We start from the raw sequence: 211,291 nt of genomic DNA, 5'->3' as shown, positions 1-211,291 counted from the left end.
TGAAGAAGATTGTCATCATTGGATAACGATGGACAATCAAGAAGATTCAAGAGGATAAATACTCCACACGAACATAACAATGTAACCAATTTGTTTTAAGAATAACCTCTTTGCTAAGCAACTGTAGTGCTTTCAGAAAATCTTCTGACACAATGTATTAGAATTTGATCAAATATCACATTGTAAATCCATCTAATCATTGCTCTACTGTTGGACGAGAGAGGGCTTTAGTTTGGTTTGGTTGTTTTGTTTTACACCATATCAATTCTTTTTAGGTTATTTAATGCTGAATCCAGTTATTTTGGAAATAGTATTCATGTTGTAGAAGGTTTTTATTCTTCAAGCTCTTTGTATCTTCAATTGCTAATTTTTAGTGTTTGGTTTGGTTGTTTTATAGTGGATTTTATCATTTTTGTTCCCTGTCCTCCAGAACATGAATGAATTTTGCAATGGGAGAGGGAAAAGGGTTACAGTATTAATGTTTGGTACATTTTAAGTTGGGAAACCATTCAGGAAGTGGGAAAGAGAAAGGGGAAATGGGAATAGGTGGGTTGTTTTTGTTTTTGGTTTTGCAGAACATAATTTAGTTTTACAAAAGGAAGTAGAAAAACAAAGCATCAATGTTAAGATCATTTCATCTCAGGGAGCCAATATCTTCTGATAGCCTGATCTGGTAGCACCAGAGCGCGAGAGAGGATTAGGTGAGGGCTTATCATTCATTGCCATATAACATGATGTTCTTGAAACATGCTATACAACTAATCCCAGATGCAGAGGGACAGGATATGATATCAGTGCAAACATCTCACAAAGTTTAACCCAAGCTGCCTTCATCCTTGCGGTTATACTGAGTCTACTTCTACATCCACCACCTGCATTCACATATCAATGAATAAATGTAATAGATATGACAGGATTTGAATTGTTACTAAAATTCACTAAGCTCTTAAGAATTCAATTGACTGGATATTTTGTCATTAAACATAATAGAAATAAATTACTAATAAGTTAATATTATATCAGTAAATTTATAACAAAAAGTTATAAATTTTTGTAATAAATGTTTTTAGAAATATAAAATTGAATGTTTTGCCATTAAGATTAAGAAAAATATTTTAAACTCCTATATTTAAGCATTTTGTTTTCTTTTCATAAAGTTATTTTTCATCTTTCTCTTCTTTTAAAAATATTTTATGTTTTTGGAATTGTATCTTATGAGATTTAATGTCCACTAAAATTCTAATATAATTACCCATTTTTGCTTTCACAGTTGAATTTTCATAAATATTTCATATGCCAAGAGTTGAATAAATCTAGCATCCTCCAGCTGGAGAATACAGAACAAAAACATAACCAAACATTTTTTTTAGGAAAGAAAGATAGAAAAATAAATTTATAAAAAGTTTGGCAATAATTCTAGTCTTTTTAATGATAAATAAAATTCAAATAACTGCAAATAAATATATTAAACATTTTTTTTATACTTAAAAAAAAATTTATTTTGGTGTTCAAAATTAATTCATAAACAAAACAATTTAAAAACAAATTCGGTATTTATTTAGACTTGCACTTATAATGAAAATTTTAAAGAAAATGCAGAAAAGTCTTTATAATGTATGTGCCAGTTATAGAATGAAGATGACACATTCTGAAAGTCATCTAAGTTGATCAAGTTTTATTTTTTTATTTAAGAAAATCAAATACTATGAGCTGAATGAGAGAAATGTTTGGCGCTATGTTTTAAATTTTGCTAAAATTCAAAAGCTACAATTCGAGATTTTGTTTGTATTTAAAATAATGAAAACTTTAATTGCTAAAAATCATAAAATTTGATTTTCTTAAATAAAAACTACTTGATCAATTTTTGTGATTTTTTTAAGAAAATCAAATTTTATGACTCACTGCAACAGAAACCAGTTACCATATTTGATTGAATTCGTTAAGTTATCTCTCCATTAACAACAGAATCAAGAGCTCATGACTGCTAAAAATACTTAATCACTAAAAATTGTAAAATTTGATTTTCTCAAAAAAACCTACTGGATCAATTTTGTGATTTTTGGAATATGACATCTTCATGCCATGACAAATAGGTACATAATAAAGGGTTTTCTTCATTTTTGTTTTCTTAAAGTGCAAGTCTAAATAAGCACCAAAAGTTTTAATATATTTATGGCAGTTTATGTTTACATTGTATTAAATATACTTACTACAAATTTGGTCAAAATGGCAAATGTTTAAACAAGCATAAATATATTAGTGTAGATGAATTTTCAAACAAGTTTGAACAAGTCTTGATAGTTGGAGTATGATATATGAAAAACTAACATAAAATATTTTATTCATAGTTTTTACCATTGACATATTTGAAGTAATCGATTAAAAAAATTTTTTGTTACATATTACTATGGTATTAATTAATATAACCAAAACAAAATCTTTAAATATAAATGGATTATTTTTATGTGGAAAAGCCTTTAGAAACAAAATTAATATTTTTTCATTTACCATTTTCTGGGGTTTTTAATATATATATAAAACAATATAAGTTTACATTCACAGGGTAAAAATCTAGTGAATTCTTACTGTGTTTATATAAAAGTACTTAAAAATAGAATTGATTATTAAATATACAAAAAATTTTATTTGTACAAATTTTATTTATTTATAGATTTGCAACCATATTTTTGGCCAGAGCCACAAGTCGCTAGACTTTTGAGTTGAAGCTTTATCTACAGATGTGGGAAACCATTTAGCTATTTTTAATTGACCAAAACATGCCTGAAAATGTGATGCTAATATTTGAATTAATAAAAATTTTATATCTAATATATAATACACGCACACGTAGAGAGGATGTGTAAGGTATTTGAACACATGCATTATTATTTTACTGTATCAAGAATATTACTTGACTTTCACCTCATAGCTTCCCAGACATCAATCATTTGAACTGTTATATATGAAACGCAGTTGAGAAAAAGGTTAACCAGCACTCTCATGACATTAAATAATCTCTAAAAATATTCAAATTTAAAATAATGTCCAATATGAACAGAGACTACCTGATCCTAGCACCTAGGTGATCCGTTTCTTACATAAAAAAACCATCATCAAAGCTGAAGGACATTTTAACAGATAAAATTCCAAAACCGCATTCTCTGTGTATCTGTTCCCCTGAACAGCTTCTTAGAAGTGGTGATAATTTCTACCATATCTAGTTTTTGGGTTTTTTTTTTAATGGAAATCGCTCCAGACAAGGTCTGAAGCCACTTAATGTAAGGAACTAACAAGAACTAAAGATGATTATCACAAAGACAGAAGATGCCTATTGAGCTTAAAAGTAGGGAGGAAACAGTTAGCAGAAAGAAAGGTCCTACTGGAATAAGAAACTGTATTACAATGAGGTATAAAAACAGCAAATTGATGGAGACCACTAGACCAACAAGTCAAACGAGCTGGAACAAAATAAGCAGGGAATAGATTGGACAATTCTGAAGAACACATGCCATGATAGTATTTATAGAAAAAAATCAAGACTAGCAACATCACATCTGTTGCAGAGAAGATAGCATGGGGCCAATCAAATTACAGATATGTTTCTGTACCTTATTAAGAAACCTCAAACGTAACAACGATTCATCAGCCCAAATATGACAATACTCCATACATGGTTTGATAGTAAATTTGTACAGATAGAGAATAGCCTCAAGTGCTTAAAACAATAGAGATAACCTACTTTACGAGAAGCAGAAAGAGCAATGGATCTAATATATGTAACCCAAGAAAGATTTTATGAGATAGAGAGACCAAGTTTTCAGAGTTGAGCCATCCCTGAGAATCCCTGGAAGAAAAGAGTCATGCTTACGATTGAAAGTCACAAGCCGAATCTTGACAGGATTAAATGAAACAAGCCATTTTGTAGCTCAATCTACAACTGAACCCAAGTCAATTTCTAGATTAACTGCATATTTCAACGGATCCAAGAGAGATGGGCTAGAAGCAACATCAGAATAGAAAGTTATATCATCAGAAATGTTAATTTTCTGAACAACATTATCTGGAAGATCATTGATATAGAGAAGAAACACAGTTGGACCTAGAGTAGAAGTAGTAATGAACACCAGCATTGATAGGTGAAGAGAATAGAGATGCTACACAGAGTTACTCGCAATCTTCAATCAGAAAGAAAAGACCTGACGATGTCAAGAATATCACCACCAATGCCATAACCCTAATGTTTATGTAGAAGACCAGAATGCCACATTCTGTTGAACGCCTTTGAAATGTTGAGTGCAATGATCCTACCTTCTCCTGAATTCTCCATAAAATGACAGATCTGCTCAGTTACAACAGTTAACAGATCAGCAGTTTAACAAAAACTAGAAAAGTCATATTGAATGAACATCAGTAAAGACATCAATTTGCTTGCTATTGACCAACCTTTCAAAAACTCTGCTAATAACAGAGACGAGAAAACAGGATGATACTTAGTTGGATCAGACCGATCACCAGCATTTTTTAAAAATGGGGACAATAGAAGACTGTTTCCAACAAGAAAGGCAACATGATTTTGAGATTGAATAACTTGGAGGATAGAAGAAAGTTCAGGAGCACAACGTTTGAAAATGACAACAGGAATTGAAGGAGGACCGGAAACCTTAAACTGGTTAAGATCAGAAAGAACCCTAGCAACCATCTTTGGAGTGATGATTATAGAATCAAGAGACTTCTAAGTTTTCAAAGGAAAATCAGGAAGAACAGCACCAGAATCATCAACAGAAAAATTATTAGCAAAAAGACGAGCAAAGAGAAGATGAAATAACTTTAAGACCATTAAATAGACGAAGAATAGCAGACTTGCCACTATTAATAACACTATTATAGATTCTCTAAAAGTCACGAGAGCCAATGTTTTGAGATGAGATAAGAGTCACAAATCCTTTGAAAGTAGCTAGACCTCAGAAATTGTTCTCTTGCAAGCATTGCTACCTTTTCTGTAGGAATGTCTAGAATCCTCAGAAATTATCTTGGACAAACATTCTGACAGTATATAGATGCAATATCTTCTAATTGTTTTTTTTTTTTTTTTACTTAACTTGATGTACTTTGCTATTTTTTGCCAATAAAATTGATTGATACTTTATCATAAAACACAAAACGTTTTTCAGTAAAAAGATGCATCTGTTCCTAAGAGACAATCTTTGTGTATGTATAAATATTATCTTAAATATAAATTTTAAAAGTAACTTTGAAGCAATTGCAAAAGATCTTGGTATGTTATTTTGATTAGTTAAAAAGCTAATATATATATATATATATATGATAGAGAGATACAAAACAATTTTTCCACCAAATTATTAAAAAGAAAAAAAAAAGGGGGGGGGTCATAGATTTTTCTATGTTGATGCTTGATTATATTTTCTCAAAAAATGGTAAAAGCTCAGAATCAAAGATTTGATGCAAATTTTCACCTCATTTTCTCAACAATCTAGAATTGTCCAAATTGAGTTCTTTCTTTTTTCTTTTATAAGCATAAAATCAACCTACAGTAATGCATATGCATTTTATATATCAACATTTAAATAAATAGTAAACAAAAAGAAATATTTATAGTTGCAACAAATGGTAATCACATAAACTTGTCTGTAAATAGAATATATTCACAGTTCTGAAATGATAAAAATAAAATCAATGAGAAATTAAAGAAAAAGAAAAAAAAACTTGCCAAGCAAATCAAAAGCAAAGATCATCAAAAAAGACAGAAAATAGTAAAAATTTTATAATTTTTAAAGATGTTAAAAGAAAATTCTTTTTATGATGTTAAGATTTAAAAAGATAGCAATGGATCATAAGCAAGAAAAAAAAATGAAATGACAAATCATTACTAAAATCTTTGGTGCTTATTTAGAATTAAACCTATTTTCAAAACAAAAAGACAAACGTTTAAAAAAAAAAACTAAAAAAAAAATTGATGTATGTACCCATCATTTGAACAAAGATGTCATATTCCAAAAATCATAAATTGATCAACTAGCTTTCTTTTGTTTGTTTTTTAACTAAGAAAATCAAATTTTATGATGAAGCGAGACGTTACCAGTTTTATAAATAAAGGGGAAACTCAATTCGAACTATAGAAATCAAAATCAGCCTTGTAATGGCTACAATTTCCTATTAAAATTGCTAAAAATCATTAAAAATGTTTTTCTATATCAAACAAAAAAAGCTACTTGAACAATTTGCAGTTTTTTAATATGACATCTACATTAGTTTTGTTAAAATAGGTTTAATTCTAAATAGTAATCAAATCTTATGCCAAAACATAAAATGTTCATTTAAATTATGTACATAATTTGAATTAACAATTTTATGTAATCCTGTTTTTTTAACTGAAATAGTTTGAATTTACAACTTATTTGCATATGAAAGTAAGAGATCAACTAGAATAAAATCAACTCAAGAAAATAATTTATATTTTTCTTATTATTGAATACAAAATCTACTTACAAAATGATTGTATTTAGGCAGCAAGCAAACATTGGAGTCTGTTTAATCATTCTTTTTTTTTTTAAATTTACAAAATGATATACATCATAATCATTTTGTAAGTAGATTTTGTATTCAGGAGTTTAAATATAACCTCTTCTCTGCCACCTTTTTTTTTAAAGGGTGGGGGGCTTATTTTCAACTGAATTTTTGCCTATTAGTACCCAAGGTTTTCTGATTTTTTTTATTTTTATAACAAGAAGGCTAACCATATTTCAGCAACATCTGTATTTTTCAGACATATCATTACTAATATTACACCTATATATTAGCAACATTGATGCCTCAGTTTTCAGTATACTGTGAAAATCTAGAGTGGAAACTTACAATCAGTTTCAACCAATCAAATATTTTTGCTAAGTAGTCCTTATAGTGACAAAGTGGTTTGTTCCATTTTCATCAAACCACACTTGACCAATTGTTTAACTTTGTGGAAAGGAAGCAAATAAAATAACCACAGATCATTATCTATAAATCAGCAACATCCCCCAATAACCAGCGATTTATTATTTGTCTGTTAGCAACATCCCCCAATAAACAATGATTACTTGTTTGTTAGCAACATCTCCAATAACCAGTGATTGTTATTTGTCAGTTAGCGACATTTCCCAATAACCAGTGATCGATTGTCTGTTAGCAACATCCTAATAACCAGTGATCGATTATTTGTCTGTTTGCAACTTTCCATAATAACCAGTGATCAATCATTTTCCTATTTGTTAACAACTATTAATCAAATTATTTCCTGTTTGTTTTAACTTCCTATAATAATTACTAATCAGATTTCGATTATAGTCCAGATTTTTTGCTCAAGTTTGAATCTAATTCATTCCACAGAAACACTTTAATCAAATCCACACTTGACTTTTTTTGCCTAACCTTCTAGAAATAAGATAAATAAAATAAATGAATGCTATAATAATTCTATAAAATAAAAAAATAAAAATTTTAAACGTGATTTGGCTCAAATGTATTGCTTTTACAAAAATGTGTTTGCTAATAAAATAAAGAGAAAAAAGAAAATTGGATACTAATGGAAAAAAAAATTAAAAAAAATAATGTGTACCTAATAGTGGTGTAATGTAATGCCCAAGGTGTAAGAGATAAACTGTTCTCAGGAGTGCTAGAACAAGTCACACTCATTTCTAGCTGAGAAATGCAGAGAATACATAAATACATAAGCGTTTCTGAAATTATGTTTGGGATGAATTCCCTCATTTTTTTCTGAATAAAACAAATTGGATGAAGACAAGTTCATTCATTCATCTTTGCCGAGTAAGAGGCTAAAAGACCTAAAAACATTTTTAAAAGCTTAAAAACTATCTACTAACCAAAGTTCTGAACCAGCTTCATCCTAAGGAGGAAGTTTCACAGAAATATTAAATTCACAAGTGGTCCTCAGTCACTTGTATATTCCCGTCAGAGGAAATGACCATGTTATGTTTGCAGCTTTTGGAGGAAGATGTTGATGTCCTGCTACATTCAGCACCTGGTATCCCCAAATGAGCACCCATTTGATACTAATCAAGCTCATTATTGCTAAAATTCAAAGTTCTAGCGATAACCGGTGTCAACATGATTATACTGGATAAAATTATTTGTAATAAAATGCCAGCTTATTCAATTTTAGCTAAGAATAAATATTTCTCATTACAAATCCTTAGTTAATTGTTTGCTGTTTAGTTCTCTCGCACTGCAACAACTTAGACACCAGGATCAGAAAGTGAGATTGAGAAGTCAGCATCCCAGAGGAGAGGCACTCTGACCTGCAAAAAGTGCCTGGGTAGCCCCGTCGGTATTCCATGGTAAGGGTGCTTCAGGCAATTAGCAATAAACTCATTGCTTTTCAAAGAGAAAAGACAAAGCCTGGGAGGGTGGACCTCGTAGAACTGCACAGAACTAAACTTCCACCACAAAATCAACAGGGACCGGATCATTACAGGACAGCCTACCTTTTGCAAATTTCACACAAAGCTAATTTATGTGTCTGGCAGTGTTCTTAGATTAGATATGTTTTGTATAGAAATTCATCTAAGTATCAAAAATCGAAAAATCCGATCTTAAAAATAGCTTTTCTCTTTTATAGATAAGAGAACAATTTTTACAGAGGAATATTTTACGTTACACCAGCCAAGGGAGATAATAATCTCTTTATTTTGGGAGCCCAGGTTAAAAATTCCCAAAACAAAACAACTTACAAAAGAATTATCAATCTTTAACTAGTAAAATTGGCCACGTAAATTCCACAATTAATCAAATTTTATTATCTTTGATCAAATATTTCCTATTCTAATGTCTACAGACACACGCCTTTCAGGAGTACACCCCCTTTCTCTTCTTTTTAGTAGCATCATTTTAATCCCCTATTATACACACTCAGCAAATCAAAGGTTCTTCATGCAAAATTTTTACCTTGTAACTTGGGAGCCTGTAAGTATCTGTTTTTAGTATTATCAGTAGTAGTATTAATATTTCAATTAGTAGTAGTATTAATATATCAAGAACGTTAAAAGATGATCCATGCCAAATTCGGTGCAATTCCCTCAAATAGTTTTGAAGCCTCTGAGTGACCAACAGACACACAGCCAGACTAAAAATTGTACACTTGTAATATTGATTAATTATTTGACAGAGATATTTTAGTTAATTTTAAAAGAATGTGTCCTCCAATAAATACCTGTGTGATTGTGAGGTAAAAAAAATATATGTAAAAACAGCACTCGAATTCACTTTAGGAAAAACTTATAAAAAAAAAATAAATAAATAAAATAAATCTACTATTATATAAAAGTCACAAGTGAGAGAGTTCCTTCCCCATAGGTTCTGAAACGACTTAACCTACCTTTTGCAAATTTCACACAAAGCTAATTTATATGTCTGGCAGTGTTCTTAGATTAGATATGTTTTGTATAGAAATTCATCTAAGTATCAAAAATCGAAAAATCCGATCTTAAAAATAGCTTTTCTCTTTTATAGATACGAGAACAATTTTTACAGGGAAATATTTTACGTTACACCAGCCAAGGGAGATAATAAAATCTTAGCAAAAAAAAAACAAAAAACAAAACAGATTTAAGATAATCTAGAAACATAGCTTAGTGGTAGCGCATTCAACTACAGATTGAATGATCCCCTATTTAAGCCCGGGTGTACCTCACCATTTTATTTTAATTTTTTCTTATTAATGATTTCAATTTATGACAAAAGAAGAGGTACCATTTAAAAATCGCCAGAAATCATTTCTTCGTTTGCACATTTTAAAACTAAACATTAATCAGAAGTGACTTTTTCAGGGCATTTGATGAACAAGATTATCATTATTATTTTTTGTGGAAATTAGTTCACCGAGCAAATTATTCCTCACAATATATAATAATCAATAGAGGCTTGATTCTATAATAATTCATATGCAATCTGCATAAATTAAAATACCACATTTAAGTGTATTGCATGACCGGGCAACGCCAGGCTGCCAGCTATTAAATAAATAATAGAGTTGATTTTATTCTGGTAGAACTGAGAATTATACACAAAATATCAGATACTTACAAAATATACAGCATTGAAATCAAAAAGCATTATGCACACATCATTTTAGACAAAAATAATATTTACAAAAAAAGTTTCTATCAAATTTGTTTTATATTAGAATATATAAGGAAATAATTTTACTGAAACCGGTAAACATGTAATATTAGTTTACTAGTGGGGCCTGTGGAAATTCCACAGCGGTATCTTTCAAATTTCAATATTGCTGCTGGGTATTCTATGGACTTCAGCATGAATAAGAGATCCCATGATATTATTGTACCTATTTACTATGCCTCCCCACGAGACAGAGTTAGACACCAGGGTCGTTTTTTAACGTGGAGAAAAGGTACAAAAATAAAAATTGTCTCAGTCGTGAAGGATTTCTCCTCCAGCGAAAGAGAACAAGAAATAGAAGTGCAGCATCTGAAGAACAGATACTACACTTTGATCTTGTCCCGAAGGCCAAAAGTTATGTAGCCCTGTATTATGTATTATTGTAGCCCTTTTGTTAAAACTGTAAAAGTATTTATCTAAGTAATCTGGGTAATGTAGTGTCATGATATAATTATGGTTTATCTCTAATATCCTTATAGGAGTCTGTGACATATTTCCATTGTATGGAAGACCGGCGTGAACAGAAACCCTACTATATCACGATACCATTTTTAAACAGAACATATACTACACTTGGATCCTAGCCAGAAGACCAAGAAGGTATATTTTAGTTTCACATACAACCCAAAAGCAACATCATTATTTTTATTTTTTATTTTTTTTTTTACGTTGCATTTTCAGTGATCAGGAGATCTTATTTATTAAAATGATGGATAGAAGGTGAGAATATACTACGAACATTAAATTATCGAATCTATATAATGATAATGTTTGTAGTATGCTATCACCTATCCACCTTTTTAATAAATAGGATCTCTCAATGAAATTATTTATAATCTGGAAAACGTCACACACATACAAAGGTTCTACGGTATTAATATATAGATTATACTTTTTTTTCAAGTTGAACAAGAAATACAATAAATGAAGTTTGCTTCATATATAAGTAAATAAAATATATATAATGAACATATACATACGAGGGCAGTTTGTTTAAAAACCTAAAATATTTTTCAGTAATCAAAACTATTTTTTTAAAGTTCATGTAGGCAAATACACATTTTTCTTAGTACTTTCACGCAATGTGTTCAAATAAACTTGTATTCCCTCAACGTAAATATCCTTGACTAACCCAAGTAGCAGCAAAATCTCATACCTTTCACTTTCTACTTTAATAGCTACTTTCCTTGGATTGCTTGCCTTTAGAAGTCCTTTTCTGCTCCTCATTTCCCCCGACCGTACCAAGGAAATTTAAATGTAATGTGTTATATTCCTAAATACTTAGGAAATAAAGACAAACGTGAGTTACACCGAGTGGTATGTGTAATGGGGTTTATTTATAATACAGAAACGTAAGGCTGCTCGCCTAAGGTAAATAGAAGTACATAGTAACAAGTATGGGGAAGAAAGTCTGATAATCAACACGTAAGACTATCCGTCTTACTGCGACTGCTTGTCTGCCGCTGTCTGCCAAACAGTCCAATATATATATACAGTTTGTAACCGGTGTATAGCCAGTTATGTTCCTTCACAACACCTCCCCCTGAAGCTGAAATCTTCCTGATTTTAGCTTAAATACCTCTTCCTTTTAGGGTCAGGGCTTAATCTCCTGGTAACTTTTCTCTTTCTTGCGCTTTTCCTTCTGGTCAGCGTTACCCGGGGTAAAGGTTTCTGTCCAGCCCGTATGGTCGGTTCAGGCGAAATATTCATTGTTTGCGGTACACACGCTGGTTTTGGTATATCAAAAATATCGCACAATGTTTCCATTGGTGTCTCTTCCACATTTGGAGACAGTCTGGGACGTATTTGATTTCTGTGTCTTTTGCAGACAAAACTTAATCCTTGGATGGTATAGACCATGCTCCCAATCCTTTTTTTGATAATACCTTCAACCCACTGATTTCGTCCATTTTGAAAATTTTTGAAATATACATTTTCACCTGGGGAGAAGCACTTGGTATTAAGGTTTTCTTTTTTGAAAACTTTCTTTTTCTCTGGTAGCAGCCTATCGAAGACAGATCTTATCTTTCTTGCAAACATTAGCTCAGCCGGGGAAGAATTGACATTATTATTAGGCTTTGGTGTCACCCTGTAAATTACTAAAAATGTTTGAATACATTGTTCGTCTGTGTCCGTAGTAAGATTTTTCTTAAGTGCCCTTTTAAACGTATCTACAAATTTTTCGGCCAACCCATTCGATCGTGGATGGTACACAGGTGTTGTCATATGTAGAATATTTAGTGAGTCACAGAATTCTTTGAATTCATGAGCAGTAAATGCTGTTCCATTATCGCTCACTAAGGTTTTTGGCACTCCAAAACGGCTAAAAATTTCATTAAGCGCACTCACAGTGTTTTTTGCTGTTGGATGTCTAAACTTAAATATTTCTGGCCATTTTGAAAAAGAATCTACAATAATCAAGTAAAAATAACCATTTATAGGTCCCGCATAATCAATATGCAGACGTGACTAGGGTAGGTCCGTCTTTGGCCATGGCGTCGTTTTTACTGGAGGATCTCGAGCTGCTAATTGACATCCTCTGCATGTCTTGACACATTTTTCAACTTCCTTGTCCATACCAGGCCAGTACACATATCCTCTCATAAGGGATTTCATTCTCGAAATGCCCGGATGACCTGTATGAAATTCCTTCAGAATTTTCCTCTGTAACGTTAGTGGAATTACGATCCTCTCACCATACATGAGCACATCTTCACAGATGGAAAAAGGCGTTGTTTGATCTACCTTTTTATTTTTTTTTATCCATCCCAATTGATTTTTCATTTTCTTAATGAAAATGTCATTTACTGCCTCTTTTTTTATTTTTTCGAAAGTTACCGGAAGTTCACGTATCATATTACACATTGAACTTGTACATTCACTTTCGTCTTTAAGCGCAGCAATTACCGTTTCTTCGAAACTTTCGCTTCTTTTAGGGATCAACCGTGATAATGCATCTGCGTGTCCTAACTTTTTTGAGGATACATGTTCCATCTTAAACTGATAGTTTAAGAGGGTTACAGCCCATCGCTGTAATCGATTCGCAGTATGTGTGGGAATGCCTTTCTTTGATCCAAATATGGTAAGTAGGGGTTTATGGTCGGTTTGCAAAATAAAAGATCGTCCATGGAGAAATCGATTGTACTTTGTAATTCCAAATATTATCGACAGCGCCTCTTTTTCAATTTGGCTGTAATTTTTCTCCGCTGCAACCAACGTTCTTGAAGCATGGGCGATAGCTTTTGTCCTACCATCCTCATACTTGTGAAGTAATACAGCGCCAACACCGTAATCACTGGCGTCCGTTGCTAGTATTAGTTCCTTTTCTGGATTGAAATGTGCCAATGCTAAGTCTGACAGTAGACATCTTTTGATATTTTGGAAAGCAGATTCACATTCCTTATTCCAGTTCCATTTAACACCCTTTTTCAGTAACTCGTTAAGAGGAGCTCTTAAATTATGTATGTTAGGGATGTAAATTGCATAGTATTGAACTAATCCCAAAAACGATTTTAATTTTGTCACTGAATCTGGAGCAGGCATCTTTTCAATTGCTTCAGTCCTTTGTGGATCCGGTCTTCGACCCTCTTTGTCGATTATTTGACCTAGATATTTAATTTTTTTTTCATAAAAAAATCGCATTTTTCTGGGCTCAATTTAAAACCAAATTCCTGTATTCTTTTGAATACTTCTTTTACATGCTTCTTATGATCTTGCAAATTTTCACTTTTAATTAGGATATCGTCAAGGTAGGCCATTGAAAATTCCAACCCTGCCAGCATCGTGTCCATAATTTGCTGGAAAATAGCAGGAGCAACCTTTAATCCAAAAGGAAGCCTCTTTAGCTTAAAAATGCCCTTATAAGTATTTATGCCTAAGTATTTGGAGCATTCATCGCTGATCTTAATTTGCAAGTAAGCATCTGAGAGGTCTATCTTAGAAAAAATTTTTCCTCCGTTAAGCTTAGAGAACAGATCTTCTGCGGACGGAAGGGGATAATTATGGTCCAATAGACAGTCATTTAAACCCGTTGAAAAATCTCCACAGACCCTTATTCTGTTATTTTTTTTCTTTACATACACGGTTGGACTTGCCCAATCTGTGTGGTTAACTTTTTCAATGACTTCCAGTTGTTGAAGTCTATCCAACTCTTTTTCGATTGCGTCCATCGCTGAAAAAGGCACATTCCTTTTAGGTTTGAATACTGGAGTGGCATTTTTCTTTAATTCAAATTTTGCCTCTGTCTTAATACAGAGTCCTAGTCCTTCGGCAAAAACATTGGGAAATTCAGTTTTCAAATCCTTCAGGAAGTCTTCCCTTTGGTTTGCTTTTTCTGCAGTTAAAACGTTACAAAACGAATTTATGGGTTTCTCCCATAAATTAAACAGGACAATCCAATCTACCCCAAACAGGCATGTATTCTTTCCTGGTACGACGTACACTTTGGATTTATGAGTCTGGTTAGCGAATGTCACTTTGCATTTTAATTCTCCCTTGAACTCTAATCTTTTGCCGCACACACTTCTCGCCGTCTTTCTGGTTTTCGTTAATTCAGGTCGACCTATCCTTTTCCATATATCTTCATTTATAATACTAATATCTGCACCGCTATCCAGAAGCAATGTAACCAGATGTCCATTTATCCGAACATCAACATATTTCCGTCTTTCGCAGCTTTTTTCTTTATTCATGCGAAGCGTATTTACATTATCGGTCCCTTGTCTTTTCTTCTGGGCACAGTATGTTCCCTTGTGACCTCTGAGACCACATTCATAACATATTTTGTTCCTAAACCAGCAGGTCTTATTGTTGTGTCTTAAACTACCACAACATTTACACTTTAGCTTTGGGTCTTTGTATCCTTTAAGGATCCTGTGTTCTTGGAACCTGGACTTTCTTGTGGTCCCTTGCCTTTTTACTTGCTGCACCTTAAAAATATTTTTCTCTTCAATGCGAGTGTTGTCTTTCTTTATGTTAATCAGACGTTGACACTCTTCAGTGACTTTTTGCAATGTTATGTTAGGATCCGCCTCCATAATTGTTAGGATCCGTGAACGTATATCTTTGTCCCTTGGTGCTGTGAGACCTTGTACAAAGATTAAACATTTAAATTGGTCTGCGGAAATTTCATTCAATTTAAATGATTCGCATAAACAGTTCACAGTGCAAGCATATTCTAGATAGTCTTCAGCTTCTGCCTTCTGAATGTTCAAACATTTGTATCTAGAGTGAAATAGGCTATCCCTTTTATCAAATATTTTCGACAAGGTACTAATTGTTTCCTCGAACGAAACCTCCTCCGGTTTTTTTGGTAGAATTAGATTTGCATACTTGGTGTTTTCATCAGTACCCAGTTTTTGTAGTAGCAGGGTAACTTTTTCCTCATCGGTCCAGTCTAAACATCTTTTCGTAAAAATTGTTTCGTATCTTCTGTAGTATGCAGGGAAAGTAACACCAGTATCCGGGGAGTAACGAAATTCCGTTAGTGAATTTGAAATACCCTCGGCAGAAAAATTAGTCTTCTTCCCGGTCGACGTTAGAATTAGCTTTTCTAAATTCTTTTGCTGTGTCGACATTTGTCGTTGTAGTATGTTTGTTTGTTCTTGTTGTGCCTCTAAAGTTTTTTGTGTTCTTTCTTGTTGTTGTTGCAGCTGTTGCTGTAGCTGTTGTTGTTGAATTTGTTGTTGTTGTTGTTGTTGCGCTAAAAATTGTTGAGTCATTTTTGTCTGTTCCTGGATGCTAAGGGCTAGAGCCTTAGTTAACTCTGCTAATTGTTCCATGTTAGCTTCTAGTACAAAAATGTCTTTTCGAATTCTACACAATAATTCCAAAGAAAAATCGTAAATTTACGTATATCGTAAATTAGTAGCAATATGCAGACACAACACGTTTCAACAAAGTTCATCCATAGTAATTCAACAGGCTTTGTAAAATAATTCTTTTTTTTTTTTTTTTTCAACAACGTAAGTTCATACACAAAATATTTCTTACTTCCCACGACAAATAGTTCCAATTATTTATATAAAGGCAATAACAAACAATTAATTTTCCAAAAAAAAAAAAAATATATGGCTGCCGTTCCCACGTGGCATAAAATGGTACAATAGTCGTTGTATTTATATTTTTTCTTTCGAAACTCGTAATCCTTTAGTGTAGTTTCGAATTCAACTTGCGACCATTTTTTTTTTTTTTTACTTGTCAAAATAAATATAAATTCCACTTTACCTTGAACATGTTTCTATAATTTCTTGTGAGTTCTTTACGAAGAAAAATCCGTACTTTTCGCTACTTTAGGTAGGAAAAATTTTTAAATTCATTGACGCACGTGGTCAAAAATCCTTGTGTAGTTTTTTTTTTTTCGTAAAACAAAAAATCCTTGCATTGTACACAGTCCTTGGTACGGTAATTTATCTCTGTTAAGAGAAAGAACATCCTTTCGTCGCCATTGTTATATTCCTAAATACTTAGGAAATAAAGACAAACGTGAGTTACACCGAGTGGTATGTGTAATGGGGTTTATTTATAATACAGAAACATAAGGCTGCTCGCCTAAGGTAAATAGAAGTACATAGTAACAAGTATGGGGAAGAAAGTCTGATAATCAACACGTAAGACTATCCGTCTTACTGCGACTGCTTGTCTGCCGCTGTCTGCCAAACAGTCCAATATATATATACAGTTTGTAACCGGTGTATAGCCAGTTATGTTCCTTCACAACATAATGTGAACAAACATTTTGCTACACAACTAAACACTTAGAATTCCTCTATAAATCTAACTTCTAATCACAGTAACCCCTTACATCTCAATTAATGCCACTAGACTTGCATCTTTTTGTAGTGAGAAAGTTTTAACAGGATACTGCTCGTATTCTGATTTGTGGATCTTCAGGTCATGGTATCCAAGTAAAATATGTTTTAGTTATCCAAACGATCAAATGTTGAATGTCTTCCAGCGACACCACCTGGAACAAAAACACCTAGTAAAAATCTCTCTTAATCAAATGACCTGAATGCTAGTAACATTGAGTTTTTGCTCTCAAACAGGCAAAGCATCCATGTTTTATGAAGATACAAATAAATCATTAGGTCGGCTGTTCAAATCATCCTCATTGCGTTTCACTTTTTTGTACAAAGCTTTTATATACAGCACAGCAGGTTCTTTGTCATTTATTTTAAAGAGGAGGGGAGGGGTGGCTTTACTTATTGCATCATCTCACCCAATCAATAACAAATACATTCTTGAACCTCACCGCAAAAAATTGAATATTATAAAATGTAAAAAACATAATAAAGTTAATATGGTCTTATATCATTCAATTCCAGGTAACTTCAGGTCTTCCTGCTGATTATTTATAAAAACAATAAAAGCAGCAACACTGAATAATTTAAGAAAATGTAAATCGGATTATAGATAATGAATGACAAGACAATTTAAAATGGAGATTCATTTGTTTGTTTTATGGCGTAACAACCCTTTTCAGGTTATTTAATGACTAATCCGGTTATTTTGATGAAAGTTTTTATGCTCTTCAAATTCTTGATATTTTCAAATATTTATTTATGGTGTTTAGTTTGGTTGTTTTGTAGAGAAATATTGTTTTGGGGTTTGGTTTTGCAGAATCTGATTGAGTTTTACAAAGGAAAAGGAAAAAAAAACAACTTTAATGTTTGGTGCATTTTAGGTCAGGAAACAGCCTGATCTGGTAGCACCAGTTTAAAATAGAGACAATTTAATCGAATAAAGTAGAACTCATATAAAAACAGGTTATCATGGTTGAGTGCTTTATAGCAGAATTGAAATCAATGACAGATGAATAGCAAATTAGACTAAAATAAGATGACTTCATAAATCTTCTCACGTAACAATAGGCATTCACTGACTAAAGCTGTACAATAGGATAAAAGCTATAAAACATGAAAAATTAGTCTATAGCTTACATCAATAAACATCAGACTGTGTATGGATAACTGGTCTCTTGAAGAAGACCACTAGATGGCAACAGCTGCAATGATGCAATGCCGTGAAGCACAATATGGAGACTATGGACATCAACACAGAGTCCTGGCAGGCAATCAATTCAAATGGAAAAGAACCCTAACCAAAACATCTCAAGTCAGGAGAGTGGATAGGTGGGCCCACAGAAAGCAAAGCATCAGCTAAAGTAGATCAGAAACAGAACACACATGTAACCTCTGCAGCAGAGACTGTCACATTAGCCTGTACAGTAATAGACGTTGATGCTCCAGCTCAAAAGGTAACTAGGATGTTACTCATAGTCAAGCGATTGATAGAGGCCTACTAAATTAATAAACATCTATGTATGTACTTCAAAATTGCCAATTACATATATCACATTGAAACATTGATGTGCATTGGATCATAAAAATTAAACATAGTTGAGCCGGGTCAGTAGTTAGATGATCACTTGAGATTACTAACTTAACTTTGAAAGCAAAAGTAAAGCAACTGTCTCTAATATTGTTGGGGAAAGGTACAATTTTTGCCATCTTCCAGGCAAAATTGTAGAGCAGACTAAACTTTTGCCTCAATAGTAGGACAACTAGAAACTTGTAAATAATACCATAGTCTCTGCTAATCCCAGCATTGCTTCATCCATCTTTGATTGCTTCTGGGCTTAAGCAATAGAAATGTGGTTAGAGATTGCTAAACGCTTTCACCTTTTCAGAGAAAGGAGGAAACTAATTTTAAATCAGGTAAATTGCATAAAGTTAATTTTCAAGGTATCGAATTTTTTGTTATTTAATTCATAAATCTTTGCCGAGTAGACTTCACCAAATATCAAATGCAATAAAAGGACAACTGCTTTTTAAGTTTAGTCATTTTAGCATGAATAATCAACCAATGAATAGACAAATCACAACCAACTGAATATCTATAGGTACAAAGAAAATGCCATTCAGAATTATCAAAACTCTTTGCTACCTTCCAATATAATTGTTAGAACGACAGAACTACAATCAAGGGGAGCTAATCCCTTTTTTGTTTCAGACTGAGTTATCTCCTTTTATCTGTTATGTGAGTTCTCATGGAGACGTGAGAACACAAGACAGACGCTGGTAAGAATGGACGACTTAGAATTTGGATAAATGAAGATGGAAATATATACTCGTGATAGATGTGACATACAGACTAAAGTTATAACGGATTAAAGACTGATATATATAATATAAAGCTGAACGTCTGTGTGTGTGTGTGTGTGTGTGTGTGTGTGTGTGTGTCTGGTCACGAATAGGCTCCTATATGGTTGACTATTATAGAAAACTGATCACATATGATAGAAGATGTATTGAGACACAGGAATGGGCATGTTTGATCTGGCATAATGATGACTCATTAAAATTGTGGGGTCTGCGTACGCGCCTGGTCCACAAAGTATGGAAATAAAAAATTAAAAAAAAACGTTTACAAGTGTTTTGATATAGATGTACATAATAATACTTTGATAAGTATGTTTTAACTTAAATAGGGATGGTATAATAAAATTGTGGGGTCTGCGTTCGCGCTTAGCCTCCATAGAATGGAAATAGGCACAAACTTTAATAAAGACTTTTCATATCTATCTGCGTAAGTATACTTTGATAATTATGTTTCAGTTTGAAGAAATATGGTATAATAAAATTATGGGGTGTTTGTTCGCGCCTGACCTCCATAGAATGGAAATAAGTCACAAAGTTTAACAAGGTTTTTTTAATATAGATCTACAGAATATTGTGATAAGTGGTTCAGTGTGAACAGATATGGTATAATAAATTATGGGGTTTATCTATTTTATTTTTACTTTCATCATAGTTTGCTTTGGTTTTGATACCCCCAAATTCGAAGCTATCTCATTGCAACCCTTCCTTTTCATAACCTATCATACTTTCATACATCAGAGTCCATTTTCTGTAGGCTGTTTTTGAACCCAGTCAATGATGGGTACTTTTGCTAGTATATATATATATATAGTTTTTATCATTCTATGTGTTACCTCTGTAAATAAAATGTCTATGTCAAGTTAGCTTGGAGTATCTTCATTTCTTTCAGACTTCCTATCATTTATATGCTACACACATATTTGGCTTTGGGCATAATATTCTGCAAGGCATTAATAGTTATATGCCAACACCCCACCCCCATTCATGACAATATTTACATCAAGATACACTTATATTTTGTAATAATTAAGTAGTTCTCTTCAGTAACATTTAATTATACCCAGAGTTATTTTTTCTTTTTATTATCATAATAAATACATAAATTTTTCTTTGTTCATAAGATTTATATAAATTTACGAGTTTCAGTAAAAATTTCCTTTTAAATTTGGATTTGTTTAATTGTTACATTGCAAACAATATTTTTTATAAAATTTCTTATATCTAAATATTTAAACAAAAAATAAAATGGATAGATTCCCAGGATGATACCTACCCGGTTGCTTCAAGACACCATTTGTAAAGGAGGAGACGTTATTTGAACCTGCACCTTCTGTGAAATACCTGACATGTCCCTAAAGAAAGAAAAAAAATTTTTTTTAAACATGAGCAGAGTTTTAATCAATTCTTCTTTTATTTTTAAACTTATTAAAAAAATATAAATTTATGTAATGTTTAGAAAAGAAAAGAATCCAGATCAAAAATGTTATCAGTTGTAATGTTCTGAGACCCCCCCCCTTTTTAAATTGCTCAAAGACGTTAGATATCAACAAACTGCTTAGATTAGCAACTTGTTCTAACATTTTTAACATTTTAAAAGATTTAGAATGAATAATTAAATCAATAATAATTAATAGCGCCTGTTCTACAAGTATTTTAATGGTGGATGCTCCGATGAACTACAAGCCCTTGTACCCCCTCGACGTAAATACCCCCGGCAAGCAACAACGTCTCACCCCCACACAGTAGAGATCCCTAGATGTAAGAAAACCTTTTACTTTAATAGTTTCTTTCCCAGAACTGCTAGACTTTGGAATTCTCTTCCAAGTTTCTGTTTCCCCAACTGTACTGACATGAAAACGTTCAAGTATAATGTGAACAGACATCTTGCTGCTCAACCCCCTACATAGTATCCCTGCAACTTATGTTCCTGATAGTAGTCCCTACATCAAAGTGTCACTGTGCCTTGTTTGGGATGAAAATCTAATAAAAAAATTTTAAAAACTAGTAAACTAGACTTTTTAGCCTGTTGACTTAGAATGACTGCTTTATACCAAATTGATGGTTGAATATGGTTAAATTTGTACTCATTTTTGTATTAAATACTAATCCATAACTGTTCATTGAACAGATACCATAATACTTAGTTATCATAAAAATGGTCCATCAGAATTTCAGCCAGATTGACCCAGTAGTTTCCGAGAAAAAATGGATTGGACAGACAGACTGACAAAGAGTGCTTTATTATATAATATCAAATAACTACTTAAAAAAAATCAATTAACAAATATGGAACATGTCATTATGACCAAATCATTAAATTACAAATCATATTTGGCAAATGCAAAATAAAATTGTATTACATAATAATCAATATTTGAAATCATATTGAAAAACATTTTTATAGCAATAATAAATGAGCTGAAATTTAAAGAAAAAAAAGGTATTTTACAGTTTTTGTTTTACCAACTGCATTTTTAAAACAAACTAACATTTGTTAATTCCACTAGAAAAAATATGCAACTAAAGGTAACATATTTTTACTATTATATCACCACCTAAACCTCCCCCCTCCTCCAAATGTAACATAGCGCGTAACATAATCACGTGAGGGACGTCACAGCTGTAACAAGAGAATGAGAAAATAAATATTGTTGTACAACAATACAAAAAAAAAAAAACGAGTTGAAGTTATTTTCGATTCTTGGTCTCCTTTGTGACCGACGCTACAGCATGTTGGTTCCTGGACAACGTTACCCAAACAAATGAAGATAATTCCTAGAAGGATGGTATCCTGGTGAACGAACATATATAACAGCCCTCACCCTCAGGAGAAAATAATACTCAAGAGGATGGTCTTATGACAACAAAACAGATACTACCTTATCCACCTACCCCAAATTGAGCATGAAAAGATAAGTCTGAAATAATAAATAAACTGAATTTATCATTAAAAGCATAGTAAAATTAGAAGTAATAGTATGGTGTTGACTTTAGATAGATACCAAAGTTCATCAGTAATAGAAAGCCAAAAATTGTCAGAACAGGATTTTTTTGCTATGTCATTACTCATAGTTGATGGCTTTCAAGGAGACGATCTAGTGCATCTAGAGTCATGTCAGGGTTGCTGTTTGAGCCAACATGATGCAAAACACAAAATTGGCAATGAGGACAATGCATTACTGGAGACCTTCCTTGAGGTATCCGAAGAATGCATTTCATGATTTAGTTCAATTTCAGATAAAAATATACAGAATGTCTAGAGTTTTCCATTTTATGGAATGATACTGATCGACTGTTTGCGGGTGTGCATAGACATTTAACTTAATTATACAAACTTTTCATTAGATGGAAGTTCTTGAAGAGGCTCATTTGTTTCAAATATCTTGGCTCCATCATCACTGCAACATTGAAGAAGAGGAAGCCATCAACAATCACATCAGCAATGTCCATCTCACTATTTGCCGTCTTCAATCTTGGCTTTGGTCCAGATCTCAAATTAAGCTTAGTACCTGCATACATAAAGCTCTAATCTGTACCATTATACTGTACGGCTGTGAAACCTGGCCAATGACAGCAAGTGACCTACCAAAGCTTGAGGTGTTCAATCACTGCTGTTTGCATCGCATCCTTCACGCTCATATGCAGCAATTGTTCGTTCTCATTGCAAACTCAAGACGTTTTCATTGCTTCAGTCACATTCTTCGTCGTCACCCAGAAGATTTCATCCACAAAGTCATTGAACCAGCCCTTCCTCAGGGTTCGAAAAAGATGATGCAAAGGTCAGCTGAAGACCTCGTTTAGGATAATGAAACATGATATCAAGCCGATTCTGGACTTTCACTTAAATGAGATTCACTGTTTGAACCACGATTGGTTAACTTTTGTATCTACTATGGTGGCGGACTGTCATACCTGGTCAGCATTTGTTCGAAATGCTGCAAATTCTCTGGATGGAACTGACCCACCCAACTTCAGGGTAAATACCGAAAAAAGTACAAGTATACAAACTTTTATGATTACCTGTTTCGAATTTGGATACAAATAATTTTTTTTAAAGACTTCTTCAAAGAAGGAAATAAAAGAGTGAAAAACCAAATATGAAGGTAATTTAATCTCTAATGCTTTGTTTTAATTTTTTGCATTAAAACAATCAAAACTTTTAGAAATTGAAATCACATCGTGTTCAAAATTCAACCTGTTGAAAACCAACATGAAGCTGAAGGATATTTGGGCCATTTTTTAATCTTCATAAAGAACGCAAAAGAATTATTTTTCTAGTTAAACTAATATTACAAAGAACTGAAATATGGAAAAATAGCTGTATTGACCAGATATTGCCTGGGAGTCTTCCTTTTCAGTTTTGTTTTGCACCCCCTCTTCCAAATTATTTTTTATTTTATTAATAAGACGAATTAGACAAAATTGTGACACAACTATAACAATTTTTGTGAAATCTCTATTTTAATCTCAATTTATAAAAGGATTCGATTTAACTTCCAAACTTTCAATTTTTTAAAATATACTAATTTGCTAAGAATTTTCGGTTATACTGAAGATTTCAACTTTAAAATAGTTGCCATTAAAAACATAAGTACTTGTGCAGTTTAAGGACAGTGCTGAAATAATAATGCTATTATTTAGGAAACCCATTCTTAACATGGAGGGGGGGTCTTTTTAACTATTCTGTACTTTGTCGCGGCTTGGCCGCTAACAAACAACAACAACAACAACGACGGCATTACAAACGACCAGCAATTAATAGACTCTACCAAAAATCAGCAGTAGCAAGTAAACAACAACAACAACAACGACGGCATTACAAACGACCAGCAATTAATAGACTCTACCAAAATCAGCAGTAGCAAGTAAACAACAACAACAACAACGACGGCATTACAAACGACCAGCAATTAATAGACTCTACCAAAATCAGCAGTAGCAAGTAAACAACAACAACAACAACGACAGCATTACAAACGAACAGCAATTAATAGACTCTACCAAAATCATCAGCAGCAGCAATGTCGGCGGCTGTCACGTGATTTCAGGGCCCCGTTGTAGAAAAGAAATTTAAAAAAAACATCTTTTCTACAACAATAACAAAAACAACAAACTTTAATTTCCTGGAAAAAACTTTGAAATACAAACAACGAAATCCTTCAGCATCGACTGCTCGTAAAGAACACATCCGGGAATTAATATTAACTGTTGTTTATAAATAGAAACAATTTCCTGCCCGTCCCCGGTATCTAGCAGCCCTCTGAATATTTTCGGCGATATTTTCGCCGCTCGTTGGCTTGGTTCTCATGCAAAGCTCCGCACTTGCTCACGGTTCCCTAACCGTTCGACGCTCGCGCAATCACTGTGACTCCAGTCTCACCACTGTAGCAGTCCAGTCCACTACCACTACAGTGGCTCCGGTCTCCACGCCGTAGAAGTCCACTACCACTACAGTGGCTCCGGTCTCCACGCCGTAGAAGTCCACATCATCACCACGACTCTGGCCTCCATGTCGTCTGTACCTTTCATACACTGACTTCTTCCTTCAGTGTCAGTCCGATCCGAGCGTCCGTCCGTACTTGATGAACACTGAACCCTCAGTGTTGCCAATTCGCCGTCCGTACCTCTCATACACTGACTTCTTCCTTCAGTGTCAGTCCGATCCGAGCGTCCGTCCGTGCTTGATGAACACTGAACCCTCAGTGTTGTTAATTCGTTCGTCTGTACCTTTCATACACTGACTTCTTCCTTCAGTGTCAGTCCGATCCGAGCGTCCGTCCGTACTTGATGAACACTGAACCCTCAGTGTTGCCAATTCGCCGTCCGTACCTCTCATACACTGACTTCTTCCTTCAGTGTCAGTCCGATCCGAGCGTCCGTCCGTACTTGATGAACACTGAACCCTCAGTGTTGCTAATTCGTTCGTCTGTACCTCTCATACACTGACTTCTTCCTTCAGTGTCAGTCCGATCCGAGCGTCCGTCCGTACTTGATGAACACTGAACCCTCAGTGTTTGCTAATTCGTTCGTCTGTACCTCTCATACACTGACTTCTTCCTTCAGTGTCAGTCCGATCCGAGCGCCCGTCCGTACCTAGTGGATGCTGAAAACTCAGTGTTGCCAATTGTCCGTCCGTTCCTCTCATAGCCTGAGGCTAACGTATCAGTAACATCTCAGTCGGACCCAAGTCAAACAATCACCCGCATCAGTTACCACGCCGATTCCTCCGACGTCATACCAGCTTACGGCGAACCGACAAGCATCCCCCTTACCGAATACACCGGCGACGGATCCCGGACCAGCATCGCCCAGTGAACAAATTTGCATTTGCCACCCTTTCGTTTGTTTAAATAAAAGGCGAATCTTCGTCTTTAAACTAAACCACCAGAGTTTGTCATTTCTTCTTTGTCCTGTTGTTTCATTCCTTGTCCTTGTGTCTGATATATATTTAGTTGCACGGTCAGTTGGCTAACCACCTTCAGGCCTCCCCGCAACAAGTGGTGACCCCGACGTGATACTACAGACACAGGCTTGGAAAAATAGACAGGCAGAGAAGATGGCAGAAAGCACAGAGCCGGAGATTAACTTTTCTGCCCCGCTGGTCCAGTTACCGCCTTACAATCCAGTGAACCCCAGGAGTTGGTTCATCCAGCTCGAAGCAATTTTTGCAGCCCGGAGGGTCGTTCGCCAGGACTCGAAATACGCCTCAGTGGTGCAGGCACTACCTCCATCTATGGTAGAAGAAGTAGAGGACATCCTCCTCAACACTCCAGAGCAACTCCCATATACCTGCCTTAAGGAAGCAATCCTCAAGCGAACCGGCCGTTCAGACGAGGATCTCATCAGAGACCTATTTTCGAATGTGACTCTCGGGGACAGAACCCCATCCCAGCTCCTGCGACTGATGAAGAGCCGACTCGGCAACAACAGCATGGCAGAGCCCATTCTCCGCGGTCTTTGGTTGGATCGGCTTCCGCAAAACATTACCCAGGTCCTGGCACTAGTACCCGTAGAGACGCCCCTGGAAATAGTGGCAGACTCGGCCGACAAAGTATACTCACAGGCACACCAACGGATACATCATGTCGAGAGTAACCCCGGGCACCGCTCACGACGATTGGAAGACGAACTTACTCGACTGCGAGCAGAGCTGAGAGAGCTCAAACTCTCCCTACGCCAGAGACAACGTAGCCCAATACCCCACACCCGGAACCGAAGCCGTACCCGCTCCCCAAGCCGAGGACAAAGGAACCTCCCAGGCACATGTTGGTACCACCAATCCTTCGGTGACCGGGCCCAAAAATGCCAACCTCCTTGCAATTACAATAAGGCCCAGGGAAACGAATAAACCGACAGACAGCGACGACTACTCCTGTCGGGACACATCCACACAGTCGTCTTTTCTATGTGTGGGACCGTAATAACAGTCTCAAATTCTTAGTGGACACCGGCGCCGCTATCAGTGTTATACCACCCACCAACAGACCCACCCTGAAACCCACCTCCTTTCAACTTCGAGCGGCAAATGGATCAACCATACAAACCTTCGGCAACAAGGAACTAACCCTCAACCTCAGGCGGGATTTCAAATGGTCATTTACATTGGCCGATGTGAAAACACCATTACTCGGTGCCGATTTCCTGGCCTATTACAACCTGTCCGTCCACATGAGGACAAGGACCCTGTCTGACGGCGTGACCTCGATAAAAATCATAGGAACCCCTTCAAGCCTCAACACGACGGGAATCAGCGTGGCAACACAACACGATCCACGGTACGCAACCATCCTGCACCAGTACAAGGACCTAACTCAGCCCATTAAATCTACCGATGCAGGGGAACACCAGACGCAACACCACATTAAGACGACCGGACAACCAGCATTTTCCCGACCCAGAAGACTACCTCCACACAAACTAGCTTACGCCAAGAAAGCATTTGAAGAGATGTTGGCGGACAACACCATCCGCCCATCGGACAGCCCATATGCTTCACCACTGCACCTGGTACCCAAACCGAACGGCGAGTTCCGTATATGCGTGGACTATCGGAAACTAAATTCATCCACGGTCCCCGACCGGTACCCCGTTCCTCACATCCATGACTTCGCCGCCGGCCTACAGGGAGCCAGAATTTTTTCGAAAATAGACCTGACTAAGGCCTACTATCAGGTCCCAGTGGCCTCAGAGGACATCCCAAAGACAGCAGTGACAACTCCCTTTGGACTCTTTGAGTTTACCAAAATGCCTTTCGGATTACGCAACGCAGCCCAAACATTTCAGAGACTCATAGACGAAGTCTTGCGTGGACTACCTTACGTCTATGCTTACATTGACGACATCCTGGTGGCTAGCAGAGATGCTGACCTACACGAGAAACATCTGGATGAAGTGTTCCGCCGCCTAGCACATTACGACCTCCGGATCAACCCAGACAAATGCGAATTCGGAGCACAACACATTGACTTTTTAGGCCATCACACCGACGCTCGTGGAATCACCCCTCTGCCAGAGAAAGTAGAAGCTATCCAGAATTTTCCGGTACCCACATCAATCAAGCAGCTGCGACGTTTCCTGGGAATGATAAATTTTTACCGAAGATTCATCCCAGGATGCTCAAGTCTCCTCACCCCTCTGACGAATATCATACAGAGAAAAAACAAACCCATCTCTCTGGAAGGCGACCAGCTGAAGTCCTTCCACACAGCAAAAGCATCACTGGCTAACTTCACGAAATTAGCACACCTTGACCAGGACGTCCGAACGCGGATATTCCTCACGACAGACGCTTCAGACACTGGAGTCGGGGCCGTGGTAGAACAAGAAATCGATAATCAGCGAAGTCCAATCGCATTCTTCTCAGCTAAATTATCGTCGGCACAGTCGAGGTACAGCACCTTCTCAAAAGAACTCCTGGCAATATACCTTGCCATCAAGCACTTCCGGCACCTATTGGAAGGAAGACATTTCACGGTTCTTACAGATCACAAACCGTTAACAACCTCCCTGTCAAACAACTCTGACAAGTATTCGACACGCGAAATCAGGCATTTGGACTACATTTCGCAGTTCACGTCCAACATCCAATACGTGAAAGGAAGAGACAATGCTGTTGCCGACGCCCTGTCCCGCTCTGACGTCAACTCTATTGAAGACGGCCCACTCAGCCAAGAGATGATAGCGACAGCTCAGGAATCCGACACAACCCTCCCTGAGGCCTTAGAAAACACATCTCTGCAACTAAAGGAATTTCCGGCACCGTGACCTTGTACTGCGACACAAAGTTGAGCAATCCCAGGCCCTACGTACCACCGGCACTAAGGAAACAAATCTTCAACCACTTTCATGGATTATCACACCCCAGCAAACGGGCAACCGTTAAACTTATCGCTGACCGTTTCGTCTGGCCTAACATGAACTTCGATGTCCGGAACTGGGTAGCGACTTGCCTTGAGTGTCAGAAATGCAAAGTCCAACGACACACGAAATCTCCACCAGGCACATTCAACAACCCTGACGCACGATTTAGCCATATTCATGTCGACATCGTCGGACCCCTCCCGATGTGCCAGGACTTTCAATACCTCCTCACCATAGTCGACCGATTCTCCAGGTGGCCAGTAGCAGTACCCATCAGTGACACCTCTGCTAACACTGTAGCAAAGACAGTACTGCGAGAATGGATAGCCATCTTCGGCGTACCCGGTATCATTACCACAGACCGAGGTGCGCAGTTCCAATCCTCACTTTTCCAAGGATTTACGCAGATGCTCGGCGTTAAACATATAAAAACCACCGCCTATCACCCATGCGCCAACGGTCTCGTCGAACGATTTCATCGAACACTCAAAGTTTCTCTATCTACGAAACACCCCACTAACAACTGGGTGGATGAACTCCCCCTAATACTCCTATCTATCCGGAACTCTCTCAAAGAGGATTTGGAATGTTCACCAGCGGAAATAGTATTTGGCACACCACTCTCCTTGCCCGGTCAATTTTTCGATGATACGAAGCTTGACCTCACTGCTACAAACTCTTTCACCCAAGAACTACGCCATAAAATGGCCCAGTTAAAGTACTCACAGCCAAGGCAACCCACACCAAACACCCACGTTCCACAACAGCTCCGGGATTGCGAATTTATTTTCATCCGTAATGACGCGGTCAAGAAGCCCCTGACACCGACATACCAGGGTCCCTTTAGAGTCCAGAAACGCTCGGACAAGCACCTCACCATCGAGCGAGGAAATCGAACAGACACCGTCTCGATCGATAGAGTAAAACCTGCTCGACTAGAGAAATCCATACACGAGCCTGAACGCAGCTCAATCCATAGAGATCCCCCATCTGCACCAGAAAGCATCCGGGTACAACCTGCTCCACCAGAGCCAGCAGCGGATCATGAAGCACACACCATCCCACCAAGAAAAACCCGTGTAGGAAGGAAAGTCACCTTCCCAGAAAAATACAAATCGTACATTTACTTTAATTGATAACGATCAATTATCCAGGGAGGGGGCCTTGTCGCGGCTTGGCCGCTAACAAACAACAACAACAACAACGACGGCATTACAAACGACCAGCAATTAATAGACTCTACCAAAAATCAGCAGTAGCAAGTAAACAACAACAACAACAACGACGGCATTACAAACGACCAGCAATTAATAGACTCTACCAAAATCAGCAGTAGCAAGTAAACAACAACAACAACAACGACGGCATTACAAACGACCAGCAATTAATAGACTCTGCCAAAATCAGCAGTAGCAAGTAAACAACAACAACAACAACGACAGCATTACAAACGAACAGCAATTAATAGACTCTACCAAAATCATCAGCAGCAGCAATGTCGGCGGCTGTCACGTGATTTCAGGGCCCCGTTGTAGAAAAGAAATTTAAAAAAAACATCTTTTCTACAACAATAACAAAAACAACAAACTTTAATTTCCTGGAAAAAACTTTGAAATACAAACAACGAAATCCTTCAGCATCGACTGCTCGTAAAGAACACATCCGGGAATTAATATTAACTGTTGTTTATAAATAGAAACAATTTCCTGCCCGTCCCCGGTATCTAGCAGCCCTCTGAATATTTTCGGCGATATTTTCGCCGCTCGTTGGCTTGGTTCTCATGCAAAGCTCGTACTAATTTTGACGTTTTCTATTCTTTTTCAGATTGTTCAGTGTCTGGAACCGACTTAAGCAGCCGGCAGGACTAGAGGTTACCCACGTACCCTTTTGTGGTGAAGGCCCTCTAGCTTCCAAATCGGCGGGTCGGGGAAGGGCACTGGGCCAACAAAGTAGATGGAGCAGGCCTCTGCTCCTGCCACCTTGGGGGACGCCCCAGGTGTAGGTGCCGTGAAGGGTTTGGGGGGTGCCGTCCCGAAAGGCACCCCCTTGTCGAGGTCGAGAAGGGTCTCGGGGGTCGCCACCCCCAGTTCGGAAGGGTCGAGTGCCGGTGCGGTTCCGGGGGTCGCCACCCCCAACTCAGAAGGGTCGTTTTCGGGTGCGTCGCGGTCGCTTTCCACCCCAATAGCGTCTGGCAGGGTTGCAGACGCCGTGCAGGGCACCCCCAGTGCAGGTGCGCCCGGTTGGGTGTCGGGCACGGGGATGACCTCCCAGGAGGACATCCCTAGATCAGTAAATTCAGGATGGCCGTGGATCATGCCTGATACGGAAACAGCAACGTCCAGGGAGGAGGAGATCGAGGCCTGGAAAAGATTTGTTGAAACCCGAGGTGCATCGTGGAAAGGAAAGAGAAGGAGGCGTCCCGCAAGGCGTTGGGGCAAGGAAACGCCAATGGTTTCGCAGTCGGCTAGGAGTAGCCCCAGAAAGTCGTCAGAAGATAGCCTGAGGAGAACGAGGTCCATGGACGTGTTTGTAGTGGATGGGTGCTCCCCGGGTGTGGGGGGATCGAAGATGGTGGAGTCGGAAAAGAAAGAGGAGTGGCCAGCTCTCTCATTTACGGATTCCCCGATACCAGCAGCACAGAAAACCCCAGCACAGAGGACCCCAGCAGCAGCGGTAACAGTGGAGGCAACAGCCAGTGAGACCAAAGAGAGTTGGGGGCCGAAGCAATCAGCACCAGCGAAGTCCCCAGAGTACTATAGAAGGCTTTTTGAGGACAAATATAAGAACCTGACAAAAGGGAACCAGATAGAGGTGGTTCCAGAGACACTGATGAAGATAAGGGAGAGATCAGTGTCCCTGCTGACTCTGAATGCCACCGGAAAGGGCCTTCTGGGAGTACCGAAAGACCGCATGATGGAGCTGCTGGGGGAACTGAGGATCCCCGCTCAGTACGCCGTTAGACGCTTTAACGCCATGTGGGAGGTCCTCTTGCCAACAAAGGACGATGCAGAGAAGCTGGCAAGAGGGGATCTCACATGGAAAAACATCAAGGTACGGCCAGAGTACCTTTCAAAGAGGAGGACGCTGGTCACAATTACAGGGGTGCCGTGCTTTCTGGAGGAGGAGCAGCTGGGGGCAATCATGTCCCAATATGGAGAAGTCGAAGGCATCGAGGCGGTAAAGGGCCCCCGGAATATAATGTCGGGAGACTATAAGATCAAAATGAGGCTGTCCCGCAAGGAATTCCACGGGATCCCGGCCCAATTCACCTGCGAAGGCTGGTCACTCGCCGTCATTGTGGAGGGCAGAAGACCCCAGTGTTGGCAATGCCAAAAAACAGGCCACGTAGCGAGGTTCTGTCCTCAAAGACAAGCCGGAATAGCCGAAACGGGCAAATCGGCGGAGAAAAACCCCCCAACAGAGTCAAGGAAGGAGGAAGCAGCCCCAGCAAAAGAAAAGTGGAGCACAGTGGCGGCCAAAAAGGGGGCAAAGAAACAAGAGCCGGCTCCACAAACTACAAGAACAGTGGCAACAGCTACAAAAAGAAAGGCGAGAGGAAGCTCCTCGGGCTCAGACAGCGAAGGGGCCGAGGACAAACAGAGGGAGAAGAGAGAGAAGAAAGACGACAAGCAAGACCAGATTACTGAGCTTCAGCCGCAAAGCCCCCAGGAAGAAGATCAGCAAACCCCTCCCCTATTCACCACTCCTAACGAGGAAACGGAGCAAATGGAAGCTCCAGTAGAAGTTGTCCAAGAAGCCCAAGAGGAAGAAGCAAAGGAGAAAAGGCTGGAACAAAAGTCGGCAGCCCCGAGGGAGGGGAAAACCAGGAAGCACCCTTTCCTTCCCGGGGAACAATTATGCAACGCCGACTTAAGTAACGCGGTCTCGGATTTAAATGGGAGACAGAGGCGATACTTAACGGAACTGGAAAGTCTCCGGAAAGTGGACGGAAAAGAGGTGACAGACCCTAGGAACTTCCAGGATGCTCCGTCTATTATCACTTTCGTCCGGGTGAATAGGGGAGGAAGAGCGAAGGCGCTATGGCGCATGATAGAAGCAGCCAAGTCGGCCTTCGGGGGCCTCAAAATCGTGGACGGGGAGCACCCATCACTTGGAAAAATAACAACACAATGTGAAGGGAGGGTCCCGCTTTATGTTCACCCCTCCCTTTATAGGGCTCTGAAAATGACGTTCCCCTTGGACGTGGGGGGCCTGGCTCGAGACGGACGGCTTACGTCCGACCTGCTCACGGGCAGTCTTGGTCAGGCCTTCGACGTCCTCACTCCCGAGGACTTTAGACCCTTAGTTGAGGAATACTTCTAGTTAGGGAATCATGGCCTTGAACCTGGCTAGCTTAAATGCGAGGGGCATGAGGTCTCGAAGCAAGGCTGCTCGCGTGCTGAGGGACCTCATGGCCCTTGAGGTAGACATAGCTGCAATACAGGAGACCCACTTTGTTGGGGCTGGGGACTGCGATGTGCTGGTGAACGATTTTGATGTTTACTCAGCATATGGCAGTTTCCATAGCCGGGGGGTTTCTGTGTTAGTAAGTCGCACCCTATCTGCGACGGTTACACTTGTTCATGCGGACGCTCATGGGAGGCTGGTCGTGGTTGATGTTGCCGTTAGCAGCAGCGCATTCCGGATCATGGCAGTTTATGCGCCCAACATCCAAAGTGAGAGGGTTTCCTTTTTTCGGCGGGTGGAGGGGTTTCTCTCTTCGGGTCCGGAGCGAGTAGTTTTAATGGGGGACTGGAATGCCATCCTGGACCCCAAGTTAGATAAGGTCGGGGGGCCTAGTGGGACGGGTAGGTGTGAAAGCAGCCTGTCTGACCTGATGGCCTCGTGCGATCTGGTCGACAGGTTCCGTCTGGATCACCCCGGGAGGGAGATGTGGACGTGGCATACTAGTGCGGCCGCCAGTCCAAGTACATACTTGGACAGGATGTTAATTAGAAGGGGCGACGTAGATTTTCTATCTTGTCCCACGTTCCACTGGTTAGGTCATTCGGACCACAAACTTGTGTTGGCCCGTTTGAAGTTAGGTAATAGGCCTAGGTTGGCTGGCTACTGGAAGATGAACGCCTCCTTGTTGGAGTCGGTCGATTTCCGGGAGCAGCTGACGACACTAATTCAGAGGGAGTTAGTGGGGGCGGTTACCGGGAGTAGGTGGTGGGTTAATCTTAAGGTCACCATTAGGCATTTTTGTGTCCAATATAGCCAAAGCCTCGCTTTAACTAGGGCTCGGACCAAAAAGCACCTAGAGGATAGATTGACCCGGGCGGTGGCAGGGGGGGATTCCCTAGATCTAGCACTAATTAAGGGGGACCTCAGTCGCTTGGCTAGCGAGCGATATGAAGGTCAAGTAGTTAGGGCTAGGTTAAATAGAGTCTCCAACGAAGCCGTGAACGTTGACGCTGTTGAGCGTGGGGCCGCTTTAAGACGCGGCTCGGATGGGTACATTCGGGAGGTGAAAAACCTGGAAGGACGTTCTCTCGTGTCGACGCGGGAGATCTGCAATGGGTTTCGGCAACATTTGGAGGAGCGCTTCACCAAACTACCCAGACTCCGCGGCCAGGAGTTTGGCAGCTATTTAGCTGGCTCGCCCCGCCTTAATGCGGCCCGAGCGGCTAGTTGCGAGGGGGTGGTTACGGAGCGTGAGGTCATTACTGCGTTGAAGCAGGTTGGCCACAACAAATCTCCGGGGCTCGATGGTTTGCCCTACGAATTGTACTTGAGGCTGTCGCCCATGTTTGTGCCCCTTTTGACGGGCGTGTTTAACCACTGGTTTGCCCAGGACTCGATCCCGAGGCAGGTAACCAAAGGAGTGGTCACGCTTCTGAAGAAGGGAAACCAACATGGAGGGGGGAACTTAGAAGACTATAGGCCCATAACTCTGCTTAACGCAGATTTTAAGATTTTGGCCCGTATTCTTGCCAACCGACTGCAGGTTGTTATCGACGAGTTGGTCGAACCGGATCAGAATTACGCTGTGAAGGGTCGAACAATTCAAAACAATCTGCACTTGGTGCGCACGATAATAGAGGGTTTAGAAGACGACACAGAAGCCGCGCTGATCAATTTAGATCAGTCCAAGGCGTTCGATAGGGTGGACCATGGGTTCCTGAGGGCTGTTGTGGAGGCCGCCGGCTTTGGTCCGGACTTCCGCAAGTGGATCTCCGCCCTGTATCGTGACCCCGCGGTGGTGGTGCAAGTCAATGGTAGGTTGTCGGAGTCCTTTGGGGTCTCCCGGTCGGTGCGGCAGGGCTGTCCGCTGTCGCCTCTGCTCTATGTCCTGGCGTTGGAGCCCTTCCTTCGCAAATTAAGGGACGAGGCGGCGAGACCAGTCCTACGCGGCATTGCTCTACCTGGCCGCCGATTTGCCAGGGTGTCCGCGTACGCCGATGACGTCACCGTTTTCGCAGCCAGTCGTAACGACATCGAAGCGGTGATAGAGGCGATCGCTGAGTACGAAGTTGTCACAGGGGCCGTGATCAATCGCAGCAAGTCCGTCGGCCTGCGGTTGAGCGCCTGGACCGGGGTAAACTCGCTTCCAGGTGCGTTCGGCTGGACTGATGGCCCGGTTAAGATCCTCGGTGTGTGGTTCGGGCCGGATCTCCAGCTGGACAAGAATTGGTCGGAGGTACAGACTAAGGTCGAATCGTCTGTCGTGACTTGGATTCGGAGGAGATTGTCCTTGAAGGGTCGTGCGGAGGCATGCGCCACTTACGTGTTTCCGTTGATCCTTTACCGTTTATCTGTTCTTCCCCTGCCTGCGGACCGCTGTAAGGCTTTAGAGCGACTCCTTTTCAAACTGCTCTGGAAGGGAGGAAAGCCGTATGTCCGTAGACAGGTCTGTACGCAGAAGCTTAGCGAGGGAGGCTTGGGGATGCCTGATCTGCGCAGCCATCAACACGCAGAAAGACTGGCGTTCCTGAGTCGGACACTGATAGAGGAGGCACCCTGGGTTCCGGCCGTGCAGCGCGCTTTCCCACGGCTATTAACCAACCCCGCCGCCGAAGGTCGCCGTCGACCAGCGGGGGAAGGGCGCTTCCTGACCGAATGCCGAGCCGCCCTTAGGGCATTGCCGGGGTCCAATGACCTTGCACGGCCTAGGTGGAGGCTATATGAGGAGTTAGTGGAGGGTACCGCGAACGACCCGCTGGTGGAGCGGCTACATCTGTCGAGGGGGGAGGTTCTCTCGCTTTGGAGTTGGGCGCCCGCCAGTAGCTACATTAATAATTCAGAATTTTCGGTAACGTGGAGGCTAGTCCGGGATGCGTTGCCTCTCTTCGACCGACTTGCCAGGGATTTCCGGGATCCCGATTATTATTTTCCCCCGTGCCCACGCTGCAACGATGAGAACGAGGACGAAACGCGTGAACACGCGTTCTTTCTTTGCAGCGGGGTGCGGAGTCTCTGGAGGTATGTCGAAGGGGTAACGGCTCGCATCGACCCCGAGCGGTCGGTGCCACTTGATTTGGCGTACGTGGTTGACAATGTGGACCCGCCGTTTATCAGGGAGAAACGGGTGGTGTTTCTGGCGATACTGGCTGTAGCTAGGTTAGTGACGTGGGTTACACGTCTGAGCATTGTCTATGAGGGGCAATCTGCTTCCGATCAGGATCTGGTCCTTTATTTTAAGCATCAACTTAAAATAAAAATCAGATGTGATTGGAAAAGATTGCCCCGCATCGACTTTGATAGGAGATGGGTGCACAACACTAGTTTGTGCATCCGACGAGGAGCCAGGTTCGAGTTCGTGTTTCCACCCTAGTGGTATTGTTCCTAAGGTGCTGAGGTTTGGTTTTCTCGGAACCCAGCCCCTTATGTAAAGTAATATAAGGTCAACCTTATACGATGGGTAGGAGTAGGCTAGGTAGGTGTTTAACCACCAAGAGTGGATAGCTTATGCTTTATTAGGGCCTAGACTAGGGTAGTATGCATGTTATCCTGTTCCCGTAGTCTTTTTATTTTTTTCGTTAGATTGGCACTAAGAGAGCTTCCAAAGATGCCCAGTCCACTTGTTTATTTTGTCCCCGGCCTATTTTTGCCCATTACGCACTTTTATCTTGGAAGACGCCATCCACCCCGGTTTACCCCAACCCCAAGTTATTTTTCACACATACCCTTAGGTCCTCCACTCCCCTCTAGGGAACGACCTGCTTGCTTTCACCTCTTCCCCCCGGGGGAGAGGAGCGGAAGACAGTGGGCGTTTCACACGACAGACCAGCTATTAGGTAGGGAGGGTCCCTTACTAACCTGCCCCCATAGGCATTTTGTTTATTTGCTTTCTTTTTTCTTTCTTTTTGGGTGTTTTCTAGTTTGCCCCCCTCCCCATCATTTCACCCCCATTTTTATATATATAATAAAAAAAAAAAAAAAAAAAATACTTTATTTTGTATATAAACAAGTTTTGTTTTGTTCCTGTACATAATTGTTTTAAAATTTTTTCAGCGTGAATGTCGCCCGCCATCCGTGTAAGCTGGGGAGCTGTTATTTTAAGTAGGTCCTGGTAAGAATGTAAGGCGGTTATGCAAATAGTGCGTGAGAGAAACTCTAGTATAGGTTTTTACTTAATAAAGTACTTGCTATCAAACGCAAGTCTAGCCTAGGACTAGCAAAGACCCCTATTTTTTCCCACTTCCCCCCCCCCCCTACTGGCCCTGGTGCCTAAGTTGTTACGGACCCCAAATAAGGCCTTGGCAGTAGATAATGCCAAGGTCGGGGCCGTAACGACTAAATAATGGCTTGGTTCTCATGCAAAGCTCCGCACTTGCTCACGGTTCCCTAACCGTTCGACGCTCGCGCAATCACTGTGACTCCAGTCTCACCACTGTAGCAGTCCAGTCCACTACCACTACAGTGGCTCCGGTCTCCACGCCGTAGAAGTCCACTACCACTACAGTGGCTCCGGTCTCCACGCCGTAGAAGTCCACATCATCACCACGACTCTGGCCTCCATGTCGTCTGTACCTTTCATACACTGACTTCTTCCTTCAGTGTCAGTCCGATCCGAGCGTCCGTCCGTACTTGATGAACACTGAACCCTCAGTGTTGCCAATTCGCCGTCCGTACCTCTCATACACTGACTTCTTCCTTCAGTGTCAGTCCGATCCGAGCGTCCGTCCGTGCTTGATGAACACTGAACCCTCAGTGTTGTTAATTCGTTCGTCTGTACCTTTCATACACTGACTTCTTCCTTCAGTGTCAGTCCGATCCGAGCGTCCGTCCGTACTTGATGAACACTGAACCCTCAGTGTTGCCAATTCGCCGTCCGTACCTCTCATACACTGACTTCTTCCTTCAGTGTCAGTCCGATCCGAGCGTCCGTCCGTACTTGATGAACACTGAACCCTCAGTGTTGCTAATTCGTTCGTCTGTACCTCTCATACACTGACTTCTTCCTTCAGTGTCAGTCCGATCCGAGCGTCCGTCCGTACTTGATGAACACTGAACCCTCAGTGTTTGCTAATTCGTTCGTCTGTACCTCTCATACACTGACTTCTTCCTTCAGTGTCAGTCCGATCCGAGCGCCCGTCCGTACCTAGTGGATGCTGAAAACTCAGTGTTGCCAATTGTCCGTCCGTTCCTCTCATAGCCTGAGGCTAACGTATCAGTAACATCTCAGTCGGACCCAAGTCAAACAATCACCCGCATCAGTTACCACGCCGATTCCTCCGACGTCATACCAGCTTACGGCGAACCGACAAGCATCCCCCTTACCGAATACACCGGCGACGGATCCCGGACCAGCATCGCCCAGTGAACAAATTTGCATTTGCCACCCTTTCGTTTGTTTAAATAAAAGGCGAATCTTCGTCTTTAAACTAAACCACCAGAGTTTGTCATTTCTTCTTTGTCCTGTTGTTTCATTCCTTGTCCTTGTGTCTGATATATATTTAGTTGCACGGTCAGTTGGCTAACCACCTTCAGGCCTCCCCGCAACAACTTTAACAATGTTATAAAAAGATACCGTAAAAATTGAATTGAACTTGAAAATACTATCTCAAAAAAATAGCATTGCGATAAACTATAGAAGTACCCAAATTATAGTTCTAGAACAATTTGGTTCAATTAAGCTTGAAATTCACAACCAAGTCCTGGAAAAAATTGGAGGCGATGACAAAGACCATACTGGCTTGGCTAAGTCAAAGTGACGATAACAAATGCGTATATAATGTTATAAATCAGTAAACACATGAAAATTATATAGCCATTTTCTTGCGTTTGGTAACAATTATTTGTTGTCTATTTTTTATTTTTTACTACTTTTTTCTTGTTAACTATATTGCACAATAGCCGATTCATTTTTATTTCAATAAATAAATAATACTGTAAGTAAGGTATATGCGAGAAAGCTTAAACAACTTTGATAATTTTTCTTTTTTAAGCAAAAAGAAAAAAAGAGGGAAAGGGGATATATATTGCATTATAACGTAACGGTTTTATGATTTCTCCTCCAAAAGCATTGAATGTGACTTTATTACGTACGCAACCGAGGTAGAACAAATTCTCGAGGTTAATAGTCAGACTATAACGAATAATAAATCTCAAATACGTCATGTTGGTATGCGCGTTACTTTAGCATACCCTTCTTGTCAGTTTAGACATGGTCTTTCTTTTTTTTTTTTCTTTTTTTTTTTTTAAATTAGAACTTATACGTAAAATAAAATAACGAATCTGCAAAAGTTATGCAGGTCAAACAAACCAAAAGAAAATATTTTTAAAGGTTATCTTGAACTTTTCAGCTTTAAGATGGCTGCCATTGAAACATCATCTGAACCAAATTAGTTATATAATGAAAAGTTGGTTCAATTAATTAATAATAATAAAGATAATTTCCTCTGTTAAAAACTGGTTTCTAAATAAATTGATAACGTTATTTGAACGCGGTCCGTATTCTGAATATGTACCGAATTTCTGAACATTAGTTAGTAGTAATCATGCCTAACAACGGATTTCATAAAGTCAGAATACATTGTGATTTCATAATATGCATCCGCATCCCCCCCCCACTCTCTTTCTTGCTTTCACCTACTTATTTACAGCATTCCATTTCTCTAACCAAGTGTGACAATGACAAGCAATATAACATCAGGGTTATATATATAAGTCAGAGAGAGAAATGAGCGTATGAATATGAGATCTATTGACGAGAGAGAATCTTTGACGTTAAAAACGTAAACATCACCGTTTTATCATTGTTACCTTGCTACTGCTACTGCTGTGACAACAGTTTCTGTGCATTTTAATATAATCAAAATATCATAACCTCAAATGTAAACGCTACATTTAATGTACAATTTAGTATTTTTTTTCTCCGTCTTTTTTTTTATCTTAATTTTTATACATCATGGGCAAATTTGAAAATCATTTGGGTATGTTTTACGATCCACAGAGATTCGAAAAGGTGGTAAAAAATTTTTTTTAATCAAACATATAACAAATAAATGGGTACTAGTGCATGAGCTGGCCTGGGCGTGGCTTATCACTCGCTCGGATTTCTCCGTAAAATGACGTCACATGCTGCCATCTGACGGAGAAAATGGACGAAGGGTGGGGTGCGTACAGAGCATTTTCTTTAATTACTATAAAATTAATATAGTGGTAAAATTATTTAAAAAAAAAAAGAAAACAGAAGCCAAATTTGAAGCCAAATTAAAAAAAAAGAAGGCCAAACCATTTCAAAAAAGGTCAAATTCACGAAATTAGCCATTAAAAGAATAATAAATGGTAACAATAACATTATGAATAAAAGTTACTTTCCAACTTATCTGCATCATTCGTTGGTATTTTTAAGTAGTTTTAAGTGCTTTTTATTTCATATCGAATGTTAGAGCGGTTTCCGCTAACTTTGCCAAATTTTAAAATGCCGTAAAACATACCCTGTTTTTTTTTTTTTTTTTTTTTTTATTAATAATTACTACTTTTTTAAATAGAAAAATGAATGATGCAGGTAAGTTGCAAAGTAATTTTTATTGTCAAATAATAACAGAAAAACTTACCGTAATTATTTTTCACATGCATGGGAGTCAAATAGAAGAAAACTTGTAATGTTTCCAAGGAAAAAAGCTAAACAAAAAAAAAAAAAAATGGACGACTCTGACAGCAGCAGAAGCGCCAAATACAAGTTTCCAGTGCTTGAAAAATGAATTGACGAATAACACCGACCACTCTAATTTGTTTTTTTTTTTTTTAAAGGTAATTGAGGTCGCTGACAACGAATCTGATAGTCAAACGCCCAGGCCAGCTCATGCACTAGTACCAATAAATGTTACCAAAAGCAAGATAGGTTACTTTTTACCTAGTTGCATAAGTTTTTAGTGTTTTTACTTAATGTAAAATGTTTATTCAGCTCGAAAGATGAGTAATGTCGACCGGTGGTACATGAACACAAGAAAAAAAATGTCCGCAATGTATTTTGTTACGCGGCCGTTTTATTTTGTGCTCGTATCGGACGACATTACTTGTTTTTCGAGCCGAATAAACATTTTACATCAAGTAAAAAACACTAAAAACCTATTCAACTAGATAGAGTACTAACCTAACATTTATTTGTTATATATTTGATTTTTTGTACCACTTTTTCGAATCTGTGGATTCGAAAAACATGGAATCAAATCATTCTTTATTAATTTCCAACTAGGGTTGAAGCGGTTCACAAAATGGTTGTCAAATTTTAACTAGTGTTGCCTGGTTTTCAAAGCGGTAACAGAGCAAATTAATTTGCCGTATTTGTTGTCTGATTTTATATATTATTTTGCAAATATTATTTAAATAATAAAATTGAAAAAGTAAACAGCATACGGATCGTGGTACTTTTAGATATGATTTTCAAATTAAATTAAATTTTTACGATATCTTTTGTCTATTAAATCGTTAGCTAAAAGTACAGAGTATATTTAAAAGCCCCCCCCCCTCACCTGTGTTAAAAATGGCTTTGTAAATAATAGCGTTATTATTTCAGCAAAGTTCGTATTCTGCATCAATATTTATTTATCAAAAGTACGTTTGAAGTCAGAAACATAAAATCTGGTATGATAGTTTATTAATTACAGAAACTTTGAACTTAAAGCCTTTTTTTTGGGGGGGGGTATTTATTTACATAATGATTAAGTTTTGCCGGTTTTTAAGCTACAGGTCAGTGAAGTCAGTTATTACGAAAAATTGTTTTTAAAATTAATTACTAACTACCAAACAATCAGCTCTACCTTGAAATATAATTTAAATGTAACATTTAACAAATTACCTATTGCTTTTATTTTTGCATAGGATAGAATTAAGATTTTTCATAAAACATGAAACCCTGTTCAGTAAACTTTCATTTTAGATTAGGTGAAGGTCACTATTACATTTATAATGGCAAAGTAGGTGAGAAAAAAGTTTGTCAAAAATTATGAGGGTCGAAGCTTACATAAAATATAGTAAGTAATTTAATGTTTATAATTAAACTAAAGACAACAGTATGAAAAAAATCGGAAATAAAGTTATCATCGGCAATATTTACCCGAAAAGCGACACTGCTCAGGACTTTCATTCTCCTCGCCACCAAGGCAGTCACCTTCCATGAAGAAGCCATGACTACTCTTGTGTTTTCGTTTTTTGCCCGGACGAAAGTGAAGCTAGCAGCAGACTAACTCTTGGCGGGGGGCGGGGGAGATGTTATTATCTGCTGCAAGGTTTCTATTTTTCGAAATAAAACAAAATAATAGTTGCTCCCTTCGTTCACGATAGACGTTATCGTGACGTCAGCAAACCGGAAGTGATATTCAAAACGAGGCTGGCCGTTGAACCGAATAAGTGAACCCCTTACAATCTAACTTCCTCTTTTACCACACGAAGATGGCTGACCAGGTTTGATTTTTACGTTGCTCTACTAAATGTTGTCAATTTTTGCCCTGATCAGCTAACATTTAGCTGTATTTTTTTTCAGTTTTTCTTGCTTTGAACTGTTTAAAGAAAATCTTAGCTGCAACAGATTTCTACATTTTGTAGTCTTCTATATGATTTTTAAGTAGTAAAAATTAGCTTATACATGCCGTTCATTGACCACATGGGTCTCTCCACGGCTCCATTTCTTATGTACGTTTTCCGCGTACCAAGTTGTTTCATTGTAGTTTTAAACTCACGATTTAAGATCTAAATAAAAGAAAATATCCATGAACATTTATTATTTGTTTCTGCATGTATATACATTTGCTATTTTGATACTTGCAGTTTGTGAACCGTGCTGAAATAAGCTTATTTAGAAAGCCATTCTTAACATGATGCCGGGACTTGGTTAATTCTGTACTTACTTTCATACCTGTAAATTTAATAAACAGAAAATGCTATAAAAATTTAACTTAATTATATCACGGTTCGTAAAGGATACATTTATTTTTACTAAATTTTAAATTTCTATCTATCGCCATTCATTGTATCTGACTGGCGCTTTTTTTTTTCTTGTCTTATCAATTGTAAATTAAATCTTATGTCTTACAATTTTACTTTAAAACTACAAATAATGTATATGCATTTTGTAATTTTTGGAACGCTCAAAACGTACACAACTGATTCTTTGTTTTTATTAAATATTGGTAATAATGGTCGTATAATGTTTATTTTTGTTTGTTAGACAAGTTTTTAAATGAATATTTATGCGGAATATGAATCTTGCTTAAATGTTATTTAGAAAGCTCTTAAGATGAAGAGGAGATGGTGGTTGGTAACTTCTGTCCTTTCAATGAACCAGAGTGCTTGCATCTGTGTTACCGCGCTATTTCTTAAATAGTATTTTCGAGTTAAATTAAATTTTTACGATATTTTTATTTTAAATTAATTAAATGAAAGTACAGAAGTTGGTGCTGATGCACTTACTTACCGCGCTATTTTTTTTAATCGTATTTCCAAGTTTAATTTTTATGTTTAATTCAATTGTAAGGTTAAAGTACAGAATAGGTACAAAACACCCTCCCCATGTTAAGAATGGCTTTTTGAATAACTTTATTTCAGTACGGATCAATAAGTGCACTAGTACCCAAAAGTTAAACACCCTCCCCTCTCATGTTAAGAATGGCTCTCTAAATAACTTTTTCAGCGCGGTAACAGATGCATAACTAAGTACCAACAAAAGATGCCATCAAAATTGAATTTAACTTAAATCCTATCTAAAAACTAGCACAGTCCGTATTCTGCATAAGTAAGCTTAGATATTCAATCGTTAAAGTTGCTTTCATCAAATTTGTCAACACGTGAGATTTTGCAATCTGAAACGAGTGATTTCGAATGAAAAATGATAGTTACACATGGTTATTTAAACGCCACAATCATAGTAACTATTTCACACTTCTACCATAATTTTTTTTAATCAGAATTGCTCAAAAATATTTTGTGATGACCATGTACAGTTCCTTAGGCCATTTAATGTAAAAAAATGAATTCCAGCTTCTCACCACGCTTCAGTTTCGGTGATAGTCGACAGATCGATAATTTATTTTTAGACAAAAACAGTACTTATGTCGAAAATAGTAATGTATCCAAAAATTATGAAAATTCATCAAGTAGAAAATTGAGTCGACCTAATTTTCTCTTCTTGGTAAATGAGTTCGAAGGAGGTCTTGAATGGTTCAATGCATTTTTACCTCCTTCGAAATCGAGTCTTCTGATTAAAAACGTCTTAATTACAACGCAATATTAAATTGATTTTAACGTTCTTAATGTTATCGCCTATACTAGATTTTAAAAATCTCTTATGCTTCGAATTCATTTACCAATTTCCTATTTGACGTGGACGCCATTTCCCCTAAAACATGCTTGAATTGTTTTAGAATAGGTTACTTCTACAAACTTTGGACTGGATTTTTTTAACCCTAACTCTAAAACAGTCTGATTTAAATTCGGTAGAAGTGTCGAGCCATTACTTCAAATTTATGAAGGGAATTTAAGACTAAACTGGGTGTTCCTCCAGAATGCCCCCTATATTAAAAATATAAGGTATCTGGTGATACCTGCTGAACACGGTAAGTTTGTGAAAATGAGTTAAAAATATATATATATATATATATATACAAAATACTGTTAGAAACTCGCTCAATATATGTTACTGTGACATAGGCTGACATACATTCTGTGGGTTTTGAGCAGTTTTTTGTTTGTTTTTTTTTTTTTTTTGTTTTTTTTTTTAACTCATTTTCCCAAATTTACTTATCTTGCCTTTGATAAAATATTTGACAACTGTTTTTGAATCTGTGTATTGTAATACAGACTCTATATATTGTATTCCTGGGGCGTTGGATTTCATGACGGCAAGCATATTTATTTAATAGCCGCTCCCTAACAAAGGCTAACTCATGCGCGGATAACATGTTTAATTTGTTTATGCACTTTGTTACTGTGCTCAAATAATGTTATTTAGAAAACCATTCTTAACATGGGGAGGGTGTTTTCTAACTGTTCTGTAACAATTTAATATAAAGTTGATGCTTATGCACTAGATGTATCAAAATTTTTGACACCCCTAACACGAAACTGAATAAAATATAAAAACTCGTAATTTCTCTTTTAAAAGTGGGTTGTTTTCTTTATGGATTATACTTTTAAAATAAACTATTAAAGTTGTATAAAAAGTAATAAAATATTTTTTAAAAAACAGTAATGAAATTAAATTTTACAAGCTCAGTATTTTTCAATTTTTAAACTTTAAAAATCTATCAATTTTTCTATTGATTCTATTTTTACGATATTTTCAGGGTCGGTGTAAAATTTTATGCTCTTTCCAATAAACCGAATATAAATATTTTAGACAAACTTTTTATTTTAATTCCCTCCCCCCTCCCATTTTGAAATGTCTACTCACCAAAGTTTTATATATCACAAATTGGAGATAAAAGATCAATAAATAATATATTCAAATTTAAAACAAAAAAAGTAGTGTTTTTTAGAAATTTACCTGTAATGTTCGAAGTTTGCCCCCCCCCCCTTTTTTATGCCTCTGGATGTAAAACACACCACAATTTTTATTTAAAAATAAATTTCTAATTTTTGGCATAGTTATGTTCCCTTTTCCATCTCAATTCTATTTTAGAAATTATAATTTGATTTTTTTTTTTTTCCAGACTGAAAGGTCATTCCAAAAGCAACCTACTGTTTTCTTGAACAGGAAGGAACCTTTGAAGGCTGTCAAAAAACAAAAGAAATCCTTGAGATATGTAAGAAATGTTGGTCTTGGTTTTAAGACTCCTAAAGAAGTAAGTAAAACATAATTTTGTAAACTTGCATTTTACAATCATGTGGTTGAGAAAAGAATTTGCCTTTTTAATCTAAACGTTAACCCTACCAGACTTGAGCTACTGAACCTAAGTTACCCCTGTGCCTGGCTTCCTGTGCAAAATTGAAAAAAATTTGAACGCGTTAGTAATTTTTTGCTTTTCATCTTACTGCCAGTATTCAGCCTTCATGTGCCAGTCCGCCCAAGTGGAGCCCTCCTTGATGCACAGTTACTTTCTGCAGTAGGTGCACCACTGCACCAGAACCTTGTCTTAACCTTCTTTAAGTTGTTTTTATAAGATACTCCAGGGTGCTGTCTGTATCTCAGTGTTTCTCCATGCGCACAGCACAAATGGGGTGCCAGGGGGAATTTCAGGGGAGTGGTTGCCTGGCTTCAGGCGTTGAGCACAGGGTTCTTGTCCTCTGCAAACTGCTATAGAAGGGTAGTTTCCTACCAGTTTCAGTGTTTGAATGTATCTTGTAACGTGCAGAGGTTTTTCTGGCAGTTTTTTGTGTAGAAAGGTACATCACCATAGTTGTAGCAAGCCCACATGAAGAATTTGAAGAGGTGTCTGGGCCAGCGGTAGTGAAGGCGGGTCATCTAGTCGTTCTTGTAGTGGAATGCTCACTTCAGTGAAAGTACCATCCTTTTTCTTCCTGTTGACAGTTCCTGTATTTACACAATCATGGTAGTTGGAGATGAAGGTGATGGGCTTGTTGTCATGCCATACATACATGTGATGCTGTCCTGACACAGGTAGCAACTTTCATCTTGAGGGAGTTTCTTGACTGCCTTGAGAGACTTTGGAAAGAATTTTCTGTTTTGCAGGAGAGTTCCAACAACCCTAGTTTGTAGGTGGTTCATAGTATATTTAGCCAGAGTCACTGAGTTGTAGAAGCCGGTCAATGACCAGAATATGAGCTGCCCTCTATCCCAGCCGACATCTAGAGACAAATAAGTATTCCCGACTGCACCCAATTCTTGAACTCGCATTGATGCTACCCCAGTGTAGACTTCTGCATCGAATATATCCTGTCTCTGCTTCACAAAGAAGAAATGATTTAATCCCCCATTTTGTGGACTTGTCTTGTGTGTACTGTTTTATTGCCGGGCGATTTATTTATTTATTTATTTTTCTCTCTCTCCTTTATCCAGGCTCAGGTGTTGTCTGAACTCGTAGTAGCATAGAAACTAGGAGTAGATGCTCCAGAATAGGCCTGACCTTGTAGATTCTGTCTCTTATCAATGCCAGCATCCTCCTTATCAACCACATGCAGGAAAGTCCAGATGGCCAAGAATCTGTCTCGTGTCGTAACGTTGCAGAACCCCAGAGTATATCCAATGAAGTCCCTTCCATCATTTGACCAGTAATTCTGATAGTTGGATTTCACAGATATATTCCATGTAGATTCTCAGCTACAGAAACATCCTTGGAATTCTTGCAGTAGTAGTTGGGCCTTTCTGCATACATTTGAATGGTACATAAATTAGTCTTCTCTGTCAAATTCTGCCTGAGGTCATCCTCGGTAAACAATGAAAGAAAATTGTTGCACTTGCTTTCTTCAGTGATATGATCTGGAATGTTCACTAGCCCTTTTCCATCCTTATCGAATCCATATCTGGAGCTACAAAATTGCAACTCCATCCCTCATCAAGCGCATCAGAATCTCCCCTATCACCTGGTTGGATAACTCGAAGCAAAGAAAGCCATGTGCAGAACGTTAGGCTTGCGCTAAATCAAGGCTAAACAGCAATTGGGTAGCTATTTTTAGCTCCCTGACAACACAAAAATGTGGTTGGAAAAATGCCGGTTTAGTGGTAACTCGGTATATAGAATTTTTGGAAATCATCAGTATATCGATAACTCAGTCTGGTAGGGTTAAAACTGAAATTTATCTTCCTTTCCATTATTTTGTATTTCAAAATTAGTAAGATTTGAAAGTTGGGTTATTCATTTAATTTCCAACCTTCAGATGTTTTATGGAACTCTAAGAATCTGTAGAAAATTTCAAACAAATGTCTTATTTAATCTACGGCAGTAGGCTACTTTTACTTGGTCTGCCATGGTATAAATTATTTAAAAAAAAAAAAATTCTTTAACTTCAACATGTTTAATCAAGTAAATTTCCAGATTGAGTTGCCTTTTTAAAATACAATTTCACAACCACTAGAATTTGCTAAAGTTTATTAAAGCTTGTTTTTAAATATTTTATTTACATTCATTTTTATTTTATTATTTTCAGGCCATTGAAGGCACTTACATTGACAAAAAATGTCCATTTACTGGTAATGTGAGCATCCGTGGACGTCTATTGACCGGTACGGTTCTCAAGTTAAAAATGACCAGAACCATTGTTGTGAGGCGAGATTATCTTCATTACGTAAAAAAGTATAACAGATTTGAAAAAAGGCATAAAAATATGTCCGTGCACATGAGTCCTTGCTTCAGGTAAAACTTTATTGTATTAAACTCGCATCTCTTGTTTAAAAAAATTTTCTTCTCTCTCTCATTCATTCATTCAAATTCTGTTTTACTTGGTAAAATCCTTGACCCTGCTAAAAATATCACATATATATCTCTGGCCTTGATGGAGGGGAGACTAAAACTTTCTGCTCATTTACGTTCAAATGGTTTTGCTTTATTATACGAAAAGGGCAAACACTCAAGACAACGGCACAGTGTTTTTTTTTTTTTTTTTTTTTTTTTTTTTTTTTTTTTTTTTTTTTTTTTTTTTCTCTCTTCTCCCCTCCAAAAAAAGAAAGAAACGGTGTTCGTTTGCAAATCTGATATTATGATCTCGAAAGTATAGGAAAACTTCTTGCGCAATTTAACTGACAGCGGAACCCCAATCTAAGAGGCCTTTTGCGGACATGCACAAACGCTTGCAGCCATTTTTCCTTATATATATATTAGCGGGGTTGCCCGGGTGTGTTGAGAAGAAAAGAAAAGGTGTTGGCAGGTAGGCTCGAACCCATAACAAACATGACATGAAGGTGGAAAAAAAGTGAAAGAAAATGACATCTTACCACTACACTAAGAAAACATAATAAGTGAGCAGCGTTCAAATTTAATGATGTTATTCAAAAGTTGACTTGCTAAGTGAATGAGTTCACACAGGTGCAGAAATGAACATTGGCTGAAAGCCAGTTCATCTTTTCTGACGATTTGTTTCCCACGATGTTGAGAAACCAAGTTTAAATGAATAGCAATTGTCTGATATGAAGGGTTTTCCCCTACATTGATCAAAAGTAATTGCTTTCAAGACGTCTCGACACGAAAGGCCGCTGACGCCTTTGCATCGGTGACTTTCACTTTATTTATACGAAACAGTCGAACAAACATACGGCGGAACAAAATTAGCGTGAATTTTGTAAAAGTCACTCAAGTAAAAGATATAGACGATCTCCATTCGCAAATCATAGATATTACAATCTAGTCTAGGGGGTATATAAAAAAAAAGTTCTAAATATAAGTGGTGGCCATTGTTGTATGTGCAAGCGCGTGCATATTTTTACTTGAAAGAATACTTATTCACGGAAAATTTACATGCAATGTTTGTTTTCAGCACACCCGAAAACCTATAAAAACAGGTTTACAGTAGCTTTTAATAATTAATAAATTTATGTTATTTATATACTTTGTGTTGGTCTACTGTATAAACATCACCCCTAAAAAAAAGGTGGCTATAAATTGGGCATTCATTTTATGTTAAATTAATATATAAAAGTGATCCCCCACTCTTTAAAACTAATTTCTTTATATCTTGGAAACTACTCGTTTCCTGAAACGTTATTTTCATTTTCAGCACCCTTGAAAACCTATAATAGTAATAATTTTAAGATTTTTTGAGGATGGAAAGATACATCTTTATCGAAACATTTTATGGCTGTTTAAAAAAAAAAAAAAAAAAGTGCCAAGTGTATGCTCTGGATGATCCCTTTAAGAGAAAATTAACCCACTACACAATTCGGGTCATTACCTTTCCAACGGGCCTTCATTTGTTAAATTCAAATCATTAGTCGCATTTCGAACTTATAGAATTGCTTTGGGGGGGGGGGGTCTATATAGAGAGAGAGAGAGAGAAACGCTCATATCTTTGGTTCTCTGGGATGAAAATTTGTAGGCTTTTTTGAAGCGTATAATACTATTCTCTGGTTCAAATTTTATGACAATTGGTAAAAAGAACCTTTTTATTTTATTTCAGATCATTTGAAACCATAGCAAGTCTCCCTTCCATCAGGGTCAGAGGTTTGGGAGAAATATATATATATTACAATAGAAAAATGCAAGCATAAAAAGTAATGTGTTTAAGCTTAAACATGGAAAAAAAAAAAAGGACAAGATATTCTAGTAAAAAATATAAATTTATAACTTAAAATATTGCAACATTAAGAATTGATTGTTATAAATTGAATTTTTAAAAAAAAAATTTTAAATTCTTAATGCTGCAATATTTTAAGTTATAAATTTATATTTTTTTACTAGAATATCTTGTCCTTTTCTTTTCCAGTTTTAACTAGTCCTTTGCTTTTCCATGTTTAGGCTTAACCATATTACTTTTCATGTTCGCATTTTTCTATTGTAATCCATGATTTTTCCAGGCTTCTAGTAAATTCACTTGTTTGTTTGATTTCAGTCTTATTTTTTTGTCCCCATAAACATGACATGTAATTATGCTGAAAAACTTATATAAAGCAAATCAGCTAAACCAAGCTCTGCAACGTACGCCACTGCTGCTTTCAATACAACCACCACCATTATCTCCCTTTCATGCTTCACTTGTTACTTCTCTTTTTGCGAGAGGGCTGAATAGGTAGCAACAGTAGTAACTGAAGCAACATGGTTGCTATGGAAACCAGTCATAAAAACATTGCTCACCTCCTTAACGTTTTTTTTTACAATTTTGAACACCAGTAAATTCATAACTTTTGTTTTACTGAACGAAAAAATTTTCACAATGGAGCTGAAGTGATCTATAAACTGTAATAATTGTTAGAAATTTGGCTGAAAAAATGAGTGAGCAGTGAAGCTTTAAAACAATTCTAAATGACTAAAACTTACACTTAACCATATATTCAAGCACTCCGGTGTTTGAATGAATATATATATTACCAAAATACCTGTTCCAGAACAGTTGTGCTGTGATGCTTAGCCTTTACGACATTGCTGAAAGTACATATTTTATGTTAACCAAACATTTGCTAAAACTCATGTCTAGAATCCTTATCCTAATTTTTATCAAAATCTTTCATAATTTTTATTCTAGAAAATATATTTAAGCTGAATGGGATAGGTTTAAGAAATTTGAAATTTTTCTTAATTGGTATTGATTAAAAATCAATCAGTAAATCTGTTACATTTTAATTTTTACCTAATTGTTAAAATTTCACTTTGTTGGTGAGTTTTTATTAACTTCTCTTCTAAAGAGAAGTGATTAGCTTGTTATGGTGGAAAATTTTTTTGGATGAGATTTTTCTTGTATTTTATATTTTTTTGTGTGCATTTTTGTAAAATTATAGATAATACTAATTTTCTATATTTTTGTCTTATTGCAGAGATGTTCAGACTGGTGATGTCGTAACCATGGGAGAATGCCGACCTTTGAGTAAAACGGTCAGATTTAACGTCCTGAAAGTCTCTAAGGGTTCATCAGGAAAGAAATCATTCTCAAAATTCTAGGACATTTGTTATTGTCTAAATAAAATGTAATTCAATCTTCAGTAAATCTGTTTATTTTTGTTTTTCTATTTTATTTTGATTTAAATGCTTAATTATAAAAATCACATCAATTGCAAGAAAGGTGCAAATCAATTTTGCATACAAACCCATTTGGGTCTTTAATGCTTAGTTGACCGTTCAACAAAGTGTAGTATCTGTCCACTGCAGAACCATGACAGACATTTTAACTGGATTTAATTACATTTTTTTTTTTTTTTTTTTTAAATATGACAACTGAAAAATTAGTAATAAACCAGTATCAGGAAGTTTCAGCAAGTATCCTACTGGCTTGACAGTTGCTCCACTCTTTCCATAACGATCAGCATTTGGCTTCTTATACACCTGACTATAGTGATTAGAAAGAAATCAACTATTTTTGGCTTTTGTATGTTTTGAATAAAAATCACTCAAATTTACAATTGAAAACAATTTATAACTAAAACTTATGTATAACGCAAGTCAGCTAAACCAAGCTCAACAACCCTCTCACCGGGGTTGGGCAGAAGAAAACAAAGCTATATTTTTATTTAAGAAACTTTCAAAATAAAAAAAATCTTATCGATAATAAAACTGAGAAATTAAATTTTAAAAAACTTTCCATACAATTAGTAATTCATTTGTTTCTATTTTACGTAATGAAAACTTCATTTTTTTTTTTTTAATTCTAATTTTAATGTTTTAATCACTTGCAAATATTTTAAGATTTGTTAGCGCTACCATTTATATAGGAAGAAAGCGTATAACTAATTGTATTATATAAAAATTTACTGTAGAATATAAAGGTGTTCACAAAATGCCAGGTGACAATAGGGCTATAGATAGTCATGAAACAAGTTGAAAATTAGTCCCCCCCCCCCCCCCCCCCCGATTTATTGGAGTGGTGTCCATTAGTCCGGACTATTGCCAAATAACTGTCCATTGGTTTTTCCTGAAATTTTGCCACAAATTGTATTTCAATAAATAGACATGCACAGTAAACAGACAAAAAAAAAATGGTACATTTTGATCCATCCATTAGGGTTTTTTTTTTTTTTTTTAAACTTGGCCAAAATGTGGAGCCCATTGTTAATATAAATTCAGTATGGGTGACCCTGGCAAAATTCTGGTTTGCGTCCCCAGGGACTTTTAGTGCTAAAAACGGCTCTTTTTTTCATATTTCTCAACAAAAACTTGATAGGTCTGATTATATAGTGTTTTTTCACGGTGGTCAATGTGTGTTAAGGCCTGAAACTGCACCATTATCCATTTATAGTGGGATTCGGCGTCCTTAGGGGCTCAAGAGATTTTTTTTAAAATGACACTTTGATCCATCCATTAGAATTTCTTGAAACTTGGACAAAATGTTGAGGCCATTGTTTTTAATATAAATTCATTATGGGTGACCCTGGCAAAATTCTGGTTCGCATCCCTCTGAGACTTTTAGGGCTAAAAAAAAAAACATGCTTTTTCGGAGCTCTTTTTTTTCATATTACTCCAAAACTTAATATGTATGTCTATATAGTAGTTTTCCATGGTGCTGAATTCAAATATACATGTCTTAAGGTGTGAAACTGTCGTTTGTCCATTTTCACTAGGATTCTGCGTTCCCAGGAGCTCAAAAGGGGTCACAAATGACCTGAAACTTGGCGAAAATGTGAAGGAAACGTTAGCCCTTCACACTTCTTACATTCATCATTTCTTCACTATATTTTTGTGGTGTCATCTCACATGCATCACAAGAGGGGGACCACACACGCGCTGCGACAACAACATATTCTTTTCCTTGTTTTGATTCTCCGGTATATATCCATTGATATCTTATGTTTTTATGTAGAGTGATGTGGTTCTCGGTTAATTGTGTCTGTTATATACTCGAGTCAAAACAATGACAAGAATATGCTGTTGTCATAGCCCTAGTGATGTAAACACTGAAAAATGTTGTATAATTCAGAATGGGGCATATATACATGTCTATATTTGCTTATTGGAAAGGTGTTTTGATCAGTACCATTGGAGAGCCATGAATTTAGATGTTTTGCTTCTAAATTTCCAAAACCGTTACACGATAATTCCTGATGATTCCTCAGTTCTATTTTAAAATTAAAATTATGGTCTGTTTGTTTCACTGTTGAATCTGTTTATATTTGGGAATTTTTTTCTTTATAAATAGCTTGGGAATTGCTAGTTGAATGATTAGAGTATTGAAGGGGGGGGGGGGAATGAATAAAATTTATATGGATGGATTTTAGATAAATTTGACCAGAAATAAATTAATTTCTGGGAATTGTCAGACATTTGCCAGCATGTAAAAAATGGACCAATATCCATTAATTTTTTAAAGAGTTACATTCAAATTTTTATTCTTTTGATCTGCAGTTATTTCTCCAATCTTAGTTAGAATTATGAAGTATTTTTCTTTGGAAGTTTGAAGTCTTACATTCTTGCAACGATGAATTTCCTTCAATATTTACACACTTGCAGTCCACCTAGTCATAAAATATACTTAAATATTATAATTTATGTAAATTTTTTATTATAAAACTAACAGTCCTGATTTTACCCAATATATAATAGTGATTTCAAAAGTTTAAAAAAAAAAAAAGAATTGGTGCCATTAACTAAGATTGAAACCAAAACATGTAGCTCTCTAATTGTTACACAATCTGAGCGAAGTTCATATGCATATCAAAATTTAAAAAAATTAACCGTTAAATCCATCTCTATTATATAAAAGAAACTTGGCCCTTATGTCAACAGAAACTCAAATTGAGGGGAGATAACCACCGTAAACATTGCAAAAATTAAGCATATTTTTCAAGGTATAATTTGGGACGCTGAAATAATCTGGAACAATGAAAGAATGTTAAATGATTACACAAATACTATAGCCGAGTCTCTTTAAACGTTATTTTTTTCTTTATTGTACATTTGTATATTAAGATTTTATGCATAATTTTTATTTATTTTTAGATACGAGATTTGACAATACAGGTACTTATGTAGAGAAAGGACCGTGCAAGTGTTATTATTAAATTCAATTTTTACAGAATCTTTTTATTAAATTGCTTGGTGAAACTACAAAAGTTTAAAAATAAAAACACCCCCTCCCTATGTTAAAAATGGATTTCAAAATAACATTATTTAAACAGTCCTTTCTTTGCAAGACTACCATGTTTTATGTAAGTAAACATCACAATTTCTCTCATTCATTTTTTTGGTTTGTTTTTCTGAATAATTCTTTCTTGATTTAATAGTAACGTGGTCAAAGATTCTGTGTTTTGCATGTCCAGATAGTCAAGTGAACTATGTTTGACTTAAAACTTTAAATCAGAATTTGACAGTTTAAATATTTCAAAATCTCCTTCAAATGACAAAGTAAACACATATTATTATAGTTTTTTTTTTTTTTGTGTGTGTGTGTAAAAGGGAAAAGCATGTGATGATTTTTTATTTTTATTTTTGTTAATTAATAAATTTAATTTTTTGGTTGATGATTAATTAACATCGTTCCATTGTAAGCGGTTGTTTACTTTTGTTTTGTGTACGTTAATTAATAAGCGTCTCAAATTATACCTTGCAAAAAATGCTTATTTTTGCTAGTTATCTCACCTAGATTTGAGTTTCTATTGACATAAGCACCAGAAACTTCGTGAGTTCATTCTCTATGCGCTCGGAAATGGCTTCTTTTTATTTATTTATTTTTTTTATAAATTTCAACACGAAGGTACTTGATGTGTCTGGGAGTGTTCTTTTACGTAGGTTTTGTATTGGAATGCGTCTGGTAAGCACCGATAAACAATAATCCAAGAAGGAAATCCAATTTTGACTCTAAAGTTAACTTTTGGACAACCTAACATCACAAGTGCATTTCAGACCACACAAGCAGAAAGACTCCGCCTATAAAATCAACTATAGAGTTTTTTATAAGAACGGGTTAAGTTATTTCTCTCTGATAGATTTATAAGAGTAGTGGTTGATGGGCAGAAATTAAAAGCTCAGATTATTAATGCTGGAGTCCATCCTGGGTCCAACTCTTTCTGATCAACGTCAATGATCTCTCAAATCACATCCTAAGATCATTCATAGATGTTTATGCTGACAACACTACCATCTATGGCAACAAAGTTCTCTCTGATTCTCTCTCTCCTCTGATTTTGAGCATGTGGTGCAATGGGGAAAGAGGTGGCTGGTTAATTTTAATGCATTTAAAACCAAGCTTTACATCATCAACGCTCTGATCCTCGTCTGGCATCAATTGAAATGAATGGCACTCATCTTGATGAGGCTCCATGTTTTGACAAGTTATTGAGTCGGACCTTTACTCCTGATCTGAAATGGAACATGTACATCAAAGTTGCTGGGTAAATGGTGGAATGATTCTACTGCTCCCGTAGATATTTCATTACCAATGCAATTCTCTACCTTTTATAAGAGCCAAGTATGCCCTAGGATAGAGGCTATTGCCACATCTTAGCAAGAGCTGCTAGAAGCAGCTTATCCTGCCTTGACAGAGTTCAAAATAAACTTCATAGCATAGTGGGGGGGGTGCTCTTTTCTCTTCTCTGTAACCTCTTTCTCACAGAAGAGACGTTGTCAGCCTGTCTCTGTTCTATTGTTATTTCCATGGCAAGTGCTCATCTGAGCTCAATTGTGTTCCCCCCACCCCCGCCAAACTTTCATGAAAATTTTATCTCGTCTAGCTGAAATCACTATCAATAATTTCCTCCCACTCTTTATCTGTACTTAAACCTAAACGTAGATTCCATGAACAAAGCTTCTTTCTTAGAACTGCATGCTTGTGGAACTCTCTTCTGTTTCCCTGCTACAATATGGTCATCTTCAAGTCCAACATATTCTTGATGAGTCGTTCCATTAAGTAATCCAATTTACCAAATTTACACTAACGATTACTATGATATTGTCCCATATACTACCGTACACTCATTAACCTTAATCCTTGAGTGGCCTCCGAGCCTTGATAAGTGGTGACTCCTTTGCAAAAAAAATTTCCTTATTTAGAAATTTGACATTATTACTTGTTGGCTTTTTTGACCATAAGTGACTGGTGATGATATATTTTTCATGTTTTCTTATTTTTTCGGTGGTTGTTTTCATTCCCATAATTTCACCTTCAGCTTGATCAAAATAATGTTACTCCATGATATATAGTTATTTGAAAATGCCTGGTATTGGATTTTGGATTAAAAAATTGAATCGATCACTTTTTTCTTACAGATGAAAATTTTCTTTTTAATTAAACACTTTAAAAAAAAAAAAAAAAAAAAAATTTGTATCGCGAAGAAATATATACACTGCTGATCAAAAATTTAAGATTTTGATACTATAAAGTGGGACTTAGGTGGACTTGAGTCACTATGTGCTGAGAGGGGGGGGGCAATAGACAAAGGAACAGGAAACAATAGATAGGAAGTAACAATGCATCTCTAGGTATTTTTCAAGCTTTTTAGAGTTGACAGGACAATAGAAACCAAATAGATCAAACAGGGAAGGGCAGCTTCCAGTAGCCATGGGGAAGGGCGACCTCAGATACCAACGTAGAGGAGACGGTTAGTTGACAACTAGATGCCCATCGCGGCTGATGGAAGTTGGACAGTTTTAGAGTTGACTGTAAAATAGAGATGAACGTAACATCAATAGAACAGGGAGAAGACACACACACACACACACACACAAGTCCAGCAGTCAATTATAGGTGAACATTGGCATTTGTGTTTTTCCTTTTTGTGTTCCACAAATTATTATATTTCTACTTTTGTGAAACCGTGTGTGTTCCTGTCGCCAGTGAGAAAGTGATGATCCGGCCATAAGAGGAATAGTCGAACGAAAAATCCACAATACACGACGTTGGGAGTCAGCGATCTGACGGGGCCGCGCACGTCTGGTTACAAGATCACTTAAAAATCTTTAAAAAAAAATCTTTTTTTTTTTTTTTTTTTTTTTTTTTTAAAGAATAGATTTTAAACTCTTCCAACTTAAGGTTACCAATACTACAATCTAAAAGGTTATGGAAACAAAAGCAACATTCCAAATATTTATTTTTAAAATTTACATTTTTATTAAATTAGGTTTTTTACGCACGATCAAAGTTATAAGACCAGTGACAAAAATTCTATTAAATTGTACAAAATGTGTATGAAAACATTCAACAATCAAACTTAATGAGTTCTACCTCCACTGCTTTTGATGACTTCAAAAATTCTTTGGAGCATGCTAGAAATAAGGGTTTCCATCAAGGTGTAGTGGATTCTGCTCCAGTTTCTGAAAATGGCTTCACGAAGTTCATTTTTTGTTGAATATTGTTTGCCATTTCGATAAACCTCTCTTGTCATCCATCTTGAAACATTTTCAATTGGGTTCAAATCCGGTGAGCATGCAGGATGTCCTAAGAGATGGACTCCATTTTCTTGTAGAAAGCTCAAGGTCCGTCTTGCAGTGTGGATTGCAGCATTATCCTGTTGGAATAACCATCCATCCCCACACAAATGATGACCCTCCATCATCAAAGATGCTTTTTGTAGCATGCTAACATAACCAGCTGGTGTCTGACGACCCTGGAGCTCCATCCATCCCTCTGTAAGAAAAGGCACCCCCATACCATTACAGAGCCTCCACCATTATGATGTGTGGAAAAAATTTCAAGGAGCATGTTTTTGTCATGCCAATATCGCTGGAAGCCATCAGGACCATCTAATTTGAATTTTTTCTCATCAGAAAACAGGACTTTCTTCCACTTCTCAAAGTCCCAGATTATGTATTCACAACCAAATCTTAAGCGGTCCACTTTGTGACGTGGAAGCAATCAAGGGATTTGTTTATGCTTTTTATATACCATGCCTTTTTGGTGTAATTTAACTAGAAGAAAGTCCTCTGTCATTCATAACAACCCGTCTGATTCTTCTACTCAATGCAGGAGAAATTGGGGGGGTCCTACCAAAGGATTTTGCTTTTCCATAATTCTCAGTGTTCTTTAGAAAGTTGCAAATAAGTTTTACTACGATTTATCTTAGCTGCTATCGCTCGCTGTGACAAACCTTGCTTATGTTAAATGGAACACATACATCAAATCTGTTGCCAAGGCTGCTGGAAAAATGGTGGGATCTTTCTATCGATCTGGTAGATATCTCACTGCTGATGCAATTCTCTATCTATATAAGAGCCTGGTACATCCAAGGATGGAATACTGTTGCCACATCTGGGCAGGAGCTGCTAGAAAGGACTTGTCCTGCCTTGATAGAGTTCAAAATAGACTTCGTAGCCTCGTAGGAGATGTCCTTTTCTCTTCCCTGCAACCTCTATCTCACAGAAGAGATGTTGCGAGTTTGTATCTGATGATTTTCATGGAAAGTGTTCGAGCTTCAATCTATGGTCCCTCCTCACCAAACTTTCACAAGAAACACTCGTCTAGCTGAAAACACTTTCAATAATTCCCCCCATTCTTTATCTGTGCCCAAACCTAAACGTAGATTCCATGAACAAAGCTTCTTTCTTAGAACTGCACGCCTGTGGAATTGTCTTCCGTTTTCCTGCTTTCCGGCTGACTACAATATGGTTGTGTTCAAGTCTAACGTAAATAAGTTCTTGATGAGCCGTTCCATATAAGTTATCAAATGTACCGAATTTTCATTACTAATGATTACTATATTGTTCAATTTCTACTGTACACTCTTTAACCCTTACCCTTGAGTGGCCTCTTGGCCTTGATAATGTGGTGATACCTGTGTAAAAAAAAAAAAAAAAAAATGGAATCCTAGAATTCGAGAGCACTCAATTTCGGTTAGTTTTCTTGCTTTAGGTATGGTAACACCTTTACACAGTGATTGCTAATCTCCAACTGAACTAAAAACATTAGAATTACCATAAATCTAACAATTTATACACTTGGTCTTATAATTTTGATCATGTGTAAAAAGCCTAATTTAATAAAAATGCAAATTTTTCAATAAAATTTTTGGAATGTACCTTTTTGTTTCCATAACCTTTTAGATTGTAGTATTGATGACCTTAAGTCAGAAGAGTTTAAAATCTATCCTTAAAAAAAAGTTTCTTTTTAAAGATTTTTAAGTGGTCTTAAATTTTTGATCAGCAGTGTATTACACTTGGGAAATAGAAGTTTCTTTATATTGCTATTGTAAAACAGGTGCATAAATTTATGTTTAATAATAAAAATGTGACCACTTTTTTACACCCTGCATTTATAATTTTATCTGTATTAATGGGTCGCCACTTATCAAGGCCCATAAGCCACTTGAGGATAAAAGTTAATGAGTTTGTCCGGAGGACAGTGAAACAATGAAGATTTGTAACAATGGTTGAAATAGATAAGAAGTTAGATTATTTAAGAGAGTGGCTCAACAAGAATTTAACATTGGACTTGAAGATGAACATGTTATAGTCAGCTGGAAAGCAGCCCAGCTGTACTGTTCTACAAATCAATTGATTTTACACTCAAACTGATACTGCACTATTGGCATTTGTTTGTTTGGTCCATGTTTCGTTGATAGGATATCTCATGTCTTGAATCCCATGTTCAAACTTGTCACAGCTATTTGTTCAACTTGGATAACTTCAGAAGTTGACTGATCTCATGCAGCAATCTCAATTCACTGAAATTATTGTTGAATCTCAGTTGCATTATTCCTTTGATATCAGAATTGCTGTCTGGCTGAGGTTCTGTTTGTCATCCACATCAATACCGCTGCAGCCAAATTGCAGAAGACTATGCCCTTCCACATTTTTCCTGTTGATGAAGGTCAGCTACCTTATCAATCTGCACTGAATGATCTCGTCAAACGAATTCTTGATTCTGTCATGTTTGCATCAATTCTCAGGCCAATCAGCTTAGACCAAGGCGATGATCAATGCAGGATACAGTGGCTCTAGGAGACGTTTTTTTATTTAGGTTACAATCTGGAATACAATGTTTTTCTGTCCCACCTTACAGTGTTATTTATAATATAAATCTCACCTGTCTGTTTAAATGTATGTTTGTATGTCTGCCTAAAACTTTCGACAGAGGCGACGGTATCATTTTGAAACTCAACTCTTTGGACAACAAATATCAAAAAATCGGCTAAAAACATTCATTCTTTCACCCTCAACTGGGCACTTTTCTACAGGGAGGGGTCGCTTTTTTCGCCGATATATTCGAAAGTTATCCGCTCTTTTCAATTGACTAGCCTTAATTTAAAACTTCGCCACTTCCGGTTTGGCGATGGACGCAACAGCAAAGATGTCACGTTTTTTTTCACATTCTTTTCCTCCTTCACAGTACGGGTTCGGCCTGCCTGTCTACTATCACTTTTTTTTTTTTTGCTCAATACACACCTCCAAACACCAGGGCAATGTCAGGCACCCAGGCTAGTATACTGTACTGTATTTTGTTACTAATTTTTAATGCCGTATCCTGGGTTTTTACTTTACTTTGCTTTTTTGAACCAGAAAGCCACTTGGATGACATTTGTTTCGTATCCTAGTAGGGGATGCTTTTTTCTCTTCCCTGCAACTTCTTTCTCACAGAAGAGACGTTGCAAGCCTGTCTCTGTTTTATCGTTATTTTCATGGCAAGTGCTCATCTGAGCTCCAATCTATGGTCCCCCGTCACCAAACATTCCTGAGAAACACTCGTTTGGCTGTAAACAATATCAATAATTTCCCCCACTCTTTATCTGTACCTAAACCTAAATGTAGATTCCATGAACAAAGCTTCTTTCGAAGAACTGCACACCTGTGGAACTCTTTTACTGTTTACTTGCTTTCTAGTTGACTACAATATGGCTGTCTTCAAGTCTAATGTAAACAAGTTCTTGATGAGCCATTCCCCTTAAGTAATTCAATTTACCAAATTTACACTTCTAATGATTATTCTAATATTGTCCTTTTGAACACTGTAGACTCTTTAACCCTTATCCTCGAGTCACCTCTGGGCCTTAAAAAGTGGTGATTCCTTTGTAAAAAAAAAACCTTTCACACTGTCAAGAACTAGAATTTGTTGTTAACCGCAGCTCAATTTACTGCAACAAGGACATCATGACAAGTTGAGTTTCTTAACTGATCATTTGGTTTTTCAGCCAATCATAGTCGAGATTTTAGGTCTCCTTGATTCTGATGGTGCCAAATTCATATGAAACATTAGATGGATGATAAGGACTTGCAGGAACAATCTCCAAGAGATTATTTTGATGTTCCAAAGCAACTCCATGTCAATTATGTCATCTTGCAATGTCTAAACGGACATGAAGACAAAGTAGAACTAATATGCTGTAGCATTTTTAATAAATCTGTGCAATCATGTGCTCCCTCTTCACAACAATTGCAAACCCTAATGCTGTGTGCCATATTTTTATTCTTCTTCATTTCCATCTCTCACACTGGCAACTGCCAAGAAGGCAAGCATGGATTCACAAGAATAAAAAATAAACATGAGAGAAACAAAAGAAAATGTAGACTGCAACACATTTTGCAGATATGTTTGGCTTTGGGTGTGTGCATGACACCATTGTGGGAAACGACCCTCTAAATGTCAACATCTACATCTTAGTTGTCTGCCAAGGCGTCTTTGTTGTCAACTCCTTATCTGCTCTGAGTCAGGATTTGCTTTAAACTGTCCCAAACTCAAGACAGTCCATAAACTGTCTCCACTCTTAAAACTGTCTGTAAACTAACTCTAAATATTTTGACCTCTATGTCCGGTCCTTTGTTCTAGTCACTGTCATACTCTGATTAATCATCCTATTTCAGATGTCGTTGTGCACATTGTCTTTCTCCTAACTTTAATTTCTATACCTTGATTGTGTTAATTAACTATTTTAAGCCCCCCCTCACTTTCTGATACGTTTGGGGAGGTATCTTTTCACAATTCTGTTATACATCAAATGAATTTTTTTAAAGCAAATTTTGTTTGTGTAAACAAAAATAACGTTGATATCTGTTAAACACAGTTTCAACTTAGTGAAAAAAGAAGTAACTTTAACTAACTTAGAATGTCTTCCTTATAAGGCTTTTTTGGACACACAATCACTGTCAACTGTCAAGGTCCACAATCCAAATGTAAGTGGGAGGAGAGGGAGGGGTAAAGCAAATAAAGTTGAAAGAATTATTTGATCATAATAAAATTTTGCTACAAGGTACTTTGTTATAATTTTCTCCATAGGTTTACTCTGACTTTGATTTGATCTAATGTTGATTCAGGTCAATTGCTGGGTTTCATTCTTATGGATGCTACCTCTTCCCACACACTTTATTAACTCCATTGTAAAATACCTATGTGAAATCATTAAGGTTTTAGGGTCTTGGAACATCAGACTTTCATATAGGCAACCAAGCTGATATTAATCATATACTAGCTTTTGATTTAGGCACTATTTTTTATATATATATATTTAAAATTATTTTATATCTCTATCCTAGAGTAAATTTTATCCTGTGAACACAGTTGTTCGCTATTTCTCTCCTACAGTTTAATAGATGTTGAGGTTCTTTAAAGCTATCTATTAAACTGTAGGAGCGAAACAGCGAACAACTGTGTTCACAGGATAAAATTTACTCTAGGTTAGAGATACAAAATAATTTTAAAACTAACAGTAACAATAGAAAATAAACAAATAAAATAAATAAATAAACATGCATATACATAAACTATCACACACACACACACATATATATATATTATATATATATATATAAATAAACTAACATATAAAAAAAAACTTAACCTAGATTTAAAACAGGACAAGACACTAGATATCTACGCTTAATAACAAACACAAAGGAACGGGTCAACCAGAGGTCAAATGGGCCTTTGTTCTGTAAGTGTCTGCTCATTGGCTGATTAGGAATGGTGCGGTGGATACTAGAAAGCTGATTGGCTAACAAAAAACTCAATAGAATGTGCGTATATAAAAACGTGAGACAACCACAAAATTCTTGCATAAGCCTGAAGAATCCAAGAGTGGATGAAATGCGGAATATTCAGTGTAGCTTAATCGCCATATATAGTTTATAACTTACTAACTAGTTCTACCTATGTATTGAGCACTGTTGAAATAAATACTTAAAGTTTACACACAAATTTATACTTTCGTATATTAATTTATGTGAGTAAATGGAGTAGTTCTATATATTTATACATATATATTGTTACATATAGGTAAAACAAGCTATAATATTAAAATTAAAATTTAATATTAAAAGTCATAGGAAAATGTTTCATCATTTTGATTTTTAGAATGACAGTGTCAGGGGCCCCATCTCCCGAACGGACACCCAGAAGGAATCATTTCATCAGGTATATTTTTATATTTACACTTTGGTCGTTTTGCGTTGTCTCTCACATGCTTATTCGGTTTATCTTTCTATACACGAGTTCTAAACAGGAGAAAACCCCTCCCCTGTGTTCTGCTGTTAATTTGGAACCCAGGGACCTTACGAGCCACATCCCAGATTTATTATTTTCTTTTTAACTATCATTGCCACGCATATGCTATTGTCGTCCCCAACAAAAGCCGAATGTGACAAGACGTAATCGCTGTGTTAGAATGTGTTTTAGAGAAAAAACATTTTAAATTTCATTTTTTGCTGACGAAGATATATCTTGCTTTGTTTATTGTTTTAATCATCACTGGGGGGCGAGAGAAATTAGAGAAAGAGAGGGTGTAGGGAGAAAATACATTTCACTAGTGAACTCGAGAGGAGAAATTTGCCAATGCGAACTAAACGTCGAGTGGAAGATCGAATGTGTTAATAAAAAATGGCTGTGGATCGAGCAGCGAAGGGGATGAGGGTGACAAAATACCCCAGAGTTGTGGATGTGTTTTTGAACACGATGAAGCCAGGTTAACCAAAACACCCAGGACGAAAAACTAAAATAAAATCTGCCAAAGAAATCGCACATAAATAAAGAACTGTAAGTCCTCTCTCTCTCTCTCTCTCTCATATGATGAATTAATGTTTCCTCTTGTTTTGCTCTTTTTTTGTTGTTCATTGATATATTTTCCGTTCTGTATTTTTAAGACCCCCTGGCCCATCCTCATGACATTTTTGTTGTCTAATCTCACCTTTTCTTTCTCCTTCTCCTGTGAAATATATCGAACCTAGAGGACCTTTTCCTTTCATAAGCACATTTATGTAGTTGCAACGTGGAGCGTGATCATAACTAAAGTGGAGGCTTGCGTCTGGGATGACTCTTTCTTTATAAGACGCATGAAAACAGGTGAGAAATGTCGAAGTTTGTAAAATTAAGGGATAAGATGTCTAAGGTAGAAGAATTTTTAAAGTTGCCCACACAAATTAATCGAAGTCGATATTATAGCAGTAGGCAGGCACTACGGACTAAATGTTAGGCCTGCTCTTCAGAAGGCACAATTAATTCCCATAGTAGCCTTAAAAGTAAAAATGAAAACTTTAGGACAAGCAGATAGTCTTATAGAATCTCCAACAGCTGACGGACTATGCAAGCTAGCAAAAGACGATTTAGTTATAGTAGAAAAACACTACGGACTTATGATTTAGTTGAGATGGTAGCAGACTATCTTTTCAATAACTTCATGATAGATGAAAACGATCTAAAAAGTTGGGAAGAATCTCTTGAGTGTTAGGTGGATACGAAAATAAGGAAGGTGAATTTAATGCTAGCTCAGACAACCAGTAGAAGAGTAAAGAAAGAATATTAAGTCAATGCCGATTAGAAATAGACAAAATTGAAAACGGCAGCCATACCAGTTCCCTATGTGAAGAAACTAGTCAGAGAACAGCCTAAAATAAGCACACTATGTGCAGTTCACAGACCGATACCAAAAATGGGGTCTAGAAAAAGATATTAAAATGGAGAATAGGTTTAAAAATACATCACATGAATCAAAATTAAATATCCCAATAAGACAACAAACAAAAAATGCATGCAGCGTTGAAATAATATACAAAAAAAACGAATGAGGCAATTTCCCTATCCTGGTCTTTTTTTTTCATTCTCTATTTTTGTAATAAATTGATTTAAACTTTAATATTCGTGTTCCTTTGCTTCTATTGTGCTATTTGTTCGTCCATGACATATTTTACGGGATTTTGAAAGAGCCTCCCATCCCCTCTTGTTCAGCGAAATATATTGTAATCAGAGAACCTTTTCCTTAATTTGTTAAAAAATTTTGTTATGTGAGCACTTTTACATAGTCCCAACATAGGGCGTGATCGTAACTAAAAACTGGGAAAACATCTTTAATAAGCATCTTGTTCTATCAAATGAAAGCAAAATATGATCTCATCAATTAAGTATGGTAGGCTTCAATTGACTAGGTAGCTAATATCAACCACTTTGGCAAAAATAAAAACAAGAGGCAAACAATTTGATAATATAACTTTATTTACTTGCTATAAATGTTACCAAGCTATTTAACAACTTGTAGCATTTTTTGTATTTCACTTAACAGGGGTTCGCATACAGTGTAAGAAATGTTAACCTTTTTCTATGCACAAAGTATATTAAAAAAAAAAAGATTCCTAGAAAGAAACTTACAACACTTATAGTTCACAGGTAATAAAAAAAGACAACATTTACATGACACTTAAAAAAAAAAAAAAAAAACAATGGAGGGGGAGTACTAGAGAAAAACAATCACAAAGTATTTAGTTTGACAAAATACCATTAATAATTTACTTTGATACATCTCTAAGTTATAAATAAGAGTGAACCAAATGTTAGTTATTTGTATTTCTTTCTCCTTTCTCCCCACATATCAAAAATAGTACAATAATGAAGAGTTAGCCAAATTTTTATTATATAATGCATCAAATAACAAATAGTACACAAAACATGAGATCTATATATGCATACCGGTCATCAATGGAAGGCTGTCTAAAAATAGTGCTTGTCAGACATAGGATAAAATTGCCATAACTCAACTATAATGACACCATTTAATTTTCATAATTTTCATTTTGGGTGCCTGCCTAAAATTCTACCTACAATAAAAAAATAAAGAAAATATTGTATTCCAAAATTTTTATTGTTAACTGAAGAGTGACTGTTTATCTCCGACATCTTGCAAAGTAAAAAAAAAAAAAAAAAAGAGGGAGATAACTCCACGTAATTCAAATTTGTTAGATTTTTGTTCTAATGCCTACAATTCCCATTAATTGATTAAAAATTATTTTAATTATAGCAATAAAACTATTTGATTCAATTTACGTAATTTTTGGAATACAACACAGTACATCATAGGGATTGAAAAAAAAAAAAAAAAAAAAAAAAATCCAGACAAAATAATAATAAAATGTTGAAAAGAGTATTAGAAGTTTTGTGGGAAAAATTATATATTCACCCATTCTACACCCTTTGATTTTTTTTTTTTTTTTGATTAGTGCATTGCTTATTTATATCCTGTTTTTTTTTTTACTGCTAAAACAGTTTACGTTTATTTGGATTACTTTTTTTTATTTTATATAATCAAACCATAACCAGTCTAACATTGACTCTTATCTATAACAATGTATAACTTTTTTTTTTTTTTTAATGATTATTGTTAATTGTAAATCGGGATTAAAATATTTCAACAAAGTTTCTTGGTGTAATTTATTAATTTTGAATCCTTTAGAAAATCTACCATTTTGTTATCCAAAATGTAACAATTTAAATAATTTTCTGTTCTTTTTCAGGATTTAAATTCATGAGCTATCCTATTAAACTCAAATGAATTTTGAAATGGAAAAATACATAAAATTTAAGTTGCTTGAGTCACAAGCTTTGCCAAAATAGATATTTAATAAAAGGATCAGTTATAGTATAGTTACCATTGTTATTACTTAACCATGTATTAACTTTTATAGTGAAAGTTACTAAGTTTAGTAAAGATGTATCATTTTAAATTTGTAATCGTGCTTCACAATATCCTTATCTTGGAGATTCTAATCTCTTCTGACTAGATTCTTTGAACCCTAGAAATTCTAGGAACTCCATTGTAAAATACATCAGTGATGTTGCGAGTCTGAAATCATTAAGGTTATTGGGTCTTTAAACATCAGACATTCATATATGCAACCAATCTAATATTAATCATATTTATACAGGCACTATATTGTTTTTAAATATAAAATGGCTGACAAAAAATTGACACATATCTCTAGTTAGCAGCTTGTCCAATCAAATGCCGACAAGGTATGATCAATTAAATTATAGGCTTTTGATTTTCAACATGAAATAAAAAGAAATAGTTAAATTGTAAAGTAGAAAGAATAGTGTCAAAATAATTTTGGTGATAAAATTGAAGAATCTAAGAAAAAGTGCCAATAATAATTACCGGTTTTACTATTAGTTTTTGTGATGTTGATCAGCATCTCTTTATTTTCTCATATACTTTAATAACACAAAATACATGTTAAAATATATACAAGTTATTTTTTTTTGTATTAATTATTCTAATATTAACTGAACAAGTCACAAAGTTTCTGCCTTTTTCATTAACCTAATATTCATACTTTATTAGCACAAAAAATTCAATTGGTTAATAAATTCACCACATAATATCATTGTATCCAGTTTAATCAAAATGAAATAGACTTATCCAAGTATTCTGGCTAAAATAGTTTCAAAATGTATATACCTATTATTATTATAGTGGTTACTTGGGAAGAGTTTGTGAACAGATAGGACCTACATTTTTTTTTTTTATATAAACTATTATTATACTAAATGTGAATTAACCAATCTTTGTTTCTCTAATGCTTATTTCCTATATTCTGTAATACAAAATGCATCTTAGTCCTGGGATTAAGTTATTTTTGAGAAAAAAGTATTGTTTTAATTGTTCTGATAAGCTGTAGTTTATAATGAACTGAACCAATCGTGCATTTCTCTCTAAGCTAGTTATGTATTTCTCTCACCTCCCTTCCTCCCACTATACTGATTCAGCAATAATAAAGAATAATGATACTTTGATATAATAACAACATAAAAGTAAAGAGACTTATTTTTAGTTATGCAAGAAAAATGTCTTAAGACATGCCACAGTTTATGAATCTGTTAAATGAAATTAGAGTAGAATAAATATCTGTGGTTGTGACCAAACGAGCAACACTACATTTCGTACTGGTCTATTTTAGTAATGTGTAACATTTTTTTTTGGTGCTTGATTAATTCAAGTGAAAACAGGCTTCACAAGATATAATATTCTCAAGTTTATGCAGAAATATATATAAATGCACACAATATGCACATCATAATAATGAAGACTATAAAGATGCACAAGTTAAAGATGCATCACTATCCTCTTTGATCACCACTACAATGCAATTTTCCTTCAAGATTTTTAAGTGTTCACCATTTCTAATAAATATCCACAAAAGATTTTAAATTAAAAGCAAGTTCTTTTGGAAAATCATATTCTATGAAAATAGTCCAGACATCTGATAATATCAGACAAGACAGTTCTGTTTATGTTTAAACATTGTTTACTAAAGTATTTAGTAATTATCAGTTTTTGTTATTCTATTTTGTAATGATATGGGTTAGTTTTATGGCCTACCAACCAACGTTTGGTTAATTAGAACTTAGAAGGTTGTTAAATTCATGCTGTTTCTTTTCATGAAGTTGATTTTCAAAAGTGAAATTATTTTCATTATTCATAATTGTGAGAGTGATTTTTTGATTTTTGTAATTTTACATTTGTGTATGCATAATTTAAAAAAAAAAAAAAAAAAAAAAAAAAAAAAAAAAGAAAGAAAAAAGTCTTTTATATTATTTGGTTGGACATGTTTTAAACACAATTTATTAAGGTCGTTGCAGCTTATAAGAATAAAGTTTACTTTAATTTGTGCAAGAAAGGTGGGTGGACAGGGCATTTTTAGAAATAGATCCAAAATATGAAAATAAATGTTCAGCAGTAAATGTCATTCAAAGTAAATAAAATTTTACTAATTTATCCATTAAAAAAAGGGGGGGGGCAGGGCTTTGGATACCTAATAAAATGAATAGAATGGTTAAAGTTTTTTTTTTTTTGTTTCGCTGAAAGTCTTAGCTATAACATGTTATTTCAAGACATTTGCTTTCTTAATACATGTCAATGTTATGGGCTCAGAGCATATTCTGGAGAAAACATTAAAAAGATATATTCCATATTTTATATAAGTGCAATAAGGTTAATAAAATTTAGAAAGATACGAAGGGCGTGCAATAAGTAATGCCCCTGACCCACTTCCAGTTGTCTGATCTAGCTGAAATTTTGCATGTGCAATGATTTATATCTCTACGGGTTATGTGGAAAATTACAGCTCTGAACTAATTGTGGTTTGTTTTACAGGTGTTTGAACTGAGTCAGGTGTGAAATGGAGCCTTTGAATGTCGAGCAGTGATCTGGTTTTTGTATTTGAAAGGACGCACACCACAGGAGACTTGATGAAATGAAAGAAACTTATGGTGATAATTCCCAATCACATGACCTTGTGAAATGCTAGCATCGTAAATTCAAACATGGCTGGAAGTCTGTGCAAACAGCTCCCAGACCTGGTTGCCCCCCTTCTGCCATTGATGAGGCGTCTCTGTCAAGTTGAGGCTGCCATTTTGGAAGATTGGCACAGTACTATTCGCCAAATAGCCCAAGATGTCAAGATTAGTACAGGGTCTGTAGAAACTATCATTCATGATCATTTGCATATGCATACGGTGTCTGCCAGATGGATTCCCAGGTTGCTCACACCATTCCAGAAGCGAGAACGCGTCGACTGCTCAAGGATTTATTTGGAGTTGTGCCAAGAAGATGAGTCAAAGTTTTTCAAAAGACTGATTACACAGGATGAAACCTGGGTCCATCACTATGATCCAGAGACCAAAGCCCAGTCAATGCAGTGGAAACACTTGGACTCACCACCTCCAAAGAAGGCAAGAGTGCAGCCCTCCGCTGGCAAGGTCATGCTCACAGTCTTCTGGGACCAGGACGGAGTAGTGATGACAGATTTCCTGACAAAAGGTACCACAATTACAGGAGCCTATTATGCTTTACTTTTGAGGAAATTAAGGGAATCTATCAAAATCAAGAGGCGGGGCAAGATCAGCAAAGGTACCCTCCTCCTCCTGCAGGACAACTTGCATGTCGGCAGATCAGAAGCACGAGCATGTAGTTATGAAATCCTCCCTACTCTCCTGACCTTGCACCCTCTGACTTTCACCTCTTCCCAGCCATGAAGTTGTTTTTGAAAGGAAAGTGTTTCCCAGATGATGCAGCCTTGATTTCTGAAGTCACGTCGTGGTTTGAGGACCAACCTGGGATATTCTACAAAAACAGTCTCCAGAACTGTGTCAAACGATGGAAGAAATGCATAACTCTGGGTGGTTCCTATGTAGAGAAAGACTAATAACTGTGCCAAGTTTCGTTGCTCTACTGCTATAGGAAGTGGGTCAAGGGTATTACTTATTGCACGTCCCTCATATATTTGAAGAAAAGAAGCTTTAAACTTTTAGTTTATTTAAATAAAATATTCTAGTAGAGAATAAAAGTTTCCAAACAATGTCTTGGATATACGATGCTTTTTCATTTGTAAGATCTATGCTGTAATTCTAGTTTGGTTTGTTAATTGAACAGGACGAATAAAAATCAAGACATCGAAGTACCTCTTAAAACAAACACACACACACACGTTTATATATATATATATATATATATATATATATATATTGGTACTTGAATAAATTGCAATTTTTAAATGTTTTTACATTTTTATAGATTAGATCATCTAAAACATCTATATTATAATTATTTAAAAACTCATATTCTTACCTCTTAAGGTAAGAATATGAGTTTTTAAATAATTATAATATAGATGTGTTAAAAAAATAACTTCAAATATTATTAAAAATTAGTTGTAAGTTTTGTTTCGAAAGTAACTAAAATAGAGGCAATTCTGAAAAGCATCTTAAACAGGACTTTAAAACTTAATCCAAAGAAATGCTGCAATCTGGTTGCACTGCTGAAAACCGGGCTGAATATTTAAAAAAATCAGAAGCAAAAGTTCAGTTATTTAGTGTGATGTTTTAAAGCAGAAGACAAAATCAGAGAAAGACAATTTTGAGAAAGGTTATACTGCAAATGTATATCTAAACTTTTGAGTAAAGAAGATATATATACGAAAACAAGTTTCGATTAAGTCTAATATCATAATTGAATTTATATTATATTAGCAGAGGTACCCGGTGTTGCTCAGGCCATATAAAACAAAGGGAAGAAATGTAGTTGTATTTGAACATATCTAAAAAAAAAAAAACATTGTTTACACTTTCAGCGTCCTAAATTTACTTAACAAATATTCATAAAATCCTTAAAAAGATTTAATATCAATTATTTATGTGTTGCATATCGACTTATTGTACCGTGCTAATTTTTAAATTGTATTTTCAAATAAAAATCAAGTTTCATACATAGTTAAAAAGTTATGTTCAGCGTTTCGCAACCTGCACAACATTCATAAGACGATAAAAAGTGTAAGTTTTCAGCATCCCAAATTCACTTTTCAAAAAATTATATCAAAAAAATAAAAAATCGTTTAACCCTGCTTGAATAGAAAAACTTACTGAAATAAACGTTTTCAAAAATATATTAAAAATAAAAACAAAACGTTTGCTGTAAGGTTGGTGCAAACACAAATGTAAAAACTATTAGTTCCGAGACAACCCTCTAATCCATTTGACTACATTAATAGTCATATCATAATGTTGCGAATTTATGTACTTAACGTATCCGAAAGGTGAAGCAATTCACACATATTGAAATCGTTTGGAAAGAGACAATTTTACGTGACTCCTCCCCCATTAGATTCTGTGGTCATTAAGGGGGGGAAAAAAAAAAAAAAAAAAAATTATGTGCCTGAGCCCCTGTCCTTTAAGATGGTACCAGAATCATACTTATCCGTTTTGGATTTCAAGTTTTAGTGAGATGTACAAACACTCGCTTTCTTCTCCATTATATAATAGATTGTTATATTGTTCATTAGGTATATCTATGCATCTCAGCATTGCGATGTGCAAAATAGTCTTTCCAGAGTGAATGACCATCAGTGAGGAGCCACAACCTTTCAAGTTTTATGGGCATAGACAAACACAGCAAATCTTGAAGAATAAACCTTAACGAGAAATTCTGCTATTTCATAGATAGTTATACTCAAACTGATGATCTGGTTCTAAGAACAGCATAGCTTCGCATTTTCTAATTAAAAAAGAATTTATGTTGTGTGTGTGTGTATATATATATATATATATATATATATATAAGTAGTCAATGACAAAAAAAAAAAAGTTGAAATCAAGATGAGCCTCCACTCCTAAACAGTTTGTAAAGGGAAGCACACAAAAAACTTTATTTTTTCCAAGACAACTCCAATCAGCTTCAATTTAAAAAGAGTAATACTTAAGAGAAAGCCACCAGTGTGCATATGTAGGGAGAAAGAAACAGGATGATACAAGTCCTCTAACTGAACTCATATCCATGAGAGGTTCCAGCCAATCAAAGCAGAACAGAAATGCTCCTTTTCTGGTGAGAGAGAGAGAGAGAGAGAGAGAGAGAGAGAGAGAGAGAGAGAGAGAGAGAGAGAGAGAAAAAGAATTCTGCTAAAAAGCAAAAAGCTCACAGTCCTGCTACATATAACAAATAACATAAAATGGATTATATAATTGTAATCAAATGCATAAAAAAAATCGCTTGGAGATAAGTAAACAATTAGCGTTTCCCATTAGCAATTAGAGAAAAGAAGTTTACACAGAAGCATAGAACTAAATTAAACTAAATTCTAAATTTAATAAATGATGTTATGTTTTGGAATCCTTTGAGATGAGGCTTCATAATTTGTGTATTTTTCTTTTTTCAAACTGATATCCTCATCTTAATAGTTGTTTTGACCACGTTTTTGGCCAACTAATACTCTAGCCTGCTTTGGATTGGATTGAAACCACTATCTTCAGAAAATGCTTACTTGAAACCGTAGCGACTCAATGCCTCTATCTACTGCACCACAGGCCCCGAAGCACAGTGGATAGAAGTGTCTCTAGGGTTCCATGTGAGCAATCCTTTCCAAAATAGGTCAGAGGATTAGTTGGCCAAAAATGTGGTGAGACAACAGCTATGGAAGAGTAATTACTATGGATACAGTTACAAAACTCAGTGGTTAATCACTTGAAGGTCAGAGGATAAGTTGGGCAAAATGTGGTGAAAACAACAACTATGAAGATGAGGATAACAAGTCCACAAAAAAAAATACAGAAATTAAGAAATAGTATTTATTCAATATAATATTAGTAATTCGAAGTATATAGTTTAATTCCTAAATAGTTTTTGAAATTTTACCAAATCACTGATGTGATGGAAATTATACTTTTTATTTGACATTGGCTGAACATGTTTTTCTTTTGCCGGCCTATTTAAATGGAATTTCTTAGAAAATATGTAAAACTGTTGTATCTTTTTATTTTGAATATTTAAATCTTTCAACTTTGGGTGTGTGTGTGTGTTTGTATCACAAATAAAAGCTAGCTAATCAAAATGAATAAAATATCTTTTTTTAGATGGTATATAGAATGTTTTCAATCCATACTTGTTATTCCAGCATCGTTTAGTAAAATATTTTCGAGTTAATTTTAACATTTTAAAATAATCTTCATTATTTAATTAAAAAATTTGTTTTTTCAATTAAAAACAACAGACATCCCTTGTGCAGTTAATTTTAAGTAAATCCACAACATTCACTGAAATGTATCAGCAAGAAGCATCTAAACTCAAAATACATAAAAAAAATTTTTTTTAAATTAAGGGTAATAACTATACAGACTTAAAAATTGCATAGATTCAAGACAAATGATTGAAGATTTTTCTACTAAAGAATTTTGTGATGTTCACATATAAGCTGCAACTGAAAAAAAAAAAAAAAAAAAATTCTGCTCCCCCAAAGATTCAAAACCCCAATTCTGAGCAAAATGGTAAAAGCATTATGAACTTTATTGAATATTGCACAACATTCATGCAATAAAAGAATGGTTTTGTATTTTTTTTTTTCATATGGCTTTCATTTATAAAAATGCAATATGAAGACAAAGCCTTTCTGTAGAGCTCTTTAAAAAGAGAAATACAAAAATAATACACATTTAAATTTTTTTTTTTTTTTTTTACCACCAGTGTGCAGAGTGAAAATTATAAAAATATGCACTAGATCAGATTTTAAGGAAAAGAAAAAAAAATTAAATAAATTTTTTTAAATTAAAAATCACAACAGTTAACTTTATTTTTCTTCAAATTGTACTTTATAAGTTTTTTTTGGCTGTTTTCCAAGAACATTTTTGACAACACATATTTTAGGCAAAAAAAGAAACATAATAATTTAATATCTTTATAGATTCCCTCCCAATCGTAGAATTCTTTTCCATTTTTCTGTTTCCCCTCACCCCAACTCATTAAGACAACCAAGTGAGACATACGTGAAAAATGCCAGCAAAGAAAATGAAGAATTCAATCAAGAGAAAGCAATAGACTTCTTGATAAGCTAGCACAAGACCAAGAAATACCACAATACAAAAAGCATTCAGAACAAAACATACAGAAATTAATATCCAATCATCCACTTGGCCTTTCTATTCCTCCTTCCAATTTACACCAATGGCTGTCAAAATCTATCATCAGTTTTTCTCCAATAAATTTACAAATAAAGATGGCCATAAAAAAAGCTCATCGGGTAAGAAAAAAAAAAGAACAAACAAAAAACTAAGCAAAGGGGGGAAATATCTCATTTTATAATTGAATGACAAGAGCTTATATATAATCTCTCAACTTATTTTTTTGTCCAAGTCATCTTTATTAGTTTAAAATATCCAGGCTAAAATTTTTAAAAATTTATTTACATTCATGCTTAATAGATAGTTAATTAAAGTGATTAGTTACATTAAAATTTACAAGATTCAGAGACATTTTTATAAAACAAATACTTGGTGATTTCATTACATTAAAATGTATCTAAAAGTTAATGCATCAGCGAAAATAGACATTAAAAATGAAAGATAAGATACTCAACCAAACAAACCTTCTTACTATATTAGCATATTTATTCTTTATTCATTTCAGGTTGAATTGGTTAATGATAGATATGAAGATACTTTGTTACAAAAGAAAGTTGATATTTTGTCACAAATTGTATATTCAATGTTTACTGTTATCAAACATTCACTTAAACAGTTTGGACTGGCAGTAGTAAATATAAACGACTACAGTATTGTTAGCTATAAAAAAATTTTGGTGCTTGTTTATATTGGTGACCTTTTAAACTGATGCGTTTCCAGTAAAAAACATTATGTACAAGATCCAGGAGGAGGTAACTGCAATGATAATTTTAACAAGAATTAGCTGACCAAAAATGTGGTGAGACAACAACTATGGATTTTTAATCCATACTGCTGACTTGAATCCAGATATATCGGACCATATTTGTAGCTGATTTTTTATTTAAAATACTTCTAGCGTCTCTACTGGATCATTTTTCGTAATTTTTAGAATTTATACTAATTTCAGCATAACATGCAAGTATGTAATAATGTTTTGATGTGAAATGCTTAAAATTTGATGTGAAATGTTTAAAAGATCATCAATATAAACAAGCACAAAAATTTTATCGGCGAATTATTATAATAAAGTAGGAAACACCTCTTAAAGACTTCAATATCCATTTAGATAGCTAATAATGAATAGCTTAATATGGCCTTGTTTATTTAAGTATTTTTAATCATGACTTTGTTAAAAAATATAGATATGGTATTTAAAAATATACAAGCCAATATATAAATAACCAGTCTTCAGTACAGGTAATCAAAATGCAAACAATAATTTAAAGAAGTTGATTCAGTATAGCAATGGAGAGATGCCAATATTTAAAAACACAAAAAAAAAAAAAAAACTTGATTTTGAGAAGCATCACTTATAATCAAACTAAATAACAAGCAAAAAATCTCCTTCAACCGTTTTAAGTTTTTTTTTTTGTTGTTTTTGTCTATTTTCGAAGAAAATCAATAAAGCATGTGTCGACAGAAAAAAAAAGGTGCATATGTGTGTGTATGTGGCTGTGATGTGTTTACATCAGAATCCAATGGGTAAATATAAGCATAAAACAAACACCAATAAAAATTTAAAAAAAAAAAAAAAAAAAAAAAAAAAAAAAAATCAGATTCAATCTTAAAAACCAATGAGTCTTTCTTCAACTTTTGTCCTTTTCAAAGTCTTTCGTTTGCCAATCAGGTTAAAACAGGCAGAATTCCCAGAGAGGATTTCTAGCCAGCGAGTCTTTATTTTTATTTTTTATTTTTTAACAATACAAATTATTGAATTGCATGTAAAATATTTTTCATATAAAAAATACAGAACACAAATTAAATATTTTGAATGCGCCTTGCAAAGCAATTCACATACAATATCATCACAGCTATCACGTATAGCTATCTCATTCACGGAACAATGATTCCCCATCACTTGATCGAGTGAAATTCCGAGCTAATTCTGTCATTTCTAACTGATTTTTTGTCTTGCCACAAGCATGCTTGAAAAAATCATTCAGCTGTGAAAAAAAAATAAATAAATAAATAAAAAATAAATATATATATATATATTTATAAAAATAGAAATGATATAGGATAAACATTGCATCAATATTTAATTTAAATTACATATTATTAAAGAAAGAATTTTCAAACTTATAAATGTAATGACATGAAAACTAAAACATACAAGACAAATAATTACCGTGGGATCAATTTTCTTAGAGAATAATTTGTTTAAGGAACAAAACAAAAAGACTAACGATTCACTAGAATTCTTGTTAATCAAGAACAAAAGATGAATTAATATTTATTTTCAAGAGTAAAAAAAAAAAAAAAAAAAAACTAGAAAATTATCAAATATAGTTTTTATCTAAATAAATAAATTATTTCTTTTTTCGTTTATTACTTATTACCATTACAACAGCTCACTGTTACTTAAATCTAATACAGTTTTTGTTTTTTTAAATACTGTATACAGCTAACATACTTCCTAACTTCCGGTGTGCTTGCTACTGGAAGCAAGGCAAAAGAGTTCCTTCGCTTTTTTTCTTTCAAACCTACATCTTTCTTGTGTATGTACTCTTTATTTATTTATTTTTTTTTTTTTAATTATTATTACGTTTTTCCAATCATTCTTTTTATTATTTAATAATCATTGAAAAGTTTTTCAGTCTTATTTTAATTAAAAATTGTTGAAATTAGTTTTATTTTTGTAAGAATTATTAAAACACTTTTTGCACTCTTTTTTAAAAGAAAATGTTTTTTTTTTTTTTTTTAAAAAGAATTATTGAAAACACTTAAAACTCCTTTAAAACTATTTTGGGAATATAATTACAATGTATTAAAGATACATAATTTAAGTTATATATTAAAAAAGAATTCTTACAGCTAGATTAAAAGTTGCTAGATAGTGGGTAGTTTATTTGTTAACTATATAAAATTATTGAACTTTTAAAAAAGGAAGAAAACCCTTAGTATCAATATTGCTGAAGCAGTTGATACTTGTTATCTATGAAATAATTTTAAGAATAAGAATCATTAGTAAATTTCTGAGGAGTTCTTTTCTTTGATTTTATTTATAGATATTTCAATTACAATTATCAATATTACCACTATTTTATACTCTCCTTGTGAAAAAAAAAATGACAATATTATAGAGATTTATAAAAGTTTTTTTTTTGAGGGGGTAATAATAAAAAGAAAATAAAGATACAGGTTAAATAAAAGGCTGGTGACTGAAAGATAATATAGCAATTCTAAGCGTTCTTCACTCGATAATAAATTCAAATGTGTATTTTTTGGTTACTAATAAATATCCTTTCATTCATCACACAAAACGTTTCAAGTGTCATAAGGATTGGGAAAAAACAAATAGCAAGTCTGTTGCAATCTTTTTGGTATAATACCAGGATATGATCATAAGGATTTAGCAAATTATATTTATAACCAGGAGTGATAACAAATCAATCAGGAAGCAGAATCACCATATAAAATATACTGAATCTCTTTGAATTTTTCAGCCATAGCTTGTGTGTTGACACAAGAAGGAAACTATGCTCTACTGACCATGACTGAATTAATACTACCATTTTTTATCTGGAATTCTTCACAATTCAAAGCTTCTCTGACTGGATTGGTACTGCCAATTTTTGTTTCAGAAAACTACATTTAATAATAGCAATTAGATAATTTCCTTTTCTCTATGATAGTTATTTTTTTGCCATCTCTTTTTCAATAATTTTTCTATTACAAGAATGGTTCCACATTCTTCACTATTTTAATAATGAAACGTTTCCTATACTGATTTACCTGTTTTTTTTTCTTTTTTAATTTTCCACTTTGAAACTTTTAACTTCACTAATTCAGACATTATTTTATATATCAATACTAGTGTGAACACTGTTGAAAGATTACCTCCCCACCATTTTTGATAGACGGTATACACTTGCCTTATAATAATGTATATTCATGCCTGTCTGCAACTGACAATGTAATATTTCTCAAAGACATTACATTGCGATTCGTCTTAATATTATTGTTATTAACAATACACATGAAAAAATTGAAATAGCTTAAAGTATTTCAATATTGGTATACATAGAAAGAGCTTGATGAGCTAAGAAAGAATCTTTTTAAATTTTAAAAATCTGATTAAAATTAAGGAAGTTATGACTATTTTTGTGCCTCAAACGTTTGGATATTTTCCCCTCTTTAAGACCATATGCGTTTTGTCACATTTTTTACACTACTTTTTCAGTAAAAATGTCATATCTTTGTTAAAACACAAGACTAAGCAATGAAATTTACCGTATAAGTGTATTTTTGTACAAGGAATCAGAATATGCAACTGAAAATATCCAAAAGTCCATGGTTTCCAAATAATCTGCAGTAAATGTGCATAAATATGCTGCAATTCCTTAAAAATGCCATGTATCCATAAATAGAAAAGAAGTTGGAGAACTCAAAATTGAATTGTAATGTGCATTATGAACAAAAAACTTAAATCTAAACATAGGACCATTTAAAAATGAATATATTGCAATATTTCTTTGGTATTATTGTAGATTAACACCTTTTGTTTAACTCCACCCAACCCCTTCTGACCACCCCTCCAAAATGTGATTCTACCTTTTTAAGCAATTATGTATGAAATGCCATGAAAAACTTTAATGAAAGATAAACAAATTATTTTAGAATTTAATGTAAAATAATTCCCCATTACAGGTCATTCTGGCGTTTTAGGGCAGTTAACTGGGTTTTTTTTTATGGGAGATAAATCCTGTATGCTTTTTGTTTTATTTTTTTAAAGACAATTATGTGTGTTTTTAAGAGGGTTTCTATGCAATGAGAATATGGGGAGGGTTGCCATTCGGACTTTGAATTAATTGTATGGCTAAGGAAAATTATGTGGGAACATACTGAAGACTTGACAGAAACAAAAACAATATTAGAGGGGGGGGGGGTTAGTTTCACAAAAATGTAATGTAAAATAATTCACCATTTCCAGCATTTTAGGGCAGTTAACCAATTTATTTTTTATGTGCATTTTTCTTTAAGGAGGGATCTATTTTTTGTTTGTTTGTTTTAGACGCTTGTATGTGGCTTACAGAGGTATTTTGTTGGGGGGGGGGGGGGCACTCGAACTTAGTGTTATTGTTAGGGTTAAAGAGTGTTTTAGGAGGAGACTTGCCACACATAACTTTATTAGGTGGGTTGCTAACAGTATTTTGTTTTACTATTTATTTTTAAGTCGTTACCAAGACTTCAAATATTTAAGAGTCAACTGACATTTGTCTTGTTCTCTGGAAATGCTCAACAGTCAACACTATTTGTGCGCTTGTATTACTTGCCACAGAGGTCGAAAAAGTTGTCCAAAAAAATAAAAAATAAAATAAAATTATAACAAATAAATGTTATGCAAAGCATGTTTTTATTTGATGTAACATGTTTATTCAGCTCGAAAACCATACAGTGCTTACCGATGACCGATGTATTGGAAAGTTAAAAATGGCGACCGACTATCTCTTTCACACGGTGAGTTTGGGAAAATGAGTTAAAAATAAAAAACTAGATAAAATACTGTTAAAAACCTGCCGAATATATATCCGCCTATGTTACGGTAACATATATTGAGCGAGTTTCTAACAGTATTTTGTCTATTTTTTTTTTTTTTATAACCCATTTTCCCAAATTTACCGCCTCAAAGAGAGAGTCGGCCGCCATTTTAAATTTTCGAATACATCGGTAAACTATGTTTTTCGAGCTAAATAAACATGTTACATTAAATATAAACACTAAAAACATATCCAGTTAGGTAGAAAAGTAACTTATCTTGCCTTTGATAACATTTATTTGTTATATATTTGTTGTTTGACAACTTTTTCAAATCTATGTGTATAGTAATACAAACGAGATTTTCATACATCTTTTGATTTTGAAAAAAAAAACATTTGTGGCTGTTCACAGTAAAACATTGTTTGAATTCGCTGTTCAAAACTAATGCAATGAATAAAAGTGCATGCAAGCTATATATCTACAAAAGTTTACTTTGTTTTTTTAACCATGTTTTTAAATTTGACCAGAAATGTGAGGAATTATAATGGATTCATAATGCCGAATTGGTTGGGATTGTTATTATACATTCTGAAAACCGAATAGTTCTAAACTAATGTTATTCTGATAACATTCTCTAATTAAACATATCAGACCATTTATATTCATATTTTCATGCTTTTCTTAATTCGTTCGTGAATAAAAATTAAAGAACGCGTGTTGTTTATACTGTGCTATGACTAATACTACAACTGCTGCAGTGCTGCTGCTGCTACTAATACTAACTTAATTTGACCAAACTCGAAAAATAAACATTTTTTTCGGGTAGGTCCTTTTAAATTATTATCAATTACCGCGGTCCTACTCAACATAAAATAATACTTTTAATTGATAAAGATAGTAAAAAGAATGATTTATTTACTAGTAGGTGTCCGATGAAATTTTTTTTCAAAATGTTCGATACTCGTCATATTAAAGTCTTATTTTTAACACAACAAAAAAAGAAATGGTCAAAAATATTTCGGACACTTGACAGTATTAAGATTAACACCTCTTCTGATAGGTTTCCAAATTTCATAACGAAATTCTTCATACAATCATGGTACGGGCCTTTAGAAAACAGGGAGGGTCATTATAAAACCTTACCGAAAACGCCATTTTATGACGTTCACATTTTTATCACTTTATTTGCTTAAAACTCTTAAAATATATAATGTACATTCATATTTATTAATTCATTTGAAAGTATATTCATTTCCGAACAAAACAGTAGTAATTTGAAGACTTGAAGTGCTTTGGTTTAAAAAATATGGCTATTTTAGTAGAACTACCTTGAAATCTGTAATTATCCAAAGCATTTTTTTCGTCCGTGTGTTTTACTATTGTTATCTATGTACACTAAGGTAAATTTAATTCAAAATAGTTGTTAATCTAAAAAACAAAAAAACAAAAACAAAAAAAAAAACATTTACTAAAGAGATTTTCTTTGATGAATCATCTTTTATCAAGACTAAGAGCCACTCAAGGATAAAGGTTAACTACTTACGAGGATGTTTTACAACAAATGTTTATTAATGTTAAACCTTAAAAGGACCATGTTGCAGCACTCAGGAAAGAAATCTTGTGGAGAACATGTTCCACAAAGAATAAGGTCTTGCAAAGAAACTGTTCATGGAAATTCCGTTTAATGTTAGATACACAGAAGAAAAGAGACACCGTTGATAGTTTAAACTAATGACACCAATGCATACATTTAACAACATGTAAATACTGAGAATTTTTTTAACTTACCTCATTTGATTTTTCCTTTTTTACCTGAATTGGAAAAAAAAAAAAAAAAAGGAAAATTTGGAGAAAGAAGGGATAAAATAAAAAAATAATAAAAAAAAACGGCAATAACAGACTGCTTGTATGTATGTGTGTGCGCGCGCTTTCAAAATTGTTATGGAAACTATTAAAAATAAGCTCTGATGAACTGTTTAAATGACCCCAAAATAAACCTATCAAAGAGCTTGTAATGACAATCTAGCTCCTGGTCTTTTTGTAGCAGAAATATTTGAAAGGAAGAGGCTAATTTTTGGTTATTTGCACCTTTAAATCTGTCTTTAGCTGACAGAGCTCATTAATCTTGGATGACTGCCTGTTTTGATTAATGAGGATCACAAACTTCAAAACCAGGCTAGATGGAGCTCCTCAAGCATTTCTATGGTAACCCATTTAAGAAAAGGAAACTGATGTAAAACTTGCAGCCAAAGTGATTACTGATCAGCTTGCCTTGGCATGTCATCAGGTTATAATGACAAAGGTCCAGAAAATGGTACTCATGCTGTACAAGCGTTTATCAATAAAATCCAATAATGTCTCTGCTATTTTATCTGTCAACGAAATATACAAAAATCTCCATGTTGATTGAGTAGCAAAGTGTACATAATGTGTTGGAGGCTCAGTCACAACTCCGCACACATCAAGCCATACAGAACTGCAACTGATATAAAAAGTTATCTACAAAGTCACTCATCTACAATCATTATATATATTGATGAGGATTAGGTAATATTTGAAGCATAAAACAATGTATTTTTCTTTTATTAATTCAATAATATTTCAAACAATCTGCATTGTTCATTGATGATTATTGATGATTTAGTGTGGTGCCAAAAAAAAAAGAAAAAAAAAAAAGAAAAAAAAAAAGAAGCCATATCAATTGGCAGGGAGGGGGGTAATGTTGCCTAAGTATTGTTTAAATGTGTTTAGAGGTCATTTTAAAAAATTGTGTAGTTATTTTATTTCTATTTAATTATTTATGTATAATTGTTGAATTTAAGCTATTAGCGAGACTGTTAACAACCATGTTGTTGTTGTTGTTTTGTATTGTGTCTGTTTAGTTCCATCCTGTAAATAATAATGATGATGATAGCACTTGGCATGCAGATCTTATGCTTTGTTATGTTAGTACAATTCTGCATGTGTTTTAATTTTGAAAAAAAAAAAAAAAAAAAAAAAGAAAAAAAATTTTTTTTTTTTTTTAAAACTTGATACTAAGTGTATCTGAACATGATGCCACTATTAACTTATTTTTATTATTTCATTGTTTATATTGCCACATGTAATTGCTAGACCTACAATATCCATTTGCGGATGCAGTTGTGTATTGTTTACTAAATTTTCCCTTGTAAATAAAATTGTTGATCATTATTAGGAGATTTAGATATTGTGTTATATTTATTTTTTTCTGTTTTCTTTTTTAATAAATTTTTTTTAAAAAGTTTTTTAAAACTGTTTTTGAAAGTGGTGTGGTTATTAGATTATTTAAGTTTGCGAGTGTTAGTGATCAGTTGCTGTCAAGAATTGTAAATTTCAACATAATTAAAACAATACATTGTAAGATGGTCAACATCATGAGATTTGGAATGTACATTTTCATTTATTATATATATATATATATGACTACTTCATTTAATTACAAATTAATATACAAAAATATAATTTATGTATGAATTTTTAGTATTTACTTCAAGTTATAAAAATATATGGCAATTAAGCTACACAGAATATTCTGTGTTTCATTCTTGTGAGAAAGCATCAGGCTTATGCAAACAGTTGTGGTTACCTCGCGTTTTTATATACGTACAGTCTATTGACGTTTTAGTTAGCCAATCAGCTTCCTAGTTTCCAATGGGTGGGCACTTTCAGGATAAAGGTACAATTGACCATAGGTTCACCCATTCCTTTGTGCGTGTTTTACATGGGAAGAGTAACTATCTAAGTAAGCTGACCTATTTGCAACCTAGGTGTAGTTAAGATATATATATAAAAAAAAAAAAACGACGTTAGATATGTGATTTTTTTTCTATAATTTGGATATTATTTTAGTTATATATATATATATATATATATATATATATATATATATATATATAATTATTTATGCATATGTATGTTTATTTTATTTATTTTCTATTAAAGTAAAATTTGAAAATTTTTTGAAAACTTTGAAGTGTCGAATATAATGATAAAATCATTTTTGTTTATTGATTTTTTTTTTGTAAGTCCTATATTTTGCTAATACATAGCCTCATCAGAAAGTCCGGTTTGTGAATTTCTTTTTCTTCATTTTGGTGTTATGGCGAAGATGCGAGAATTTACGTGTTGGTCCGGTGGTTTCAAGTGTGTAGTGCTCCAGTTTCGAGCAGGATTTAAAGATGGTCACACTTTTTGAAGACACTTATTTTTAAAGTAAAATTTAAGAAATTTTTGAAAACTTTGAAGTGTCGAATATAATGATAAATCATTTAAAAAAATTTTTTTTTTTACATTTTCAACCCAAACAAGGCGCATGCATTGCCACTTTAGTGTAGGGGGCTACTATCAGGGGCAGAAAATACAGGTGCACTATGTTGGGATTTGGGCAGCAAGATGTCGGTTCACGTTGCACTTGAACTTCTGCATGTCAGTACAGTTGGGGAAGCAGGAACTTGGAATGGAATTCCAGAGTCTAGCCGTTTTGGGGAAGAAACTACTAGAGTTTTTACATCTAGGGATCTCTACTGCGTGGGGGTGGGATTTAGCAGCCTGTCGGGTTTGTCGAGGGTGTCTACGTCGTGGGGGCACAAGTGTCTGCAGTTCGTCAGAGCATTCACCATTAAAATATTTGTAGAACAGGCAGAGGGATGCAACGTTTTGTCAATGAGACAGAGGCTGAAGCTTAGAGATGCCAGTTCAGGGCCTATCAGATTGGCTAATCTTTTTTGAACCTTGTCTAGGAGCGAGAGACTAGTAGCAGATGCACCAGCCCAAATGTGACAACAATACTCCATACATGGGCGAATGATGGCCTTATAGAGGTACAGGATACTTTCAGGTGTCAGCAGTTAGAGAGAGCCTACCTTTTTCGCAGCGGCCCTGGCAATGTTTTCAATATAACTGTTCCAACTCATGTTTCCTGTGAACGTTAGGCCAAGCAGTTTGAAAGATGTACTCTCAGACAGGGAGTCACTGGCCATTGCTATTGGTGGCAGAGAAGGTTTCTTGTAATTATTGAAGGAAACCAGTTTAGTCTTGGCAGCATTGAATGTGACCATCCATTTATGTCCCCATTCAACTACAGATTGGAGGTCATCCTCTAGTGTTTTTGCCATTTCTTTAGATATGTGTTCGTTTGTTTTCCTGTCATGCCTGTTATAGAGTGTAGTGTCATCAGCATATATACCCATCTCAGAGGCAGTTTTGTCGGGGAAGTCATTAATAAATATTAGGAACAATAGAGGTCCAAGGATAGACCCGAGGCACTCCTGCATTTATATCACACTGTTTAGACGTACGACCGTCGAGGACAACCTGGATTTTTCTCTTATCTAAGAAGGATTTAATTATGTTAAGTATTCTACCAGTGATACCGTACGATTTAATTTTCCTGCCATACCCTGTCAAAAGCCTTAGATATATCTAGAGCTACCGCTCTGCCCTCCCCCGCTTTGTCCAGTGAATGATATATACGTTCAGAGATTATAGCGAGGATGTCAGCTGTGGAACGGGCATGTCTAAATCCATATTGTTTGTCAGCCAGAAGTTTAGCATCTGTAAGGTGCCGGACTAGAGCATGGTTAATTATGGTCTCAAATATTTTGACGAAAAGTGGGAGGAGGCTAATAGGGCGATAATTTGATGGGTCAGTTCTTTCGCCAGAATTCTTGAATATTGGTACCACAGAAGCAGTTTTCCAACAGCCCGGAAAGCATGATTCATTAAAGCATTTGTTGTAGAGTTTGGAGAGAACTGGGGCTACTTCGGCTGAGCACTTTTTTAATAGCACAGCTGGGATGAGATCAGGTCCACATGCTTTTGAAGTGTCAAGGTTTTTTATGATAGCATGTACCTGAGCAGGGGTGATTTTTAGATCGTCTAGCGTGGCGTCTGTCCGCAAAGGAAAGTCAGGCAGGGGGTAGTTGGTAGGGTCCAGTGTGGAGTTAGAGGCAAACCGGCTGGCAAGCATATTAGCCTTGTCAGTTTTCTGAGCAAACAATCTCGTGATTATTGATTTATTTTTTTGTAAGTCGACCCTGATGAGGCTATGTATTAGCAAAATATAGGACTTTGAAACTGGAGCACTACACACTTCGAAACTGGAGCACTACACACTTGAAACCACCGGACCAACACGTAAATTCTCGCGTCTTCGCCATAACACCAAAATGAAGAAAAAGAAATTCATGAACCGGACTTTCGACCCTGATGAGGCTATGTATTAGCGAAATATAGGACTTAAAAAAAAAAAAAAAATCAATGAACAAAAATGATTTTATCATTATATTCGACACTTCAAAGTTTTCAAAAAGTTTTAGTCTGATGAAACCAAAATAGAATTATTCAATCATAGCCACTAACATCAGGTTAGGAGAAAGGAAGAGTTCAAGCCGAAGAACACCATCCCAACTGTTAAATTCCGTGGAGAAAACAATGGGGTGGGGCTGCTTTTCTTCCAGCGGCACTGGAAAACTTCTTATCATTAAAGAACGTATAAACAGTGCTATTGTTCGGAATATTTTGGAGGAAAATTTGTTTGAATCTGCTCAAATGTTGAACTTGAGCAAAATTAACACAGAAATAGTTTGTTGAACATAATATAAATGTGTTGCCGTGGCCCAGTCAGTCCCGGACCTTAATCCGATTGAGAATTTATGGCGAGAGCTCAAAGTACGGGTCAATAAACGTCAACCCAATAATCTGAAACAATTGAAACAAATTTGTAAGGAGGAATGGTCTAAAATTCCTCCTTGTATCAAAGTATAGGAAACGTTTGCATGCAGTGGTAAGCAATAAGGGTAATGCAACAAAGTATTAAATGATCATTTGTTACTATGTATCAAATAGGTTTTACACTAGCAATTTCAGAATTTTCGTTTTGATATCTTTTCTAAAATGAATAGGTTAACTTTCCGATTAGTAATATGCTAGTTATGATGCAAGCTTTATCCAGTTAAAATTTCCATTTTATAAGTGTTTATTAAAATGAAAAATAAAATTTTTCAGCATGTATCGAATACTTATTATCCCCACTGTGCTTATATATATATTCATGAGCAAAAAAAAAAAAAAATGGGCCAAGAGTGAAAGGAAGAAATCGATTTTTCAATATTTTTCCATGAATTTTTGTTAATTTTAATTGAAAATTTCTATTTTGCAGATCATTATTATTATAGCATATAATAATAAGTGGAAAAAATAATCCTAAAAATGGTAAGACCGCATCTTGGCAAGGATATAAAAAACCGAATTGCAGGATTAAGGCAGTCCAAAATGATTACAAGCAGATTTTTGATATCTTAAGAAAAGAAAATGTGAAAACATCTCTTTCTATAGTGAAGCGAATTGGTCAAAGGTTCAAAGTCGAAGGCTTGGTAAAACAGAAATCTGGATCTGGTCGCCCTAGAGCATCCACTTTGAAAGACGACCACAGGCTTAAATTAACTGTTTTGAAGGATTGAAAGAAAACTTATATTGACCATAGAAAGAATTCAAAACAGGGGTTGGAAATTCTTTCTAGATATACAATATCTAGACGAATAAAAGAAATGGGATTTTCCTCTAAAAGGTGTGCAAAGAAACCACTTTTATCTAAGAAGAATATTAATAATAGAAAGAGATTATTCTCAGGTTATGGCAAGAAAGATACAGACTGGTTCATAAATGTTTTCTGGTTTGATGAATCAAGATTTTGTTCCTTGTTAGTGATGCTCCCGAACGATGCAATCAAAGAACTTGAGAAAGATTTTTGCCAAGTTGCATCAAATCGACAGTTAAACACGGGAATGGAGGGATAATGGTATGGGGAACTTTTACTGCAGCAGAAGTTGGGGAACGTATTAGATGTGAGAAGTCAATCAATGCAAAGGAATACATTCAAATATTAGAAACAGGACTGTTACTAAGTATCCAGAAGCTGGGAATATCCCAGAACATTATTTTTCAACATGATAATGCCCCTGCACACACTGCTAAAGTCACAAAAAATGGTTTTCTGATAATTCAATTGATATGATATTTTGGCTAGGTCAAAGCCCCGATTTAAACCCAATCGAGAATATTTGGTCCATAATATCTCGTGCATTGTCCGGAAGAACTTTTGATAACAATGACAAACTGTGGGAAGCTGTGCAAAGCGAATGAAATAGTATCTCCTCTTCAGTGTTCGACTTTGGTTGAGAGCATGTCTTAAAGGATTGATCTTTTAAAGAAATCAGAAGGGAATGTGATTCCATCCTAAGCATTTATTAAAGTAAATGTCTTGTTCTGTGTTATTAGTCTCGTTTAAGTTTCCTTGTTCAATATAGCTTTTAGTGCAATAAAATGTATAAAATTTGTTTGGCCCATTTTTTTTTTTTTCCCCTCACGAGTGTGTGTGTGTGTGTATATATATATATATAGTAATTTATAAAATATACATGGCGATTAAGCTACACTGAATATTTGGCGTTTCATCCACTCTAGGATTCCTCAAGCTTTCGTATATTAATTTTATGTGAGTAAATGAAGTAGTTATATGATATACACACACACACACACACACACACACACACATATATATATATGAAACATTAATATTTTATAATTATTCAATAATAAATATTTACACACACCATTTTGGAATCTTATTTAATGTTATCTCTTCACTCATGCAATGCCAGGTAGCTCTGCTAGTATGAAAATATTTGAAAGTAATAAATTCAAAGTCTAATGTAAGAAATTACTTACAGAAGGAGGGGATTTTGGCAGCCGACTGACACCTTCAAGTTGATCTTCAGCAATTGTTTCTTTCATCAGAAAAGATGGGGACAAGAGGAGACTGTCATCACTAATTAAAGATTTACTCTAAAAAGAGAAAGAATTAATAGTGATGAGGCTTCAAATCGAAAATGACAACTGCAATATTAAAAGCTGTATTAATAAAAAGAAAAACGTTCTTTGAAGAAGTATTGTTTTTAGATTTGGAATTATTTTTAGCACTAGAAACCATTACCAATGCAATTATATAAATATTTAAAAAACTTTTTTAAATCTAGATGAGTAAATGGTACATTCAAAACTTTAAGGATTGAAACATAAAACGTGATCAGGAGTGCCCATTAAGATCTAATGATCAGCAAAAGAAAAGTCACTAAAATTGCATTGTTAATAGCTGTTATGGCTTAAAATAATTTTTGCGTTAATAATTTTTTAGATACCTTGGAGTTTACACAAAGAAAATTGGCACTTGTGCATAAAAAAACATCTGGAATATGGCTTTTAGAAATAAAATGATACCAATACTTTATGAAGTATTTACTATTGAAAAACATAACCGTACACCGAAAATGACAGAAAATGATAGAATATTTTACTTATGATATTCAATTATGCATAGAATAGTTTGTCATTATCAGATTTTCATCTTAAGACTCAAAACTTAATGATTGCCTCCTCTTTGCATCAACAGAGTAAAACGTCTTATTTAATTTTTTTTTTTAATTAAGATTCTACTTTACATGTTTCATAATTTTTACTACAAGGTAACATTTTTCAATACCAAGTGATTACTTCATAAAGTGTTATTTTATTTTTAACTGTCATATTTTACAGATACATTTTATGTAAAAGCGTCAGAAAATCTACATGAAAATTTTTTTCAACAAGGAGAAAGGAAAAAAGAATATACAGGGTAATAGAAATTTGGCAAGGAAATAAAATGTTACAAAGTAACATCGTTGGCAAAAAAGTAGAGATTTAACAGTTTTGTAAAAGACTAGAGCATCCGTGGATTTCAGGATTTGTTATGATCCTAGTCTCCACCTTTTAATTATTTACATTATTCACTTCCTCTCATAATTTGCACTTTGTTTATGACATTCATCTTGTGATGTCATCTACTGTGCACTATGAAAAGCAAACAAAATCAGAGTTTTAGTAGTATACTAGACTATACAGGGCTTATTTCTCTGGCATTTAAATGCATCTGTCACAATGGCCTAGTAGTGATGAGAGGTTTAAATTCAGATCAATTGACCGGCAGTCCAGTAGCTAAGTGATTGACAGCATAAACTGAAAAACTGGGTGTTCCAAGTTCGAATTTAATTCATTCCACAAACACTTTCATCAATCCCATATCTGACCTTGTGTCTAACCTCCTGAAGAGGCGGTAAATAAAATATATCTGTGGATGTATGTATATGTGTGTGTGTGTGTGTGTGTGTGTGTGTGTGTGTGTGTGTATATATATATATATATATATACTAGACCACCCGTGACCCGTTGGGTCAGTACGTTATATTAGCTATGGAATTCATGTATGAGCGTGACACTTGTGGCATAAAGAAAATAGTTTTTTTTTACATAACAGAAGCATTTCTATGAAAGTATATTAAAATGAAAAAAGAATATAGATAGATTTCTATGAGTCGTTCTGTTTATTATAATTGTTATTTTTTTTTAAATTACAGTTACTGAATTATAAGTGGTTGGTCATACTTATAGGTAAATATGCACTGAACAGGTATCATAATCCTTATTATAGTTAAATTCAAATTTTGATATATCATCTTTTAAATGAAATTGTTAGTTGAAAGTACAGAATAATAAAAAAAACACTCTCCACATGTTAATAATGGCTTTTTAAATAGAAAATGAAAATAAAATGTAACTTTTTCATTTAATTTAAGCAAACATTCAGTACCCATTGTGTAAAGGAAAACACTATTTAATGTAATAGAAATGTGTGCATTTACCGATTCAGCTTTCCGTTTGGAAATGTAAGCAGACGACTTTAAAAAACATGGGAAGAAGAAAAAGAAATTTTTTTGTAATAACGCCCTCTAGTAAAAAGGTCTGCATTAGTTAAGGGGGATAACTCTATCCAGTTTTACATCACTGCCTTTTTCTCTCTCTCACACATACACGTAACTATTTCTCGCGTACGTAACGAAAACAGAGGGAGTAGGAGTGTTGAAATCTATTAGAGGGAAAGTGAGAGGTGTTTTCTTTCCATAAATTGTATAGGGTAATATTTCATATTATCAATAGATTCATAGATAAATAGATTTTATAATATATATTATAATTATCTATGAATCTATGTATTATTTGTATATATAAATAACTATTTGATCAAATTAAATTAAATTGTTTGTATTAAAAACGATATAAAAATTCCGGAATTGGAATAACGGATTGCAGACGTTGCTATTAACGCATGCGCAACCGGATGTTGAAAACCGGAAATCTGATTGCAAACATACAAGACCCATAGACTTTTAGTATTATATAGATATATATATATATATATATATAAAAAAGGTATTTGGCCATCTAGACCCGCTAGTCACGGGTGACCTATGTTCTATTTTAATTGATAATATCACCCTTTTATTATTTCAGCATTTATGACACGTTAAAGGATTTTTTCCTGTTGTTTTAGATGTCAACCCTATGTAATGGCATAAAGGATTTGCCCAGTATTTTCCAACCCATCCATTGAGCATGGAGACAAACAAACAAGATCCACATACCTTAAATCATATATAGATTATGACTTTATTTGTTGTGAGACAAGTCTTGAAATGAAGAGTTCTTTCCAAGTTTAGATCTTTGTGATACATTAGTTGGAAAAAATTCTCTAAATATAATATCAAACAAGGTGGTGATAGATAATGAACTGACACTTTGATTAGCTTCAGTGAAGAGCTCCCGTCACATGTCCATTTTTGTTTATGTGTTTCTGATTCTTCAATCCTATCAGTAGCCCTTTTTTCATTTTTGAGATGATTTGTCATTAACTTTCTATCTCACTTTGCATATTGAATTGATTTTTCATAATATTCAATGACTTCTGTACTTTTTGGCTTGTCCTTGACTTTCTCTACGATTCAAGATATTACAACAGCAAAATAATTATAGATTTTTTTTCTCTCAATGTAAGCGTTGTGTAAATTGGAATTAGAATCTCCAAGTTAAGATTTCAATACAACATAGAATTTTTTTTAAATAAATATTTCTTTAAATACTTAAAATCAACTTATTTTCAATGATATACATCTTCAGACATAGAATCAGTTTGTAGTTTTTATTTTTCCTTGTGACATGGTGTCGTTAGGAAATAAAAGTCTGTGTGGTCTTAAATGGAGATTTGTTTTTTATAGTTTCAGTTAGAAAGATCGTGCATTGCTTGTGTGAAATAAATTAGGCATTTTTTCCCGTTGATGTAAACATTGTGTAAATTTGAATGAGAATTTGTAAGCTAAGAACCTAATAGAATACAGAAAAACATTTATTTATTAAAATTTAAAATCAACTTAGTTTCATTGAGACAACGCTTATATTGAGGAAAAGATTTAATTCATTTCATGTGAACTATGCTTGATCTTAATTGGAACATTTAAAAAAAAAGAAAAGAAAATCATTCAGACTTTGATTTTCTAGTGACACCATGCAACAAGAAAGAAAAAAGAAAACAAACTGATTCCATACCCGATATATATCATTGAACCTAGTTTATTTTGTTTTAAATAAAGAAATGTTTTTTTTTAATTATGAGTTGTATTGGCTTCTTAACTTATAAATTCTAAAGGAAAATAATTATTTAAAACTCTGAAATATCCAACATTCGATATAATTCATAGTATTTGGGATAAATTTGTTTATTTAAAAAATATTCTTTCCTTTCAGTAGCATTTAATAGCAAGAAAGTGAAATGCATAGTTGATCCTACAATTCATGGTGATTGGAATAGTGGGAAAGATTAACTTGTATCATGATGATTCGCATAAAATATGATGATTCGCATAAAATTAAAAATTTCTGAAATCTTAGTTGAAGCTCAGTGCTCCTTGAATACTTTGAAAACCATGCAAACAGTTAAACAGCTATTATTTAAATATTCTCGGGTTTTATAGTATATAGACAGAGCTTAAATATCTATACATTTTGTGCCATCTGAAAATCTTGTACATAAGTAAAAAGCAAATCTTACCGGCGTTTCAGGCAACATTAACGAAAATGTGTCATCAAAGGACGGCGAATGCCATTTTGCATTTAATGATTGACGAGCTCTTTTACCAATAGCTTCATTTAACTAAAATATGGAAGAAATGGAAAAAAAAAAGGCAGAAAAAAAAGAAAAGGAAATGATTTAGTAAGAAAGGTAAAAAAAAGGAAAAAAACAATTATGGCAGATGAAAAAAAATCATTTAATAATAAGTGTGTAAAGCTGATGAAAAATCTTAAAATACATCATCAAGACTATGATAGGCAAATGAGTGGAGAAGATATTGTGTAACAACAAATGTGATGTTTTGTGAGTAACCAGTGGAAAAAAAAAGCTGGGTGGTTGTTCAGAATTCCCCTGATATTAAAAAACAAAAATACAGAAAAATGTATATTTATAACATTATTTCATATTTTGGGAGACATCAGTTCAGCTTGCTGGTCAGGGTGTTTAACATGTTAAAAAATCTTGATGTTTTCAGATTTTGTATATCAGGAAAAAAAATGAATTTTTTACTAAAATGCAAGTGAAAACTGTGACAAAATCTGGCTAGAAACTGTAGAAAATCTTGGAAATCAGTTGCATGTTTTATTTCAAAAAGAAATTAAAGTAGGAAAGAGAGAGAAGGGACTCAGGAGAAAGAAAGAAACAAAGAAAGAGGAAAGAAAAGAGGAGAAGGAAATGTTAATCTCAGAGGGGGAGGGACAGAATTAGTAATTTTCATAAAAATCATGTTTCAGCAGATTCGCTTTTTTTTTTTTTTTATTTATTTTTTTTTAATTACATTTTCACCCCAAACAAGGCACATTTGCCACTTTGGTGTAGGGGGCTACTATCAGGGGAAACATTTGCTGGTTTTGATACAGTACATGTCAGTTCTGGGCTCCTGATCAATGCAGGATTTAAATCTATGCTCTGTGAAATCAGAGAATCTGAAAGTTAGTTTCAAAATCTCCAAACAGGAGAAAGCTAATTGAATTTTGTTTTAAGCCGAAAAGCATGCATCCAAAAACATTAGTTTGATCTCTTCAAATCTGAGAAAAGACATGAAATCGTTTAACTTTTCTTTGCCCAAACTGCTTATGAAATTATTTTATGCAAATAATTATTTCTGTGTTTTCAAGAAAATGATCTCCAAGTTATTAATTATTAATAGCTTTGATTCGAGAGTAAACCAGTTAATTCCAGATCTACTCTGAAAACTGATGTCCTAGCTATGACTGAGAGAAGTGATATACCAGTCATTCACCAGAGCACAGACGAAGGAACTTAACCTGACAACAAACAGCCAGCTAACATATTAAAGGTATTGCCACCCAAACTTAGGGTTGTGCGAGTTTTGTGAGCTCAGAGCAGCAATTTCCAGTGATCAGTAAGTGTCTGGTTACACTTTGAATAGATCCATCACTCGTTGAGGTAAAAGTATAACCACTGTGACTTAGGGTTAGTGCCATTGTGTTTATGGGCCGGCAATGACATGGTTACATATTTGATCATGCAACAACTCCTCCCAGGCATGGTCATATATGATGTATGTACCCGTGACAGAACGAAAAGATCATATTCCAAAATTCACAAATTGATCATGCAGTTTTATTTTTATAAAAAAAAAAAAAAATCATGTGCTTGTGTGGATTGGTGATCTTTTAAGCTAACACATTTCAGGTGAAACATTACTACATACTTATGTGTCTTGTTGAAATTAGTATAAATTCCACAAATTATGTAAAATGATCCTAGATGTGCTAGATGCACTTTTAACAACAACAAAAAAAAAATCATCCCAAAGTATGTTCTTTAAAATGTGTTTAAAAATGGTGGACCCTTAATTTAAGTCAAAGGTATGTCATAGTGGACTGATCACACAACTCCTCCACATTAAAGCGTACGATAAAACTTGATAATTCAATAAATTCTATTTTTACCTGTAATTATTTCTCTACTGAATTTGACATAATATCTAAGTACGTAATAATGTTTTCACCTGAAATGCGTTGGTTTAAAAGACCAACATACTATACAAGCACTAAAAGTCATTTTTAAACATTTTAAAATGATTAATAAGAAACCCGAGGCATTACAAAACTGATCCTGCAAGATTGAATTATTGCTGAGTTATTTCCCTTTATTTCTTCACTAGCAGGGATACCCGGCATTGCCCGGGTGGAGAGAGGTAGTGTAGTAAAAGTATTAACCCTCAGAAAAAAAAAATTAGACACAGTAGGCAGCCTGGGTGGAGAGAGGTGTGGAAAAAAAAAAAAAAAAAAAAAAAAAAAAAAAAAAACACACGAAAAGCAAACTCTGTTTAAAATGAAAATAACCCAGTTTTAAAAAAAGTAGAATTTGTTTTAAAAGGAAAAAAAAAAAATCACATTACGTAAGACTCGAAATAAGAAAAATGTAATGGCAAATAAAAAGCTTTTAACCCTGTTTAAATGCTAAAACTTTCAAGAAAAAATAAAGACCACCATTATATGTACTTGAACATGAAAACTGAAGCTAACGATGCTACCTTGTTATCCACTCCCCACGATGATTTTTTTTTTTTTTTTTTTTTTTTTTAAATTTAAACCAAATCAAGAAAAAATGATGTGCATACATAGTTTTCGAAGTTGCTTAAAAAGGAACAATTTTTTTTTTTACCCTCCATTGGTTTAAACGTATTTCTATGCGAAATAATTGACCGTTTTTTTCTAATTCTCACATATCATTCAAGCGAGACATCGCTCTTTCAGATGGTACCGGTCTTGACCTGGTTCAATGCGGTTGAGAAAAGATTTTGGGAGACACACATTTTTTGCCTCTTATATATATAATAATAATATAGATGATTGGATACTCATAAAATTTGATTTAAAAACAAATCAATTACCTAATCGATTTATGTAATTTTTAGAATACCACATTTTCTTTCTGTTACAGGTATATACTAGCATTACAAGTTGATTTTTTCTTTTTAGATAATTGTTATTTCATCAACTTGCACGAAAAGAGCTATGTAAAAGATGCTTAAAACTTTTTGAATTATACAAATACCATCAGTAGTTCAAAAGTTATGAGAATTTTAAGTGCCAAAATTTAGGCTTTTCTGTAGACATTTTTCTTGAGAAAAAGTGGGCTAAATTACGGACCTCAATATTTCAAGAAATTCGGTAATTTTGCCACCATTTATTTATTTTTCAAGCTATTCTCATGAAACTTGGTATTCTTATGCCAAATTGTGTGCTCTTTCTGATTATGCAGTCAAATCTAATGTATCTCTTCACCATAAGCCATGAATTATAAATTCAGATGTACAAATTTCAATTTCTTTTAAACTGGCGCATGGTATCATACAGTGGGTGTCTATTCATAAATAAAACTAAGTATTATAGTGCTATTTAAACATAGCTTTATTGAGAGCAGGTATTTTCCTGCCTCCTCACCAAAAGAGAGCTTAATCTAGGGTGTAGCCATTGAATGCCTAAAGACAATTCATGGCTGATATTTACTACTCCCCTCAAAGAAACCAGTACCAGGAATCCTGATAAGCAACAACTATATATTCACCAGTTAATGGTAATTTTTGTCATTTCTATTCTGTTGTTTTATTGAAAATTCAACTATGTAAACAAAGAAATATAACAGTAATTTCTTTTACCTTATCTCAACAGTAAGATTTAAAATGATTACTTTAATAGGTTTTAGAGTATGCTGAAAACGAATATCGCATTTAAATTTTCTGCAAATAAGTAGTTTTTCGAATATTAAGTAATGCCATTTCTTATGTTATTGCTGATGGACATCTTGGTATGCGCGAGCGCACAACCATAACCCCGAGAAACTGTGCAAACGCACGTACCAAGATGGTCACCAGCATTAACATAAGAAATGACATTGCTTAATATCTGGAAAGCTACTTATTTGCAGAAAATTTAAATGTGATATTCGTTTTCAGCATACCCCAAAACCTTCAGAGGTAGTCATTTTAAAGAAAAATGTTACGGTGGAAATAAGGTAAAAATTTACAAAATGCAACATAATGAATGAAATTATTTATCGAACTGCCTAATTATCTATATATTAATACAATAGCATGTGTTCTTTAGTGTGTCACGCTTTCCGGCAAATTTGATTTACGAACGTCCTAGGTTCTATTCGATTAGCATGTTCTCACAGATATATTTGTTTTAAATTTTATAAAATTTAGGGTTTTATCTTTCAAAAGTTGTTAAGAAATAACTGATTTTAAGTTATTCCGTAATAAAAAACGATAACAAATCTCTCGGCCGGCTGGGACAAAAAATTGAGCAGTTATTTGGTTTCTTTTTTCATTGTTTATTTTTTGACATTTGTTTATTGAGAGAGAGAGAGAGAGAGAGAGAGAGAGAGAGAGAGAGAGAGAGAGAGAGAGAGAGAGAGAGAGAGAGTGTTTGTTTAACGGAATTTCAACCTCTAAGGGTTATTTAATGCCAAAAAAGTTTTGTTGATATAATAGGTTTTCAGTTTCTTGTAAAAATATTTTAAGTTTCTTGAAAAGTTTATCCTTTGAAACAAGATGCTTTAGGTTTTCCGAAAAATCGTTTTAGTTGTAAGAGGTTTGTTTTTCTAAAATGAATTTTACTTGTTTACTTTATAGGAGTTTGAATACATTTGTTTCTTTTAAATAGTTTATGATTTGTTGGGGCTCCACTTCTTGGAACACTTTTCTAATGTTTCTCGTCTTAAAATATTTCTCCCGAGTGTGTTTGCGTTTTCTACATTCTGTCAGTAGATGTTTAATTGTTAGTTGAAGAATATGCAATTTGGTGTTTCCTCCACTTTGATTAGGTAGGAATGACTTAATTTTGTATGTCCAATTCGTATTTGGTTTAGTACAATTTCTTCTCTTCTTCCCTTAAAAATTTTTTGTTTTACGTTTTTAATTATTGGTTGATGTTCATGCAATTAGTTTGCAGTGCATTTGTTCCATTCCTCTTACCACTTGTTTTCTATATATTTGTTGATTTTTCTTTTTAGGTCTGTGTGTGGTATTTTAATTTCTTTCATTTGGTAGTTTGTCTGGGTCATTTAATGCTGTATATAAAATTTAAATTTTTAGATGCTTTCAAAGTTGATCTTTGCTGGGTAAATTTGAGTAATGTTTTGATATAGTTTGTTATTTGTTGATATTTATATTTGGTACTTGTACAGTTTAGTCAAGACATTAAAAAATGAAAATATAAAAAAAAAGGTTATATTTCACGTAATCGTTATGAAATGAAGTTCTCCGAAAAAAAAATTTCACTTAATTTCATCAAGTAGTTTTTTGTTTTTTTTACAGCGAAAAAACAATTTGTTATGATACCAAGCAAAAGGTTCGATTTTTAGGAAGAAAAGCTAGAATTAAAGATGGGGAGGGAGTGTCGGCACTTTACATTGAGTTATCTCCCCGTGGCATGTTGTTCAGCTTCAGCAAATTTCACAATGACTGACTTCAACGCGCTCTCATAAGAACGTGTTTTTCCGCTGTAAAAAAAAAACAAAAACTACTCGATCAAATTAAATGAAATTTTTTTTCGGAGATCTTCAGTCCAAAACGGATACGTACAATATAACTTTTTTTTCGATATTTTAATTTTTTAATGTCTTGACTAAACTGTACAAGTGCCTTATATTTTATGGTAAAGATTTGCTCTTTTTAGGAAGTTTAGAATGGTTTTAGGGTTTTCTTTTTTTCAAAGAGTTCTTTTAAGTTTGTGGCCTTGTAGTAGTGTTGATGAATTTTTGTAAGGTCATAGCAGTCAAGCAAAAAGTGTTTCACCATATAGGGTTCGTGACATGGTACACAGTCAGGAGGTTTTTTGCTTTTTAGTATAAGGAGTGAGTCCTGTATGTGTGTGCTATCCGGATACATAAGACGATTACTTCTTTACATAATTTTCTGGGATCTAGTAGGTTTTTTTTAAGTATAGGTATGATTTGGAAAAGTTTGTTGTTTTGGCAATTGTTCCAGTCTTCTTGCCATTTCTTTGTAATAAAATAGTTTATTGAAGGTTTGTAGTCCGTATATGGGACCTTTATGTCACTTATTTGGAGTTTTAGGGAAGTTTTGGCCGCCATATCAGCTTTTTCATTTCTACAGAAACCATAGTGACTAGAGATCCAACAGAAGAAAGTTTTATGTTATACTAGACACCCCCGTGACCCGTTGGGTCAGTACGTTATATTAGCTATGGAATTCATGTATGAGCGTGACACTTGTGGCATAAAGAAAATAGTTTTTTTTTACATAACAGAAGCATTTCTATGAAAGTATATTAAAATGCAAAAAGAATATAGATAGATTTCTATGAGTCGTTCTGTTTATTATAATTGTTATTTTTTTTTAAATTACAGTTACATAATTATAAGTGGTTGGTCATACTTATAGGTAAATATGCACTGAACAGGTATCATAATCCTTATTATAGTTAAATTCAAATTTTGATATATCATCTTTTAAATGAAATTGTTAGTTGAAAGTACAGAATAATAAAAAAAACACTCTCCACATGTTAATAATGGCTTTTTAAATAGAAAATGAAAATAAAATGTAACTTTTTTCATTTAATTTAAGCAAACATTCAGTACCCATTGTGTAAAGGAAAACACTATTTAATGTAATAGAAATGTGTGCATTTACCGATTCAGCTTTCCGTTTGGAAATGTAAGCAGACGACTTTAAAAAACATGGGAAGAAGAAAAAGAAATTTTTTTGTAATAACGCCCTCTAGTAAAAAGGTCTGCATTAGTTAAGGGGGATAACTCTATCCAGTTTTACATCGCTCCCCTTTTCTCTCTGTCACACATACACATAACTATTTCTCGCGCACGTAACGAAAACCGAGGGAGTAGGAGTGTTGAAATCTATTAGAGGGAAAGTGAGAGGTGTTTTCTTTCCATAAATTGTATAGGGTAATATTTCATATTATTAATAGATTCATAGATAAATAGATTTTATAATATATATTATAATTATCTATGAATCTATGTATTATTTGTATATATAAATAACTATTTGATCAAATTAAATGAAATTGTTTGTATTAAAAGCGATATAAAAATTCCGGAATTGGAATAACGGATTGAAGACGTTGCTATTTACGCATGCGCAACCGGATGTTGAAAACCGGAAATCTGATTGCAAACATACAAGATCCATAGACTTTTAGTATTATATAGATAATAGAATGGATCCTTTGTAGCAGTATCATTAGTAAGGAATTGTTTAATTTTTGATTTTTTAATGATTCAAGTACTGATAATGAGTACAAATATGAATTTTTTGGAGTTTTTGTTAGTGATAATATTTAGAGCCAAGTTTATGGCTGTAATTTCTGCACTATAGATTGAGGAGTTATTTGGTAACCATTTCTGCTGAATAGTGTTTTCTGAAATAGCGGCACATCCCACTTTCTTTTGATCTTTGGAATCATCCGTGTAAATGTGTGTCCAATTCAGATAAGAATCCAGGATGTTTAGTTTTTCTCTAAAGTCTGAGGGGGAGTATTGGATTTAGTAGGTCTTTAGGTTGATTTAACAACCAGGTTGGGAGTTTGTGAAATTTTCCATGTGAATCATGGTTTGATCTATTGAATTGTCTGTAAGTGGTTTTATTTCTTCTGTGTTTAATCAAAGGGTTTAATTGTATTTTCTTTTTCTTTTTGAATAGATGTGTATAGATGGGATTGAAAGTGCATTGATAGACAGAATTTTTAGGGTTTGATTTGAGTTTTAGATAATATTGTAAGCCTCACGTCTCAATTTTAGTGAGGGTTCATAGGCTTCAGCATATAAGCTTTCTATCAGGGAGGTTTTGAATTCTCCCAAGGCAAGTTTTTTTTTTTTTTACAAGGTGGTCACCACTTATCAAGGCCTGGAAGCCACTCGGGGATAAGGGTTATTGCATGTACAGTACGTTAATGTTGAGATTCGATAAAGTGTCTACTTAAGGGGCCAGTTCATCAGGAATTTGTTTATGTTGGACTTGAAGACATCCAAGTTGTAGTCAGATGGGAAACAGGCAGACGGAACAGAGTTCCACAGGCGTGCACTTCTCAGAAAGAAGTTTTGTTCATGGAATCTATGTTTTGGTTTTGGCACAGATAAAGAGTGGGGAAAATTTTTGACAGTGGTTTCAGCTAGATGGATGTTTTTCGTGAAAGATCAGTGTGAGGGGATCAGGGATTGGAGTTCAGACGAGCACCTGCCATGGAAGTAACGATAAAACAAAGACAGGCTCGCAACGTCTCCTGTGGAAGAGAGGTTGCAGGGAAGAGAAAAGGGCATCCCCCTTTAAGCTACAAACCCTATTTTGTACCCTGTCAAGGCAGGATAGAGTGTTTTTAGCAGCTCCTGCCTAGATGTGGCAATATACTCCATCCTTGGACATACTTGGCTTTTATATAAGTAGAGAATTGCATCAGCAGTGAGATATCTTCTGGAGCGGTAGAAGGATCCCACCATTTTTCCAGCGACTTTGGCAATAGACTTGATGTACGTGTTCCATTTCAGGTCAGGAGTAAAGGTCAAGCCCAGAAGCTTATCAAAACATGGAGCTTCCCCTAGTCGAGAGCCATCCATTTCAATTGATGCCAGATGGGGATCAGAGCGTTGATGATGTAAAGATAGGAGCTTAGTTTTAGATGCATTAAAAGTAACCAGCCACCTCTTCCCCCACTGTACCACGTGCTCAAGATCAAAGGAGAGAGAATCAGAGAGAACTTTGTCATTTACAGCCTTTGATGTGTTGCTATAGATGGTCGTGTCATCAGCATAGATGTCAACGAATGATTTAAGTATGTTCTAGGAGATCATTGATGTAGGTCAGGAAGAGAGTTGGGCCCAGGATGGACCCCTGAGGGACTCCAGCATTAATACTGAGGGCCTCTGATTTCTGTCCATCAACCACTACTCTTATGAGCCTATCAGAGAGAAATGATTTAATGATCGAGAAAACATTTCCAGTTATACAATAGCTGGAAATCTTGTGAAGTAGGCCCTTATGCCATACTTTATCGAAGGCTTTTGATATGTCAAGAGCAATTGCCCTAGAGAGGAAGCCTTTGTCAAGAGATTCACTAATCCTATGAGATATAACCGTTAGCACATCTTCTGTAGATCTAGCAGAACGGAAACCATATTGTCTGTCACTAAGGTTATTTCTGCTGAGGTGGTTGACTACTTCTCTATTTCCAGCAACTTACTCATGACACACAGGAGACTTATTGGTCTGTACTGAGAGGGGGACGACTTATCACCTGAATTCTTAAATACAGGGCATACTGATGAGGTTTTCCAGGGTGTTGAGAAGCACTTCTCTTTAAGGCAACGCTTAAACAGTTTTGTAAGTACGGGAGCAAGTTCTGGTTGAAGCTTTTTCAGCTACTTTTTACATCTACTTTCCACTGACAAATGAGAATCAACAGTATACACTACCCTGCTGAGGGTGAAAAAGCACAAACATATGTAAATTACAACATGGCAATTTTGAAAACAACTGACAAAAACAAAAAAAAAAAAAACAGTAAAAATTGTCACAAAAGATGTTTCCATCACTCCTAGTATAAAAATACAATAAGAAGTAAAAGTACAATTATTTCTAATTCAATTTCGGCCTTCATTTTTGAGGTGTGAAAAGTGATAATAGCAAAATTTCACTGCTGGACAATTAGTAAAACATCATCAAATAAAACTGAATTAAATGACATTAAATATGAACATTCAATATAATTCTATACATAATGACTATTATGCCTATTTTTTAAACAATTCCAACTGCAACTTACATCATTAAAAGTCAATAAAAATGCTGATATGTTCAATTTTGGTGGCGGAAATAAATTACCAAATGTCAAACATACTAATTTCAAAATCACACATCACAAAAACTTAAAATATACAGATCTGGAATATTGCAATCCTAATCAATGCACATTGCAGAATGCTATATCATGTACTTCTAAAATAGCATCCTCAAGAAAATTTAACAATTTTATATAGTGTTTTTCACTTTTTTATCATGGTGATGTAATTAAGTAAACATAATTGTTCAACATCAATTTAACTTTAATAAAAGAGAAAGCTGCATGTTATCAACACGAGAGTTCTTTATGCAATCAGTATTTCTTTGCGACTGTTGAATTTCTTGCTTGGCACTGATCACATTCATTCATTTGAGGTGGTTCCCTTAACTCCTTCCTCAGTGAAACACATATAGGAAAAAAACTTCAGTTGTCTTTCTTCAATGCTTGTGGCACAAATCACTTGTTTTGTATTGTTTGTTAAATTGTTAGGTGAAAATACAGACTAGTTAGAAAAATACCTTCTCCTATACATGTTAAGAAATGGGTTTGCAAAAGGTTCTCTGCATAAATGCTATTGTTTTTTATTGTTTTAACATCATTATTTTATTTTTGTATTGGCTTTGTTCAAAGTAATGCTGTGATTGTTTACAAATGATTTATTTCTGGTTTGTGCAGAGCATTCTGCTTTACGTTAAATGCCCAGAAAAAGTCCTTTCTGATTAATGCTGACCAGTTTTAAAAATTTACCAGTTTACTGGTTTTAAAATAAGCAAACGAATTTGGCTGTTTTTCAGAACAGAATATTTTTTATCTGGTAAACATTAATCAGAAATGACTTTTTCATGGAATATATGTGAAGCAGAATGATTTGCACAAACTAGAAATTTTTAATAAGAGATTCATTCATTTTTTTTTTTTCATACGAGAATTTGCGGTGCTATAAAATTTCTACCATAACTTACCAATGGGGACTTGTTAAAAAAAATTGTCCAGTTATTGAGTCCATTTGAAGAAATCACTAAGGAAAGTTACAGAACTTCAACCATATCAATGATAATACTTACAATTTTAGCTTTGAGGTTATTTCTTTCAAAAGCTGTCCAATCTAATTCTGATATTTCTGACTTTAGCGGAATCCTTACCACTGTTGAACAATTTAATGAATCAATGGAAACAAGATTTTCATCCTATCTAAATGATAAAAACTTGTGTGTCTACTTTCCGAGATTCAAGATTCAAATTTAAATTTCAAAAGAATGACATTGAAAACACTAAGAATTGGATTCTACATTTACTTTCGACTGATGATAATGAAGCAAAATCAGCAAGATACACTCTGTCAAACTCTGCTGAGAGTCAAGAAGATCACAGTGAAAGTAAAAGTGTATCTTTTTCAAGCCTGTTTGATGAATTAGCTTCGAATAAGCCTACAGTAACAAATCAAAACTCAGAGCAGGTAGAAGCTGAGTTAAACCTGGAGACTTTATTGCATGTTCACCCCAGACAAGGCACAGTGCCACTTGGATATAATTGCAGGGATACTATGTAGGAAGTTTTGCAGCAAGATGCCTGTTCACATTACACTTAAACTTCTGCATGTCAGTATAGTCAAAAAAGCAAGAACCTGGGAGGGAATTCCAAAGTCTAGCAGTTCTGGAGAAGAAACTATTAAAGTAGAAGGCTTTCTTGCATCTGGGGATCACTACTTTATAGGAGTGAGATTTTGCTGCTTGTCGGGTTTGTCAGGGGGTATTTCGTTGAGGGGGTATGGAGTTTGGAGTAACTACCATTAAAATACTTGTAAAACATGCAGAGGGTTGCAACATTTCATTGATGAGAGAAAGGCTGAAGCCTGGCTGACAGGGCGGGACCTTTTAGGTTGGCAACTCTCTTTTGAACCCTGTTCAGGAGTGAGAGACTGGTAGCAGATGCACCAGCGCAAATGTAACAACAATACCTCATACATGGGTGAATGGTGGCTTTGTAGATTTACAGGATACTTTCAGGTTCAAGTAACTTTCAAGCACGACAGAGGCCATTTTCCTTGTAGAAGCCGCGGCAATGCCTTTGATGTATCTATTCCAATTCATGTTTCCTATGAACGTTAAGCCGAGGAGTTTAAATGAAGTATTTTCAGATAATTTATCAACTCCAACAGAAATACAAGAATCACAATCCAAACTCAAAAAGAATAAATCCCTTATGGCTAAGTGTACAAAAGAACCCGACCATCACGTAGCTTTACACCTACTCGCAAGAGGTGATGATCCATTTCAATAGTGGAAGATGACACAGGAAACTAGTGTTGGGACGATTCCTAAATTTTTTCCGATTCCAGGAAAATGTTGATTAACGAATCCGATACCAAGTACGACTCAGATTCCTGTGGAACTCTTGTTTTGAAATATATCATAATATAAGCAAAAATCTTTTTTGTAACAAAAAAATTTGGTACAGCGAAAAAATGGAAATACAATTAAGGGAATTTCGAAAACGATTCGATTTTTTTCGTAAAATTTCATTCATTGAAGATAAAAGTCAAAACAAATATTTTAACCATGAATTAAACATGCACCATGAAATTAATAACAATCAATTTCAGGAGTTATTTTATATATTAAAAAATATAAAGAAAAAAATCATTAATTCAACAAAAATACAATAACATCAAATTTCAAGGGAAATAATATGTTTTGTTTATCTTTTGATATTCATTTTTTTTGTTTTATTTTCTCTTTATCTTTGATAATTCTTTAAAATTTAACTACTTTTTTTTTTTTTGCAGTTTCAATCGCTAACTGATTTTTATTCCACTTTCTAGAATATTCTTATTTCTAAATGAAATTTAATAACTAAATCTTTGATTAAATTTTTAGCCTTTTTTATATTCAATCGTCTCAAATTAGTCCTATTTATTTGACTTTTTTAAAAATATTTTTAACAATGTTATTTTTTTAAATCTAAATAAATTGGTTTATTTCTATATTTATTTTTATTATATAATTATATACATATCGTCCTTTAATGTTTATTCTTATTTAATGCCTTAAATTACCTCTTTATTTCTATATAAAAAAGTAAGGGTTTGTTTTACTGTACACAGATTCGAAAAAGTTGTCACAAAACAAATATAGAACAAAGAAATGTTATCAAAGACAAGATAAGTTACTTTTCTACCTAACTAGATATGTTTTTAGTGTTTTTATTTAATGTAACATGTTTATTCAGCTCGAAAAACAGTGTTTACCGATGTATTGGAAAATGAAAAATGGTGCTCGACTCTTTGACATGGTAAGTTTGGGAAAATGAGTTATAAATAAAAAACTAGACAAAATAATGTTAAAAAACCGTCGAATATATGTCAGCCTTTGACATCCAGCCGGTGACATATATTGAGTGAGTTTCTTAGAGTATTTTGTCTAGTTTTTTTATTTTTAATTCCTTTTCCCAAACAAAGAGAGAGTCGGGCGTCATTTTTAATTTTCCAATACATCGGTAAACATTGTATGTTTTTCGAGCTGAATAAACATGTTACATCAAAAAAAAACACTAAAAACATATTCAGTTGGGTAGAAAAGTAACTTTTCTTGCCTTTGATAACATTTATTTGTTCTATATTTGTTTTGTGACAACTTTTTCGAATCTATGTGTACAGTAAAACAAACCCTATAATGCTTTTATTGGGGTCGAAACACGTTTTTCAGCCGCCCATATTGCTTCCTATTTACTTGCCTCCCCACGAGGGCAGAGTTAGATACAAGGTCGGTTTTTAATGTAGAGAAGCATTTATTACTAAAAAACGAAATGGTGAAATATAAAAGCAAGTTAAGCTAAAAGTTTTAAAAAATATATATATATTTTTTTTAATTCCAAGAATTAAAAAAAATATATATATATTTTTTTTAATTCCAAGAATTAAAAAAAGAAAAAAATTCAAAGAAATTTTGAACATTTATTACTATAAAGATAACGAAAAAGGGAAACATAACGAACAAATGAAAATAAAGGCAAGATAAGTCAACGTAAAAAGGAAAGATTTTTTTAAACAGCAACGGTCAAATATTTGTTTGTATAAAGCAGTTCAACAAATTTTATTTTTTTTTTTTAAATAAAGAAATATTTTTGTAAATAAAACACTTTGGAGAGGTTAATTTACTTTCTATCTCCATTATTCAAAGGGTCAATAATGGTAGAAGCACCGGTGTCACATTTCACGTGACCTAACTGTTCAGATTTTTCAGAACGAGGCTCGTCTGCTGGACCTACTTATCTCAGCTGCATCAATTTGACTTTGCTTGTTTTATTTTTTAAAAATATAAAGATTGACAAGACATTTTTAATTTACTAATGAGATTTTTCATTCATTTACTAATGGAAGAGTGTCGGTAAAAAAGACTTGCCAAAAGATAAGCGCCCTTTTCTTTTTTTTTAAATTTTTTTTTTTTTTAGTTACCAGTTGGAAAAACCACTGATTTTTAACATGATTTACTCGCAATGAGAGCATTGTAAAATATTTTTCTCTAAGGGTTAAGTATTCATCAACATTTTCATGGACTTTACGTAGCTAGACTGTTTTATACATAAATAAACTTCGCTCACAATTGAAAACAATGTTACCTCACGACACTTAAAGTTTCAGTGCAAGTGCAAACAGATAACTAATCATGAGCCTCAAAGTTTTGAAACAGACAGCGCCTTTATATGTGATGGAATAAAAAAAAAACTCATTAAGGTAAATAAAGATTATCTTTAAAGTAGTTAATAAAATTCTTGTGCATCATATTAAATAGGTTATGAAAAGTTCTATGATGTTTTGTTAGTTCTACATTTTATCGCCGAAACTGGAAACGCCATTTTATTTCACGCACCTGTCATTGAAATCCAAAGGAGAAATCAGTATTTTAAACTATGACCAAAGCATGAAATAAATAACAAAATTAAACTAGATAATGATTTTTCAGTTTCATTTAAATTAATTTGTTGTTGACCCTTCAAAGTTGCTTTAATTAAAAAAAAAATAAATAAATAAAAAATGTTTCATTAAAATTATTTATTCGGAAAAAAAAAATAAAAAATAAAAAATGTTTCATTAAAATTATTTATTCGGAAAAAAAAAAAAAAAAAAAAAAAAAAAAAAAAAAAAAAAAAAAAAAGAAAGGAAAACGAAAAAACTATTTTATAAAAATTCAATGTTGCTTCCATTACAAAATTGTTTTATTAAAATTATATTTTCTTACACAAACTTTTCAATAAATGTTTTTACAATTATATTTTGATAAATTTTTATACAGTAAATGTTTTGGTTTTCAAATGGCGCTCGCCCAGTTTAGACAATTATGAATATGTCCTTTTCATTTTCTGTTTTTAATAATAATAATAAAATATATATATATATATATATATATATATATATATTATATACACACATGTTTCATGAAAAAATTTCTACTTTCATTAATTAAATCGAAACATTTCCAATTAAACAATTACGGATATATGTTCTCTTTCACTTTCTTTATTTACTTTTTTTCATAGTTCTTTCCGGAAGTAATTAATATCTAGTTTAATTTTTTGCTATTTATTTCTAACTTCGGTCATATTTTAAAATACTGATTTCTCCCTTGGATTTCAACGACAGGTACGTGAAATAAAATGGCGTCTCCAGTTTCGGCGATAAAGTGTAGACGTACCAACGTTTTTATAAATTTTTGAGAGCAGTAATCTCACTTCAAATAAACAGTCCAACTTAAAAATATAAGAGAATCGAAAATCTAAGGTATTTTTTAACGATGCGATTCAGATTCCCCCTAAAATACACGATTCTTACGATTAACAATTCTGATTAATCGTCCCACCACTACAGGAGACCTTACCACTTAGTATAGGTGGTAATGTGTATGAACCTATGATGAATAGGCACTTTCCTGAGAATGGAGAAACTCTAATGTTTCTACATTACAACTTAAAAGTATTCAACTTTAAATATTGAGGAAACTATGAGAGCAGAGGAGGCAAGCAGTAAGAATAGAAGAGGAACTAGAGCAGCAGCAGAACTTCAGCTTATAGTTATTCATTAAAAGAATTTATACTTTGTAATTGGTTTGTAATTTATTTTTCTAATTACTTAAATATATTCATTTAAGAATTGGAAATTGTACTTTGCATTTTGTAATTTTAGTTAATAAAGGCAAAAAGCCATGATAGTGACTAGACACTTAAATGTTAAGTTAAATTGGTAGCTACTATGTTAATGTGTCAAAGCTATCTGATTAGTCACTTGGCCATAATGAAATGACTTAAATTTATTAGGAAAAAGAATAGTAATCAGCTGATTGTGTGCTGATTAATCGGTACACCACTAAAATATATATATCACTATTTCATTAATCACATAAATATAAGGAGATATAAGTTTATGCATAAATTTTCAGTATTTACTTTAACAGTGCTCAATACATAAGTACAGCTAGGGAGTAAATTATGAAAGTATATTTGGTAATTAAGCTACATAGAATATCCTCGTGAGAATTCGTTACAAGGATGAAAGGTGGAATATTTTGTGTAGCTTAATTGCCATATATATTTTCATAACTTACTAAAATTTACTAAAATATATATATAAACTGTTTATATAAGGTTGTTAGTTCCAAAAACTAATGCTTTTAACTATTTTTTTAAGTTCCTACCTGAGGTTTGGGCTGCCGTTTTTGTGCAACTGGTGTAACCTCATCAGGACGGGGGATCAGAGAAAGTTCTGTATCTTCTTCGATGATCTCCGTCAATTCATCTAAATGGCTGGCTGACTGAAAATATTAAGTGACAAAATACAAAAGTTGTAAGTTTTAAATAACTTAGATTGAATAACTAATATTAATATAAGTGTTTTATTTTTGTATAAGTATGTGAATTATCTTTGGTGAATATTGTCATAAAACATAGCTAAATTGTATCATTTCAAGAAGATATGTTGTATATCGATAATTGAGTACTTCAACTAGTGTAATATAATTGTTATTTTCTGTGTGAATGTCCTTAGAAAACATTAAGGACAGCTGAGGGCAAAGAGTTGTTTGGTGAAGTGAGAAGATCAAATAGGACAAAATGTGGGAACAGAAAAACAGGAAGTGAGAATCATGTGAAAAGTGACATAAAAAAAAAAAAGTCTTAAATTATTTTCTAAGAGATAATTGACTGGGAAGAGAATCAAAGTAGAAATATAAAAATGAAATCTTAAAAAAAAAAAAGAAAAAAAAAAGAAAAAAAAAAAAGAGTAGTTTGAAAACATGTAGAAAAAATTTGCCTAAATGGTTGCCAAAAGATATGTATATATGATTTTTGTTAAGAAAGGTTAGTTGAAAATTCAAATTTGTATTAAATTTTAACAATGATTTACAAAAGAATGGACGTTCAACAGAATTTAAGTTTGATTGGATTAACACACCTGTGCAATAATTTTTTCTTCTAAAAAGTTTGTGATTGTTTAAAAATAATTTATGTAAAATAAAAAAAAATCCTTTTAAATAATCAAGATAAATAAAATGTAGTTTACAGATTTAATAGGTCCATTTCGTCTTTCAATTTCAGCCAAGAAATTCTTGAACGGTGTAGGTGTTCGTGGTTTTGACTCCAAAACATCTTTACAATTCACTGGTGTCTTCAAAACAGATTTTCCTTCACTGAAAGAATATTTACAGATCAAAAATAATTTATTAAGCACTAGTTTCATTTAAAAAATCCTTACAAGCATTTATTTATGAAAAACAAAGTATTTTTTTTTAAACAATATCACCAACTTAACTTATAACAGTTTTCAGTATATCTTTCAGTCAATCTAAAATATCTAAGTTTGATATCGAATATTTTCAACAAACCAGAATTATGCAAAAATAAAAATTAGAGTAAAACTTACTTTTCATTAAATTTTAAACATGGCGTACTCAAAGTATCAGATTTTTGGATGTGTGAATTTGGAGTTATAGAATTAACAGGTGTAGAAACAATTTTCACATTGGTAAGGAACGCATCAGGACTGTTTAAAAACTGCAATATAAAGAAAACCTTGCATTAAACAAACAAAAAAAAAACAACAAAAAACACTAATTATTTTATAAAGATAATTCACATGTTTATAAAATATTACAATAGTTTCTTCATTTTAATAAGATTTGCTAAATTATCTATTATATAATTATATATATATATATATATATATATATATATATATATATACACACACACAAGTGTCCACCTAAAAATTACGAATGACACAAGGCATATCCACAGAGCTAAATATATTCTGCCTTGGACAGAATATGAACACATTTTTTTTTCATATAATATTCATTCTTAGGAAGGAGAAGAGGGCAACATTTAGAGCAATCTATTTTCAGTTTAGTGTAAAACTAACTAAAATATACTTTCTCAGTCTTCAAGCAAAGATCAAAGTATAGTATCTGTTTTATTGATCAGAAGAGTATAATTAAAATTTTTCTAATATCCGGAATGCCCACATTTTTCGGAGAGCTGGATACCCCCTCCCCCAATAACTGATTTCTAAGTTTGCCATCGTTTGGAATCAAATAAATGGCAATCTTTGGTGTGAAATACTATTTGTAATATTTTTAATAATGAATTGATTTATGTTTTTTTTGTTTTTTTTTTAAATTTTTTTTTTTATTACATTTTCACCCCAAACAAGGCACATTGCCATTTTGGTGTAGGGGGCTACTATCAGGGGCAACAACTACTGGGGTACTATGTAGGGATTTGGGCAGCAAGATGTCGGTTCATGTTACACTTGAACTTCTGCACGTCAGTACAGTTGGGGAAGCAGGGACCTGGAATGGAATTCCAAAGTCTAGCGGTTCTGGGGAAGAAACTACTGGAGTAGAAAGATCTTTTACATCTAGGGATCTCTACAGTGTGGGGGTGGGATTTAGCAGCCTGTCGGGTCTGTCGAGGGTGTTAACGTCGTGGGGGCACAAGTGCTTGCAGTTCGTTAGAGCATTCACCATTAAAATATTTGTAGAACAGGCAGAGGGATGCAACGTTTCGTCGGTGGGACAGAGGCTGAAGCTTAGATGCCAGTTCAGGGCTTATCAGATTTGTGACTCTTTCGAACCTTGTCAAGGAGCGAGAGACTAGTAGCCAATGCACCAGCCCAAATATGACAGCAGTACTCCATATATGGGCGAATGGTGGCCTTATAGAGGTACAGGATACTTTCGGGTGTTAGTAGTTTTCTAGCACGGTAGAGAGAGCCTACCTTCCTTGAAGCGGCCCTGGCAATGCTTTCAATGTAATTGTTCCAACTCATGTTTCCTGTGAACGTTAGGCCAAGGAGTTTGAAAGATGTACTCTCAGATAAAGAGTCGTTGGCCATTCCTATAGGTGGTAGAGAAGGTTTCTTGTAATTATTGAATGAAACTAGTTTAGTCTTGGCGGCATTGAACGTGACCATCCATTTTTGTCCCCATTCCACTACAGATTGGAGGTCATCCTTTAGTGTTTCTGCCATTTCTTTAGATATGTGTTCATTTGTTTTCCTGTCATGCCTGTTATAGAGTGTGGTGTCATCAGCATATATACCCATCTCAGAGGCAATTTTGTCAGGGAGGTCATTTATGAATATCAGGAACAGTAGAGGTCCAAGGATAGACCCCTGAGGCACTCCCGCATTTATATCATATTGTTTAGATATACGACCGTCGAGGACAACCTGGATTTTTCTCTTCTCTAAGAAGGATTTAATTATGTTAAGTATTCTACCAGTGATACCGTATGATCTAATTTTCCTGAGGAGACCCTCATGCCATACCCTGTCAAAAGCCTTAGATATACCTAGAGCTACCGCTCTGCCCTCCCCGGCTTTGTCCAGTGAATAATATATATGTTCAGAGATTACAGTAAGGATGTCTGCTGTGGAACGGGCTTGTCTAAATCCATATTGCTGGTCAGTCAGAAGTTTAGCATCTGTAAGGTGATGAACTAGAGCATGGTTAATTAAGGTCTCAAATATTTACTAACCAATCCTGTTAAATGAGTCTTGAATGGCAATGAATAAGATATTGGTCGGGACTATCATTTTGATAATGATCACTATGTTCAAAGCAGAAACATCTTTACCCTCAAAATGCATATATATGTGTGTGTGCATGTATGTGTGGCATTATCAATATGTTAACAGTTAAAAACATTTAAATAGGTTTCAATAGGAGTTAAATTTTCCATTGAAATTTTCAATAAGATTGAAATTTTCCCTCGATACCATCTGAGGACACTTGGGCCAATTAGTGGTTAGGTCCACAAAATAACTGAAATATTATAAAATAAAGAAACAAAATTCATTTTTAAAAATAGATTTAAATTATAAAATTTAAGAAAAAATATCTCCATAAAAAGTGTAGTTAAAAAAGATCTAAACATTCAAAAAATTCTTATTTGTATATTTAAGATAAGCACATTTGCTTTAATCTGTTAAAACCAATGTACAGTTTGTAAGAACAAGTATTTAAAAAAAAAGAATGGAAAATAACACCACATTTAAGAGTTTGTTTTTTTAATTGCTTGATCACATATTCTAAATGTCATATTTTAACTTTGCTTTCAACGTAAAAATTGTAACCAGGATTATCGTTGAAATTATTTTTGACCAGCAATACATACCCACACTGCTAGCATAACAAAGTAAAATTACTAGAATTGTTGATTCTTATCCAGAATTGAACCTTATATATATATATATATATTAAAAAAAAATTCAGAACAATTTTTATGATGTACATATTCATCAAGAAATGAAAATATCACATTCCAAAAGTCATAAATTCAACAAGAAGTTTTTTTTTTATATAGAAAATTATTTTTTATGAGTTTCAGTGATTCATCGTATACTCTAGACATTACAAGGTTGATTTTAAAATTTCAGTAGTTTGAATTGCGTTGTCTCCCTTTATTACACATGGCAGATCCCAACACAATGCCTTGCTTCCTCATAAAATTTGATTTTCTTAGTTAAAAAATATAACTATTTGATCAATTTACGCTATTTTTGGAATATGACATCTTTGTAGGTGTTTGTACATCATAAAGATTTTTCTTTCTTTTTTAATTAGGTTAAATTCTGGATAAGAACCAAATTGTTATATGCAATATATAAAGAAATTAGACAAATTGAAAATGGGTATCTATATCTAAAACAATAAAATTCAAAATACCTGAGATGGAGAGAATGGTAAATTCTTGATGGGCGTTACACTGGGTGTCCGATTCAAATCCTTTGGAAAAATTTTATAAAATGGACGCACATTTTCAATGTCTAAATCATCATCGAATTCTTCCTTTTTGAATTGGTTGTCATTCAAAGTTCCAATATTTTCTGTAAAACACTTTGGAGAATCAGGAGGTTCTTGCTTGATGTGAATTATCATACCAATATTGGGAGACGAGTTTTCCAGTTCGAAAGAATGATAGTCGGATGTGTTTTCCTTCATCAGATCATAGTTTGGCAGTTGTGGTGACTCAAATTCACGACACTTTTCTTTACTTTTCGGTAAGTACTGATTCATTTCTTCTTTTATTTTATCTTCAACTGTTTGGTAAGAAGATGAACGCGAATGATGCTGAAATCATAAAAAATTTAAATTACTACTACTACTACTACTAATTACTATAATAAAAACTTACAAGTTCCAAAATTTTTAAGTATAATTACTAAATTTGTGATAAAAAACCTTTGAATGCACCATAATGTAATAAAATTAATATGAATTATGAAGCCCAACAATAATATATATATATATATACACACACACACACACACGCGATTACCTGTGATCCACTGGGTCAGTATGCTATGGCTAGCTATGGAATAGTAAGTATATTAATTATAGCAAAAATATGCGTGTTTGCACATACAACAATGGCCACCACTTTTAACATAAAGAATAACGAATTACATTGTTTAATAGCCACAAAACTACTTATTTGCAGGAAATTTAAATGCAATATTCGTTTTCAGCACACCCAAAAACCTATAAAGTCGTTATCTTAAAGGGAAATGTTACGATGGAAACCAAGTAAAAATCTACCAAATCTTCTATCTTTATATTTGCTTTAAAAAAAATTTTTAAAAATGCTACATTATATACCGTGTTGGTCATCAAAACCTTAAAATTTGTACGCCGTCATTTCTGCCGAATGGCTTTATAAGCAAAGAAGTGAGACTCTTAACAAAAACACTTATCACAAGTCAACGGCTATAACTTTTGCCGGTGCTGTTGGATATGGCGACACCGATCAGAGGGGGATAAATATTTTATTAAGACATTAGTGAACAGTGAATACTAATTTTTTGGCTACTTTAGCTCTATTTCGTATGTTTGTTTTTTCTTCTTAGTTCCTATGAAAAAAAAAAAAAAAACATTTTAAGTTTTATTCAAAAGAAACAAAAAAGAAAAAAAAGCTGATATTTGGACTTAATGAATTCTCTGGAAAATTATACAACGCAAATTGCAGAGTGAAATGTAATATTTATTAGATAAATTAGACAAAAGTTTTTAGTATGATTCTTTAATTAAAGAAAACAAAAAACTTTTACTTATCTTTTTTCATTTATTTAGTTTTTCTTTCATTTTTATTAGGACAGTTGAAAACTTTTTCATTTAGTTATATTTAGAATCATTTTAATTTTTATTAAAAAAAAACAAAAGCTGATATTTGAATGTTTTCCATGCAAACACTTTAATTTATCTGCTTTTATTTTTACTTTATTTTAAATTCTTGATTCTGTAGGTATATATTTTAGTTTAAAACTTATTTTTAATTCATTTATTATGTATGAAAGTGCAAGTGACTATACAGAATTAATGTACAAACACACAAAAATTGAATGCGTGCATGAAAACAAACATGGTAACCAGTGAAAACAATATGGAATATATTGGATAATAAAGGTCTTAACATCACTACCTTAGATTAAATGAAAAATCTTATATAAGAGGGGTGTAATCTGTTGAAAAAAAATTGCAGAAAGACAACAAAAAAATGCAAGGAGGGAGTGTGCACCCTAAATTTGTGTGTGTGTGTGTGTGTGTGTGTGTGTGTGTTAATAGCCTTAAAAATATCAAGAAATAATAATTAGGTAATATTTAATGGAGAGACCTTTTCAAAGCAAATTTTTAACCCCACCCCTCTCATGTTTTGAAGTGTTTCTACGTATTTTTAAAATATTTGGAACTTATGATCCCCCACCCAGTTTGTTGTTTTTATCCATCCCTTCGCCATCAAACTTGAAAAAAATGGCTAATAATTACATGTCCCATTTGCCGATACATGGACAAGAAGTGGGTGTTCATTTTACATTAAATTTATATAGGAAAGTGATCCTCCGCACACTAAAATATTAATTTTTTTATTATTTTAAAAAAATTCCTTCTTTTATATTATCTTTAAAAGCCGTATTAGAAATGTATTAGAAAAAAAAAAAAAAAAGAAAAGAAAAAGATTTGAATTTCTTTTTAGGAGGTAAATTACGTTGGGTTGAATAAAAAAAAAAAAAAAAAAAAATACCAAATATTTTTTTAAAATATGTATATTGATCAAGTAGTTTTGTTTTTTCTTATTTTTTACTCTGCAATTTGCGTTGCATACTGTTCCAGAGAATTCATTGCTAAGCACAAATATAAGCTTTTTTCCTTTTTTTTTGTTTTAACTTTCTAAATAGTGTTATTTAAGCATACTCTGTAAATTGCACAAGTACCTGTTTTTCATTAAAATAATTCCACAGTGACTATTTTTCTATCATAATTGTTTTTTCCCCCTTAAATATTAACTGTTTGTAAGCATCTTAAACATTGCTAATTGTTTTCAGTAAAAAATTAAAACAAAACAAAGTTTTTGCTTGGCACCTTCCAGTGGTTTACGTAATCTGTCTGGAATACAATGATGACAATGCAGTCCATATTCTGCATAAGTACCGACAATGGATACCTCATTTTAAGAGTGTCTGCACAACAAGTCTATAGTGAAGCAAGGGTTGTACAATCTCCAACCGCACCTTTCTTGTACTAGCATTACATGAGTCCAGTGGCAAAGAGAAGTCCAGAAAGGTTGAAAACAATGCTGGGATAAGCAGAGAAAAGTTGGTGTTATTTCTGAGTTTTCCATCTCTTAGGCACAACCTATTTAATCTATAGTGGATGGAGAACATAATACAGCTCATACTTTTCCTAAGAGGATGAGTGGGAATGATGCTGTAAGCCTGACATTCCACATCTCCAATCCATGCCTGTAACCACTACACCATACCACTTTGATATCAAAGATATTCACCTTCCCTTTGTCGTTTAATTCTCACATTCCATAAATGAGGTTTCTGACAAAGGAAGATAATTACTGTCTTACATTTATCATTGGCTAGTTTTTGATATTGAAGTAGTAGTTTTTTTTTTTTTTATATATATAGCTCTGTACATCAAGTGGCTGTATACCTTGTCTGAAGTTATTTCTATTAAAAGAAAAAAAATGATAAAACAATGATGCAAGCACATAGATCTCACCTTTCTTCGATGTTTTCCTCTTCGTAGAATAGTTGGAGGAGTTGAGAGTTTTGAAGCAACTTTTGAAGACATTGGAATAAGACGGCCAGGCGACTTTAACTTTTCAATGGCATGTCCATCAAATCGTAAATCTGAATAAAAAAAATAAACATCATTTATCGTGCCATACCATAAATTATTTTGTTAGCAAAGATAAAGCGTTACCAATTGCAATGACGTTTAAATATTTTTTATTTAATAAGATCGACTCATTAAGATAATTCTTATTGTTTTTAAATAACCAACATAAATAATTTCACTATTATAATACAATGATAAAGTTTTGGAACAAGTTATCAGATCAGATTAAGGAGAGAAACAGTGTAGAACATTTGAAGATGGAATTAGGTGAATGCTGTTGATACTTTAGCAGAGTCTAAAATGTAATTTAAGATCCTGATAAATAGCTGTGCTAAGATCTGTATGTGTGAAAGGGAGATTCATTAATTAAGTTAACTGAGTATACATAACACAAATGATGGCATAACTTTCTCTGAAGCTGTAAGAGGGAGAGGGGGTAAATAAAGAAAAAAATGCAAAGAAAAAAAAATTGCTATAGACTCCAAGAATATCTTTAAAATACTAGCCTCTCGAGAAAACTATGAATAGAACATCCTCACTTCTGATCCTAAAAACAGACAATATGTAGCAGCAGTGTTATGTAATCACTGGGCAACGCCGGGTAGAAAGCATTTATTCAGTTATCGGCGTGTCTATCTATCTAGCAAAGTAAACAATAGATTAAATCATGGGGAAACAATTAGTGGAGTGAGATGCAGGTGCAGAACGGGTCAAAGGATCATGCTGTGACATGAATCAAACTCTGTGACTGATCAAGTTGCACCAGAAGGTATGCAAACAAGGACCGGATGATGTGTCAGGGGTTCCGGTTTGAATAAATTGAGTTAATTTTAGCGAGTTCGTTCTTATACGCCAAAGAGACAAGATGTGGTAAACAGGTTCCCCCATAAGGGGGGGGTACAGTTTTTAAATGGAACCACAAGTAAAGACAGTCATTCACTCTAGTCTGTTGTGACGAAACACCTGAGAGTGAATAAAGAAAATATATATAAATCAACCATTTGTCTTGGGTTCCTGTCCTGCATGCATGTAGTCATATGTATTATTCTCTGTTCTGACACACATGCACCCACACACAGAGACTAGATGTTCATGACCACTAGACGAGCACGCTGTTAAGACAGATGTAAAGACGAGATGATCATGACCAATAAATAAGAGTTAAACAAGACCGTTAAAAATTACTATTAAATAAATAAAAGAAATACACAAACAGATAAATAACAAACAGACTATTTTCATTATATAACAGTGGTACCAATTATAGAAAACTACAGAAACAGCAACAGCTCACGGTTTATAATTTTGAATCTGTATTTGGTTTATAAGGTTGGCTTTGATTAGTGCAAGCATTCAACTTCCTTTCTGGCATGCCAATCAGAAGCCATCTCTAAAGAGAGCCGAGCACATGATAGAAGCTAATAAAAAGAGTGAACACAGTTTATTTTTTCTTTTACCAGTTAGGCAAGCAAAGCAAGCTGACTTATCCCACGGCACTTCTTCCGACGACCCTAATCTTCTCTCTTCGCCATGGACAACATAGTTACTATAGCCGCACACATGTGAACTTAATATAACACGCACACAGACATAACTCTGAGCCCAACACTGGTGTATGGTATGCATTTTCATAAATGAACACTGGCAAATGAATTCTTACAAACAAGACCTTCATCATTTCTTAAGAAATGAACACGATTTCTCTTCTCTACTAAAAAAACATTCATTTAACACCATGTGGAATTTCTAACTTTTTTGTCTTCATCCATACTCGTGGACTTATTCTATTATTAACACTGTTCTCTTTTCCATTCCGCTTTTACTTAAAGATAATCAATAAAGTTGTCTTAAATGTTAGAATCAGCGTCTACCTATTCTAAAAATATAGTTTACATCAGACATTATGCAATACAGATAGATTATATCTTAATGTCTAAAAGTCCAACAAAACTTAAAGTTTGACATCCACACACATTACACAAATATAAAAAATAAAAATTAAAATCAGTGAAAATTTATGCTTTCTTGACATACAGGCAGGCAGATACCTAAAAGACAATGCCATCAAAGCAGTCATTGTTATCTAAATGAATGCAAAAGTTGGGCCCATTTCTTGCACTAACAGTAACTAATTTGTATATTGGTTTTGAAGAAGGATATTTTATTAACTATTGTTTGTTACTGTATTTTAATTCAATAATTGTTTAGATTTTAACATAGTTCTGTTTTGCAATATTGTTTTATTTCCACAACAAATACTTAGCATTTGTGTTCAAATGTTTCTTTAGAAACTTCCATTCAAATTGCGATTTATTTCTAAATTGCAAATGAAAAGGCAAACTGATACCTTGTTTGCGTTTACATTTAAAAAGATAAATTTGTATCAAATCACCAAAATATTTATCCATATGAATAAATAAGATCTTGTTTTGTGTTTACAACAAAGTTATGAATGAAATTAATGTTTCAATATTTCCAGTAGCAAACTTTATAAAGCCATAGCGAGCTGACAGTCAATTAGTATGGAATAAATGAATAAAAAGGACTGCTCTCATTATCAAGCTGTCCCAAATGACTATGTCCTCAATAAAGCCAAATCAAATAAAAAAGAAAACATGGTCCTTGAAAGAAATAAAAAAGAAATGGTAGGTGTAACTGGCTTAATAAAATCGAATCTACAAATGAAATAATATAAGAGCCACAATCTATCGAAGACCAAGCTGTAGTGAAGTACAGATAGCAGCTATAAAAGAGGACAACATTAATACTTAAAAGAAAAGCACAGGGATGTAAATGTAAATTATAAAGAAAGCCATAGGAAAGGAGCTTTTGATCTTTTAGAGTTAGCTAATTGAAGACAGTAGTGATCAAATGGAGGGGAAAAAAAGAAACATTTAATCATAACCACAACTTTAAAGCTGCTTTTCACAGCAATATTTACCTTTTTTATTAAGAGCTGTAAACTTGATGGGCGTGACTCCAGGATTAACATCAGTCCCACTAATAAGATCCAAAGAGGTTAAACCTCGAAACCCATTGTCAGGCTCATTGGGAGTGGGAGTTGAAGTAATCACTGAGGGTTTTTTATCTGTAAAATCTTGTAATAAATAAAAAAAAAATAAAAAATTTTTTTTTTTTTTTTTTTAAAGTTGCAATTTCTTAAATAATGAAAACAAAAACATACTGTATATTTCAGTGTATAAGACAACCCTTAAAATTAAAAAATCATTTTTAAAAACCAATATTTCATAAGATACCAGGTGTTGCAATCTCTAACCTAGGCTAAACAAACATGGTTTTGTGATTTAACAGTCATCTTATACAACTGATATATGATGAATTTATTAAAATTTGCTCCAATTTTGTACCTTGTCTTATCTGACGGTCACCTTATATGCCAAAATATATGGTAATCTTTTTGAGAGAACTTACATCAGCTCCAAATTTTATTAAACTAAACAATATAGCTTCCAACTAATAAAAGAAAAGTCTTAAACACACTTTATATATTTGTAAAGAATTTGGAGTTTTGTAAATTGCAAAGGACAAGCTCTTCTTTTAACATTTTTATTTTTTTTTATTTTTTAAAATCAGTTTTATTCACATCTTCACTTCAACAACAGCAAGAGTTTAGGAACCAAAGAAGAGGAGGAGGACAGTAAAAACAAAGAAAATAATATGAAAAAGTACATGGTAGTGTTCCACATTCAATCCTGAGCAACGTTGGTCTTTCTGCTAGTTTATATATGACATCAGAAAAATGAATGCAAAATTAATTGTTGGTCATTCCATAAGATAGAATGCAGTCTTTCTATTATGTAAAAGGCAAATGTCTTTTTGTATATACAGTTAAAACTTGAAAAATACACAACACGAAAGTGCAAAACCCAAAAAGTTGTTAAATATTTTATTATTTGGGTGATCAAATGCCCATTTATATCATTTAATGTTATCAAGGCTTACATCTTTTAATGCCAAGGGAAATCACTGATTTTTTTCTTCAATTTCCCTTATGCTGACTGGAATTATGTATGTGTGTATGTTCAGAGAAAAGAATGAGCTGAAGAAAAAAGGGGTATGTAGGGAAAGAGAAATAGAAGTTATGTTACATATTTGCCCTGGAAAATGCTGGATAGCCCTGCTAGTTGTTTTTTATAAGGTTCATTTCATTTTAGTAAACATGGACATAGATGCTATTGGGATTCCAATGAAATAGGAATTGCCAACATTGCTAATTCCATAGTCATCAATGTTTAAAGATTTCTGTCAGAATTTTATGCAAGCACAGATACATAAACTAACTCCTTCCTGTTGTCCCTGTTGTCTAATGATGCCATTCCAATGAATCTTCAGATGACTAATATACAATAAGTGATTCATGTTGTCCGATACAAACAGAACAGTTGAGGGCACAGATAATGAATGAAGATTTGCTTTTGGTGTTAGGTCTCTTGAGATATTTACGATTATATCAATAATATTGGCTCTCCTAAAGCTCATGTACCCTTTGTAGACAGAACTGCTAAAAGATGAGTGTTGAGCAGCAATGTCTCCAGCTGATTTTGGTTTAGATCATTGTTTTTCAAATGGACCTCCTAAATTTTTCTGATAAAGGCAGGTAGCTGTGTAAGCTCAATAAAAGTGGCAGCAAGAATGTGCATATCTCAACAGCATTTCTTCATTGCAACAAAGCATAATCTAACAAGAGGTTACCAAATACACAGCTGCAGAAGACTGACAAAACTTCAATTCAACAAAAGACTACTTATTGTGTGCTGCTATGCACGTCGAAGTTTTACCAAGAAATTAATTTATTCACCTTTTATCATATCTTGTTTTCATTCTTCTGGCTAAACTGGGGAGAAAGACTGGTTTAGCTGCTAATAATTTGACTATGTAGCAGCTATTATTGGAATACATAGTACCATCAGTGCTCGTCGTATAACCAGATACCAACACACTTTTATGAATAACTTAAAAATGTTTATGGATTATTAAAAACCTTACATAAAGTTAAAATACCAAATCAAATCCTGAGAATTAAATTTATATTAAATAACTAGCGAGGGTACCCGGCGTTGCCCGAGTGTTTGTTTCCGGGACGGGGGGGGGGGGGGAGGAGGAGGAGGAGGAGTTTTAAAAAATGTTATGGTAGGTAAGTAGGAAGGATCAAACCCGGAGTCATGAGTAAAAGTAGGAAAATAAAGTGTGAAAACAAAAAAAAAAAAAAAACATCTGCAGCGTTAACAGTTCGGCCACCAAGAAAAGTCCATTCCAGTTGTTTAGGGGGGGAAAAAAACGACTACGGTAGGTCGGCGCGAACGTGAAAATATAATGTGAATTGTCCAGCACGCTAACCACTACGCCACAGAGCACTGCAGCTTAGTTTAGTGATTTTAAATAATTTCACATGAAAGAACTACGAAGCCAAACCGGTGTTCTCTTCTCAACTGTTCCTTGTGAACGATCCCCAAACGGTGTTAAGTTGTGGCAGGGGGAGGAGGAAATTATTAGAGAAAATATTTTACCACTTCCATTGATCTTAACCGATTTTGGCCGTGACTTCTCAGCAGAAAAAGTATAGAAATCTAAGATTATCGAGGAATTTGAGAAATAATAAGCCTATAACACACCTCAGATATTGCTCTGCCGTTTGTGCATATTATATTTGCATGAAATATCTTGATTTTTAATCCTATTAATGTCAAAATCAGACGGGAAAAAATGAGTTCATTTTATTTATATAGATAATATTGATTTGAAATATTTTTAACAAAAGAACATGGCCCAATGTTTGTCATATATAACTGGAGAAACAGAATTCAATATTAACCTTATGAGAAAAGCTATTAAGCATTCACATATGATTACTTTTGCTAACTTTACTATATATATATATATATATATATTTTAATAATTTACAGTTGAATAAGAACATAAGACAGTCATGGAGCTACATATCTCTGCCTGACAATGTATATGGGGCCCATGGTCTTACGTGGGCCATTCATCTTGATATTATATGAAGTATTCCTAAAATTATGCCATGGAAATGTTGATAAATCCAAGAATTATTTATCAGATTGTGCCGAAATTTTGCATGATGGTTACTGTTAGCAAAGAGTATCAAATCCATAAATCAAAATTGGAAAAAAATCTAAGTTGAAATTTTGTCAAAATTTTGTCAAAATTTCAACCATAACTAAAATTTTAAAGGTCAAGCGTCAAGATGCAGGACTTCATTGGTGGAGGTAATTAGTCACTAATTCACTCTAAATGGAAAAGTTTCTATAAAACCTGCAATCAAGGCATATTATGAAAACCTCAATTTATTTTCAATGACTAAATGGTAATTATAAAAAACAAAATCAAAATCATTGTGCATTTTTTAAATATTAATTTTAATTATGATTTATTATTGATGTAGAAAAAAAAAAAAAAAAGAGGAAAAACACTCACCTTGTAATAAACTATTTGGTTTTAAGTTTCGCATGTTATTGTTGTTGTTGCTGCTGCTGTTATTGTTGTTACTCAAATTCTGAAGAAACAAAATTAAACAATTACATTTCTTAGATAGGGATTGATAACTCGCATTATTTGGATTACTGTTCCCATCTTGAGCATTATTAGCATCATGTATATTGGTCGATGTAAACTCCAACTTTCTTCAGGTCTATCTTGTCAAACTTGGGAATCTGCATGGAATTTCAAACAGAACCCTTTATTTAATCTACAGGGGTTGTATGATTTCGTTCTATAAACCATAATTGGATTGAAGTTCGAAGTAATTTGCAACTGTATGTTGAGTGATGCCCATACTGAGGATTGAAACTTTTATCTTCAGGCGAGTGTAACTTACAACTGAATTTTTACCAAGTACTTTATTAGTTACGCCACTGATCCTCGTGCAAGGTTACATTGACCGAAATGTTGTGCGAATAACACTCAAGATGAGAACAGTAGTCAAAATAATATGAAGATCAAATAATTTGAAAATTTATTTGTGCTAAAATATGACACTGAAAATCTCCAGAAATTAATGGTTTCAAAGTAATCTGCAGTAAGTGCACGTAAATATGCTGCAATTCCTTAAAAATGCCATGTATTCATTAAAAGAAAAGTTAGAGAACTCAATGTTGAATTGTAATGCATTTTATGTACAAAAAAAACTAAAATCTAAATCTAGGATTGTTTAAAAATGGATACATTGCAAGATTCCTTTGGTATTATTGTAGATTATTACCTTCTGCTAAATTCCTCCCCCATGTGACCATCTCTTGAAAATATATTATTTTACCTTTTTAGTGAACACTCTGAAAAACTTTAATGAAAAATAAACAAAAATTATTTTAGAATATAAAGTAAAATGATTCCCCATTTTGGACCATTCTAGTGTTTTAGGACAGCTAAACATTTTTCCATGGGAGATAAATGCTGTGCGTTTCTTTTTAAAGACGATTATGTGTGATTTTAAAAGGGGTCTTCATGCAATAATGGGCGGATGGGGAGGTTTGCCACTTTGACTTTGGATTAATGGTAGGGCTAAAGAAAATTATGTATGAACATCCTAAAAATTTGACAAACTAAACAAAAACAATTTCAGAATTTAGAATGGAGGTTAGTTTCACATAAATTTAATGTAAAATAATTAACCCTTTTGAGACCATTCTAGCTTTTTAGGACAGTTAACCAATTTATTTCTATGGGAGATAAATCATGTGTATTTTTCTTTAAGAAAGGATGCTTTTCTTTTTAATTTCTTAGATGCTTATATGTAGCTTACAGAGAAATTTTATTTGGTGGAGAGCTTACCACTTGGACTTAGCATTATTGTTAGGGCTAAAGAAGGTTTTAGGAGGAGGTTTGCAATTTGTACCTAGGGTTAGAGGTAGGATTAAAGGATTTTTTTATAAAAAGGGTGTTTGATACTCATTATTTATAGTTAGTGCTTCATAATTATTGGCTTTTGAAAATGTCATGACTGATTTTGAAGATCAAATTACTTTTAAATATGCAACCTTGGGTAAATGAGGGTGTGAAACTTTACAAGACAAAAATAGAGTTTATTTAAAACAAGTGACGTCACTAATAGAAAAGGTAACGCTTGGGAAAAGTATCAAGTATTTTTTGTCCACATATTCAAATATCAAAAAAACTTTTTGCTAAAGCTGACAAATTGTTCACAAATTTTGGATGAATTGAATTTTTAGTTTCAATTAAATTTCTTGTCCTTGTTTTGCTGAGTGACACATTTTGTTTTAAAATTTTTCAGTTTAAGACATTTTTTATTTCTTAACTTCAGATGAAACTGAGCACACCCTACAAATATTTAAATATTGATTTTTTTTTTTACATTCTTTTTTTGATAATCTGGTAGATTAGTGTTTATTCGATAATAATCTGCTGAAAAATATTGTAAAAAGTGACAGAAAAACAGGGTGGTTGAGTCCGTCCATACACATGAACCAAAAAAAAAAAAAATCATTTCACATTTTCGAGTGTTCAAAGCAAAACACTATTTAATTCACTGTTAAAAACTAATGCAATGGATAAAAGTGCAGACAAGTTATATACTTAGAAAGCTTATTTTCTTGTCTTTTCAACCATGTGAATTTTTTAAAATTTGACCAGAAATATGTGAGAAATTGCAAGTTGAACAAAGTTCATAATACTGGACTGGTTAGGATTGCTTTAATAATTATATATTCTGATAATCGAATAACTCTAATTAAACTAATTATATTCTGATAACAAAATAGCTCTAACTAAACATGTAAGAACATCTTTTATATTCATATTTTCACTACTTTTTTTTTTGTTCTGGAATAAAAAAAAAAAAAAAAAAAAAAGTCTCAGCTGTATTATTAGTAATAGTATTACTGCTACTACTACTACTACTACTACAGATAGTTTGCCATCTAAACTGTAGTAGTAGTTGTAGTTTATATTCATATTTTCAATTTTTTTGTTCTGGAAAAAAAAAAAAGAAAAAAAAAATTTCTCTCAGTCATATTATTAGTAATAGTATTGCTACTGCTGCTGCTACTACTATTATTACTACTACAGATAGTTTGCCATCCAAACTCAAATAGAAACAATTTTTTTCCAGCCACGATAATTTAAAATTGTCAGTTACCATAAGAGAAAACAACATACTTTTAATGGATAAAAACAGTAAAAAGCTTGATAGTGGATGTCCAAAAAAGTTTTTTTTTTTTTTGCAAAATTTTCAATACATGTGATGTTGAATTCTTATTTTTAACAAAAAAAAAAAAAACAAAAAAAAAAACGAGTAGTCAAAAGTATTTCAGACACCCAAACTATTAAAAGTGACGTCTCTTCTGGTTAGTTTCTTAAATTTCATAAAATCTTAATAGAAACATATTACAAGCATTTACAAATCAGGGGATTCTTTACAAAATCTTACCGAAAACACTGTTTTATGATGTTCACATTTCATCACTTTATTTGCTTAAAACTCTTACAATATGTAATGTACATTATTATTTATTAATTCATTTGAAAGTATATTTATTTCCAAACAAGAAGATAGTATTTGGAAGACAAAGTGCTTGGGTTTTAAAAATATGACTATTTTAGCAGAACCCTCTTAAAATCTGATTATTCAAAGCATTTTATCATCCATGTGTATTGCTATTTATAGAGGTGCAACCTGGGTGGGGAGTTTGGCAGCAATGTATTTGTTCATATTGCATTTAAATTTATGCCTATTATGTTTGGAGAAATGGAAAGCAGGAGAGGAATTCCAAAGGCAAGTGATTCAAGGAAAGATACTATTAGAGTATAAAACCTTCTGGCATCTGGGGATCATTACAGTGAAAGTGAGATTTTTCAGGTTATTCGTTGAGGAGGTTTAAGTGCAGTAAGTTCATTGGAGCACATTTTGTGGAAGTATTTGTAAAACAAAGATGCAACACTGCGACAATGAGAGACGTTCTAGGGCTTGGTAGACAGTGTAGAACTAATAATAATAAAAATAAAGTGTAGGTTATGTGTATTATTTGGATTAATCCCACTACTGTTTTTGTGATTGTTATTCACACAACGTTTTAGTTGATATAACCTCTGACCTTCAGGTGTATCTTGTCAAACTTCTGAAATCTTTTTGCCAAACTTGGGAATATGCATGGAACTTTGAACAGAACCCTTTGTTTAATCTGCAGGGACAGCATGCTATCGTTCCATCAACCATGACTAGGTAGAAGTCCCAAGTAATTTGCAATGTATTTTGAGTGTCATCCACATTGAAGATTGAATATTCAACCTCCAAGAAAGTGTAATTTACATCCAAATAATGCAAATTATCAATCACCATCTCCTAGGTTACAAATTCTTCCTTTGCACCATGTCCAAGTTGGAGAAGCTATGTTATGGAGACTTGTTATTGTGTAGAAAAGAATATTTTAAATTTTAGTGAAAGTTTTCTTAATTTATCAATTAATATTTATTTTTGTTAAGATTTGCAAATTGACACATTTTTTGTAAGGAATGACTAAATGATTTTTATTTGCAAGAGAAGACAACCTTGATTTAGATTGAGTAAAGTATTTAAAATGGCAGTGAGCTAACTTCAAATCGTAAGCTAAGAAAATTAAAAACATTTTGATTGTTGTTAAAGAAACAGAACTACTATTTAAACAAGCCAAGCAAGCAAGACCCTCCCCCCACCCCCACCTAGAGTGAAAACATTTACTTTCACCATGATTAATGCTTGTGCAAAATTTAAAAAAAAATAGGAGTAATTATTGAGAAAAGTGCAAACAAATGACCAGACAAACAATTTTAGGACAATTTTACCCCTACAATGGCACCTAGGAAGACAATCAGAGTTATCCCGGAAAATCTGTTCTGGCAAAAATTTACTTTCACCATGATTAATGTTTGTGCAGAATTAAGAAAAAAAAAAAAAAAAAATCCAAGGTGTTGTTATTGAAAAAGTAAGAGTGAATTACTAGGTCCAATCCTTCCTTTATCAGAGGACCAATAATATCATGAATTTTATATTTCTTAAAAGAAGTATAAATTATGAAACTAATATAGCATATAACTGAACACAACCTTTGTATTAAACACAAAAAATGAGCCAACTTATTTTCTGAGAAGGGATGAATAACAACTGGTAAATTAGGAGTCAAGTGCAGCATCTGTTTTGATACTATACTTCATCTTTTCTATCCTTTGTCAGTAAAAAGAGAGAGAGAGAGAGAGAGAGAGAGAGAGAGAGACAGACAGAATAAAGACAGACAACTGGCTACCTGCCTCAAGCAATTTCATAACTTTTTTTTCAAGGCAGCTTAAAAACTAGTTTGAGAGAAAAAAAAAATAAAATCTACTTTATTGTCACTATTTCAACACATCTGTTTTTAAACACATTAAGTGTGACCTTTTTATACTGCATAAAAATAATATATTTATTATAAATTAAATTAATATATTTATTATAAATATTTATAACTAGCGGTTCCTACTTGGCATTACCCAAGAGTTAACTTAATGCTGTTATAATTAATGAGAAATAGCAAGTAAATTTAAAGCCAGAAAATTAGAAATTTCACTAACCTCACACAGAGGGGGGGGAAGGGGAGAGAGAAAGAGAATAAATACAGACAATTGAATGGCTGACTTGTTTTCCCAAGAAATTGACATGCATTCCAGTGAATATAATTTAATTATATTTTGTAAATAAATTATTTTGTCTAAACATAAATTATATTTCATCAAGTAATTAATTACGACCAGTAAAACATTTTCTGTAAACGGAATATTTTTTCCAAATAGTATTTTAAGGTAATTCAGTGAAATGGCTTGTTTGATAAGAAAATAAAATGCATTATAGTGAATCAAAAGTAAATTATTTTACATTTCAAAATTTTTAAGATGAGGATTGATTATCTGTAATATTCGGATTCTCCAGGCTACTATTCTCATTTTGAGTGTTATTAACACAATGTTTCGATCGATGCAACTTCTGACCATCTTCAGGTGTATTTTGTCAAACTTGAGAATCTTTCTATTTAACTTTGGAATTTATATGGCGTCCTTTATTTAATCCATGGGGTAGCATACTCTCATTCCGTCAGCCATGACTGGATAAAAGTCCTAAGTAATTTACAACTGTATTTTAACCTGTAGCATCATGAATAAAGTACTTTGCAAAAATCAGTTGTAAAGTTACACTCTACTGAAATTTGAAGGTTTAATCCTCAGTGCAGACAGCACTCAAAATACAATTGCAAATTATTAGGATTTTTAACCAGTCATGGCTAAGCATGCTACCTCCATGGATTAAATAAACAGCTTTGTGCGAAATTCAGTGCAGATTCCAAAGTTTGACAATATATTTGAACAAAATCGATTATATCGACCGAAATGTGAAAATAGTTTTAAAAAATGTTATGGTAGGTAAGTAGGAAGGATCAAACCCGGAGTCATGAGTAAAAGTAGGAAAATAAAGTGTGAAAAAAAAACAAAAAAAAAAAAAACAAAAAAAAAACATCTGCAACGTTAACAGTTCGGCCACCAAGAAAAGTCCATTCCAGTTGTTTAGGAAAAAAAAAAAAAAAAAAAAAAAAAAATGACTACAGTAGGTCGGCGCGAACGTGAAAATATAATGTGAATTGTCCAGCACGCTAACCACTATGCCACAGAGCACTGCAGCTTAGTTTAGTGATTTTAAATAACTTCACATGAAAGAACTACGAAGCCAAACCGGTGTTCTCTTCTCAACTGTTCCTTGTGAACGATCCCCAAACGGTGTTAAGTGGTGGCAGGGGGAGGAGGAATTTATACGAGAGAAAATATTTTACCACTTCCATTGATCTTAACCGATTTTGGCCGTGACTTCTCAGCAGAAAAAGTATAGAAATCTAAGATTATCGAGGAATTTGAGAAATAATAAGCCTATAACACACCTCAGATATTGTTCTGCCGCTTGTGCATATTATATTTGCATGAAATATCTTGATTTTTAATCCTATTAAGGTCAAAATCAGACGGGGAAAAAATGAGTTCATTTTATTTATAAAGAGATTAAATGAAATTAAAAAAAAATTATTTTTTCTAAATAGAAATTTTATTTAAAAAAATAATTTATTGAAATAGCCGATTTGTTTTATAAAAAAACTGAGATGCATTAAAGTGGAATAAATAAATAATTATGTAAGTGTTCGGTTTAACTAAAAAACAATAAAAAAGAAAAAATAAAGTTAGATTCAACCAGCGATCTTTCAATTACCAAATATCTGCATTCCTAACGCGCCTGTGAAAACCATAAATTCAATAGCTGATAAACATAATAGTCACTCTTATTAGTATGCAAGTTTATAAGCAGAAGCACTGCAGCTGTAATTAAATATCTTCAATGCGTATTCTAAGAAAAGTGGACACCATGTAATCAAATAATTATAAATGGCGAGAATGATGGAATGTGTATTTTAAATGCTATACCCATCAATAGTTGCTCCACTTTATATATTTACAATGAAAATGTTGATATTTGCTTAGATTCTTAGTTCAAATACTTTTACAAATATTTTATTATAGCAAAACTGAGTTCTTGTCCAGAATTCTCCCTATATTAAAAAGCAAAAATAAAGAAAAATCTGTATAATGTATGTACCTGTGACATTGCAAAAATTATGTAAATTAATCAAGTAGTCTTATTTTTATAAAGAAAATAGGTTTTAAGTGATTAATTGGAATTCATAGATATTATAACAAAAATCTTGCAAGTTTGAATTATTGTTTAGTTTTTTCCCTTTGCTCCTTGGGATTGTTTTCAAAATGGCGAGCAAGACAGTCGCTCCTCAGATACTAGTAAAATTTGATTTTCTTATTTAAAAATAAAACTACTTGAACAATTTACGCGATTTTTTAAATATGTTTTCGTTTCATCATGGATACATACATTATATAGATCATTCTGTTTTAATATAGGATTAATTCTGGACAAAAATCCAAAACTGAATTTTAACATTCCAGTTAATTTCATCTCCCCGTAAGAAATTTTTTTTTTGTTTTCTGAAAATCTAAGCAAAACAAGTTTTTAAAAAAGTCAGAATACTCACTTGGTTCTTAAATAGTCTCACAGGATGTAAATTTGAAATATTATCAGAAGTGCTTGGTGTGTATGGGTGCGAGTATACAGGTAAATTAGTGTTTTTTTGGTCGTCCATGGATTCATATTTCTTTTTCATGGTAGAGTTCCAATGGTTTTTTATAGCATTGTCTGTTCTAAAAAAAAAAAAAAAAAGAAAATATGGTGAAAGTATTTAAAAAGTTAACATTATACAATCCTATTACAGGCATGATAAAGGTAAATAAATGGCTCACAAAAAATAATTCATAGACAGTTGTTTCTGAGAAGAACATTCTTCTTTTTGATTTCTTCATTGACAGCCAGCACTTCAAGCCATACAAAGCATCAGTAAAAGTTTGAAATATCAAGATGTTATACAAATTGATACTTTTTGTTACAGATATCAATATATCTATCATATAATCGTTAAGTATGACACAGAATCAAGAAACCTATGAACTGCCAGTTTCAAAGGAGTCATATTATGGAGAAATCTGAAGGTGGACTTAATTAGCATCAAATTATTACAGACCTTGGGATTCCACTTTCCACTGTGAAGTGAGTGATTATCTACCAGATCAGGCTGTCTGAAGATATTGGCTTCCTAACCTAAGATGCCCCCCCCCCACATTGTTTTTTTTCTTTCCACTTGCAAAATTCCATGTACTGCAATGTCAAAAACAACAAGTATTCTCTACAAAACAACCAAACCAAACATCATTAATTAAATACTTAAATAAATGGTTTAATGGTTTTATATTTTACTTAAATTTACTAAATTCCATAATCAAATAAATAATTTTTTATTAAAAAATTTTTTTTTTTACATGTTAATTGTATATACTCTCACCAGCTGATTAGTTGATTTGTTAATTTCCAAAACTTTTAATTATTTTCTTATCTATTTGATTTGTGTCTCACATTGATTGCTTTAACTAGCTAATTCAAAATTGTTCTCTCTTAACACACAATCTTGTTAAACCAATTACAGCTTTGTATCTCTCAATCTTCTTCACTCTTGAAAATTATAAGAAATGTTGACCCTCCAAAAGATTTTAGAAAATCAAACCGTAAGTTGGAATAAATCAAATTATTTACCTTCCAGGCAGATTTTTTGCAATTTCTGCCCAACGATTCCCATAGGTTTTGTGTAAATGATATATAAGCAGATCTTCTTCCTCGGTCCATGCACTTTTCTTGATTGACGGGTTCAGATGATTGTGCCATCTGGCAAAGAAAGTGAAAAACTTTAAATTAATTATGAAAAGAAAAACATTTTAAATTAAAAAAAAAAAAAAAGGTTTTATTAAAATAACTACCAAAAAGGATTATGGTAAAATACAAGTAGCATCAAGAATATATATATATATATATATTTTTTTTCTTTTTTTTTTTTTAATTTTAATACATAGCTGGAGCAATATATATTCAAGTTATGTATTTTTTATAAGCTTGATTTAATTTCTTTGTCAACATTTCCTCTAAATATATACCAATTTACAAGGATAGGTGCTAATTTATAATAAGGTACATACAAAACATGGCAGATCAAAATAAAATAGGAAAACATTGATAAACTAACTTATCACAGGAAAATATAAATGTCACCCAAAAATTATAGAAAAATTATCAAGTAGAATTTTAATAAAAAATAAAATTATTTTACTATTTGAACTGTATAAACTCAAAATGACATTTGCATCCAGCTAGCTTGTCATAGATTATCTCCCTTTTAATATAAAGACAATATACATGTTTGTTGTTGAAGTTTGTGGCGCCTGAGTAGTAAAATTAATTGTACTTGTTTATTAAAATTCTACTTAATTTTCCATAAATTTTAGTGTACAATAATATTTTTAACTGATAAGTATACCCATAAATTTTCCTATTTTTTTTATTTTGATCTGGCATATTTTGTACATACCTTAATTTAAATAAGCACCTAAGAATCTTTTAGTCAAGATTTATTTCCAATGAAGTTAAAGAAAATCAAAAGAAAAAAAAAAAAAAAAAAATGTACCTTTCTCTGCATTGCTTCCCAGTTCTTCCTTTTAACTGCTTTGAAATTTGTGTCCATCGTTTAGGCCCATATTCCCGGACCAAAAGGAGAACTTTTTCATCCTCCTGAATAAAAGTTGAAATAAAATTTCAGCAATAAATATAAATAATATAAATTTTCTTTTAATATTTTGCTTTTTAAATTGCTTAAATTTTTTAAATAATCCCTTACAGTTTGTCATCATCTTTTCCACTTTGTATTTAATACTTGAAATGTGAAAAAAATTAATGTTGTTTAAATCTTTTTTCTAAGGAGATTATTTTATCTCTTTATCTCTTTTTAGCTTATTGATTTGCTGTATAATCTTTTGATATCTTTACTTTGGTGTTCATCTTGTATTTAAATAATATTTATAATTACCTGATATACTCCACATAAACATTTATGAGTAGAGTATATTTGCCTCTTTAACCCTGATTTACTGTATAATATTTTGATATCTTCATTATGGTATTGATTACATATTTAAGCAGTCTATTTGATGCCTAATCTCTGCGCTGATAAGACTTTATTCAAATATTTTTTTTTGTTTATATTGTATTGATTGGACTATTGTTCTCATCTTGAGAAAAAAAGAAAAAAGTTACTTTTCCAAACAACCACCAACATGCCTGAAGAGGGTCGAAGGACAATCCGACCAAAACGTTGCACAAATAACACTCAAGATGAGAACAATAGTCCAATCAATACAAGTAATATAAACAATCAGCCCTCATCTTAAAAAATTCAAAACTTTAATTTTTTTTGTATTGTCTTGGAAACAATTGTAAACCGATTGGTCCTTGGTGCCAAAATAAATTTTTTCCATAAATAATTTTACCATTTGCTGTATTTTATATAATATATATATATATATATATATATAAAAGCTGATCCATTGCAGTCTATATGAAGGTTAGAACAAAATAGTAAATATAAGTTTAAGTGAAAAGTTACAATTCAAAGAAAAAGTTCACTTATATACAATGTTGTGGATTCAGAAGTTTTAAAAGGAGTCAAAGTCTGGCTCGTAAGAATGCTATAAGTCAAGTGTCAGATTTTTTTTTTAATCTCCAAAGAATCAACAGGGTTTGAATATTGAAAAACATTAAAATAAGTCAGAGTCAGATATTTTAGAATACTAGGAATCAGTCAGATTTTATATCATATGACTCCACAATCCTAGTTACATGTACAAATGTGATTTAAGAGCTAAGTTTAATGATGTAATAGTTCAATTGTAAAGATACTTATGAAATAATCAAGACATGGAAATATGTCCTTGGTATTTTGATTAAGAATAAAGTGAAATATCTGTTCACCCTCCCCATCTGCACATTTTTGAGTGGCTTTGTGCCTAATTTATTGTTAATTATTGTTATTTTTTTTTATATTTCTGCAAATAAATATTACATGTAGTATCTTTTTTGGTGCTAAACTTAGTATATTCTGTCTTCGGTCAGTGAAAGAGAAGTTCTTTTAGACTGAGGCAATTTTTACTTTTGTTTCAACTCAGCATGCTCCTTTTGGGGAGCTGGGAGTTCCCCATCTTAAAAATCGACCTTGTGTCTAACTTTGCCCTTGTGGAGAGGCAAGACATGGAAAATTTAAAAAAAAATGAAGGAGTAATGAACGAATAAATCTTTGTTGATGAAAAAATGAGAAATTAATGAAAAAAATATTGAAATTATCTTCTTGATATATTTTTCTTTTTCAATTTTTTTATCATTTTGTTCAAGCTGGGGATGGAGCATCCTACCAGATGCCAAACATTCACCTGTTATCTCATACATTTTAAGAGATTGTTTTAAGATTCTAACTGTTCTTTTAAGTGCATGTGTTTGAATCTCTCTTGTACTTGGTTCATGGAGTATATTTGCCAGGTAGTTTTTAAAATTCTGTGTGTTTACATGTATAAATACATTGGACAGTATGACAATTGTAGTTTCATTTTCATGCTTCCATTAGTTTATAATTTGGCTGTGCTTTTTGTCATTTTCTTGTATGACAATGATGATTATGATGAATTATTCTATGACACATTGAGTTATGTCAATATTAAAATAAGGAGTTGGTCAATTTGTGATTCAAACATTTTTAAGGAGTTTCAAATACAATCTATGATTTATTTATTGCATTTTTGACACTGATCATGTTGACAGATTTTATGAAAGTTTTATGAAGAATAAGATATTGAATCTTTGTTCTGCTCTAATTCTTTAAACATCTTTAAGCATTTTTTTTGGTGTGTGTGTGGAGGGGGGATCAAGCAAAGGTGTTATACAACAAAAACACAATTGGCAAAATAATCAAGTGTTAAAATTAAAAATAACTAAAATCAACTAACCCTGAACGTTTTTGATACATTATTTTTGTTGTGAAAAAAAAAAAATATATATATATATATATATATATATATATATATATATATATCTGTATTTAAATTATAGCATACCTTACTTTAAAAGAACATTAAAAACGGGAAGATTAATTTTTTAAAAATTGTATCAACTAAAGCACTGTTAAAAATAAAAATTATTAGTGTAATTTAAGTGTAGAATACTTTTTAACTTTTAAATTAACGCTACTAGATTTTCTGCTGGAGTAAAGTTCTGCTGCCATACGTAGGGCCTTTCTGCAGTCACGGTGACCTTAAATAAAAGCATACCCAAAAGAAGGTCATCAAAATTGGATGGAACTTGATCTTCATAAAATGTAGGACTGTAAGCTAATCATTCTTCTATGCAACTAGTCCTAGTATAAATCCTTCTCATTTGATAAGAATCAGGGCATATGCTCCTTGACTGGAGTCTATTGGTTTCGCAGTGAATAGTAGATACTTACAATTCTTATATAATTGGCAAAGACCTGTGTTCAGCACTTTCTTCATAGTTGCCATTCTGACACCCTTCTTTCTCTCCAAAATCTGCATTGACTTATCTTGCTTTTCAGCTTCTCATTGAATTTTGGGCACAACAGAATATGTCTAGACTCTAAATTAGCAGAAAATAGTGTTAGGCCAAAATAGCCCCCAGATATAATATACTTCCTGGTACTTCCAGTTTTGGTTAAAAATAAAAGTTTACGATACACAAAAGGTATTCCAACAGTTTCTAGTATTTGTTCTTTAATTATTATTTCTGAAGAATTGGTATTTTAAATATTTTCTTTTTTTTTTTTCATTTTTATTTATTAGAAAAATATTAAATGAAATTGAGTTTATTTTGGAAATAGATTTTTTTAGACATTTTTTTTTTTACAATAATTACGTACCAAGATGGTTTGAAACGATAATAGAAATCTTTCTTTAATAAAAATATTTAATGACATTGTAAATTATAAAAATATTTTAAAAGTTGCATTCATTTAGGAAATATAAGATGTTTTTTTTAAATTATAAAAATAATAAGTAATTTTTTAACAACCATAATACTGGCGTATTGCACATATCATATACACAAAATAATCTCTTATTCTTCGATGCCGAAGAAACTCCTGCAATTAACTATTGAAATTACATATGAAACTTGATTATTACATCAATTTTATTAAATATTTTTTAATTAAAACCATTTTCATAATTATAAGCATATATATATATATATATATATATATATATATATATATATATATAAAATAAGAAGTTTTCTAAAATAGAAATTATTCACATATTCACTTTTAGTAAAAAAAACCCTTTTTTTTTTTTTAACCAAAACTGGAAGTAATTATATCCACAAGCTATTTTAGCTTAACATTGTTTCCTACTGATTTTTGAGTCGAGACTTGTTACGTTATACCAAATTTTGTTGTACAAACAGTCAGAAAGTCTGTTGCCTGTTATGATCTTTCTAGTTAGTCACTGCTTTCAAATCTTTGTCACAATTTTCCAATTCACATATTCAAAAACATTTCCAAATTTTTTAATCTGGCACGAATTGTCATGGTCTCCAGTTCTCAAACCCAAGCTATCCATGCTAATACTATTAATTAGTTCAAATGGTTTTGAAATGAAAGAATATAAAAAATTCTAAAATTTATCCCAAAAACCATGTACAAAAGAAAATTATACAAACCTCCTTGGTCCATGGCCCTTTGACTAGTTCTGGATTCAACACTTTAAGCCATCGATGCTGGCACTGGACATAAGTACGATCAGGAAAATAGCCAGCAACCATTTTCCAATCCTCCGTTCCATATTGAGCAACAATATCTCGCAGGAAGTCATCCTAAAATCAAATCAAAAAGACAAATTAGTGAAATGGAAATGAAAGTTAGTTTTAAACAGCCAATCAAATCCGTTTGAACAATTTAATGCCAAAACACAGAAACTTAATGTAACAGATCCATTACATATGATTAATTGAATACAATTTTTATAAAAAAAACAAACTTTTGTTAGTATATAAATAACTGCAATAAGATTTGAACCAGGTGTAGCTAATTCCAGTTTGTAATTGTATGGACCAACGAAATCCCCCTCCTCCCATTTCTTGAGACTTTGATTCTGATGCATATGCTATAGTAATGAAATTCTAGGCTAAACTAAGTTGTTAATACTTAGATTTTTCTTCTTTTCAAATAATTGATTTCAGGATAAATAATTCAATTAATTAAAAGCATACCCGTTTCAAAACTAATAAAATTAATTCTCTGACCAGAACAGTTTTGTACTATTTTATGTCCTCGTATGAAGATTAAAAGTCAATTTATTTACAAACAAGCAGAGAGCTTCGTATAAGGCTAATTAAGTAGCAGGTGAAATCATTTTATGACAGTACTCTATCCAAGGAGCGATGCTTAGGGTCATTAAAAAAATAAAGCCTATTTTTCTTTTAACTAAAAAAAAGTTAAAGAACTACAAAAACGGGAGTAGTACCATTAAACAAGAAACTTTTTTGTGCTCTAAAATTTATTTTTCTACATAGTCACCACCATTCTCAATGTACTTTTGATAGAAATTCAACGACACATCTCTGCTTCTGATGCACATCCATGACTGGTTGCTTTCTTAGAGCCTCACACAGTCATTATCTGCAACAAAGAGATAAAACTTTCAGGTCAAGCAAGCACAAGTTCAGTTATCATAACGCAATTTGCAATCTCCTCTGATCCATTTCGAGGGAATATAAAATAGGAGGCATTACATTTAGAACGCCCCCCTGTATATATAACATATGGTCATGGTCACAGTTGCAGTATTCAGACCCGGGTTGGTTAAGCTGGCTCTTTCCAACAAGTTCACCATATCACAAACAGTGGCTGACTAGGCATGACGATTCAAGGCTGCTTCCATTATGAGTGCAAGCCATTTGCGATTTCAGCGACAGAGCCACAAAGAATCAGTTCAACATTCTTTTCAGTGTCCTGAATCCAGTTTTAAGTTGACCATTGCGAAACTTCTTCCAGCCTGGTGGTGGAACTTGATCCATGATCTCACAAATGAAGTCACGTGGGTGTCGCTGAAGGACATGGCTGAACCAACAAAGGCATCTGGTAAGGAGAGATTCTATATATGCACACAATTAATAAAGAGGTATTCAAATTCTTAAATTATTTTGGGAGGAAGTGGGTTACGGTTTAAATTGACCGATAATCTCTATCTCTACTTATATATAAAAAAGAACTCTCTCTGTCTGTCTGTCTGTCTGTGTCTCTGTGTGTGTGTGTGTGTGTGTGTGTGTAAAAGTTTGTTTTCTATGGACTAAGAAGCAGTTGGAATGATTTTCTTTTTTTTTTTTTTTTTTTTTTTTTTAATTTCACACAAATATACTTTGAGTGTCCTTAGATAGGTTTTGTATCAGAATACCTCCGTAATAAATAAATGAATAAAAAGCAAGAACAGTCTGATTTTGACCAAATTTAACACCCTTAAACAGTCTAACATCACAAATGCATTTGAGAAGTTTTATCACAGCACAAGCAGAAAGGCTCAGCATATAAAATTAACAGTAGATTCTTTAATAAAATAGGGGCACGTTCGAAATGAATGTTTCTGTTTAGAGTACAACTGACCCATTATACTTGATTTTTACATTTTAAAATTTAATTCAAACCATTATATAAAAAATAATTTTATAAAATCAACAGTAGGTTCTCTACAGTGCAATGTAGACTACAATGTATTGTGGACTAAGTCTCTGTGAGGAGCCACACACAAAACTTCCACTCGGTGCACTGTGGTGGGTCCTTGATTAGAGAAGACAATCAATCCATAATATTGACAAATGAGTGATTTCACCCTTTGACACGTGTGTGTGTGTGTGTGTGTATGTGTGTGTGTGCAAAATGGTCTCTAACAAACTCCCCTGTCAATTTTTGGTCTACAAACTTGAAACTTCATATACAAGGGATTTAGATCTGTGGAACAAATTTAATTTGGTCTTTAGCTGGTAAAAATAGCTGCTAAGGAGTGAAAATTGAAAAATTTTTGGAACTTGGCAGTAAAGTAGACTTGAAGTGCTCATCTACGCATGTACAAATATACATTTATATGTTAAAATTGGTTAAATTTTAATCTTTTTATCCATCTGATGTAAGCTCAAATGGTAACAACTAAGGCTAGAGTGCTAAATATTTTGGTTTCAATTCTAGCTGATAACACAAAAATCTTTTTTTTTTAAACTTTTGAAATCAATAGTATATATTGGGTACAATATAATAATCAGTAGAAAGTTGGCTCTATAATAATATGAAATCTGCATAAATTAAACTATATATTTAAGCATATTTTATTACCAGGCAACGCTGAGCAGTCTGATAGTATTTAATAAAATGTTCATCATTAATCCGTTAAAATTTTTTTTTGTTATCCATAACATTGAAAAAATTCTATTATGACATAAAATAGAAACACAAGATTTCACTTTTTTTTTTAATGTCATTTTGTTAATGCACGAATGTAATGAACCGTCATTGTCTAAGTTTGATAGATGGATACAATGTTGTAGGTGTTGTTAGCAGAAATTAAAGATGTTTTACTGTTCCATTGGAATCTTCGCAGAAGTAAAGCAGTGCAGGGTGCCATAGTCCTTGAAAACTTTGGATTTTGTAAGAAAATGATTTCTGCAGTCCCTAGGGCAAGAACCTCATCTAAACAAAAATTCTCTTTGTTTTTATTCAAGTATCTAGTTTGACATTTTGCTGGATAAGAGTGTTTATTTTTTGTGGTGGAATCCATTTTTATTGTAAAATATCTGATAACTTGTGAGACTGTTTTACCTTTTACTATTTAACTTTTACTTTCTAAAATTTATTTCAATATGAATTTTATATAAATTTAGACGAATGATCGCCAACTTAATCTCACATACACAAACTAGTTGCTTCTTCCAATACCTGAACTTTCAGTAAAAAGAACTATTTTTGAATAGAAACTGAGTGAACAAAAGAATTCTTTACGATTTTGATCCAGAAGTACTTTATAGCATCTGCATGAATATCCAAAAGAAAAAAAAAGTTACCATACGAGTTTCATTATTTTGTTTTTTATCGCATATTAATGCACATGTGAAAAATTCCAAATTTTGATAAAATCCCATAAAAGGCTTGAATCCAGGATTCCTTGAGTCAAAAAACCTACCTGGTTGAATTTTCAGGATCACATTATGTTCCAAATTGAAAATATTCAAGAAAATGCAATCATTAAAATGTTGCTTATGCAATGTCTGGTTAGATTTATGAGAAAATGAAAAATGTTCTAAATCTGAAACCGTTTGGAGTTAAATGCTCAAATTTTTAGGATTTTTTTATTTTTTACTAGCAAGGCCAGCCACCCGGCATTGCTTGGGATCATATAAGACAATAAGAAAAATTTTCAACATACCTGTTATTCTTAGAATAGAGGAAGTTGTTATGTCTATGTATCATTTGGCATCTTGAGCAAAAGACTATTTTACCTACCCTAGGACGGGTATTACACAACATATGTATGGAATAATTGAACTGTATGATGAAAAATATTTCCTTACCTAGGGCAGGTAATGTACAACACATATTTAAAATTATTTACATAACTTTCTGTTGTACTAAATTTTCAGTATGCCACAAGTAAAAGTTTGTTTGTTTTAACATCAGAGTGCTATAGTAAAGAAGCACTGGATTTTTTATATAAATGTTATACTACTTGAATATTTTATGATTTTCGATTTTGATAATTTATGTACGTCACAGATAAGAATTTCTTTGTTTTTCATATGGGTACTTCACTGTACAAGTACCTTATTTCCTGGGTAAGATACTGTAGAAGTACCATTTTTTCTAATGTAAAAACGAAAGAACTCAATACTTTTAAGTAATTTTCTCTTGTGCTAAATTTTCTGTGCGTCTAGAGTAAGAATGTGTTTGTTTTTCACCTGGGTGCTATAGTGAAGAAGCACCTTATTTCTTATTTAAAAGTCATGCTATTCGAATATTTAACGTCATTTTCTGTTTTAATAACTTTTATGCACGTCACAGGTAGGATTTTCTTTGTTTTTTCATATGAGTACTATACTGCACAAGTACCTTGTTTCTTGGGTAGAATAATGTACAAGTACCTTATTTCTAATATATAGATTAAACTACTCAATGATTTTACAGTTTTCTGTTGTGCAAACTTTTCCGTATGTCATAGGTCAGAGTTTGTTTTTATATTAGAGTGCTATATTAAAGAAGCACCTTATTTCTTATAGAAATGTCATACTATTTGAATATATTACATAATTTTAAGTTTGGATTACTTTTATGTACGTCATAGGTAAGATTTCCTTTGTTTTTCATATGGGTACTATACTGTACAATTACCTTATTTCTGGGGTAGGATACTGTACAAGTACTTTTTTTCTAATTTAAAAATTAAAGAACTCTATGCATTTATGTAGTTTTCTGTTGTGCTAAATTTTCTGTATGCCAGGGGTAAGAATTAATTTGTTTTTTTTTTTATCTGGGTGCTGTCGTGAAGAAGCACCTTATTTCTCATGCAAGTCATATACTACTCGGATATTAAACATGATTTTTGGTTTTAATAACTTTTATGCATGTCACAGATCATATTGTCTTTGTTTTTTCATATGAGTACTATACCACACAAGTATCTTATTACTTTGATAGAATTTCTTGTACATATAAACACATTAAAAAGTAAGTGATCACTGTATGCGATTTTTGGAATATGACATCAATACAAATATACAAACATATAATACATTAAATTTATAATGATCAGGATCACATTATGTTCCAAATTGAAAATATTCCAGAAAACGTAATCATTAAAATGTTGCTTATGCAATGTCTGGTTAAATTTATGAGAAAATGAAAAATGTTCTAAATCTGAAACTGTTTGAAGTTAAATGCTCAATTATTTTTATGTTTTATTTTCTGTGGTGCAAGTAATGAGAAAATTTGTGGATGCGAGTTGCAAACCCCAGATGATTTGACATGAAATTACATTTTCTATCTAAATACAAGATGCTTTCTTTACCCATACTTTTTACGAAACATTATGATGGGTGAATCCAAAGACTTTCTTTTATATAAATTCTCGATTGACAGCATAAGAAATTATGAGATTGGCATTTAGCAACAGAGCAACGATCAGAGTCAATAAAATAGTTGATTGTTATCCATACATTTTACACTTATTTATTACAAGTATTAGTTTTAAAACCATATGTTATGTAAAAAATAAAAAAAATTGTTGGATCACACCAGAGATGTTAAACTATTTATTTCACATTCTACTTTTTCCTCTTAAAGTATTCATTTTCATAAAATTACGATTATCACAGTAAAACATACTTTCTTTACATTCTACATATTTTTTTGCAAAAAAAAAAAAATAAATAAATAAAAAACAAAAACAAAAAACAAACAAAAAACAATCTCCACCTGCTGTTACATCCACCTAACAGCAGTAGTTTCACTGTTAGTCACCATGATGACTAAAATTGTTGCAGTGACTTACTTGGATCTATACTAAAAAATTGTGAGTTAAGCATTACAACTTGCTATGAATGAGCATTCTTATTATTTTTTAAAATAGGCTTTCAATAAATTATTTCTTTAAATAAATTCCATACGTGGAAATAGAAGTAACAGTCACAGAAAACCATCATATCAAGTACTATTACCTATATTCTAAAGAGGCTGCTCTCCTTAACAATAACAAAAAGTCTTTCCAACCACCCATATCCATGACAAATAACACCCCACCTGAGAATTCTTCCTTCAAACTCTTCGGCTTAACATTCATCGACAATATGAACTGGAACAAATATATTGAGGACATTGCAAAGGCTGCTGCAAAGAAGATAGGTACCTTGTATCATGCTAGAAGACTACTCACACCTGAGAGTATCCTGTACCTCTACAAAGCCGCTATTCGCCCATGCATAATGTATTGTCGCCACATTTGGGCTGGTGCATATATCACTAGTCTCTCCCTCTTGGATAGGGTCCCAAAAAAGTTTTCAATCTAACAGATCCCACTTGTCAACTAAGCTCCAACCCCTCTTCCATCGCCACAATGTTGCATCCCTGTGCCTATTTTACAAGTATTTTAATGGAATGTGCTCTAATGAACTCGTTGCCCCCTCAACATACATATCTGACAAACCTGCTTAGCAACAAAATCACACACCTTCACTGTTGAGGTCCCTAAATGCCAGAAAGCTTTCTACTCTAATAGTTTCTTATCTCGAACAGCTAGAATTTGGAATTCCCTTCCTGCTACCCTGATTGTACCGATATGCAGAAGTTTACATAACAAGCTCAAAAGAATTAGTCTAAAGTAGAGTACAATGGCTAAAATATCAGTTAAGACATGGCTTTCAAGAAAACTTGCCTTAAAAGGTTAGGCTTAAGTGTGTACAATGTATGTCTTTCCTCTCATCCGTTACTAACTGGCTGTATTATTTCTGCTGGGAACAATGTAACAGAAGTTCAGTTCCTACTGTCTTCATTTCTTTGGAAGCGAAAGTTCTAAGTTTGCAGATAAGTCTGTATACAATGTCTGTGTGAGAGGGACTTTGGGATGCCTTAATCTGACAAGTTGTTAACATAGTGAGAGAGTGGCCTTCCTTAATCAAACCTTGACAGGGAAGTCTGCATAAGAACTCTGCAATCAAGAACCCCATTCCCAAATTTAATCCTTGATCGAGGACTATCACAGATATTATCTAAAATGCAGTTCTTCACCAAGTGCCGAGTCGTACTCAGAAAGCAATCTAGATCCAGAGACTTCTCAGTTTAGAAATTAACTATAAAGGGATTTAGTGGAAAGATTTGCTTCAGATCTTCCCGGGGAGCAGTTGAGATGGTGGAGGAAGGAAATCTGTTCTGAATGCAGTTGAGCACTGAGTTTGGATTATTTCAACAATTCTGAATATTCTTTACCATCGTAATAGTGATCTTGAGTGGAGAGTTATTCTTGTGCTAGAAAAATGATCAAAGAAGGATGTCAAAAGAAACAAATATTTTAAAGAAAAAAATTTATCCAAATGTAGTTGTCTCAAGCCAAAACTGACAGCATCAATCCAGTCAGAGACGCTTTGAACTGCAAAGAATTTCTGTATAAAAAAGCAAAGAAATGGTATCATTAATTTAGTCAAGATCAGCAGAGCTTAGTTCCCTTCACGTGTTCAAATGAAAAATTGTGACTGAAAATTCAAAGAGATTTAATATTTTTTATTAAAGCGATTCTGGTACCTGATTAGTTCATTCTTATCCTTGCCTAGTTATAACTCTAATTGTTCAATTCTTTGTGTTCATACTCTATTATTGTGCCAAAAATATTGCAACAGTTTGGAATTCTATTCAAACTTAATGAATGTGTGATTGTCCTCACTGTGGCAGATCCGAGGAAAAAATGGCTAAGCACACCTTGAACTGTATCAAACTTCAGCCATTTTGGAAGTATGCCAACAGTGTGACAGCTCATATAAATCCCAAGCAGATGTTTACATTGGATGTTCTACATGTGACTGACATGTAACACACGTCACCACAGAAGAGAAAGAAATACATTTTTTGCAATCTTGACCGTCTTAAGTATGGTGATGTTGATAGAATTTCAGAAGGTAGAATCTTTTTTGATCAAAATCTCATTTAATTCTTGAAGCACCAACTTAAGATTAAAATTAGGTGTGATAGAGATTTCATTCCTGGGAATGCAACTTAGTGAGAATAAGTTGAAAGCTTGTGTTTACAAAAGTAAATAAGAGTAAAATTTTTACTTTAAATTTCTTGCTCTTAATTTAAGTTTATTTGAAATTATTATGCATGCCTACTTATAACTTTTGTAAAACCTCACAAAATCAAAAACCAATAATCCAAATTTAATTTAATTGCTAAATGAAGGAAAATAGCAATAAAAATTGTTTTAATTAGGTTAATTACTTTCCATACAGTAATATTCAATATTAAATAGAAATTAAACAAAAAATGAGGAAGGAAAAATATGAATTAAAAAAAAACTTGTAACAAAATGTTACTTTTTTTATTTCATATGTTGTAATGGAGTATTTTCAAGGTTATGAAAGACAAAAAAAAGAAAATTAAAGACATACCTCCTCTTTACTCCAACGACCTTTGTTTGTCAATTTATTAACCGAATGGAAGGCCACATTGTAATCATGATCAAAGGCATCGTCAGCCTCATCTTCACTGTTACATAACGGCCAGATATCATTGCCCCTAAAAAAGACAATTTAAGTTTCGTTTTTGATACATTTTCTTTGAGATAATGGGATTTTGGAGAGAGAGAGAGAGAGAGAGAGAGAGAGAGAGAGAGAGAGAGAGAGAGAGAGAGAGAGAGAGAGTGAGAGAGAGAGAGAGAGCGAGCGAGAAGGTAAAAAAATGATAGCATTAACATGTATCCCAATTCTATATTAAATTGATCAATGGCATGGACAAAAAGACATAAACAATACCTAAAAATCATATCTGAAAAAAGAAAAAAAAAAAAAAAAAAAAAAAAATTACATTTTTCATACAAATTTTGCTCCCAGAGAAATATTTACAAAAAAAGTATATTAAGTTGGTTTCAATAATTTTTAAATAGAAAAAGTAGGCTTTAAATATCAATGTCATTGCAATGAAAACTCGACTTTATATGTGTGTGTGTGTGTGTGTGTGTGTGTGTGTGTGTGTGTGTGTGCGCGCGCACAAGATAAAGAGAGAATGTGTGAGAGTGTGTGTATGCATACTGCAATATAAGAAAACCTCAGTTTGGTATTTGAGTGCATGATAAAACCTACAAGAAGAGATGACCTTCTGCAGTCTTAGCTTAAGGAATATTAGTGTAACACATGTAGCAGTTATTGTAAACATTATTTTCGGACCACAGTGACAACTACTTTTATGCAAAGCATTTTCACACTTAAATCTTTGTGCACAGGTATTGTTTGAAAAACAAGATTTTATGATTTTCTTAACACAGTGGAAATGGTTGAACACAAGTTTTCAGCAATCATACATATTATGCTATTTTATGTTAATGTTTTTGCAAGTAATACCATTAAAACAAAACATGTATCTCATATACACAAAGTGAAAACCGAGTTGCACAGTGCGACACATTTTTCCCTTGGTGATAATCTTTAATCCCCAGTTCTGTGCACCAAATAAATCTTATTTAAAGAATACCTTTTTTTCATAATATATAGTGTTATTATGTATTATGCTACTTTGCTTTTTTTTGTCGGTGTTAATGTTTGAATAAGTAATATCATTAAACAAAGAATTTATTTAGTTTATGGGGCTTGGGATAAACAATGAATACCACAAAGTGAAAAATCAGACTTATATCAAGAGTTATTTGTACAATTTTGGCTTTCTCTAGATGTACTGAGTCATTAGTGAAGTGATTTAAAACAACATCCATGTTAGGTGATTTCTATTCTGAAGCACAGGTTTGGACCATGTAAGAGTAATTTTTTTTTTCACTTTGTGACATGCATCGTTTATCCCCAGCCCTGCAGACTAAATAAATCCTTTGTTTAATGACACTACCCATTAAAAACGTTTGCATAAAATAGTATGTGTAAGCACTCACTTCTCTTAAACTAAAGAAATAAATGAATAAAAATATATCTTGAAACCATTTCCCCTCATCCATCATCAGATATAGTGATAACATACATATCATTCCTGTTATGCAGAGAGAGAGAGAGAGAGAGAGAGAGAGAGAGAGAGAGAGAGAGAGAGAGAGAATTTGAAGAAAACCTTTTTGGGATTATTTGCCTTAAAAGTAACTGTGAGAAAACTATTTACTTCAAACCATAAACACTTCAAGAGTAGGACATTAACACAAAAGGAGTGTTCATCATAGAAGCAGGATGTTTTGTTCAGCATTTCTTTAAAATAAGGATGGTTCCAGAAAAAGTATCTAAGCAATTTTCACAAACCAACAAATCTGAGAAAAAAATAAGTTTTTTTTCCTCTCCAAAATATTCAAAGTTCAACATTTTTAACAGTTTTTTTTTTTTTTTTTTAATTCAATTTTCACCCCAAACAAGGCAGAGTGCCACTTTGAAGTACTATCGGGGACATAAGTCTCAGGGATATTATGAAGGGAGATGAGTAGCAAAATGTCTGTTCACATTACATTTGAACTTCTGCATGTCAGCACAGTTGGGAAAGCAGAATCCCAGGAGGGAGTTCCAAAGTTTAGTAGTTCTGGGGCAGAAGCTATTGGAGTAGAAGGCTTTTTTACACTTAGGGATCTCTATAGTGAATGAGTGAGATTTAGCTGCTTGTCAAGTTTATCGGAGATATTCATGTTGAAGGAGTACAAGTGCTTGTAGTTCGTCAGAGCATTCACCATTAAAGTACTTGTAGAACAGGCAGAGGGATGCAACATTTCGTCGATGGGACAGAGGCTAAAGCCTAGATGACAGTTCAGGACCTATCAAGTTAATGACTCTTTTGAACTTTGTCAAGAGAGACAAGTAGCAGATACACCAGCCCAAATATAACAACAATACTTCATACATGAGCGAATGGTGGCTGTATAGAGGTACAGAATACTTTCAGGCATAAGTAGTTTTCTAGCACCGTAGAGTGAGCCTACCTTCTTCGCAGCAGCCTTGGCAATGCTCTCAATGTATCTATTCCAGTTCATGTTCCCTGTAAACGTTAGGCCAAGGAGTTTAAAGGAAATACTTTCGGATGATGTGTTCTTACCATTGCTATTGGTGGTAAAGAATGCTGTACGCATTCATTATAATTATGGGTTCATGGAAAGTAGTTTTAATTTTGTTTATTTATTAGATATTGTTGCTCTGGAGTCTTACTTTCATTTGTCTCCCACTACTCACGAAATTTTGTTTTTGAAAGTGGTTCAGTAATTAAATATTAATTGAACCAAAATGTTACTATAAAATTATTGAACACTAGCAGGCTGACCCATGTTTCTTGGTCGTAAAATATTAAAATATTTTATTTTAATTACTGCAGATTTCTTATTTACTATGAACAAATACCGTAGGTATTAAAAGTAACGTTAAATTCCTCTTATATATAAAAAAAAGAAAGAAACAGAGACATGTGCATGCGAGCATTATGCTTTTGCTAAACAGTTCACTTCTTGTAAATAAAAAAATTGAAAAAATACTCGAATTGAGATCAAAATCAAAATGTTGACAGTGAGTCAAGTACAATAACCATTAGGTCAGCTTACCACAATCTTTAAAAAGTGTTTTTAAACCTACTAATTCTTAACATAAGGAAGCTGTCATGTGAACGATTTGCACATGTGCATCTGTGAAACAGTTGACAAACAGATAAAAATCTGATGACCCCCCCCCCCACTCAATTTTGACTCCTTGGCAGCTCTTTTTTCTGGATGAAAACTGACTAAAATTTTTTACACATATGAATACTCTATATACCAAATTTCAAATATGTAGATCAAAAATTAGTTGAGTATATAGATTTAGATTGTCCTCTCTCTCTCTCTCTCACACACACACACACACACACACACACACACACACACACACACACACACACACACACACACACACACACACACACACACACACACACACATTTTTACTTTTATAGATATATAGATAAATAGCTTCCAAAACTTTCAATCTTTTAATACATGGGGATTTGCTACGAACTTTAAAACTAGGAATAACCTCCAATATTTCAAATGCTCACAAATTCTTTTCTAAATTTCAATGAGTGACTAAGTAATTCATTCCAATTTTCCAATTATTAACAAACAATTAAGATGGCAAATTTGTTTACGAATAAGCTGGATTTAATTTTGTTTTTAAAATAGGATTAAAAAAAATTTGTTTCAATAAATATATAATTAATAGTAAAATACAAAATCAAGTCACGTAGAAGTAAAAAATACATGCACAATAATCTAATAATTTTAATATAGAAATTTGTATTCCTTTTAATTGAATACTAGCAGGGTGTCTAGCATTGCCCGAGTGTTTGGAGGTGTGTGTTGAGAAAAAAAAAAGTGTTAGTATGTAGGCAGGCTCGAACCTGTCTTGCAATGTGTCAAAAAAAAATTTTAAAAAATTAAAAAAAAATCTTTGCTATTGCGTCCATCGCCAAACCGGGAGTGGCAAGGGTTTAAATTAAAGCTAGTCAATCAAAAACAGGAGATGACTTTCGAAAATATCGGCGAAAAAAGCGACCCCTCTTTGTAGAAAAGGGTTAAGGGTGAAGGAATAATTGTTTTTAACTAATTTTTCGATATTTGTCGTCCGAAGGGGCAACTTAAAAATGATACAGATCTCGTGAAAATCCGTCGCCTGTCGAAAGTTTTAGACATACATGCATACATACATTTAAACAAACAGGTGAGATTTATATAATACACTAGCGGGGTGCCCAGCGTTGCCCAGGGGTTTAGAGGTGTGTGTGTTAGGGGAGTGGGGGTAGATCAAAACAAAATGGGCATTTAAACATCATAAAATAAAAAACAAAATGGGCGAAGTAATAACCCCGTTTAAAATAAAATTTAAAAAAAAACGTTACCTGGATGTTTGGAGGTGTAAAAGAAAAAAAAAAATTTGGTAGGGAGGTAGACTCGAACCTGAAGCCTTGAGAGTAAGGCAGAAAAAACAGTCTGACACGTTACCTCGACGCTAAAGACAGAGAACTGACGAAATTAAATGTTTAAAAAAACAGCCGGTGGTTAAACTAACATCAACGTTTTCTAGGTCAAACGTCACACCATAGTCGTAGTAGAAAAGGAAAAATGAAAGGAATAATTTTTTTTTTGCTACCCTTCCCTGTAGAAAAGCGAATCGTTGAAGGTGAAAGAATTAATGTTTTTAGCCAATTTTTTAATATTTGTCGTCCGAAGGTTCGAGCTCCAAAATGATACCGATCTGGCGAAAATCTGTCACCTGTGTGGAAAATTTTTGTGAGATATACAAACACACACTTTGGCTTTTATATATATACTAGCAGGGGGGTACTCGACGTTGTCCGGGTGTTTCGAGGTGTGTGTGCTCAGGCGGGGTGGGGTGAGGGGGTGTTAATCAAAACATAAGAATAAGTGAAGTAAATATTTAAAAAAAAAAACAAAAAAAAAACTAATGTAAAAATGAGAAAAACATAAAAAGAAAACGCGAAACAGAAAAACGAACGTTAAAACTTTGTTAAAAAATCTGAAAAAAAAAAAAAAAAAAAAAATGTGAAAAATGGCTTAAATAACCCTGTTTCAATATTAAAATTTAAAAACAAAATAAGACATCTCACACCATGATTCGAACCCAAAACCTTTAGATAATGAGGCTGCCCTCTAAGCAACTGAGCTAAGACAACATTGACGAAATTGTGTCGGTTTTTTTAATATTTAAAGTAAATCATTTTCCGACGTTGTATGACGCATGCGTAGAAGCGAACTTGTCATGAGAGGACAGTTTTTGCTACACCGTCCCTGTAGAAAACTGATGATTTAAGGGTGAAGAAATTAATGTTTTTGGCCAATTTTTCGATATTTGTCGGGCGAAGGTTGGAACTTTAAAATGATACCTATCTGGCAAAAATCCGTGACCCGTGTCGAAAGTTTTTGCGAGACATACAAATACAAATTGGTAGGCAAGTAAGAAGGCTCGAACACGAACCCTTGAGGCAAAGTTGGTAATTAAAGTATGAAAAAAAAAAAAGGTGCAACGTTAACCAGTAATTTTATTTATTACGGGAACGCTTTTTAATTTTTCTTTTTGTTTCCCCAAGATGTTGGGAGGAAAACAGCTCCCCATAAAAAGGGGATTGTCCAAATTGAATAGCAATTGTCTGATATAAGGAAAACTCCACATTGATCAAATCTGATTGCTTTCGGACATTTCCGTTGATCGGAAAAATACAGCTAGAATTAGTGTCGCTTTTATTATACGAAAAAGCCTAATCCATATGCGGCGAGCGAAAAATGTTGAATATTTATCTTTTCAAAGTCGAGCAAATTAAATAGGCAGGCGACCTCCGTTGTTAACTCGTAGATATTATCATTTAGGCATGATAAAAAGTTTTAAGAAGTTGTGAGCCGACTGATCGCTTCTCGGAAAAAAGCCTTTTACAGACATACACAAAAAGGAAACATACATACATACATTTTCGCTTCTATATTTATAGATAGATAGCGAAGGTGCCCAGCGTTGGCCGGGTGTTTGAAGGTATGAAAGAAAAAAAAAAGTTTTGGTAGGAAGGTAGGCTCGAACCCGAAGCCTTGACATGAAGGTGGAAAAGAAAAGGAAAAAAAAAACCGTGACATCTCGGCCACGAGGGGAGAGAAAGTGAAGACTGTTAATTTAAGGTTTATAAAGCAGGGCTCTACATTGCAAGTGAAGCAGTCGCATTTGCAAGTGATTTTTTCAAAGTGGCGACTAGAAATAATGCAACACTTATCTTTTGGCGTTTGTATTTCTTTCACTGACAATCTTCCAAAGCTCACAATTGAGTGAAAAATATCTTAACTTTTTTTTTTTTTAATAAAACAAACAAAAGTTTAATAGAACAATATACTCTTCTTTTTAACGAAGACTGTTTAAAAAAAACATCTGAAGAAATTTGAATGTTTATAACAACATAATATCAACATAAAATTTGTTGTATGTTTAGAATTACACTTACTAAAAAAATACAGGAAAAAATTTTATTATTATGTACATAATCGTCACAGAACGAGGTCATATTTCAAAAACCACGAGGGTTTGGCTAGTAACTTTTCTATTTGGCTAGTTAACGAAAATATTTAGTTGTCAAAGTTCAACTAAAGATAAATTTGTCCATAGAGCCCTGTAAAGTGAAATTGACAGGTGTGCGAATTTAACGATAATGAGGTCAAACAGTTTAGTTTTTCTTTCCCTAACTTTGGCTGTTTGTTTCCTCAAGATAAAAAATGTGGGTGTCCATTTCAAAAGCAAATGTCTGATATGACGGTTTTTGCTGCCGCATTGATCAAAGCCGATTTTCTTTATGGATGTCCCTGCCAAGAGTGCCAGGGAACTGATGGTACGGATTTTCAGTTTGCTTTTTTTATACCGAAAAGAGAAACGAAGACGTGGCGATCGAAAAAAATCTCAAAAATAGTGCGTAAAAGCCGGGCAAATTAAAGATAGCCGCAACCTCGTAGATATTATTATTTAGACGGTATATAACAAGTTGTGATCTGACCAAGTGTGTCCCCCAAAAAAGCGGTTGCCGGACATCACACACATTTTACCTTTTATATTTATAGATAACAAATACTTTTACATTCCTGTATACATGTGTACATTAGTACTCCCCCCCCCCCTGTCTAAGGGCGGATGACTGTTGTTGGATGCCGAGCATGACATTTATTTCTGTATGTACCAAGGATGTAACAAAACGTTATTTGTTTGCCAAATTTTCTAGGCTTTTAATAGCTTCCAACTCTAGAATAGTGTGTAAGTATGATTTTTTTTTTTTTAATCCATTACATTTTCCCATAAGCCAAATGGTGATTTACAATAAAAGTTACGATTTTCATAACTCATGGATTTTATATGGAAAAAGTTCAGTCTTCAGAATTTGATCAAAATATTGCAAAAGATTTTTTTTTTATCATACTCAAATGAGAAATGCTTTCGATTTCCTTGGAAAACTTTTGCTCAATATTTTAAAATACTGGAAATCGGTTCTTTATATTCCAGTACAGACTGATCAGTTTCTTCTGCCATGAGAAAGTTGCTCGAATCCAATAAATTAAGACGTTTTCAACCAACTCTATTAAAACAATCTTCATAATGGCAAGCAATATGGATTTCATCCTGCAAGATCTGCAGCTAATGTGCTTACTATATCACACGGAATCAGTGAATCTATTGATGGGAGAGGGATGCCTTTGATATATAAAAGGCCTTCGATAAGTTTTGGCACAAAAATTGGGTCCACAAACTTGTTAGCTAGAGAGTATCTGGAATTGTCCTCTCAACCATCAAATCCTTTCTCTCTGATAAGTCTATAAAAATATTTGTTTACAAGCATCAATACCAGCATACACTAAGGATCCATTCTAGGCTCAACTCCTCTTTCTGATCTTCATGAATGAACTTCAAATCATTCGTTGACATCTATGTGGACAACTATTTATGGCAGCACTTCATAGAGCATCGAAGATAAAGATTTTTCTGACTCTCTCCAGACTTGGAGCACATGGTGCAAGAGAGAGAGGTAGCTTGTCAATTTTAACACCTCTAAGGCCAAGCTTCTTTCTTCACCACTAATGCACGAATCTTCACTTCTCCTTAGTTAAATTGAATGACTCTTTGAGGAAACCCCTACTTTAATAAACTCCAAAGATTTTCATGCCAAACGTGAAGTGGATAACTTACATGAAATCTATTGTTAAAGATGCAGTTAAAAAAATAGTTGGGTCATTCTATTACTCTAGAAAGTATTCAACTTTTATTTCTAGAGAATCTCATTTATGGAACAAGGGACAAGTCTGCTTCTAACTAACTACAGCTTGGTTTTCTTTAAATCTAATATGAAGAAATACTTATCGAGCTGTCCTCTTATAAAATCAAGTTCTCTAAAGTTATCTTTTACATATTCCACTCACTTTTTCAAATCCTTGTGACTATGTTTATCTTCCAACCAACAATTTTTTTAACCTGTATCCTCGAGTGACTCTCCAGTAAAAATAATGATTTTAGATTAATAGTCACCCTTAAACCAAATTTTTTACTTCCATTATATTTGAACACTTAACTGTGCACAAAGACCTTTGTAAAAACAAACAATGATATGAAATTGGTAGCTTAATTAATCAACAAATTATGACTGTTCAAAGTTTGCTGGAAATCCAAAATGCAGACTTCAAACATGCAAAAAAAAAAATAATAATTGCTAACGTAATCGGCATTATACTTTTTGAGTTCTGTTTTCAACAAAGTGGATGGATCGCTGGTGACAACTAAAATAAAGTCTTTTCTGATTAATGTTTCCTTAATGTTTTCCATTTTTTCATATAATTGAAAATGAAAGTTTTTTTCTTTAAGAAAATAACCAAACGAATTTGTTTTTAAGAATAGTTTTGTGTAATAAAGTGTTATAATATATTGTATTTGTAACAATTTTTTCTACAAAAAATAAAATGTGAAAATATATTTTAAAAGTAGACTATATAAAAAGCAATTTTTACTTATACTTAAATGAACCAAATACTTATGTAAAAAAAATTTAAGAAAATATTTTTTATAACACTTATTTTTAAAAAGAAAATTTTGAAAAAAAAAAAAAAAAAAAAAAAAAAAAAAAAAAAATTTGGTTGATTATGATGCATTTGAGTATTTATAAAAATACAAACATTTCAAAGTAAATACCTTACATTTTCAATTATAAGAAACTAGTTGTATCTGGCCATGCTTTACTGTGGCTTAGTTTGTTTAAATAGAAATACACTTAAAAAGAAAAAAAAAATGTACCGTAAATTTACTGAATGAATAATATATATATCTCACAAAAACTTGCATTCTGTAATGTTTATATACATTTATTATTTTTATGCAATTGTTTTAACAACAAAAGTTGCGTTTTGTCTTTAAACACATGCATGCACGGACTATAATAAGAACCATTAGCGACGCATGTTTTTTTTTTGTTTATGCTCTCAATACTTGTGGATACATAATATTTTTAGACTTGTCTACAGCAAACGCCCAGCAAATTATGAACTGCTGCCGCCGCCACACACACACAAACAAACAAACAGTAATGACCTAAGCATGAAACGAACTTGTAGCTGTGTGAAGTAATATGCCTTTTAGTGATGCCATATTGTAATTTTAGTAAACGCTTGTTTATGACGCGTAGAATTGGATTCCGGAATATGAGAATTATCAGAGCTCAGCCAATCAGAATGGACAGAGTTTAGTGAGGAAGCCATTATCATTTATGAATCAGAAACTGCATAGATTATGTTAGGTCTATGTATTTATTAGCCAGTTATGAGTAATGAAAGCACTATATTACTATATTTTAGAACTTTATATACTCCCTAGATTGTAATATCTATGATTTACGAATCAAGATCGTCTATCTTTTATTTGAGCGACTTTTACAAAATTCATGCTATTCCGTTCTATTGCGTGTTTGTTTGTTTTTTTTTCGTATAAAAGCGAAACTAACCGAAAGTAAAGCTGTCAGCAGCCTTTCATGGTGGGACGTTTTGAAAGTAATTAGCTTTGATCAATGTGGCGAAAACCTTTCATATCAGACAATTAATATTCATTTGAGAGTTCCCCTTTTTTCAGGGGAGCTTGGTTTCCCCAATATCGTGGGGAAACAAATAAATGAAACGGCGTAGAGCTGGCCTTCAGTGAACATTCATTTCTGCACCTGCTAGCAAGTCAACTTTTTGATTGACATTGCTAAATTTGAACACTTTTCACTTCCTATGGCTTCATAGCATAGCAGTAAGATGTCACATTTTCTTTCGCTTTCTTTTCTGCCTTTGCTTCATGGGTCCGAGCCTACCTGACTACTAACTTTTTTTTCTTTTACACTTTGAAACACCTGGGCAACACTGGATACCCCCGCTAGTCTATATATATAAAAGGCAAAACGGCTGCGCGCATTTTTGTATGTCCAGTAAAAGCTTTGTTCACAAGGGTTGGGGGGGGGGGGGATGGGTTGGATACTATATTTTAAAGTTGGAATATTTACAATTTGCGAACGGTTTTCATCTCTACAGTTATTTTGAGAGTTTAACCCTCCCCCCCAAAAAAACTGGTTTTCAATGTTTGTCTTTTTCGTATAAATAAAGCGAAACTGAATTGAATCAAATCAGCTAGCTGGCCTTCGTAGCTGGCACATCTTAAAGACAATCAGCTTTGATCAATGTGGGGAATACCCTTCACATCAGACAATTGCTATTCATTTGAGAGCTCCCCCTTTTTTCTTTGGGGGGGGGGAGCTTGGTTTCCCCAACACCATGGGGAAATAAATAAATGAAACAGCGGAAAACTGAACAGGTTTTCAGCCAATGTTTATTTCTGCACCTGCGTATTCACTTAGCAAGTCAACTTTTTAATTGCCATCGCTAAATTTGAACGCTTTTCACTTCCTATGGCTTCGTAGCAGTAAGATGTAACGTTTTCTTTCACTTTCTTTTCCGCCTTCGGGTTCGAGCCTCCCTATTAACACTTTTTTTTTTCTTTTACACCTCCAAACACCCAGGCAACGCTGGGTAACCCCGCTAGTCTATAATAGAAATCTCACCTGTCAGTTTAAATGTGTGTATGTATCTATGTCTCCCAAAAACTTTGGACAGAGACAACGGATTTTCATAAGATCAGTATCATTTTGAAGCTCGACCTTTCAGATGACAAATATCGAAAAATTGGCCAAAAACATTAATTCCTTCACCCTCGACTGGGCACTTTCCTATAAAGAGGGGTAATTTTTTCGCAGATATTTTTGAAAGTCATTGCCTCTTTTCGATTGTTTAGCCTTAATTTAAACCTACATCACTTCCGGTTTGGTGATGGGTGCAACAGTTAACGCGTCACATTTTTTTTTTTCACTTTCTTTTCCTCCTTCGCGATACCGGTTCAAGCCTGCCTGCCTGCCTACTACCACTTTTTGGGTTTTTTTTTTGCTCTCACAAAACAACCACCAACAACTTTCCTCACTCTCTATCTGTGCCAAAAACTAAACAAAAATTCCATGAACAGAGTTTCTTTGCTAGAACTGTCCGTCTATGGAACACAATACTATTTGTCTGCTTCTTGGCTGACTATAACATGATTGTCTTCGAGTTTGAGTTGTCCATTTAGATAATCTAGCTCTACCCAAGTTCCACCATGACTGATCTAGTCTCACCATCTACCTAACACTTAGCTCTTATCCTCCTTGAGTGGTCTATGGACTTTAAAAAGTAATGACAAAAAAAAAAAAAAAAAAAAAAATCGCCCACATCAAATTTGACGCTCTCCTCCCAAAAATTTATATCACCCCTGAAAAAATAAAAACAATAATGATAGTACATTTATAAAGAGAAAATTCAATCTTGCTAATCTTCAAAATTTACCAAAATAACTCTAAAATAAGTGACATATTATAAATTGAAATCGAAAGGAATTTAATTATATTTAGGCATTTTTACACTCTAAACTAGGTTAGTTTGTGATATTTTCTTCTATTATATAAATCTCACCTGTCTGTTAGTGTGTATGTATGTATGTATGTATGTATGTATGTATGTATGTATGTATGTATGTATGTATGTTTGTATGTCTGCCAAAAACTTTCGGATTTACCTCCATGTCGGAAATGAATTTGGAAAGAAATCCACCACTCTATAATAAAGTCAATAGAAGTGTTTTTTTTTTTTTTTAAATCATCAGAAATTACTGACATAATTCTATGAATATTTTAGTACTATGTCTAGATAAATAGCAAGTGTGAACACTGATGAAGCATAATCTTTTTTTCCAAAATTTTGTATTGCTGGTGAATCAACCATGTATAAACCGTGGCATATGTCATGCTGTAGTGATGTCTTTGATTGTTCGGTTAAATAAAATGTTATTTTTTATTGTTTCCCTCTTCAGGCCCATTCTAAAACATTAAATATATATATATAAAAAAATAAATAATTTTTTTCACAAGTAGTTCCTAGTGGCTTGTATATCCCCATCAGGGAAGATGACAACATAAGGTTTTTGCAGTTCTTACAGGGAGGTGTTGATATCCTACATACAGCACCTGGTATTCCCAAATGATCAACCATCTGGTACTGACCAGGCTCGATGTTGTTTAACTTTAGTGATATAATAAGAACTGATGTATTAACATTATGCTGTATATAGATAACATGGTATTATGAGTTATGTGGAAAAGGACATTAGATTCCTTATTTAATCCCGAGCAATATCAAGTCTTCCTGCTACTTTTATTATATATTCTGTGAGATTGTAGATATTTGTATTGATTAAGGTTAAAAAAAAAAAAAAAAACCGTTCCCAAAGTCATAATAAATACCATTTTTTTTAAATTCCAGTCTAAAAAGGTATTCAACTTTTACATAACATTTCTGTATGATTAATGTTAGATAAATTATTAGATCTTTTGCCTGCACAAAAAAGAAGAAAAAAAGATTATTTTCTTTCCTTTCATATCTTTTTGTTGAGCATTATCAACAACTTGAATAACTTTGCAAAAGATAGTTTATCAGCAAAATGTCTCCATACAAGCTATTTAGTTTGACCTCTAAATCAATCTTGTTATCTTAACAGAGAAAACCCACCCCATGACCTCTACAATGTGTACAGGTAATTTTTTTTTTCAGCATTTTACATAAGCTGAAAAAACTAAAAAAAAATAAATAAATAAAACCTGCATAATCTCATACTAAATTAGAACCAATGGCTTTTAATGTTGTGGCTAAGTAAGCAATCATAAGTTCAACTTTACCTTATCAGTGATAAGGCTTGCTGCAGTGCATTATTTCTGACCACTAAAAGATTAAAAAATTCCTTTGAACATTCTGGTTTCTAAGTATAAAATCTACATCTACTGACATAACTTTTTAGAACTATTTCTTTATATATTACAAGAACCTATGGACCGTATTGGCTGAAATTATGTACTCTATAAATAACATGTAATGGCATTCACCAGAGGGAGATTGAGCTAACAAGGAGAATTCATCACATCAAGCACCCAAGCGGTCTACCCACACCTATCAGCAAGCAAGTCCTTGACACACTCCAGCAGGGGCCAGCTACCAATGCCATGTCCATCTTCACTGTTTTAATTCAATCTTTTTACAAGGTCACCATTTGCCCATGCATGGACAATTATTAGCACACCTGGGCTGGTGCATCTACCAGTAGTCTCACTCCTAGACAGAGTTAAAAGTCTTAAATTTAATAGGTCCCACACTGATAGCTAAGCTCCAACCTCAGTCCCATTAACATATTCCTGTGCCTGCTTTGCAAGTACTTGAATCGAATGTGTTCTAATGAACTCTTAGCACTTGTAACCCCTCAAGGTACATACTCTTGACTAACCTGACAAACAGCAAGATCCTACCACTTCACTTTTTAGGTCCCTAGATGCCGGAACACCTTCTATTCTAATAGTTTCTTCCCTTGAACTGCAAGACTTTGGAATTCCCTCCTTGTTTCCTGCTTCCCTAACGGTACTAACCGACATAAGTTTAAATGTACTGTAAACAGACATCTTGCCATTCAACTCCCCACAGTCCCGTTAAACATGATCCAAAATAGTAACCTTTTATGTTCAAGTAACCTTATTTAGGGTGAAAAGTATTTTAAAAAAAGTTGGTAGTCTTTGTGCTTTCTCCAGCCACCAACGGGTGCAATTGAGGCCATCAACTTGTGGATGAATTTCTCCTCAGAACATCAAAGAATGTTTCAGACTAGCAAAGTTTTAATAAGGCCAGTTTGGAACTTGGTCAGAATAGCAAACGTGTAGGATGCGTCATAGACAGTACAGCCATAGACGTTGAATGTATGAAGATCTTTTTAGTGCAGGGCCCAGGTCATGCAGTATTATACATATTAATGCTTAGTATATCCTGAATTTTGTTGAGATTTTCACCTCTTGTCAAGACAACAACCCATTTTCGAAGCAGCAGAAGGCTGTACGATAGATACAGATCTATAGATAACAATTAAAAAAAAAAAATTTATTTTATTTTTGCTGGGAATGGAGCATCTTTCCGAATACCAGACATTCATCTACTATCTCATACATTCCAACCGAGAGATCTTTTTGTAAGATTTTAGCCATTCCTGTAAGAAAATTGTATCTCTCTTGCACTTAATTCACCAGGTATATTTGCCAGGTAGTTTTTTTAATTTATTTTTCACAAGTTCAGTTGCTCCTATAATTATTGGAATGATGGTGATCTTCCTAAGATTCCAGTTTCTTTTCATGTTGTACATAAGACCTAGGTATTTTATTATCTTTTCCTTCTCAGCTCTGTTGAATGCAGCATCATTGGGAACACTAACTTCTACTAAGGTTGCTTATTTTTTCTTCAATAGCTCTGTTTTCTAGGTAAGTAGCTGTAGAAATTGCATAGTCGTAGAAGTCTTATGACTTATTTCCAACTGTTCTTTCTAGCATATGCTGACAGGACTTGCTACTACATTCGGTTAAATCGAGTTGCAATTGTATTATCTAATGTCGCTTTAAAGAAATGCACAGATTCAAATGACAGACAACCTTAACAATTAAACACTTGACTCAAATTCCTGAAATTTTAAAAGCCTAAACTGAAACCTAAGAAATTTTACACTTCTATCACAAGATTAATAAAATTGTGTGACCACTTCTAAGTGTTTATATCTTACTTCTATGCGACTTAAATGTTTTTATTATTTTTATATTTACTAATAATCTAAAAAATGCAATAGCATAAAATAAACTATTTTTTTAAAGTCCTAATTAAAAACTAATTACAAAACTAAATCAGAAAAGCAAGAACTAATTTGTAACCCTTCGAAGTTTCAAAGTTATTTGAAAGCAATTAAACTGTTAAATAAAAATTTAAATTAGCTTTAAAATTACTAACAAATCTTTATGTACTAAAAAGACTGAAAATTTAACATCAAATAATTTTATAAATAGATGAAAACATTACGTTAACAAAATTAATTTTAAATTGGAATTTGTAAGTTTAACAAGCCAATGCAATGCAAGTTCTTTTTTATATTTATTTATTTAAAATCAACATAGTTTCAGCCAAATACTTTATCCGCATGTATAAAAATAGTTTGTTGTTTTCCTTTTACCTTCCTCATAGTATACTGTCACTATAAAAATAAACTGATCTTCAATAGTGATCTTTTCCAATGTTCTAATTAGCAGATTGTGGTGGCTCACGCGAAATGAATTAGATACCTCCTTGATTGAGATTGTCGGACTGACTTCCTCATCTTGTTTGTTAACATCACAACGTTTCGGACGTTTTGCCCTCCGGCCTTCATCAGGTATTTTGTATCGAACTGGGGAACCGTTTGTTAGGAGTCTCGAACACAACCCTTTATTATTATTATGGGGGTACAGTGTTCGGACTCCAGCTAGGCTCTGGGACATAGTTGCTGATTCTCTGTTTTGAAGGTTACTTTTTCACTGCCTTCGTTCAGGATTGAACTCAGCACCTTTGGGTAACTGTAAACTTTGATACAACGTCTAGGACCACTCGGCCATATGTCACTAGGACACGGTACCCCCGTAATAATAATAAAGGGTTGGGTTCGAGACTCCTAACAAACGGTTCCCCAGTTCGATACAAAACACTTGATGAAGGCCGGAGGGCAAAACGGCCGAAACGTTGTGATGTTAACAAACAAGATGAGGAAGTCAGTCCGACAATCTCAAAGAGAAAGAGAGAGAGAGGATTGAGTGTGCGAGAGAGAAAGAGAGAGAGGATTGAGTGTGCGAGAGAGAAAGAGAGAGAGGATTGAGTGTGCGAGAGAGAGAGGGAGAGAGAGAGAGGATTGAGTGTGTGTGCGAGAGAGTGCGAGAGAGAGAGGATTGAGTGTGTGCGAGAGAGAGAGAGGATTGAGTGTGTGTGCGAGAGAGAGAGAGGATTGAGTGTGTGTGCGAGAGAGAGAGAGGATTGAGTGTGTGTGCGAGAGAGAGAGAGGATTGAGTGTGTGTGCGAGAGAGAGAGAGGATTGAGTGTGTGTGCGAGAGAGAGAGAGGATTGAGTGTGTGTGCGAGAGAGAGAGAGGATTGAGTGTGTGTGCGAGAGAGAGAGAGGATTGAGTGTGTGTGCGAGAGAGAGAGGATTGAGTGTGTGTGCGAGAGAGAGAGAGGATTGAGTGTGTGTGCGAGAGAGAGAGAGGATTGAGTGTGTGTGCGAGAGAGAGAGAGGATTGAGTGTGTGTGCGAGAGAGAGAGAGGATTGAGTGTGTGTGCGAGAGAGAGAGAGGATTTAGTGTGTGTGCGAGAGAGAGAGAGGATTGAGTGTGCGAGAGAGAGAGAGGATTGAGTGTGCGAGAGAGAGAGAGGATTGAGTGTGCGAGAGAGAGAGAGGATTGAGTGTGCGAGAGAGAGAGAGGATTGAGTGTGCGAGAGAGAGAGAGAGGATTGAGTGTGCGAGAGAGAGAGAGGATTGAGTGTGCGAGAGAGAGAGAGGATTGAGTGTGTGTGCGAGAGAGAGAGAGGATTGAGTGTGTGTGCGAGAGAGAGAGAGGATTTAGTGTGTGTGCGAGAGAGAGAGAGGATTGAGTGTGCAGGAGAGAGAGGATTGAGTGTGCGAGAGAGAGAGAGGATTGAGTGTGCGAGAGAGAGAGAGGATTGAGTGTGCGAGAGAGAGAGAGGATTGAGTGTGCGAGAGAGAGAGAGGATTGAGTGTGCGAGAGAGAGAGAGGATTGAGTGTGCGAGAGAGAGAGAGGATTGAGTGTGCGAGAGAGAGAGAGGATTGAGTGTGCGCGAGAGAGAGAGGATTGAGTGTGCGAGAGAGAGAGAGGATTGAGTGTGCGAGAGAGAGAGAGAGGATTGAGTGTGCGAGAGAGAGAGAGAGAGGATTGAGTGTGCGAGAGAGAGAGAGAGAGGATTGAGTGTGCGAGAGAGAGAGAGAGAGGATTGAGTGTGCGAGAGAGAGAGAGAGAGGATTGAGTGTGCGAGAGAGAGAGAGAGAGGATTGAGTGTGCGAGAGAGAGAGAGAGAGAGGATTGAGTGTGCGAGAGAGAGAGAGAGAGAGGATTGAGTGTGCGAGAGAGAGAGAGAGAGAGGATTGAGTGTGCGAGAGAAAGAGAGAGAGAGGATTGAGTGTGCGAGAGAGAGAGAGAGAGAGGATTGAGTGTGCGAGAGAGAGAGAGAGAGGATTGAGTGTGCGAGAGAGAGAGAGGATTGAGTGTGCGAGAGAGAGAGAGAGAGGATTGAGTGTGCGAGAGAGAGAGAGAGGATTGAGTGTGCGAGAGAGAGAGAGAGGATTGAGTGTGCGAGAGAGAGAGAGAGAGGATTGAGTGTGCGAGAGAGAGAGAGAGAGAGGATTGAGTGTGCGAGAGAGAGAGAGAGGATTGAGTGTGCGAGAGAGAGAGAGAGGATTGAGTGTGCGAGAGAGAGAGAGAGGATTGAGTGTGCGAGAGAGAGAGAGAGGATTGAGTGTGCGAGAGAGAGAGAGAGGATTGAGTGTGCGAGAGAGAGAGAGAGGATTGAGTGTGCGAGAGAGAGAGAGAGGATGGAATGTGCGAGAGAGAGAGAGAGGATGGAGTGTGCGAGAGAGAGAGAGAGAGGATTGAGTGTGCGAGAGAGAGAGAGAGAGGATTGAGTGTGCGAGAGAGAGAAAGAGAGGATTGAGTGTGCGAGAGAGAGAGAGGATTGAGTGTGCGAGAGAGAGAGAGAGAGAGGATTGAGTGTGCGAGAGAGAGAGAGAGAGGATTGAGTGTGCGAGAGAGAGAGAGAGGATTGAGTGTGCGAGAGAGAGAGAGAGGATTGAGTGTGCGAGAGAGAGAGAGAGGATTGAGTGTGCGAGAGAGAGAGAGAGGATTGAGTGTGCGAGAGAGAGAGAGAGGATTGAGTGTGCGAGAGAGAGAGAGAGAGGATTGAGTGTGCGAGAGAGAGAGAGAGAGGATTGAGTGTGCGAGAGAGAGAGAGAGGATTGAGTGTGCGAGAGAGAGAGAGAGGATTGAGTGTGCGAGAGAGAGAGAGAGGATTGAGTGTGCGAGAGAGAGAGAGAGGATTGAGTGTGCGAGAGAGAGAGAGAGGATTGAGTGTGCGAGAGAGAGAGAGAGGATTGAGTGTGCGAGAGAGAGAGAGAGGATTGAGTGTGCGAGAGAGAGAGAGAGGATGGAATGTGCGAGAGAGAGAGAGAGGATGGAGTGTGCGAGAGAGAGAGAGAGGATGGAGTGTGCGAGAGAGAGAGAGAGGATGGAGTGTGCGAGAGAGAGAGAGAGAGGATTGAGTGTGCGAGAGAGAGAGAGAGAGGATTGAGTGTGCGAGAGAGAGAGAGAGGATTGAGTGTGCGAGAGAGAGAGAGAGGATTGAGTGTGCGAGAGAGAGAGAGAGGATTGAGTGTGCGAGAGAGAGAGAGAGGATTGAGTGTGCGAGAGAGAGAGAGAGGATTGAGTGTGCGAGAGAGAGAGAGGATTGAGTGTGCAGGAGAGAGAGAGAGAGGATTGAGTGTGCGAGAGAGAGAGAGAGGATTGAGTGTGCGAGAGAGAGAGAGGATTGAGTGTGCGAGAGAGAGAGAGAGAGGATTGAGTGTGCGAGAGAGAGAGAGAGGATTGAGTGTGCGAGAGAGAGAGAGAGAGGATTGAGTGTGCGAGAGAGAGAGAGAGAGGATTGAGTGTGCGAGAGAGAGAGAGAGAGGATTGAGTGTGCGAGAGAGAGAGAGGATTGAGTGTGCGAGAGAGAGAGAGAGAGGATTGAGTGTGCGAGAGAGAGAGAGAGGATTGAGTGTGCGAGAGAGAGAGAGAGGATTGAGTGTGCGAGAGAGAGAGAGAGAGAGGATTGAGTGTGCGAGAGAGAGAGAGAGAGGATTGAGTGTGCCAACATTGGTATGTTAAGATAAATAGATGCATAGATAGAAAAGTAAACGAGACAGGTTCAACAGTGACAATATTTTAAACTGTAATATAACGTCAATGTTTTTACACATACAACTATCAGAACTTTAAAGGATTTCAAAATACACTATCTCTAGAATGACTTCTCTCAATTATTTACAATTTCTCATTATTTGAAGGTGGAAGAGTGTGAAAGAAGGAGTGAGAGTAAAAAAGTGTGAGAGAGAGAGAAGGGGGGGTAGTGCATGTGTGTTAGAGAGAGAGAGAGAGAGAGAGTGATAGTATGTGCATGAGAGAGAGAGAGAGAGAGTGAGAGAGTGATAGTATGTGCATGAGAGAGAGAGAGTGATAGTATGTGCATGAGAGAGAGAGAGAGTGATAGTATGTGCATGAGAGAGAGAGAGAGAGTGATAGTATGTGCATGAGAGAGAGAGAGAGAGTGATAGTATGTGCATGAGAGAGAGAGAGAGAGAGAGAGAGGGGTAGAGATAATGTGAGTGTGCGAGAGAGAGAGAGGGTAGAGTGTGCGAGAGAGAGAGAGGGTAGAGTGTGCGAGAGAGAGAGAGAGTGATAGTATGTGCATGAGAGAGAGAGAGAGTGATAGTATGTGCATGAGAGAGAGAGAGAGAGTGATAGTATGTGCATGAGAGAGAGAGAGAGAGAGTGATAGTATGTGCATGAGAGAGAGAGAGAGAGAGAGAGAGAGAGAGGGGTGGAGATAATGTGAGTGTGCGAGAGAGAGAGAGGGTAGAGTGTGCGAGAGAGAGAGAGGGTAGAGTGTGCGAGAGAGAGAGAGGGTAGAGTGTGCGAGAGAGAAAGAGGATTGAGTGTGCGAGAGAGAAAGAGAGAGAGAGGATTGAGTGTGCGAGAAAGAGAGAGAGAGGATTGAGTGTGCGAGAAAGAGAGAGAGAGGATTGAGTGTGCGAGAGAGAAAGAGAGGATTGAGTGTGCGAGAGAGAAAGAGAGGATTGAGTGTGCGAGAGAGAAAGAGAGGATTGAGTGTGCGAGAGAGAAAGAGAGGATTGAGTGTGCGAGAGAGAAAGAGAGGATTGAGTGTGCGAGAGAGAAAGAGAGAGAGAGGATTGAGTGTGCGAGAGAGAAAGAGAGAGAGAGGATTGAGTGTGCGAGAGAGAAAGAGAGAGAGAGGATTGAGTGTGCGAGAAAGAGAGAGAGAGGATTGAGTGTGCGAGAGAGAAAGAGAGAGAGAGGATTGAGTGTGCGAGAAAGAGAGAGAGAGGATTGAGTGTGCGAGAGAGAAAGAGAGAGAGAGGATTGAGTGTGCGAGAGAGAAAGAGAGAGAGAGGATTGAGTGTGCGAGAGAGAAAGAGAGAGAGAGGATTGAGTGTGCGAGAGAGAAAGAGAGAGAGAGGATTGAGTGTGCGAGAGAGAAAGAGAGAGAGAGGATTGAGTGTGCGAGAGAGAAAGAGAGAGAGAGGATTGAGTGTGCGTGAGAGAAAGAGAGAGAGAGGATTGTGTGTGCGAGAGAGAGAGGATTGAGTGTGTGTGCGAGAGAGAGAGGATTGAGTGTGTGTGCGAGAGAGAGAGGATTGAGTGTGTGTGCGAGAGAGAGAGGATTGAGTGTGTGTGCGAGAGAGAGAGGATTGAGTGTGTGTGCGAGAGAGAGAGGATTGAGTGTGTGTGCGAGAGAGAGAGGATTGAGTGTGTGTGCGAGAGAGAGAGGATTGAGTGTGTGTGCGAGAGAGAGAGGATTGAGTGTGTGTGCGAGAGAGAGAGGATTGAGTGTGTGTGCGAGAGAGAGAGGATTGAGTGTGTGTGCGAGAGAGAGAGGATTGAGTGTGTGTGCGAGAGAGAGAGGATTGAGTGTGTGTGCGAGAGAGAGAGGATTGAGTGTGTGTGCGAGAGAGAGAGGATTGAGTGTGTGTGCGAGAGAGAGAGGATTGAGTGTGTGTGCGAGAGAGAGAGGATTGAGTGTGTGTGCGAGAGAGAGAGGATTGAGTGTGTGTGCGAGAGAGAGAGGATTGAGTGTGTGTGCGAGAGAGAGAGGATTGAGTGTGTGTGCGAGAGAGAGAGGATTGAGTGTGTGTGCGAGAGAGAGAGAGGATTGAGTGTGTGTGCGAGAGAGAGAGGATTGAGTGTGTGTGCGAGAGAGAGAGGATTGAGTGTGTGTGCGAGAGAGAGAGGATTGAGTGTGTGTGCGAGAGAGAGAGGATTGAGTGTGTGCGCGAGAGAGAGAGGATTGAGTGTGTGCGCGAGAGAGAGAGAGGATTGAGTGTGTGCGCGAGAGAGAGAGAGGATTGAGTGTGTGCGCGAGAGAGAGAGAGGATTGAGTGTGTGTGCGAGAGAGAGAGAGGATTGAGTGTGTGTGCGAGAGAGAGAGAGGATTGAGTGCGTGTGCGAGAGAGAGAGAGGATTGAGTGCGTGTGCGAGAGAGAGAGAGGATTGAGTGCGTGTGCGAGAGAGAGAGGATTGAGTGTGTGTGCGAGAGAGAGAGAGGATTGAGTGTGCGTGCGAGAGAGAGAGAGGATTGAGTGTGTGTGCGAGAGAGAGAGAGGATTGAGTGTGTGTGCGAGAGAGAGAGAGGATTTAGTGTGCGAGAGAGAGAGAGAGGATTGAGTGTGCGAGAGAGAGAGAGAGGATTGAGTGTGCGAGAGAGAGAGAGAGGATTGAGTGTGCGAGAGAGAGAGAGAGGATTGAGTGTGCGAGAGAGAGAGAGAGGATTGAGTGTGCGAGAGAGAGAGAGAGGATTGAGTGTGCGAGAGAGAGAGAGAGGATTGAGTGTGCGAGAGAGAGAGAGAGGATTGAGTGTGCGAGAGAGAGAGAGAGGATTGAGTGTGCGAGAGAGAGAGAGAGGATTGAGTGTGCGAGAGAGAGAGAGAGGATTGAGTGTGCGAGAGAGAGAGAGAGAGGATTGAGTGTGCGAGAGAGAGAGAGAGGATTGAGTGTGCGAGAGAGAGAGAGAGAGGATTGAGTGTGCGAGAGAGAGAGAGAGAGGATTGAGTGTGCGAGAGAGAGAGAGAGAGGATTGAGTGTGCGAGAGAGAGAGAGAGAGGATTGAGTGTGCGAGAGAGAGAGAGAGAGGATTGAGTGTGCGAGAGAGAGAGAGAGAGGATTGAGTGTGCGAGAGAGAGAGAGAGAGGATTGAGTGTGCGAGAGAGAGAGAGAGAGGATTGAGTGTGCGAGAGAGAGAGAGAGGATTGAGTGTGCGAGAGAGAGAGAGAGAGGATTGAGTGTGCGAGAGAGAGAGAGAGAGGATTGAGTGTGCCAACATTGGTATGTTAAGATAAATAGATGCATAGATAGAAAAGTAAACGAGACAGGTTCAACAGTGACAATATTTTAAACTGTAATATAACGTCAATGTTTTTACACATACAACTATCAGAACTTTAAAGGATTTCAAAATAGACTATCTCTAGAATGACTTCTCTCAATTATTTACAATTTCTCATTATTTGAAGGTAGAAGAGTGTGAGAGAAGGAGTGAGAGTAAAAAAGTGTGAGAGAGAGAGAAAGGGGGGGGAGTGCATGTGTGTTAGAGAGAGAGAGAGAGAGAGAGTGATAGTATGTGCATGAGAGAGAGAGAGAGAGAGAGAGAGAGAGTGATAGTATGTGCATGAGAGAGAGAGAGAGTGATAGTATGTGCATGAGAGAGAGAGAGAGAGAGTGATAGTATGTGCATGAGAGAGAGAGAGAGAGAGTGATAGTATGTGCATGAGAGAGAGAGAGAGAGAGAGAGGGGTGGAGATAATGTGAGTGTGCGAGAGAGAGAGAGGGTAGAGTGTGCGAGAGAGAGAGAGGGTAGAGTGTGCGAGAGAGAGAGGGTAGAGTGTGCGAGAGAGAGAGGGTAGAGTGTGCGAGAGAGAAAGAGGATTGAGTGTGCGAGAGAGAAAGAGGATTGAGTGTGCGAGAGAGAAAGAGGATTGAGTGTGCGAGAGAGAAAGAGAGAGAGAGGATTGAGTGTGCGAGAAAGAGAGAGAGAGGATTGAGTGTGCGAGAAAGAGAGAGAGAGGATTGAGTGTGCGAGAGAGAAAGAGAGAGAGAGGATTGAGTGTGCGAGAGAGAAAGAGAGAGAGAGGATTGAGTGTGCGAGAGAGAAAGAGAGAGAGGATTGAGTGTGCGAGAGAGAGAGGGAGAGAGGATTGAGTGTGCGAGAGAGAGAGGGAGAGAGAGAGAGGATTGAGTGTGTGTGCGAGAGAGAGAGGATTGAGTGTGTGTGCGAGAGAGAGAGGATTGAGTGTGTGTGCGAGAGAGAGAGGATTGAGTGTGTGTGCGAGAGAGAGAGGATTGAGTGTGTGTGCGAGAGAGAGAGGATTGAGTGTGTGTGCGAGAGAGAGAGGATTGAGTGTGTGTGCGAGAGAGAGAGAGGATTGAGTGTGTGTGCGAGAGAGAGAGAGGATTGAGTGTGTGTGCGAGAGAGAGAGAGGATTGAGTGTGTGTGCGAGAGAGAGAGAGGATTGAGTGTGTGTGCGAGAGAGAGAGAGGATTGAGTGTGTGTGCGAGAGAGAGAGAGGATTGAGTGTGTGTGCGAGAGAGAGAGAGGATTGAGTGTGTGTGCGAGAGAGAGAGGATTGAGTGTGTGTGCGAGAGAGAGAGAGGATTGAGTGTGTGTGCGAGAGAGAGAGAGGATTGAGTGTGTGTGCGAGAGAGAGAGAGGATTGAGTGTGTGTGCGAGAGAGAGAGAGGATTGAGTGTGTGTGCGAGAGAGAGAGAGGATTGAGTGTGTGTGCGAGAGAGAGAGGATTTAGTGTGTGTGCGAGAGAGAGAGGATTTAGTGTGTGTGCGAGAGAGAGAGGATTTAGTGTGTGTGCGAGAGAGAGAGGATTTAGTGTGCGAGAGAGAGAGAGGATTGAGTGTGCGAGAGAGAGAGAGGATTGAGTGTGCGAGAGAGAGAGAGGATTGAGTGTGCGAGAGAGAGAGAGGATTGAGTGTGCGAGAGAGAGAGAGGATTGAGTGTGCGAGAGAGAGAGAGGATTGAGTGTGCGAGAGAGAGAGAGGATTGAGTGTGCGAGAGAGAGAGAGGATTGAGTGTGCGAGAGAGAGAGAGGATTGAGTGTGCGAGAGAGAGAGAGGATTGAGTGTGCGAGAGAGAGAGAGGATTGAGTGTGCGAGAGAGAGAGAGGATTGAGTGTGCGAGAGAGAGAGAGGATTGAGTGTGCGAGAGAGAGAGAGGATTGAGTGTGCGAGAGAGAGAGAGGATTGAGTGTGCGAGAGAGAGAGAGGATTGAGTGTGCGAGAGAGAGAGAGGATTGAGTGTGCGAGAGAGAGAGAGAGAGAGGATTGAGTGTGCGAGAGAGAGAGAGAGAGAGGATTGAGTGTGCGAGAGAGAGAGAGAGAGAGGATTGAGTGTGCGAGAGAGAGAGAGAGGATTGAGTGTGCGAGAGAGAGAGAGAGAGGATTGAGTGTGCGAGAGAGAGGATTGAGTGTGCGAGAGAGAGAGAGAGAGAGGATTGAGTGTGCGAGAGAGAGAGAGAGAGAGGATTGAGTGTGCGAGAGAGAGAGAGAGAGAGGATTGAGTGTGCGAGAGAGAGAGAGAGAGGATTGAGTGTGCGAGAGAGAGAGAGAGGATTGAGTGTGCGAGAGAGAGAGAGAGGATTGAGTGTGCGAGAGAGAGAGAGAGGATTGAGTGTGCAAGAGAGAGAGAGAGGATTGAGTGTGCAATTGAGAGAGAGAGGATTGAGTGTGCAAGAGAGAGAGAGAGGATTGAGTGTGCAAGAGAGAGAGAGAGAGGATTGAGTGTGCGAGAGAGAGAGAGAGAGGATTGAGTGTGCGAGAGAGAGGATTGAGTGTGCGAGAGAGAGAGAGAGAGAGGATTGAGTGTGCGAGAGAGAGAGAGAGAGAGGATTGAGTGTGCGAGAGAGAGAGAGAGAGAGAGAGGATTGAGTGTGCGAGAGAGAGAGGATTGAGTGTGCGAGAGAGAGAGAGAGAGGATTGAGTGTGCGAGAGAGAGAGGATTGAGTGTGCGAGAGAGAGAGAGAGAGGATTGAGTGTGCGAGAGAGAGAGAGAGAGGATTGAGTGTGCGAGAGAGAGAGAGAGGATTGAGTGTGCGAGAGAGAGAGAGAGAGGATTGAGTGTGCGAGAGAGAGAGAGAGAGGATTGAGTGTGCGAGAGAGAGAGAGAGAGGATTGAGTGTGCGAGAGAGAGAGAGAGAGGATTGAGTGTGCGAGAGAGAGAGAGAGAGGATTGAGTGTGCGAGAGAGAGAGAGAGAGGATTGAGTGTGCGAGAGAGAGAGAGAGGATTGAGTGTGCGAGAGAGAGAGAGAGGATTGAGTGTGCGAGAGAGAGAGAGAGGATTGAGTGTGCGAGAGAGAGAGAGAGGATTGAGTGTGCAAGAGAGAGAGAGAGGATTGAGTGTGCAAGAGAGAGAGAGAGGATTGAGTGTGCGAGAGAGAGAGAGAGGATTGAGTGTGCGAGAGAGAGAGAGAGGATTGAGTGTGCGAGAGAGAGAGAGGATTGAGTGTGCGAGAGAGAGAGAGAGGATTGAGTGTGCGAGAGAGAGAGAGAGGGTTGAGTGTGCGAGAGAGAGAGAGAGGGTTGAGTGTGCGAGAGAGAGAGAGAGAGAGGGTTGAGTGTGCGAGAGAGAGAGAGAGGGTTGAGTGTGCGAGAGAGAGAGAGAGGGTTGAGTGTGCAAGAGAGAGGACATAGCAAGAAAGAGAGAGAGGGGGCAGTGAGAGAGAGACAGAGGGAGAACATAGTGAGAGAGAGAGAGAGAGAGAGAGAAAGGGGAGGGGAACAGAAGAGAGAGAGGGGAACACAGAAGAGAGAGAGGGAGACAGTGAAAGAGAGAGAGAGAGGGAGACAGTGAAAGAGAGAGAGGGAGGGGGACAGTGAAAGAGAGAGAGGGAGGGAGACAGTGAAAGAGAGAGAGGGAGGGAGACAGTGAAAGAGAGAGAGGGAGACAGTGAAAAAGAGAGAGGGGGAGAGGGGAACATAGTGCAAAGTAAGGGGGATGCGAGAGAGAGAGAAAGGGGAACACCGAAGAGAGAGAGGGTGGGGAATACAGAAGAGAGAGAGGATGGGGAATACAGAAAAGAGAGAGAGGATGGGGAATACAGAAAAGAGAGAGAGGATGGGGAATACAGAAAAGAGAGAGAGGATGGGGAATACAGAAAAGAGAGAGAGGATGGGAACACAGAAAAGAGAGAGAGGGTGGGGAATACAGAAAAGAAAGAGAGGGTGGGGAATACAGAAAAGAGAGAGAGTGGGGAATACAGAAAAGAGAGAGAGTGGGGAATACAGAAAAGAGAGAGAGTGGGGAATACAGAAAAGAGAGAGAGTGGGGAATACAGAAAAGAGAGAGAGTGGGGAATACAGAAAAGAGAGAGAGTGGGGAATACAGAAGAGAGGGAGTGAGGGGAACACAGAAGAGAGGAGGACAATGAGAGAGAGAGAGAGGTGGAGGGGGACAGAAAGAGAGAGAGAGAGGTGGAGGGGGACAGAAAGAGAGAGAGAGAGGTGGAGGGGGACAGAAAGAGAGAGAGAGAGGTGGAGGGGGACAGAAAGAGAGAGAGAGAGGTGGAGGGGGACAGAAAGAGAGAGAGAGAGGTGGAGGGGGACAGAAAGAGAGAGAGAGAGGTGGAGGGGGACAGAAAGAGAGAGAGAGAGGTGGAGGGGGACAGAAAGAGAGAGAGAGAGGTGGAGGGGGACAGAAAGAGAGAGAGAGGTGGAGGGGGACAGAAAGAGAGAGAGAGGTGGAGGGGGACAGAAAGAGAGAGAGAGGTGGAGGGGGACAGAAAGAGAGAGAGAGGTGGAGGGGGACAGTGAGAGAGAGAGAGAGGTGGAGGGGGACAGTGAGAGAGAGAGAGAGAGAGGTGGAGGGGGACAGTGAGAGAGAGAGAGAGAGAGGTGGAGGGGGACAGTGAGAGAGAGAGAGAGGTGGAGGGGGACAGTGAGAGAGAGAGAGGTGGAGGGGGACAGTGAGAGAGAGAGAGGTGGAGGGGGACAGTGAGAGAGAGAGAGGTGGAGGGGGACAGTGAGAGAGAGAGAGGTGGAGGGGGACAGTGAGAGAGAGAGAGGTGGAGGGGGACAGTGAGAGAGAGAGAGGTGGAGGGGGACAGTGAGAGAGAGAGAGGTGGAGGGGGACAGTGAGAGAGAGAGAGGTGGAGGGGGACAGTGAGAGAGAGAGGTGGAGGGGGACAGTGAGAGAGAGAGGTGGAGGGGGACAGTGAGAGAGAGAGGTGGAGGGGGACAGTGAGAGAGAGAGGTGGAGGGGGACAGTGAGAGAGAGAGGTGGAGGGGGACAGTGAGAGAGAGAGGTGGAGGGGGACAGTGAGAGAGAGAGGTGGAGGGGGACAGTGAGAGAGAGAGGTGGAGGGGGACAGTGAGAGAGAGAGGTGGAGGGGGACAGTGAGAGAGAGAGGTGGAGGGGGACAGTGAGAGAGAGAGGTGGAGGGGGACAGTGAGAGAGAGAGGTGGAGGGGGACAGTGAGAGAGAGAGGTGGAGGGGGACAGAGAGAGAGAGTAAGAGGTGGAGGGAGACAGTGAGAGAGAGAGAGAGGTGGAGGGAGACAGTGAGAGAGAGAGAGAGAGGTGGAGGGAGACAGTGAGAGAGAGGGTGGACAGAGAGAGAGGTGGAAGAGGACAGTGAGAGAGAGGGGGACAGTGAGAGAGAAGGGGGGACAGTGAGAGAGAAGGGGGGACAGTGAGAGAGGCGGAGAGAGGGGGGACAGTGAGAGAGGGGGAGAGAGGGGGGACAGTGAGAGAGGGGGAGAGAGGGGGGACAGTGAGAGAGAGGGAGAGAGGGGGGACAGTGAGAGAGAGGGAGAGAGGGGGGACAGTGAGAGAGAGGGAGAGAGGGGGGACAGTGAGAGAGAGGGAGAGAGGGGGGACAGTGAGAGAGAGGGAGAGAGGGGGGACATAGTGCAAAGTAAGGGGTATAATGCGAGTGAAGGGGGGATACTGCGAGTGAAGGGGGGATACTGCGAGGGAAGGGGGATACTGCGAGGGAAGGGGGGATACTGCGAGGGAAAGGGGGGATACTGCGAGGGAAAGGGGGATACTGCGAGGGAAAGGGGGGATACTGCGAGGGAAAGGGGGGATACTGCGAGGGAAGGGGGGATACTGCGAGAGAAAGGAGAGGCAGTGCGAGAGAAAGGAGAGGCAGTGCGAGAGAAAGGAGGGAAAAGGAGAGAGAGAGGGAGAGAGAGAGAGAGAGAGATTGAAAGAGACAACAAAAAAGTATCAATGAATCAGACTGTACATATAAAAATCGTTTTTATAGCAATATAATAAATTTATAAAATAAATACGAAGCCAAGAGGGAGACTAAATCAAACCAAAATTCTCTCCAATAAGGCCTGTTAAAACTGAATAAATTTGATACTGCACAACTTTATAGGTGTCATCAGACGTACATAAAGTTCTCAGGCTCTAACTTAAAAAAGAAAGAGAATTCATCCCGATCCCGCCCTTCGTTATCTGGGTTTTGTTTTACATAACTCTCGTTTACTCAGCTCTCTTAACTTGTCACTAAGTCTGCATCCCATGTTGCCATAGTTTCAAGTGATAAGTCAATTGGGGAGGGACGGGAAGTCAAATATAATCAGCTACAATCCAGCACCCATAAAAATATAACCCATCCAATTTAATAGTACATTTAACTTGAGAGCTGAATTGTTTAAAATAACATGATATGAGACATTTCTTAGTTTAACAAGAATGTATGTTTCAAATTCACAATTAACGATAAAAATGCTATTTCAAATCTAAGCTTGGCAGACTAAAGAAAACCGTGTTATATTGAAGCAGTTAGCTGCTAAATGTTATCAACTATTTTCTAAACGGTGACAGGTATAATTAACCACTGTTTTAATTTGATCAGATTTTAAATTATTTTCGTAAAATTCTTTTTTTTTTTTTACCTTTTTATTTGGAAAATATAACTTCTTTCTGATTTTTTAATTTTAGTAGTCACTTTCAGGAATAAAAGATGATTTTTCAGCAATATTCTATACTGGATACACTGTTGTTATTGTTGTTGTTATCATTATTATTATTATTATTATTATTATGTTATAATCTACAATCTATTTCAATTTCACTTTGAATAAATTACCCGAGTTCATTGTTTCTTGTAAAAACTTACTCTCTTTTAAGCCTCAATTAGTTGTAGCAACAAATTAATATTTGTGAAAACATATTCACAAAATAACCTGCAAAAAAGTTAATACTGTGGAACAATTTACCCTGTCACTGCTAGAAAAAATCTAATAAAACTAGTCGACAAAATTTGGCAACCATTTTGGGAGCTAACCTCTTCAACCTAATCGAACATAGTATTTATTAAATAAATTGAGTCAAATACAGCCCACATTTTCAACACATTACTCGAGTTGTTGACACAGTAGACACTAATTTTCATCAAGTGTGAATCATGTTTATTGGGGGGAAAAAAACCTTTCAAGAGATGCATATGAAAATATAAAATCAAATAAAGAAATCGAAAATTTGATAAATTTTAGAATTGTTTTCCTCTAGCAGCTTGTTTAGTCTCTTTAATCATAAATGAAATGGATTAATTACAAATTCCAGATGCTTATATATGCACGAGTGATCAAAAACTTTGTTTTTAAATTAATTTATATTTCATAAATACTGTATTTTTTATAGAAAATTTTCAAATTTTTTCTGCAAACATTGTTGTTTTAATTTAATTTAACTAAATAAGAAAAGAAAATTTTATCTTCTTACTAGCGGGGGTACCCGGCATTGCCCGGGTGTTTGTAGGTGTGTGTGGTGTTAAATAAAAAAAGAAGCTGGGGGGGGGGGATCGAACCCGAAGTTTGAAAATAAAATCGGCCAGCCAGAATGAGTTAGTGAAAGATGTTTGAATTTATTTAAGTAAGAACCAAATTGACGGGTGCGCGCACGGAAGTCGTCGAGCGTTACGATGACGACGTCAATGACCAGGTTTGTTTGTTATAAGCAAAGTAAAAAAAGAAAACAATGTTAAAACTTAAGCGGGGGTGGGGGGAATCAAAACATCGAAAAAACAAAAAACAAAAAAAACTAACGTAAGGCAAACGAACGATGAAAACAGAAAAACAAACACGTGAAAAATGGCTTAAATAAGCCTGTTTCGATATTAAAATTTAAAAAATCGGTGGGTACCCGGGTGTTTTTGGGTGTGTGGTCGGGGGTGGATAAGCGAAGTAAAAAAAAACAAAAAAAAAACCACAGAAAAATGAACGTTACGTGAAAAATGGCTTAAACAACACTGGTTCAATATTTAAATTTAAAAAAAAAAAATGAAGACATCTCACACTACGATTCGAACCCAAAACGTTTAGTTAATGAACCAACACGCTAATCAACTGACCTAACGCAACGTACATGAATTTTGTTCAGTTTTTCAACTATTTAAAGTAAATCAGGTCATGACGTCATCTGGCGCATGCGTAGAACCGGCCGTCGTCACGAGAAGGCCGTTTTTGTTGACTCCCCCCTGTCGAAAATTGTCGATTTCGGGGTGAAAAAATGAACGTATGTGGCCAATTTTTCAATATTTTTCCAGCAAAGGATGGAGCTTCGATATGATACCGAGTTTGTGAATTGTCGTCGTGTCTGTCAAAAGTTTTTAGAAGACACACAAACATACATACATTTTCGCTTTTATATATATAGACTAGCCTGAGTGCCCGGCGTTGCCCGGGTGTTTGGAAGTGCGTGTTCAACAATAAAAAAAGAAAAAAAGTAGTAGTAAGCAGACAGGCTCGAACCCATACCGCAAAGGAGAAAAAGAATGTAAAAAAAAAAAAAAAAAAAAAAAAAAGTGACGTCTTTACCGTTGCGTCCACACAAAACCGGAAGTAGCGAAGGTTTAAATTAAGGCTAGTCAATTGAAAAGAGAGGATGACTTTCGAAAATATCGGCGAAAAAAAAAAGCGACCACTCCTTGTAGAAAAGTGCCCAGTTGAGGGTGAAGGAATTAATGTTTTTGGACAATTTTTTGATATTTGTCGTCCAAAGGGTAGAGCTTCAAAACAATACCGATCTTGTGAAAATCTGTTGCCTCTGTCAAAAGTTTTAGGCAGACATACAAACATACATTTAAACAGACAAGTGAGATTTATATTATAGAAAGTGTTTCAGTATAAATGTGACCCATATACACACATCTTATAAATAGAGATTTTGTTCATTCGTCTGCCTGTCACAACCTTTTTTAAACATAATAAAATACATTGTGAAATTTGTCTCATTTCAAAATATCAGAGATTTTAATTACTTTTAGAAATGGAGAAAATTGCATTAATAGTAAATAATAAATCCCCCACAAAATAAAACAAACGCCATCATGAGAAATCCAAACTGAAACCTTGAAATCTTCAGTTTGAAGTTCTATCAACTTATTTAATTGGAGAGTGGTTTAATTACAAATTCCCATTGTCAGGTCGTGTTATTGAAAAGTTTTGTCCTTCGAGCAGATATCAAAAACCAAAATTTTATTTTCATTACATCTACAACCTTTTAATGTGAACCTCTTTAAAAGACAATGGGTCAAAATTCATTTCTGTAGCTCAATTAACTACCAATTATGACCAAGTTTGTTGAAAATCATAAATTTTGTTGTCTTAGTCCATGCATGATAACTCAAAATAAAAAAATACTCTGTTCCAGTTCCTATCTCATCACTGCAATATTGCATACCTGTGTTGGTTTTAATAGTACTTCCACAGAATATGCTCTAATGAACTTGACTGGATTTGAACCCCCCCCCCTTCAATGTAAATAATTATCCACCAACCCAACTAGCAGCAAATTCCACCCCTTCACTATAGAGGTGCCTACATGCCGGAAAAGCTATTTTAATATTTCTTTCCTCGCACTACTTATCTTTGGAATTCTCTCCCTGCTGTTTTCTTAACTGCACCAATATGCAGGAATTTAAATGTAATGTGAACAAACATCTTGCTACACAATTCCTCACTTAGACCCCTCCCCCTGAAGTCTAGTCCTTAGTTACAGTAACCTCTTATTTTTCAGGGTGAATAAAAAATATCTTATTCAGGATGAAAAAAATAAAATCTCCAAGTCTCCAATTAAATCCTATGAACATTTATTTATTTTATTTACCTCTTCTTCAGGGGGTCAGACACAAGGTCATGTGTAGGTTTGATGAAAATGTTTCTGGGGAACAACTAGATTAGAACTTGGCACACCCAGGTTTTCAATGATATGAATAACAAAATAGCAGAGTTAAAAGAAAATAAATAATGTGTCTTTTTTTTCTTTCTGAGATTCTCATGGAAAAATAAACTCTGAAACTTCTGAGTAGTTCTTTCTCATCAAACCTTTCTTGATTATTAGATCATTGCTATTTCTTGCCTCTCGTAAAGTAGGTTCTCTGTACCGTTCTGAAGACTTTCTCACACCTGAGGCTATTCTCTATCGCTACAAATCTATCAGACCATGTATGGATTATTGTTGTCATATTTGGCCTGATGAATCTATCCCATTTAAGAGTTCTTGGTAAGTTGCAGAAAAGTGTCTGCAATTTAATTGACCTCACTATCTTCTCTGCAATCTCTCACAGATGTTATGTTGCTAGGTTCAGTCTTTTCTATGAATACTATTATGGTACATGTTCTTCAGAATTGTCTGATCTATTCTCTGCTTTTTTTTATTCCAGCTCGTTTGACCTGTCAGTCTATTGGTCTTCAATTTGTTATTTTGATACCTCATTGTAATACAGCTTCCTATTCTAGTAGTTTTTTTCAAAGAAACTTCAACCTTATGGAACTCTCTACCTGGTCACTGTTTTCCCCTACTTAAAATTGAATTGTTCTTTTCAAGACTAAGGACTCCAGTCTTCTGTCTTTGCTATAATCATCTTTCTTGTTAGCTCCTTACATTAAGTGGCTTCATGCCTTGTCTGGGATGATTTCCATTAAAGAAAAAAAAACAACTTCAATTTATATCCAAGGGTTCTTTTAATGATTGACGTTATTTCCCTTTATAGCAGCTATATGGACTTCACTACAGCTTGAGTCTTTAGGGATTGTGTCTGAGTATTTTTAAGATTTTTTTTTTCATTAGTCCAGTTGTGCCTATCACAACGGGTATATGTATTTCTTTTAGGAACCATATTATTTTGAAGTCATTCTTGAGATTCAGATATTTTATAATTTGCTCTGTTTTATTGAAGTCAGTTATTCAGAACAGTTGCATTGATAACGAGGACATTTCTTTTCATGTTTATTCCATATGAAAACATCTAATTCGACGGCCTTGTCTTTTACGTAACTACCTGTGTGTTTGTTCCAGGTGTGCCTGTGTTCACTATAATAGAAATAAAACTTATCAGCTGATTGTTTGACCTAGTTTGTGTTGTTTTTGGAATAACTACCTTAAATTTTTCTTTTACAGGCAATGTGTGCACAGCAACAACATAAGTATTCTTACGGTTATAGTAGTAAATAGAGTTATTCGTAATTTTTAAGATATCTATCTCTATACACATCTTTTCCAACAGGAAAAAAACTCCCACTGTGAAAAGAGCAAACATCTATCATCGAGGAGTTGTTTAGTGGCCTTCTGCTATTCAACAAAAAGCGTGTAAGATGTATTACATAGAATTATGAATAAAATACTGAGTATGAATCATCTGGTTTTGAAATGATAACGAAACTAGCAGGAAAACCTGATGTTACCCGGGATTGAATGATGATCAATGAATGTCTCCCTCTCCAATATTTTTTATTGTCTTCAAAACTCCAATTTTTAATCAAATCGATTGATTGCCTGATCTAGTTTGGGACCCATCGCTGCGCACCGGGAGAAAGTTTCACATGCCTCCCTGCAATGACAGTCCACAATACATTGTAGTCTACATTGCACTGTAGAGAACCTACTGTCGATTTTATAAAAATATATTTTATATATAATGGCTTGAATTAAAATTAAAAACCCAAAGTTAAGTATTATGGTTCAATTGTGCTCTAAATAGAAACATTTATTTCGAACACGCCCCTATCATATCAAAGAACCTACTGTTGATTTTATATACTGTGCCTTTCTGTTTGTGTGGTAATAAAACTTCTCAAATGTAGTTGTGATGTTAGGTTGTATAAGGTGTTAACTTTGGTCAAAATCACCTGTTCCTTCTTTCATTAGATTTGTTCGATTATTGATACTTATTGAAGATAATCCAATACAAAACCTATCTTAGAACACTGCCAGACAGATAAAATACTTTTCTGTGAAGTTTCATAAAAATCGACCCAGCCAATATAGAGTCTATAGGGAACAAACTCACAAATTTCTCTTATATAATAGTAAACAGACAGAATCAAAAACCTTTTCCATGATTGAAGCTCTCTAAATTCTGTTGGTTATAATAGATATTATGTATCAGTTGTGTTATGGTTTAGTGTGAAATAATTGTTTAAAAAGGGAAACATTGTGACTGACACCAAAAAAGTTTCCAAATGCTGGTGTTGGTTTCATTTCTTTGATATTGAAAGAGACTTCAGCTTTCAGTGAATAATAAAGTTGAAATGAGTCATATGCTTAGTAGGGTTTTAATAATATGGGTCAAATTGCATCAACATGGCAATGCTTGTAACACACACAATTTAAAAGTAGTGCTTTCAAAAAAACAGGACAAGTATTCTAACTTAAGTTGCAATGTGAGTTTATTATAATTATTATTATCAAATTATTAAAAAAAAAAAAAAAAAAAAAAAAGTATTATTTAATAATATCTGAACATTTATTCCACTTATAAATAGAATAGAATACTTGTCCCAGAACGGGTAAAATTAATTCCCTGAAAAGGAATATTTTGCATCACTTATGTTTCCTTACAAGATTAAAATCAACATGATATTATTAAATCTTATGCTGCAATTTTAATTAAAGTCCACTATGATTTTGATTAAAAAAAAAATGTCTAAAATTTAAGACTTAAAGAGTTTTAAGTCACTAAAATTTAGAAAAGATTGCTTAAATTAGTGTCTAATGACTATGGATAAAATTCAATGCAAATCTGAAATATTTGAATTTTCTGCCCATACCATACCCCCCACCATTTAAAAATACTCTGAATAAACTGAAATCTTGAAAATATTAATATCTAATGCAAATTAAAAAAAATTATAGGCATCTGAACTTTAAGAGCCTCTTTTGGCTTTTGCCCCCCTCCCGACCTTGCAGAAAAGTAAATATACAATACATTAGCCAGTCACACAGACGTGTTTCGAAAGTCATGATGTTTGGTCAATTAATTTAGGAGGGAATTCTGTACATACCAATATAAACATATGCACATACCTAACTTCATATATAAAATAGAAAAAATTATGATTTGTTGAGTCACTTAGTGAGCTCAAGTTAGACAGTCTAAATCAGGAAAAAGTGAGTTGACAAAATCAATTAAATATATATATAAAAAAAAAGACAAAATCCAAAATTAGTCTATTACTACATCTCCCTCTCTTTCCCCTACAGCTATGAGTTAAATAATATTACTACATGTGGTAATATCCCTGTTGTTTATAATGGACTAATCCAATCTTTATTCTGTTTACCTTTAACTGTTAATAAGCAGAGTGAGAATAATGAAAGCATGAATGGTAAATACCATTAGAAACTAAGGAAGAAATAAGACGTTTAACATTATTTATATCTTCAAATTTGTGAAAACTTGAGAATAAAAACGTTAACAAGGTGCCCAGAGTTTAGAGAAAAACAACTCAGGGTTTTTTTTGGGGAAAATACTAAGTGAGTACCCCCAAGGGGGTTAAAGGCTATAAACTTACTGAAATATATTTTACTTAATACTACCCCACCCCTTCATCTTACCCAATCGATGCTAAGTACATTCATTGGCCACATCCCAAAAGTTGAATATTATAAAAAAAGTGTAAAACGATGAAAAGATAATATAGCTTTATTTGATGGGTGGAAAAGCATACAATTCTTAACGACAAATCAAATCTTCTGGCCGCAAACATCTATTATGTAAAAAGCAAAATGGGTGCAAGCGTTTGTGTATGTCCCAGAAAGGCTTTTTTGGTGGGGGTTCTTGCATCGGTTACTATTTTGGAGAAGTTTCCTTATACTTCTTAGATTATAATATCTCAGATTCGAAAATAGACGTTGCCTATCTTTATTTCGATCGACTTTTTGGGAGGAGCTGGTTTGTTTTCCCCAACATCATGGGGGAAAAAAATACAGCAAAAAGCTGAATGCTTAACTGGCCTACAGCCAGGCGTTCATTTCTGCGCCTGTGTGATTCTTATTCATTTCTTTTTCATCGCTAAATCTGAACACGTTACACTTCCGCTTGCGTCATGGCGTAGTGGTAAACTCTCAGACTTTCTTTCACTTTCTTCTGCCTTCGCGTCACAGGTTCGAGCCTGCCTGCCTGCCTACTACCAGTGTTTTTTTTTTTTTTTTTCTAGATCAACACACGTCCAGACACCCGGATACATTTATTTCGATCGACTTTTATAAAATTCCCTCTATTCTGTCCTTTCGCGCGTTTGTTCGGCTTTTCCATATAAAAGCGAAAATAATTGGAGCGAAGTAGGCCACCTGGCTTTCCGGCCGGGACCTCCAGAAATGCAATTAGCTTTGATCAATGTTGGGGAAACCCTCCATATCAAACCAATTGCTATTCATTTGGAGAGCTCCCCCTTCTTGGGGGGGGGGTAGCTGGTTCTCCCCAAGATCGTGTGGAAGCAGAAACTGACCTGCAGCCAACCTTCATTTCTGCACTTGCGTGATTCTTAACTTATTCACTTCAAGTCAACTTTTTGATCGACATCGATAAATCTGAACTCTTTTCACTTTCTGTCACGTTGTAGCATAGCGATAAGGTCTCAGCTTTTCTTTCACGCCTTCACGTCACGGGTTCGAGTCTGCCTGCCTACTACCCCCCCCCAACAACAAACACCCAGGCAATGCCAGGCACCTCCGCTAGTCTAATATATAAAAGGCAAAATGGGCACCAGCGTTTGTGTATGTCCGCCAAAGGCTTTTTGCATTGGGCTTTTCGCATCGATAAGATTCCGCAAGAAATTTTCGCATACTTCCCAGATCGTAATATCTCGCATTCACAAACAGACATCGTCTCTATCTTTTTTTTTTTTTGGTAGAGTTAAACAAAATTCTTGCCGTGCTGTTGTCTTTCTTTGTCTTTTTCATATAATAAAGCGAAACTATTTGAACACAAACAACAGAAAGCGAGAAGCTTAACTGGCCCCCGGTCAGCTGTTCTGATGCTTCACTTAAGTAATTGGTCCTTGGTCAATGTAGGGGAAACCCTTCATACTGAGACAATTACTATTTATTTGGATACTGCCAGAGTGCCCCCTTTTTGAAGGAGCTGGTCCCCCCCCCACATTAAAAACGGCCTTGTGTCTAATTTGCTTTTGTAGGGAAGCAAATAAATATTTTACCTGGCCCCCAGCCAGGTTTAAAAGCAACATTCATTTCTGCGCATGCGTGGCGACTCCTATGATTCTTAAGTTAATTACCAACTCATTGAATTCACTATCCTTTTTGGCCTAACAGTTAGCGAGGAAGACTAATTACCCTACATTTTCGAGTTCGATCCCACCTCTCTATTTAAAAAGATTTTTTTTTATTTTGTCCTTGTACCAATATCTTCCACCCGGGCAACGCCAGGTACTCCCTGCTAGTTTTATAAGAAAATGAAGTTTTAAAATTTAATGATTTTTAAAACAAAAAAGAAAAGAAAAAAGAAAAAAAAAAAAAAAAATGGAAGTTGGCTGAATGTATGTTTAAGCCAGACTAATGCAGTAACTTTTAAAATATGTTGTTACTCTTAAAAGTGACCATATATTTTTCTGATAACACTTCTAGCACACATACACGAAAAAAGGGGTTGATAAAGGCTAATTGTAGATGAAAAAAAAAAAAAAACATGTCATTATTCTATAAAAATGATTTTCACAATTGTCAAGTTTGGTTTAAGCTGCCATACTCAAGTACAAGAGCTGTTTTGTGTTAACTTTGCATACTTTCAGAATCATTTAAAGATGACATGGTGTCTGAAAGAAATTAACATACCGGTTGTGATAGGAGCAACAAACCTAATAAAAAAAAAAAATTGAAAAAATAAAAAAAACATCTTAAATGCTTGGAAACATTCCCTGGAAGACCCAAGTTGTAGCAAAAGCAGTCAGAAAGGAAACAATGTCTAATATTAAAAGAGCCCTTGTATATAAATTCAAATCGTAATAAAATCAAACGTTAGTTCCAGGAGGAAACCCCTAAATCTCTTAAAACTAACTGAAGTAAAAATAAATAAATAAATAAATAAAAATCATGCTTTCTGCCCAAAGGATAATGGATAAGAAATAAAAATAAAGCAATAGCGAGTTAAAGAAGCCAATTTGCGTTTACATTGGTTGCCAGCACAATGATCGTTTGCTTGCACATGATAGCAGGCTGTTGCACAAGCGATAGAATTTGGACTCATTAAGTAACTTATAAACCAAACAAAATATTTTTTTTTAAATTTCCTAAATGATACTTAAAATGAATTCATTTAGTATCTCTTGCTAAAACTTTACAAAATTGGTTCTAAATATGTGTCTCAGCATCAGTGAGAAACTTTATTAACCACCGTCGTCGTCTCCCAAACATCATTCTCAACCCAAAACGGTCCGGTTATATCAGATTTTAAAATAGTAACCCATGTGATGCACTTCAGAGTACGTTGACCCCTGAAAAAAACACCATCTGGTGCTTGAGATCCTCAGAAAACAGTTCTTGCTGTTGAGGTGGCCTGACAGGGAAAAGTGAGCTTAATCACTGAACCACACCCAACGGAGGTTGATAACTCTGCTTATGTTATTTTCTAGCAACTCTCTGAAGTACAAATATTAATATTGATGGATTTATTAAATGGGTCATGTTTATGATAAAAGTCAGAAATTACACAAGGTATACTTACAAACCTTACATTATTGAATTCAGTGAGACCAGTTAGGTATTAAAAAAAAAAAAAAAAACGGTTAAATATTGTAAATATTTATTCCCTTGGGATCAAATTAGTGCATGCCTGTGTGTGTGTGGGGGGGGGGGTAAAGGAATAAATGGAATAGAAACAGCACTAACCCTATCGGATTTAATCAGCTCCCTACAAAGGAACTGTGACTGGTAATCGTTTCAAAAACATTAAAAGTATGCCAAACAGCAATCAGTCAGATTTCTTTTTATTATATTGAACTAATTAAGAGTTGTGTGTGTGATAAGGAGAGGGGGGGATAAAGATGTTACACTTTAATTCTTATTTATTCATCCATACTCCCGGGCAACACTGCTAGGCAATTAATAAAATATTAAAATGGTTGGCAAGTGATTTTGAAGCTAAGTTTCAAGGTAAAATAAATAAATAAAATAGGTCAACAATTATGATTTATAAAAAAAAGAAAACAGTATTTTCCACCCTGCCTCATTAATGAAGTGTTAAGAAGGTGATGAAAATAAACATCCTGCTACTAAAATCATATGCTTTACTTCCGGATATAGATGACTGCTTTTGGCTAGGGTCAAAGTGTAATCTGAAATTGATTTTAAACCACTGGGGATATTTTAAGTAGGATAATCTCTAGAGGAAATGTGGTATTGTGGCTTAGGTGAAAAAAAAAATAAATAAATAAATAAATTAAATAAAAACGGTGCTTGGGCGAATTGGTCAAATCGTTTTAATTAAAAAGTAGGATAGGCAGAGGATGACCACTGACCAACGACACCTCACATTTTTTTATGACTATATCTAATTTTTTTTTTTTTTTTTTTTACAAATATTCAATATTTGTTTGATCGGATTTGAACAGGCATTATCTCCTGTTTTTCGAGAGGATGGGTTTATTGCCTGTAGCTTAATGCGTCTTTATTGATGAGGAAGTTCAGACGAGTTTATCTAGACTGGCTCTCCTGGAGGGTTTTATATCACACTAAAGACTGTGCGGCTAAATTTACCCTCATAAGGGAAAAACAGGGAACACTTGATAGAAAATTTGGGTTTGTATTACTGTACACAGATTCGAAAAAGTTGTCACAAAACAAATATATAACAAATAAATGTTATCAAAGGCAAGATAAGTTACTTTTCTACCTAACTGGATATGTTTTTATTTAATGTAACATGTTTATTCAGCTCGAAAAACATATGTATTGGAAAATTTAAAATGGCGCCTGGTTCTCTCTTTGACACAGTAAGTTTGGGAAAAGGAGTTAAAAATAAGAAATATGTAAAATACTGTTAAAAACCCACCGAATATATGTCAGCCTATGTCACGGTAACATATATTGAGCGAGTTTCTAACAGTATTTTGTCTAGTTTTTTTTTTATTTATAACTCCTTTTCCCAAACTTACCGTGTCAAAGAGAGAGAGTCGGGCGTCATTTTAAATTTTCAAATACATCGGTAAACACTGTTTTTCGAGCTGAATAAACATGTTACATTAAATAAAAACACTATAAAATTATCCAGTTAGGTAGAAAAGTAACCTATCTTGCCTTTGATAACATTTATTTGTTCTATATATTTGTTTTGTGACAACTTTTTCGAATCTATGTGTACAGTAATACAAACCCGAAATTTTTTATGCATTTGTTACAAAAAACAGCAATGAGAGAGAAAGAAAGAGAAAAACTGAATACAAGCAAGAGAATGGAAGGAGAAAAGAGAGGGGAGAGAAACTGTGAGAAATGAAGCGAGACAAGATGGGAGAAAAGTAGGTGCTTGTTAAGATAGAGTCGACAGGTCGATTTCTAAAACAATATTACTTATGTTGAAGATATATAGAGATATAGCCCAAAATTACGAAAATTCATCAAATAGAACTGCTGCTATTGTGTTTTTTAGTAAAAGTATCGGTGTAGATTAGAAATGTTGGAAGTCATAAAAATATCCGTTCCTAGTTTGAGTTATGTCCCCTCCCCTGTGTGTGAACAATGTCTAACATCTAAGAAAATACCCCATTTTCCGTAAAAATTACTTTTAACTATAACTTTTTACTCGATGAATTTTTGGATATATTACTATTTTCGATATGACAATTAAGCAAGTAATATTATTTTTGCTTAACAGGACATATTTTAAAATAAATCTGTCTTAACAAGCACCGAAAAGTACAAACAAGAGAGAAAGAGAGGGGGGCGATAACTAAATTATAAAAACAGGTGAGTGAAACAAAATACTGATAGACAAAAAATATAGGTTTGGTTTCGTGGCAAAATTACATGAACATTATAAAAATAAATAATAAAAAGATCCTTTTAAAGTGAGTATAAAGTGAACGGCGTAAAAAATGCAGTCTATTATTGTTTAATACGCACGGAAATTAAAAATGCGTTAAGTTTTTTTTATTTTTTTATTTTTTTTTTTATGATAGATAATAAAACCCGGACAATGATAATCAGGAGGAACAAAAAGAAAGAAAAAAAAAAAAGTGAAATTAAGTACAAAATAGTGGTGGGTAGTCAAATTAATATTTGACAAATATTATTCGTAATCATTTCAACACCAGTATTAATTTGATTAAGCAACTAGTTTTAAGTTAAATTATGTTAAAAAATTAATAATTTAGGTTTATTAAAAACAATCGATCAAGAGCAGAATATCCGCTCCTGTCTCAGGAGAGCTAATTAAGAAAATTAATTCACTGAACAGAATAGTTTTTCATTACTTTTATGTCGTCCTTACGAAAATTAAAATCAAGATACATATTCCACTAAACTTTGTCTAGAATCCTTATTTCAATTCTGATCCAAATCCATTAAATGATTTGCATTCTAAAAAAATAAAATAAAATTTGGGGTTTGGGAGACCATAATTGGTATCTAATTAGTACGCATGGATCAAATTTTATGCAAATCGGGAATATTTAAATTTTTCAAAATTAAAAGTTATGCCCATATTATGCCCAAAGCCCAGTACAACCTTTCAAAATACAACAAGCTCAAATTTTGAGAATTTAATATTGTTAAATTTTCATCAACATCTGGAAATTGATAGACTTTTAGTCCCCTTCCTCCGAATAAAACTATAGATATAGCCCACGCTCTTCACCCTCACAAAAAGTCAATGACCGATTAATTAGTTTCAAGGTTTAACACACAAGCATATCTATAAAACGGTAGTATTACATTTTGGTTAACAGTCGAGAAATCGTAAAAAAAAAAAAAAAAAAACTAGTGGTGGGACGATTAATCGGAATCATAAGAATCGTGTATTTTGGGGGGAATCTGAATTGCATCGTTAAAAAATACCTTAGATTTACGATTCTTTCATTACAATTCTCTTATATTTTTAAGTTAAACTGTTTCTTTGAAGTGAGATTAATGCTCTCAAAAATTTATAAAAACGCCATAGAACTTTTCATAACATATTTAATATGATATACAAGAATTTTATTAACTACTTTAAAGGTAATCTTTATTTATCCTAAAGAGTTTCGAAATTTCTTTGAACTTTTTTCTTTCTTTAATTCTTTGAATGAAATTTTTTTTTTTTTACTTTTAGCTTAACTTGCTTTTATATTTCACCATTTCGTTTTTTAGAAATAAATGCTTTCTCTATGCGACCTTATGTCTAACTTTGCCCACGTGGGGAGGCAAGTAAATAGGAAGTAATATGGCGACTGAAAAACGTTTTTCGACCACCATAAAAGCATTACAATACATTTAAACCCTGAAAAATTTCCGTCATGCGCACTTGTTGTTCTAAGTTAACTAGCCACGACTTGTGTTTCCAACTTAAAAAAAGAAAAAGAAAGCACTTTAAAATAGTAAAAACACTAAAGCTTTTTTCGTTTTGGAAGGGGGGGGGGTTCAGGCGCCCCTATTATCCCAAAGAACCAGCTATGTAAACACTTTGCAATATTTTTCAATAATTATTTTTAAAAAAATTCTTTACAATCAATTTGTAAAAGAGTAATAAAAAAAAAATGCAAGAGAGCTATATGCTCAGTCCATTAAATCCAAAGTAGCTGAGCAGCAGCTTGATTCCCACCAGTTTTGGCAAACAACAAACAGGATCCTGAACAGAAGCGTGCGTTCTATCCCAACCATCATCAATGAACCTGAGGTCATCTCGTCAGCATCAGATAAGGCCAAACTATTTGCCAAGAACTTTGCAGCTAATTCTACTCTATGCGACCAAGGCCATCAACTCCTCGTATTTCCTCCTATAACAGACAACACACTATACAACATACAAATATCTGTGCATGAGGTCGCCAAGCTAATCAAGAACCTTGATTCCAGTAAAGCAACTGGCCCTGACGACATTCCAATTATTGTGCTGAAAAAGCTTCAACCAGAACTTGCCCCATACTTACAAAACTGTTTAAGCGTTGCCTTAAAGAAAAGTGCTTCCCAACGCCCTGGAAAACCTCATCAGTATGCCCTGTATTTAAGAATTTAGGTGATGTCGTCTCCCTCTCAGTACAGACCAATAAGTTTCCTGTGTGTGATGAGTAAGTTGCTGGAATCCATATTAAATAGAGAAGTAGTCAACCATCTCAACAGAAGTAACCTTCTTAGGGACATGCAATATGGTTTCCGTTCTGCCAGATCTACAGATGTGCTAACGGTTATATCTCATAGGATTAGTGAATCTCTTGACAAAGGCTTCCTCTCTAGGGCAATTGCTCTTGACATATCAAAAGCCTTCGATAAAGTATGGCATAAGGGCCTACTTCACAAGATTTTCAGCTACGATATAACTGGAAATGTTTTCTCGATAATTAAATCATTTCTCTGATAGGCTCATAAGAGTAATGGTTGATGGGCAGAAATCAGAAGCCCTCAGTATTAATGCTGGAGTCCATCAGAGGTCCATCCTGGGCCCAACTCTCTTCCTGATCTACATCAATGAGCTCCCTAAACACATACTTAAATCATTCGTTGATATCTATGCTGATGACACGACCATCTATGGCAACACATCAAAAGCTGTAAATGACAAAGTTCTCTCTGATTCTCTCTCCTCTAATCTCGAGCGCGTGGTACAGTGGGAAAAGAGGTGGCTGGTTACTTTTAATGCATCTAAAACCAAGCTCCTATCTTTACATCATCAACGCTCTGATCCCCATCTGGCATCAATTGAAATGGATGGCTCTCGACTAGGGAAAGCTCCATGTTTTGATAAGCTTCTGGGCTTGACCTTTACTCCTGACCTGAAATGGAACACGTACATCAAGTCTGTTGCCAAGGTCGCTGGAAAAATGGTAGGATCCTTCTCCAGAAGATATCTCACTGCTGATGCAATTCTCTATCTATATAAAAGCCAAGTACGTCCAAGGATGGAGTACTACTGCCACATATGGGCAAGAACTGATATAAACAGCCTATCCTGCCTTGACAGAGTACAAAATAGGCTTCGTGGCTTAATGGGGGATGCCCTTTTCTCTTCCCTGCAACCACTCCCCCAGACGAGAGACGTTGCGAGCCTGTCTTTGTTTTATCGTTACTTTCATGGTAAGTGCTCGTCTGAGCTCCAATCCCTGATCCCCCCACGCCGATCTTTCACAAAAAACATCCATCTAGCTGAAACCACTGTCAAAAATTTTCGCCACTCTTTATCTGTGCCAAAATCAAAACGTAGATTCCATGAACAAAGCTTCTTTCTTAGAAGTGCACGCCTGTGGAACTGTTCCGTCTGACTGTTTCCCACCTGACTACAACCTGAATGTCTTCAAGTCCAGTATAAACAAATTCTTGATGAACCACCCCCTTAAGTAGACACTTTATCAAATCTCAACACTAACGTACAGTACACGCAATAGCCCTTATCCCTGAGTGGCTTTCGGGCCTTGATAAGTGGTGACCACCTTGTAAAAAATTTATTTAAAATTAAGAAATTATTTTCTAAAATATTTTGTTTATATATGTTTACATTTTGCTTTTATGTAAAATTAAGAAATTAAATAAATATTGTTTATATCCATCTTCATTCTCAAAAGGGTTACTTTTCAGTAGCTTCACCGGTTGTTAACCTAAATTTTCCGAATGTCAGAACGAGGCTCGTCTGCGGGACCTACTTATCTAAGCTTCACGGATTTTTGTTATGATTTTATCTGTTTTTTTTTTTTGTTTTTTTTTTTGGGGGGGGGATTCATTTATTTATTTATTTATTTTTTGCCAGAGTTTATGTAATCATTAACAGGAAAATTGGTGAAAGTCAAAATAGAATCCGCACTATTTTTAAATATTATTTTCAAGTTTAATTGAAGTTTTACGATACCCTTTTCTTATTGTTTTTGTATTCTTTTGTTATTTTTATTTATTAATTCATTTATTTTTTGCCAGATTTAAAAAACAAAAAAACAAAATGAAAGCAAAGCAAAGCAAAAAAAAAGGTGCTTGTGCACTTATGTTACCGTTATTTTTATTTTATTTATTTTTTTAAATGGTTTAAGTTCCTCGCCCAATGTTTAATGAGTTTCTAATTGTTTTTTTTAAAGGGGAAAGTTAAAATTAGCACTTGTGGCGATAAACAAAAATAAACAAAAAGCTTTAGCGTGTACGTTCCTCTCATGGAATATCGTAGATCGAAACACAGTGAAATGTTATTTGGTGCTAGTGCACTTATTGATCCACGCTATTTTTAAATAGTACTTTCAAGTTTAATTAAAGTTTTACGATACCTGTTCTTATTAAATTGTTAGGTGAAAGTACAGAATAGGTACACAACCTCCTCACGTTCCCATGTTAAGAATGGCTCTCTAATACCATTATTTCAGCACGGCTCAATAAGTGCATGAATACTTTCTATAATAAAATAAAACTACTCGAAGAAGACACTACTGTTTTTGTTTTAATAATTATTTTTTATTCCAAAATAAAAAATTAAAATTTCAATTGTTCAAAACGTTTTTTTCCCAAAGCTTATTGGGATTTTTTTTTAATTACCATATTTTTCATGAACATGCTTTAAAAATGTTTCAAAATTATCTAATATTTTTTTCACTTTTCATGTTATAAGCCTCTCTATACATGGCCTCATCGACATGAGACCATTTCATTTCTCCTACTGATCCCGATGTGTATTTCAGTCTTCCTTTTAATACGAGACCAGTAGGCTTCAATATTGTTGGTGTAAACACAAGTAAGCGGATCCACAAAATTTTGTGAATGGTTTATAGTCCCGTGAACATAATTAAACTTGAAAATAATATTTAAAAATAACGCGGATTCCATTTTGATTTTCACCAATTTTCCTGTTAATAATTATATAAACTCCAGCAAAAAGAAAAATATCCATAAAAAAAAAAAAAAAAAAAACACAGATAAAATCATAATAACAAAAATCATGTGCAAATTTAAATAATAAAAAAACTAGATCACACACGAAAAAATTCTTTCCTTGTAAATATAATAACTTCTCCTTCAGCCGAACAATGTACAACATCGGAGCCGATACGTATTCCTCTACAGAGGTAGCATTCGTGTACGTCCGCCCTTTTTCTTTATATTTTTTGATATATAAAATAACTCCTGAAATTGATTGTTATTAATTTCATGGTGCATGTTAATACATGGTTAAAATATTTGTTTTGACTTTTATCTTCAATGAAAGAAATTTTACGGAAAAAAATCAAATCGTTTTTGAAATTTCCTTAATTGTATTTTCACTTTTTCGCCGTACCAAATTTTTTCGTCACACAAAAACTTTCAATTATATAATGGCACATTTCAAAGCAACAATTCCACGAGAATCGGAATTGGACTTGGTATCGGAATCGTTAATCAACACTTTCCTTTTAAAACAAACAAACAAACAAACAAACAAACAAACAAAAACACACACACACACACACACACACACACACACACACACACAGACAGAGAGAGAGAAATTAAGAAACGTATTATGGGAAAAATTGCTCATGAAGTTGATTGTTAACGTTCTTGAAGCTTTCAAATCCGCGTTTTTTTTTATTTTTTAGAAACATGTTAGTAGCATAATCTTCGACTTTTAATTGGATATGTGTTTTATAAATTAAAAAGTTTAACGAAAACATAGGTGCTTATTTAGAATTAAATTTATTTACAGAAAAATCGTCACGGAAAAAAGATGTCATATTCCAAAAATCGCATAAATTGATCAAGTTGTTTTGTTGTTTTTTTTAACTAAGAAAATCACATTTTAAGAGGAAATAAGGCGTTCTATTTTGATTCATTTTATCTAATAAAGGGAAACAACACAATTCGAACTACTGAGAACAAAATAAGGCTTGTAATGGTTATGATTTGCTATTAAAATCGATAAAAAAAATTTTTTTAAATGTTTTTCTAAATTAAAAAAATAAAAACCTGCGGGTTTGTATTACTCGCTCGAAAAAGTCGTCAAAAAACATATATAACAAATAAATATTATCAAAATTTCTACATAACTGGATATGTTTTTAGTGTTTTTATGTAATGTAACATGTTTATTCAGCTCGAAAAACAGTGTTTACCGATGTATTTGAAAATTTAAAATGGCGCCTGACTCTCTTGAACACAGTAAGTTTGGGAAAATTAGTTAAAAATAAAAAACTATACAAAATACTGTTAAAAACTCGCTTAATATATGTTATCGTGACATAGGCTGACATATATTCGGTGGGTTTTTATGTTAATCTCTCTGCATTTGATAGGTTCAACCACGAACACAGACCTATGATAATGTACCCCATTTAATCAAAATAAAATATAATTATCTAAGTACCCCATATAACCTAGCTCTAGAATATGAATATTGATATGGGATGCTATCTTCAAAACCTTACAAGGAATTTGAACAGTCAGTCCAACTTTATATGGATACTTTTATTTTATTTATTATTTTCCAAACATAATATCAGTTAAGTTTCCATCTTAGCTGAAAATACTTATTTGTCTAGTCACAATGAAGAGCTGTGATACAGCAAAACAGTCTGAATGACACATACGGTATAATTTTTATTTATACAAATATTTTAGCTACATCTGTGCAGGTATTTCAGTTACATTATTTGATGAAAACCATTTTTTTTTCATCCTGACAAGGCTTAACCAAACTAAGACCAGAAGCGAAACATGTCTGTACATATGTAGCCAAAATGTTTGTATAACTCTGCTTGTTATTGAGCACTTTTATATAAACACATTAAGTCCCATGCAAAAAAAATATCTCACCAGGATTATATATAATAACAATAATTATTATTCTGGAAATGTTCCAGATTTCATCCAAAAACATTTCATTGTTCAGAATATTGTTTCTGCCTATTCCGAAAATACATATTTTAATTATATAAAAAAATACAAACACTTAAGCTTCATCGGCACAACCAGAGTGAAGAAAAAACAAATCAAATCCAGCCAAATTCATCTATTATATATTAATTCATATATTATATATTAGCAGGGGGTGCCCGGAGTTGCCAGTGTGTTTGCAAGTGTTAAAAAAAAAAACGCTGGAAGCCTTACCGCGAAGGAGGAAAAAAAGGGTTGGTAATTAACTTTTACCCGGGTGGAGGAGACTAAATAATAAAATTAAAAAACTAGAGAGAGAGGTGGGATCCAACTCGCTAACCATTGCGCCATAGCGGATAGTGAAATGAATCATGCACTTAAACCTGGCTGTAGGCCAGTTAACTTTTCCGCTTTCTGCCATATTTGTTTCCCTTCGATGCCGGGGAAACCCGCTCCCACCCAAAAAGGGAGGAACTCTGGCAGTGTCCAAATGAATAGCAATTGTCTGATATGAAGGGTTTCCCCCCACATTGATGAAACCTAATTGCCTTCAAAACGTCACGGCCAGGAAGGTCAGGCGGATGCCTTTGCTTCGATTAGTTTCACTTTATTTTTCGAGAAAGACAAAGAAACACGGGAAACGAAGGAATTTTTTTTTTTTTTGCAAATTTGATGTCATGCTTTATTACAGCCTTTGAATGGTTGATTTAAATTTGAACCCTGCGTGCACGGGATGTTTAAACTGAAAAACTTCAGTTCGTGCATATATTTCTTACTGGAAGGATGTTGTTTAGGTCTCTCCTTCAAGCATTCATGGACTCATTAATTTAAGGGTAATTGGAGCCCTCTGTTCTCTTCTCAGTGAGACTATTCTATCTAACTAATTGGGTTTCATTCTTTGACATAATATTATCTCTTTTAAATCAGCTAAAAATATTGATAGGGAAATTAACTGTTCAGTGGAACTAACCAACCCCTTTCCTTTGGAATCATAATTAAATGGATCCATTTACCATGAAGATGCAAATTTTTTTTTTTTACTTTCAGATTAATTAACTGCCTTGTTTATTTGAAATTAAAATGGATTTTCAATTTCAGGGGATTAAAGTTTATTCCTTCCTTTATTTTCTCGTTATATCTTGCATATTGATGGGGTTTAGCAGAAGTCCTTTTATTGCCTTTATTCATTCATGCTAATTTGTTGTCGGTAATTTGCATTTGTTCTCAGCCTGTGTGACATTTTAATTTCACAGTGTCAGCTGCTAAAGACTTATTTGCCAAAACTGAGGCTAAGAAATGTCAAATTTTAAACACAGTGAAATGGCTTAAAAAAATGGCTTACGGGAAAATCCTTCACTGTCCAAGTTTTAGTGGGTCTCCATAACCCGAAAATTTCAAATTTAGAACTTTCCTCAGATTTGATTTCTGTACCACCAATTTGAGAGAAGCAGATAAATTGCTTCTCCTTAAATCTAAGTTGAAGGGCCTTTGACTTAATCTCTAATATGGATGTCACCCCTGACAATTATATTGTTGCTTTACATTGTTTAAGGGGAAAATTTCTGAATCCTTCTCTTATCAAAGATCAAATATTGGAGGAAATAATTCCTCAGATGGTGCAGATAACAGAATTGGAGGAACTCAAAACCTTTTAACAAATTAAACTGGACTTGAAGAACGGACTTCTACAGAGCTCTACTTCTGGCACAATGGTTGCTCATATACTGTTCCGTAAATTCCCTATTAATGTCATGAACAAAAGAACATTATCCTTCGTTTTTATCTATCATGTCTAATTTTTTTGACACAATAGAATTTCTACAAGCAGCACCTTTGAATATAAAAAGTGAGAAAGTTTCCTGCCCAAATCACCATTTTCTTCTTCCTCTGAAGTTCAACACAATATAGCGGCCAGCTCCGGAAATAAGACCATTAATCGTAAAAGGGGCTTGAATTCCCCAAACTTATTAATAACACTGGTGATCAGTATAAAACTTGTAAATTGTGTAAATTAGTACACCATACTGTTAAGGACTGCTCCAAACATTCTTCTCACGATTCAAGTTTTACGAGTCAAAGAGCTTCAATTATGTACTAAGTGTCTTGGTGGTCACTCGGTAAGGGAAAGAAGGGATTTCCCTACCCTTGCACTATTTGTGGGTTAAGGACTAATTTTTCTGTAATGTGCCCAACGTCCTTTGTAGAAAGGACTACCTTATCTAATAGGAATAATTGTATATACCCTGTTATCAGAATGTCCTTAAAAGGAAAAAGACCTCCAGTGTTTTTCCATTGCATTTTGGATCCTGGGAGTCAAAAATCTTTCTTCTCACAGATTATTTTGCGGGAACTGAAATCTAGGGAAAATTTAGTATCTAGACCTGTAATTATACCTGTGAATACGTTTATAGGAATGAAGTTTATGAACCTCCTGGAACTCGAGGTCTTCATAAAATTGGGTTCACAGAAACCCTTTTTTTTAGCTGCCCTATTTACGGACAGTCTTAAGTTGAAATTTCAAGTTGACAAATTTGACGAGATTACGTCTAACATAACTGTCATGGATATAAGGATCTAAATGGCAATGTGCTACATGGTCTTATCAGCCTGGACTTAATTCAGTGAATAAAAAATTTCTGCATGGTTAAATATCTTAATGGGACTGCTTGGAAAATTTTGAATAGAATTATACCCTTTGGATATGGGTGTAATTTTTTGAAGCCCAAATCAAATGAGGAAACTAAGTTGCCCCCCTTTGATCAAGTTTGCCAATTATTACCTGTTTGTTCTTCACATTTGGTGGAAATCCTATTCCCTCTTATTTGAACACTCTTGGTCCATTTTTTTAAGAATCTTTAGTAGAACGTTGGAATCAATTAAAATGCTAAACTGTTTTTGCATGATGAAGCAAAGATAGCTGAATTAAAAAAAAAACATCATGCTAAAAGATGGGAAATATTATGTGGATCTGCCCTGGGACTAGTTAACTTGAGTAGACTAATTATGTGCCTTCTCCGAAGATTATGCAGAGGGTAGCTGTTTCTTTAGAGAAACAAGATTTATACAACGAATATTTCCAAGTGTTCGAAGATTATGAACAAATAGGTATCGTTGAACCTTTCTCCGTTACTCCTGGTGAGTATGACAAATCCTGACTGTTGGATTCTTCATAAACCCGTATATAAGGAGGGCCTTGGAGTCACCATAAAAATCTGTCCTGTCTTTAATTGTTCTTTAAAATAGCGGGGGGGGGGGGGGGCCATTAACAATGCAGCGTATACTGGTGTGAACTTCACAGCCCAGCTGCTCAACTTATTATTGGCCTTCATAAAAAATAACTGTCCTTTCGGGACTTACTTTCTTACAAATTCAACTGCGATCTGAGCAGGATAAAAACAGATTCTGTTTCTCAAAATTACTGAGAAATTGTTTATCTATAGGTACAATTCAATCATTTTTAGCTTCAATGCCAGCCTCTTCATCTTCAGTTACATACTCAAGCTTCATGCTGAGAGATATGACTGATGAGTTTTCATCCATAATGATCACCATTTTTTATGTGGATAATTTGGTCACTACTGAGCATGATTACGAATCCCTCCTTGCAGTGTACAATACCGTACGCGAAAGATTAAAGGATACAGGGTTCAATCTTCGGTCCTGTAATTCCAACTGCACTACCCGCAGAACAAAATGATAGATGGGGCCTTTACTTCCCCTCTTCCTACCTTTGAAAAAGTCTTAGAGTATCATTATTCCCCTAGTCTAGACATGGTTAGACTGGCCCCTACTGTGATAGACGCTGAAGTCAACACGAAGCGTGGTCTTCTTTCTCAAATTTCTATTTTTCTTGTATCTGATGCCCAAGTGGCCCTATCCTGGGTTTTAAATGGAAAAGGGACTAAGAAAAACATTTTTGTGGAGAACCATGTACTGAACGTTAAAAAAATGCTAGATGATTTCAATCTAGAATTCCCTCAGTTCAAATATGTTCCTTCATCAGAAAACCCTGCAGATTTGTTAATTAGAAGCCTTATCTCCTCTAAGTTTGAACAATTATTCGATTTTTGGGTACAGGGTCCCAATTGGTTAAATAGATATATCATTGACTGGCCTGTGTCTCCTTTACCTTGCCTTAATGTCATGAACAAAAAAATCATATCGTGTATGTTCTTCAATAGTCCCTGTACTGACGAGAACAGTTTACCCATAAATATCGCTGAATTTTCTTCTCTGCCAGAAGTCCTAAATTATGTGAGATTGAATTTCTCATAATTCACAACAAATATTTTATTTTTAAAACAGTATATGTATTTTATGTTTTGGGCTACTATTCTCATCTTAGTTGTGATATTCACAGTGTTTCGACCAACGTAACTCCCAACATTCTTCAGTTGCATCTTTGGGTACTTGTTAAGCTAGGCAACAGATCGATTTTTTAAAATATGTTGTTTTAAGCAAAAACAATATTACATGCTTAATTGTCATGTCGAAAATAGTAATACACCCAAAAATTATGAAAAATCATCGAGTAGAAACTTATTTATAGCTAAAAGTAATTTTTCATAGATGTTATAAAGTAGGCAGTAAGAGGCTAAAAGCAGGGGACATAACCCAAAAGGGAATATTTTAGATTACTTGCGTCATGGCTGCAGTATTTGTTGTCTATGGCGACAGACTTTTTTTCTTTTTTTTATAACTAAAACATAATAGCAGCTGTTCTATTTGATGAATTTTCATAATTTTTAGATATATTACTATTTTGGACATGGCAGTTAAGTATGTAATATTCTTTTTTGCTTAAAACGATATATTTAAAAATTTGATTTGTCGACTATAGATTAACAAACAAGCATCCACCTCTGTAATCTTGGAAACCTGAATATAAGTTTGAACAAAACTTTATTTAACACAGAGGTATATTGTTCTTGTTCAATCAATCATGATCGGATAGAATTTTTAAGTACTGTAAATTTTATTTTTTAGTTAATATTGCCCGATGGGGATTGAACCCTCAAAAACCATCACTTAGAATTGATTATACCTCACAACTTTATTTGTTGTGCTACGTAACCATTCCAGAGTTCGACATAATACACCCGAAGAAAGTCGGAGGTTATATCAACCAAAAGTTTGTGATAATAACATTCAAGAGAAGAACAGTAGTTCAAACAATCCAAAAGCATGGAGTGTCTCAACATAAAAACAATAGAATAAAGAGATGATTTTTCACTTAATATAGTCACTACAAGAAAGAGTTCGATCCCACTCATGACTTATATTTATTTTTATTGTTGAAAATGAAGAATCAACCAGTATTGCAATCAGACAGTTTTATGCAAGTTAGAAAAAATTAATCAATTGAATTTGGGATTCTGTGGAATTTTGAACGGAACCCTTTAATTGCACCACTGCAGATTAACATCCACAAATTTATTGTTTGGGATATGCTTTACAATAGATAGCAAACAAAGTGGTAAAAAAAATAAATATCTATATATAAATTCGCATTCCTGTTTGTTTGTTTGTTCACAATTTGATTAATATATACAAAAGGTTCATTACTTTATTATTTCATTCATTCCTATACATTGTAGGATTCTTGCAAAATATACGATTAAAAGGTGACCTCATTTGCATATCACATTAAGAAAAGTCGATTTTATTAAATAGCAGTATGTTATTGTTTTTATTATATATGCAGATAATCAAACTAAAAATAATTCACACAAACTTTCAAACGTTATTTTTGGAATTAGTTTAAATAAAATAATTTTCGATTAACGTTGTGGTCTAGTGGATTTTTAGTTTAAAATAAACAATCTAATTCAACTACGATTCTTTATTTAAAAAAAAAAATCATTTACATTTTTTTACCATTTTTTCTTTTTTTTTTCAAATTTTTTGACATCATAACTGCTAATTTTTTTTTCTTTTAATAATAAAAAAAGTTATAACTCATCATTTTTGTAATATAAAAACGTGTATTTCGATTAACAAAAATTCTACTTAGGTATTACAGTTTGTTTGCGTTGCAATAAACTGTAAAACAAATCTTTCTCGACTGAGGCAACAAAGAAATTCGCTTAAACTGGTATATAGTCATAAAAACATGCTCAATATCCGGAGAATAGCCTCTCTTCATATTCCTTCTGCCAAAATATCTGGTGGAGAGTTTGCCACATACTTCTTTTCGGGGGCGATTACATTTTCATGTTTTCATCCCTTCATTTATTTTTGAAATTTTTGTTGGAGTAACGATGGAGTTGACATATAATAATGAAAAACTGCTCACTATCCTTAGTATAGCAGGTGTGTCCAAACTGAACATCATGTCGACCCTGGCAACACTGAATATCCATGCTAGTATAACGAATAAATGTTCTCAAAAGCAAGATAAGTTATCCGTTTACCTACCTAGATAAGGTTTTAATGTTTTAACTTATTTTAAAGCGTTTACCTACTTTGGAACACAAGTAGTACAGAGTTGCTAAGGTAGAACAAGTTGTTGTTTTCAGTTTCGATAATCACTCAAAACTCGAAAAATAGATAAAATACTGATAGAAATCCATCGAATAAGTATCACCATGAAATTTCAGTACGACTTGTTTTTTTTACACAAAAAAAAAAAAAAAAAAAAAAAAAAAAAAAAAAAAAAATCGATCTATCGATTCTATCTTAACAAGCACTAATTTTTGTTTTAAGTATGAGCATTAATGGTGGAAAAATGATCGGTGGGGGGGGGGCATAGTTTTGAAAGCCGATTTTTGTCATTTTTTTTTATAGGTTTCTGATTACTTTTTGATTGTATTTGAACGGTTAAAGCCTAAAGTTAATTTCCAAAAAGAAAAAATATTTGTACATGTAAAAAAAAGTTATAATGAAAAATGCTTTCACGGCGACATTTGGAAATTGACAAGTTCAGCTAAATTTTGAAGTTAAATAAATTCATTATAAAAATCCCTAGAAAGATAAATATCATTTTTATGGGTCTATTTCAAAGTAAAATCCTAAGATATTAAATTAAATAATTAAAACAAAACTTGTTTGTACCAAAAATAGCTTAATTAGCTCCCAAAAGCTAGAGATTCTGGTTTCACACAAACAAAAAAAAGTTGTCTAAGCATTGAATTCTATGGAAGCCTAAAATGCCAGAAAGTCAAAAGGTTGTTTGAAAATTATGTCAGGTAGTTGGAGGGAGGTAGGGAGTACTGCCCCCCCCCACTCGTGCATCCTTACATTTCTATTGTGAACATTTGTATAATTTTTACCATTTTTGGATTTAATTATTTTTATGTTTCTGCTTTTAAATTTCTTCAACACTTTTATTTTTCAGGATTTTATAAAAATTAAATTACACTAAAAGTTACAGTCATTTATGCTAGGAAAATATTAGAATTTTACATATAAAAATTATGCAAAAAATGTAATCCAAAAAGGTGGACGTTTAGGATAGGCACGACCAAAAAAAAAAAAAAAAAAAAAAAAAAAAAAAAAAAAAAGGACTAAGTTGTTTTTTTTTTAAATCCATTATTCTTGAACAACTTTTTTTTCCAGAAAGATAAAAGCCTGAATTTTTCATATGCAAAGCAGAATATAAAACTTTTTCTATTAGTTTTAATAGAATTTAAAATTCATTTTTCTAGGCACGGCCAAAACGGAAGGAGAAAGTAAGTATTTTTTGACAAAGTCTCTCTTTAAAAATCTACCAAAAATCAACTAATTATTCAATCAATACGAAATTTTCACATATGTGAAAAAAAGATTAAGTGAAGAATAAACTTTATAATAGTGTACTTTTTTTTTTTTTTCATAATCGATATTTATAATAATAGTTTTTTTGCCTACAACCCCCCTCTCTTTATTTGTGGGTACATGCTTAAAATAATTAGCCGAAACTGAGCAAAATGTATAGGGGGAGGATTATAAATAAAAGCAAACAAACAACTGGGGGGGGGGGATAAAAATAAATAATTGCACATTTTGCTAAAAATACAATAATTTCTTTCGGCAATTTCTTGTTGATTCACCTACAGTGGATCAAGCGTGATACTAGATGCAGGAGTTGTTTTAAACAAATATGACACCTAGCATTCCCAAAATGGTCACCCATCTAGTACTGGCCAGCCTCATTGTTGCTTAACTTTGGTGAATGATGTGGTTTTGGAAAATTTTAAATTCTATTAAAAAATAGTAAAAAAAAAGTTTTATATTATTCTACTTTTCATACAAAATTCAGGCTTTTATCTTTCTGGGGGGGGGGGGGAAAGGTTGCTCAAGAGTAATGGATTTTAATTTATTTTAAAAGCTACTTTATTTTTCCATTTTTTGGCCGTGTCTACTTTTTTTCATAAACGATACATATTTGTTGCCTACGTAACCCCCGAAGTTAAGCAACAATGAGGCTGGCCAGTACCAGATGGGTGACCATTTTGGGAATGCTAGGCGCCGTATGTGTTGGAAACAATTACTGCATCTAGTATCATGCGTGTTCGTCTGGACCCTGTCTTGCCATCAGGATCAAGTGTTTCTGGACGAGATAGTATGGTAGATGCAAGTCCTCCACACTAAGTCAAGTGCAAGTCAAAGCAAAAAGGAAAAGGGGAGATAACAACTGCTTGTAAATACGAACTGCTTTTAGGCCTTTATGGTCTTCCATAGGTGAAGAAATATCACATAAAGACAAATTGCCCCCCCCCAAATTATCGTATTTTTAGCAAAATGCGCAATTATTTATTAATGTTTTTCTTTTTTAGTATTGATTCTTCAAAACATTTCCTATTTAATGGTATATTAGCAATATTGGGCTCGCTAAAAGAAAATTTATTTTTCAAAGATTTAAAATAAGTGTTTTTCGTAAAAATAATGAATATATATTTTTTCTTCTTTTTTTTTGCTAATCTGAAAGAATAATTATTAGCATATTCAACGAATTTCACACTTCAAAACACAATGGATGAAACTTAAATGCATTCAAAATTCGGATTTTAAACCTTAAAATCTGATACGTGCTCAGTTTTTATTTTTTATTGTTTTTTATCTACAATCCTCACCCTTCCCACAATACAATATATTTTGTCGAGTTTCGGCTGATTATTTTAAGCATAAAATAAAGAAAGGGGGAGGGGGATAGACAAAAAAAAAAAAAATATATATATATATAGCGAGCATGAAAAAAAGCACACCATTATAAAGGTAATTCTTCACTTAATAATTGGTGAAAATTTCGTATCGATTGGATAATTACTTGATTTTTGATAGATTTTTAATGAGACTCCGTCAAAAAATACAAACTCCATCCTTTCGTTTTGGCCATCCCTAGTTTAGGAAATTGACCCCTGGCCCTACATGATCTAAATTTCAATTCACATTTTTTTTTTCTTTATTCACGTTAATCTCATCGATTACTTTTAGATTAAAAAAAAAAAAAATATATATCAGATTACTTAACTTTCAGATTAAAAAAAATTTGGAAACTAGTTTTTATGACTTACCCCCCCCCACCTCTCTCTCATCTATCTTATCCATTTCATTTAACTTCGGAAAAAGTTTATGACTATAATTATTCAAAATAACGTATTTAAACCAACACATTAACTGTAAACTAAACAGAAATATTATTTGTATCACATACTCGTTGAATTGTCAGATGTTTTTACTCAACGTTTTTTTTTTAATACAATTAAACTTTGTATTCAATTTTTGTTTGAATTGAATATTTTTGGAATTTTTTTTCCGACGGTAAAATAGGACATTACTGTGATATTCATTTACAGCATACTTTTTAACTAGAACATGCATGCAACCCCGTCTCGTTGTGGTCTAATGGCGAAACATTTTCAGGATGATGCGAGATTTTCACCTTACACCGGTTTTTATTCGCACCGGGACGGTTCTTTTTCCGTTACGCCTATTTAATAAAAATCATTGGTACTTGTGCATCTTTGTTACCGTTCTAAACTAATGTTATTTTGAAAACTATTCTGTATGTTCACCTAACAATTTAATAATTAAAAAAAAAGATACGTGAAACTTGAATTTTATCTGGAAAAAAAAAAAAAAAAAAACTCTAAAAATACCGCGGTATCAAAAATGCATAAGCACCAAATCATTAAATAAAATATTTTTGAATTTAATAATCATTTACTAAAATATATTGTTTTCTAATATTTCACTTTAATTTTATTACGCCAATTTCAATATTGTTTCATTTTAATTTTTAAATTCTTTTACAGTAATTTACGTCGATTTCAATCGACAATCAAATTACATTCTTACAGGTGGTGAAACAAACAAACCTCCAAAATATGTCCCTGTATTTTGGTTTATCTAAACTACAAGAAGGCCAAAATGTTTATACATTTTGAGCATCGGCTATTCAGTTTGCATGTACCTACAATTCGTTATTATATATCAGCCGTAGTAGAGATATCCATGGACTTTTGGTTAGAGTTAAGATGTGGTTGTTCTGGTGCTTCTTCTCAGTCAGCGTCTTTCTAGATTGAGACTTTTTATTATCCCAACCAGTGTCATTGGGGGGGGGGCTGAATTTCCACCACATTAAAAACGATCCTGTATATATCTGCCCTCGTGGGGAAGATAGTAAGTAGGAGTGGTCACTTAGAACTGATTGTTAAGCGTAAGTGTCCATAGAAGAGGAAATGAGAATAATCTACTCCCGTGGCAGGAATAAGATTCTCTAGTTCGGGGTTTACATCAGTAGAAACATCGTGAATATAAAAAATAAGATGCAAATAGTCATAAGACAAATAAGGGAAAAAAATTAAAATAAAACAATTTTTCACGCATGTCAAGAAGCGCAATGAATTACAATATATATAATATAATGACATATATATAAAAAATTTAAAAAAAAAAAAAAAAAGCATTTCTGCATAACAGTGACACGAGGCGAGCGTATTCACGAACCGCCAACAGATGTCACTTGTAAGCCAAAGAACAGGGGTCGATAACTCTCCCTGATCTAAAAATGCGTGCAAACTAAAATTCTATTTTGCTACACTTTTATACAATCTTTCTGTACAAAAGAAAAAAAAAATATTCTTAAGTTTCTATAAATGTTTCATGTTTTTAAAATTCTATTTTGCTACATTGACAAACTAAAATTATATTTTCATACATTAAATCACTCATTGAAAAGAAATATTAATACATTAAAATTATATTTTGATACATTTTTTTAATGTTTCGATTTTCATATACTTTTGTGGGTTTTTTTTCATTACATTTTCACCCCAAACAAGGCACATTGCCACTTTGATGAAGGGGGCTACTATCAAGGACATAAGCTACAGGAGTACTATATGGGGAGTTGGGCAGCAAGATGTCGGTTCACGTTACACTTGAACTTCTGCATGTCAGTACAGTTGGAGAAGCAAGAACCCGGAAGGGAATTCCAAAGTCTAGTGGTTCTGGGGAAGAAACTACTGGAGTAGAAGGCTCTCTTACATCTAAGGATCTCAACTGTGAAGGGGTGGGATTTTGCTGCTTTTCGGGTTTGTCGGGGGTATTTACGTCGAAGGGGTATAAGTGCTTGCAGTTCTTTGGGGCATTTACCGTTAAAGTACTTGTAGAACAAGCAGAGGGATACTACATTTCGTCGATGGGACAGAGGCTGAAGCTTAGATGACAGTTCAGGACTTCAGGACCTATTAGGTTGGCGACTCTTTTTTTAACCTTGTCTAGGGGTGAGAGACTTATGACAACAATACTCCAGACATGGGCGAATGATGGCTTTATAGAGGTACAGGATACTTTCGGGTGTTAGTAGCTTTCTGGCACGGTAGAGAGAACCTACTGTTTTCGCAGCGGTCCTGGCAATGCTCTCAATGTAATTGTTCCAACTCATGTTTCCTGTGAACGTTAGGCCGAGGAGTTTAAAAGATGTACTTTCAGATAAAGAGTCTTTGGCCATTGCTATTGTTTCAGCCATTTCTTTAGATATGTGTTCATTTGTTTTCCTGTCGTGTCTGTTATAGAGCATGGTGTCATCAGCATATATACCCATCTCAGACAATTTTGCCAGGGAGGTCATTTATGAATATTAAGAATAATAGAGGTCCAAGGATAGACCCCGGAGGCACTTCCACATTTATATCATATTGTTTAGATGTACGACCATCGAGGACAACCTGGATTTTTCTCTTATCTAAGAAGGATTTAATTATGTTAAGTATAATACCGTATGATCTGATTTTCCTATATATATTTTGCGTTATCGTAAACACTTGTCTATATTTAAGGTTCACATAATGGCCGCTAGATGTCATTTCTCTTACGAAGAAAAGGGGTCAATAACTCGTCTCTGTTGCTAATATGTCACTGTCATGCAAAAAAAAAAAAAAAAAGTTATAAATGACGAAAAAAAAAACACAATATAACCCATCTGGAACCTGTTAAAACTAGCAAAAGTTAAAATGAGTGACTGCAATACGTCAAACTTTTAGAGTACATGTGGTATTGTGGTGTCTAAATCTAACTGTGTATAGAAGCGAATATCACAATACTCAGTTCGCTGCACCTTATAAAGGTTCATACAAAATTTCAGCCAGATCGATTCAATAGTTTCCGAGAAAAAGTGAATTTATTTCTCTTAATCTAGCTATGACTGTCTATCTATCCGTTTCACTTTTATTATTTCTCAGAAATATAAATTGTGAAGAAAGTAAATCAAAATTTATCTTGCATAAAATTTAATAAACATATTTGAAATATAAATATGCAATACAAAAACGTAGCAAGTTCTTCATAAGGAACCTGTATTTACGTGACACGGGATCGGTTTTAAATGTGGAGAACATCCAATGGTTCTTTAGATAACACTACAGAAAAATCTTCATGATGTACATACATACCCGTCACGGAACGGAAAATGTCATATTCAAAAAATCACATAAATTGATCATCAAGTAATTTTATTTTTATAAAGAAAAAAATTTTAAAACGATTAATGTAAAATCGGTAGGATTACAATGCGGATCTCATAAGTTAGAATTATTGTGGACTTCTCTGCCCTTTTTTTAATTTTTAAGATGGAGACTCGAGACAGCCTGTCTCTCTCTCTCTCTCTTTCTGCTTACTCATAAAATTTTTTTTTTTTTTAGTTAAAAATGAAACTATTTGATCAATTAAGGTAATTTTTAGATTATGATATCTTCGTTCCGTAACTCATACGTACATAAAGATTTTCCTGCATTAAAAACATTTTTTAAAAAATTAAGTTGAATTATAAATAACAAATTCAGTTTCCAAAAAGATACACTCCTATGAATTAGGACAACATGTCTTAGTCTAGAAGGATTCCTCTTTCACTGAATGAAGAGAGAAAAGATGAAGTGTAGTATCAGAATAGGTACATTTTGTTCCCACCCAAAACGCAGTATAAACCTAATTACTCACTTTTATTTTCGTGCAGAAATATATATTAAATATTGGTTCACTAATAAATCTCTACATTAACAAAATAAAAATCTCGCTTGCCGTAATGTAAAGAAAAAAAAAAAAAAGAAAAAAAAAACATTCATAAAAGTTGAATATTTATTAAAATAAAAGGACGATTAAAAATTTCTTTTTTTTTTAATCCTAGCAAAAAAAAAAAAAAAAAAAAAAAAAATTAACGTGATTATTTTATTTGTCTCTAGCCTAGGCAACGCCGGGTAAATAGTTTTAAAAAATTTATTTAAATATATATATATATATATATATATATAAACTGTGATAAAAAAATGTATTACAAATTGAATTAATTTCTGTTTAAAATATTGATTTTATTTATTTGTTCCTCAGCTCCCTCATATGTTATGAAATAACAATCGTTCTTTTTCTCTTTTGTATGTCACTTTTCAACTTAGTACTTTTTTTCTTTGGCCTCCTCCTAAAAAGATGCCCCCTGTCTTGGAGTACCTTTAGCTTTAACATTTCAAAACCATTGTAATTATTTTTTGTAAATCTACCAAGATGAATAGCTTTTATATGACTTATTTTTTCGCGATTTATGAAGTAATAAAGAAAAAAAAACACACACACACACAAACAACTAAATTTAGTAACAACGAGAAAACCGCCAAAGTTGACAACCGAAAACGAGACGAAATAATGCAGTTGCTCAAGAATAATAAAGCCAAAATTGTAATCGCAACTTTTTTTTATTATTATAGAAATCAGTCGTAGTAAAAATAAATGAAAATAAAATCTTGAATGCTTTTTAGTGGTAAATAATTTAAATAAGCGTCCTCACAGATTTTAAATCAAAAGAAAGAAAAAAAGAAAATCACATTTACAATTAGTACAAAAAGAAAGCAATGGTTGTGTACATTTTTAGCGTTCCAAATTCTATTTAAAAAAAAATCATTCTATATACGATTTGTAGATTTAAAATTACGTTGAAATTTAAAATGTCACAAAGTAAAACATTTATAAATATTTAATTCAATATAGATATTTTTAAAGAAAATTTGTATTTGTTTTGCTAACGCTAATATTAGGGGAAGTAATACAAAACATATAGCAATTTTAAACGTAGTAAATCTCTCTCTAAAATATAAAAAAAATACTAAGACCGCTTAAAAAAAAAAAACGGAATCGATATAAAAATCTGTATATGTTTTTACTTTGTTACGACATCTTAAATTACAATGCAATTTTAAATCCAGTGAGGTATTTGTCAAAGAAAGAGAATTTTGGACGCTGAAAAAATTAATAAACGACAAACGAAAGAAAGCAAGTGCTTGACTGCTTTTGCTTGAGTAGGTTAAGTTAACATAGCATGTGTGAAAGTGTAGACAAGGATAAACTTTATTGAAAGCAGAAACGCATTTTGTCTTAAATCTATGAGAAAAAATAAATCAAATTAATAACGATCACAACAAAACACAACGATCATTTACTTGTTTAAAAAGAAAAAAAAAATGATGTCATTCATTGACATCGTGAATTGATGTCACTAACAATAACTTACCTAAACATACGAGGCTCACTCATCCCGATCGATCGTAGAAGACATAAACAATAATTCCATACCAGATTACAATGTGATAAGATTTTTTTTAATCTCCCAGCCGATTTCCTTCCTTGGTATTTACAAGAAGAAACTATCTAAATAAATAAGCTGACTATAGACGCTCGACATGGCGGCTGGGATAAAATATCTAAATTCCGCGCTTTTCTTGGCGAACTGTTCTGATTGGCTGTGACGTCACACCGACGCACTGTCTTCATTTTGAACGACACAAAAAGGCGGATTGCTGGAAGAAACACACTCTACCTATCATAAGTAATTAAACTAAGTGATTTTTTTTTTTAATAAAATAGAGAAATAGAAAAAAAGAATTTAAAAGAAAACTTAAATAAATTTGCTTCCAACGAAATTGATAATAGATACCATAGTTATTAGTAGAATCACATAGTCATATAGACTTGTAGTTTTGCTTCCTTTTTTTCTTTATTAAGAAAAAATGTTTTTATTACTATAAATAAGCTATTTATGATTTAAATGATCATGTTAAAGATAATCATTTAGAATGATATATATATATATATATATATATATATATATATATATATATATATATATATATATATATATATATATATGTGTGTGTGTGTGTGTCAGAAATATTGGACAGGTGGGCTAAAAATTAAAAAAAACAAAAAAAGAAATAAGGTCATGTTTTGGTACCCCTTCCTCCGCCAACCACTATTGAAATATGAATATTTCACGAA

The 211,291-nt window shown here is 34.4% G+C and overlaps 3 protein-coding genes across 21 annotated transcripts in view; 1 reads left to right on the top strand and 2 right to left on the bottom strand.

Moving 5' to 3' along the window:
• The window catches only part of LOC145276784 (uncharacterized), a 65,227-nt gene extending 22,748 nt beyond the window's left edge, over positions 1–42,479 (bottom strand). For 8 of the 15 annotated variants that reach the window (XM_080128076.1, XM_080128073.1, XM_080128078.1 and 5 more), the window contains exons 1-2: positions 42,223–42,438; positions 20,626–20,704 (exon numbers count right to left, since the gene is read on the bottom strand). In XM_080128076.1, the coding sequence (XP_079984202.1) occupies positions 20,626–20,704; positions 42,223–42,294 (151 nt within the window). In that variant the 5' untranslated portion in view covers positions 42,295–42,438. Of the gene's footprint in view, positions 1–20,625; positions 20,705–42,222 lie in introns of all 15 variants that reach the window. The other 7 variants (XM_080128069.1, XM_080128075.1, XM_080128071.1 and 4 more) reach the window with 2 other exon arrangements.
• On the top strand, positions 42,439–51,689 carry LOC145276786 (small ribosomal subunit protein uS17-like). Its single transcript, XM_080128086.1, has 4 exons — positions 42,439–42,569; positions 45,812–45,943; positions 48,207–48,412; positions 51,520–51,689. Exons 1-4 carry the CDS (start codon positions 42,558–42,560, stop codon positions 51,641–51,643), a joined length of 474 nt encoding a protein of 157 aa, XP_079984212.1. The 5' UTR covers positions 42,439–42,557; the 3' UTR covers positions 51,644–51,689.
• Positions 51,690–76,969: 25,280 nt separating this feature from the next.
• On the bottom strand, positions 76,970–210,747 carry LOC145276782 (transcriptional activator Myb-like). Of its 5 annotated transcripts, none has more exons than XM_080128061.1 (17): positions 210,528–210,747; positions 146,952–147,078; positions 138,480–138,632; positions 134,389–134,492; positions 133,467–133,595; positions 132,358–132,523; positions 124,730–124,808; positions 121,212–121,367; positions 118,151–118,281; positions 114,809–115,213; positions 111,502–111,632; positions 111,142–111,268; positions 110,279–110,395; positions 93,772–93,873; positions 89,526–89,642; positions 82,566–82,589; positions 76,970–77,239 (listed from the first exon to the last, which is right to left on the bottom strand). In XM_080128061.1, the coding sequence occupies exons 1-17, from the start codon at positions 210,548–210,550 to the stop codon at positions 77,126–77,128; spliced, it is 2,205 nt and encodes a 734-aa protein (XP_079984187.1). In that variant the 5' UTR covers positions 210,551–210,747; the 3' UTR covers positions 76,970–77,125. The 5 variants fall into 5 exon arrangements, with proteins under 5 accessions (XP_079984187.1, XP_079984192.1, XP_079984188.1 ...); XM_080128066.1 differs by lacking the exon at positions 210,528–210,747 and adding an exon at positions 148,439–148,524; XM_080128062.1 differs by lacking the exon at positions 210,528–210,747 and adding an exon at positions 148,030–148,436.
• Between the last annotated feature and the right edge of the window lie 544 nt (positions 210,748–211,291).

The sequence above is a fragment of the Euprymna scolopes genome, chromosome 5 (genome assembly GCF_053919585.1).
Source record: "Euprymna scolopes isolate OS-2025 chromosome 5, ASM5391958v1, whole genome shotgun sequence".
NCBI classification, from domain to species: Eukaryota; Metazoa; Mollusca; class Cephalopoda; order Sepiida; family Sepiolidae; genus Euprymna; species Euprymna scolopes.
The sequence above is the reverse complement of the archived record's forward strand: the minus strand, read 5'-3'. Positions and strand labels throughout refer to the sequence as shown.

Bases quoted from the DNA above. Each gene is read 5' to 3' on its own strand.
- LOC145276786 (XM_080128086.1), top strand. The intron at 45,944-48,206 runs GTAAGTAAAACA...TATTATTTTCAG, and splicing joins GTTTTAAGACTCCTAAAGAA to GCCATTGAAGGCACTTACAT. The intron at 48,413-51,519 runs GTAAAACTTTAT...GTCTTATTGCAG, and splicing joins CACATGAGTCCTTGCTTCAG to AGATGTTCAGACTGGTGATG.
- LOC145276782 (XM_080128061.1), bottom strand. From the start codon at position 210,550: ATGAGTGAGCCTCGTATGTTTAG. The intron at 138,633-146,951 runs GTATGTCTTTAA...ATTTGATTTTAG, and splicing joins GTCGTTGGAGTAAAGAGGAG to GATGACTTCCTGCGAGATAT. The intron at 133,596-134,388 runs GTACATTTTTTT...TTTCTTTGCCAG, and splicing joins GGGAAGCAATGCAGAGAAAG to ATGGCACAATCATCTGAACC.